Source organism: Taudactylus pleione, unplaced genomic scaffold, assembly GCF_031769625.1.
Source record: "Taudactylus pleione unplaced genomic scaffold, aTauple2 ptg000085l, whole genome shotgun sequence".
Lineage (NCBI taxonomy): Eukaryota > Metazoa > Chordata > Amphibia > Anura > Myobatrachidae > Taudactylus > Taudactylus pleione.
This window is the reverse complement of record NW_028284487.1, coordinates 12982832-13271189: the sequence shown is the minus strand read 5'-3', so window position 1 is coordinate 13271189 and position 288358 is coordinate 12982832. Positions and strand designations below refer to the sequence as shown.

The 288358-nt window shown below is 37.6% G+C and overlaps 123 non-coding genes across 123 annotated transcripts; all 123 read right to left on the bottom strand.

The window, feature by feature from the left end:
• Nucleotides 1-1006: 1006 nt before the first annotated feature.
• On the bottom strand, nt 1007-1078 carry TRNAQ-UUG (transfer RNA glutamine (anticodon UUG)). Its single transcript has one exon. It is a non-coding gene; the product is annotated as a tRNA-Gln (tRNA).
• A 684-nt stretch (nt 1079-1762) lies between these two features.
• Nucleotides 1763-1834, bottom strand: TRNAL-CAG (transfer RNA leucine (anticodon CAG)). The gene has a single exon. It is a non-coding gene; the product is annotated as a tRNA-Leu (tRNA).
• Nucleotides 1835-4802: 2968 nt separating this feature from the next.
• TRNAQ-UUG (transfer RNA glutamine (anticodon UUG)) lies at nt 4803-4874 on the bottom strand. Its single transcript has one exon. It is a non-coding gene; the product is annotated as a tRNA-Gln (tRNA).
• Nucleotides 4875-5546: 672 nt separating this feature from the next.
• TRNAQ-CUG (transfer RNA glutamine (anticodon CUG)) lies at nt 5547-5618 on the bottom strand. Its single transcript has one exon. It is a non-coding gene; the product is annotated as a tRNA-Gln (tRNA).
• Nucleotides 5619-7569: 1951 nt separating this feature from the next.
• Nucleotides 7570-7641, bottom strand: TRNAQ-UUG (transfer RNA glutamine (anticodon UUG)). Its single transcript has one exon. It is a non-coding gene; the product is annotated as a tRNA-Gln (tRNA).
• Nucleotides 7642-8585: 944 nt separating this feature from the next.
• TRNAQ-UUG (transfer RNA glutamine (anticodon UUG)) lies at nt 8586-8657 on the bottom strand. The gene has a single exon. It is a non-coding gene; the product is annotated as a tRNA-Gln (tRNA).
• Nucleotides 8658-9601: 944 nt separating this feature from the next.
• Nucleotides 9602-9673, bottom strand: TRNAQ-UUG (transfer RNA glutamine (anticodon UUG)). Its single transcript has one exon. It is a non-coding gene; the product is annotated as a tRNA-Gln (tRNA).
• A 943-nt stretch (nt 9674-10616) lies between these two features.
• On the bottom strand, nt 10617-10688 carry TRNAQ-UUG (transfer RNA glutamine (anticodon UUG)). Its single transcript has one exon. It is a non-coding gene; the product is annotated as a tRNA-Gln (tRNA).
• Nucleotides 10689-11632: 944 nt separating this feature from the next.
• On the bottom strand, nt 11633-11704 carry TRNAQ-UUG (transfer RNA glutamine (anticodon UUG)). The gene has a single exon. It is a non-coding gene; the product is annotated as a tRNA-Gln (tRNA).
• Nucleotides 11705-12648: 944 nt separating this feature from the next.
• TRNAQ-UUG (transfer RNA glutamine (anticodon UUG)) lies at nt 12649-12720 on the bottom strand. The gene has a single exon. It is a non-coding gene; the product is annotated as a tRNA-Gln (tRNA).
• Nucleotides 12721-13664: 944 nt separating this feature from the next.
• On the bottom strand, nt 13665-13736 carry TRNAQ-UUG (transfer RNA glutamine (anticodon UUG)). The gene has a single exon. It is a non-coding gene; the product is annotated as a tRNA-Gln (tRNA).
• A 944-nt stretch (nt 13737-14680) lies between these two features.
• TRNAQ-UUG (transfer RNA glutamine (anticodon UUG)) lies at nt 14681-14752 on the bottom strand. The gene has a single exon. It is a non-coding gene; the product is annotated as a tRNA-Gln (tRNA).
• Nucleotides 14753-15696: 944 nt separating this feature from the next.
• TRNAQ-UUG (transfer RNA glutamine (anticodon UUG)) lies at nt 15697-15768 on the bottom strand. Its single transcript has one exon. It is a non-coding gene; the product is annotated as a tRNA-Gln (tRNA).
• Nucleotides 15769-16712: 944 nt separating this feature from the next.
• On the bottom strand, nt 16713-16784 carry TRNAQ-UUG (transfer RNA glutamine (anticodon UUG)). The gene has a single exon. It is a non-coding gene; the product is annotated as a tRNA-Gln (tRNA).
• Nucleotides 16785-17698: 914 nt separating this feature from the next.
• TRNAQ-UUG (transfer RNA glutamine (anticodon UUG)) lies at nt 17699-17770 on the bottom strand. Its single transcript has one exon. It is a non-coding gene; the product is annotated as a tRNA-Gln (tRNA).
• Nucleotides 17771-22724: 4954 nt separating this feature from the next.
• On the bottom strand, nt 22725-22796 carry TRNAQ-UUG (transfer RNA glutamine (anticodon UUG)). Its single transcript has one exon. It is a non-coding gene; the product is annotated as a tRNA-Gln (tRNA).
• Nucleotides 22797-25758: 2962 nt separating this feature from the next.
• TRNAQ-CUG (transfer RNA glutamine (anticodon CUG)) lies at nt 25759-25830 on the bottom strand. Its single transcript has one exon. It is a non-coding gene; the product is annotated as a tRNA-Gln (tRNA).
• A 950-nt stretch (nt 25831-26780) lies between these two features.
• Nucleotides 26781-26852, bottom strand: TRNAQ-CUG (transfer RNA glutamine (anticodon CUG)). The gene has a single exon. It is a non-coding gene; the product is annotated as a tRNA-Gln (tRNA).
• Nucleotides 26853-28781: 1929 nt separating this feature from the next.
• TRNAQ-UUG (transfer RNA glutamine (anticodon UUG)) lies at nt 28782-28853 on the bottom strand. The gene has a single exon. It is a non-coding gene; the product is annotated as a tRNA-Gln (tRNA).
• A 4986-nt stretch (nt 28854-33839) lies between these two features.
• Nucleotides 33840-33911, bottom strand: TRNAQ-CUG (transfer RNA glutamine (anticodon CUG)). The gene has a single exon. It is a non-coding gene; the product is annotated as a tRNA-Gln (tRNA).
• An 18134-nt stretch (nt 33912-52045) lies between these two features.
• Nucleotides 52046-52117, bottom strand: TRNAQ-UUG (transfer RNA glutamine (anticodon UUG)). Its single transcript has one exon. It is a non-coding gene; the product is annotated as a tRNA-Gln (tRNA).
• Nucleotides 52118-54865: 2748 nt separating this feature from the next.
• TRNAQ-CUG (transfer RNA glutamine (anticodon CUG)) lies at nt 54866-54937 on the bottom strand. Its single transcript has one exon. It is a non-coding gene; the product is annotated as a tRNA-Gln (tRNA).
• An 8023-nt stretch (nt 54938-62960) lies between these two features.
• Nucleotides 62961-63032, bottom strand: TRNAQ-UUG (transfer RNA glutamine (anticodon UUG)). The gene has a single exon. It is a non-coding gene; the product is annotated as a tRNA-Gln (tRNA).
• A 2756-nt stretch (nt 63033-65788) lies between these two features.
• Nucleotides 65789-65860, bottom strand: TRNAQ-CUG (transfer RNA glutamine (anticodon CUG)). The gene has a single exon. It is a non-coding gene; the product is annotated as a tRNA-Gln (tRNA).
• Nucleotides 65861-73883: 8023 nt separating this feature from the next.
• Nucleotides 73884-73955, bottom strand: TRNAQ-UUG (transfer RNA glutamine (anticodon UUG)). Its single transcript has one exon. It is a non-coding gene; the product is annotated as a tRNA-Gln (tRNA).
• Nucleotides 73956-76711: 2756 nt separating this feature from the next.
• TRNAQ-CUG (transfer RNA glutamine (anticodon CUG)) lies at nt 76712-76783 on the bottom strand. The gene has a single exon. It is a non-coding gene; the product is annotated as a tRNA-Gln (tRNA).
• Nucleotides 76784-77727: 944 nt separating this feature from the next.
• On the bottom strand, nt 77728-77799 carry TRNAQ-CUG (transfer RNA glutamine (anticodon CUG)). The gene has a single exon. It is a non-coding gene; the product is annotated as a tRNA-Gln (tRNA).
• A 2945-nt stretch (nt 77800-80744) lies between these two features.
• On the bottom strand, nt 80745-80816 carry TRNAQ-UUG (transfer RNA glutamine (anticodon UUG)). The gene has a single exon. It is a non-coding gene; the product is annotated as a tRNA-Gln (tRNA).
• A 2756-nt stretch (nt 80817-83572) lies between these two features.
• Nucleotides 83573-83644, bottom strand: TRNAQ-CUG (transfer RNA glutamine (anticodon CUG)). The gene has a single exon. It is a non-coding gene; the product is annotated as a tRNA-Gln (tRNA).
• A 4976-nt stretch (nt 83645-88620) lies between these two features.
• Nucleotides 88621-88692, bottom strand: TRNAQ-UUG (transfer RNA glutamine (anticodon UUG)). Its single transcript has one exon. It is a non-coding gene; the product is annotated as a tRNA-Gln (tRNA).
• Nucleotides 88693-91448: 2756 nt separating this feature from the next.
• On the bottom strand, nt 91449-91520 carry TRNAQ-CUG (transfer RNA glutamine (anticodon CUG)). The gene has a single exon. It is a non-coding gene; the product is annotated as a tRNA-Gln (tRNA).
• A 944-nt stretch (nt 91521-92464) lies between these two features.
• Nucleotides 92465-92536, bottom strand: TRNAQ-CUG (transfer RNA glutamine (anticodon CUG)). The gene has a single exon. It is a non-coding gene; the product is annotated as a tRNA-Gln (tRNA).
• Nucleotides 92537-93480: 944 nt separating this feature from the next.
• Nucleotides 93481-93552, bottom strand: TRNAQ-CUG (transfer RNA glutamine (anticodon CUG)). Its single transcript has one exon. It is a non-coding gene; the product is annotated as a tRNA-Gln (tRNA).
• A 944-nt stretch (nt 93553-94496) lies between these two features.
• On the bottom strand, nt 94497-94568 carry TRNAQ-CUG (transfer RNA glutamine (anticodon CUG)). The gene has a single exon. It is a non-coding gene; the product is annotated as a tRNA-Gln (tRNA).
• Nucleotides 94569-95512: 944 nt separating this feature from the next.
• On the bottom strand, nt 95513-95584 carry TRNAQ-CUG (transfer RNA glutamine (anticodon CUG)). Its single transcript has one exon. It is a non-coding gene; the product is annotated as a tRNA-Gln (tRNA).
• A 1929-nt stretch (nt 95585-97513) lies between these two features.
• On the bottom strand, nt 97514-97585 carry TRNAQ-UUG (transfer RNA glutamine (anticodon UUG)). Its single transcript has one exon. It is a non-coding gene; the product is annotated as a tRNA-Gln (tRNA).
• A 1737-nt stretch (nt 97586-99322) lies between these two features.
• Nucleotides 99323-99394, bottom strand: TRNAQ-CUG (transfer RNA glutamine (anticodon CUG)). Its single transcript has one exon. It is a non-coding gene; the product is annotated as a tRNA-Gln (tRNA).
• Nucleotides 99395-102371: 2977 nt separating this feature from the next.
• On the bottom strand, nt 102372-102443 carry TRNAQ-CUG (transfer RNA glutamine (anticodon CUG)). Its single transcript has one exon. It is a non-coding gene; the product is annotated as a tRNA-Gln (tRNA).
• Nucleotides 102444-105423: 2980 nt separating this feature from the next.
• TRNAQ-CUG (transfer RNA glutamine (anticodon CUG)) lies at nt 105424-105495 on the bottom strand. The gene has a single exon. It is a non-coding gene; the product is annotated as a tRNA-Gln (tRNA).
• Nucleotides 105496-106440: 945 nt separating this feature from the next.
• Nucleotides 106441-106512, bottom strand: TRNAQ-CUG (transfer RNA glutamine (anticodon CUG)). Its single transcript has one exon. It is a non-coding gene; the product is annotated as a tRNA-Gln (tRNA).
• A 944-nt stretch (nt 106513-107456) lies between these two features.
• On the bottom strand, nt 107457-107528 carry TRNAQ-CUG (transfer RNA glutamine (anticodon CUG)). Its single transcript has one exon. It is a non-coding gene; the product is annotated as a tRNA-Gln (tRNA).
• Nucleotides 107529-110508: 2980 nt separating this feature from the next.
• On the bottom strand, nt 110509-110580 carry TRNAQ-CUG (transfer RNA glutamine (anticodon CUG)). The gene has a single exon. It is a non-coding gene; the product is annotated as a tRNA-Gln (tRNA).
• Nucleotides 110581-111525: 945 nt separating this feature from the next.
• TRNAQ-CUG (transfer RNA glutamine (anticodon CUG)) lies at nt 111526-111597 on the bottom strand. Its single transcript has one exon. It is a non-coding gene; the product is annotated as a tRNA-Gln (tRNA).
• Nucleotides 111598-112541: 944 nt separating this feature from the next.
• On the bottom strand, nt 112542-112613 carry TRNAQ-CUG (transfer RNA glutamine (anticodon CUG)). Its single transcript has one exon. It is a non-coding gene; the product is annotated as a tRNA-Gln (tRNA).
• A 2977-nt stretch (nt 112614-115590) lies between these two features.
• TRNAQ-CUG (transfer RNA glutamine (anticodon CUG)) lies at nt 115591-115662 on the bottom strand. Its single transcript has one exon. It is a non-coding gene; the product is annotated as a tRNA-Gln (tRNA).
• A 945-nt stretch (nt 115663-116607) lies between these two features.
• Nucleotides 116608-116679, bottom strand: TRNAQ-CUG (transfer RNA glutamine (anticodon CUG)). Its single transcript has one exon. It is a non-coding gene; the product is annotated as a tRNA-Gln (tRNA).
• A 944-nt stretch (nt 116680-117623) lies between these two features.
• TRNAQ-CUG (transfer RNA glutamine (anticodon CUG)) lies at nt 117624-117695 on the bottom strand. Its single transcript has one exon. It is a non-coding gene; the product is annotated as a tRNA-Gln (tRNA).
• Nucleotides 117696-120673: 2978 nt separating this feature from the next.
• TRNAQ-CUG (transfer RNA glutamine (anticodon CUG)) lies at nt 120674-120745 on the bottom strand. Its single transcript has one exon. It is a non-coding gene; the product is annotated as a tRNA-Gln (tRNA).
• A 945-nt stretch (nt 120746-121690) lies between these two features.
• TRNAQ-CUG (transfer RNA glutamine (anticodon CUG)) lies at nt 121691-121762 on the bottom strand. Its single transcript has one exon. It is a non-coding gene; the product is annotated as a tRNA-Gln (tRNA).
• A 944-nt stretch (nt 121763-122706) lies between these two features.
• TRNAQ-CUG (transfer RNA glutamine (anticodon CUG)) lies at nt 122707-122778 on the bottom strand. The gene has a single exon. It is a non-coding gene; the product is annotated as a tRNA-Gln (tRNA).
• Nucleotides 122779-123723: 945 nt separating this feature from the next.
• TRNAQ-CUG (transfer RNA glutamine (anticodon CUG)) lies at nt 123724-123795 on the bottom strand. Its single transcript has one exon. It is a non-coding gene; the product is annotated as a tRNA-Gln (tRNA).
• Nucleotides 123796-125754: 1959 nt separating this feature from the next.
• On the bottom strand, nt 125755-125826 carry TRNAQ-CUG (transfer RNA glutamine (anticodon CUG)). Its single transcript has one exon. It is a non-coding gene; the product is annotated as a tRNA-Gln (tRNA).
• Nucleotides 125827-127784: 1958 nt separating this feature from the next.
• TRNAQ-CUG (transfer RNA glutamine (anticodon CUG)) lies at nt 127785-127856 on the bottom strand. Its single transcript has one exon. It is a non-coding gene; the product is annotated as a tRNA-Gln (tRNA).
• Nucleotides 127857-129817: 1961 nt separating this feature from the next.
• On the bottom strand, nt 129818-129889 carry TRNAP-UGG (transfer RNA proline (anticodon UGG)). The gene has a single exon. It is a non-coding gene; the product is annotated as a tRNA-Pro (tRNA).
• Nucleotides 129890-130834: 945 nt separating this feature from the next.
• TRNAQ-CUG (transfer RNA glutamine (anticodon CUG)) lies at nt 130835-130906 on the bottom strand. Its single transcript has one exon. It is a non-coding gene; the product is annotated as a tRNA-Gln (tRNA).
• Nucleotides 130907-131851: 945 nt separating this feature from the next.
• TRNAP-UGG (transfer RNA proline (anticodon UGG)) lies at nt 131852-131923 on the bottom strand. The gene has a single exon. It is a non-coding gene; the product is annotated as a tRNA-Pro (tRNA).
• Nucleotides 131924-132868: 945 nt separating this feature from the next.
• Nucleotides 132869-132940, bottom strand: TRNAQ-CUG (transfer RNA glutamine (anticodon CUG)). The gene has a single exon. It is a non-coding gene; the product is annotated as a tRNA-Gln (tRNA).
• A 945-nt stretch (nt 132941-133885) lies between these two features.
• On the bottom strand, nt 133886-133957 carry TRNAQ-CUG (transfer RNA glutamine (anticodon CUG)). The gene has a single exon. It is a non-coding gene; the product is annotated as a tRNA-Gln (tRNA).
• Nucleotides 133958-135916: 1959 nt separating this feature from the next.
• Nucleotides 135917-135988, bottom strand: TRNAQ-CUG (transfer RNA glutamine (anticodon CUG)). Its single transcript has one exon. It is a non-coding gene; the product is annotated as a tRNA-Gln (tRNA).
• A 3993-nt stretch (nt 135989-139981) lies between these two features.
• On the bottom strand, nt 139982-140053 carry TRNAQ-CUG (transfer RNA glutamine (anticodon CUG)). Its single transcript has one exon. It is a non-coding gene; the product is annotated as a tRNA-Gln (tRNA).
• A 946-nt stretch (nt 140054-140999) lies between these two features.
• On the bottom strand, nt 141000-141071 carry TRNAQ-CUG (transfer RNA glutamine (anticodon CUG)). Its single transcript has one exon. It is a non-coding gene; the product is annotated as a tRNA-Gln (tRNA).
• Nucleotides 141072-142016: 945 nt separating this feature from the next.
• TRNAQ-CUG (transfer RNA glutamine (anticodon CUG)) lies at nt 142017-142088 on the bottom strand. The gene has a single exon. It is a non-coding gene; the product is annotated as a tRNA-Gln (tRNA).
• Nucleotides 142089-143033: 945 nt separating this feature from the next.
• On the bottom strand, nt 143034-143105 carry TRNAP-UGG (transfer RNA proline (anticodon UGG)). The gene has a single exon. It is a non-coding gene; the product is annotated as a tRNA-Pro (tRNA).
• Nucleotides 143106-144050: 945 nt separating this feature from the next.
• TRNAQ-CUG (transfer RNA glutamine (anticodon CUG)) lies at nt 144051-144122 on the bottom strand. Its single transcript has one exon. It is a non-coding gene; the product is annotated as a tRNA-Gln (tRNA).
• Nucleotides 144123-147101: 2979 nt separating this feature from the next.
• TRNAQ-CUG (transfer RNA glutamine (anticodon CUG)) lies at nt 147102-147173 on the bottom strand. The gene has a single exon. It is a non-coding gene; the product is annotated as a tRNA-Gln (tRNA).
• A 946-nt stretch (nt 147174-148119) lies between these two features.
• TRNAQ-CUG (transfer RNA glutamine (anticodon CUG)) lies at nt 148120-148191 on the bottom strand. Its single transcript has one exon. It is a non-coding gene; the product is annotated as a tRNA-Gln (tRNA).
• A 945-nt stretch (nt 148192-149136) lies between these two features.
• On the bottom strand, nt 149137-149208 carry TRNAQ-CUG (transfer RNA glutamine (anticodon CUG)). The gene has a single exon. It is a non-coding gene; the product is annotated as a tRNA-Gln (tRNA).
• A 946-nt stretch (nt 149209-150154) lies between these two features.
• Nucleotides 150155-150226, bottom strand: TRNAQ-CUG (transfer RNA glutamine (anticodon CUG)). Its single transcript has one exon. It is a non-coding gene; the product is annotated as a tRNA-Gln (tRNA).
• Nucleotides 150227-151171: 945 nt separating this feature from the next.
• TRNAP-UGG (transfer RNA proline (anticodon UGG)) lies at nt 151172-151243 on the bottom strand. Its single transcript has one exon. It is a non-coding gene; the product is annotated as a tRNA-Pro (tRNA).
• Nucleotides 151244-152188: 945 nt separating this feature from the next.
• Nucleotides 152189-152260, bottom strand: TRNAQ-CUG (transfer RNA glutamine (anticodon CUG)). Its single transcript has one exon. It is a non-coding gene; the product is annotated as a tRNA-Gln (tRNA).
• Nucleotides 152261-155239: 2979 nt separating this feature from the next.
• On the bottom strand, nt 155240-155311 carry TRNAQ-CUG (transfer RNA glutamine (anticodon CUG)). Its single transcript has one exon. It is a non-coding gene; the product is annotated as a tRNA-Gln (tRNA).
• Nucleotides 155312-156257: 946 nt separating this feature from the next.
• Nucleotides 156258-156329, bottom strand: TRNAQ-CUG (transfer RNA glutamine (anticodon CUG)). The gene has a single exon. It is a non-coding gene; the product is annotated as a tRNA-Gln (tRNA).
• A 945-nt stretch (nt 156330-157274) lies between these two features.
• TRNAQ-CUG (transfer RNA glutamine (anticodon CUG)) lies at nt 157275-157346 on the bottom strand. Its single transcript has one exon. It is a non-coding gene; the product is annotated as a tRNA-Gln (tRNA).
• A 946-nt stretch (nt 157347-158292) lies between these two features.
• On the bottom strand, nt 158293-158364 carry TRNAQ-CUG (transfer RNA glutamine (anticodon CUG)). The gene has a single exon. It is a non-coding gene; the product is annotated as a tRNA-Gln (tRNA).
• A 944-nt stretch (nt 158365-159308) lies between these two features.
• On the bottom strand, nt 159309-159380 carry TRNAQ-CUG (transfer RNA glutamine (anticodon CUG)). Its single transcript has one exon. It is a non-coding gene; the product is annotated as a tRNA-Gln (tRNA).
• Nucleotides 159381-160325: 945 nt separating this feature from the next.
• TRNAP-UGG (transfer RNA proline (anticodon UGG)) lies at nt 160326-160397 on the bottom strand. The gene has a single exon. It is a non-coding gene; the product is annotated as a tRNA-Pro (tRNA).
• A 945-nt stretch (nt 160398-161342) lies between these two features.
• Nucleotides 161343-161414, bottom strand: TRNAQ-CUG (transfer RNA glutamine (anticodon CUG)). The gene has a single exon. It is a non-coding gene; the product is annotated as a tRNA-Gln (tRNA).
• Nucleotides 161415-163377: 1963 nt separating this feature from the next.
• Nucleotides 163378-163449, bottom strand: TRNAQ-CUG (transfer RNA glutamine (anticodon CUG)). Its single transcript has one exon. It is a non-coding gene; the product is annotated as a tRNA-Gln (tRNA).
• Nucleotides 163450-164395: 946 nt separating this feature from the next.
• TRNAQ-CUG (transfer RNA glutamine (anticodon CUG)) lies at nt 164396-164467 on the bottom strand. Its single transcript has one exon. It is a non-coding gene; the product is annotated as a tRNA-Gln (tRNA).
• Nucleotides 164468-165412: 945 nt separating this feature from the next.
• On the bottom strand, nt 165413-165484 carry TRNAQ-CUG (transfer RNA glutamine (anticodon CUG)). The gene has a single exon. It is a non-coding gene; the product is annotated as a tRNA-Gln (tRNA).
• A 946-nt stretch (nt 165485-166430) lies between these two features.
• TRNAQ-CUG (transfer RNA glutamine (anticodon CUG)) lies at nt 166431-166502 on the bottom strand. Its single transcript has one exon. It is a non-coding gene; the product is annotated as a tRNA-Gln (tRNA).
• A 944-nt stretch (nt 166503-167446) lies between these two features.
• Nucleotides 167447-167518, bottom strand: TRNAQ-CUG (transfer RNA glutamine (anticodon CUG)). The gene has a single exon. It is a non-coding gene; the product is annotated as a tRNA-Gln (tRNA).
• Nucleotides 167519-168463: 945 nt separating this feature from the next.
• Nucleotides 168464-168535, bottom strand: TRNAP-CGG (transfer RNA proline (anticodon CGG)). The gene has a single exon. It is a non-coding gene; the product is annotated as a tRNA-Pro (tRNA).
• Nucleotides 168536-170495: 1960 nt separating this feature from the next.
• On the bottom strand, nt 170496-170567 carry TRNAQ-CUG (transfer RNA glutamine (anticodon CUG)). Its single transcript has one exon. It is a non-coding gene; the product is annotated as a tRNA-Gln (tRNA).
• A 2978-nt stretch (nt 170568-173545) lies between these two features.
• Nucleotides 173546-173617, bottom strand: TRNAQ-CUG (transfer RNA glutamine (anticodon CUG)). The gene has a single exon. It is a non-coding gene; the product is annotated as a tRNA-Gln (tRNA).
• Nucleotides 173618-175579: 1962 nt separating this feature from the next.
• On the bottom strand, nt 175580-175651 carry TRNAQ-CUG (transfer RNA glutamine (anticodon CUG)). The gene has a single exon. It is a non-coding gene; the product is annotated as a tRNA-Gln (tRNA).
• A 945-nt stretch (nt 175652-176596) lies between these two features.
• Nucleotides 176597-176668, bottom strand: TRNAQ-CUG (transfer RNA glutamine (anticodon CUG)). The gene has a single exon. It is a non-coding gene; the product is annotated as a tRNA-Gln (tRNA).
• A 944-nt stretch (nt 176669-177612) lies between these two features.
• Nucleotides 177613-177684, bottom strand: TRNAQ-CUG (transfer RNA glutamine (anticodon CUG)). Its single transcript has one exon. It is a non-coding gene; the product is annotated as a tRNA-Gln (tRNA).
• A 944-nt stretch (nt 177685-178628) lies between these two features.
• Nucleotides 178629-178701, bottom strand: TRNAT-CGU (transfer RNA threonine (anticodon CGU)). The gene has a single exon. It is a non-coding gene; the product is annotated as a tRNA-Thr (tRNA).
• Nucleotides 178702-179646: 945 nt separating this feature from the next.
• Nucleotides 179647-179718, bottom strand: TRNAQ-CUG (transfer RNA glutamine (anticodon CUG)). The gene has a single exon. It is a non-coding gene; the product is annotated as a tRNA-Gln (tRNA).
• Nucleotides 179719-182697: 2979 nt separating this feature from the next.
• TRNAQ-CUG (transfer RNA glutamine (anticodon CUG)) lies at nt 182698-182769 on the bottom strand. Its single transcript has one exon. It is a non-coding gene; the product is annotated as a tRNA-Gln (tRNA).
• Nucleotides 182770-184731: 1962 nt separating this feature from the next.
• TRNAQ-CUG (transfer RNA glutamine (anticodon CUG)) lies at nt 184732-184803 on the bottom strand. The gene has a single exon. It is a non-coding gene; the product is annotated as a tRNA-Gln (tRNA).
• A 945-nt stretch (nt 184804-185748) lies between these two features.
• TRNAQ-CUG (transfer RNA glutamine (anticodon CUG)) lies at nt 185749-185820 on the bottom strand. Its single transcript has one exon. It is a non-coding gene; the product is annotated as a tRNA-Gln (tRNA).
• Nucleotides 185821-186764: 944 nt separating this feature from the next.
• On the bottom strand, nt 186765-186836 carry TRNAQ-CUG (transfer RNA glutamine (anticodon CUG)). Its single transcript has one exon. It is a non-coding gene; the product is annotated as a tRNA-Gln (tRNA).
• Nucleotides 186837-187780: 944 nt separating this feature from the next.
• TRNAT-CGU (transfer RNA threonine (anticodon CGU)) lies at nt 187781-187853 on the bottom strand. The gene has a single exon. It is a non-coding gene; the product is annotated as a tRNA-Thr (tRNA).
• Nucleotides 187854-188798: 945 nt separating this feature from the next.
• On the bottom strand, nt 188799-188870 carry TRNAQ-CUG (transfer RNA glutamine (anticodon CUG)). Its single transcript has one exon. It is a non-coding gene; the product is annotated as a tRNA-Gln (tRNA).
• Nucleotides 188871-189815: 945 nt separating this feature from the next.
• Nucleotides 189816-189887, bottom strand: TRNAQ-CUG (transfer RNA glutamine (anticodon CUG)). The gene has a single exon. It is a non-coding gene; the product is annotated as a tRNA-Gln (tRNA).
• Nucleotides 189888-190832: 945 nt separating this feature from the next.
• Nucleotides 190833-190904, bottom strand: TRNAP-CGG (transfer RNA proline (anticodon CGG)). The gene has a single exon. It is a non-coding gene; the product is annotated as a tRNA-Pro (tRNA).
• A 944-nt stretch (nt 190905-191848) lies between these two features.
• Nucleotides 191849-191920, bottom strand: TRNAQ-CUG (transfer RNA glutamine (anticodon CUG)). Its single transcript has one exon. It is a non-coding gene; the product is annotated as a tRNA-Gln (tRNA).
• A 944-nt stretch (nt 191921-192864) lies between these two features.
• On the bottom strand, nt 192865-192937 carry TRNAT-CGU (transfer RNA threonine (anticodon CGU)). Its single transcript has one exon. It is a non-coding gene; the product is annotated as a tRNA-Thr (tRNA).
• A 944-nt stretch (nt 192938-193881) lies between these two features.
• On the bottom strand, nt 193882-193953 carry TRNAQ-CUG (transfer RNA glutamine (anticodon CUG)). The gene has a single exon. It is a non-coding gene; the product is annotated as a tRNA-Gln (tRNA).
• Nucleotides 193954-194898: 945 nt separating this feature from the next.
• On the bottom strand, nt 194899-194970 carry TRNAP-CGG (transfer RNA proline (anticodon CGG)). Its single transcript has one exon. It is a non-coding gene; the product is annotated as a tRNA-Pro (tRNA).
• Nucleotides 194971-195913: 943 nt separating this feature from the next.
• On the bottom strand, nt 195914-195985 carry TRNAQ-CUG (transfer RNA glutamine (anticodon CUG)). The gene has a single exon. It is a non-coding gene; the product is annotated as a tRNA-Gln (tRNA).
• A 946-nt stretch (nt 195986-196931) lies between these two features.
• On the bottom strand, nt 196932-197003 carry TRNAP-CGG (transfer RNA proline (anticodon CGG)). The gene has a single exon. It is a non-coding gene; the product is annotated as a tRNA-Pro (tRNA).
• A 1960-nt stretch (nt 197004-198963) lies between these two features.
• On the bottom strand, nt 198964-199035 carry TRNAP-CGG (transfer RNA proline (anticodon CGG)). The gene has a single exon. It is a non-coding gene; the product is annotated as a tRNA-Pro (tRNA).
• A 944-nt stretch (nt 199036-199979) lies between these two features.
• TRNAQ-CUG (transfer RNA glutamine (anticodon CUG)) lies at nt 199980-200051 on the bottom strand. The gene has a single exon. It is a non-coding gene; the product is annotated as a tRNA-Gln (tRNA).
• A 945-nt stretch (nt 200052-200996) lies between these two features.
• On the bottom strand, nt 200997-201068 carry TRNAP-CGG (transfer RNA proline (anticodon CGG)). Its single transcript has one exon. It is a non-coding gene; the product is annotated as a tRNA-Pro (tRNA).
• A 944-nt stretch (nt 201069-202012) lies between these two features.
• Nucleotides 202013-202084, bottom strand: TRNAQ-CUG (transfer RNA glutamine (anticodon CUG)). The gene has a single exon. It is a non-coding gene; the product is annotated as a tRNA-Gln (tRNA).
• A 944-nt stretch (nt 202085-203028) lies between these two features.
• On the bottom strand, nt 203029-203100 carry TRNAP-CGG (transfer RNA proline (anticodon CGG)). The gene has a single exon. It is a non-coding gene; the product is annotated as a tRNA-Pro (tRNA).
• A 944-nt stretch (nt 203101-204044) lies between these two features.
• Nucleotides 204045-204116, bottom strand: TRNAQ-CUG (transfer RNA glutamine (anticodon CUG)). Its single transcript has one exon. It is a non-coding gene; the product is annotated as a tRNA-Gln (tRNA).
• A 945-nt stretch (nt 204117-205061) lies between these two features.
• Nucleotides 205062-205133, bottom strand: TRNAP-CGG (transfer RNA proline (anticodon CGG)). Its single transcript has one exon. It is a non-coding gene; the product is annotated as a tRNA-Pro (tRNA).
• Nucleotides 205134-206077: 944 nt separating this feature from the next.
• Nucleotides 206078-206149, bottom strand: TRNAQ-CUG (transfer RNA glutamine (anticodon CUG)). The gene has a single exon. It is a non-coding gene; the product is annotated as a tRNA-Gln (tRNA).
• Nucleotides 206150-207094: 945 nt separating this feature from the next.
• TRNAP-CGG (transfer RNA proline (anticodon CGG)) lies at nt 207095-207166 on the bottom strand. Its single transcript has one exon. It is a non-coding gene; the product is annotated as a tRNA-Pro (tRNA).
• A 1961-nt stretch (nt 207167-209127) lies between these two features.
• Nucleotides 209128-209199, bottom strand: TRNAQ-CUG (transfer RNA glutamine (anticodon CUG)). The gene has a single exon. It is a non-coding gene; the product is annotated as a tRNA-Gln (tRNA).
• A 1961-nt stretch (nt 209200-211160) lies between these two features.
• Nucleotides 211161-211232, bottom strand: TRNAQ-CUG (transfer RNA glutamine (anticodon CUG)). The gene has a single exon. It is a non-coding gene; the product is annotated as a tRNA-Gln (tRNA).
• A 5005-nt stretch (nt 211233-216237) lies between these two features.
• On the bottom strand, nt 216238-216309 carry TRNAQ-CUG (transfer RNA glutamine (anticodon CUG)). Its single transcript has one exon. It is a non-coding gene; the product is annotated as a tRNA-Gln (tRNA).
• Nucleotides 216310-217253: 944 nt separating this feature from the next.
• Nucleotides 217254-217325, bottom strand: TRNAQ-CUG (transfer RNA glutamine (anticodon CUG)). Its single transcript has one exon. It is a non-coding gene; the product is annotated as a tRNA-Gln (tRNA).
• Nucleotides 217326-221315: 3990 nt separating this feature from the next.
• Nucleotides 221316-221387, bottom strand: TRNAQ-CUG (transfer RNA glutamine (anticodon CUG)). Its single transcript has one exon. It is a non-coding gene; the product is annotated as a tRNA-Gln (tRNA).
• Nucleotides 221388-256708: 35321 nt separating this feature from the next.
• On the bottom strand, nt 256709-256780 carry TRNAQ-CUG (transfer RNA glutamine (anticodon CUG)). The gene has a single exon. It is a non-coding gene; the product is annotated as a tRNA-Gln (tRNA).
• A 943-nt stretch (nt 256781-257723) lies between these two features.
• Nucleotides 257724-257795, bottom strand: TRNAQ-CUG (transfer RNA glutamine (anticodon CUG)). Its single transcript has one exon. It is a non-coding gene; the product is annotated as a tRNA-Gln (tRNA).
• Nucleotides 257796-261784: 3989 nt separating this feature from the next.
• TRNAQ-CUG (transfer RNA glutamine (anticodon CUG)) lies at nt 261785-261856 on the bottom strand. The gene has a single exon. It is a non-coding gene; the product is annotated as a tRNA-Gln (tRNA).
• A 944-nt stretch (nt 261857-262800) lies between these two features.
• On the bottom strand, nt 262801-262872 carry TRNAQ-CUG (transfer RNA glutamine (anticodon CUG)). The gene has a single exon. It is a non-coding gene; the product is annotated as a tRNA-Gln (tRNA).
• A 2975-nt stretch (nt 262873-265847) lies between these two features.
• On the bottom strand, nt 265848-265919 carry TRNAQ-CUG (transfer RNA glutamine (anticodon CUG)). Its single transcript has one exon. It is a non-coding gene; the product is annotated as a tRNA-Gln (tRNA).
• Between the last annotated feature and the right edge of the window lie 22439 nt (nt 265920-288358).

Below are 288358 nucleotides of genomic sequence, written 5' to 3'. Positions count from 1 at the left end.
AAATGTTTGAGTATTGGTTTAAAATTTATTTCAATGACATTTTTCCAGCAAGCCACAATGTAGTCGGCAGTATTTGAACACGCGGTGGGAGACCCCAATGGATTTCTAGTCCATCGCCAAAACCCATCGGCCACGAATATTTTATATTTTATAACGTGTCATATTGGTTTACTATTTTTACAATAAATATTTAAACATGGTCCCACCGAGATTTGAACTCAGATCGCTGGATTCTGAGTCCAAAGCGCTAACCATTACACCATGGAACCTATTGACGTATTAAGCCAGGCTGTAACAGTCCACATATAATAAACTGTATACTAAACTGGAGATGCTTAATATCTTTGAAATGCTACCAATCTATTTGCATATTGTTAAGGCCGGATTAAGGGCCACATGGGTCAGGGGCTAAAATGTTTCAGGGCCTATACTGAAAAGGTGAGGAGATGTGACCAGTGCTATGTGGATGTAGCCAGATCCAAGTGGGTGTGTACAACGCCTACACTGTCAGCCCCAATTTCTCTCTAAATACAGAAAAGTAGAAAAATAACATAGTTTGATGAAAAAACTAAAACTACAATTTTGATATTTATGATTTATGGCCAACCGTATAGTTGATGGTGAGCCTATTTTTATGTGGAGGACTGTTGCTCCATCCACCCCATTGTTATTCTCGCCCTGTGTATTGTTTTCAACTCTATGTATAAATAACTTTTTATGGCAAACCAGAAAAACCCTCTGCTACCTTCTTGAGTGCTGTAGCAATGGATTTATTCTACAGGAGTTTATGATCACTGAATGGTTTCTAAAATGTTTGAGTATTGGTTTAAAATTTATTTCAATGACATTTTTCCAGCAAGCCAAAATCTAGTAGGCAGTATTTGAAAACGCGGTGGGAGACCCCAATGGATTTCTAGTCCATCGCCAAAACCAATCGGCCACGAATACATACATATTTTATAATGTGTCATATTTGTTTACTTTTTTTACAATAAATATTTAAACAAGGTCCCACCGAGATTTGAACTCGGATCACTGGATTCAAAGTCCAAAGTGCTAACCCTTACACCATGGAACCTATTGATATGTTATACCAGGCTGTAACAGTCCACATATAATAAACTGTATACTAAACTGGAGGTGCTGGAGGTGCTGGAGGTACTGGAGGTGCTGGAGGTATTTTTATGTGGAGGACTGTTGCTCCTTCCACCCCATTGTTATTCTCGCTCTGTGTATTGTTTTCAACTCTATGTATAAATAACTTTTTATGGCAAACCAGAAAAACCCTCTGTTACCTTTTTGAGTGCTGTAGCAATGGATTTCACATCCCAGATTGTGATTGCCCAAAATGGTGATATGATGATTTTTTAGAGAAAGCTAAAGTACATGGTGATATGGTAAATCATGAAGGAGATTGATAAATTAGATGATATGGGGGAATATTGCTGGTATCAGGTGCAAATAACATAACTATGATAATATAATAGTAGGCACACCCCCATGGCATAGAAAGGAAGCATTTTTGGTTTATTCTACAGGTGTTTATGATCACTGAATGGTTTCTAAAATGTTTGAGTATTGGTTTAAAATTTATTTCAATGACATTTTTCCAGCAAGCCACAATGTAGTCGGCAGTATTTGAACACGCGGTGGGAGACCCCAATGGATTTCTAGTCCATCGCCAAAACCCATCGGCCACGAATATTTTATATTTTATAACGTGTCATATTTGTTTACTATTTTTACAATAAATATTTAAACATGGTCCCACCGAGATTTGAACTCGGATCGCTGGATTCTGAGTCCAAAGTGCTAACCATTACACCATGGAACCTATTGATATGTTATGCCAGGCTGTAACAGTCCACATATAATAAACTGTATACTAAACTGGAGGTGCTTAAAATCTTTGAAATGCTACCAAACTATTTGCATATTGTTAAGGCCGGACTAAGGGCCACATGGGTCAGGGGCTAAAATGTTTCAGAGCCTAAACCGAAATGGGGAGGAGATGAGACCAGTGCTATGTGGATGTAGCCAGATCCAAGTGGGTGTGTACAACGCCTACACTGTCAGCCCCAATTTCTCTCTAAATACAGAAAAGTAGAAAAATAACATAGTTTGATGAGAAAACTAAAACTACAATATTAATACTTATGATTTATGGCCAACCGTACAGTTGATGTTGAGCCTATTTTTATGTGGAGGACTGTTGCTCCATCCACCCCATTGTTATTCTCGCCCTGTGTATTGTTTTCAATTCTATGTATAAATAACTTTTTATGGCAAACCAGAAAAACCCTCTGCTACCTTCTTGAGTGCTGTAGCAATGGATTTAACATCCCAGATTGTGATTGCACAAAATGGTGATATGATGATTTTTTAGAGAAAGCTAAAGTACATGGTGATATGGTAAATCATGAAGGAGATTGATAAATTAGATGATATGGGGGAATATTGCTGGTATCAGGTGCAAATAACATAACTATGATAATATAATAGTAGGCACACCCCCATGGCAAAGAAAGGAAGCATTTTTGGTTTATTATACAGGTGTTTATGATCACTGAATGGTTTCTAAAATGTTTGAGTATTGGTTTAAAATTTATTTCTATGACATTTTTCAGGCAAACCAAAATGTAGTCGGCAGTATTTGAACACTCGCTGGGAGACCCCAATTGATTTCTAGTCCATCGCCAAAACCAATCGGCCACGAATACATACTTATATTATAATGTGTCATATTTGTTTACTATTTTTACAATAAATATTTAAACAAGGTCACACCGAGATTTGAACTCGGATAGCTGGTTTCAGAGTCCAGAGTGCTAACCATTACACCATGGAACCTATTGACGTATTATGCCAGGCTGTAACAGTCCAAATATAATAAACTGTATACTAAACTGGAGGTGCTTAAAATCTTTGACATGCTACCAATCTATTTGCATATTGTTAAGGCCGGATTAAGGGCCACATGGGTCAGGGGCTAAAATGTTTCAGGGCCTATACTGAAAAGGTGAGGAGATGTGACCAGTGCTATGTTGATGTAGCCAGATCCAAGTGGGTGTGTACAACGCCTACACTGTCAGCCCCAATTTCTCTCTAAATACAGAAAAGTAGAAAAATAACATAGTTTGATGAGAAAACTAAAACTACAATTTTGATACTTATGATTTATGGCCAACCGTACAGTTAATGATGAGCCTATTTTAATGTGGAGGACTGTTGCTCAATCCACCCCATTGTTATTCTCGCCCTGTGTAATGTTTTCAACTCTATGTATAAATAACTTTTTATGGCAAACCAGAAAAACCCTCTGTTACCTTTTTGAGTGCTGTAGCAATGGATTTCACATCCCTGATTGTGATTGCCCAAAATGGTGATATGATGATTTTTTAGAGAAAGCCAAAGTACATGGTGATATGGTAAATCATGAAGGAGATTTATAAATTAGATGATATGGGGGAATATTGCTGGTATCAGGTGCAAATAACATAACTATAATAATATAATTGAAGGCACACCCCCATGGCAAAGAAAGGAAGCATTTTTGGTTTATTCTACAGGTGTTTATGATCACTGAATGGTTTCTAAAGTGTTTGAGTATTGGTTTAAAATTTATTTCAATGACATTTTTCCAGCAAGCCAAAATGTAGTAGGCAGTATTTGAAAACGCGGTGGGAGACCCCATTGGATTTCTAGTCCATCGCCAAAACCAATCGGCTACGAATACATACATATTTCATAATGTGTCATATTTGTTTACTTCATTTACAATAAATATTTAAACAAGGTCCCACCGAGATTTGAACTCGGATCACTGGATTCAAAGTCCAAAGTGCTAACCTTTAGACCATGGAACGTATTATGCCAGGCTGTAACAGTCCACATATAATAAACTGTATACTAAACTGGAGATGCTTAAAATCTTTGAAATGCTACCAAACTATTTGCATATTGTTAAGGCCGGATTAAGGGCCACATGGGTCAGGGGCTAAAATGTTTCAGGGCCTATACTGAAAAGGTGTGGAGATGTGACCAGTGCTATGTGGATGTAGCCAGATCCAAGTGGGTGTGTACAACGCCTACACTGTCAGCACCAATTTCTCTCTAAATACAGAAAAGTAGAAAAATAACATAGTTTGATGGGAAAACTAAAACTACAATTTTGATATTTATGATTTATGGCCAACCGTATAGTTGATGATGGGCCTATTTTAATGTGGAGGACTGTTGCTCCATCCACCCCACTGTTTTTCACGCCCTGTGTATTGTTTTCAACTCTATGTATAAATAACTTTTTATGGCAAACAAGAAAAACCCTCTGCTACCTTCTTGAGTGCTGTAGCAATGGATTTAACATCCCAGATTGTGATTGCACAAAATGGTGATATGATGATTTTTTAGAGAAAGCTAAAGTACATGGTGATATGGTAAATCATGAAGGAGATTGATAAATTAGATGATATGGGGGAATATTACTGGTATCAGGTGCAAATAACATAACTATGATAATATAATAGTAGGCACACCCCCATGGCAAAGAAAGGAAGCATTTTTGGTTTATTCTACAGGTGTTTATGATCACTGAATGGTTTCTAAAACGTTTGAGTATTGGTTTAAAATTTATTTCAATGACGTTTTTCCAGCAAGCCAATATGTAGTCGGCAGTATTTGAACAGGCGCTGGGAGACCCCAATGGATTTCTAGTCCATCGCCAAAACCAATCGGCCACGAATACATACATATTTTATAATGTGTCATATTTGTTTACTTTTTTTACAATAAATATATAAACAAGGTCCAACCGAGATTTGAACTCGGATCACTGGATTCAAAGTCCAAAGTGCTAACCATTTCACCATGGAACCTTTTGATATGTTATGCTGGGCTGTAACAGTCCACATATAATAAACTGTATACTAAACTGGAGATGCTTAAAATCTTTGAAATGCTACCAATCTATTTGCATATTGTTAAGGCCGGACTAAGGGCCACATGGGTCAGGGGCTAAAATGTTTCAGGGCCTAAACTAAAATAGGGAGGAGATGTGACCAGTGCTATGTGGATGTAGCCAGATCCAAGTGGGTGTGTACAACGCCTACACTGTCAGCCCCAATTTCTCTCTAAATACAGAAAAGTAGAAAAATAACATAGTTTGATGGGAAAACTAAAACTACAATTTTGATATTTATGATTTATGGCCAACCGTACAGTTGATGGTGGGCCTATTTTTATGTGTAGGACTGTAGCTCCATCCACCCTTTTGTTATTCTTGCCCTGTGTATTGTTTTCAACTCTATGTATAAATAACTTTTTATGGCAAACCAGAAAAACCCTCTGTTACCTTTTTGAGTATTGGTTTCAAATTTATTTCTATGACATTTTTCAGGCAAGCCAAAATGTAGTCGCCAGTATTTGAACACGCGCTGGCAGACCCCAATGGATTTCTAGTCCATCGCCAAAACCAATCGGCCACGAATACATACATATTTTATAATGTGTCATGTTTGTTTACTATTTTTACAATAAATATTTAAACAAGGTCCCACCGAGATTTGAACTCGGATCGCTGGATTCAGAGTCCAGAGTGCTAACCATTACACCATGGAACCTATTGACGTATAATGCCAGGCTGTAACAGTCCACATATAATAAACTGTATACTAAACTGGAGATGCTTAAAATCTTTGAAATGCTACCAATCTATTTGCATATTGTTAAGGCCGGATTAAGGGCCACATGGGTAAGGGGCTAAAATGTTTCAGGGCCTATACTGAAAAGGTGTGGAGATGTGACCAGTGCTATGTGGATGTAGCCAGATCCAAGTGGGTGTGTACAACGCCTACACTGTCAGCACCAATTTCTCTCTAAATACAGAAAAGTAGAAAAATAACATAGTTTGATGGGAAAACTAAAACTACAATTTTGATATTTATGATTTATGGCCAACCGTATAGTTGATGATGGGCCTATTTTAATGTGGAGGACTGTTGCTCCATCCACCCCACTGTTTTTCACGCCCTGTGTATTGTTTTCAACTCTATGTATAAATAACTTTTTATGGCAAACAAGAAAAACCCTCTGCTACCTTCTTGAGTGCTGTAGCAATGGATTTAACATCCCAGATTGTGATTGCACAAAATGGTGATATGATGATTTTTTAGAGAAAGCTAAAGTACATGGTGATATGGTAAATCATGAAGGAGATTGATAAATTAGATGATATGGGGGAATATTACTGGTATCAGGTGCAAATAACATAACTATGATAATATAATAGTAGGCACACCCCCATGGCAAAGAAAGGAAGCATTTTTGGTTTATTCTACAGGTGTTTATGATCACTGAATGGTTTCTAAAACGTTTGAGTATTGGTTTAAAATTTATTTCAATGACGTTTCTCCAGCAAGCCAATATGTAGTCGGCAGTATTTGAACAGGCGCTGGGAGACCCCAATGGATTTCTAGTCCATCGCCAAAACCAATCGGCCACGAATACATACATATTTTATAATGTGTCATATTTGTTTACAATAAATATTTAAACAAGGTCCCACCGAGATTTGAACTTGGATCGCTGGATTCAGAGTCAAGACTGCTAACCATTACACCATGGAACCTATTGACGTATTATGCCAGGCTGTAACAGTCCACATATAATAAACTGTATACTAAACTGGAGATGCTTAAAATCTTTGAAATGCTACCAATCTATTTGCATATTGTTAAGGCCGGATTAAGGGCCACATGGGTCAGGGGCTAAAATGTTTCAGGGCCTATACTGAAAAGGGGAGGAGATGTGACCAGTGCTATGTGGATGTAGCCAGATCCAAGTGGGTGTGTACAACGCCTACACTGTCAGCCCCAATTTCTCTCTAAATACAGAAAAGTAGAAAAATAACATAGTTTGATTAGAAAACTAAAACTACAATTTTGATACTTATGATTTATGGCCAACCGTACAGTTAATGATGGGCCTATTTTAATGTGGAGGACTGTTGCTCAATCCACCCCATTGTTATTCTCGCCCTGTGTAATGTTTTCAACTCTATGTATAAATAACTTTTTATGGCAAACCAGAAAAACCCTCTGTTACCTTTTTGAGTGCTGTAGCAATGGATTTCACATCCCAGATTGTGATTGCCCAAAATGGTGATATGATGATTTTTTAGAGAAAGCCAAAGTACATGGTGATATGGTAAATCATGATGGAGATTTATAAATTAGATGATATGGGGGAATATTGCTGGTATCAGGTGCAAATAACATAACTATAATAATATAATTGAAGGCACACCCCCATGGCAAAGAAAGGAAGCATTTTTGGTTTATTCTACAGGTGTTTATGATCACTGAATGGTTTCTAAAATGTTTGAGTATTGGTTTAAAATTTATTTCAATTACATTTTTCCAGCAAGCCAAAATCTAGTAGGCAGTATTTGAAAACGCGGTGGGAGACCCCAATGGATTTCTAGTCCATCGCCAAAACCAATCGGCCACGAATACATACATATTTTATAATGTGTCATATTTGTTTACTTTTTTTACAATAAATATTTAAACAAGGTCCCACCGAGATTTGAACTCGGATCACTGGATTCAAAGTCCAAAGTGCTAACCATTACACCATGGAACCTATTGATATATTATGCCAGGCTGTAACAGTCCACATATAATAAACTGTATACTAAACTGGAGGTGCTTAAAATCTTTGAAATGCTACCAAACTATTTGCATATTGTTAAGGCCGGACTAAGGGCCACATGGGTGAGGGGCTAAAATGTTTCAGAGCCTAAACTGAAATGGGGAGGAGATGTGACCAGTGCTATGTGGATGTAGCCAGATCCAAGTGGGTGTGTACAACGCCTACACTGTCAGCCCCAATTTCTCTCTAAATACAGAAAAGTAGAAAAATAACATAGTTTGATGAGAAAACTAAAACTACAATTTTAATACTTATGATTTATGGCCAACCGTACAGTTGATGGTGAGCCTATTTTTATGTGGAGGACTGTTGCTCCTTCCACCCCATTGTTATTCTCGCCCTGTGTATTGTTTTCAACTCTATGTATAAATAACTTTTTATGGCAAACCAGAAAAACCCTCTGTTACCTTTTTGAGTGCTGTAGCAATGGATTTCACATCCCAGATTGTGATTGCCCAAAATGGTGATATGATTATTTTTTAGAGAAAGCCAAAGTACATGGTGATATGGTAAATCATGATGGAGATTTATAAATTAGATGATATGGGGGAATATTGCTGGTATCAGGTGCAAATAACATAACTATAATAATATAATTGAAGGCACACCCCCATGGCAAAGAAAGGAAGCATTTTTGGTTGATTCTACAGGTGTTTATGATCACTGAATGGTTTCTAAAATGTTTGAGTATTGGTTTAAAATTTATTTCAATTACATTTTTCCAGCAAGCCAAAATGTAGTAGGCAGTATTTGAAAACGCGGTGGGAGACCCCACTGGATTTCTAGTCCATCGCCAAAACCAATCGGCCACGAATACATACATATTTTATAATGTGTCATATTTGTTTACTTTTTTTACAATAAATATATAAACAAGGTCCCACCAAGATTTGAACTCGGATCACTGGATTCAAAGTCCAAAGTGCTAACCATTACACCATGGAACCTTTTGATATGTTATGCTGGGCTGTAACAGTCCACATATAATAAACTGTATACTAAACTGGAGGTGCTTAAAATCTTTGAAATGCTACCAAACTATTTGCATATTGTTAAGGCCGGACTAAGGGCCACATGGGTCAGGGGCTAAAATGTTTCAGGGCCTAAACTAAAATAGGGAGGAGATGTGACCAGTGCTATGTGGATGTAGCCAGATCCAAGTGGGTGTGTACAACGCCTACACTGTCAGCCCCAATTTCTCTCTAAATACAGAAAAGTAGAAAAATAACATAGTTTGATGAGAAAACTAAAACTACAATTTTGATACTTATGATTTATGGCCAACCGTACAGTTAATGATGGGCCTATTTTAATGTGGAGGACTGTTGCTCAATCCACCCCATTGTTATTCTCGCCCTGTGTAATGTTTTCAACTCTATGTATAAATAACTTTTTATGGCAAACCAGAAAAACCCTCTGTTACCTTTTTGAGTGCTGTAGCAATGGATTTCACATCCCAGATTGTGATTGCCCAAAATGGTGATATGATGATTTTTTAGAGAAAGCCAAAGTACATGGTGATATGGTAAATCATGATGGAGATTTATAAATTAGATGATATGGGGGAATATTGCTGGTATCAGGTGCAAATAACATAACTATAATAATATAATTGAAGGCACACCCCCATGGCAAAGAAAGGAAGCATTTTTGGTTTATTCTACAGGTGTTTATGATCACTGAATGGTTTCTAAAATGTTTGAGTATTGGTTTAAAATTTATTTCAATGACATTTTTCCAGCAAACCAAAATGTAGTAGGCAGTATTTGAAAACGCGGTGGGAGACCCCATTGGATTTCTAGTCCATCGCCAAAACCAATCGGCCACGAATACATACATATTTTATAATGTGTCATATTTGTTTACTTTTTTTACTATAAATATATAAACAAGGTCCCACCGAGATTTGAACTCGGATCACTGGATTCAAAGTCCAAAGTGCTAACCATTACACCATGGAACCTTTTGATATGTTATGCCGGGCTGTAACAGTCCACATATAATAAAATGTATACTAAACTGGAGATGCATAAAATCTTTGAAATGCTACCAAACTATTTGCATATTGTTAAGGCTGGACTAAGGGCCACATGGGTCAGGGGCTAAAATGTTTCAGGGCCTAAACTGAAATGGGGAGGAGATGTGACCAGTGCTATGTGGATGTAGCCAGATCCAAGTGGGTGTGTACAACGCCTACACTGTCAGCCCCAATTTCTCTCTAAATACAGAAAAGTAGAAAAATAACATAGTTGATGAGAAAACTAAAACTACAATTTTGATACTTATGATTTATGGCCAACCGTACAGTTAATGATGGGCCTATTTTAATGTGGAGGACTGTTGCTCCATCCACCCCATTGTTATTCTCGCCCTGTGTATTGTTTTCAACTCTATGTATAAATAACTTTTTATGGCAAACCAGAAAAACCCTCTGTTACCTTTTTGAGTGCTGTAGCAATGGATTTCACATCCCAGATTGTGATTGCCCAAAATGGTGATATGATGATTTTTTAGAGAAAGCTAAAGTACATGGTGATATGGTAAATCATGAAGGAGATTGATAAATTAGATGATATGGGGAAATATTGCTGGTATCAGGTGCAAATAACATAACTATGATAATATAATAGTAGGCACACCCCCATGGCATAGAAAGGAAGCATTTTTGGTTTATTCTACAGGTGTTTATGATCACTGAATGGTTTCTAAAATGTTTGAGTATTGGTTTAAAATTTATTTCAATGACATTTTTCCAGCAAGCCAAAATCTAGTAGGCAGTATTTGAAAACGCGGTGGGAGACCCCAATGGATTTCTAGTCCATCGACAAATCCAATCGGCCATGAATACATACATATTTTATAATGTGTCATATTTGTTTACTTTTTTTACAATAAATATTTAAACAAGGTCCCACCGAGATTTGAACTTGGATCACTGGATTCAAAGTCCAAAGTGCTAACCATTACACCATGGAACCTTTTGATATGTTAAGCCGGGCTGTAACAGTCCACATATAATAAACTGTATACTAAACTGGAGGTGCTTAAAATCTTTGAAATGCTACCAAACTATTTGCATATTGTTAAGGCCGGACTAAGGGCCACATGGGTCAGGGGCTAAAATGTTTCAGGGCCTAAACTGAAATAGGGAGGAGATGTGACCAGTGCTATGTGGATGTAGCCAGATCCAAGTGGGTGTGTACAACGCCTACACTGTCAGCCCCAATTTCTCTCTAAATACAGAAAAGTAGAAAAATAACATAGTTTGATGAGAAAACTAAAACTACAATTTTGATATTTATGATTTATGGCCAACCATATAGTTGATGATGGGCCTATTTTAATGTGGAGGACTGTTGCTCCATCCACCCCATTGTTATTCTCGCCCTGTGTATTGTTTTCAACTCTATGTATAAATAACTTTTTATGGCAAACCAGAAAAACCCTCTGTTACCTTTTTGAGTGCTGTAGCAATGGATTTCACATCCCAGATTGTGATTGCCCAAAATGGTGATATGATGATTTTTTAGAGAAAGCTAAAGTACATGGTGATATGGTAAATCATGAAGGAGATTGATAAATTAGATGATATGGGGAAATATTGCTGGTATCAGGTGCAAATAACATAACTATGATAATATAATAGTAGGCACACCCCCATGGCATAGAAAGGAAGCATTTTTGGTTTATTCTACAGGTGTTTATGATCACTGAATGGTTTCTAAAATGTTTGAGTATTGGTTTAAAATTTATTTCAATTACATTTTTCCAGCAAGCCAAAATCTAGTAGGCAGTATTTGAAAACGCGGTGGGAGACCCCAATGGATTTCTAGTCCATCGCCAAAACCAATCGGCCACGAATACATACATATTTTATAATGTGTCATATTTGTTTACTTTTTTTACAATAAATATTTAAACAAGGTCCCACCGAGATTTGAACTCGGATCACTGGATTCAAAGTCCAAAGTGCTAACAATTACACCATGGAACCTATTGATATGTTATGCCAGGCTGTAACAGTCCACATATAATAAACTGTATACTAAACTGGAGGTGCTTAAAATCTTTGAAATGCTACCAAACTATTTGCATATTGTTAAGGCCGGACTAAGGGCCACATGGGTCAGGGGCTAAAATGTTTCAGAGCCTAAACTGAAATGGGGAGGAGATGTGACCAGTGCTATGTGGATGTAGCCAGATCCAAGTGGGTGTGTACAACGCCTACACTGTCAGCCCCAATTTCTCTCTAAATACAGAAAAGTAGAAAAATAACATAGTTTGATGAGAAAACTAAAACTACAATTTTAATACTTATGATTTATGGCCAACCGTACAGTTGATGGTGAGCCTATTTTTATGTGGAGGACTGTTGCTCCTTCCACCCCATTGTTATTCTCGCCCTGTGTATTGTTTTCAACTCTATGTATAAATAACTTTTTATGGCAAACCAGAAAAACCCTCTGTTACCTTTTTGAGTGCTGTAGCAATGGATTTCACATCCCAGATTGTGATTGCCCAAAATGGTGATATGATTATTTTTTAGAGAAAGCCAAAGTACATGGTGATATGGTAAATCATGATGGAGATTTATAAATTAGATGATATGGGGGAATATTGCTGGTATCAGGTGCAAATAACATAACTATAATAATATAATTGAAGGCACACCCCCATGGCAAAGAAAGGAAGCATTTTTGGTTGATTCTACAGGTGTTTATGATCACTGAATGGTTTCTAAAATGTTTGAGTATTGGTTTAAAATTTATTTCAATGACATTTTTCCAGCAAGCCAAAATGTAGTAGGCAGTATTTGAAAACGCGGTGGGAGACCCCACTGGATTTCTAGTCCATCGCCAAAACCAATCGGCCACGAATACATAAATATTTTATAATGTGTCATATTTGTTTACTTTTTTTACAATAAATATATAAACAAGGTCCCACCAAGATTTGAACTCGGATCACTGGATTCAAAGTCCAAAGTGCTAACCATTACACCATGGAACCTTTTGATACGTTATGCTGGGCTGTAACAGTCCACATATAATTAACTGTATACTAAACTGGAGGTGCTTAAAATCTTTGAAATGCTACCAAACTATTTGCATATTGTTAAGGCCGGACTAAGGGCCACATGGGTCAGGGGCTAAAATGTTTCAGGGCCTAAACTAAAATAGGGAGGAGATGTGACCAGTGCTATGTGGATGTAGCCAGATCCAAGTGGGTGTGTACAACGCCTACACTGTCAGCCCCAATTTCTCTCTAAATACAGAAAAGTAGAAAAATAACATAGTTTGATGAGAAAACTAAAACTACAATTTTGATATTTATGATTTATGGCCAACCATATAGTTGATGATGGGCCTATTTTAATGTGGAGGACTGTTGCTCCATCCACCCCATTGTTATTCTCGCCCTGTGTATTGTTTTCAACTCTATGTATAAATAACTTTTTATGGCAAACCAGAAAAACCCTCTGTTACCTTTTTGAGTGCTGTAGCAATGGATTTCACATCCCAGATTGTGATTGCCCAAAATGGTGATATGATGATTTTTTAGAGAAAGCTAAAGTACATGGTGATATGGTAAATCATGATGGAGATTTATAAATTAGATGATATGGGGGAATATTGCTGGTATCAGGTGCAAATAACATAACTATAATAATATAATTGAAGGCACACCCCCATGGCAAAGAAAGGAAGCATTTTTGGTTTATTCTACAGGTGTTTATGATCACTGAATGGTTTCTAAAATGTTTGAGTATTGGTTTAAAATTTATTTCAATGACATTTTTCCCGCAAGCCAAAATGTAGTAGGCAGTATTTGAAAAAGCGGTGGGAGACCCCACTGGATTTCTAGTCCATCGCCAAAACCAATCGGCCACGAATACATACATATTTTATAATGTGTCATATTTGTTTACTTTTTTTACAATAAATATATAAACAAGGTCCCACCAAGATTTGAACTCGGATCACTGGATTCAAAGTCCAAAGTGCTAACCATTACACCATGGAACCTTTTGATATGTTATGCTGGGCTGTAACAGTCCACATATAATAAACTGTATACTAAACTGGAGGTGCTTAAAATCTTTGAAATGCTACCAAACTATTTGCATATTGTTAAGGCCGGACTAAGGGCCACATGGGTCAGGGGCTAAAATGTTTCAGGGCCTAAACTAAAATAGGGAGGAGATGTGACCAGTGCTATGTGGATGTAGCCAGATCCAAGTGGGTGTGTACAACGCCTACACTGTCAGCCCCAATTTCTCTCTAAATACAGAAAAGTAGAAAAATAACATAGTTTGATGAGAAAACTAAAACTACAATTTTGATATTTATGATTTATGGCCAACCATATAGTTGATGATGGGCCTATTTTAATGTGGAGGACTGTTGCTCCATCCACCCCATTGTTATTCTCGCCCTGTGTATTGTTTTCAACTCTATGTATAAATAACTTTTTATGGCAAACCAGAAAAACCCTCTGTTACCTTTTTGAGTGCTGTAGCAATGGATTTCACATCCCAGATTGTGATTGCCCAAAATGGTGATATGATGATTTTTTAGAGAAAGCTAAAGTACATGGTGATATGGTAAATCATGAAGGAGATTGATAAATTAGATGATATGGGGAAATATTGCTGGTATCAGGTGCAAATAACATAACTATGATAATATAATAGTAGGCACACCCCCATGGCATAGAAAGGAAGCATTTTTGGTTTATTCTATAGGTGTTTATGATCACTGAATGGTTTCTAAAATGTTTGAGTATTGGTTTAAAATTTATTTCAATTACATTTTTCCAGCAAGCCAAAATGTAGTAGGCAGTATTTGAAAACGCGGTGGGAGACCCCACTGGATTTCTAGTCCATCGCCAAAACCAATCGGCCACGAATACATACATATTTTATAATGTGTCATATTTGTTTACTTTTTTTACAATAAATATATAAACAAGGTCCCACCAAGATTTGAACTCGGATCACTGGATTCAAAGTCCAAAGTGCTAACCATTACACCATGGAACCTTTTGATACGTTGTGCTGGGCTGTAACAGTCCACATATAATAAACTGTATACTAAACTGGAGGTGCTTAAAATCTTTGAAATGCTACCAAACTATTTGCATATTGTTAAGGCCGGACTAAGGGCCACATGGGTCAGGGGCTAAAATGTTTCAGGGCCTAAACTAAAATAGGGAGGAGATGTGACCAGTGCTATGTGGATGTAGCCAGATCCAAGTGGGTGTGTACAACGCCTACACTGTCAGCCCCAATTTCTCTCTAAATACAGAAAAGTAGAAAAATAACATAGTTTGATGAGAAAACTAAAACTACAATTTTGATATTTATGATTTATGGCCAACCATATAGTTGATGATGGGCCTATTTTAATGTGGAGGACTGTTGCTCCATCCACCCCATTGTTATTCTCGCCCTGTGTATTGTTTTCAACTCTATGTATAAATAACTTTTTATGGCAAACCAGAAAAACCCTCTGTTACCTTTTTGAGTGCTGTAGCAATGGATTTCACATCCCAGATTGTGATTGCCCAAAATGGTGATATGATGATTTTTTAGAGAAAGCTAAAGTACATGGTGATATGGTAAATCATGAAGGAGATTGATAAATTAGATGATATGGGGAAATATTGCTGGTATCAGGTGCAAATAACATAACTATGATAATATAATAGTAGGCACACCCCCATGGCATAGAAAGGAAGCATTTTTGGTTTATTCTACAGGTGTTTATGATCACTGAATGGTTTCTAAAATGTTTGAGTATTGGTTTAAAATTTATTTCAATTACATTTTTCCAGCAAGCCAAAATGTAGTAGGCAGTATTTGAAAACGCGGTGGGAGACCCCACTGGATTTCTAGTCCATCGCCAAAACCAATCGGCCACGAATACATACATATTTTATAATGTGTCATATTTGTTTACTTTTTTTACAATAAATATATAAACAAGGTCCCACCAAGATTTGAACTCGGATCACTGGATTCAAAGTCCAAAGTGCTAACCATTACACCATGGAACCTTTTGATACGTTGTGCTGGGCTGTAACAGTCCACATATAATAAACTGTATACTAAACTGGAGGTGCTTAAAATCTTTGAAATGCTACCAAACTATTTGCATATTGTTAAGGCCGGACTAAGGGCCACATGGGTCAGGGGCTAAAATGTTTCAGGGCCTAAACTAAAATAGGGAGGAGATGTGACCAGTGCTATGTGGATGTAGCCAGATCCAAGTGGGTGTGTACAACGCCTACACTGTCAGCCCCAATTTCTCTCTAAATACAGAAAAGTAGAAAAATAACATAGTTTGATGAGAAAACTAAAACTACAATTTTGATATTTATGATTTATGGCCAACCATATAGTTGATGATGGGCCTATTTTAATGTGGAGGACTGTTGCTCCATCCACCCCATTGTTATTCTCGCCCTGTGTATTGTTTTCAACTCTATGTATAAATAACTTTTTATGGCAAACCAGAAAAACCCTCTGTTACCTTTTTGAGTGCTGTAGCAATGGATTTCACATCCCAGATTGTGATTGCCCAAAATGGTGATATGATGATTTTTTAGAGAAAGCTAAAGTACATGGTGATATGGTAAATCATGAAGGAGATTGATAAATTAGATGATATGGGGAAATATTGCTGGTATCAGGTGCAAATAACATAACTATGATAATATAATAGTAGGCACACCCCCATGGCATAGAAAGGAAGCATTTTTGGTTTATTCTACAGGTGTTTATGATCACTGAATGGTTTCTAAAATGTTTGAGTATTGGTTTAAAATTTATTTCAATTACATTTTTCCAGCAAGCCAAAATCTAGTAGGCAGTATTTGAAAACGCGGTGGGAGACCCCAATGGATTTCTAGTCCATCGCCAAAACCAATCGGCCACGAATACATACATATTTTATAATGTGTCATATTTGTTTACTTTTTTTACAATAAATATTTAAACAAGGTCCCACCGATATTTGAACTCGGATCACTGGATTCAAAGTCCAAAGTGCTAACCATTACACCATGGAACCTTTTGATATGTTAAGCCGGGCTGTAACAGTCCACATATAATAAACTGTATACTAAACTGGAGGTGCTTAAAATCTTTGAAATGCTACCAAACTATTTGCATATTGTTAAGGCCGGACTAAGGGCCACATGGGTCAGGGGCTAAAATGTTTCAGGGCCTAAACTGAAATAGGGAGGAGATGTGACCAGTGCTATGTGGATGTAGCCAGATCCAAGTGGGTGTGTACAACGCCTACACTGTCAGCCCCAATTTCTCTCTAAATACAGAAAAGTAGAAAAATAACATAGTTTGATGAGAAAACTAAAACTACAATTTTGATATTTATGATTTATGGCCAACCATATAGTTGATGATGGGCCTATTTTAATGTGGAGGACTGTTGCTCCATCCACCCCATTGTTATTCTCGCCCTGTGTATTGTTTTCAACTCTATGTATAAATAACTTTTTATGGCAAACCAGAAAAACCCTCTGTTACCTTTTTGAGTGCTGTAGCAATGGATTTCACATCCCAGATTGTGATTGCCCAAAATGGTGATATGATGATTTTTTAGAGAAAGCTAAAGTACATGGTGATATGGTAAATCATGAAGGAGATTGATAAATTAGATGATATGGGGAAATATTGCTGGTATCAGGTGCAAATAACATAACTATGATAATATAATAGTAGGCACACCCCCATGGCATAGAATGGAAGCATTTTTGGTTTATTCTACAGGTGTTTATGATCACTGAATGGTTTCTAAAATGTTTGAGTATTGGTTTAAAATTTATTTCAATTACATTTTTCCAGCAAGCCAAAATCTAGTAAGCAGTATTTGAAAACGCGGTGGGAGACCCCAATGGATTTCTAGTCCATCGCCAAAACCAATCATTTTATAATGTATCTATTTTTACAATAAATATTTAAAAAAGGTCCCACCGAGATATGAACTCGAATCGCTGGATTCAAAGTCCAGAGTGCTAACCATTACACCATGGAACCTATTGATGTATTATACCAGGCTGTAACAGTCCACATATAATAAACTGTATACTAAACTGGAGGTGCTTAAAATCTTTGAAATGCTACCAATCTATTTGCATATTGTTAAGGCCGGATTAAGGGCCACATGGGACAGGGGCTAAAATGTTTCAGGGCCTATACTGAGAAGGGGAGGAGCTGTGACCAGTGCTATGTGGATGTAGCCAGATCCAAGTCGGTGTGTACAACGCCTACACTATCAGCCACAATTTCTCTCTAAATACAGAAAAGTAAAAAAATAACATAGTTTGATGAGAAAACTAAAACTACAATTTTGACACTTATGATTTATGGCCAACCATACAGTTGATGATGGGCCTATTTTAATGTGGAGGACTGTAGCTCCATCTACCCCATTGTTATTCTCGCCCTGTGTATTGTTTTCAACTCTATGTATAAATAACTTTTTATGGCAAACCAGAAAAACCCTCTGTTACCTTTTTGAGTGCTGTAGCAATGGATTTCATATCCCAGATTGTGATTGCCCAAAATGGTGATATGATGATTTTTTAGAGAAAGCTAAAGTACATGGTCATATGGTAAATCATGAAGGAGATTGATAAATTAGATGATATGGGGGAATATTGCTGGTATCAGGTGCAAATAACATAACTATGATAATATAATAGTATGCACAACCCCATGGCAAAGAAAGGAAGCATTTTTGGTTTATTCTACAGGTGTTTATGATCACTGAATGGTTTCTAAAACGTTTGAGTATTGGTTTAAAATTTATTTCAATGAAATTTTTCCAGCAAGCCAAAATGTAGTCGGCAGTATTTGAACACGCGCTGAGAGACCCCAATGGATTTCTAGTCCATCGCCAAATCCAATCCGCCACGAATACATACATATTTTATAATGTGTCATATTTGTTTACTATTTTTACAATAAAAATTTAAACAAGGTCCCACCGAGATTTGAACTCGGATTGCTGGATTCAGAGTCCTAACCATTACATCATGGAACCTATTGACATATTATGCCAGGCTGTAACAGTCCACATATAATAAACTGTATACTAAACTGGAGGTGCTTAAAATCTTTGAAATGCTACCAATCTATTTGCATATTGTTAAGGCCAGAATAAGGACCACATGGGTCAGGGGCTAAAATGTTTCAGGGCCTATACTGAAAAAGGGAGGAGATGTGACCAGTGCTATGTGGTTGTAGCCAGATCCAGGTGGGTGTGTACAACGCCTACACTGTCAGCCCCAATTTCTCTCTAAATACAGAAAAGTAAAGAAATAACATAGTTTGATGAGAAAACTAAAAGTACAATTTTAATACTTATGATTTATGGCCAACCGTACAGTTGATGGTGGGCCTATTTTTATGTGGAGGACTGTAGCTCTATCCACCCCATTGTTATTCTCGCCCTGTGTATTGTTTTCAACTCTATGTATAAATAACTTTTTATGGCAAACCAGAAAAACCATCTATTACCTTTTTGAGTGCTGTAGCAATGGATTTCACATCCCAGATTGTGATTGCCCAAAATGGTGATATGATGATTTTTTAGAGAAATCTAAAGTACATGGTGATATGGTAAATCATGAAGGAGATAGATAAATTAGATGATATGGGGGAATATTGCTGGTATCAGGTGCAAATAACATAACTATGATAATATAATAGTAGGCACACCCCCATGGCAAAGAAAGGAAGCATTTTTGGTTTATTCTACAGGTGTTTATGATCACTGAATGGTTTCTAAAACGTTTGAGTATTGGTTTAAAATTTATTTTAATGAAATTTTTCCAGCAAGCCAAAATGTAGTCGGCAGTATTTGAACACGCGCTGGGAGACCCCAATGGATTTCTAGTCCATCGCCAAATCCAATATGCCACGAAAACATACATATTTTATAATGTGTCATATTTGTTTACTATTTTTACAATAAATATTTAAACAAGGTCCCACCGAGATTTGTACTCGGATTGCTGGATTCAGAGTCCTAACCATTACACCATGGAACCTACTGACATATTATGCCAGGCTGTAACAGTCCACATATAATAAACTGTATACTAAACTGGAGGTGCTTAAAATCTTTGAAATGCTACCAAACTATTTGCATATTGTTAAGGCCGGACTAAGGGCCACATGGGTCAGGGGCTAAAATGTTTCAGAGCCTAAACTGAAATGGGGAGGAGATGTGACCAGTGCTATGTGGATTAGCCAGATCCAAGTGGGTGTGTACAACGCCTACACTGTCAGCCCCAATTTCTCTCTAAATACAGAAAAGTAGAAAAATAACATAGTTTGATGAGAAAACTAAAACTACAATTTTAATACTTATGATTTATGGCCAACCGTACAGTTGATGGTGAGCCTATTTTTATGTGGAGGACTGTTACTCCTTCCACCCCATTGTTATTCTCGCCCTGTGTATTGTTTTCAACTCTATGTATAAATAACTTTTTATGGCAAACCAGAAAAACCCTCTGTTACCTTTTTGAGTGCTGTAGCAATGGATTTCACATCCCAGATTGTGATTGCCCAAAATGGTGATATGATGATTTTTTAGAGAAAGCTAAAGTACATGGTGATATGGTAAATCATGAAGGAGATTGATAAATTAGATGATATGGGGGAATATTGCTGTTATCAGGTGCAAATAACATATCTATGATAATATAATAGTAGGCACACCCCCATGGCAAAGAAAGGAAGCATTTTTGGTTTATTCTACAGGTGTTTATTATCACTGAATGGTTTCTAAAACGTTTGAGTATTGGTTTAAAATTTATTTCAATGACATTTTTCCAGCAAGCCACAATGTAGTCGGCAGTATTTCAACACGCACTGGGAGACACCAATGGATTTCTAGACCATCGCCAAAACCAATCAGCCACAAATACATATATATTTTATAATGTGTCATATTTGTTTACTTTTTTTACAATTTATATTTAAACAAGGACCCATTGTGTTTTCAACTCAGATTGCAAGATTCAGAGTCCTAACCATTACACCATGGAACCTATTGACATATTATGCCAGGCTGTAACAGTCCACATATAATAAACTGTATACTAAACTGGAGGTGCTTAATATCTTTGAAATGCTACCAATCTATTTGCATATTGTTAAGGCCGGATTAAGGACCACATGGGTCAGGGGCTAAAATGTTTCAGGACCTATACTGAAAAGGGGAGGAGCTGTGACCAGTGCTATGTGGATGTAGCCAGATCCAAGTGGGTGTGTACAACGCCTACACTGTCAGGCCCAATTTCTCTCTAAATACAGAAAAGTAGAAAAATAACATAGTTTGATGGGAAAACTAAAACTACAATTGTAATACTTATGATTTATGGCAAAACGTACAGTTGATGGTGGGCCTATTTTAATGTGGAGGACTGTAGCTCCATCCACCCCATTGTTATTCTAGCCCTGTGTATTGTTTTCAACTCTATGTATAAATAACTTTTTATGGCAAACCAGAAAAACCCTCTATTACCTTTTTGAGTGCTGTAGCAATGGATTTCACATCCCAGATTGTGATTGCACAAAATGGTGATATGATGATTTTTTAGAGAAAGCTAAAGTACATGGTCATATGGTAAATCATGAAGGAGATTGATAAATTAGATGATATGGGGGAATATTGCTGGTTTCAGGTGCAAATAACATAACCATGATAATATAATAGTCGGACACCCCCATGGCAAAGAAAGGAAGCATTTTTGGTTTATTCTACAGGTGTTTATGATCACTGAATGGTTTCTAAAATGTTTGAGTATTGGTTTCAAATTTATTTCAATGACATTTTTCCAGCAAGCCAAAATGTAGTCGGCAGTATTTCAACACGCGCTTGGAGACCCCAATGGATTTCTAGTCCATCGCCAAAACCAATCGGCCACGAATACCTACATATTTTATAATGTGTCATATTTGTTTACTTTTTTACAATAAATATTTAAACAAAGTCCCACCAAGATTTGAACTCAGATTACTGGATTCAGAGTGCAGAGTGCTAACCATTGCACCATGGAACCTATTGACATATTATGCCAGGCTGTAACAGTCCACATATAATAAACTGTATACTAAACTGGAGGTGCTTAAAATCTTTGAAATGCTACCAATCAATTTGCATATTGTTAAGGCCGGATTAAGGACCACATGGGTCAGGGGCTAAAATGTTTCAGGGCCTGTACTGAGAAGGGGAGTAGCTCTGACCAGTGCTATGTGGATGTAGCCAGATACAAGTGGGTGTCTACAACGCCTACACTGTCAGCCCCAATTTCTCTCTAAATACATAAAAGTAGAAAAATAACATAGTTTGATGAGAAAACTAAAACTACAATTTTAATACTTATGATTTATGGCCAACCGTACAGTTGATGATGGGCCTATTTTAATGTGGAGGACTGTTGCTCAATCCACCCCATTGTTATTCTCTCCCTGTGTATTGTTTTCAACTCTATGAATATATAACTTTTTATGGAAAACCAGAAAAACCCTCTGTTACCTTTTTGAGTGCTGTAGCAATGGATTTCATATCCCAGATTGTGATTGCCCAAAATGGTGATATGATGATTTTTTAGAGAAAGCTAAAGTACATGGTCATATGGTAAATCATGAAGGAGATTGATAAATTAGATGATATGGGGGAATGTTGCTGGTATCAGGTGCAAATAACATAACTATGATAATATAATAGTAGGCACAACCCCATGGCAAAGAAAGGAAGCATTTTTGGTTTATTCTACAGGTGTTTATGATCACTGAATGGTTTCTAAAACGTTTGACTATTGGTTAAAAATTTATTTTAATGACATTTTTCCAGCAAGCCAAAATGTAGTCGGCAGTATTTGATAATGCGCTGGGAGACCCCAATGGATTTCTAGTCCATCGCCAAAACCAATCATTTTATAATGTATCTATTTTTACAATAAATATTTAAAAAAGGTTCCACCGAGATATGAACTCGAATCGCTGGATTCAAAGTCCAGAGTGATAACCATTACACCATGGAACCTATTGATGTATTATACCAGGCTGTAACAGTCCACATATAATAAACTGTATACTAAACTGGAGGTGCTTAAAATCTTTCAAATGCTACCAATCTATTTGCATATTGTTAAGGCCGGATTAAGGGCCACATGGGACAGGGGCTAAAATGTTTCAGGGCCTATACTGAGAAGGGGAGGAGCTGTGACCAGTGCTATGTGGATGTAGCCAGATCCAAGTCGGTGTGTACAACGCCTACACTATCAGCCACAATTTCTCTCTAAATACAGAAAAGTAAAAAAATAACATAGTTTGATGAGAAAACTAAAACTACAACTTTGACACTTATGATTTATGGCCAACCATACAGTTGATGATGGGCCTATTTTAATGTGGAGGACTGTAGCTCCATCTACCCCATTGTTATTCTCGCCCTGTGTATTGTTTTCAACTCTATGTATAAATAACTTTTTATGGCAAACCAGAAAAACCCTCTCTTACCTTTTTGAGTGCTGTAGCAATGGATTTCATATCCCAGATTGTGATTGCCCAAAATGGTGATATGATGATTTTTTAGAGAAAGCTAAAGTACATGGTCATATGGTAAATCATGAAGGAGATTGATAAATTAGATGATATGGGGGAATATTGCTGGTATCAGGTGCAAATAACATAACTATGATAATATAATAGTAGGCACAACCCCATGGCAAAGAAAGGAAGCATTTTTGGTTTATTCTACAGGTGTTTATGATCACTGAATGGTTTCTAAAACGTTTGAGTATTGGTTTAAAATTTATTTCAATGAAATTTTTCCAGCAAGCCAAAATGTAGTCGGCAGTATTTGAACACGCGCTGAGAGACCCCAATGGATTTCAAGTCCATCGCCAAATCCAATCCGCCACGAATACATACATATTTTAAAATGTGTCATATTTGTTTACTATTTTTACAATAAAAATTTAAACAAGGTCCCACCGAGATTTGAACTCGGATTGCTGGATTCAGAGTCCTAATCATTACACCATGGAACCTATTGAAAAATTATGCCAGGCTGTAACAGTCCACATATAATAAACTGTATACTAAACTGGAGGTGCTTAAAATCTTTGAAATGCTACCAATCTATTTGCATATTGTTAAGGCCAGAATAAGGACCACATGGGTCAGGGGCTAAAATGTTTCAGGGCCTATACTGAAAAGGGGAGGAGATGTGACCAGTGCTATGTGGTTGTAGCCAGATCCAGGTGGGTGTGTACAACGCCTACACTGTCAGCCCCAATTTCTCTCTAAATACATAAAAGTAGAAAAATAACATAGTTTGATGAGAAAACTAAAAGTACAATTTTAATACTTATGATTTATGGCCAACCGTACAGTTGATGGTGGGCCTATTTTTATGTGGAGGACTGTAGCTCTATCCACCCCATTGTTATTCTCGCCCTGTGTATTGTTTTCAACTCTATGTATAAATAACTTTTTATGGCAAACCAGAAAAACCATCTATTACCTTTTTGAGTGCTGTAGCAATGGATTTCACATCCCAGATTGTGATTGCCCAAAATGGTGATATGATGATTTTTTAGAGAAATCTAAAGTACATGGTGATATGGTAAATCATGAAGGAGATAGATAAATTAGATGATATGGGGGAATATTGCTGGTATCAGGTGCAAATAACATAACTATGATAATATAATAGTAGGCACACCCCCATGGCAAAGAAAGGAAGCATTTTTGGTTTATTCTACAGGTGTTTATGATCACTGAATGGTTTCTAAAACGTTTGAGTATTGGTTTAAAATTTATTTCAATGAAATTTTTCCAGCAAGCCAAAATGTAGTCGGCAGTATTTGAACACGCGCTGAGAGACCCCAATGGATTTCAAGTCCATCGCCAAATCCAATCCGCCACGAATACATACATATTTTAAAATGTGTCATATTTGTTTACTATTTTTACAATAAAAATTTAAACAAGGTCCCACCGAGATTTGAACTCGGATTGCTGGATTCAGAGTCCTAATCATTACACCATGGAACCTATTGACATATTATGCCAGGCTGTAACAGTCCACATATAATAAACTGTATACTAAACTGGAGGTGCTTAAAATCTTTGAAATGCTACCAATCTATTTGCATATTGTTAGGGCCAGAATAAGGACCACATGGGTTAGGGGCTAAAATGTTTCAGGGCCTATACTGAAAAGGGGAGGAGATGTGACCAGTGCTATGTGGTTGTAGCCAGATCCAGGTGGGTGTGTACAACGCCTACACTGTCAGCCCCAATTTCTCTCTAAATACAGAAAACTTGAAAAATAACATAGTTTGATGAAAAAAATAAAAGTACAATTTTAATACTTATGATTTATGGCCAACCGTACAGTTGATGGTGGGCCTATTTTTATGTGGAGGACTGTAGCTCTATCCACCCCATTGTTATTCTCGCCCTGTGTATTGTTTTGAACTCTATGTATAAATAACTTTTTATGGCAAACCAGAAAAACCATCGATTACCTTTTTGAGTGCTGTAGCAATGGATTTCACATCCCAGATTGTGATAGCCCAAAATGGTGATATGATGATTTTTTAGAGAAATCTAAAGTACATGGTGATATGGTAAATCATGAAGGAGATAGATAAATTAGATGATATGGGGGAATATTGCTGGTATCAGGTGCAAATAACATAACTATGATAATATAATAGTATGCACACCCCCATGGCAAAGAAAGGAAGCATTTTAGGTTTATTCTACAGGTGTTTATGATCACTGAATGGTTTCTAAAACGTTTGAGTATTGGTTTAACATTTATTTCAATGAAATTTTTCCAGCAAGCCAAAATGTAGTCGGCAGTATTTGAACACGCGCTGGGAGACCCCAATGGATTTCTAGTCCATCACCAAATCCAATCGGCCACGAATACATACATATTTTATAATGTGTCATATTTGTTTACTATTTTTACAATAAATATTTAAACAAGGTCCCACCGAGATTTGTACTCGGATCACTGGATTCAGAGTCCAGAGTGCTAACCATTACACCATGGAACCTATTGACATATTCTGACAGGCTGTAACAGTCCACATATAATAAACTGTATACTCAACTGGAGATGCTTAAAATCTTTGAAATTCTACCAATCTATTTGCATATTGTTAAGGCCGGATTAAGGACCACATGGGTCAGGGGCTAAAATGTTTCAGGGCCTATACTGAAAAGGGGAGGAGCTGTGACCAGTGCTATGTGGATGTAGCCAGATCCAAGTGGGTGTGTACAACGTCTACACTGTCAGGCCCAATTTCTCTCTAAATACAGAAAAGTAGAAAAATAACATAGTTTGATGAGAAAACTAAAACTACAATTGTAATACTTATGATTTATGGCCAACCGTACAGTTGATGGTGGGCCTATGTTTATGTGGAGGACTGTAGCTCCATCCACCCCATTGTTATTCTCGCCCTGTGTATTGTTTTCAACTCTATCTATAAATAACTTTTTATGGCAAACCAGAAAAACCCTCTGCTACCTTTTTGAGTGCTGTAGCAATGGATTTCACATCCCAGATTGTGATTGCCCAAAATGGTGATATGATGATTTTTTAGAGAAAGCTAAACTACATGGTGATATGGTAAATCATGAAGGAGATTGATAAATTAGATGATATGGGGGAGTATTGCTGGTATCAGGTGCAAATAACATAACTATGATAATATAATAGTAGGCACACCCCCATGGCAAAGAAAGGAAGCATTTTTGGTTTATTCTACAGGTGTTTATGATCACTGAATTGTTTCTAAAACATTTGAGTATTGGTTTAAAATTTATTTCAATTACATTTTTCCAGCAAGCTAAAATGTAGTCGTCAGTATTTGAACACGCGTTGGAAGACCCCAATGGATTTCTAGTCCATCGCCAAAACCAAAACCAATCGGCCACGAATATATACATATTTTATAATGTGTCATATTTGTTTATTATTTTTACAATAAAGATTTAAACAAGGTCCCACCAAGATTTGAACTCGGATTACTGGATTCAGAGTCCAGAGTGCTAACCATTACACCATGGAACCTATTGACATAGTAGGCCTGGCTGTAACAGTCCACATATAATAAACTGTATACTCAACTGGAGGTGCTTAAAATCTTTGAAATGCTACCAATCTATTTGCATATTGTTAAGGCCGGATTAAGGACCACATGGGTCAGGGGCTAAAATGTTTCAGGGCCTATACTGAGAATGGGAGGAGCTGTGACCAGTGCTATGTGGATGTAGCCAGATCCAAGTGGGTGTGTACAACGCCTACACTATCAGCCCCAATTTCTCTCTAAATACAGAAAAGTAGAAAAATAACATAGTTTGATGAGAAAACTAAAACTACAATTTTGACACTTATGATTTATGGCCAACCATACAGTTGATGATGGGCCTATTTTAATGTGGAGGACTGTTGCTCCATCCACCCCATTGTTATTTTCGCCCTGTGTATTGTTTTCAACTCTATGTATAAATAACTTTTTATGGCAAACCAGAAAAACCCTCTGTTACCTTTTTGAGTGCTGCAGCAATGGATTTCACATCCCAGATTGTGATTGCCCAAAATGGTGATATGATGATTTTTTTGAGAAAGCTAAACTACATGTTGATATGGTAAATCATGAAGGAGATTGATAAATTAGATGATATGGGGGAGTATTGCTGGTATCAGGTGCAAATAACATAACTATGATAATATAATAGTAGGCACACCCCCATGGCAAAGAAAAGAAGCATTTTTGGTTTATTCTACAGGTGTTTATGATCACTGAATGGTTTCTAAAATGTTTGAGTATTGGTTTAAAATTTATTTCTATGACATTTTTCAGCAAGCCAAAATGTAGTCGGCAGTATTTGAACACACGCTGAGAGACACCAATGGATTTCTAGTCCATCGCCATAACAAATCGGCCACGAATACATACATATTTTATAATGTGTCATATTTGTTTACTATTTTTACAATAAATATTTAAACAAGGTCCCACTGAGATTTGAACTTGGATCGCTGGATTCAGAGTCCAGAGTGCTAACCATTACACCATGGAACCTATTGACATATTATGCCACGCTGGTACAGTCCACATATAATAAACTGTATACTAAACTGGAGATGCTTAAAATCTTTGAAATGCTACCAATCTATTTGCATATTGTTAAGGCCGGATTAAGGGCCACATGGGTCAGGGGCTAAAATGTTTCAGGGCCTATACTGAAAAGGGGAGGAGATGTGACCAGTGCTATGTGGATGTAGCCAGATCCAAGTGGGTGTGTACAACGCCTACACTGTCAGCCCCAATTTCTCTCTAAATACAGAAAAGTAGAAAAATAACATAGTTTGATGAGAAAACTAAAACTACAATTGTAATACTTATGATTTATGGCCAACCGTACAGTTGATGATGGGCCTATTTTAATGTGGAGGACTGTTGCTCCATCCACCCCATTGTTATTCTCTCCCTGTGTATTGTTTTCAACTCTATGAATATATAACTTTTTATGGAAAACCAGAAAAACCCTCTGTTACCTTTTTGAGTGCTGTAGCAATGGATTTCATATCCCAGATTGTGATTGCCCAAAATGGTGATATGATGATTTTTTAGAGAAAGCTAAAGTTCATGGTCATATGGTAAATCATGAAGGAGATTGATAAATTAGATGATATGGGGGAATATTGCTGGTATCAGGTGCAAATAACATAACTATGATAATATAATAGTAGGCACACCCCCATGGCAAAGAAAGGAAGCATTTTTGGTTTATTCTACAGGTGTTTATGATCACTGAATGGTTTCTAAAACGTTTGAGTATTGGTTTAAAATTTATTTTAATGACATTTTTCCAGCAAGCCAAAATGTAGTCAACAGAATTTGATCATGCGCTGGGAGACCCCAATGGATTTCTAGTCCATCGCCAAAACCAATCATTTTATAATGTATCTATTTTTACAATAAATATTTAAACAAGGTCCCACTGAGATTTGAACTCGGATCGTTGGATTCAAAGTCCAGAGTGCTAACCATTACACCATGGAACCTATTGACATATTATACCAGGCTGTAACAGTCCACATATAATAAACTGTATACTCAACTGGAGGTGCTTAAAATCTTTGAAATGCTACCAATCTATTTGCATATTGTTAAGGCCGGATTAAGGGCCACATGGGTCAGGAACTAAAATGTTTCAGGGCCTATACTGAGAAGGGGAGGAGCTGTGACCAGTGCTATGTGGATGTAGCCAGATCCAAGTCGGTGTGTACAACGCCTACACTATCAGCCCCAATTTCTCTCTGAATACAGAAAAGTAGAAAAATAACATAGTTTGATGAGAAAACTAAAACTACAATTTTGACACTTATGATTTATGGCCAACCATACAGTTGATGATGGGCCTATTTTAATGTGGAGGACTGTTGTTCCATCCACCCCATTGTTATTCTCGCCCTGTGTATTGTTTTAAACTCTATGTATAAATAACTTTTTATGGCAAACCAGAAAAACCCTCTGTTACCTTTTTGAGTGCTGTAGCAATGGATTTCATATCCCAGATTGTGATTGCCCAAAATGGTGATATGATGATTTTTTAGAGAAAGCTAAAGTACATGGTCATATGGTAAATCATGAAGGAGATTGATAAATTAGATGATATGGGGGAATATTGCTGGTATCAGGTGCAAATAACATAAATATTATAATATAATAGTAGGCACAACCCCATGGCAAAGAAAGGAAGCATTTTTGGTTTATTCTACAGGTGTTTATGATCACTGAATGGTTTCTAAAACGTTTGAGTATTGGTTTAAAATTTATTTCAATGAAATTTTTCCAGCAAGCCAAAATGTAGTCGGCAGTATTTGAACACGCGCTGAGAGACCCCAATGGATTTCTAGTCCATCGCCAAATCCAATCCGCCACGAATACATACATATTTTATAATGTGTCATATTTGTTTACTATTTTTACAATAAAAATTTAAACAAGGTCCCACCTAGATTTGTACTCGGATCACTGGATTCAGAGTCCAGAGTGCTAACCATTACACCATGGAACCTATTGACATATTATGCCAGGCTGTAACAGTCCACATATAATAAACTGTATACTAAACTGGAGGTGCTTAATATCTTTGAAATGCTACCAATCTATTTGCATATTGTTAAGGACAGATTAAGGACCACAAGGGTCAGGGGCTAAAATGTTTCAGGGCCTATACTGAAAAGGGAAGGAGCTGTGACCAGTGCTATGTGGATGTAGCCAGATCCAAGTGGGTGTGTACAACGCCTACACTGTCAGGCCCAATTTCTCTCTAAATACAGAAAAGTAGAAAAATAACATAGTTTGATGAAATAACTAAAACTACAATTGTAAAACTTATGATTTATGGCCAACCGTACAGTTGATGGTGGGCCTATTTTTATGTGGAGGACTGTAGCTCCATCCACCCCATTGTTATTCTCGCCCTGTGCATTGTTTTCAACTCTATGTATAAATAACTTTTTATGGCAAACCAGAAAAACCCTCTATTACCTTTTTGAGTGCTGTAGCAATGGATTTCACATCCCAGATTGTGATTTCGCAAAATGGTGATATGATGATTTTTTAGAGAAAGCTAAAGTACATGGTCATATGGTAAATCATGAAGGAGATTGAAAAATTAGATGATATGGGGGAATATTGCTGGTATCAGGTGCAAATAACATAACTATGATAATATAATAGTAGGCACACCCCCATGGCAAAGAAAGGAAGCATTTTTGTTTTTTTCTACAGGTGTTTATGATCACTGACTGGTTTCAAAAACGTTTGAGTATTGGTTTAAAATTTATTTCAATGACATTTTTCCAGCAAGCCAAAATGTAGTCGGCAGTATTTGAAGACGCTCTGGGAGACCCCAATGGATTTCTAGTCCATCGCCAAAACCAATCGGCCACGAATACATACATATTTTGTAATGTGTCATATTTGTTTACTATTTTTACAATAAATATTTAAACAAGGTCCCACCGAGATTTGAACTCGGATTACTGGATTCAGAGTCCTAACCATTACACCATGGAACCTATTGACATATTATGCCAGGCTGTAACAGTCCACATATAATAAACTGTATACTAAACTGGAGGTGCTTAAAATCTTTGAAATGCTACCAATCTATTTGCATATTGTTAAGGCCGGATTAAGGACCACATGGGTCAGGGGCTAAAATGTTTCAGAGCCTATACTGAGAAGGGGAGGAGATGTGACCAGTGCTATGTGGATGTAGCCAGATCCAAGTGGGTGTGTACAACGCCTACACTGTCAGCCCCAATTTCTCTCTAAATACAGAAAAGTAGAAAAATAACATAGTTTGATGAGAAAACTAAAACTACAATTTTAATACTTATGAATTATGGCCAACCGTACAGTTGATGGTGGGCCTATTTTTATGTGGAGGACTGTAGCTCCATCCACCCCATTGTTATTCTCACCCTGTGTATTGTTTTCAACTCTATGTATAAATAACTTTTTATGGCAAACCAGAAAAACCCTCTGTTACCTTTTTGAGTTCTGTAGCAATGGATTTCACATCCCAGATTGTGATTGCCCAAAATGGTGATATGATGATTTTTTAGAGAAAGCTAAAGTACATGGTGATATGGTAAATCATGAAGGAGATTGATAAATTAGATGATATGGGGGAATATTGCTGGTATCAGGTGCAAATAACATAACTATGATAATATAATAGTAGGCACACCACCATGGCAAAGAAAGGAAGCATTTTTGGTTTATTGTACAGGTGTTTATGATCACTGAATGGTTTCTAAAACGTTTGAGTATTGGTTTCAAATTTATTTCAATTACGTTATTCCAGCAAGAGAAAATGTAGTCGGCAGTATTTGAACACGCGCTGGGAGACACCAATGGATTTCTAGTCCATCGCCAAAACCAATCGGCCACGAATACATACATATTTTATAATGTGTCATATTTGTTTACTATTTTTACAATAAATATTTAAACAAGGTCCCACTGAGATTTGAACTCGGATTGCTGGATTCAGAGTCCTAACCATTACACCATGGAACCTATTGACATATTATGCCAGGCTGTAACAGTCCACATATAATAAACTGTATACTAAACTGGAGGTGCTTAAAATCTTTGAAATGCTACCAATCTATTTGCATATTGTTAAGGCCGGATTAAGGACCACATGGGTCAGGGGCTAAAATGTTTCAGAGCATATACTGAGAAGGGGAGGAGCTGTGACCAGTGCTATGTGGATGTAGCCAGATCCAAGTGGGAGTGTACAACGCCTACACTGTCAGCCACAATTTCTCTCTAAATACAGAAAAGTAGAAAAATAACATAGTTTGATGAGAAAACTAAAACTACAATTTTAATACTTATGATTTATGGCCAACCGTACAGTTGATGGTGGGCCTATTTTTATGTGGAGGACTGTAGCTCCATCCACCCCATTGTTATTCTCGCCCTGTGTATTGTTTTCAACTCTATGTATAAATAACTTTTTATGGCAAACCAGAAAAACCCTCTATTACCTTTTTGAGTTCTGTAGCAATGGATTTCACATCCCAGATTGTGATTGCCCAAAATGGTGATATGATGATTTTTTAGAGAAAGCTAAAGTACATGGTGATATGGTAAATCATGAAGGAGATTGATAAATTAGATGATATGGGGGAATATTGCTGGTATCAGGTGCAAAAAACATAACTATGATAATATAATAGTAGGCACACCCCCATGGCAAAGAAAGGAAGCATTTTTGGTTTATTCTACAGGTGGTTATGATCACTGAATGGTTTCTAAAATGTTTGAGTATTGGTTTAAAATTTATTTCAATGACATTTTTCCAGCAAGCCAAAATGTAGTCGGCAGTATTTGAACACGCGCTGGGAGACCCCAATGGATTTCTAGTCCATTGCCAAAACCAATCGGCCACGAATACATACATGTTTTATAATGTGTCATATTTGTTTACTTTTTTTACAATAAATATTTAAACAAGGTCCCACCGAGATTTGAATTCGGATTGCTGGATTCAGAGTCCTAACCATTACACCATGGAACCTATTGACATATTATGCCAGGCTGTAACAGTCCACATATAATAAACTGTATACTAAACTGGAGGTGCTTAAAATCTTTGAAATGCTACCAATCTATTTGCATATTGTTAAGGCCGGATTAAGGACCACATGGGTCAGGGGCTAAAATGTTTCAGGGCCTATACTGAGAAGGGGAGGAGCTGTGACCATTGCTATGTGGATGTAGCCAGATCCAAGTGGGTGTGTACAACGCCTACACTGTCAGCCACAATTTCTCTCTAAATACAGAAAAGTAGAAAAATAACATAGTTTGATGAGAAAACTAAAACTACTATTTTAATACTTATGATTTATGGCCAACCGTACAGTTGATGGTGGGCCTATTTTTATGTGGAGGACTGTAGCTCCATCCACCCATTGTTATTCTCTCCCTGTGTATTGTTTTCAACTCTATGTATAAATAACTTTTTATGGCAAACCAGAAAAACCATCTGTTACCTTTTTGACTGCTGTAGCAATGGATTTCACATCCCAGATTGTGATTGCCCAAATTGGTGATTTGATGATTTTTTAGAGAAAGCTAAACTACATGGTGATATGGTAAATCATGAAGGAGATTGATAAATTAGATGATATGGGGGAATATTGCTGGTATCAGGTGCAAATAACATAACTATGATAATATAACAGTAGGCACACCCCCATGGCAAAGAAAGGAAGCATTTTTGGTTTATTCTACAGGTGTTTATGAACACTGAATGGTTTCTAAATCTTTTGAGTATTCGTTTAAAATTTATTTCAATTACATTTTTCCAGCAAGCCAGAATGTAGTCGGCAGTATTTGAACACGCGGTGGGAGACCCCAATGGATTTCTAGTCCATCGCCAAAACCAATCGGCCACGAATACATACATATTTTATAATGTGTCATATTTGTTTACTATTTTTACAATAAAAATTTAAACAAGGTCCCACCGAGATTTGAACTCAGATCTCTGAACTCAGAGTCCAGAGTGCTAACCATTACACCATGGAACCTACTGACATAGTATACCAGGCTGTAACAGTCCACATATAATAAACTGTATACTAAACTGGAGGTGCTTAAAATCTTTGAAATGCTACCAATCTATTTGCATATTGTTAAGGCCGGATTAAGGGCCATATGGGTCAGGGGCTAAAATGTTTCAGGGCCTATACTGAGAAGGGGAGGAGCTGTGACCAGTGCTATGTGGATGTAGCCAGATCCAAGTGGGTGTGTACAACGCCTACACTGTCAGCCCCAATTTCTCTCTAAATACAGAAAAGTAGAAAAATAACATAGTTTGATGAGAAAACTAAAACTACAATTTAAATACATGATTTATGGCCAACCGTACAGTTGATGGTGGGCCTATTTTTATGTGGAGGACTGTTGCTCCATCCACCCCATTGTTATTCTCTCCCTGTATATTGTTTTCAACTCTATGTACAAATAACTTTTTATGGCAAACCAGAAAAACCCTCTGTTACCTTTTTGAGTGCTGTAGCAATGGATTTCACATCCCAGATTGTGATTGCCCAAAATGGTGATATGATGATTTTTTAGAGAAAGCTAAAGTACATGGTGATATGGTAAATCATGAAGGAGATTGATAAATTAGATGATATGGGGGAATATTGCTGGTATCAGGTGCAAATAACATTACTATGATAATATAATAGTAGGCACACCCCCATGGCAAAGAAAGGAAGCATTTTTGGTTTATTCTACAGGTGTTTATGATCACTGAATGGTTTCTAAAACTTTTGAGTATTGGTTTAAAATTTATTTCAATGATATTTTTCCAGCAAGCCAAAATGTAGTCGGCAGTATTTGAAGATGCGCTGGGAGACCCCAATGGATTTCTAGTCCATCGCCAAAACCAATCGGCCACGAATACATACATATATTATAATGTGTCATATTTGTTTACTTTTTTTACAATAAATATTTAAACAAGTTCCCACCAAGATTTGAAATCGAATCACTGGATTCAGAGTCCAGAGTGCTAACCATTACACCATGGAACCTATTGACATAGTATGTCAGGCTGTAACAGTCCACATATAATAAACTGTATACTAAACTGGAGGTGCTTAAAATCTTTGAAATGCTACCAATCTATTTGCATATTGTTAAGGCCGGATTAAGGGCCACATGGGTCAGGGGCTAAAATGTTTCAGGACCTAAACTGAAAAGGGGAGGAGATGTGACCAGTGCTATGTGGATGTAGCCAGATCCAAGTGGGTGTGTACAACGCCTACACTGTCAGCCCCAATTTCTCTCTAAATACAGAAAAGTAGAAAAATAACATAGTTTGATGAGAAAACTAAAACTACAATTTTAATACTTATGATTTATGGCCAACCGTACAGTTGATGGTGGGCCTATTTTTATGTGGAGGACTGTAGCTCCATCCACCCCATTGTTATTCTCTCCCTGTGTATTGTTTTCAACTCTATGTATAAATAACTTTTTATGGCAAACCAGAAAAACCCTCTGTTACCTTTTTGAGTGCTGTAGCAATGGATTTCACAACCCAGATTGTGATTGCCCAAAATGGTGATATGATGATTTTTTAGAGAAAGCTAAAGTACATGGTGATATGGTAAATCATGAAGGAGATTGATAAATTAGATGATATGGGGGAATATTGCTGGTATCAGGTGCAAATAACATAACTATGATAATATAATAGTAGGCACACCCCCATGGCAAAGAAAGGAAGCATTTTTGGTTTATTCTACAGGTGTTTATGATGACTGAATGGTTTCTAAAACGTTTGAGTTTTGGTTTAAAATTTATTTCAATGACTTTTTTCCTGCAAGCCAAAATGTAGTCGGCAGTATTTGAACACGCGCTGGGAGACCCCAATGGATTTCTAGTCCATCGCCAAAACCAATCGGCCATGAATACATACATATTTTATAATGTGTCATATTTGTTTACTTTTTTTACAATAAATATTTAAACAAGGTCCCACCGAGATTTGAATTCGGATTGCTGGATTCAGAGTCCTAACCATTACACCATGGAACCTATTGACATATTATGCCAGGCTGTAACAGTCCACATATAATAAACTGTATACTAAACTGGAGGTGCTTAAAATCTTTGAAATGCTACCAATCTATTTGCATATTGTTAAGGCCGGATTAAGGACCACATGGGTCAGGGGCTAAAATGTTTCAGGGCCTATACTGAGAAGGGGAGGAGCTGTGACCATTGCTATGTGGATGTAGCCAGATCCAAGTGGGTGTGTACAACGCCTACACTGTCAGCCACAATTTCTCTCTAAATACAGAAAAGTAGAAAAATAACATAGTTTGATGAGAAAACTAAAACTACTATTTTAATACTTATGATTTATGGCCAACCGTACAGTTGATGGTGGGCCTATTTTTATGTGGAGGACTGTAGCTCCATCCACCCATTGTTATTCTCTCCCTGTGTATTGTTTTCAACTCTATGTATAAATAACTTTTTATGGCAAACCAGAAAAACCATCTGTTACCTTTTTGACTGCTGTAGCAATGGATTTCACATCCCAGATTGTGATTGCCCAAATTGGTGATTTGATGATTTTTTAGAGAAAGCTAAACTACATGGTGATATGGTAAATCATGAAGGAGATTGATAAATTAGATGATATGGGGGAATATTGCTGGTATCAGGTGCAAATAACATAACTATGATAATATAACAGTAGGCACACCCCCATGGCAAAGAAAGGAAGCATTTTTGGTTTATTCTACAGGTGTTTATGAACACTGAATGGTTTCTAAATCTTTTGAGTATTCGTTTAAAATTTATTTCAATTACATTTTTCCAGCAAGCCAGAATGTAGTCGGCAGTATTTGAACACGCGGTGGGAGACCCCAATGGATTTCTAGTCCATCGCCAAAACCAATCGGCCACGAATACATACATATTTTATAATGTGTCATATTTGTTTACTATTTTTACAATAAAAATTTAAACAAGGTCCCACCAAGATTTGAACTCAGATCTCTGAACTCAGAGTCCAGAGTGCTAACCATTACACCATGGAACCTACTGACATAGTATACCAGGCTGTAACAGTCCACATATAATAAACTGTATACTAAACTGGAGGTGCTTAAAATCTTTGAAATGCTACCAATCTATTTGCATATTGTTAAGGCCGGATTAAGGGCCATATGGGTCAGGGGCTAAAATGTTTCAGGGCCTATACTGAGAAGGGGAGGAGCTGTGACCAGTGCTATGTGGATGTAGCCAGATCCAAGTGGGTGTGTACAACGCCTACACTGTCAGCCCCAATTTCTCTCTAAATACAGAAAAGTAGAAAAATAACATAGTTTGATGAGAAAACTAAAACTACAATTTTAATACATGATTTATGGCCAACCGTACAGTTGATGGTGGGCCTATTTTTATGTGGAGGACTGTTGCTCCATCCACCCCATTGTTATTCTCTCCCTGTATATTGTTTTCAACTCTATGTACAAATAACTTTTTATGGCAAACCAGAAAAACCCTCTGTTACCTTTTTGAGTGCTGTAGCAATGGATTTCACATCCCAGATTGTGATTGCCCAAAATGGTGATATGATGATTTTTTAGAGAAAGCTAAAGTACATGGTGATATGGTAAATCATGAAGGAGATTGATAAATTAGATGATATGGGGGAATATTGCTGGTATCAGGTGCAAATAACATTACTATGATAATATAATAGTAGGCACACCCCCATGGCAAAGAAAGGAAGCATTTTTGGTTTATTCTACAGGTGTTTATGATCACTGAATGGTTTCTAAAACTTTTGAGTATTGGTTTAAAATTTATTTCAATGATATTTTTCCAGCAAGCCAAAATGTAGTCGGCAGTATTTGAAGATGCGCTGGGAGACCCCAATGGATTTCTAGTCCATCGCCAAAACCAATCGGCCACGAATACATACATATATTATAATGTGTCATATTTGTTTACTTTTTTTACAATAAATATTTAAACAAGTTCCCACCAAGATTTGAAATCGAATCACTGGATTCAGAGTCCAGAGTGCTAACCATTACACCATGGAACCTATTGACATAGTATGTCAGGCTGTAACAGTCCACATATAATAAACTGTATACTAAACTGGAGGTGCTTAAAATCTTTGAAATGCTACCAATCTATTTGCATATTGTTAAGGCCGGATTAAGGGCCACATGGGTCAGGGGCTAAAATGTTTCAGGACCTATACTGAAAAGGGGAGGAGATGTGACCAGTGCTATGTGGATGTAGCCAGATCCAAGTGGGTGTGTACAACGCCTACACTGTCAGCCCCAATTTCTCTCTAAATACAGAAAAGTAGAAAAATAACATAGTTTGATGAGAAAACTAAAACTACAATTTTAATACTTATGATTTATGGCCAACCGTACAGTTGATGGTGGGCCTATTTTTATGTGGAGGACTGTAGCTCCATCCACCCCATTGTTATTCTCTCCCTGTGTATTGTTTTCAACTCTATGTATAAATAACTTTTTATGGCAAACCAGAAAAACCCTCTGTTACCTTTTTGAGTGCTGTAGCAATGGATTTCACAACCCAGATTGTGATTGCCCAAAATGGTGATATGATGATTTTTTAGAGAAAGCTAAAGTACATGGTGATATGGTAAATCATGAAGGAGATTGATAAATTAGATGATATGGGGGAATATTGCTGGTATCAGGTGCAAATAACATAACTATGATAATATAATAGTAGGCACACCCCCATGGCAAAGAAAGGAAGCATTTTTGGTTTATTCTACAGGTGTTTATGATGACTGAATGGTTTCTAAAACGTTTGAGTTTTGGTTTAAAATTTATTTCAATGACTTTTTTCCTGCAAGCCAAAATGTAGTCGGCAGTATTTGAACACGCGCTGGGAGACCCCAATGGATTTCTAGTCCATCGCCAAAACCAATCTGCCATGAATACATACATATTTTATAATGTGTCATATTTGTTTACTTTTTTTACAATAAATATTAAAACAAGTTCTCACGAAGATTTGAACTCGGATCGCTGGATTCAGAGTCCAGAATGCTAACCATTACTCCATGGAACCTATTGACATAGTATGTCTGGCTGTAACAGTCCACATATAATAAACTGTAAACTAAAATGGAGGTGCTTAAAATCTTTGAAATGCTACCAATCTATTTGCATATTGTTAAGGCCGGATTAAGGGCCACATGGGTCAGGGGCTAAAATGTTTCAGGGCCTATACTGAAAAGGGGAGGAGATGTGACCAGTGCTATGTGGATGTAACCAGATCCAAGTGGGTGTGTACAGCGCCTACACTGTCCGCCCCAATTTCTCTCTAAATACAGAAAAGAAGAAAAATAACATAGTTTGATGAGAAAACTAAAACTACAATTTTAATACTTATGATTGATGGCCAACCGTACAGTTGATGGTGGGCCTATTTTTATGTGGAGGACTGTAGCTCCATCCACCCCATTGTTATTCTCTCCCTGTGTATTGTTTTCAACTCTATGTATAAATAACTTTTTATGGCAAACCAGAAAAACCCTCTATTACCTTTTTGAGTGCTGTAGCAATGGATTTCACATCCCAGATTGTGATTTCGCAAAATGGTGATATGATGATTTTTTAGAGAAAGCTAAAGTACATGGTCATATGGTAAATCATGAAGGAGATTGAAAAATTAGATGATATGGGGGAATATTGCTGGTATCAGGTGCAAATAACATAACTATGATAATATAATAGTAGGCACACCCCCATGGCAAAGAAAGGAAGCATTTTTGGTTTTTTCTACAGGTGTTTATGATCACTGACTGGTTTCAAAAACGTTTGAGTATTGGTTTAAAATTTATTTCAATGACATTTTTCCAGCAAGCCAAAATGTAGTCGGCAGTATTTGAAGACGCTCTGGGAGACCCCAATGGATTTCTAGTCCATCGCCAAAACCAATCGGCCACGAATACATACATATTTTGTAATGTGTCATATTTGTTTACTATTTTTACAATAAATATTTAAACAAGGTCCCACTGAGATTTGAACTTGGATCGCTGGATTCAGAGTCCAGAGTGCTAACCATTACACCATGGAACCTATTGACATATTATGCCACGCTGGTACAGTCCACATATAATAAACTGTATACTAAACTGGAGATGCTTAAAATCTTTGAAATGCTACCAATCTATTTGCATATTGTTAAGGCCGGATTAAGGGCCACATGGGTCAGGGGCTAAAATGTTTCAGGGCCTATACTGAAAAGGGGAGGAGATGTGACCAGTGCTATGTGGATGTAGCCAGATCCAAGTGGGTGTGTACAACGCCTACACTGTCAGCCCCAATTTCTCTCTAAATACATAAAAGTAGAAAAATAACATAGTTTGATGAGAAAACTAAAACTACAATTGTAATACTTATGATTTATGGCCAACCGTACAGTTGATGATGGGCCTATTTTAATGTGGAGGACTGTTGCTCCATCCACCCCATTGTTATTCTCTCCCTGTGTATTGTTTTCAACTCTATGAATATATAACTTTTTATGGAAAACCAGAAAATCCCTCTGTTACCTTTTTGAGTGCTGTAGCAATGGATTTCATATTCCAGATTGTGATTGCCCAAAATGGTGATATGATGATTTTTTAGAGAAAGCTAAAGTTCATGGTCATATGGTAAATCATGAAGGAGATTGATAAATTAGATGATATGGGGGAATATTGCTGATATCAGGTGCAAATAACATAACTATGATAATATAATAGTAGGCACACCCCCATGGCAAAGAAAGGAAGCATTTTTGGTTTATTCTACAGGTGTTTATGATCACTGAATGGTTTCTAAAACGTTTGAGTATTGGTTTAAAATTTATTTTAATGACATTTTTCCAGCAAGCCAAAATGTAGTCAACAGAATTTGATCATGCGCTGAGAGACCCCAATGGATTTCTAGTCCATCGCCAAATCCAATCCGCCACGAATACATACATATTTTATAATGTGTCATATTTGTTTACTATTTTTACAATAAAAATTTAAACAAGGTCCCACCTAGATTTGTACTCGGATCACTGGATTCAGAGTCCAGAGTGCTAACCATTACACCATGGAACCTATTGACATATTATGCCAGGCTGTAACAGTCCACATATAATAAACTGTATACTAAACTGGAGGTGCTAAATATCTTTGAAATGCTACCAATCTATTTGCATATTGTTAAGGACAGATTAAGGACCACAAGGGTCAGGGGCTAAAATGTTTCAGGGCCTATACTGAAAAGGGAAGGAGCTGTGACCAGTGCTATGTGGATGTAGCCAGATCCAAGTGGGTGTGTACAACGCCTACACTGTCAGGCCCAATTTCTCTCTAAATACAGAAAAGTAGAAAAATAACATAGTTTGATGAAATAACTAAAACTACAATTGTAAAACTTATGATTTATGGCCAACCGTACAGTTGATGGTGGGCCTATTTTTATGTGGAGGACTGTAGCTCCATCCACCCCATTGTTATTCTCGCCCTGTGCATTGTTTTCAACTCTATGTATAAATAACTTTTTATGGCAAACCAGAAAAACCCTCTATTACCTTTTTGAGTGCTGTAGCAATGGATTTCACATCCCAGATTGTGATTTCGCAAAATGGTGATATGATGATTTTTTAGAGAAAGCTAAAGTACATGGTCATATGGTACATCATGAAGGAGATTGAAAAATTAGATGATATGGGGGAATATTGCTGGTATCAGGTGCAAATAACATAACTATGATAATATAATAGTAGGCACACCCCCATGGCAAAGAAAGGAAGCATTTTTGGTTTTTTCTACAGGTGTTTATGATCACTGACTGGTTTCAAAAACGTTTGAGTATTGGTTTAAAATTTATTTCAATGACATTTTTCCAGCAAGCCAAAATGTAGTCGGCAGTATTTGAAGACGCTCTGGGAGACCCCAATGGATTTCTAGTCCATCGCCAAAACCAATCGGCCACGAATACATACATATTTTGTAATGTGTCATATTTGTTTACTATTTTTACAATAAATATTTAAACAAGGTCCCACAGAGATTTGAACTCGGATTACTGGATTCAGAGTCCTAACCATTACACCATGGAACCTATTGACATATTATGCCAGGCTGTAACAGTCCACATATAATAAACTGTATACTAAACTGGAGGTGCTTAAAATCTTTGAAATGCTACCAATCTATTTGCATATTGTTAAGGCCGGATTAAGGACCACATGGGTCAGGGGCTAAAATGTTTCAGAGCCTATACTGAGAAGGGGAGGAGATGTGACCAGTGCTATGTGGATGTAGCCAGATCCAAGTGGGTGTGTACAACGCCTACACTGTCAGCCCCAATTTCTCTCTAAATACAGAAAAGTAGAAAAATAACATAGTTTGATGAGAAAACTAAAACTACAATTTTAATACTTATGAATTATGGCCAACCGTACAGTTGATGGTGGGCCTATTTTTATGTGGAGGACTGTAGCTCCATCCACCCCATTGTTATTCTCACCCTGTGTATTGTTTTCAACTCTATGTATAAATAACTTTTTATGGCAAACCAGAAAAACCCTCTGTTACCTTTTTGAGTTCTGTAGCAATGGATTTCACATCCCAGATTGTGATTGCCCAAAATGGTGATATGATGATTTTTTAGAGAAAGCTAAAGTACATGGTGATATGGTAAATCATGAAGGAGATTGATAAATTAGATGATATGGGGGAATATTGCTGGTATCAGGTGCAAATAACATAACTATGATAATATAATAGTAGGCACACCACCATGGCAAAGAAAGGAAGCATTTTTGGTTTATTGTACAGGTGTTTATGATCACTGAATGGTTTCTAAAACGTTTGAGTATTGGTTTCAAATTTATTTCAATTACGTTATTCCAGCAAGAGAAAATGTAGTCGGCAGTATTTGAACACGCGCTGGGAGACACCAATGGATTTCTAGTCCATCGCCAAAACCAATCGGCCACGAATACATACATATTTTATAATGTGTCATATTTGTTTACTATTTTTACAATAAATATTTAAACAAGGTCCCACTGAGATTTGAACTCGGATTGCTGGATTCAGAGTCCTAACCATTACACCATGGAACCTATTGACATATTATGCCAGGCTGTAACAGTCCACATATAATAAACTGTATACTAAACTGGAGGTGCTTAAAATCTTTGAAATGCTACCAATCTATTTGCATATTGTTAAGGCCGGATTAAGGACCACATGGGTCAGGGGCTAAAATGTTTCAGAGCATATACTGAGAAGGGGAGGAGCTGTGACCAGTGCTATGTGGATGTAGCCAGATCCAAGTGGGAGTGTACAACGCCTACACTGTCAGCCACAATTTCTCTCTAAATACAGAAAAGTAGAAAAATAACATAGTTTGATGAGAAAACTAAAACTACAATTTTAATACTTATGATTTATGGCCAACCGTACAGTTGATGGTGGGCCTATTTTTATGTGGAGGACTGTAGCTCCATCCACCCCATTGTTATTCTCGCCCTGTGTATTGTTTTCAACTCTATGTATAAATAACTTTTTATGGCAAACCAGAAAAACCCTCTATTACCTTTTTGAGTTCTGTAGCAATGGATTTCACATCCCAGATTGTGATTGCCCAAAATGGTGATATGATGATTTTTTAGAGAAAGCTAAAGTACATGGTGATATGGTAAATCATGAAGGAGATTGATAAATTAGATGATATGGGGGAATATTGCTGGTATCAGGTGCAAAAAACATAACTATGATAATATAATAGTAGGCACACCCCCATGGCAAAGAAAGGAAGCATTTTTGGTTTATTCTACAGGTGGTTATGATCACTGAATGGTTTCTAAAATGTTTGAGTATTGGTTTAAAATTTATTTCAATGACATTTTTCCAGCAAGCCAAAATGTAGTCGGCAGTATTTGAACACGCGCTGGGAGACCCCAATGGATTTCTAGTCCATTGCCAAAACCAATCGGCCACGAATACATACATGTTTTATAATGTGTCATATTTGTTTACTTTTTTTACAATAAATATTTAAACAAGGTCCCACCGAGATTTGAATTCGGATTGCTGGATTAAGAGTCCTAACCATTACACCATGGAACCTATTGACATATTATGCCAGGCTGTAACAGTCCACATATAATAAACTGTATACTAAACTGGAGGTGCTTAAAATCTTTGAAATGCTACCAATCTATTTGCATATTGTTAAGGCCGGATTAAGGACCACATGGGTCAGGGGCTAAAATGTTTCAGGGCCTATACTGAGAAGGGGAGGAGCTGTGACCATTGCTATGTGGATGTAGCCAGATCCAAGTGGGTGTGTACAACGCCTACACTGTCAGCCACAATTTCTCTCTAAATACAGAAAAGTAGAAAAATAACATAGTTTGATGAGAAAACTAAAACTACTATTTTAATACTTATGATTTATGGCCAACCGTACAGTTGATGGTGGGCCTATTTTTATGTGGAGGACTGTAGCTCCATCCACCCATTGTTATTCTCTCCCTGTGTATTGTTTTCAACTCTATGTATAAATAACTTTTTATGGCAAACCAGAAAAACCATTTGTTACCTTTTTGACTGCTGTAGCAATGGATTTCACAACCCAGATTGTGATTGCCCAAATTGGTGATTTGATGATTTTTTAGAGAAAGCTAAACTACATGGTGATATGGTAAATCATGAAGGAGATTGATAAATTAGATGATATGGGGGAATATTGCTGGTATCAGGTGCAAATAACATAACTATGATAATATAACAGTAGGCACACCCCCATGGCAAAGAAAGGAAGCATTTTTGGTTTATTCTACAGGTGTTTATGAACACTGAATGGTTTCTAAATCTTTTGAGTATTCGTTTAAAATTTATTTCAATTACATTTTTCCAGCAAGCCAGAATGTAGTCGGCAGTATTTGAACACGCGGTGGGAGACCCCAATGGATTTCTAGTCCATCGCCAAAACCAATCGGCCACGAATACATACATATTTTATAATGTTTCATATTTGTTTACTATTTTTACAAAAAAAATTTAAACAAGGTCCCACCGAGATTTGAACTCAGAGTCCAGAGTGCTATCCATTACACCATGGAACCTACTGACATAGTATACCAGGCTGTAACAGTCCACATATAATAAACTGTATACTAAACTGGAGGTGCTTAAAATCTTTGAAATGCTACCAATGTATTTGCATATTGTTAAGGCCGGATTAAGGGCCATATGGGTCAGGGGCTAAAATGTTTCAGGGCCTATACTGAGAAGGGGAGGAGCTGTGACCAGTGCTATGTGGATGTAGCCAGATCCAAGTGGGTGTGTACAACGCCTACACTGTCAGCCCCAATTTCTCTCTAAATACAGAAAAGTAGAAAAATAACATAGTTTGATGAGAAAACTAAAACTACAATTTTAATACATGATTTATGGCCAACCGTACAGTTGATGGTGGGCCTATTTTTATGTGGAGGACTGTTGCTCCATCCACCCCATTGTTATTCTCTCCCTGTATATTGTTTTCAACTCTATGTACAAATAACTTTTTATGGCAAACCAGAAAAACCCTCTGTTACCTTTTTGAGTGCTGTAGCAATGGATTTCACATCCCAGATTGTGATTGCCCAAAATGGTGATATGATGATTTTTTAGAGAAAGCTAAAGTACATGGTGATATGGTAAATCATGAAGGAGATTGATAAATTAGATGATATGGGGGAATATTGCTGGTATCAGGTGCAAATAACATTACTATGATAATATAATAGTAGGCACACCCCCATGGCAAAGAAAGGAAGCATTTTTGGTTTATTCTACAGGTGTTTATGATCACTGAATGGTTTCTAAAACTTTTGAGTATTGGTTTAAAATTTATTTCAATGATATTTTTCCAGCAAGCCAAAATGTAGTCGGCAGTATTTGAAGATGCGCTGGGAGACCCCAATGGATTTCTAGTCCATCGCCAAAACCAATCGGCCACGAATACATACATATATTATAATGTGTCATATTTGTTTACTTTTTTTACAATAAATATTTAAACAAGTTCCCACCAAGATTTGAAATCGAATCACTGGATTCAGAGTCCAGAGTGCTAACCATTACACCATGGAACCTATTGACATAGTATGTCAGGCTGTAACAGTCCACATATAATAAACTGTATACTAAACTGGAGGTGCTTAAAATCTTTGAAATGCTACCAATCTATTTGCATATTGTTAAGGCCGGATTAAGGGCCACATGGGTCAGGGGCTAAAATGTTTCAGGACCTATACTGAAAAGGGGAGGAGATGTGACCAGTGCTATGTGGATGTAGCCAGATCCAAGTGGGTGTGTACAACGCCTACACTGTCAGCCCCAATTTCTCTCTAAATACAGAAAAGTAGAAAAATAACATAGTTTGATGAGAAAACTAAAACTACAATTTTAATACTTATGATTTATGGCCAACCGTACAGTTGATGGTGGGCCTATTTTTATGTGGAGGACTGTAGCTCCATCCACCCCATTGTTATTCTCTCCCTGTGTATTGTTTTCAACTCTATGTATAAATAACTTTTTATGGCAAACCAGAAAAACCCTCTGTTACCTTTTTGAGTGCTGTAGCAATGGATTTCACAACCCAGATTGTGATTGCCCAAAATGGTGATATGATGATTTTTTAGAGAAAGCTAAAGTACATGGTGATATGGTAAATCATGAAGGAGATTGATAAATTAGATGATATGGGGGAATATTGCTGGTATCAGGTGCAAATAACATAACTATGATAATATAATAGTAGGCACACCCCCATGGCAAAGAAAGGAAGCATTTTTGGTTTATTCTACAGGTGTTTATGATCACTGAATGGTTTCTAAAACGTTTGAGTTTTGGTTTAAAATTTATTTCAATGACTTTTTTCCTGCAAGCCAAAATGTAGTCGGCAGTATTTGAACACGCGCTGGGAGACACCAATGGATTTCTAGTCCATCGCCAAAACCAATCGGCCATGAATACATACATATTTTATAATGTGTCATATTTGTTTACTTTTTTTACAATAAATATTAAAACAAGTTCCCACGAAGATTTGAACTCGGATCGCTGGATTCAGAGTCCAGAATGCTAACCATTACTCCATGGAACCTATTGACATAGTATGTCTGGCTGTAACAGTCCACATATAATAAACTGTAAACTAAAATGGAGGTGCTTAAAATCTTTGAAATGCTACCAATCTATTTGCATATTGTTAAGGCCGGATTAAGGGCCACATGGGTCAGGGGCTAAAATGTTTCAGGGCCTATACTGAAAAGGGGAGGAGATGTGACCAGTGCTATGTGGATGTAACCAGATCCAAGTGGGTGTGTACAGCGCCTACACTGTCCGCCCCAATTTCTCTCTAAATACAGAAAAGAAGAAAAATAACATAGTTTGATGAGAAAACTAAAACTACAATTTTAATACTTATGATTTATGGCCAACCGTACAGTTGATGGTGGGCCTATTTTTATGTGGAGGACTGTAGCTCCATCCACCCCATTGTTATTCTCTCCCTGTGTATTGTTTTCAACTCTATGTATAAATAACTTTTTATGGCAAACCAGAAAAACCCTCTGTTACCTCTTTGAGTGCTGTAGCAATGGATTTCACAACCCAGATTGTGATTGCCCAAAATGGTGATATGATGATTTTTTAGAGAAAGCTAAAGTACATGGTGATATGGTAAATCATGTAGGAGATTGATAAATTAGATGATATGGGGGAATATTGCTGGTATCAGGTGCAAATAACATAACTATGATAATATAATAGTAGGCACACCCCCATGGCAAAGAAAGGAAGCATTTTTGGTTTATTCTACAGGTGTTTATGATCACTGAATGGTTTCTAAAACGTTTGAGTATTGGTTTAAAATTTATTTCAATGACATTTTTCCAGCAAGCCAAAATGTAGTCGGCAGTATTTGAAGATGCGCTGGGAGACCCCAATGGATTTCTAGTCCATCGCCAAAACCAATTGGCCACGAATACATACATATTTTATAATGTGTCATATTTGTTTACTTTTTTACAATAAATATTTAAACAAGTTCCCACTGAGATTTGAACTGGAATCACTGGATTCAGAGTCCAGAGTGCTAACCATTACACCATGGAACCTATTGACATAGTATGCCTGGCTGTAACAGTCCACATATAATAAACTGTATACTAAACTGGAGGTGCTTAAAATCTTTGAAATGCTACCAAACTATTTGCATATTGTTAAGGCCGGATTAAGGGCCACATGGGTCAGGGGCTAAAATGTTTCAGGGCATATACTGAGAAGGGGAGGAGCTGTGACCAGTGCTATGTGGATGTAGCCAGATCCAAGTGGGTGTGTACAACGCCAACACTATCAGCCCCAATTTCTCTCTAAATATAGAAAAGTAGAGAAATAACATAGTTTGATGAGGAAACTAAAACTACAATTTTAATACTTATGATTTATGGCCAACCGTAAAGTTGATGGTGGGCCTATTTTTATGTGGAGGACTGTAGCTCCATCCACCCCATTGTTACTATCGCCCTGTGTATTGTTTTCAACTCTATGTACAAATAACTTTTTATGGCAAACCAGAAAAACCCTCTGTTACCTTTTTGAGTGCTGTAGCAATGGATTTCACATCCCAGATTGTGATTGCCCAAAATGGTGATATGATGATTTTTTAGAGAAAGCTAAAGTACATGGTGATATGGTAAATCATGAAGGAGATTGATAAATTAGATGATATGGGGGAATATTGCTGGTATCAGGTGCAAATAACATAACTATGATAATATAATAGTAGGCACACCCCCATGGCAAAGAAAGGAAGCATTTTTGGTTTATTCTACAGGTGTTTATGATCACTGAATGGTTTCTAAAACTTTTGAGTATTGGTTTAAAATTTATTTCAATGATATTTTTCCAGCAAGCCAAAATGTAGTCGGCAGTATTTGAAGATGCGCTGGGAGACCCCAATGGATTTCTAGTCCATCGCCAAAACCAATCGGCCACGAATACATACATATATTATAATGTGTCATATTTGTTTACTTTTTTTACAAAAAATATTTAAACAAGTTCCCACCAAGATTTGAAATCGAATCACTGGATTCAGAGTCCAGAGTGCTAACCTTTACACCATGGAACCTATTGACATAGTATGTCAGGCTGTAACAGTCCACATATAATAAACTGTATACTAAACTGGAGATGCTTAAAATCTTTGAAATGCTACCAATCTATTTGCATATTGTTAAGGCCGGATTAAGGGCCACATGGGTCAGGGGCTAAAATGTTTCTGGACCTATACTGAAAAGGGGAGGAGATGTGACCAGTGCTATGTGGATGTAGCCAGATCCAAGTGGGTGTGTACAACGCCTACACTGTCAGCCCCAATTTCTCTCTAAATACAGAAAAGTAGAAAAATAACATAGTTTGATGAGAAAACTAAAACTACAATTTTAATACTTATGATTTATGGCCAACCGTACAGTTGATGGTGGGCCTATTTTTCTGTGGAGGACTGTAGCTCCATCCACCCCATTGTTATTCTCTCCCTGTGTATTGTTTTCAACTCTATGTATAAATAACTTTTTATGGCAAACCAGAAAAACCCTCTGTTACCTTTTTGAGTGCTGTAGCAATGGATTTCACAACCCAGATTGTGATTGCCCAAAATGGTGATATGATGATTTTTTAGAGAAAGCTAAAGTACATGGTGATATGGTAAATCATGTAGGAGATTGATAAATTAGATGATATGGGGGAATATTGCTGGTATCAGGTGCAAATAACATAACTATGATAATATAATAGTAGGCACACCCCCATGGCAAAGAAAGGAAGCATTTTTGGTTTATTCTACAGGTGTTTATGATCACTGAATGGTTTCTAAAACGTTTGAGTTTTGGTTTAAAATTTATTTCAATGACATTTTTCCTGCAAGCCAAAATGTAGTCGGCAGTATTTGAACACGCGCTGAGAGACCCCAATGGATTTCTAGTCCATCGCCAAAACCAATCGGCCATGAATACATACATATTTTATAATGTGTCATATTTGTTTACTTTTTTTACAATAAATATTAAAACAAGTTCCCACTAAGATATGAACTCGGATCGCTGGATTCAGAGTCCAGAATGCTAACCATTACTCCATGGAACCTATTGACATAGTATGTCTGGCTGTAACAGTCCACATATAATAAACTGTAAACTAAAATGGAGGTGCTTAAAATCTTTGAAATGCTACCAATCTATTTGCATATTGTTAAGGCCGGATTAAGGGCCACATGGGTCAGGGGCTAAAATGTTTCAGGGCCTATACTGAAAAGGGGAGGAGATGTGACCAGTGCTATGTGGATGTAACCAGATCCAAGTGGGTGTGTACAGCGCCTACACTGTCCGCCCCAATTTCTCTCTAAATACAGAAAAGAAGAAAAATAACATAGTTTGATGAGAAAACTAAAACTACAATTTTAATACTTATGATTGATGGCCAACCGTACAGTTGATGGTGGGCCTATTTTTATGTGGAGGACTGTAGCTCCATCCACCCCATTGTTATTCTCGCCCTGTGTATTGTTTTCAACTCTATGTATAAATAACTTTTTATGGCAAACCAGAAAAACCCTCTGTTACCTTTTTGAGTGCTGTAGCAATGGATTTCACATCCCAGATTGTGATTGCCCAAAATGGTGATATGATGATTTTTTAGAGAAAGATAAACTACATGGTGATATGGTAAATCATGAAGGAGATTGATAAATTAGATGATATGGGGGAATATTGCTGGTATCAGGTGCAAATAACATAACCATGATAATATAATAGTAGGCACACCCCCATGGCAAAGAAAGGAAGCATTTTTGGTTTATTCTACAGGTGTTTATGATCACTGAATGGTTTCTAAAACGTTTGAGTATTGGTTTAAAATTTATTTCAATGACATTTTTCCAGCAAGCCAAAATGTAGTCGGCAGTATTTGAAGATGCGCTGGGAGACCCCAATGGATTTCTAGTCCATCGCCGAAACCAATCGGCCACGAATACATACATATTTTATAATGTGTCATATTTGTATACTTTTTTACAATAAATATTTAAACAAGTTCCCACTGAGATTTGAACTGGAATCACTGGATTCAGAGTCAAGAGTGCTAACCATTACACAATGGAACCTATTGACATAGTATTCCTGGCTGTAACAGTCCACATATAATAAACTGTATACTAAACTGGAGGTGCTTAAAATCTTTGAAATGCTACCAAACTATTTGCATATTGTTAAGGCCGGATTAAGGGCCACATGGGTCAGGGGCTAAAATGTTTCAGGGCATATACTGAGAAGGGGAGGAGCTGTGACCAGTGCTATGTGGATGTAGCCAGATCCAAGTGGGTGTGTACAACGCCAACACTATCAGCCCCAATTTCTCTCTAAATATAGAAAAGTAGAGAAATAACATAGTTTGATGAGGAAACTAAAACTACAATTTTAATACTTATGATTTATGGCCAACCGTAAAGTTGATGGTGGGCCTATTTTTATGTGGAGGACTGTAGCTCCATCCACCCCATTGTTACTATCGCCCTGTGTATTGTTTTCAACTCTATGTGTAAATAACTTTTTATGGCAAACCAGAAAAACCCTCTGTTACCTTTTTGAGTGCTGTAGCAATGGATTTCACATCCCAGATTGTGATTGCCCAAAATGGTGATATGATGATTTTTTAGAGAAAGCTAAAGTACTTGGTGATATGGTAAATCATGAAGGAGATTGATAAATTAGATGATATGGGGGAATATTGCTGGTATCAGGTGCAAATAACATAACTATGATAATATAATAGTAGGAACACCCCCATGGCAAAGAAAGGAAGCATTTTTGGTTTATTCTACAAGTGTTTATGATCACTGAATGGTTTCTAAAATGTTTGAGTATTGGTTTAAAATTTATTTCTATGACATTTATCCAGCAAGCCAAAATGTAGTCGGCAGTATTTGAAGAAGCGCTGGGAGACCCCAATGGATTTCTAGTTCATCGCCAAATCCAATCATTTTATAATGTATCTATTTTTACAATAAATATTTAAACAAGGTCCCACCGAGATTTGAACTCGGATCGCTAGATTCAAAGTCCAGAGTGCTAACCATTACACCATGGAACCTATTGACATATCATGCCAGGCTGTAACAGTCCACATATAAAAAACTGTGTACTAAACTGGACGTGCTTAAAATCTTTGAAACTACAATTTTAATACTTATGATTTATGGCCAACCGTACAGTTGATGGTGGGCCTATTTTTATGTGGAGGACTGTAGCTCCATCCACCCCATTGTTATTCTCGCCCTGTGTATTGTTTTCAACTCTATGTATAAATAACTTTTTATGGCAATCCAGAAAAACCCTCTGCTACCTTCTTGAGTGCTGTAGCAATGGATTTCACATCCCTGATTGTGATTGCCCAAAATGGTGATATGATGATTTTTTTAGAGAAAGCTAAAGTACATGGTGATATGGTAAATCATGAAAGAGATTGATAAATTAGATGATATGGGGGAATATTGCTGGTATCAGGTGCAAATAACATAACTATGATAATATAATAGTAGGCACACCACCAAGGCAAAGAAAGGAAGCATTTTTGGTTTATTCTACAGGTGTTTATGATCACTGAATGGTTTCTAAAATGTTTGAGTATTGGTTTAAAATTTATTTCAATTACATTTTTCCAGCAAGCCAAATTGTAGTCGGCAGTATTTGAACAAGCGGTGGGAGACCCCAATGGATTTCTAGTCCATCGCCAAAACCAATCGGCCACTTATACTTACATATTTTATAATGTGTCATATTTGTTTCCTTTTTTTACAATAAATATTTAAACAAGGTCCCACCAAGATTTGAACTCGGATCACTGGACTCTGAGTCCAGAGTGCTAACCATTACACCATGGAACCTATAGACATATCATGTCAGGCTGTAACAGTTCACATATAATAAACTGTATAATAACCTGAAGTTGCTTAAAATCTTTGAAGTGCTTCCAAACTATTTGCATATTCTTAAAGCCAGATTAAGGGCCACATGGGTCAGGGGCTAAAATGTTTCAGGGCCTATACTGAGAAGGGGAGGAGCTGTGACCAGTGCTATGTGTATGTAGCCAGATCCAAGTGGGTGTGTTCAAAGCCTACACTGTAATCCCCAATTTCTCTCTAAATACAGAAAAGTAGAAAAATAACATAGTTTGATGAGAAAACTAAAACTACAATTTTAGTACTTATGATTAATGGCCAACCGTACAGTTGATGATGGACCTATTTTAATGTGGAGGACTGTAGCTCCATCCACCCCATTGTTATTCTCGCCCTGTGTATTGTTTTCAACTCTATGTATAATTAACTTTTTATGGCAAACCAGAAAAACCCTCTGTTACCTTTTTGAGTGCTGTAGCAATGGATTTCACATCCCAGATTGTGATTGCCCAAAATGGTGATATGATGATTTTTTAGAGAAAGCTAAAGTACATGGTGATATGGTAAAACATGAAGGAGATTGATAAATTATATGATATGGGGGAATATTGCTGGTATCAGGTGCAAATAACATAACTATGATAATATAATAGTAGGCCCACCCCCATGGCAACGAAAGGAAGCATTTTTGGTTTATTCTACAGGTGTTTATGATCTCTGAATGGTTTCTAAAACGTTTGAGTATTGGTTTAAAATTTATTTCAATGACATTTTTCCAGCAAAGCCAAAATGTAGTCGGCAGTATTTGATCACGCGCTGGGAGACCCCAATAGATTTCTAGTCCATCGCCAAAACCAATCGGCCACGAATACATACATATTTTATAATGTGTCATATTTGTTAACTATTTTTACAATAAATATTTATACAAGGTCCCACTGAGATTTGAACACGGATCGCGAGTCCAGAGTGCTAACCATTACACCATGGAACCTATTGACGTAGTATGCTAGGCTGTAACAGTCCACATATAATAAACTGTATACTAAACTGGAGGTGCTTAAAATCATTGAAATGCTACCAATCTATTTGCATATTGTTAAGGCCGGATTAAGGACCACATGGGTCAGGGGCTAAAATGTTTCAGGGCCTATACTGAGAAGGGGAGGAGCTGTGACCAGTGCTATGTGGATGTAGCCAGATCCAAGTGGGTGTGTACAACACCTACACTGTCAGCCCCAATTTCTCTCTAAATACAGAAAAGTAGAAAAATAACATAGTTTGATGACAAAACTAAAACTACAATTTTAATACTTATGATTTATGGCCAACCGTACAGTTGATGGTGGGCCTATTTTTTGTGTGGAGGACTGTAGCTCCATCCACCCCATTGTTAATCTCGCCCTGTGTATTGTTTTCAACTCTATGTATAAATAACTTTTTATGGCAAACCAGAAAAACCCTCTGCTACCTTCTTGAGTGCTGTAGCAATGGATTTCACATCCCAGATTGTGATTGCCCAAAATGGTGATATGATGATTTTTTTAGAGAAAGCTAAAGTACATGGTGATATGGTAAATCATGAAGGAGATTGATAAATTAGATGATATGGGGGAATATTGCTGGTATCAGGTGCAAATAACATAACTATGATAATATAATAGTAGGCACACCCCCATGGCAAAGAAAGGAAGCATTTTTGGTTTATTCTACATGTGTTTATGATCACTGAATGGTTTCTAAAATGTTTGAGTATTGGTTTAAAATTTATTTCAATTACATTTTCCAGCAAGCCAAATTGTTGTCGGCAGTATTTGAACACGCGGTCGGAGACCCCAATGGAATTCTAGTCCATCGCCAAAACCAATCGGCCACGAATACTTACATATTTTATAATGTGTCATATTTGTTTACTTTTTTTACAACAAAAAATTTAAACAAGGTCCCACTGAGATTTAAACTCGGATCACCGGATTCAGAGTCCAGAGTGCTAACCATTACACCATGGAACCTATAGACATATCATGTCAGGCTGTAACGGTACACATATAATAAACTGTAAACTAACCTGAAGGTGCTTAAAATCTTTGAATTGCTTCCAAACTATTTGCATATTCTTAAAGCCAGATTAAGGGCCACATGGGTCAGGGGCTAAAATGTTTCAGGGACTATACTGAGAAGGGGAGGAGCTGTGACCAGTGCTATGTGTATGTAGCCAGATCCAAGTGGGTGTGTTCAAAGCCTACACTGTAATCCCCAATTTCTCTCTAAATACAGAAAAGTAGAAAAATAACATAGTTTGATGAGAAAACTAAAACTACAATTTTAGTACTTATGATTTATGGCCAACCGTACAGTTGATGATGGACCTATTTTAATGTGGAGGACTGTTGCTCCATCCACCCCATTGTGATTCTCGCCCTGTGTATTGTTTTCAACTCTATGTATAAATAACTTTTATGGCAAACCAGAAAAACCCTCTGTTACCTTTTTGAGTGCTGTAGGAATGGATTTCACATCCCAGATTGTGATTGCCCAAAATGGTGAAATGATGATTTTTTTAGAGAAAGCTAAAGTACATGGTGATATGGTAAATCATGTAGGAGATTGATAAATTAGATGATATGGGAGAATATTGCTGGTATCAGGTGCAAATAACATAACTATGATAATATAATAGTATGCACACCCCCATGGCAAAGAAAGGAAGCATTTTTGGTTTATTCTACAGGTGTTTATGATCACTGAATGGTTTCTAAAACGTTTGAGTATTGGTTTAAAATTTATTTCAATTACATTTTTCCAGCAAGCCAAAATGTAGTCGGCAGTATTTGAAGATGCGCTGGGAGACCCCAATGGATTTCTAGTCCATCGCCAAAACCAATTGGCCACGAATACATACATGTTTTATAATGTGTCATATTTGTTTACTTTTTTACAATAAATATTTAAACAAGTTCCCACTGAGATTTGAACTGGAATCACTGGATTCAGAGTCCAGAGTGCTAACCATTACACCATGGAACCTATTGACATAGTATGCCTGGCTGTAACAGTCCACATATAATAAACTGTATACTAAACTGGAGGTGCTTAAAATCTTTGAAATGCTACCAAACTATTTGCATATTGTTAAGGCCGGATTAAGGGCCACATGGGTCAGGGGCTAAAATGTTTCAGGGCATATACTGAGAAGGGGAGGAGCTGTGACCAGTGCTATGTGGATGTAGCCAGATCCAAGTGGGTGTGTACAACGCCAACACTATCAGCCCCAATTTCTCTCTAAATATAGAAAAGTAGAGAAATAACATAGTTTGATGAGGAAACTAAAACTACAATTTTAATACTTATGATTTATGGCCAACCGTAAAGTTGATGGTGGGCCTATTTTTATGTGGAGGACTGTAGCTCCATCCACCCCATTGTTACTATCGCCCTGTGTATTGTTTTCAACTCTATGTACAAATAACTTTTTATGGAAAACCAGAAAAACCCTCTGTTACCTTTTTGAGTGCTGTAGCAATGGATTTCACATCCCAGATTGTGATTGCCCAAAATGGTGATATGATGATTTTTTAGAGAAAGCTAAAGTACATGGTGATATGGTAAATCATGAAGGAGATTGATAAATTAGATGATATGGGGGAATATTGCTGGTATCAGGTGCAAATAACATAACTATGATAATATAATAGTAGGCACACCCCCATGGCAAAGAAAGGAAGCATTTTTGGTTTATTCTACAGGTGTTTATGATCACTGAATGGTTTCTAAAACTTTTGAGTATTGGTTTAAAATTTATTTCAATGATATTTTTCCAGCAAGCCAAAATGTAGTCGGCAGTATTTGAAGATGCGCTGGGAGACCCCAATGGATTTCTAGTCCATCGCCAAAACCAATCGGCCACGAATACATACATATATTATAATGTGTCATATTTGTTTACTTTTTTTACAAAAAATATTTAAACAAGTTCCCACCAAGATTTGAAATCGAATCACTGGATTCAGAGTCCAGAGTGCTAACCTTTACACCATGGAACCTATTGACATAGTATGTCAGGCTGTAACAGTCCACATATAATAAACTGTATACTAAACTGGAGATGCTTAAAATCTTTGAAATGCTACCAATCTATTTGCATATTGTTAAGGCCGGATTAAGGGCCACATGGGTCAGGGGCTAAAATGTTTCTGGACCTATACTGAAAAGGGGAGGAGATGTGACCAGTGCTATGTGGATGTAGCCAGATCCAAGTGGGTGTGTACAACGCCTACACTGTCAGCCCCAATTTCTCTCTAAATACAGAAAAGTAGAAAAATAACATAGTTTGATGAGAAAACTAAAACTACAATTTTAATACTTATGATTTATGGCCAACCGTACAGTTGATGGTGGGCCTATTTTTCTGTGGAGGACTGTAGCTCCATCCACCCCATTGTTATTCTCTCCCTGTGTATTGTTTTCAACTCTATGTATAAATAACTTTTTATGGCAAACCAGAAAAACCCTCTGTTACCTTTTTGAGTGCTGTAGCAATGGATTTCACAACCCAGATTGTGATTGCCCAAAATGGTGATATGATGATTTTTTAGAGAAAGCTAAAGTACATGGTGATATGGTAAATCATGTAGGAGATTGATAAATTAGATGATATGGGGGAATATTGCTGGTATCAGGTGCAAATAACATAACTATGATAATATAATAGTAGGCACACCCCCATGGCAAAGAAAGGAAGCATTTTTGGTTTATTCTACAGGTGTTTATGATCACTGAATGGTTTCTAAAACGTTTGAGTTTTGGTTTAAAATTTATTTCAATGACATTTTTCCTGCAAGCCAAAATGTAGTCGGCAGTATTTGAACACGCGCTGAGAGACCCCAATGGATTTCTAGTCCATCGCCAAAACCAATCGGCCATGAATACATACATATTTTATAATGTGTCATATTTGTTTACTTTTTTTACAATAAATATTAAAACAAGTTCCCACTAAGATTTGAACTCGGATCGCTGGATTCAGAGTCCAGAATGCTAACCATTACTCCATGGAACCTATTGACATAGTATGTCTGGCTGTAACAGTCCACATATAATAAACTGTAAACTAAAATGGAGGTGCTTAAAATCTTTGAAATGCTACCAATCTATTTGCATATTGTTAAGGCCGGATTAAGGGCCACATGGGTCAGGGGCTAAAATGTTTCAGGGCCTATACTGAAAAGGGGAGGAGATGTGACCAGTGCTATGTGGATGTAACCAGATCCAAGTGGGTGTGTACAGCGCCTACACTGTCCGCCCCAATTTCTCTCTAAATACAGAAAAGAAGAAAAATAACATAGTTTGATGAGAAAACTAAAACTACAATTTTAATACTTATGATTGATGGCCAACCGTACAGTTGATGGTGGGCCTATTTTTATGTGGAGGACTGTAGCTCCATCCACCCCATTGTTATTCTCGCCCTGTGTATTGTTTTCAACTCTATGTATAAATAACTTTTTATGGCAAACCAGAAAAACCCTCTGTTACCTTTTTGAGTGCTGTAGCAATGGATTTCACATCCCAGATTGTGATTGCCCAAAATGGTGATATGATGATTTTTTAGAGAAAGATAAACTACATGGTGATATGGTAAATCATGAAGGAGATTGATAAATTAGATGATATGGGGGAATATTGCTGGTATCAGGTGCAAATAACATAACCATGATAATATAATAGTAGGCACACCCCCATGGCAAAGAAAGGAAGCATTTTTGGTTTATTCTACAGGTGTTTATGATCACTGAATGGTTTCTAAAACGTTTGAGTATTGGTTTAAAATTTATTTCAATGACATTTTTCCAGCAAGCCAAAATGTAGTCGGCAGTATTTGAAGATGCGCTGGGAGACCCCAATGGATTTCTAGTCCATCGCCAAAACCAATCGGCCACGAATACATACATATTTTATAATGTGTCATATTTGTATACTTTTTTACAATAAATATTTAAACAAGTTCCCACTGAGATTTGAACTGGAATCACTGGATTCAGAGTCCAGAGTGCTAACCATTACACCATGGAACCTATTGACATAGTATGCCTGGCTGTAACAGTCCACATATAATAAACTGTATACTAAACTGGAGGTGCTTAAAATCTTTGAAATGCTACCAAACTATTTGCATATTGTTAAGGCCGGATTAAGGGCCACATGGGTCAGGGGCTAAAATGTTTCAGGGCATATACTGAGAAGGGGAGGAGCTGTGACCAGTGCTATGTGGATGTAGCCAGATCCAAGTGGGTGTGTACAACGCCAACACTATCAGCCCCAATTTCTCTCTAAATATAGAAAAGTAGAGAAATAACATAGTTTGATGAGGAAACTAAAACTACAATTTTAATACTTATGATTTATGGCCAACCGTAAAGTTGATGGTGGGCCTATTTTTATGTGGAGGACTGTAGCTCCATCCACCCCATTGTTACTATCGCCCTGTGTATTGTTTTCAACTCTATGTACAAATAACTTTTTATGGCAAACCAGAAAAACCCTCTGTTACCTTTTTGAGTGCTGTAGCAATGGATTTCACATCCCAGATTGTGATTGCCCAAAATGGTGATATGATGATTTTTTAGAGAAAGCTAAAGTACATGGTGATATGGTAAATCATGAAGGAGATTGATAAATTAGATGATATGGGGGAATATTGCTGGTATCAGGTGCAAATAACATAACTATGATAATATAATAGTAGGCACACCCCCATGGCAAAGAAAGGAAGCATTTTTGGTTTATTCTACAGGTGTTTATGATCACTGAATGGTTTCTAAAACTTTTGAGTATTGGTTTAAAATTTATTTCAATGATATTTTTCCAGCAAGCCAAAATGTAGTCGGCAGTATTTGAAGATGCGCTGGGAGACCCCAATGGATTTCTAGTCCATCGCCAAAACCAATCGGCCACGAATACATACATATATTATAATGTGTCATATTTGTTTACTTTTTTTACAAAAAATATTTAAACAAGTTCCCACCAAGATTTGAAATCGAATCACTGGATTCAGAGTCCAGAGTGCTAACCTTTACACCATGGAACCTATTGACATAGTATGTCAGGCTGTAACAGTCCACATATAATAAACTGTATACTAAACTGGAGATGCTTAAAATCTTTGAAATGCTACCAATCTATTTGCATATTGTTAAGGCCGGATTAAGTGCCACATGGGTCAGGGGCTAAAATGTTTCTGGACCTATACTGAAAAGGGGAGGAGATGTGACCAGTGCTATGTGGATGTAGCCAGATCCAAGTGGGTGTGTACAACGCCTACACTGTCAGCCCCAATTTCTCTCTAAATACAGAAAAGTAGAAAAATAACATAGTTTGATGAGAAAACTAAAACTACAATTTTAATACTTATGATTTATGGCCAACCGTACAGTTGATGGTGGGCCTATTTTTCTGTGGAGGACTGTAGCTCCATCCACCCCATTGTTATTCTCTCCCTGTGTATTGTTTTCAACTCTATGTATAAATAACTTTTTATGGCAAACCAGAAAAACCCTCTGTTACCTTTTTGAGTGCTGTAGCAATGGATTTCACAACCCAGATTGTGATTGCCCAAAATGGTGATATGATGATTTTTTAGAGAAAGCTAAAGTACATGGTGATATGGTAAATCATGTAGGAGATTGATAAATTAGATGATATGGGGGAATATTGCTGGTATCAGGTGCAAATAACATAACTATGATAATATAATAGTAGGCACACCCCCATGGCAAAGAAAGGAAGCATTTTTGGTTTATTCTACAGGTGTTTATGATCACTGAATGGTTTCTAAAACGTTTGAGTTTTGGTTTAAAATTTATTTCAATGACATTTTTCCTGCAAGCCAAAATGTAGTTGGCAGTATTTGAACACGCGCTGAGAGACCCCAATGGATTTCTAGTCCATCGCCAAAACCAATCGGCCATGAATACATACATATTTTATAATGTGTCATATTTGTTTACTTTTTTTACAATAAATATTAAAACAAGTTCCCACTAAGATTTGAACTCGGATCGCTGGACTCAGAGTCCAGAATGCTAACCATTACTCCATGGAACCTATTGACATAGTATGTCTGGCTGTAACAGTCCACATATAATAAACTGTAAACTAAAATGGAGGTGCTTAAAATCTTTGAAATGCTACCAATCTATTTGCATATTGTTAAGGCCGGATTAAGGGCCACATGGGTCAGGGGCTAAAATGTTTCAGGGCCTATACTGAAAAGGGGAGGAGATGTGACCAGTGCTATGTGGATGTAACCAGATCCAAGTGGGTGTGTACAGCGCCTACACTGTCCGCCCCAATTTCTCTCTAAATACAGAAAAGAAGAAAAATAACATAGTTTGATGAGAAAACTAAAACTACAATTTTAATACTTATGATTGATGGCCAACCGTACAGTTGATGGTGGGCCTATTTTTATGTGGAGGACTGTAGCTCCATCCACCCCATTGTTATTCTCGCCCTGTGTATTGTTTTCAACTCTATGTATAAATAACTTTTTATGGCAAACCAGAAAAACCCTCTGTTACCTTTTTGAGTGCTGTAGCAATGGATTTCACATCCCAGATTGTGATTGCCCAAAATGGTGATATGATGATTTTTTAGAGAAAGATAAACTACATGGTGATATGGTAAATCATGAAGGAGATTGATAAATTAGATGATATGGGGGAATATTGCTGGTATCAGGTGCAAATAACATAACCATGATAATATAATAGTAGGCACACCCCCATGGCAAAGAAAGGAAGCATTTTTGGTTTATTCTACAGGTGTTTATGATCACTGAATGGTTTCTAAAACGTTTGAGTATTGGTTTAAAATTTATTTCAATGACATTTTTCCAGCAAGCCAAAATGTAGTCGGCAGTATTTGAAGATGCGCTGGGAGACCCCAATGGATTTCTAGTCCATCGCCAAAACCAATCGGCCACGAATACATACATATTTTATAATGTGTCATATTTGTATACTTTTTTACAATAAATATTTAAACAAGTTCCCACTGAGATTTGAACTGGAATCACTGGATTCAGAGTCAAGAGTGCTAACCATTACACCATGGAACCTATTGACATAGTATTCCTTGCTGTAACAGTCCACATATAATAAACTGTATACTAAACTGGAGGTGCTTAAAATCTTTGAAATGCTACCAAACTATTTGCATATTGTTAAGGCCGGATTAAGGGCCACATGGGTCAGGGGCTAAAATGTTTCAGGGCATATACTGAGAAGGGGAGGAGCTGTGACCAGTGCTATGTGGATGTAGCCAGATCCAAGTGGGTGTGTACAACGCCAACACTATCAGCCCCAATTTCTCTCTAAATATAGAAAAGTAGAGAAATAACATAGTTTGATGAGGAAACTAAAACTACAATTTTAATACTTATGATTTATGGCCAACCGTAAAGTTGATGGTGGGCCTATTTTTATGTGGAGGACTGTAGCTCCATCCACCCCATTGTTACTATCGCCCTGTGTATTGTTTTCAACTCTATGTGTAAATAACTTTTTATGGCAAACCAGAAAAACCCTCTGTTACCTTTTTGAGTGCTGTAGCAATGGATTTCACATCCCAGATTGTGATTGCCCAAAATGGTGATATGATGATTTTTTAGAGAAAGCTAAAGTACTTGGTGATATGGTAAATCATGAAGGAGATTGATAAATTAGATGATATGGGGGAATATTGCTGGTATCAGGTGCAAATAACATAACTATGATAATATAATAGTAGGAACACCCCCATGGCAAAGAAAGGAAGCATTTTTGGTTTATTCTACAAGTGTTTATGATCACTGAATGGTTTCTAAAATGTTTGAGTATTGGTTTAAAATTTATTTCTATGACATTTATCCAGCAAGCCAAAATGTAGTCGGCAGTATTTGAAGAAGCGCTGGGAGACCCCAATGGATTTCTAGTTCATCGCCAAATCCAATCATTTTATAATGTATCTATTTTTACAATAAATATTTAAACAAGGTCCCACCGAGATTTGAACTCGGATCGCTGGATTCAAAGTCCAGAGTGCTAACCATTACACCATGGAACCTATTGACATATCATTCCAGGCTGTAACAGTCCACATATAAAAAACTGTGTACTAAACTGGACGTGCTTAAAATCTTTGAAACTACAATTTTAATACTTATGATTTATGGCCAACCGTACAGTTGATGGTGGGCCTATTTTTATGTGGAGGACTGTAGCTCCATCCACCCCATTGTTATTCTCGCCCTGTGTATTGTTTTCAACTCTATGTATAAATAACTTTTTATGGCAATCCAGAAAAACCCTCTGCTACCTTCTTGAGTGCTGTAGCAATGGATTTCACATCCCTGATTGTGATTGCCCAAAATGGTGATATGATGATTTTTTTAGAGAAAGCTAAAGTACATGGTGATATGGTAAATCATGAAAGAGATTGATAAATTAGATGATATGGGGGAATATTGCTGGTATCAGGTGCAAATAACATAACTATGATAATATAATAGTAGGCACACCACCAAGGCAAAGAAAGGAAGCATTTTTGGTTTATTCTACAGGTGTTTATGATCACTGAATGGTTTCTAAAATGTTTGAGTATTGGTTTAAAATTTATTTCAATTACATTTTTCCAGCAAGCCAAATTGTAGTCGGCAGTATTTGAACAAGCGGTGGGAGACCCCAATGGATTTCTAGTCCATCGCCAAAACCAATCGGCCACTTATACTTACATATTTTATAATGTGTCATATTTGTTTCCTTTTTTTACAATAAATATTTAAACAAGGTCCCACCAAGATTTGAACTCGGATCACTGGACTCTGAGTCCAGAGTGCTAACCATTACACCATGGAACCTATAGACATATCATGTCAGGCTGTAACAGTTCACATATAATAAACTGTATAATAACCTGAAGTTGCTTAAAATCTTTGAAGTGCTTCCAAACTATTTGCATATTCTTAAAGCCAGATTAAGGGCCACATGGGTCAGGGGCTAAAATGTTTCAGGGCCTATACTGAGAAGGGGAGGAGCTGTGACCAGTGCTATGTGTATGTAGCCAGATCCAAGTGGGTGTGTTCAAAGCCTACACTGTAATCCCCAATTTCTCTCTAAATACAGAAAAGTAGAAAAATAACATAGTTTGATGAGAAAACTAAAACTACAATTTTAGTACTTATGATTAATGGCCAACCGTACAGTTGATGATGGACCTATTTTAATGTGGAGGACTGTAGCTCCATCCACCCCATTGTTATTCTCGCCCTGTGTATTGTTTTCAACTCTATGTATAATTAACTTTTTATGGCAAACCAGAAAAACCCTCTGTTACCTTTTTGAGTGCTGTAGCAATGGATTTCACATCCCAGATTGTGATTGTCCAAAATGGTGATATGATGATTTTTTAGAGAAAGCTAAAGTACATGGTGATATGGTAAAACATGAAGGAGATTGATAAATTATATGATATGGGGGAATATTGCTGGTATCAGGTGCAAATAACATAACTATGATAATATAATAGTAGGCCCACCCCCATGGCAACGAAAGGAAGCATTTTTGGTTTATTCTACAGGTGTTTATGATCTCTGAATGGTTTCTAAAACGTTTGAGTATTGGTTTAAAATTTATTTCAATGACATTTTTCCAGCAAAGCCAAAATGTAGTCGGCAGTATTTGATCACGCGCTGGGAGACCCCAATAGATTTCTAGTCCATCGCCAAAACCAATCGGCCACGAATACATACATATTTTATAATGTGTCATATTTGTTAACTATTTTTACAATAAATATTTATACAAGGTCCCACTGAGATTTGAACACGGATCGCTGGATTGAGAGTCCAGAGTGCTAACCATTACACCATGGAACCTATTGACGTAGTATGCTGGGCTGTAACAGTCCACATATAATAAACTGTATACTAAACTGGAGGTGCTTAAAATCTTTGAAATGCTACCAATCTATTTGCATATTGTTAAGGCCGGATTAAGGACCACATGGGTCAGGGGCTAAAATGTTTCAGGGCCTATACTGAGAAGGGGAGGAGCTGTGACCAGTGCTATGTGGATGTAGCCAGATCCAAGTGGGTGTGTACAACACCTACACTGTCAGCCCCAATTTCTCTCTAAATACAGAAAAGTAGAAAAATAACATAGTTTGATGACAAAACTAAAACTACAATTTTAATACTTATGATTTATGGCCAACCGTACAGTTGATGGTGGGCCTATTTTTTGTGTGGAGGACTGTAGCTCCATCCACCCCATTGTTAATCTCGCCCTGTGTATTGTTTTCAACTCTATGTATAAATAACTTTTTATGGCAAACCAGAAAAACCCTCTGCTACCTTCTTGAGTGCTGTAGCAATGGATTTCACATCCCAGATTGTGATTGCCCAAAATGGTGATATGATGATTTTTTTAGAGAAAGCTAAAGTACATGGTGATATGGTAAATCATGAAGGAGATTGATAAATTAGATGATATGGGGGAATATTGCTGGTATCAGGTGCAAATAACATAACTATGATAATATAATAGTAGGCACACCCCCATGGCAAAGAAAGGAAGCATTTTTGGTTTATTCTACATGTGTTTATGATCACTGAATGGTTTCTAAAATGTTTGAGTATTGGTTTAAAATTTATTTCAATTACATTTTCCAGCAAGCCAAATTGTTGTCGGCAGTATTTGAACACGCGGTCGGAGACCCCAATGGAATTCTAGTCCATCGCCAAAACCAATCGGCCACGAATACTTACATATTTTATAATGTGTCATATTTGTTTACTTTTTTTACAACAAAAAATTTAAACAAGGTCCCACTGAGATTTAAACTCGGATCACCGGATTCAGAGTCCAGAGTGCTAACCATTACACCATGGAACCTATAGACATATCATGTCAGGCTGTAACGGTACACATATAATAAACTGTAAACTAACCTGAAGGTGCTTAAAATCTTTGAATTGCTTCCAAACTATTTGCATATTCTTAAAGCCAGATTAAGGGCCACATGGGTCAGGGGCTAAAATGTTTCAGGGACTATACTGAGAAGGGGAGGAGCTGTGACCAGTGCTATGTGTATGTAGCCAGATCCAAGTGGGTGTGTTCAAAGCCTACACTGTAATCCCCAATTTCTCTCTAAATACAGAAAAGTAGAAAAATAACATAGTTTGATGAGAAAACTAAAACTACAATTTTAGTACTTATGATTTATGGCCAACCGTACAGTTGATGATGGACCTATTTTAATGTGGAGGACTGTTGCTCCATCCACCCCATTGTGATTCTCGCCCTGTGTATTGTTTTCAACTCTATGTATAAATAACTTTTATGGCAAACCAGAAAAACCCTCTGTTACCTTTTTGAGTGCTGTAGGAATGGATTTCACATCCCAGATTGTGATTGCCCAAAATGGTGAAATGATGATTTTTTTAGAGAAAGCTAAAGTACATGGTGATATGGTAAATCATGTAGGAGATTGATAAATTAGATGATATGGGAGAATATTGCTGGTATCAGGTGCAAATAACATAACTATGATAATATAATAGTATGCACACCCCCATGGCAAAGAAAGGAAGCATTTTTGGTTTATTCTACAGGTGTTTATGATCACTGAATGGTTTCTAAAACGTTTGAGTATTGGTTTAAAATTTATTTCAATTACATTTTTCCAGCAAGCCAAAATGTAGTCGGCAGTATTTGAAGATGCGCTGGGAGACCCCAATGGATTTCTAGTCCATCGCCAAAACCAATTGGCCACGAATACATACATGTTTTATAATGTGTCATATTTGTTTACTTTTTTACAATAAATATTTAAACAAGTTCCCACTGAGATTTGAACTGGAATCACTGGATTCAGAGTCCAGAGTGCTAACCATTACACCATGGAACCTATTGACATAGTATGCCTGGCTGTAACAGTCCACATATAATAAACTGTATACTAAACTGGAGGTGCTTAAAATCTTTGAAATGCTACCAAACTATTTGCATATTGTTAAGGCCGGATTAAGGGCCACATGGGTCAGGGGCTAAAATGTTTCAGGGCATATACTGAGAAGGGGAGGAGCTGTGACCAGTGCTATGTGGATGTAGCCAGATCCAAGTGGGTGTGTACAACGCCAACACTATCAGCCCCAATTTCTCTCTAAATATAGAAAAGTAGAGAAATAACATAGTTTGATGAGGAAACTAAAACTACAATTTTAATACTTATGATTTATGGCCAACCGTAAAGTTGATGGTGGGCCTATTTTTATGTGGAGGACTGTAGCTCCATCCACCCCATTGTTACTATCGCCCTGTGTATTGTTTTCAACTCTATGTACAAATAACTTTTTATGGAAAACCAGAAAAACCCTCTGTTACCTTTTTGAGTGCTGTAGCAATGGATTTCACATCCCAGATTGTGATTGCCCAAAATGGTGATATGATGATTTTTTAGAGAAAGCTAAAGTACATGGTGATATGGTAAATCATGAAGGAGATTGATAAATTAGATGATATGGGGGAATATTGCTGGTATCAGGTGCAAATAACATAACTATGATAATATAATAGTAGGCACACCCCCATGGCAAAGAAAGGAAGCATTTTTGGTTTATTCTACAGGTGTTTATGATCACTGAATGGTTTCTAAAACTTTTGAGTATTGGTTTAAAATTTATTTCAATGATATTTTTCCAGCAAGCCAAAATGTAGTCGGCAGTATTTGAAGATGCGCTGGGAGACCCCAATGGATTTCTAGTCCATCGCCAAAACCAATCGGCCACGAATACATACATATATTATAATGTGTCATATTTGTTTACTTTTTTTACAAAAAATATTTAAACAAGTTCCCACCAAGATTTGAAATCGAATCACTGGATTCAGAGTCCCGAGTGCTAACCTTTACACCATGGAACCTATTGACATAGTATGTCAGGCTGTAACAGTCCACATATAATAAACTGTATACTAAACTGGAGATGCTTAAAATCTTTGAAATGCTACCAATCTATTTGCATATTGTTAAGGCCGGATTAAGGGCCACATGGGTCAGGGGCTAAAATGTTTCTGGACCTATACTGAAAAGGGGAGGAGATGTGACCAGTGCTATGTGGATGTAGCCAGATCCAAGTGGGTGTGTACAACGCCTACACTGTCAGCCCCAATTTCTCTCTAAATACAGAAAAGTAGAAAAATAACATAGTTTGATGAGAAAACTAAAACTACAATTTTAATACTTATGATTTATGGCCAACCGTACAGTTGATGGTGGGCCTATTTTTCTGTGGAGGACTGTAGCTCCATCCACCCCATTGTTATTCTCTCCCTGTGTATTGTTTTCAACTCTATGTATAAATAACTTTTTATGGCAAACCAGAAAAACCCTCTGTTACCTTTTTGAGTGCTGTAGCAATGGATTTCACAACCCAGATTGTGATTGCCCAAAATGGTGATATGATGATTTTTTAGAGAAAGCTAAAGTACATGGTGATATGGTAAATCATGTAGGAGATTGATAAATTAGATGATATGGGGGAATATTGCTGGTATCAGGTGCAAATAACATAACTATGATAATATAATAGTAGGCACACCCCCATGGCAAAGAAAGGAAGCATTTTTGGTTTATTCTACAGGTGTTTATGATCACTGAATGGTTTCTAAAACGTTTGAGTTTTGGTTTAAAATTTATTTCAATGACATTTTTCCTGCAAGCCAAAATGTAGTCGGCAGTATTTGAACACGCGCTGAGAGACCCCAATGGATTTCTAGTCCATCGCCAAAACCAATCGGCCATGAATACATACATATTTTATAATGTGTCATATTTGTTTACTTTTTTTACAATAAATATTAAAACAAGTTCCCACTAAGATTTGAACTCGGATCGCTGGATTCAGAGTCCAGAATGCTAACCATTACTCCATGGAACCTATTGACATAGTATGTCTGGCTGTAACAGTCCACATATAATAAACTGTAAACTAAAATGGAGGTGCTTAAAATCTTTGAAATGCTACCAATCTATTTGCATATTGTTAAGGCCGGATTAAGGGCCACATGGGTCAGGGGCTAAAATGTTTCAGGGCCTATACTGAAAAGGGGAGGAGATGTGACCAGTGCTATGTGGATGTAACCAGATCCAAGTGGGTGTGTACAGCGCCTACACTGTCCGCCCCAATTTCTCTCTAAATACAGAAAAGAAGAAAAATAACATAGTTTGATGAGAAAACTAAAACTACAATTTTAATACTTATGATTGATGGCCAACCGTACAGTTGATGGTGGGCCTATTTTTATGTGGAGGACTGTAGCTCCATCCACCCCATTGTTATTCTCGCCCTGTGTATTGTTTTCAACTCTATGTATAAATAACTTTTTATGGCAAACCAGAAAAACCCTCTGTTACCTTTTTGAGTGCTGTAGCAATGGATTTCACATCCCAGATTGTGATTGCCCAAAATGGTGATATGATGATTTTTTAGAGAAAGATAAACTACATGGTGATATGGTAAATCATGAAGGAGATTGATAAATTAGATGATATGGGGGAATATTGCTGGTATCAGGTGCAAATAACATAACCATGATAATATAATAGTAGGCACACCCCCATGGCAAAGAAAGGAAGCATTTTTGGTTTATTCTACAGGTGTTTATGATCACTGAATGGTTTCTAAAACGTTTGAGTATTGGTTTAAAATTTATTTCAATGACATTTTTCCAGCAAGCCAAAATGTAGTCGGCAGTATTTGAAGATGCGCTGGGAGACCCCAATGGATTTCTAGTCCATCGCCAAAACCAATCGGCCACGAATACATACATATTTTATAATGTGTCATATTTGTATACTTTTTTACAATAAATATTTAAACAAGTTCCCACTGAGATTTGAACTGGAATCACTGGATTCAGAGTCCAGAGTGCTAACCATTACACCATGGAACCTATTGACATAGTATGCCTGGCTGTAACAGTCCACATATAATAAACTGTATACTAAACTGGAGGTGCTTAAAATCTTTGAAATGCTACCAAACTATTTGCATATTGTTAAGGCCGGATTAAGGGCCACATGGGTCAGGGGCTAAAATGTTTCAGGGCATATACTGAGAAGGGGAGGAGCTGTGACCAGTGCTATGTGGATGTAGCCAGATCCAAGTGGGTGTGTACAACGCCAACACTATCAGCCCCAATTTCTCTCTAAATATAGAAAAGTAGAGAAATAACATAGTTTGATGAGGAAACTAAAACTACAATTTTAATACTTATGATTTATGGCCAACCGTAAAGTTGATGGTGGGCCTATTTTTATGTGGAGGACTGTAGCTCCATCCACCCCATTGTTACTATCGCCCTGTGTATTGTTTTCAACTCTATGTACAAATAACTTTTTATGGCAAACCAGAAAAACCCTCTGTTACCTTTTTGAGTGCTGTAGCAATGGATTTCACATCCCAGATTGTGATTGCCCAAAATGGTGATATGATGATTTTTTAGAGAAAGCTAAAGTACATGGTGATATGGTAAATCATGAAGGAGATTGATAAATTAGATGATATGGGGGAATATTGCTGGTATCAGGTGCAAATAACATAACTATGATAATATAATAGTAGGCACACCCCCATGGCAAAGAAAGGAAGCATTTTTGGTTTATTCTACAGGTGTTTATGATCACTGAATGGTTTCTAAAACTTTTGAGTATTGGTTTAAAATTTATTTCAATGATATTTTTCCAGCAAGCCAAAATGTAGTCGGCAGTATTTGAAGATGCGCTGGGAGACCCCAATGGATTTCTAGTCCATCGCCAAAACCAATCGGCCACGAATACATACATATATTATAATGTGTCATATTTGTTTACTTTTTTTACAAAAAATATTTAAACAAGTTCCCACCAAGATTTGAAATCGAATCACTGGATTCAGAGTCCAGAGTGCTAACCTTTACACCATGGAACCTATTGACATAGTATGTCAGGCTGTAACAGTCCACATATAATAAACTGTATACTAAACTGGAGATGCTTAAAATCTTTGAAATGCTACCAATCTATTTGCATATTGTTAAGGCCGGATTAAGTGCCACATGGGTCAGGGGCTAAAATGTTTCTGGACCTATACTGAAAAGGGGAGGAGATGTGACCAGTGCTATGTGGATGTAGCCAGATCCAAGTGGGTGTGTACAACGCCTACACTGTCAGCCCCAATTTCTCTCTAAATACAGAAAAGTAGAAAAATAACATAGTTTGATGAGAAAACTAAAACTACAATTTTAATACTTATGATTTATGGCCAACCGTACAGTTGATGGTGGGCCTATTTTTCTGTGGAGGACTGTAGCTCCATCCACCCCATTGTTATTCTCTCCCTGTGTATTGTTTTCAACTCTATGTATAAATAACTTTTTATGGCAAACCAGAAAAACCCTCTGTTACCTTTTTGAGTGCTGTAGCAATGGATTTCACAACCCAGATTGTGATTGCCCAAAATGGTGATATGATGATTTTTTAGAGAAAGCTAAAGTACATGGTGATATGGTAAATCATGTAGGAGATTGATAAATTAGATGATATGGGGGAATATTGCTGGTATCAGGTGCAAATAACATAACTATGATAATATAATAGTAGGCACACCCCCATGGCAAAGAAAGGAAGCATTTTTGGTTTATTCTACAGGTGTTTATGATCACTGAATGGTTTCTAAAACGTTTGAGTTTTGGTTTAAAATTTATTTCAATGACATTTTTCCTGCAAGCCAAAATGTAGTTGGCAGTATTTGAACACGCGCTGAGAGACCCCAATGGATTTCTAGTCCATCGCCAAAACCAATCGGCCATGAATACATACATATTTTATAATGTGTCATATTTGTTTACTTTTTTTACAATAAATATTAAAACAAGTTCCCACTAAGATTTGAACTCGGATCGCTGGATTCAGAGTCCAGAATGCTAACCATTACTCCATGGAACCTATTGACATAGTATGTCTGGCTGTAACAGTCCACATATAATAAACTGTAAACTAAAATGGAGGTGCTTAAAATCTTTGAAATGCTACCAATCTATTTGCATATTGTTAAGGCCGGATTAAGGGCCACATGGGTCAGGGGCTAAAATGTTTCAGGGCCTATACTGAAAAGGGGAGGAGATGTGACCAGTGCTATGTGGATGTAACCAGATCCAAGTGGGTGTGTACAGCGCCTACACTGTCCGCCCCAATTTCTCTCTAAATACAGAAAAGAAGAAAAATAACATAGTTTGATGAGAAAACTAAAACTACAATTTTAATACTTATGATTGATGGCCAACCGTACAGTTGATGGTGGGCCTATTTTTATGTGGAGGACTGTAGCTCCATCCACCCCATTGTTATTCTCGCCCTGTGTATTGTTTTCAACTCTATGTATAAATAACTTTTTATGGCAAACCAGAAAAACCCTCTGTTACCTTTTTGAGTGCTGTAGCAATGGATTTCACATCCCAGATTGTGATTGCCCAAAATGGTGATATGATGATTTTTTAGAGAAAGATAAACTACATGGTGATATGGTAAATCATGAAGGAGATTGATAAATTAGATGATATGGGGGAATATTGCTGGTATCAGGTGCAAATAACATAACCATGATAATATAATAGTAGGCACACCCCCATGGCAAAGAAAGGAAGCATTTTTGGTTTATTCTACAGGTGTTTATGATCACTGAATGGTTTCTAAAACGTTTGAGTATTGGTTTAAAATTTATTTCAATGACATTTTTCCAGCAAGCCAAAATGTAGTCGGCAGTATTTGAAGATGCGCTGGGAGACCCCAATGGATTTCTAGTCCATCGCCAAAACCAATCGGCCACGAATACATACATATTTTATAATGTGTCATATTTGTATACTTTTTTACAATAAATATTTAAACAAGTTCCCACTGAGATTTGAACTGGAATCACTGGATTCAGAGTCAAGAGTGCTAACCATTACACCATGGAACCTATTGACATAGTATTCCTTGCTGTAACAGTCCACATATAATAAACTGTATACTAAACTGGAGGTGCTTAAAATCTTTGAAATGCTACCAAACTATTTGCATATTGTTAAGGCCGGATTAAGGGCCACATGGGTCAGGGGCTAAAATGTTTCAGGGCATATACTGAGAAGGGGAGGAGCTGTGACCAGTGCTATGTGGATGTAGCCAGATCCAAGTGGGTGTGTACAACGCCAACACTATCAGCCCCAATTTCTCTCTAAATATAGAAAAGTAGAGAAATAACATAGTTTGATGAGGAAACTAAAACTACAATTTTAATACTTATGATTTATGGCCAACCGTAAAGTTGATGGTGGGCCTATTTTTATGTGGAGGACTGTAGCTCCATCCACCCCATTGTTACTATCGCCCTGTGTATTGTTTTCAACTCTATGTGTAAATAACTTTTTATGGCAAACCAGAAAAACCCTCTGTTACCTTTTTGAGTGCTGTAGCAATGGATTTCACATCCCAGATTGTGATTGCCCAAAATGGTGATATGATGATTTTTTAGAGAAAGCTAAAGTACTTGGTGATATGGTAAATCATGAAGGAGATTGATAAATTAGATGATATGGGGGAATATTGCTGGTATCAGGTGCAAATAACATAACTATGATAATATAATAGTAGGAACACCCCCATGGCAAAGAAAGGAAGCATTTTTGGTTTATTCTACAAGTGTTTATGATCACTGAATGGTTTCTAAAATGTTTGAGTATTGGTTTAAAATTTATTTCTATGACATTTATCCAGCAAGCCAAAATGTAGTCGGCAGTATTTGAAGAAGCGCTGGAAGACCCCAATGGATTTCTAGTTCATCGCCAAATCCAATCATTTTATAATGTATCTATTTTTACAATAAATATTTAAACAAGGTCCCACCGAGATTTGAACTCGGATCGCTGGATTCAAAGTCCAGAGTGCTAACCATTACACCATGGAACCTATTGACATATCATGCCAGGCTGTAACAGTCCACATACAAAAAACTGTGTACTAAACTGGACGTGCTTAAAATCTTTGAAACTACAATTTTAATACTTATGATTTATGGCCAACCGTACAGTTGATGGTGGGCCTATTTTTATGTGGAGGACTGTAGCTCCATCCACCCCATTGTTATTCTCGCCCTGTGTATTGTTTTCAACTCTATGTATAAATAACTTTTTATGGCAATCCAGAAAAACCCTCTGCTACCTTCTTGAGTGCTGTAGCAATGGATTTCACATCCCTGATTGTGATTGCCCAAAATGGTGATATGATGATTTTTTTAGAGAAAGCTAAAGTACATGGTGATATGGTAAATCATGAAAGAGATTGATAAATTAGATGATATGGGGGAATATTGCTGGTATCAGGTGCAAATAACATAACTATGATAATATAATAGTAGGCACACCACCAAGGCAAAGAAAGGAAGCATTTTTGGTTTATTCTACAGGTGTTTATGATCACTGAATGGTTTCTAAAATGTTTGAGTATTGGTTTAAAATTTATTTCAATTACATTTTTCCAGCAAGCCAAATTGTAGTCGGCAGTATTTGAACAAGCGGTGGGAGACCCCAATGGATTTCTAGTCCATCGCCAAAACCAATCGGCCACTTATACTTACATATTTTATAATGTGTCATATTTGTTTCCTTTTTTTACAATAAATATTTAAACAAGGTCCCACCAAGATTTGAACTCGGATCACTGGACTCTGAGTCCAGAGTGCTAACCATTACACCATGGAACCTATAGACATATCATGTCAGGCTGTAACAGTTCACATATAATAAACTGTATAATAACCTGAAGTTGCTTAAAATCTTTGAAGTGCTTCCAAACTATTTGCATATTCTTAAAGCCAGATTAAGGGCCACATGGGTCAGGGGCTAAAATGTTTCAGGGCCTATACTGAGAAGGGGAGGAGCTGTGACCAGTGCTATGTGTATGTAGCCAGATCCAAGTGGGTGTGTTCAAAGCCTACACTGTAATCCCCAATTTCTCTCTAAATACAGAAAAGTAGAAAAATAACATAGTTTGATGAGAAAACTAAAACTACAATTTTAGTACTTATGATTAATGGCCAACCGTACAGTTGATGATGGACCTATTTTAATGTGGAGGACTGTAGCTCCATCCACCCCATTGTTATTCTCGCCCTGTGTATTGTTTTCAACTCTATGTATAATTAACTTTTTATGGCAAACCAGAAAAACCCTCTGTTACCTTTTTGAGTGCTGTAGCAATGGATTTCACATCCCAGATTGTGATTGCCCAAAATGGTGATATGATGATTTTTTAGAGAAAGCTAAAGTACATGGTGATATGGTAAAACATGAAGGAGATTGATAAATTATATGATATGGGGGAATATTGCTGGTATCAGGTGCAAATAACATAACTATGATAATATAATAGTAGGCCCACCCCCATGGCAACGAAAGGAAGCATTTTTGGTTTATTCTACAGGTGTTTATGATCTCTGAATGGTTTCTAAAACGTTTGAGTATTGGTTTAAAATTTATTTCAATGACATTTTTCCAGCAAAGCCAAAATGTAGTCGGCAGTATTTGATCACGCGCTGGGAGACCCCAATAGATTTCTAGTCCATCGCCAAAACCAATCGGCCACGAATACATACATATTTTATAATGTGTCATATTTGTTAACTATTTTTACAATAAATATTTATACAAGGTCCCACTGAGATTTGAACACGGATCGCTGGATTGAGAGTCCAGAGTGCTAACCATTACACCATGGAACCTATTGACGTAGTATGCTGGGCTGTAACAGTCCACATATAATAAACTGTATACTAAACTGGAGGTGCTTAAAATCTTTGAAATGCTACCAATCTATTTGCATATTGTTAAGGCCGGATTAAGGACCACATGGGTCAGGGGCTAAAATGTTTCAGGGCCTATACTGAGAAGGGGAGGAGCTGTGACCAGTGCTATGTGGATGTAGCCAGATCCAAGTGGGTGTGTACAACACCTACACTGTCAGCCCCAATTTCTCTCTAAATACAGAAAAGTAGAAAAATAACATAGTTTGATGACAAAACTAAAACTACAATTTTAATACTTATGATTTATGGCCAACCGTACAGTTGATGGTGGGCCTATTTTTTGTGTGGAGGACTGTAGCTCCATCCACCCCATTGTTAATCTCGCCCTGTGTATTGTTTTCAACTCTATGTATAAATAACTTTTTATGGCAAACCAGAAAAACCCTCTGCTACCTTCTTGAGTGCTGTAGCAATGGATTTCACATCCCAGATTGTGATTGCCCAAAATGGTGATATGATGATTTTTTTAGAGAAAGCTAAAGTACATGGTGATATGGTAAATCATGAAGGAGATTGATAAATTAGATGATATGGGGGAATATTGCTGGTATCAGGTGCAAATAACATAACTATGATAATATAATAGTAGGCACACCCCCATGGCAAAGAAAGGAAGCATTTTTGGTTTATTCTACATGTGTTTATGATCACTGAATGGTTTCTAAAATGTTTGAGTATTGGTTTAAAATTTATTTCAATTACATTTTCCAGCAAGCCAAATTGTTGTCGGCAGTATTTGAACACGCGGTCGGAGACCCCAATGGAATTCTAGTCCATCGCCAAAACCAATCGGCCACGAATACTTACATATTTTATAATGTGTCATATTTGTTTACTTTTTTTACAACAAAAAATTTAAACAAGGTCCCACTGAGATTTAAACTCGGATCACCGGATTCAGAGTCCAGAGTGCTAACCATTACACCATGGAACCTATAGACATATCATGTCAGGCTGTAACGGTACACATATAATAAACTGTAAACTAACCTGAAGGTGCTTAAAATCTTTGAATTGCTTCCAAACTATTTGCATATTCTTAAAGCCAGATTAAGGGCCACATGGGTCAGGGGCTAAAATGTTTCAGGGACTATACTGAGAAGGGGAGGAGCTGTGACCAGTGCTATGTGTATGTAGCCAGATCCAAGTGGGTGTGTTCAAAGCCTACACTGTAATCCCCAATTTCTCTCTAAATACAGAAAAGTAGAAAAATAACATAGTTTGATGAGAAAACTAAAACTACAATTTTAGTACTTATGATTTATGGCCAACCGTACAGTTGATGATGGACCTATTTTAATGTGGAGGACTGTTGCTCCATCCACCCCATTGTGATTCTCGCCCTGTGTATTGTTTTCAACTCTATGTATAAATAACTTTTATGGCAAACCAGAAAAACCCTCTGTTACCTTTTTGAGTGCTGTAGGAATGGATTTCACATCCCAGATTGTGATTGCCCAAAATGGTGAAATGATGATTTTTTTAGAGAAAGCTAAAGTACATGGTGATATGGTAAATCATGTAGGAGATTGATAAATTAGATGATATGGGAGAATATTGCTGGTATCAGGTGCAAATAACATAACTATGATAATATAATAGTATGCACACCCCCATGGCAAAGAAAGGAAGCATTTTTGGTTTATTCTACAGGTGTTTATGATCACTGAATGGTTTCTAAAATGTTTGAGTATTGGTTTAAAATTTATTTCAATTACATTTTTCCAGCAAGCCAAAATGTAGTCGGCAGTATTTGAACACGCGCTGGGAGACCCCAATGGATTTCTAGTCCATCGCCAAAACCAATCGGCAGAGAATACATACATATTATATAATGTGTCATATTTGTTAACTATTTTTACAATAAATATTTAAACAAGGTCCCACCGAGATTTGAACTCAGATCGCTGGATTCAGAGTCCAGAGTGCTAACCATTACACCATGGAACCTAATGACATATAATGTCAGGCTGTAACAGTCCACATATAATAAACTGTATACTAAACTGGAGGTGCTTAAAATCTTTGAAATGCTACCAATCTATTTGCATATTGTTAAGGCTGGATTAAGGACCACATGGGTCAGGGGCTAAAATGTTTCAGGGCCTATACTGAGAAGAGGAGGAGCTGTGACCAGTGCTATGTGGATGTAGCCAGATCCAAGTGGGTGTGTACAACGCCTACACTGTCAGCTCCAATTTCTCTCTAAATACAGAAAAGTAGAAAAATAACATAGTTTGATGAGAAAACTAAAACTACAATTTTAATACTTATGATTTATGGCCAACCGTACAGTTGATGGTGGGCCTATTTTTAAGTGGAGGACTGTAGCTCCATCCACCCCATTGTTATTCTCACCCTGTGTATTGTTTTCAACTCTATGTATAATTAACTTTTTATGGCAAACCAGGAAAACCCTCTGTTACCTTTTTGAGTGCTGTAGCAATGGATTTCACATCCCAGATTGTGATTGCCCAAAATGGTGATATGATGATTTTTTAGAGAAAGCTAAAGTACATGGTGATATGGTAAATCATGTAGGAGATTGATAAATTAGATGATATGGGGGAATATTGCTGGTATCAGGTGCAAATAACATAACTATGATAATATAATAGTAGGCACACCCCCATGGCAAAGAAAGGAAGCATTTTTGGTTTATTCTACAGGTGTTTATGATCACTGAATGGTTTCTAAAACGTTTGAGTTTTGGTTTAAAATTTATTTCAATGACATTTTTCCTGCAAGCCAAAATGTAGTCGGCAGTATTTGAACACGCGCTGAGAGACCCCAATGGATTTCTAGTCCATCGCCAAAACCAATCGGCCATGAATACATACATATTTTATAATGTGTCATATTTGTTTACTTTTTTTACAATAAATATTAAAACAAGTTCCCACTAAGATTTGAACTCGGATCGCTGGATTCAGAGTCCAGAATGCTAACCATTACTCCATGGAACCTATTGACATAGTATGTCTGGCTGTAACAGTCCACATATAATAAACTGTAAACTAAAATGGAGGTGCTTAAAATCTTTGAAATGCTACCAATCTATTTGCATATTGTTAAGGCCGGATTAAGGGCCACATGGGTCAGGGGCTAAAATGTTTCAGGGCCTATACTGAAAAGGGGAGGAGATGTGACCAGTGCTATGTGGATGTAACCAGATCCAAGTGGGTGTGTACAGCGCCTACACTGTCCGCCCCAATTTCTCTCTAAATACAGAAAAGAAGAAAAATAACATAGTTTGATGAGAAAACTAAAACTACAATTTTAATACTTATGATTGATGGCCAACCGTACAGTTGATGGTGGGCCTATTTTTATGTGGAGGACTGTAGCTCCATCCACCCCATTGTTATTCTCGCCCTGTGTATTGTTTTCAACTCTATGTATAAATAACTTTTTATGGCAAACCAGAAAAACCCTCTGTTACCTTTTTGAGTGCTGTAGCAATGGATTTCACATCCCAGATTGTGATTGCCCAAAATGGTGATATGATGATTTTTTAGAGAAAGATAAACTACATGGTGATATGGTAAATCATGAAGGAGATTGATAAATTAGATGATATGGGGGAATATTGCTGGTATCAGGTGCAAATAACATAACCATGATAATATAATAGTAGGCACACCCCCATGGCAAAGAAAGGAAGCATTTTTGGTTTATTCTACAGGTGTTTATGATCACTGAATGGTTTCTAAAACGTTTGAGTATTGGTTTAAAATTTATTTCAATGACATTTTTCCAGCAAGCCAAAATGTAGTCGGCAGTATTTGAAGATGCGCTGGGAGACCCCAATGGATTTCTAGTCCATCGCCAAAACCAATCGGCCACGAATACATACATATTTTATAATGTGTCATATTTGTATACTTTTTTACAATAAATATTTAAACAAGTTCCCACTGAGATTTGAACTGGAATCACTGGATTCAGAGTCAAGAGTGCTAACCATTACACCATGGAACCTATTGACATAGTATTCCTGGCTGTAACAGTCCACATATAATAAACTGTATACTAAACTGGAGGTGCTTAAAATCTTTGAAATGCTACCAAACTATTTGCATATTGTTAAGGCCGGATTAAGGGCCACATGGGTCAGGGGCTAAAATGTTTCAGGGCATATACTGAGAAGGGGAGGAGCTGTGACCAGTGCTATGTGGATGTAGCCAGATCCAAGTGGGTGTGTACAACGCCAACACTATCAGCCCCAATTTCTCTCTAAATATAGAAAAGTAGAGAAATAACATAGTTTGATGAGGAAACTAAAACTACAATTTTAATACTTATGATTTATGGCCAACCGTAAAGTTGATGGTGGGCCTATTTTTATGTGGAGGACTGTAGCTCCATCCACCCCATTGTTACTATCGCCCTGTGTATTGTTTTCAACTCTATGTGTAAATAACTTTTTATGGCAAACCAGAAAAACCCTCTGTTACCTTTTTGAGTGCTGTAGCAATGGATTTCACATCCCAGATTGTGATTGCCCAAAATGGTGATATGATGATTTTTTAGAGAAAGCTAAAGTACTTGGTGATATGGTAAATCATGAAGGAGATTGATAAATTAGATGATATGGGGGAATATTGCTGGTATCAGGTGCAAATAACATAACTATGATAATATAATAGTAGGAACACCCCCATGGCAAAGAAAGGAAGCATTTTTGGTTTATTCTACAAGTGTTTATGATCACTGAATGGTTTCTAAAATGTTTGAGTATTGGTTTAAAATTTATTTCTATGACATTTATCCAGCAAGCCAAAATGTAGTCGGCAGTATTTGAAGAAGCGCTGGGAGACCCCAATGGATTTCTAGTTCATCGCCAAATCCAATCATTTTATAATGTATCTATTTTTACAATAAATATTTAAACAAGGTCCCACCGAGATTTGAACTCGGATCGCTGGATTCAAAGTCCAGAGTGCTAACCATTACACCATGGAACCTATTGACATATCATGCCAGGCTGTAACAGTCCACATATAAAAAACTGTGTACTAAACTGGACGTGCTTAAAATCTTTGAAACTACAATTTTAATACTTATGATTTATGGCCAACCGTACAGTTGATGGTGGGCCTATTTTTATGTGGAGGACTGTAGCTCCATCCACCCCATTGTTATTCTCGCCCTGTGTATTATTTTCAACTCTATGTATAAATAACTTTTTATGGCAATCCAGAAAAACCCTCTGCTACCTTCTTGAGTGCTGTAGCAATGGATTTCACATCCCTGATTGTGATTGCCCAAAATGGTGATATGATGATTTTTTTAGAGAAAGCTAAAGTACATGGTGATATGGTAAATCATGAAAGAGATTGATAAATTAGATGATATGGGGGAATATTGCTGGTATCAGGTGCAAATAACATAACTATGATAATATAATAGTAGGCACACCACCAAGGCAAAGAAAGGAAGCATTTTTGGTTTATTCTACAGGTGTTTATGATCACTGAATGGTTTCTAAAATGTTTGAGTATTGGTTTAAAATTTATTTCAATTACATTTTTCCAGCAAGCCAAATTGTAGTCGGCAGTATTTGAACAAGCGGTGGGAGACCCCAATGGATTTCTAGTCCATCGCCAAAACCAATCGGCCACTTATACTTACATATTTTATAATGTGTCATATTTGTTTCCTTTTTTTACAATAAATATTTAAACAAGGTCCCACCAAGATTTGAACTCGGATCACTGGACTCTGAGTCCAGAGTGCTAACCATTACACCATGGAACCTATAGACATATCATGTCAGGCTGTAACAGTTCACATATAATAAACTGTATAATAACCTGAAGTTGCTTAAAATCTTTGAAGTGCTTCCAAACTATTTGCATATTCTTAAAGCCAGATTAAGGGCCACATGGGTCAGGGGCTAAAATGTTTCAGGGCCTATACTGAGAAGGGGAGGAGCTGTGACCAGTGCTATGTGTATGTAGCCAGATCCAAGTGGGTGTGTTCAAAGCCTACACTGTAATCCCCAATTTCTCTCTAAATACAGAAAAGTAGAAAAATAACATAGTTTGATGAGAAAACTAAAACTACAATTTTAGTACTTATGATTAATGGCCAACCGTACAGTTGATGATGGACCTATTTTAATGTGGAGGACTGTAGCTCCATCCACCCCATTGTTATTCTCGCCCTGTGTATTGTTTTCAACTCTATGTATAATTAACTTTTTATGGCAAACCAGAAAAACCCTCTGTTACCTTTTTGAGTGCTGTAGCAATGGATTTCACATCCCAGATTGTGATTGCCCAAAATGGTGATATGATGATTTTTTAGAGAAAGCTAAAGTACATGGTGATATGGTAAAACATGAAGGAGATTGATAAATTATATGATATGGGGGAATATTGCTGGTATCAGGTGCAAATAACATAACTATGATAATATAATAGTAGGCCCACCCCCATGGCAACGAAAGGAAGCATTTTTGGTTTATTCTACAGGTGTTTATGATCTCTGAATGGTTTCTAAAACGTTTGAGTATTGGTTTAAAATTTATTTCAATGACATTTTTCCAGCAAAGCCAAAATGTAGTCGGCAGTATTTGATCACGCGCTGGGAGACCCCAATAGATTTCTAGTCCATCGCCAAAACCAATCGGCCACGAATACATACATATTTTATAATGTGTCATATTTGTTAACTATTTTTACAATAAATATTTATACAAGGTCCCACTGAGATTTGAACACGGATCGCTGGATTGAGAGTCCAGAGTGCTAACCATTACACCATGGAACCTATTGACGTAGTATGCTGGGCTGTAACAGTCCACATATAATAAACTGTATACTAAACTGGAGGTGCTTAAAATCTTTGAAATGCTACCAATCTATTTGCATATTGTTAAGGCCGGATTAAGGACCACATGGGTCAGGGGCTAAAATGTTTCAGGGCCTATACTGAGAAGGGGAGGAGCTGTGACCAGTGCTATGTGGATGTAGCCAGATCCAAGTGGGTGTGTACAACACCTACACTGTCAGCCCCAATTTCTCTCTAAATACAGAAAAGTAGAAAAATAACATAGTTTGATGACAAAACTAAAACTACAATTTTAATACTTATGATTTATGGCCAACCGTACAGTTGATGGTGGGCCTATTTTTTGTGTGGAGGACTGTAGCTCCATCCACCCCATTGTTATTCTCGCCCTGTGTATTGTTTTCAACTCTATGTATAAATAACTTTTTATGGCAAACCAGAAAAACCCTCTGCTACCTTCTTGAGTGCTGTAGCAATGGATTTCACATCCCAGATTGTGATTGCCCAAAATGGTGATATGATGATTTTTTTAGAGAAAGCTAAAGTACATGGTGATATGGTAAATCATGAAGGAGATTGATAAATTAGATGATATGGGGGAATATTGCTGGTATCAGTTGCAAATAACATAACTATGATAATATAATAGTAGGCACACCCCCATGGCAAAGAAAGGAAGCATTTTTGGTTTATTCTACATGTGTTTATGATCACTGAATGGTTTCTAAAATGTTTGAGTATTGGTTTAAAATTTATTTCAATTACATTTTCCAGCAAGCCAAATTGTTGTCGGCAGTATTTGAACACGCGGTCGGAGACCCCAATGGAATTCTAGTCCATCGCCAAAACCAATCGGCCACGAATACTTACATATTTTATAATGTGTCATATTTGTTTACTTTTTTTACAACAAAAAATTTAAACAAGGTCCCACTGAGATTTAAACTCGGATCACCGGATTCAGAGTCCAGAGTGCTAACCATTACACCATGGAACCTATAGACATATCATGTCAGGCTGTAACGGTACACATATAATAAACTGTAAACTAACCTGAAGGTGCTTAAAATCTTTGAATTGCTTCCAAACTATTTGCATATTCTTAAAGCCAGATTAAGGGCCACATGGGTCAGGGGCTAAAATGTTTCAGGGACTATACTGAGAAGGGGAGGAGCTGTGACCAGTGCTATGTGTATGTAGCCAGATCCAAGTGGGTGTGTTCAAAGCCTACACTGTAATCCCCAATTTCTCTCTAAATACAGAAAAGTAGAAAAATAACATAGTTTGATGAGAAAACTAAAACTACAATTTTAGTACTTATGATTTATGGCCAACCGTACAGTTGATGATGGACCTATTTTAATGTGGAGGACTGTTGCTCCATCCACCCCATTGTGATTCTCGCCCTGTGTATTGTTTTCAACTCTATGTATAAATAACTTTTATGGCAAACCAGAAAAACCCTCTGTTACCTTTTTGAGTGCTGTAGGAATGGATTTCACATCCCAGATTGTGATTGCCCAAAATGGTGAAATGATGATTTTTTTAGAGAAAGCTAAAGTACATGGTGATATGGTAAATCATGTAGGAGATTGATAAATTAGATGATATGGGAGAATATTGCTGGTATCAGGTGCAAATAACATAACTATGATAATATAATAGTATGCACACCCCCATGGCAAAGAAAGGAAGCATTTTTGGTTTATTCTACAGGTGTTTATGATCACTGAATGGTTTCTAAAACGTTTGAGTATTGGTTTAAAATTTATTTCAATTACATTTTTCCAGCAAGCCAAAATGTAGTCGGCAGTATTTGAAGATGCGCTGGGAGACCCCAATGGATTTATAGTCCATCGCCAAAACCAATTGGCCACGAATACATACATATTTTATAATGTGTCATATTTGTTTACTTTTTTACAATAAATATTTAAACAAGTTCCCACTGAGATTTGAACTGGAATCACTGGATTCAGAGTCCAGAGTGCTAACCATTACACCATGGAACCTATTTACATAGTATGCCTGGCTGTAACAGTCCACATATAATAAACTGTATACTAAACTGGAGGTGCTTAAAATCTTTGAAATGCTACCAAACTATTTGCATATTGTTAAGGCCGGATTAAGGGCCACATGGGTCAGGGGCTAAAATGTTTCAGGGCATATACTGAGAAGGGGAGGAGCTGTGACCAGTGCTATGTGGATGTAGCCAGATCCAAGTGGGTGTGTACAACGCCAACACTATCAGCCCCAATTTCTCTCTAAATATAGAAAAGTAGAGAAATAACATAGTTTGATGAGGAAACTAAAACTACAATTTTAATACTTATGATTTATGGCCAACCGTAAAGTTGATGGTGGGCCTATTTTTATGTGGAGGACTGTAGCTCCATCCACCCCATTGTTACTATCGCCCTGTGTATTGTTTTCAACTCTATGTACAAATAACTTTTTATGGCAAACCAGAAAAACCCTCTGTTACCTTTTTGAGTGCTGTAGCAATGGATTTCACATCCCAGATTGTGATTGCCCAAAATGGTGATATGATGATTTTTTAGAGAAAGCTAAAGTACATGGTGATATGGTAAATCATGAAGGAGATTGATAAATTAGATGATATGGGGGAATATTGCTGGTATCAGGTGCAAATAACATAACTATGATAATATAATAGTAGGCACACCCCCATGGCAAAGAAAGGAAGCATTTTTGGTTTATTCTACAGGTGTTTATGATCACTGAATGGTTTCTAAAACTTTTGAGTATTGGTTTAAAATTTATTTCAATGATATTTTTCCAGCAAGCCAAAATGTAGTCGGCAGTATTTGAAGATGCGCTGGGAGACCCCAATGGATTTCTAGTCCATCGCCAAAACCAATCGGCCACGAATACATACATATATTATAATGTGTCATATTTGTTTACTTTTTTTACAAAAAATATTTAAACAAGTTCCCACCAAGATTTGAAATCGAATCACTGGATTCAGAGTCCAGAGTGCTAACCTTTACACCATGGAACCTATTGACATAGTATGTCAGGCTGTAACAGTCCACATATAATAAACTGTATACTAAACTGGAGATGCTTAAAATCTTTGAAATGCTACCAATCTATTTGCATATTGTTAAGGCCGGATTAAGGGCCACATGGGTCAGGGGCTAAAATGTTTCTGGACCTATACTGAAAAGGGGAGGAGATGTGACCAGTGCTATGTGGATGTAGCCAGATCCAAGTGGGTGTGTACAACGCCTACACTGTCAGCCCCAATTTCTCTCTAAATACAGAAAAGTAGAAAAATAACATAGTTTGATGAGAAAACTAAAACTACAATTTTAATACTTATGATTTATGGCCAACCGTACAGTTGATGGTGGGCCTATTTTTCTGTGGAGGACTGTAGCTCCATCCACCCCATTGTTATTCTCTCCCTGTGTATTGTTTTCAACTCTATGTATAAATAACTTTTTATGGCAAACCAGAAAAACCCTCTGTTACCTTTTTGAGTGCTGTAGCAATGGATTTCACAACCCAGATTGTGATTGCCCAAAATGGTGATATGATGATTTTTTAGAGAAAGCTAAAGTACATGGTGATATGGTAAATCATGTAGGAGATTGATAAATTAGATGATATGGGGGAATATTGCTGGTATCAGGTGCAAATAACATAACTATGATAATATAATAGTAGGCACACCCCCATGGCAAAGAAAGGAAGCATTTTTGGTTTATTCTACAGGTGTTTATGATCACTGAATGGTTTCTAAAACGTTTGAGTTTTGGTTTAAAATTTATTTCAATGACATTTTTCCTGCAAGCCAAAATGTAGTCGGCAGTATTTGAACACGCGCTGAGAGACCCCAATGGATTTCTAGTCCATCGCCAAAACCAATCGGCCATGAATACATACATATTTTATAATGTGTCATATTTGTTTACTTTTTTTACAATAAATATTAAAACAAGTTCCCACTAAGATTTGAACTCGGATCGCTGGATTCAGAGTCCAGAATGCTAACCATTACTCCATGGAACCTATTGACATAGTATGTCTGGCTGTAACAGTCCACATATAATAAACTGTAAACTAAAATGGAGGTGCTTAAAATCTTTGAAATGCTACCAATCTATTTGCATATTGTTAAGGCCGGATTAAGGGCCACATGGGTCAGGGGCTAAAATGTTTCAGGGCCTATACTGAAAAGGGGAGGAGATGTGACCAGTGCTATGTGGATGTAACCAGATCCAAGTGGGTGTGTACAGCGCCTACACTGTCCGCCCCAATTTCTCTCTAAATACAGAAAAGAAGAAAAATAACATAGTTTGATGAGAAAACTAAAACTACAATTTTAATACTTATGATTGATGGCCAACCGTACAGTTGATGGTGGGCCTATTTTTATGTGGAGGACTGTAGCTCCATCCACCCCATTGTTATTCTCGCCCTGTGTATTGTTTTCAACTCTATGTATAAATAACTTTTTATGGCAAACCAGAAAAACCCTCTGTTACCTTTTTGAGTGCTGTAGCAATGGATTTCACATCCCAGATTGTGATTGCCCAAAATGGTGATATGATGATTTTTTAGAGAAAGATAAACTACATGGTGATATGGTAAATCATGAAGGAGATTGATAAATTAGATGATATGGGGGAATATTGCTGGTATCAGGTGCAAATAACATAACCATGATAATATAATAGTAGGCACACCCCCATGGCAAAGAAAGGAAGCATTTTTGGTTTATTCTACAGGTGTTTATGATCACTGAATGGTTTCTAAAACGTTTGAGTATTGGTTTAAAATTTATTTCAATGACATTTTTCCAGCAAGCCAAAATGTAGTCGGCAGTATTTGAAGATGCGCTGGGAGACCCCAATGGATTTCTAGTCCATCGCCAAAACCAATCGGCCACGAATACATACATATTTTATAATGTGTCATATTTGTATACTTTTTTACAATAAATATTTAAACAAGTTCCCACTGAGATTTGAACTGGAATCACTGGATTCAGAGTCAAGAGTGCTAACCATTACACCATGGAACCTATTGACATAGTATTCCTGGCTGTAACAGTCCACATATAATAAACTGTATACTAAACTGGAGGTGCTTAAAATCTTTGAAATGCTACCAAACTATTTGCATATTGTTAAGGCCGGATTAAGGGCCACATGGGTCAGGGGCTAAAATGTTTCAGGGCATATACTGAGAAGGGGAGGAGCTGTGACCAGTGCTATGTGGATGTAGCCAGATCCAAGTGGGTGTGTACAACGCCAACACTATCAGCCCCAATTTCTCTCTAAATATAGAAAAGTAGAGAAATAACATAGTTTGATGAGGAAACTAAAACTACAATTTTAATACTTATGATTTATGGCCAACCGTAAAGTTGATGGTGGGCCTATTTTTATGTGGAGGACTGTAGCTCCATCCACCCCATTGTTACTATCGCCCTGTGTATTGTTTTCAACTCTATGTGTAAATAACTTTTTATGGCAAACCAGAAAAACCCTCTGTTACCTTTTTGAGTGCTGTAGCAATGGATTTCACATCCCAGATTGTGATTGCCCAAAATGGTGATATGATGATTTTTTAGAGAAAGCTAAAGTACTTGGTGATATGGTAAATCATGAAGGAGATTGATAAATTAGATGATATGGGGGAATATTGCTGGTATCAGGTGCAAATAACATAACTATGATAATATAATAGTAGGAACACCCCCATGGCAAAGAAAGGAAGCATTTTTGGTTTATTCTACAAGTGTTTATGATCACTGAATGGTTTCTAAAATGTTTGAGTATTGGTTTAAAATTTATTTCTATGACATTTATCCAGCAAGCCAAAATGTAGTCGGCAGTATTTGAAGAAGCGCTGGGAGACCCCAATGGATTTCTAGTTCATCGCCAAATCCAATCATTTTATAATGTATCTATTTTTACAATAAATATTTAAACAAGGTCCCACCGAGATTTGAACTCGGATCGCTGGATTCAAAGTCCAGAGTGCTAACCATTACACCATGGAACCTATTGACATATCATGCCAGGCTGTAACAGTCCACATACAAAAAACTGTGTACTAAACTGGACGTGCTTAAAATCTTTGAAACTACAATTTTAATACTTATGATTTATGGCCAACCGTACAGTTGATGGTGGGCCTATTTTTATGTGGAGGACTGTAGCTCCATCCACCCCATTGTTATTCTCGCCCTGTGTATTGTTTTCAACTCTATGTATAAATAACTTTTTATGGCAATCCAGAAAAACCCTCTGCTACCTTCTTGAGTGCTGTAGCAATGGATTTCACATCCCTGATTGTGATTGCCCAAAATGGTGATATGATGATTTTTTTAGAGAAAGCTAAAGTACATGGTGATATGGTAAATCATGAAAGAGATTGATAAATTAGATGATATGGGGGAATATTGCTGGTATCAGGTGCAAATAACATAACTATGATAATATAATAGTAGGCACACCACCAAGGCAAAGAAAGGAAGCATTTTTGGTTTATTCTACAGGTGTTTATGATCACTGAATGGTTTCTAAAATGTTTGAGTATTGGTTTAAAATTTATTTCAATTACATTTTTCCAGCAAGCCAAATTGTAGTCGGCAGTATTTGAACAAGCGGTGGGAGACCCCAATGGATTTCTAGTCCATCGCCAAAACCAATCGGCCACTTATACTTACATATTTTATAATGTGTCATATTTGTTTCCTTTTTTTACAATAAATATTTAAACAAGGTCCCACCAAGATTTGAACTCGGATCACTGGACTCTGAGTCCAGAGTGCTGACCATTACACCATGGAACCTATAGACATATCATGTCAGGCTGTAACAGTTCACATATAATAAACTGTATAATAACCTGAAGTTGCTTAAAATCTTTGAAGTGCTTCCAAACTATTTGCATATTCTTAAAGCCAGATTAAGGGCCACATGGGTCAGGGGCTAAAATGTTTCAGGGCCTATACTGAGAAGGGGAGGAGCTGTGACCAGTGCTATGTGTATGTAGCCAGATCCAAGTGGGTGTGTTCAAAGCCTACACTGTAATCCCCAATTTCTCTCTAAATACAGAAAAGTAGAAAAATAACATAGTTTGATGAGAAAACTAAAACTACAATTTTAGTACTTATGATTAATGGCCAACCGTACAGTTGATGATGGACCTATTTTAATGTGGAGGACTGTAGCTCCATCCACCCCATTGTTATTCTCGCCCTGTGTATTGTTTTCAACTCTATGTATAATTAACTTTTTATGGCAAACCAGAAAAACCCTCTGTTACCTTTTTGAGTGCTGTAGCAATGGATTTCACATCCCAGATTGTGATTGCCCAAAATGGTGATATGATGATTTTTTAGAGAAAGCTAAAGTACATGGTGATATGGTAAAACATGAAGGAGATTGATAAATTATATGATATGGGGGAATATTGCTGGTATCAGGTGCAAATAACATAACTATGATAATATAATAGTAGGCCCACCCCCATGGCAACGAAAGGAAGCATTTTTGGTTTATTCTACAGGTGTTTATGATCTCTGAATGGTTTCTAAAACGTTTGAGTATTGGTTTAAAATTTATTTCAATGACATTTTTCCAGCAAAGCCAAAATGTAGTCGGCAGTATTTGATCACGCGCTGGGAGACCCCAATAGATTTCTAGTCCATCGCCAAAACCAATCGGCCACGAATACATACATATTTTATAATGTGTCATATTTGTTAACTATTTTTACAATAAATATTTATACAAGGTCCCACTGAGATTTGAACACGGATCGCTGGATTGAGAGTCCAGAGTGCTAACCATTACACCATGGAACCTATTGACGTAGTATGCTGGGCTGTAACAGTCCACATATAATAAACTGTATACTAAACTGGAGGTGCTTAAAATCTTTGAAATGCTACCAATCTATTTGCATATTGTTAAGGCCGGATTAAGGACCACATGGGTCAGGGGCTAAAATGTTTCAGGGCCTATACTGAGAAGGGGAGGAGCTGTGACCAGTGCTATGTGGATGTAGCCAGATCCAAGTGGGTGTGTACAACACCTACACTGTCAGCCCCAATTTCTCTCTAAATACAGAAAAGTAGAAAAATAACATAGTTTGATGACAAAACTAAAACTACAATTTTAATACTTATGATTTATGGCCAACCGTACAGTTGATGGTGGGCCTATTTTTTGTGTGGAGGACTGTAGCTCCATCCACCCCATTGTTAATCTCGCCCTGTGTATTGTTTTCAACTCTATGTATAAATAACTTTTTATGGCAAACCAGAAAAACCCTCTGCTACCTTCTTGAGTGCTGTAGCAATGGATTTCACATCCCAGATTGTGATTGCCCAAAATGGTGATATGATGATTTTTTTAGAGAAAGCTAAAGTACATGGTGATATGGTAAATCATGAAGGAGATTGATAAATTAGATGATATGGGGGAATATTGCTGGTATCAGGTGCAAATAACATAACTATGATAATATAATAGTAGGCACACCCCCATGGCAAAGAAAGGAAGCATTTTTGGTTTATTCTACATGTGTTTATGATCACTGAATGGTTTCTAAAATGTTTGAGTATTGGTTTAAAATTTATTTCAATTACATTTTCCAGCAAGCCAAATTGTTGTCGGCAGTATTTGAACACGCGGTCGGAGACCCCAATGGAATTCTAGTCCATCGCCAAAACCAATCGGCCACGAATACTTACATATTTTATAATGTGTCATATTTGTTTACTTTTTTTACAACAAAAAATTTAAACAAGGTCCCACTGAGATTTAAACTCGGATCACCGGATTCAGAGTCCAGAGTGCTAACCATTACACCATGGAACCTATAGACATATCATGTCAGGCTGTAACGGTACACATATAATAAACTGTAAACTAACCTGAAGGTGCTTAAAATCTTTGAATTGCTTCCAAACTATTTGCATATTCTTAAAGCCAGATTAAGGGCCACATGGGTCAGGGGCTAAAATGTTTCAGGGACTATACTGAGAAGGGGAGGAGCTGTGACCAGTGCTATGTGTATGTAGCCAGATCCAAGTGGGTGTGTTCAAAGCCTACACTGTAATCCCCAATTTCTCTCTAAATACAGAAAAGTAGAAAAATAACATAGTTTGATGAGAAAACTAAAACTACAATTTTAGTACTTATGATTTATGGCCAACCGTACAGTTGATGATGGACCTATTTTAATGTGGAGGACTGTTGCTCCATCCACCCCATTGTGATTCTCGCCCTGTGTATTGTTTTCAACTCTATGTATAAATAACTTTTATGGCAAACCAGAAAAACCCTCTGTTACCTTTTTGAGTGCTGTAGGAATGGATTTCACATCCCAGATTGTGATTGCCCAAAATGGTGAAATGATGATTTTTTTAGAGAAAGCTAAAGTACATGGTGATATGGTAAATCATGTAGGAGATTGATAAATTAGATGATATGGGAGAATATTGCTGGTATCAGGTGCAAATAACATAACTATGATAATATAATAGTATGCACACCCCCATGGCAAAGAAAGGAAGCATTTTTGGTTTATTCTACAGGTGTTTATGATCACTGAATGGTTTCTAAAATGTTTGAGTATTGGTTTAAAATTTATTTCAATTACATTTTTCCAGCAAGCCAAAATGTAGTCGGCAGTATTTGAACACGCGCTGGGAGACCCCAATGGATTTCTAGTCCATCGCCAAAACCAATCGGCAGAGAATACATACATATTATATAATGTGTCATATTTATTAACTATTTTTACAATAAATATTTAAACAAGGTCCCACCGAGATTTGAACTCGGATCGCTGGATTCAGAGTCCAGAGTGCTAACCATTACACCATGGAACCTAATGACATATAATGTCAGGCTGTAACAGTCCACATATAATAAACTGTATACTAAACTGGAGGTGCTTAAAATCTTTGAAATGCTACCAATCTATTTGCATATTGTTAAGGCTGGATTAAGGACCACATGGGTCAGGGGCTAAAATGTTTCAGGGCCTATACTGAGAAGAGGAGGAGCTGTGACCAGTGCTATGTGGATGTAGCCAGATCCAAGTGGGTGTGTACAACGCCTACACTGTCAGCTCCAATTTCTCTCTAAATACAGAAAAGTAGAAAAATAACATAGTTTGATGAGAAAACTAAAACTACAATTTTAATACTTATGATTTATGGCCAACCGTACAGTTGATGGTGGGCCTATTTTTAAGTGGAGGACTGTAGCTCCATCCACCCCATTGTTATTCTCACCCTGTGTATTGTTTTCAACTCTATGTATAATTAACTTTTTATGGCAAACCAGGAAAACCCTCTGTTACCTTTTTGAGTGCTGCAGCAATGGATTTCACATCCCAGATTGTGATTGCCCAAAATGGTGATATGATGATTTTTTAGAGAAAGCTAAAGTACATGGTGATATGGTAAAACATGAAGGAGATTGATAAATTAAATGATATGGGGGAATATTGCTGGTATCAGGTGCAAATAACATAACTATGATAATATAATAGTAGGCCCACCCCCATGGCAAAGAAAGGAAGCATTTTTGGTTTATTCTACAGGCGTTTATGATCACTGAATGGTTTCTAAAACGTTTGAGTATTGGTTTAAAATTTATTTCAATGACATTTTTCAAGCAAGCCAAAATGTAGTCGTCAGTATTTGAACACGCGCTGGGAGACCCCAATGGATTTCTAGTCCATCGCCAAAACCAATCGGCCATGAATACATACATATTTTATAATGTGTCATATTTGTTAAATATTTTTACAATAAATATTTATACAAGGTCCCACCGAGATTTGAACTCGGATCGCTGGATTCAGAGTCCAGAGTGCTAACCATTACACCATGGAACCTATTGACATAGTATGCCGGGCTGTAACAGTCCACATATAATAAACTGTATACTAAACTGGAGGTGATTAAAATCTTTGAATTGCTTCCAAACTATTTGCATATTCTTAAAGCCAGATTAAGGGCCACATGGGTCAGGGGCTAAAATGTTTCAGGGACTATACTGAGAAGGGGAGGAGCTGTGACCAGTGCTATGTGTATGTAGCCAGATCCAAGTGGGTGTGTTCAAAGCCTACACTGTAATCCCCAATTTCTCTCTAAATACAGAAAAGTAGAAAAATAACATAGTTTGATGAGAAAACTAAAACTACAATTTTAGTACTTATGATTTATGGCCAACCGTACAGTTGATGATGGACCTATTTTAATGTGGAGGACTGTTGCTCCATCCACCCCATTGTGATTCTCGCCCTGTGTATTGTTTTCAACTCTATGTATAAATAACTTTTATGGCAAACCAGAAAAACCCTCTGTTACCTTTTTGAGTGCTGTAGGAATGGATTTCACATCCCAGATTGTGATTGCCCAAAATGGTGAAATGATGATTTTTTTAGAGAAAGCTAAAGTACATGGTGATATGGTAAATCATGTAGGAGATTGATAAATTAGATGATATGGGAGAATATTGCTGGTATCAGGTGCAAATAACATAACTATGATAATATAATAGTATGCACACCCCCATGGCAAAGAAAGGAAGCATTTTTGGTTTATTCTACAGGTGTTTATGATCACTGAATGGTTTCTAAAATGTTTGAGTATTGGTTTAAAATTTATTTCAATTACATTTTTCCAGCAAGCCAAAATGTAGTCGGCAGTATTTGAACACGCGCTGGGAGACCCCAATGGATTTCTAGTCCATCGCCAAAACCAATCGGCAGAGAATACATACATATTATATAATGTGTCATATTTATTAACTATTTTTACAATAAATATTTAAACAAGGTCCCACCGAGATTTGAACTCGGATCGCTGGATTCAGAGTCCAGAGTGCTAACCATTACACCATGGAACCTAATGACATATAATGTCAGGCTGTAACAGTCCACATATAATAAACTGTATACTAAACTGGAGGTGCTTAAAATCTTTGAAATGCTACCAATCTATTTGCATATTGTTAAGGCTGGATTAAGGACCACATGGGTCAGGGGCTAAAATGTTTCAGGGCCTATACTGAGAAGAGGAGGAGCTGTGACCAGTGCTATGTGGATGTAGCCAGATCCAAGTGGGTGTGTACAACGCCTACACTGTCAGCTCCAATTTCTCTCTAAATACAGAAAAGTAGAAAAATAACATAGTTTGATGAGAAAACTAAAACTACAATTTTAATACTTATGATTTATGGCCAACCGTACAGTTGATGGTGGGCCTATTTTTAAGTGGAGGACTGTAGCTCCATCCACCCCATTGTTATTCTCACCCTGTGTATTGTTTTCAACTCTATGTATAATTAACTTTTTATGGCAAACCAGGAAAACCCTCTGTTACCTTTTTGAGTGCTGTAGCAATGGATTTCACATCCCAGATTGTGATTGCCCAAAATGGTGATATGATGATTTTTTAGAGAAAGCTAAAGTACATGGTGATATGGTAAAACATGAAGGAGATTGATAAATTAAATGATATGGGGGAATATTGCTGGTATCAGGTGCAAATAACATAACTATGATAATATAATAGTAGGCCCACCCCCATGGCAAAGAAAGGAAGCATTTTTGGTTTATTCTACAGGCGTTTATGATCACTGAATGGTTTCTAAAACGTTTGAGTATTGGTTTAAAATTTATTTCAATGACATTTTTCAAGCAAGCCAAAATGTAGTCGTCAGTATTTGAACACGCGCTGGGAGACCCCAATGGATTTCTAGTCCATCGCCAAAACCAATCGGCCATGAATACATACATATTTTATAATGTGTCATATTTGTTAAATATTTTTACAATAAATATTTATACAAGGTCCCACCGAGATTTGAACTCGGATCGCTGGATTCAGAGTCCAGAGTGCTAACCATTACACCATGGAACCTATTGACATAGTATGCCGGGCTGTAACAGTCCACATATAATAAACTGTATACTAAACTGGAGGTGATTAAAATCTTTGAAATGCTACCAAACTATTTGCATATTGTTAAGGCCGGATTAAGGACCACATGGGTCAGGGGCTAAAATGTTTCAGGGCCTATACTGAAAAGGTGAGGAGATGTGACCAGTGCTATGTGGATGTAGCCAGATCCAAGTGGGTGTGTACAACACCTACACTGTCAGCCCCAATTTCTCTCTAAATACAGAAAAGTAGAAAAATAACATAGTTTGATGAGAAAACTAAAACTACAATTTTAATACTTATGATTGATGGCCAACCGTACAGTTGATGGTGGGCCTATTTTTATGTGGAGGACTGTAGCTCCATCCACCCCATTGTTATTCTCGCCCTGTGTATTGTTTTCAACTCTATGTATAAATAACTTTTTATGGCAAACCAGAAAAACCCTCTGTTACCTTTTTGAGTGCTGTAGCAATGGATTTCACATCCCAGATTGTGATTGCCCAAAATGGTGATATGATGATTTTTTAGAGAAAGATAAACTACATGGTGATATGGTAAATCATGAAGGAGATTGATAAATTAGATGATATGGGGGAATATTGCTGGTATCAGGTGCAAATAACATAACCATGATAATATAATAGTAGGCACACCCCCATGGCAAAGAAAGGAAGCATTTTTGGTTTATTCTACAGGTGTTTATGATCACTGAATGGTTTCTAAAACGTTTGAGTATTGGTTTAAAATTTATTTCAATGACATTTTTCCAGCAAGCCAAAATGTAGTCGGCAGTATTTGAAGATGCGCTGGGAGACCCCAATGGATTTCTAGTCCATCGCCAAAACCAATCGGCCACGAATACATACATATTTTATAATGTGTCATATTTGTATACTTTTTTACAATAAATATTTAAACAAGTTCCCACTGAGATTTGAACTGGAATCACTGGATTCAGAGTCCAGAGTGCTAACCATTACACCATGGAACCTATTGACATAGTATGCCTGGCTGTAACAGTCCACATATAATAAACTGTATACTAAACTGGAGGTGCTTAAAATCTTTGAAATGCTACCAAACTATTTGCATATTGTTAAGGCCGGATTAAGGGCCACATGGGTCAGGGGCTAAAATGTTTCAGAGCATATACTGAGAAGGGGAGGAGCTGTGACCAGTGCTATGTGGATGTAGCCAGATCCAAGTGGGTGTGTACAACGCCAACACTATCAGCCCCAATTTCTCTCTAAATATAGAAAAGTAGAGAAATAACATAGTTTGATGAGGAAACTAAAACTACAATTTTAATACTTATGATTTATGGCCAACCGTAAAGTTGATGGTGGGCCTATTTTTATGTGGAGGACTGTAGCTCCATCCACCCCATTGTTACTATCGCCCTGTGTATTGTTTTCAACTCTATGTGTAAATAACTTTTTATGGCAAACCAGAAAAACCCTCTGTTACCTTTTTGAGTGCTGTAGCAATGGATTTCACATCCCAGATTGTGATTGCCCAAAATGGTGATATGATGATTTTTTAGAGAAAGCTAAAGTACTTGGTGATATGGTAAATCATGAAGGAGATTGATAAATTAGATGATATGGGGGAATATTGCTGGTATCAGGTGCAAATAACATAACTATGATAATATAATAGTAGGAACACCCCCATGGCAAAGAAAGGAAGCATTTTTGGTTTATTCTACAAGTGTTTATGATCACTGAATGGTTTCTAAAATGTTTGAGTATTGGTTTAAAATTTATTTCTATGACATTTTTCCAGCAAGCCAAAATGTAGTCGGCAGTATTTGAAGAAGCGCTGGGAGACCCCAATGGATTTCTAGTCCATCGCCAAATCCAATCATTTTTTAATGTATCTATTTTTACAATAAATATTTAAACAAGGTCCCACCGAGATTTGAACTCGGATCGCTGGATTCAAAGTCCAGAGTGCTAACCATTACACCATGGAACCTATTGACATATCATGCCAGGCTGTAACAGTCCACATATAAAAAACTGTGTACTAAACTGGACGTGCTTAAAATCTTTGAAACTACAATTTTAATACTTATGATTTATGGCCAACCGTACAGTTGATGGTGGGCCTATTTTTATGTGGAGGACTGTAGCTCCATCCACCCCATTGTTATTCTCGCCCTGTGTATTGTTTTCAACTCTATGTATAAATAACTTTTTATGGCAAACCAGAAAAACCCTCTGCTACCTTCTTGAGTGCTGTAGCAATGGATTTCACATCCCTGATTGTGATTGCCCAAAATGGTGATATGATGATTTTTTTAGAGAAAGCTAAAGTACATGGTGATATGGTAAATCATGAAAGAGATTGATAAATTAGATGATATGGGGGAATATTGCTGGTATCAGGTGCAAATAACATAACTATGATAATATAATAGTAGGCACACCACCAAGGCAAAGAAAGGAAGCATTTTTGGTTTATTCTACAGGTGTTTATGATCACTGAATGGTTTCTAAAATGTTTGAGTATTGGTTTAAAATTTATTTCAATTACATTTTTCCAGCAAGCCAAATTGTAGTCGGCAGTATTTGAACAAGCGGTGGGAGAACCCAATGGATTTCTAGTCCATCGCCAAAACCAATCGGCCACTTATACTTACATATTTTATAATGTGTCATATTTGTTTACTTTTTTTACAATAAATATTTAAACAAGGTCCCACCAAGATTTGAACTCGGATCACTGGACTCTGAGTCCAGAGTGCTAACCATTACACCATGGAACCTATTAACATATTATGCCAGGCTGTAACAGTCCGCATATAATAAACTGTATACTAAACTGGAGGTGCTTAAAATCTTTGAAATGCTACCAATCTATTTGCATATTATAAAGGCTGGATTAAGGGCCACATGGGTCAGGGGCTAAAATGTTTCAGGGCCTATACTGAAAAGGGGAGGAGATGTGACCAGTGCTATGTGGATGTAGCCAGATCCAAGTGGGTGTGTACAACGCCTACACTGTCAGCCCCAATTTCTCTCTAAATACAGAAAAGTAGAAAAATAACATAGTTTGATGAGAAAACTAAAACTACAATTTTAATACTTATGATTTATGGCCAACCGTACAGTTGATGGTGGGCCTATTTTTATGTGGAGGACTGTAGCTCCATCCACCCCATTGTTATTCTCGCCCTGTGTATTGTTTTCAACTCTATGTACAATTAACTTTTTATGGCAAACCAGAAAAACCCTCTGTTACCTTTTTGAGTGCTGTAGCAATGGATTTCACATCCCAGATTGTGATTGCCCAAAATGGAGATATGATGATTTTTTAGAGAAAGCTAAAGTACATGGTGATATGGTAAAACATAAAGGAGATTGATAAATTATATGATATGGGGGAATATTGCTGGTATCAGGTGCAAATAACATAACTATGATAATATAATAGTAGGCCCACCCCCATGGCAAAGAAAGGAAGCATTTTTGGTTTATTCTACAGGTGTTTATAAACTCTGAAAGGTTTCTAAAACGTTTGAGTATTGGTTTAAAATTTATTTCAATGACATTTTTCCAGCAAGCCAAATTGTAGTCGGCAGTATTTGAACACGAGGTCGGAGACCCCAATGGAATTCTAGTCCATCGCCAAAACCAATTGGCCACGAATACTTATATATTTTATAATGTGTCATATTTGTTTACTTTTTTTACAATAAAAATTTAAACAAGGTCCCACTGAGATTTAAACTCGGATCACCGGATTCAGAGTCCAGAGTGCTAACCATTACACCATGGAACCTATAGACATATCATGTCAGGCTGTAACAGTTCACATATAATAAACTGTATAATAACCTGAAGGTGCTTAAAATCTTTGAAGTGCTTCCAAACTATTTGCATATTCTTAAAGCCAGATTAAGGGCCACATGGGTCAGGGGCTAAAATGTTTCAGGGCCTATACTGAGAAGGGGAGGAGCTGTGACCAGTGCTATGTGTATGTAGCCAGATCCAAGTGGGTGTGTTCAAAGCCTACACTGTAATCCCCAATTTCTCTCTAAATACAGAAAAGTAGAAAAATAACATAGTTTGATGAGAAAACTAAAACTACAATTTTAGTACTTATGATTTATGGCCAACCGTACAGTTGATGATGGACCTATTTTAATGTGGAGGACTGTTGCTCCATCCACCCCATTGTTATTCTCGCCCTGTGTATTGTTTTCAACTCTATGTATAAATAACTTTTTATGGCAAACCAGAAAAACCCTCTGTTACCTTTTTGAGTGCTGTAGGAATGGATTTCACATCCCAGATTGTGATTGCCCAAAATGGTGATATGATGATTTTTTTAGAGAAAGCTAAAGTACATGGTGATATGGTAAATCATGTAGGAGATTGATAAATTAGATGATATGGGAGAATATTGCTGGTATCAGGTGCAAATAACATAACTATGATAATATAATAGTATGCACACCCCCATGGCAAAGAAAGGAAGCATTTTTGGTTTATTCTACAGGTGTTTATGATCACTGAATGGTTTCTAAAATGTTTGAGTATTGGTTTAAAATTTAATTCAATGACATTTTTCCTGCAAGCCAAAATGTAGTCGGCAGTATTTGATCACGCGCTGGGAGACCCCAAAAGATTTCTAGTCCATCGCCAAAACCAATCTTCCACGAATACATACATATTTTATAATGTGTCATATTTGTTAAATATTTTTACAATAAATATTTATACAAGGTCCCACTGAGATTTGAACACGGATCGCTGGATTCAGAGTCCAGAGTGCTAACCATTACACCATGGAACCTATTGACATAATAAGCCGGGCTGTAACAGTCCACATATAATAAACTGTATACTAAACTGGAGGTGCTTAAAATCTTTGAAATGCTACCAATCTATTTGCATATTGTTAAGGCCGGATTAAGGACCACATGGGTCAGTGGCTAAAATGTTTCAGGGCCTATACTAAGAAGGGGAGGAGCTGTGACCAGTGCTATGTGGATGTAGCCAGATCCAAGTGGGTGTGTACAACGCCTACACTGTCAGCCCCAATTTCTCTCTAAATACAGAAAAGTAGAAAAATAACATAGTTTGATGAGAAAACTAAAACTACAATTTTAATACTTATGATTTATGGCCAACCGTACAGTTGATGGTTGGCCTATTTTTATGTGGAGGACTGTAGCTCCATCCACCCCATTGTTATTCTCGCCCTGTGTATTGTTTTCAACTCTATGTATAATTAACTTTTTATGGCAAACCAGAAAAACCCTCTGTTACCTTTTTGAGTGCTGTAGCAATGGATTTCACATCCCAGATTGTGATTGCCCAAAATGGTGATATGATGATTTTTTAGAGAAAGCTAAAGTACATGGTGATATGGTAAAACATGAAGGAGATTGATAAATTATATGATATGGGGGAATATTGCTGGTATCAGGTGCAAATAACATAACTATGATAATATAATAGTAGGCACACCACCAAGGCAAAGAAAGGAAGCATTTTTGGTTTATTCTACAGGTGTTTATGATCACTGAATGGTTTCTAAAATGTTTGAGTATTGGTTTAAAATTTATTTCAATTACATTTTTCCAGCAAGCCAAATTGTAGTCGGCAGTATTTGAACAAGCGGTGGGAGAACCCAATGGATTTCTAGTCCATCGCCAAAACCAATCGGCCACTTATACTTACATATTTTATAATGTGTCATATTTGTTTCCTTTTTTTACAATAAATATTTAAACAAGGTCCCACCAAGATTTGAACTCGGATCACTGGACTCTGAGTCCAGAGTGCTAACCATTACACCATGGAACCTATTAACATATTATGCCAGGCTGTAACAGTCCACATATAATAAACTGTATACTAAACTGGAGGTGCTTAAAATCTTTGAAATGCTACCAATCTATTTGCATATTATAAAGGCTGGATTAAGGGCCACATGGGTCAGGGGCTAAAATGTTTCAGGGCCTATACTGAAAAGGGGAGGAGATGTGACCAGTGCTATGTGGATGTAGCCAGATCCAAGTGGGTGTGTACAACGCCTACACTGTCAGCCCCAATTTCTCTCTAAATACAGAAAAGTAGAAAAATAACATAGTTTGATGAGAAAACTAAAACTACAATTTTAATACTTATGATTTATGGCCAACCGTACAGTTGATGGTGGGCCTATTTTTATGTGGAGGACTGTAGCTCCATCCACCCCATTGTTATTCTCGCCCTGTGTATTGTTTTCAACTCTATGTACAATTAACTTTTTATGGCAAACCAGAAAAACCCTCTGTTACCTTTTTGAGTGCTGTAGCAATGGATTTCACATCCCAGATTGTGATTGCCCAAAATGGAGATATGATGATTTTTTAGAGAAAGCTAAAGTACATGGTGATATGGTAAAACATAAAGGAGATTGATAAATTATATGATATGGGGGAATATTGCTGGTATCAGGTGCAAATAACATAACTATGATAATATAATAGTAGGCCCACCCCCATGGCAAAGAAAGGAAGCATTTTTGGTTTATTCTACAGGTGTTTATAAACTCTGAAAGGTTTCTAAAACGTTTGAGTATTGGTTTAAAATTTATTTCAATGACATTTTTCCAGCAAGCCAAATTGTAGTCGGCAGTATTTGAACACGAGGTCGGAGACCCCAATGGAATTCTAGTCCATCGCCAAAACCAATTGGCCACGAATACTTATATATTTTATAATGTGTCATATTTGTTTACTTTTTTTACAATAAAAATTTAAACAAGGTCCCACTGAGATTTAAACTCGGATCACCGGATTCAGAGTCCAGAGTGCTAACCATTACACCATGGAACCTATAGACATATCATGTCAGGCTGTAACAGTTCACATATAATAAACTGTATAATAACCTGAAGGTGCTTAAAATCTTTGAAGTGCTTCCAAACTATTTGCATATTCTTAAAGCCAGATTAAGGGCCACATGGGTCAGGGGCTAAAATGTTTCAGGGCCTATACTGAGAAGGGGAGGAGCTGTGACCAGTGCTATGTGTATGTAGCCAGATCCAAGTGGGTGTGTTCAAAGCCTACACTGTAATCCCCAATTTCTCTCTAAATACAGAAAAGTAGAAAAATAACATAGTTTGATGAGAAAACTAAAACTACAATTTTAGTACTTATGATTTATGGCCAACCGTACAGTTGATGATGGACCTATTTTAATGTGGAGGACTGTTGCTCCATCCACCCCATTGTTATTCTCGCCCTGTGTATTGTTTTCAACTCTATGTATAAATAACTTTTTATGGCAAACCAGAAAAACCCTCTGTTACCTTTTTGAGTGCTGTAGGAATGGATTTCACATCCCAGATTGTGATTGCCCAAAATGGTGATATGATGATTTTTTTAGAGAAAGCTAAAGTACATGGTGATATGGTAAATCATGTAGGAGATTGATAAATTAGATGATATGGGAGAATATTGCTGGTATCAGGTGCAAATAACATAACTATGATAATATAATAGTATGCACACCCCCATGGCAAAGAAAGGAAGCATTTTTGGTTTATTCTACAGGTGTTTATGATCACTGAATGGTTTCTAAAATGTTTGAGTATTGGTTTAAAATTTAATTCAATGACATTTTTCCTGCAAGCCAAAATGTAGTCGGCAGTATTTGATCACGCGCTGGGAGACCCCAAAAGATTTCTAGTCCATCGCCAAAACCAATCTTCCACGAATACATACATATTTTATAATGTGTCATATTTGTTAAATATTTTTACAATAAATATTTATACAAGGTCCCACTGAGATTTGAACACGGATCGCTGGATTCAGAGTCCAGAGTGCTAACCATTACACCATGGAACCTATTGGCATAATAAGCCGGGCTGTAACAGTCCACATATAATAAACTGTATACTAAACTGGAGGTGCTTAAAATCTTTGAAATGCTACCAATCTATTTGCATATTGTTAAGGCCGGATTAAGGACCACATGGGTCAGGGGCTAAAATGTTTCAGGGCCTATACTAAGAAGGGGAGGAGCTGTGACCAGTGCTATGTGGATGTAGCCAGATCCAAGTGGGTGTGTACAACGCCTACACTGTCAGCCCCAATTTCTCTCTAAATACAGAAAAGTAGAAAAATAACATAGTTTGATGAGAAAACTAAAACTACAATTTTAATACTTATGATTTATGGCCAACCGTACAGTTGATGGTTGGCCTATTTTTATGTGGAGGACTGTAGCTCCATCCACCCCATTGTTATTCTCGCCCTGTGTATTGTTTTCAACTCTATGTATAATTAACTTTTTATGGCAAACCAGAAAAACCCTCTGTTACCTTTTTGAGTGCTGTAGCAATGGATTTCACATCCCAGATTGTGATTGCCCAAAATGGTGATATGATGATTTTTTAGAGAAAGCTAAAGTACATGGTGATATGGTAAAACATGAAGGAGATTGATAAATTATATGATATGGGGGAATATTGCTGGTATCAGGTGCAAATAACATAACTATGATAATATAATAGTAGGCCCACCCCCATGGCAACGAAAGGAAGCATTTTTGGTTTATTCTACAGGTGTTTATGATCTCTGAATGGTTTCTAAAACGTTTGAGTATTGGTTTAAAATTTATTTCAATGACATTTTTCCAGCAAAGCCAAAATGTAGTCGGCAGTATTTGATCACGCGCTGGGAGACCCCAATAGATTTCTAGTCCATCGCCAAATCCAATCGGCCACGAATACATACATATTTTATAATGTGTCATATTTGTTAACTATTTTTACAATAAATATTTATACAAGGTCCCACTAAGATTTGAACTCGGATCACTGGATTCAGAGTCGAGAGTGCTAACCATTACACCATGGAACCTATTGACATAGTATGCTGGGCTGTAACAGTCCACATATAATAAACTGTATACTAAACTGGAGGTGCTTAAAATCTTTGAAATGCTACCAATCTATTTGCATATTGTTAAGGCCGGATTAAGGACCACATGGGTCAGGGGCTAAAATGTTTCAGGGCCTATACTGAGAAGGGGAGGAGCTGTGACCAGTGCTATGTGGATGTAGCCAGATCCAAGTGGGTGTGTACAACACCTACACTGTCAGCCCCAATTTCTCTCTAAATACAGAAAAGTAGAAAAATAACATAGTTTGATGACAAAACTAAAACTACAATTTTAATACTTATGATTTATGGCCAACCGTACAGTTGATGGTGGGCCTATTTTTTGTGTGGAGGACTGTAGCTCCATCCACCCCATTGTTATTCTCGCCCTGTGTATTGTTTTCAACTCTATGTATAAATAACTTTTTATGGCAAACCAGAAAAACCCTCTGCTACCTTCTTGAGTGCTGTAGCAATGGATTTCACATCCCAGATTGTGATTGCCCAAAATGGTGATATGATGATTTTTTTAGAGAAAGCTAAAGTACATGGTGATATGGTAAATCATGAAGGAGATTGATAAATTAGATGATATGGGGGAATATTGCTGGTATCAGGTGCAAATAACATAACTATGATAATATAATAGTAGGCACACCCCCATGGCAAAGAAAGGAAGCATTTTTGGTTTATTCTACATGTGTTTATGATCACTGAATGGTTTCTAAAATGTTTGAGTATTGGTTTAAAATTTATTTCAATTACATTTTCCAGCAAGCCAAATTGTTGTCGGCAGTATTTGAACACGCGGTCGGAGACCCCAATGGATTTCTAGTCCATCGCCAAAACCAATCGGCCACGAATACTTACATATTTTATAATGTGTCATATTTGTTTACTTTTTTTACAACAAAAAATTTAAACAAGGTCCCACTGAGATTTAAACTCGGATCACCGGATTCAGAGTCCAGAGTGCTAACCATTACACCATGGAACCTATAGACATATCATGTCAGGCTGTAACGGTACACATATAATAAACTGTAAACTAACCTGAAGGTGCTTAAAATCTTTGAATTGCTTCCAAACTATTTGCATATTCTTAAAGCCAGATTAAGGGCCACATGGGTCAGGGGCTAAAATGTTTCAGGGACTATACTGAGAAGGGGAGGAGCTGTGACCAGTGCTATGTGTATGTAGCCAGATCCAAGTGGGTGTGTTCAAAGCCTACACTGTAATCCCCAATTTCTCTCTAAATACAGAAAAGTAGAAAAATAACATAGTTTGATGAGAAAACTAAAACTACAATTTTAGTACTTATGATTTATGGCCAACCGTACAGTTGATGATGGACCTATTTTAATGTGGAGGACTGTTGCTCCATCCACCCCATTGTTATTCTCGCCCTGTGTATTGTTTTCAACTCTATGTATAAATAACTTTTTATGGCAAACCAGAAAAACCCTCTGTTACCTTTTTGAGTGCTGTAGGAATGGATTTCACATCCCAGATTGTGATTGCCCAAAATGGTGAAATGATGATTTTTTTAGAGAAAGCTAAAGTACATGGTGATATGGTAAATCATGTAGGAGATTGATAAATTAGATGATATGGGAGAATATTGCTGGTATCAGGTGCAAATAACATAACTATGATAATATAATAGTATGCACACCCCCATGGCAAAGAAAGGAAGCATTTTTGGTTTATTCTACAGGTGTTTATGATCACTGAATGGTTTCTAAAATGTTTGAGTATTGGTTTAAAATTTATTTCAATTACATTTTTCCAGCAAGCCAAAATGTAGTCGGCAGTATTTGAACACGCGCTGGGAGACCCCAATGGATTTCTAGTCCATCGCCAAAACCAATCGGCAGAGAATACATACGTATTATATAATGTGTCATATTTGTTAACTATTTTTACAATAAATATTTAAACAAGGTCCCACCGAGATTTGAACTCGGATCGCTGGATTCAGAGTCCAGAGTGCTAACCATTACACCATGGAACCTAATGACATATAATGTCAGGCTGTAACAGTCCACATATAATAAACTGTATACTAAACTGGAGGTGCTTAAAATCTTTGAAATGCTACCAATCTATTTGCATATTATAAAGGCTGGATTAAGGGCCACATGGGTCAGGGGCTAAAATGTTTCAGGGCCTATACTGAAAAGGGGAGGAGATGTGACCAGTGCTATGTGGATGTAGCCAGATCCAAGTGGGTGTGTACAACGCCTACACTGTCAGCCCCAATTTCTCTCTAAATACAGAAAAGTAGAAAAATAACATAGTTTGATGAGAAAACTAAAACTACAATTTTAATACTTATGATTTATGGCCAACCGTACAGTTGATGGTGGGCCTATTTTTATGTGGAGGACTGTAGCTCCATCCACCCCATTGTTATTCTCGCCCTGTGTATTGTTTTCAACTCTATGTACAATTAACTTTTTATGGCAAACCAGAAAAACCCTCTGTTACCTTTTTGAGTGCTGTAGCAATGGATTTCACATCCCAGATTGTGATTGCCCAAAATGGAGATATGATGATTTTTTAGAGAAAGCTAAAGTACATGGTGATATGGTAAAACATAAAGGAGATTGATAAATTATATGATATGGGGGAATATTGCTGGTATCAGGTGCAAATAACATAACTATGATAATATAATAGTAGGCCCACCCCCATGGCAAAGAAAGGAAGCATTTTTGGTTTATTCTACAGGTGTTTATAAACTCTGAAAGGTTTCTAAAACGTTTGAGTATTGGTTTAAAATTTATTTCAATGACATTTTTCCAGCAAGCCAAATTGTAGTCGGCAGTATTTGAACACGAGGTCGGAGACCCCAATGGAATTCTAGTCCATCGCCAAAACCAATTGGCCACGAATACTTATATATTTTATAATGTGTCATATTTGTTTACTTTTTTTACAATAAAAATTTAAACAAGGTCCCACTGAGATTTAAACTCGGATCACCGGATTCAGAGTCCAGAGTGCTAACCATTACACCATGGAACCTATAGACATATCATGTCAGGCTGTAACAGTTCACATATAATAAACTGTATAATAACCTGAAGGTGCTTAAAATCTTTGAAGTGCTTCCAAACTATTTGCATATTCTTAAAGCCAGATTAAGGGCCACATGGGTCAGGGGCTAAAATGTTTCAGGGCCTATACTGAGAAGGGGAGGAGCTGTGACCAGTGCTATGTGTATGTAGCCAGATCCAAGTGGGTGTGTTCAAAGCCTACACTGTAATCCCCAATTTCTCTCTAAATACAGAAAAGTAGAAAAATAACATAGTTTGATGAGAAAACTAAAACTACAATTTTAGTACTTATGATTTATGGCCAACCGTACAGTTGATGATGGACCTATTTTAATGTGGAGGACTGTTGCTCCATCCACCCCATTGTTATTCTCGCCCTGTGTATTGTTTTCAACTCTATGTATAAATAACTTTTTATGGCAAACCAGAAAAACCCTCTGTTACCTTTTTGAGTGCTGTAGGAATGGATTTCACATCCCAGATTGTGATTGCCCAAAATGGTGATATGATGATTTTTTTAGAGAAAGCTAAAGTACATGGTGATATGGTAAATCATGTAGGAGATTGATAAATTAGATGATATGGGAGAATATTGCTGGTATCAGGTGCAAATAACATAACTATGATAATATAATAGTATGCACACCCCCATGGCAAAGAAAGGAAGCATTTTTGGTTTATTCTACAGGTGTTTATGATCACTGAATGGTTTCTAAAATGTTTGAGTATTGGTTTAAAATTTAATTCAATGACATTTTTCCTGCAAGCCAAAATGTAGTCGGCAGTATTTGATCACGCGCTGGGAGACCCCAAAAGATTTCTAGTCCATCGCCAAAACCAATCTTCCACGAATACATACATATTTTATAATGTGTCATATTTGTTAAATATTTTTACAATAAATATTTATACAAGGTCCCACTGAGATTTGAACACGGATCGCTGGATTCAGAGTCCAGAGTGCTAACCATTACACCATGGAACCTATTGGCATAATAAGCCGGGCTGTAACAGTCCACATATAATAAACTGTATACTAAACTGGAGGTGCTTAAAATCTTTGAAATGCTACCAATCTATTTGCATATTGTTAAGGCCGGATTAAGGACCACATGGGTCAGGGGCTAAAATGTTTCAGGGCCTATACTAAGAAGGGGAGGAGCTGTGACCAGTGCTATGTGGATGTAGCCAGATCCAAGTGGGTGTGTACAACGCCTACACTGTCAGCCCCAATTTCTCTCTAAATACAGAAAAGTAGAAAAATAACATAGTTTGATGAGAAAACTAAAACTACAATTTTAATACTTATGATTTATGGCCAACCGTACAGTTGATGGTTGGCCTATTTTTATGTGGAGGACTGTAGCTCCATCCACCCCATTGTTATTCTCGCCCTGTGTATTGTTTTCAACTCTATGTATAATTAACTTTTTATGGCAAACCAGAAAAACCCTCTGTTACCTTTTTGAGTGCTGTAGCAATGGATTTCACATCCCAGATTGTGATTGCCCAAAATGGTGATATGATGATTTTTTAGAGAAAGCTAAAGTACATGGTGATATGGTAAAACATGAAGGAGATTGATAAATTATATGATATGGGGGAATATTGCTGGTATCAGGTGCAAATAACATAACTATGATAATATAATAGTAGGCCCACCCCCATGGCAACGAAAGGAAGCATTTTTGGTTTATTCTACAGGTGTTTATGATCTCTGAATGGTTTCTAAAACGTTTGAGTATTGGTTTAAAATTTATTTCAATGACATTTTTCCAGCAAAGCCAAAATGTAGTCGGCAGTATTTGATCACGCGCTGGGAGACCCCAATAGATTTCTAGTCCATCGCCAAATCCAATCGGCCACGAATACATACATATTTTATAATGTGTCATATTTGTTAACTATTTTTACAATAAATATTTATACAAGGTCCCACTAAGATTTGAACTCGGATCACTGGATTCAGAGTCGAGAGTGCTAACCATTACACCATGGAACCTATTGACATAGTATGCTGGGCTGTAACAGTCCACATATAATAAACTGTATACTAAACTGGAGGTGCTTAAAATCTTTGAAATGCTACCAATCTATTTGCATATTGTTAAGGCCGGATTAAGGACCACATGGGTCAGGGGCTAAAATGTTTCAGGGCCTATACTGAGAAGGGGAGGAGCTGTGACCAGTGCTATGTGGATGTAGCCAGATCCAAGTGGGTGTGTACAACACCTACACTGTCAGCCCCAATTTCTCTCTAAATACAGAAAAGTAGAAAAATAACATAGTTTGATGACAAAACTAAAACTACAATTTTAATACTTATGATTTATGGCCAACCGTACAGTTGATGGTGGGCCTATTTTTTGTGTGGAGGACTGTAGCTCCATCCACCCCATTGTTATTCTCGCCCTGTGTATTGTTTTCAACTCTATGTATAAATAACTTTTTATGGCAAACCAGAAAAACCCTCTGCTACCTTCTTGAGTGCTGTAGCAATGGATTTCACATCCCAGATTGTGATTGCCCAAAATGGTGATATGATGATTTTTTTAGAGAAAGCTAAAGTACATGGTGATATGGTAAATCATGAAGGAGATTGATAAATTAGATGATATGGGGGAATATTGCTGGTATCAGGTGCAAATAACATAACTATGATAATATAATAGTAGGCACACCCCCATGGCAAAGAAAGGAAGCATTTTTGGTTTATTCTACATGTGTTTATGATCACTGAATGGTTTCTAAAATGTTTGAGTATTGGTTTAAAATTTATTTCAATTACATTTTCCAGCAAGCCAAATTGTTGTCGGCAGTATTTGAACACGCGGTCGGAGACCCCAATGGATTTCTAGTCCATCGCCAAAACCAATCGGCCACGAATACTTACATATTTTATAATGTGTCATATTTGTTTACTTTTTTTACAACAAAAAATTTAAACAAGGTCCCACTGAGATTTAAACTCGGATCACCGGATTCAGAGTCCAGAGTGCTAACCATTACACCATGGAACCTATAGACATATCATGTCAGGCTGTAACGGTACACATATAATAAACTGTAAACTAACCTGAAGGTGCTTAAAATCTTTGAATTGCTTCCAAACTATTTGCATATTCTTAAAGCCAGATTAAGGGCCACATGGGTCAGGGGCTAAAATGTTTCAGGGACTATACTGAGAAGGGGAGGAGCTGTGACCAGTGCTATGTGTATGTAGCCAGATCCAAGTGGGTGTGTTCAAAGCCTACACTGTAATCCCCAATTTCTCTCTAAATACAGAAAAGTAGAAAAATAACATAGTTTGATGAGAAAACTAAAACTACAATTTTAGTACTTATGATTTATGGCCAACCGTACAGTTGATGATGGACCTATTTTAATGTGGAGGACTGTTGCTCCATCCACCCCATTGTTATTCTCGCCCTGTGTATTGTTTTCAACTCTATGTATAAATAACTTTTTATGGCAAACCAGAAAAACCCTCTGTTACCTTTTTGAGTGCTGTAGGAATGGATTTCACATCCCAGATTGTGATTGCCCAAAATGGTGAAATGATGATTTTTTTAGAGAAAGCTAAAGTACATGGTGATATGGTAAATCATGTAGGAGATTGATAAATTAGATGATATGGGAGAATATTGCTGGTATCAGGTGCAAATAACATAACTATGATAATATAATAGTATGCACACCCCCATGGCAAAGAAAGGAAGCATTTTTGGTTTATTCTACAGGTGTTTATGATCACTGAATGGTTTCTAAAATGTTTGAGTATTGGTTTAAAATTTATTTCAATTACATTTTTCCAGCAAGCCAAAATGTAGTCGGCAGTATTTGAACACGCGCTGGGAGACCCCAATGGATTTCTAGTCCATCGCCAAAACCAATCGGCAGAGAATACATACGTATTATATAATGTGTCATATTTGTTAACTATTTTTACAATAAATATTTAAACAAGGTCCCACCGAGATTTGAACTCGGATCGCTGGATTCAGAGTCCAGAGTGCTAACCATTACACCATGGAACCTAATGACATATAATGTCAGGCTGTAACAGTCCACATATAATAAACTGTATACTAAACTGGAGGTGCTTAAAATCTTTGAAATGCTACCAATCTATTTGCATATTGTTAAGGCTGGATTAAGGACCACATGGGTCAGGGGCTAAAATGTTTCAGGGCCTATACTGAGAAGAGGAGGAGCTGTGACCAGTGCTATGTGGATGTAGCCAGATCCAAGTGGGTGTGTACAACGCCTTCACTGTCAGCTCCAATTTATCTCTAAATACAGAAAAGTAGAAAAATAACATAGTTTGATGAGAAAACTAAAACTACAATTTTAATACTTATGATTTATGGCCAACCGTACAGTTGATGGTGGGCCTATTTTTAAGTGGAGGACTGTAGCTCCATCCACCCCATTGTTATTCTCACCCTGTGTATTGTTTTCAACTCTATGTATAATTAACTTTTTATGGCAAACCAGGAAAACCCTCTGTTACCTTTTTGAGTGCTGTACCAATGGATTTCACATCCCAGATTGTGATTGCCCAAAATGGTGATATGATGATTTTTTAGAGAAAGCTAAAGTACATGGTGATATGGTAAAACATGAAGGAGATTGATAAATTAAATGATATGGGGGAATATTGCTGGTATCAGGTGCAAATAACATAACTATGATAATATAATAGTAGGCCCACCCCCATGGCAAAGAAAGGAAGCATTTTTGGTTTATTCTACAGGCGTTTATGATCACTGAATGGTTTCTAAAACGTTTGAGTATTGGTTTAAAATTTATTTCAATGACATTTTTCAAGCAAGCCAAAATGTAGTCATCAGTATTTGAACACGCGCTGGGAGACCCCAATGGATTTCTAGTCCATCGCCAAAACCAATCGGCCATGAATACATACATATTTTATAATGTGTCATATTTGTTAAATATTTTTACAATAAATATTTATACAAGGTCCCACCGAGATTTGAACTCAGATTGCTGGATTCAGAGTCCAGAGTGCTAACCATTACACCATGGAACCTATTAACATAGTATGCCGGGCTGTAACAGTCCACATATAATAAACTGTATACTAAACTGGAGGTGCTTAAAATCTTTGAAATGCTACCAATCTATTTGCATATTGTTAAGGCCGGATTAAGGACCACATGGGTCAGGGGCTAAAATGTTTCAGGGCCTATACTGAGAAGGGGAGGAGCTGTGACCAGTGCTATGTGGATGTAGCCAGATCCAAGTGGGTGTGTACAACGCCTACACTGTCAGCCCCAATTTCTCTCTAAATACAGAAAAGTAGAAAAATAACATAGTTTGATGAGAAAACTAAAACTACAATTTTAATACTTATGATTTATGGCCAACCGTACAGTTGATGGTGGGCCTATTTTTATGTGGAGGACTGTAGCTCCATCCACCCCATTGTTATTCTCTCCCTGTGTATTGTTTTCAACTCTATGTATAAATAACTTTTTATGGCAAACCAGAAAACCCTCTGTTACCTTTTTGAGTGCTGTAGCAATGGATTTCACAACCCAGATTGTGATTGCCCAAAATGGTGATATGATGATTTTTTAGAGAAAGCTAAAGTACATGGTGATATGGTAAATCATGAAGGAGATTGATAAATTAGATGATATGGGGGAATATTGCTGGTATCAGGTGCAAATAACATAACTATGATAATATAATAGTAGGCACACCCCCATGGCAAAGAAAGGAAGCATTTTTGGTTTATTCTACAGGTGTTTATGATCACTGAATGGTTTCTAAAATGTTTGAGTATTGGTTTAAAATTTATTTCAATGACATTTTTCCAGCAAGCCAAAATGTAGTCGGCAGTATTTGAAGATGCGCTGGGAGACCCCAATGGATTTCTAGTCCATCGCCAAAACCAATCGGCCACGAATACATACATATTTTATAATGTGTCATATTTGTTTACTTTTTTACAATAATTATTTAAACAAGTTCCCACTGAGATTTGAACTGGAATCACTGGATTCAGAGTCCAGAGTGCTAACCATTACACCATGGAACCTATTGACATAGTATGCCTGGCTGTAACAGTCCACATATAATAAACTGTATACTAAACTGGAGGTGCTTAAAATCTTTGAAATGCTACCAAACTATTTGCATATTGTTAAGGCCGGATTAAGGGCCACATGGGTCAGGGGCTAAAATGTTTCAGGGCATATACTGAGAAGGGGAGGAGCTGTGACCAGTGCTATGTGGATGTAGCCAGATCCAAGTGGGTGTGTACAACGCCAACACTATCAGCCCCAATTTCTCTCTAAATATAGAAAAGTAGAGAAATAACATAGTTTGATGAGGAAACTAAAACTACAATTTTAATACTTATGATTTATGGCCAACCGTAAAGTTGATGGTGAGCCTATTTTTATGTGGAGGACTGTAGCTCCATCCACCCCATTGTTACTATCGCCCTGTGTATTGTTTTCAACTCTATGTGTAAATAACTTTTTATGGCAAACCAGAAAAACCCTCTGTTACCTTTTTGAGTGCTGTAGCAATGGATTTCACATCCCAGATTGTGATTGCCCAAAATGGTGATATGATGATTTTTTAGAGAAAGCTAAAGTACATGGTGATATGGTAAAACATGAAGGAGATTGATAAATTATATGATATGGGGGAATATTGCTGGTATCAGGTGCAAATAACATAACTATGATAATATAATAGTAGGCCCACCCCCATGGCAACGAAAGGAAGCATTTTTGGTTTATTCTACAGGTGTTTATGATCTCTGAATGGTTTCTAAAACGTTTGAGTATTGGTTTAAAATTTATTTCAATGACATTTTTCCAGCAAAGCCAAAATGTAGTCGGCAGTATTTGATCACGCGCTGGGAGACCCCAATAGATTTCTAGTCCATCGCCAAATCCAATCGGCCACGAATACATACATATTTTATAATGTGTCATATTTGTTAACTATTTTTACAATAAATATTTATACAAGGTCCCACTAAGATTTGAACTCGGATCACTGGATTCAGAGTCGAGAGTGCTAACCATTACACCATGGAACCTATTGACATAGTATGCTGGGCTGTAACAGTCCACATATAATAAACTGTATACTAAACTGGAGGTGCTTAAAATCTTTGAAATGCTACCAATCTATTTGCATATTGTTAAGGCCGGATTAAGGACCACATGGGTCAGGGGCTAAAATGTTTCAGGGCCTATACTGAGAAGGGGAGGAGCTGTGACCAGTGCTATGTGGATGTAGCCAGATCCAAGTGGGTGTGTACAACACCTACACTGTCAGCCCCAATTTCTCTCTAAATACAGAAAAGTAGAAAAATAACATAGTTTGATGACAAAACTAAAACTACAATTTTAATACTTATGATTTATGGCCAACCGTACAGTTGATGGTGGGCCTATTTTTTGTGTGGAGGACTGTAGCTCCATCCACCCCATTGTTATTCTCGCCCTGTGTATTGTTTTCAACTCTATGTATAAATAACTTTTTATGGCAAACCAGAAAAACCCTCTGCTACCTTCTTGAGTGCTGTAGCAATGGATTTCACATCCCAGATTGTGATTGCCCAAAATGGTGATATGATGATTTTTTTAGAGAAAGCTAAAGTACATGGTGATATGGTAAATCATGAAGGAGATTGATAAATTAGATGATATGGGGGAATATTGCTGGTATCAGGTGCAAATAACATAACTATGATAATATAATAGTAGGCACACCCCCATGGCAAAGAAAGGAAGCATTTTTGGTTTATTCTACATGTGTTTATGATCACTGAATGGTTTCTAAAATGTTTGAGTATTGGTTTAAAATTTATTTCAATTACATTTTCCAGCAAGCCAAATTGTTGTCGGCAGTATTTGAACACGCGGTCGGAGACCCCAATGGATTTCTAGTCCATCGCCAAAACCAATCGGCCACGAATACTTACATATTTTATAATGTGTCATATTTGTTTACTTTTTTTACAACAAAAAATTTAAACAAGGTCCCACTGAGATTTAAACTCGGATCACCGGATTCAGAGTCCAGAGTGCTAACCATTACACCATGGAACCTATAGACATATCATGTCAGGCTGTAACGGTACACATATAATAAACTGTAAACTAACCTGAAGGTGCTTAAAATCTTTGAATTGCTTCCAAACTATTTGCATATTCTTAAAGCCAGATTAAGGGCCACATGGGTCAGGGGCTAAAATGTTTCAGGGACTATACTGAGAAGGGGAGGAGCTGTGACCAGTGCTATGTGTATGTAGCCAGATCCAAGTGGGTGTGTTCAAAGCCTACACTGTAATCCCCAATTTCTCTCTAAATACAGAAAAGTAGAAAAATAACATAGTTTGATGAGAAAACTAAAACTACAATTTTAGTACTTATGATTTATGGCCAACCGTACAGTTGATGATGGACCTATTTTAATGTGGAGGACTGTTGCTCCATCCACCCCATTGTTATTCTCGCCCTGTGTATTGTTTTCAACTCTATGTATAAATAACTTTTTATGGCAAACCAGAAAAACCCTCTGTTACCTTTTTGAGTGCTGTAGGAATGGATTTCACATCCCAGATTGTGATTGCCCAAAATGGTGAAATGATGATTTTTTTAGAGAAAGCTAAAGTACATGGTGATATGGTAAATCATGTAGGAGATTGATAAATTAGATGATATGGGAGAATATTGCTGGTATCAGGTGCAAATAACATAACTATGATAATATAATAGTATGCACACCCCCATGGCAAAGAAAGGAAGCATTTTTGGTTTATTCTACAGGTGTTTATGATCACTGAATGGTTTCTAAAATGTTTGAGTATTGGTTTAAAATTTATTTCAATTACATTTTTCCAGCAAGCCAAAATGTAGTCGGCAGTATTTGAACACGCGCTGGGAGACCCCAATGGATTTCTAGTCCATCGCCAAAACCAATCGGCAGAGAATACATACGTATTATATAATGTGTCATATTTGTTAACTATTTTTACAATAAATATTTAAACAAGGTCCCACCGAGATTTGAACTCGGATCGCTGGATTCAGAGTCCAGAGTGCTAACCATTACACCATGGAACCTAATGACATATAATGTCAGGCTGTAACAGTCCACATATAATAAACTGTATACTAAACTGGAGGTGCTTAAAATCTTTGAAATGCTACCAATCTATTTGCATATTGTTAAGGCTGGATTAAGGACCACATGGGTCAGGGGCTAAAATGTTTCAGGGCCTATACTGAGAAGAGGAGGAGCTGTGACCAGTGCTATGTGGATGTAGCCAGATCCAAGTGGGTGTGTACAACGCCTTCACTGTCAGCTCCAATTTATCTCTAAATACAGAAAAGTAGAAAAATAACATAGTTTGATGAGAAAACTAAAACTACAATTTTAATACTTATGATTTATGGCCAACCGTACAGTTGATGGTGGGCCTATTTTTAAGTGGAGGACTGTAGCTCCATCCACCCCATTGTTATTCTCACCCTGTGTATTGTTTTCAACTCTATGTATAATTAACTTTTTATGGCAAACCAGGAAAACCCTCTGTTACCTTTTTGAGTGCTGTACCAATGGATTTCACATCCCAGATTGTGATTGCCCAAAATGGTGATATGATGATTTTTTAGAGAAAGCTAAAGTACATGGTGATATGGTAAAACATGAAGGAGATTGATAAATTAAATGATATGGGGGAATATTGCTGGTATCAGGTGCAAATAACATAACTATGATAATATAATAGTAGGCCCACCCCCATGGCAAAGAAAGGAAGCATTTTTGGTTTATTCTACAGGCGTTTATGATCACTGAATGGTTTCTAAAACGTTTGAGTATTGGTTTAAAATTTATTTCAATGACATTTTTCAAGCAAGCCAAAATGTAGTCATCAGTATTTGAACACGCGCTGGGAGACCCCAATGGATTTCTAGTCCATCGCCAAAACCAATCGGCCATGAATACATACATATTTTATAATGTGTCATATTTGTTAAATATTTTTACAATAAATATTTATACAAGGTCCCACCGAGATTTGAACTCAGATTGCTGGATTCAGAGTCCAGAGTGCTAACCATTACACCATGGAACCTATTAACATAGTATGCCGGGCTGTAACAGTCCACATATAATAAACTGTATACTAAACTGGAGGTGCTTAAAATCTTTGAAATGCTACCAATCTATTTGCATATTGTTAAGGCCGGATTAAGGACCACATGGGTCAGGGGCTAAAATGTTTCAGGGCCTATACTGAGAAGGGGAGGAGCTGTGACCAGTGCTATGTGGATGTAGCCAGATCCAAGTGGGTGTGTACAACGCCTACACTGTCAGCCCCAATTTCTCTCTAAATACAGAAAAGTAGAAAAATAACATAGTTTGATGAGAAAACTAAAACTACAATTTTAATACTTATGATTTATGGCCAACCGTACAGTTGATGGTGGGCCTATTTTTATGTGGAGGACTGTAGCTCCATCCACCCCATTGTTATTCTCTCCCTGTGTATTGTTTTCAACTCTATGTATAAATAACTTTTTATGGCAAACCAGAAAACCCTCTGTTACCTTTTTGAGTGCTGTAGCAATGGATTTCACAACCCAGATTGTGATTGCCCAAAATGGTGATATGATGATTTTTTAGAGAAAGCTAAAGTACATGGTGATATGGTAAATCATGAAGGAGATTGATAAATTAGATGATATGGGGGAATATTGCTGGTATCAGGTGCAAATAACATAACTATGATAATATAATAGTAGGCACACCCCCATGGCAAAGAAAGGAAGCATTTTTGGTTTATTCTACAGGTGTTTATGATCACTGAATGGTTTCTAAAATGTTTGAGTATTGGTTTAAAATTTATTTCAATGACATTTTTCCAGCAAGCCAAAATGTAGTCGGCAGTATTTGAAGATGCGCTGGGAGACCCCAATGGATTTCTAGTCCATCGCCAAAACCAATCGGCCACGAATACATACATATTTTATAATGTGTCATATTTGTTTACTTTTTTACAATAATTATTTAAACAAGTTCCCACTGAGATTTGAACTGGAATCACTGGATTCAGAGTCCAGAGTGCTAACCATTACACCATGGAACCTATTGACATAGTATGCCTGGCTGTAACAGTCCACATATAATAAACTGTATACTAAACTGGAGGTGCTTAAAATCTTTGAAATGCTACCAAACTATTTGCATATTGTTAAGGCCGGATTAAGGGCCACATGGGTCAGGGGCTAAAATGTTTCAGGGCATATACTGAGAAGGGGAGGAGCTGTGACCAGTGCTATGTGGATGTAGCCAGATCCAAGTGGGTGTGTACAACGCCAACACTATCAGCCCCAATTTCTCTCTAAATATAGAAAAGTAGAGAAATAACATAGTTTGATGAGGAAACTAAAACTACAATTTTAATACTTATGATTTATGGCCAACCGTAAAGTTGATGGTGAGCCTATTTTTATGTGGAGGACTGTAGCTCCATCCACCCCATTGTTACTATCGCCCTGTGTATTGTTTTCAACTCTATGTGTAAATAACTTTTTATGGCAAACCAGAAAAACCCTCTGTTACCTTTTTGAGTGCTGTAGCAATGGATTTCACATCCCAGATTGTGATTGCCCAAAATGGTGATATGATGATTTTTTAGAGAAAGCTAAAGTACTTGGTGATATGGTAAATCATGAAGGAGATTGATAAATTAGATGATATGGGGGAATATTGCTGGTATCAGGTGCAAATAACATAACTATGATAATATAATAGTAGGAACACCCCCATGGCAAAGAAAGGAAGCATTTTTGGTTTATTCTACAGGTGTTTATGATCTCTGAATGGTTTCTAAAACGTTTGAGTATTGGTTTAAAATTTATTTCAATGACATTTTTCCAGCAAAGCCAAAATGTAGTCGGCAGTATTTGATCACGCGCTGGGAGACCCCAATAGATTTCTAGTCCATCGCCAAAACCAATCAGCCACGAATACATACATATTTTATAATGTGTCATATTTGTTAACTATTTTTACAATAAATATTTATACAAGGTCCCACTAAGATTTGAACTCGGATCACTGGATTCAGAGTCGAGAGTGCTAACCATTACACCATGGAACCTATTGACATAGTATGCTGGGCTGTAACAGTCCACATATAATAAACTGTATACTAAACTGGAGGTGCTTAAAATCTTTGAAATGCTACCAATCTATTTGCATATTGTTAAGGCCGGATTAAGGACCACATGGGTCAGGGGCTAAAATGTTTCAGGGCCTATACTGAGAAGGGGAGGAGCTGTGACCAGTGCTATGTGGATGTAGCCAGATCCAAGTGGGTGTGTACAACACCTACACTGTCAGCCCCAATTTCTCTCTAAATACAGAAAAGTAGAAAAATAACATAGTTTGATGACAAAACTAAAACTACAATTTTAATACTTATGATTTATGGCCAACCGTACAGTTGATGGTGGGCCTATTTTTTGTGTGGAGGACTGTAGCTCCATCCACCCCATTGTTAATCTCGCCCTGTGTATTGTTTTCAACTCTATGTATAAATAACTTTTTATGGCAAACCAGAAAAACCCTCTGCTACCTTCTTGAGTGCTGTAGCAATGGATTTCACATCCCAGATTGTGATTGCCCAAAATGGTGATATGATGATTTTTTTAGAGAAAGCTAAAGTACATGGTGATATGGTAAATCATGAAGGAGATTGATAAATTAGATGATATGGGGGAATATTGCTGGTATCAGGTGCAAATAACATAACTATGATAATATAATAGTAGGCACACCCCCATGGCAAAGAAAGGAAGCATTTTTGGTTTATTCTACAGGTGTTTATGATCACTGAATGGTTTCTAAAATGTTTGAGTATTGGTTTAAAATTAATTTCAATTACATTTTCCAGCAAGCCAAATTGTAGTCGGCAGTATTTGAACACGCGGTCGGAGACCCCAATGGAATTCTAGTCCATCGCCAAAACCAATCGGCCACGAATACTTACATATTTTATAATGTGTCATATTTGTTTACTTTTTTTAACAACAAAAAATTTAAACAAGGTCCCACTGAGATTTAAACTCGGATCACCGGATTCAGAGTCCAGAGTGCTAACCATTACACCATGGAACCTATAGACATATCATGTCAGGCTGTAACGGTACACATATAATAAACTGTATACTAACCTGAAGGTGCTTAAAATCTTTGAATTGCTTCCAAACTATTTGCATATTCTTAAAGCCAGATTAAGGGCCACATGGGTCAGGGGCTAAAATGTTTCAGGGACTATACTGAGAAGGGGAGGAGCTGTGACCAGTGCTATGTGTATGTAGCCAGATCCAAGTGGGTGTGTTCAAAGCCTACACTGTAATCCCCAATTTCTCTCTAAATACAGAAAAGTAGAAAAATAACATAGTTTGATGAGAAAACTAAAACTACAATTTTAGTACTTATGATTTATGGCCAACCGTACAGTTGATGAAGGACCTATTTTAATGTGGAGGACTGTTGCTCCATCCACCCCATTGTTATTCTCGCCCTGTGTATTGTTTTCAACTCTATGTATAAATAACTTTTTATGGCAAACCAGAAAAACCCTCTGTTACCTTTTTGAGTGCTGTAGGAATGGATTTCACATCCCAGATTGTGATTGCCCAAAATGGTGATATGATGATTTTTTTAGAGAAAGCTAAAGTACATGGTGATATGGTAAATCATGTAGGAGATTGATAAATTAGATGATATGGGAGAATATTGCTGGTATCAGGTGCAAATAACATAACTATGATAATATAATAGTATGCACACCCCCATGGCAAAGAAAGGAAGCATTTTTGGTTTATTCTACAGGTGTTAATGATCACTGAATGGTTTCTAAAATGTTTGAGTATTGGTTTAAAATTTATTTCAATTACATTTTTCCAGCAAGCCAAAATGTAGTCGGCAGTATTTGAACACGCGCTGGGAGACCCCAATGGATTTCTAGTCCATCGCCAAAACCAATCGGCAGAGAATACATACATATTATATAATGTGTCATATTTGTTAACTATTTTTACAATAAATATTTAAACAAGGTCCCACTGAGATTTGAACTCGGATCGCTGGATTCAGAGTCCAGAGTGTTAACCATTACACCATGGAACCTATTGACATATAATGTCAGGCTGTAACAGTCCACATATAATAAACTGTATACTAAACTGGAGGTGCTTAAAATCTTTGAAATGCTACCAATCTATTTGCATATTGTTAAGGCTGGATTAAGGACCACATGGGTCAGGGGCTAAAATGTTTCAGGGCCTATACTGAGAAGAGGAGGAGCTGTGACCAGTGCTATGTGGATGTAGCCAGATCCAAGTGAGTGTGTACAACGCCTACACTGTCAGCTCCAATTTCTCTCTAAATACAGAAAAGTAGAAAAATAACATAGTTTGATGAGAAAACTAAAACTACAATTTTAAAACTTATGATTTATGGCCAACCGTACAGTTGATGGTGGGCCTATTTTTAAGTGGAGGACTGTAGCTCCATCCACCCCATTGTTATTCTCGCCCTGTGTATTGTTTTCAACTCTATGTATAATTAACTTTTTATGGCAAACCAGGAAAACCCTCTGTTACCTTTTTGAGTGCTGTAGCAATGGATTTCACATCCCAGATTGTGATTGCCCAAAATGGTGATATGATGATTTTTTAGAGAAAGCTAAAGTACATGGTGATATGGTAAAACATGAAGGAGATTGATAAATTAAATGATATGGGGGAATATTGCTGGTATCAGGTGCAAATAACATAACTATGATAATATAATAGTAGGCCCACCCCCATGGCAAAGAAAGGAAGCATTTTTGGTTTATTCTACAGGCGTTTATGATCACTGAATGGTTTCTAAAACGTTTGAGTATTGGTTTAAAATTTATTTCAATGACATTTTTCAAGCAAGCCAAAATGTAGTCGTCAGTATTTGAACACGCGCTGGGAGACCCCAATGGATTTCTAGTCCATCGCCAAAACCAATCGGCCATGAATACATACATATTTTATAATGTGTCATATTTGTTAAATATTTTTACAATAAATATTTATACAAGGTCCCACCGAGATTTGAACTCGGATTGCTGGATTCAGAGTCCAGAGTGCTAACCATTACACCATGGAACCTATTGACATATAATGTCAGGCTGTAACAGTCCACATATAATAAACTGTATACTAACCTGGAGGTGCTTAAAATCTTTGAAATGCTACCAATCTATTTGCATATTGTTAATGCTGGATTAAGGGCCACATGGGTCAGGGGCTAAAATGTTTCAGGGACTATACTGAGAAGGGGAGGAGCTGTGACCAGTGGTATGTGGATGTAGCCAGATCCAAGTGGGTGTGTACAACGCCTACACAGTCATCCCCAATTTCTCTCTAAATACAGAAAAGTAGAAAAATAACAAACTTTGATGAGAAAACTAAAACTACAATTTTATTACTTATGATTTATGGCCAACCGTACAGTTGATGATGGGCCTATTTTTATGTGGAGGACTGTAGCTCCATCCACCCCATTGTTATTCTCGCCCTGTGTATTGTTTTCAACTCTATGTATAAATAACTTTTTATGGCAAACCAGAAAAACCCTCTGCTACCTTCTTGAGTGCTGTAGCAATGGATTTCACATCCCAGATTGTGATTGCCCAAAATGGTGATATGATGATTTTTTTAGAGAAAGCTAAAGTACATGGTGATATGGTAAATCATGTAGGAGATTGATAAATTAGATGATATGGGAGAATATTGCTGGTATCAGGTGCAAATAACATAACTATGATAATATAATAGTATGCACACCCCCATGGCAAAGAAAGGAAGCATTTTTGGTTTATTCTACAGGTGTTTATGATCACTGAATGGTTTCTAAAATGTTTGAGTATTGGTTTAAAATTTATTTCAATTACATTTTTCCAGCAAGCCAAAATGTAGTCGGCAGTATTTGAACACGCGCTGGGAGACCCCAATGGATTTCTAGTCCATCGCCAAAACCAATCGGCAGAGAATACATACATATTTTATAATGTGTCATATTTGTTTACTATTTTTACAATAAATATTTAAACAAGTTCCCACCGAGATTTGAACTCGGATCGCTGGATTCAGGGTCCAGAGTGCTAACCATTACACCATGGAACCTATTGACATATAATGTCAGGCTGTAACAGTCCACATATAATAAACTGTATACTAAACTGGAGGTGCTTAAAATCTTTGAAATGCTACCAATCTATTTGCATATTGTTAAGGCTGGATTAAGGACCACATGGGTCAGGGGCTAAAATGTTTCAGGGACTATACTGAGAAGGGGAGGAGCTGTGACCAGTGCTATGTGGATGTAGCCAGATCCAAGTGGGTGTGTACAACGCCTACACTGTCAGCTCCAATTTCTCTCTAAATACAGAAAAGTAGAAAAATAACATACTTTGATGAGAAAACTAAAACTACAATTTTAATACTTATGATTTATGGCCAACCGTACAGTTGATGGTGGGCCTATTTTTATGTGGAGGACTGTAGCTCCATCCACCCCATTGTTATTCTCTCCCTGTGTATTGTTTTCAACTCTATGTATAAATAACTTTTTATGGCAAACCAGAAAACCCTCTGTTACCTTTTTGAGTGCTGTAGCAATGGATTTCACAACCCAGATTGTGATTGCCCAAAATGGTGATATGATGATTTTTTAGAGAAAGCTAAAGTACATGGTGATATGGTAAATCATGAAGGAGATTGATAAATTAGATGATATGGGGGAATATTGCTGGTATCAGGTGCAAATAACATAACTATGATAATATAATAGTAGGAACACCCCCATGGCAAAGAAAGGAAGCATTTTTGGTTTATTCTACAGGTGTTTATGATCTCTGAATGGTTTCTAAAATGTTTGAGTATTGGTTTAAAATTTATTTCAATGACATTTTTCCAGCAAGCCAAAATGTAGTCGGCAGTATTTGAAGATGCGCTGGGAGACCCCAATGGATTTCTAGTCCACCGCCAAAACCAATCGGCCACGAATACATACATATTTTATAATGTGTCATATTTGTTTACTTTTTTACAATAATTATTTAAACAAGTTCCCACTGAGATTTGAACTGGAATCACTGGATTCAGAGTCCAGAGTGCTAACCATTACACCATGGAACCTATTGACATAGTATGCCTGGCTGTAACAGTCCACATATAATAAACTGTATACTAAACTGGAGGTGCTTAAAATCTTTGAAATGCTACCAAACTATTTGCATATTGTTAAGGCCGGATTAAGGGCCACATGGGTCAGGGGCTAAAATGTTTCAGGGCATATACTGAGAAGGGGAGGAGCTGTGACCAGTGCTATGTGGATGTAGCCAGATCCAAGTGGGTGTGTACAACGCCAACACTATCAGCCCCAATTTCTCTCTAAATATAGAAAAGTAGAAAAATAACAAACTTTGATGAGAAAACTAAAACTACAATTTTATTACTTATGATTTATGGCCAACCGTACAGTTGATGATGGGCCTATTTTTATGTGGAGGACTGTAGCTCCATCCACCCCATTGTTATTCTCGCCCTGTGTATTGTTTTCAACTCTATGTATAAATAACTTTTTATGGCAAACCAGAAAAACCCTCTGCTACCTTCTTGAGTGCTGTAGCAATGGATTTCACATCCCAGATTGTGATTGCCCAAAATGGTGATATGATGATTTTTTTAGAGAAAGCTAAAGTACATGGTGATATGGTAAATCATGTAGGAGATTGATAAATTAGATGATATGGGAGAATATTGCTGGTATCAGGTGCAAATAACATAACTATGATAATATAATAGTATGCACACCCCCATGGCAAAGAAAGGAAGCATTTTTGGTTTATTCTACAGGTGTTTATGATCACTGAATGGTTTCTAAAATGTTTGAGTATTGGTTTAAAATTTATTTCAATTACATTTTTCCAGCAAGCCAAAATGTAGTCGGCAGTATTTGAACACGCGCTGGGAGACCCCAATGGATTTCTAGTCCATCGCCAAAACCAATCGGCAGAGAATACATACATATTTTATAATGTGTCATATTTGTTTACTATTTTTACAATAAATATTTAAACAAGTTCCCACCGAGATTTGAACTCGGATCGCTGGATTCAGGGTCCAGAGTGCTAACCATTACACCATGGAACCTATTGACATATAATGTCAGGCTGTAACAGTCCACATATAATAAACTGTATACTAAACTGGAGGTGCTTAAAATCTTTGAAATGCTACCAATCTATTTGCATATTGTTAAGGCTGGATTAAGGACCACATGGGTCAGGGGCTAAAATGTTTCAGGGACTATACTGAGAAGGGGAGGAGCTGTGACCAGTGCTATGTGGATGTAGCCAGATCCAAGTGGGTGTGTACAACGCCTACACTGTCAGCTCCAATTTCTCTCTAAATACAGAAAAGTAGAAAAATAACATACTTTGATGAGAAAACTAAAACTTCAATTTTAATACTTATGATTTATGGCCAACCGTACAGTTGATGGTGGGCCTATTTTTATGTGGAGGACTGTAGCTCCATCCACCCCATTGTTATTCTCTCCCTGTGTATTGTTTTCAACTCTATGTATAAATAACTTTTTATGGCAAACCAGAAAACCCTCTGTTACCTTTTTGAGTGCTGTAGCAATGGATTTCACAACCCAGATTGTGATTGCCCAAAATGGTGATATGATGATTTTTTAGAGAAAGCTAAAGTACATGGTGATATGGTAAATCATGAAGGAGATTGATAAATTAGATGATATGGGGGAATATTGCTGATATCAGGTGCAAATAACATAACTATGATAATATAATAGTAGGAACACCCCCATGGCAAAGAAAGGAAGCATTTTTGGTTTATTCTACAGGTGTTTATGATCTCTGAATGGTTTCTAAAATGTTTGAGTATTGGTTTAAAATTTATTTCAATTACATTTTTCCAGCAAGCCAAAATGTAGTCGGCAGTATTTGAAGATGCGCTGGGAGACCCCAATGGATTTCTAGTCCATCGCCAAAACCAATCGGCCACGAATACATACATATTTTATAATGTGTCATATTTGTTTACTTTTTTACAATAATTATTTAAACAAGTTCACACTGAGATTTGAACTGGAATCACTGGATTCAGAGTCCAGAGTGCTAACCATTACACCATGGAACCTATTGACATAGTATGCCTGGCTGTAACAGTCCACATATAATAAACTGTATACTAAACTGGAGGTGCTTAAAATCTTTGAAATGCTACCAAACTATTTGCATATTGTTAAGGCCGGATTAAGGGCCACATGGGTCAGGGGCTAAAATGTTTCAGGGCATATACTGAGAAGGGGAGGAGCTGTGACCAGTGCTATGTGGATGTAGCCAGATCCAAGTGGGTGTGTACAACGCCAACACTATCAGCCCCAATTTCTCTCTAAATATAGAAAAGTAGAGAAATAACATAGTTTGATGAGGAAACTAAAACTACAATTTTAATACTTATGATTTATGGCCAACCGTAAAGTTGATGGTGAGCCTATTTTTATGTGGAGGACTGTAGCTCCATCCACCCCATTGTTACTATCGCCCTGTGTATTGTTTTCAACTCTATGTGTAAATAACTTTTTATGGCAAACCAGAAAAACCCTCTGTTACCTTTTTGAGTGCTGTAGCAATGGATTTCACATCCCAGATTGTGATTGCCCAAAATGGTGATATGATGATTTTTTAGAGAAAGCTAAAGTACTTGGTGATATGGTAAATCATGAAGGAGATTGATAAATTAGATGATATGGGGGAATATTGCTGGTATCAGGTGCAAATAACATAACTATGATAATATAATAGTAGGAACACCCCCATGGCAAAGAAAGGAAGCATTTTTGGTTTATTCTACAGGTGTTTATGATCTCTGAATGGTTTCTAAAACGTTTGAGTATTGGTTTAAAATTTATTTCAATGACATTTTTCCAGCAAGCCAAAATGTAGTCGGCAGTATTTGAACACGCGCTGGGAGACCCCAATGGATTTCTAGTCCATCGCCAAAACCAATCGGCCATGAATACATACATATTTTATAATGTGTCATATTTGTTAAATATTTTTACAATAAATATTTATACAAGGTCCCACCGAGATTTGAACTCGGATTGCTGGATTCAGAGTCCAGAGTGCTAACCATTACACCATGGAACCTATTGACATATAATGTCAGGCTGTAACAGTCCACATATAATAAACTGTATACTAAACTGGAGGTGCTTAAAATCTTTGAAATGCTACCAATCTATTTGCATATTGTTAATGCCGGATTAAGGACCACATGGGTCAGGGGCTAAAATGTTTCAGGGCCTATACTGAGAAGAGGAGGAGCTGTGACCAGTGCTATGTGGATGTAGCCAGATCCAAGTGGGTGTGTACAACGCCTACACTGTCAGCTCCAATTTCTCTCTAAATACAGAAAACTAGAAAAATAACATAGTTTGATGAGAAAACTAAAACTACAATTTTAATACTTATGATTTATGGCCAACCGTACAGTTGATGGTGGGCCTATTTTTAAGTGGAGGACTGTAGCTCCATCCACCCCATTGTTATTCTCGCCCTGTGTATTGTTTTCAACTCTATGTATAATTAACTTTTTATGGCAAACCAGGAAAACCCTCTGTTACCTTTTTGAGTGCTGTAGCAATGGATTTCACATCCCAGATTGTGATTGCCCAAAATGGTGATATGATGATTTTTTAGAGAAAGCTAAAGTACATGGTGATATGGTAAAACATGAAGGAGATTGATAAATTAAATGATATGGGGGAATATTGCTGGTATCAGGTGCAAATAACATAACTATGATAATATAATAGTAGGCCCACCCCCATGGCAAAGAAAGGAAGCATTTTTGGTTTATTCTACAGGCGTTTATGATCACTGAATGGTTTCTAAAACGTTTGAGTATTGGTTTAAAATTAATTTCAATGACATTTTTCAAGCATGCCAAAATGTAGTCGTCAGTATTTGAACACGCGCTGGGAGACCCCAATGGATTTCTAGTCCATCGCCAAAACCAATCGGCCATGAATACATACATATTTTATAATGTGTCATATTTGTTAAATATTTTTACAATAAATATTTATACAAGGTCCCACTGAGATTTGAATTTGGATCACTGGATTTAGAGTCCATTGTGCTAACCATTACACCATGGAACCTATTGACATAGGATGCCGGGCTGTGACAGTCCACATATAATAAACTGTATACTAAACTGGAGGTGCTTAAAATCTTTGAAATGCTACCAATCTATTTGCATATTGTTAAGGCCGGATTAAGGACCACATGGGTCAGGGGCTAAAATGTTTCAGGGCCTATACTGAGAAGGGGAGGAGCTGTGACCAGTGCTATGTGGATGTAGCCAGATCCAAATGGGTGTGTACAACGCCTACACTGTCAGCCCCAATTTCTCTCTAAATACAGAAAAGTAGAAAAATAACATAGTTTGATGAGAAAACTAAAACTACAATTTTAATACTTATGATTTATGGCCAACCGTACAGTTGATGGTGGGCCTATTTTAATGTGGAGGACTGTTGCTCCATCCACCCCATTGTTATTCTCGCCCTGTGTATTGTTTTCAACTCTATGTATAAATAACTTTTTATGGCAAACCAGAAAAACCCTCTATTACCTTTTTGAGAGCTGTAGCAATGGATTTCACTTCCCAGATTGTGATTGCCCAAAATGGTGATATGAATATTTTTTAGAGAAAGCTAAAGTACATGGTGATATGGTAAATCATGAAGGAGACTGATAAATTAGATGATATGGGGGAATATTGCTGGTATCAGGTGCAAATAACATAACTATGATAATATAATAGTAGGCACACCCCCATGGCAAAGAAAGGAAGTATTTTTGGTTTATTCTACAGGTGTTTATGATCACTGAATGGTTTCTAAAATGTTTGAGTATTGGTTTAAAATTTATTTCAATTACATTTTTCCAGCAAGCCAAAATGTAGTCGGCAGTATTTAGACACGCGCTGGGAGACCCCAATGGATTTCTAGTCTATCGCCATAACCACTCGGCCACGAATACATACATATTTTATTAAGTGTCATATTTGTTCTCTATTTTCACAATAAACATTTAAAACAAGGTCCCACCGAGATTTGAACTCAGATCGCTGGATTCCATGTCCAGAGTGCTAACCATTACACCATGGAACCTATCGACACTTTATGACAGGCTGTAACCGTACACATATAACAAACTGTATACTAACCTGGAGGTGCTTAAAATCTTTGAAATGCTACCAAACTATTTGCATATTGTTAATGCTGGATTAAGGGCCACATGGGTCAGGGGCTAAAATGTTTCAGGGACTATACTGAGAAGGGGAGGAGCTGTGACCAGTGGTATGTGGATGTAGCCAGATCCAAGTGGGTGTGTACAACGCCTACACTGTCATCCCCAATTTCTCTCTAAATACAGAAAAGTAGAAAAATAACAAACTTTGATGAGAAAACTAAAACTACAATTTTATTACTTATGATTTATGGCCAACCGTACAGTTGATGATGGGCCTATTTTTATGTGGAGGACTGTAGCTCTATCCACCCCATTGTTATTCTCGCCCTGTGTATTGTTTTCAACTCTATGTATAAATAACTTTTTATGACAAACCAGAAAAACCCTCTGCTACCTTCTTGAGTGCTGTAGCAATGGATTTCACATCCCAGATTGTGATTGCCGAAAATGGTGATATGATGATTTTTTTAGAGAAAGCTAAAGTACATGGTGATATGGTAAATCATGTAGGAGATTGATAAATTAGATGATATGGGAGAATATTGCTGGTATCAGGTGCAAATAACATAACTATGATAATATAATAGTATGCACACCCCCATGGCAAAGAAAGGAAGCATTTTTGGTTTATTCTACAGGTGTTTATGATCACTGAATGGTTTCTAAAATGTTTGAGTATTGGTTTAAAATTTATTTCAATTACATTTTTCCAGCAAGCCAAAATGTAGTCGGCAGTATTTGAACACGCGCTGGGAGACCCCAATGGATTTCTAGTCCATCGCCAAAACCAATCGGCAGAGAATACATACATATTTTATAATGTGTCATATTTGTTTACTATTTTTACAATAAATATTTAAACAAGTTCCCACCGAGATTTGAACTCGGATCGCTGGATTCAGAGTCCAGAGTGCTAACCATTACACCATGGAACCTATTGACATAGTAAGCCGGGCTGTAACAGTCCACATATAATAAACTGTATACTAAACTGGAGGTGCTTAAAATCTTTGAAATGCTACCAATCTATTTGCATATTGTTAAGGCCGGATTAAGGACCACATGGGTCAGGGGCTAAAATGTTTCAGGGCCTATACTGAGAAGGGGAGGAGCTGTGACCAGTGCTATGTGGATGTAGCCAGATCCAAGTGGGTGTGTACAACGCCTACACTGTCAGCCCCAATTTCTCTCTAAATACAGAAAAGTAGAAAAATAACATAGTTTGATGAGAAAACTAAAACTACAATTTTAATACTTATGATTTATGGCCAACCGTACAGTTGATGGTGGGCCTATTTTAATGTGGAGGACTGTTGCTCCATCCACCCCATTGTTATTCTCGCCCTGTGTATTGTTTTCAACTCTATGTATAAATAACTTTTTATGGCAAACCAGAAAAACCCTCTATTACCTTTTTGAGAGCTGTAGCAATGGATTTCACTTCCCAGATTGTGATTGCCCAAAATGGTGATATGAATATTTTTTAGAGAAAGCTAAAGTACATGGTGATATGGTAAATCATGAAGGAGACTGATAAATTAGATGATATGGGGGAATATTGCTGGTATCAGGTGCAAATAACATAACTATGATAATATAATAGTAGGCACACCCCCATGGCAAAGAAAGGAAGTATTTTTGGTTTATTCTACAGGTGTTTATGATCACTGAATGGTTTCTAAAATGTTTGAGTATTGGTTTAAAATTTATTTCAATTACATTTTTCCAGCAAGCCAAAATGTAGTCGGCAGTATTTAGACACGCGCTGGGAGACCCCAATGGATTTCTAGTCCATCGCCATAACCACTCGGCCACGAATACATACATATTTTATTAAGTGTCATATTTGTTCTCTATTTTCACAATAAACATTTAAAACAAGGTCCCACTGAGATTTGAACTCAGATCGCTGGATTCCATGTCCAGAGTGCTAACCATTACACCATGGAACCTATCGACACTTTATGACAGGCTGTAACCGTACACATATAACAAACTGTATACTAACCTGGAGGTGCTTAAAATCTTTGAAATGCTACCAATCTATTTGCATATTGTTAATGCTGGATTAAGGGCCACATGGGTCAGGGGCTAAAATGTTTCAGGGACTATACTGAGAAGGGGAGGAGCTGTGACCAGTGGTATGTGGATGTAGCCAGATCCAAGTGGGTGTGTACAACGCCTACACTGTCATCCCCAATTTCTCTCTAAATACAGAAAAGTAGAAAAATAACAAACTTTGATGAGAAAACTAAAACTACAATTTTATTACTTATGATTTATGGCCAACCGTACAGTTGATGATGGGCCTATTTTTATGTGGAGGACTGTAGCTCCATCCACCCCATTGTTATTCTCGCCCTGTGTATTGTTTTCAACTCTATGTATAAATAACTTTTTATGACAAACCAGAAAAACCCTCTGCTACCTTCTTGAGTGCTGTAGCAATGGATTTCACATCCCAGATTGTGATTGCCGAAAATGGTGATATGATGATTTTTTTAGAGAAAGCTAAAGTACATGGTGATATGGTAAATCATGTAGGAGATTGATAAATTAGATGATATGGGAGAATATTGCTGGTATCAGGTGCAAATAACATAACTATGATAATATAATAGTATGCACACCCCCATGGCAAAGAAAGGAAGCATTTTTGGTTTATTCTACAGGTGTTTATGATCACTGAATGGTTTCTAAAATGTTTGAGTATTGGTTTAAAATTTATTTCAATTACATTTTTCCAGCAAGCCAAAATGTAGTCGGCAGTATTTGAACACGCGCTGGGAGACCCCAATGGATTTCTAGTCCATCGCCAAAACCAATCGGCAGAGAATACATACATATTTTATAATGTGTCATATTTGTTTACTATTTTTACAATAAATATTTAAACAAGTTCCCACCGAGATTTGAACTCGGATCGCTGGATTCAGAGTCCAGAGTGCTAACCATTACACCATGGAACCTATTGACATAGCAAGCCGGGCTGTAACAGTCCACATATAATAAACTGTATACTAAACTGGAGGTGCTTAAAATCTTTGAAATGCTACCAATCTATTTGCATATTGTTAAGGCCGGATTAAGGACCACATGGGTCAGGGGCTAAAATGTTTCAGGGCCTATACTGAGAAGGGGAGGAGCTGTGACCAGTGCTATGTGGATGTAGCCAGATCCAAGTGGGTGTGTACAACGCCTACACTGTCAGCCCCAATTTCTCTCTAAATACAGAAAAGTAGAAAAATAACATAGTTTGATGAGAAAACTAAAACTACAATTTTAATACTTATGATTTATGGCCAACCGTACAGTTGATGGTTGGCCTATTTTTATGTGGAGGACTGTAGCTCCATCCACCCCATTGTTATTCTCGCCCTGTGTATTGTTTTCAACTCTATGTATAATTAACTTTTTATGGCAAACCAGAAAAACCCTCTGCTACCTTCTTGAGTGCTGTAGCAATGGATTTCACATCCCAGATTGTGATTGCCCAAAATGGTGATATGATGATTTTTTTAGAGAAAGCTAAAGTACATGGTGATATGGTAAATCATGTAGGAGATTGATAAATTAGATGATATGGGAGAATATTGCTGGTATCAGGTGCAAATAACATAACTATGATAATATAATAGTATGCACACCCCCATGGCAAAGAAAGGAAGCATTTTTGGTTTATTCTACAGGTGTTTATGATCACTGAATGGTTTCTAAAATGTTTGAGTATTGGTTTAAAATTTATTTCAATTACATTTTTCCAGCAAGCCAAAATGTAGTCGGCAGTATTTGAACACGCGCTGGGAGACCCCAATGGATTTCTAGTCCATCGCCAAAACCAATCGGCAGAGAATACATACATATTTTATAATGTGTCATATTTGTTTACTATTTTTACAATAAATATTTAAACAAGTTCCCACCGAGATTTGAACTCGGATCGCTGGATTCAGGGTCCAGAGTGCTAACCATTACACCATGGAACCTATTGACATATAATGTCAGGCTGTAACAGTCCACATATAATAAACTGTATACTAAACTGGAGGTGCTTAAAATCTTTGAAATGCTACCAATCTATTTGCATATTGTTAAGGCTGGATTAAGGACCACATGGGTCAGGGGCTAAAATGTTTCAGGGACTATACTGAGAAGGGGAGGAGCTGTGACCAGTGCTATGTGGATGTAGCCAGATCCAAGTGGGTGTGTACAACGCCTACACTGTCAGCTCCAATTTCTCTCTAAATACAGAAAAGTAGAAAAATAACATACTTTGATGAGAAAACTAAAACTACAATTTTAATACTTATGATTTATGGCCAACCGTACAGTTGATGGTGGGCCTATTTTTATGTGGAGGACTGTAGCTTCATCCACCCCATTGTTATTCTCTCCCTGTGTATTGTTTTCAACTCTATGTATAAATAACTTTTTATGGCAAACCAGAAAACCCTCTGTTACCTTTTTGAGTGCTGTAGCAATGGATTTCACAACCCAGATTGTGATTGCCCAAAATGGTGATATGATGATTTTTTAGAGAAAGCTAAAGTACATGGTGATATGGTAAATCATGAAGGAGATTGATAAATTAGATGATATGGGGGAATATTGCTGGTATCAGGTGCAAATAACATAACTATGATAATATAATAGTAGGAACACCCCCATGGCAAAGAAAGGAAGCATTTTTGGTTTATTCTACAGGTGTTTATGATCTCTGAATGGTTTCTAAAATGTTTGAGTATTGGTTTAAAATTTATTTCAATGACATTTTTCCAGCAAGCCAAAATGTAGTCGGCAGTATTTGAAGATGCGCTGGGAGACCCCAATGGATTTCTAGTCCATCGCCAAAACCAATCGGCCACGAATACATACATATTTTATAATGTGTCATATTTGTTTACTTTTTTACAATAATTATTTAAACAAGTTCCCACTGAGATTTGAACTGGAATCACTGGATTCAGAGTCCAGAGTGCTAACCATTACACCATGGAACCTATTGACATAGTATGCCTGGCTGTAACAGTCCACATATAATAAACTGTATACTAAACTGGAGGTGCTTAAAATCTTTGAAATGCTACCAAACTATTTGCATATTGTTAAGGCCGGATTAAGGGCCACATGGGTCAGGGGCTAAAATGTTTCAGGGCATATACTGAGAAGGGGAGGAGCTGTGACCAGTGCTATGTGGATGTAGCCAGATCCAAGTGGGTGTGTACAACGCCAACACTATCAGCCCCAATTTCTCTCTAAATATAGAAAAGTAGAAAAATAACAAACTTTGATGAGAAAACTAAAACTACAATTTTATTACTTATGATTTATGGCCAACCGTACAGTTGATGATGGGCCTATTTTTATGTGGAGGACTGTAGCTCCATCCACCCCATTGTTATTCTCGCCCTGTGTATTGTTTTCAACTCTATGTATAAATAACTTTTTATGGCAAACCAGAAAAACCCTCTGCTACCTTCTTGAGTGCTGTAGCAATGGATTTCACATCCCAGATTGTGATTGCCCAAAATGGTGATATGATGATTTTTTTAGAGAAAGCTAAAGTACATGGTGATATGGTAAATCATGTAGGAGATTGATAAATTAGATGATATGGGAGAATATTGCTGGTATCAGGTGCAAATAACATAACTATGATAATATAATAGTATGCACACCCCCATGGCAAAGAAAGGAAGCATTTTTGGTTTATTCTACAGGTGTTTATGATCACTGAATGGTTTCTAAAATGTTTGAGTATTGGTTTAAAATTTATTTCAATTACATTTTTCCAGCAAGCCAAAATGTAGTCGGCAGTATTTGAACACGCGCTGGGAGACCCCAATGGATTTCTAGTCCATCGCCAAAACCAATCGGCAGAGAATACATACATATTTTATAATGTGTCATATTTGTTTACTATTTTTACAATAAATATTTAAACAAGTTCCCACCGAGATTTGAACTCGGATCGCTGGATTCAGGGTCCAGAGTGCTAACCATTACACCATGGAACCTATTGACATATAATGTCAGGCTGTAACAGTCCACATATAATAAACTGTATACTAAACTGGAGGTGCTTAAAATCTTTGAAATGCTACCAATCTATTTGCATATTGTTAAGGCTGGATTAAGGACCACATGGGTCAGGGGCTAAAATGTTTCAGGGACTATACTGAGAAGGGGAGGAGCTGTGACCAGTGCTATGTGGATGTAGCCAGATCCAAGTGGGTGTGTACAACGCCTACACTGTCAGCTCCAATTTCTCTCTAAATACAGAAAAGTAGAAAAATAACATACTTTGATGAGAAAACTAAAACTTCAATTTTAATACTTATGATTTATGGCCAACCGTACAGTTGATGGTGGGCCTATTTTTATGTGGAGGACTGTAGCTCCATCCACCCCATTGTTATTCTCTCCCTGTGTATTGTTTTCAACTCTATGTATAAATAACTTTTTATGGCAAACCAGAAAACCCTCTGTTACCTTTTTGAGTGCTGTAGCAATGGATTTCACAACCCAGATTGTGATTGCCCAAAATGGTGATATGATGATTTTTTAGAGAAAGCTAAAGTACATGGTGATATGGTAAATCATGAAGGAGATTGATAAATTAGATGATATGGGGGAATATTGCTGGTATCAGGTGCAAATAACATAACTATGATAATATAATAGTAGGAACACCCCCATGGCAAAGAAAGGAAGCATTTTTGGTTTATTCTACAGGTGTTTATGATCTCTGAATGGTTTCTAAAATGTTTGAGTATTGGTTTAAAATTTATTTCAATTACATTTTTCCAGCAAGCCAAAATGTAGTCGGCAGTATTTGAAGATGCGCTGGGAGACCCCAATGGATTTCTAGTCCATCGCCAAAACCAATCGGCCACGAATACATACATATTTTATAATGTGTCATATTTGTTTACTTTTTTACAATAATTATTTAAACAAGTTCACACTGAGATTTGAACTGGAATCACTGGATTCAGAGTCCAGAGTGCTAACCATTACACCATGGAACCTATTGACATAGCAAGCCGGGCTGTAACAGTCCACATATAATAAACTGTATACTAAACTGGAGGTGCTTAAAATCTTTGAAATGCTACCAATCTATTTGCATATTGTTAAGGCCGGATTAAGGACCACATGGGTCAGGGGCTAAAATGTTTCAGGGCCTATACTGAGAAGGGGAGGAGCTGTGACCAGTGCTATGTGGATGTAGCCAGATCCAAGTGGGTGTGTACAACGCCTACACTGTCAGCCCCAATTTCTCTCTAAATACAGAAAAGTAGAAAAATAACATAGTTTGATGAGAAAACTAAAACTACAATTTTAATACTTATGATTTATGGCCAACCGTACAGTTGATGGTTGGCCTATTTTTATGTGGAGGACTGTAGCTCCATCCACCCCATTGTTATTCTCGCCCTGTGTATTGTTTTCAACTCTATGTATAATTAACTTTTTATGGCAAACCAGAAAAACCCTCTGTTACCTTTTTGAGTGCTGTAGCAATGGATTTCACATCCCAGATTGTGATTGCCCAAAATGGTGATATGATGATTTTTTAGAGAAAGCTAAAGTACATGGTGATATGGTAAAACATGAAGGAGATTGATAAATTATATGATATGGGGGAATATTGCTGGTATCAGGTGCAAATAACATAACTATGATAATATAATAGTAGGACTACCCCCATGGCAACAAAAGGAAGCATTTTTGGTTTATTCTACAGGTGTTTATGATCTCTGAATGGTTTCTAAAACGTTTGAGTATTGGTTTAAAATTTATTTCAATGACATTTTTCCAGCAAGCCAAAATGTAGTCGGCAGTATTTGATCACGCGCTGGGAGACCCCAATAGATTTCTAGTCCATCGCCAAAACCAATCGGCCACGAATACATACATATTTTATAATGTGTCATATTTGTTAACTATTTTTACAATAAATATTTATACAAGGTCCCACTAAGATTTGAACTCGGATCACTGGATTCAGAGTCGAGAGTGCTAACCATTACACCATGGAACCTATTGACATAGTATGCTGGGCTGTAACAGTCCACATATAATAAACTGTATACTAAACTGGAGGTGCTTAAAATCTTTGAAATGATACCAATCTATTTGCATATTATTAAGGCCGGATTAAGGACCACATGGGTCAGGGGCTAAAATGTTTCAGTGCCTATACTGAGAAGGGGAGGAGCTGTGACCAGTGCTATGTGGATGTAGCCAGATCCAAGTGGGTGTGTACAACACCTACACTGTCAGCCCCAATTTCTTTCTAAATACAGAAAAGTAGAAAAATAACATAGTTTGATGACAAAACTAAAACTACAATTTTAATACTTATGATTTATGGCCAACCGTACAGTTGATGGTGGGCCTATTTTTTGTGTGGAGGACTGTAGCTCCATCCACCCCATTGTTAATCTCGCCCTGTGTATTGTTTTCAACTCTATGTATAAATAACTTTTTATGGCAAACCAGAAAAACCCTCTGCTACCTTCTTGAGTGCTGTAGCAATGGATTTCACATCCCAGATTGTGATTGCCCAAAATGGTGATATGATGATTTTTTTAGAGAAAGCTAAAGTACATGGTGATATGGTAAATCATGAAGGAGATTGATAAATTAGATGATATGGGGGAATATTGCTGGTATCAGGTGCAAATAACATAACTATGATAATATAATAGTAGGCACACCCCCATGGCAAAGAAAGGAAGCATTTTTGGTTTATTCTACAGGTGTTTATGATCACTGAATGGTTTCTAAAATGTTTGAGTATTGGTTTAAAATTTATTTCAATTACATTTTCCAGCAAGCCAAATTGTAGTCGGCAGTATTTGAACACGCGGTCGGAGACCCCAATGGAATTCTAGTCCATCGCCAAAACCAATCGGCCACGAATACTTACATATTTTATAATGTGTCATATTTGTTTACTTTTTTTACAACAAAAAATTTAAACAAGGTCCCACTGAGATTTAAACTCGGATCACCGGATTCAGAGTTCAGAGTGCTAACCATTACACCATGGAACCTATAGACATATCATGTCAGGCTGTAACGGTACACATATAATAAACTGTATACTAACCTGAAGGTGCTTAAAATCTTTGAATTGCTTCCAAAATATTTGCATATTCTTAAAGCCAGATTAAGGGCCACATGGGTCAGGGGCTAAAATGTTTCAGGGACTATACTGAGAAGGGGAGGAGCTGTGACCAGTGCTATGTGTATGTAGCCAGATCCAAGTGGGTGTGTTCAAAGCCTACACTGTAATCCCCAATTTCTCTCTAAATACAGAAAAGTAGAAAAATAACATAGTTTGATGAGAAAACTAAAACTACAATTTTAGTACTTATGATTTATGGCCAACCGTACAGTTGATGATGGACCTATTTTAATGTGGAGGACTGTTGCTCCATCCACCCCATTGTTATTCTCGCCCTGTGTATTGTTTTCAACTCTATGTATAAATAACTTTTTATGGCAAACCAGAAAAACCCTCTGTTACCTTTTTGAGTGCTGTAGGAATGGATTTCACATCCCAGATTGTGATTGCCCAAAATGGTGATATGATGATTTTTTTAGAGAAAGCTAAAGTACATGGTGATATGGTAAATCATGTAGGAGATTGATAAATTAGATGATATGGGAGAATATTGCTGGTATCAGGTGCAAATAACATAACTATGATAATATAATAGTATGCACACCCCCATGGCAAAGAAAGGAAGCATTTTTGGTTTATTCTACAGGTGTTTATGATCACTGAATGGTTTCTAAAATGTTTGAGTATTGGTTTAAAATTTATTTCAATTACATTTTTCCAGCAAGCCAAAATGTAGTCGGCAGTATTTGAACACGCGCTGGGAGACCCCAATGGATTTCTAGTCCATCGCCAAAACCAATCGGCAGAGAATACATACATATTATATAATGTGTCATATTTGTTAACTATTTTTACAATAAATATTTAAACAAGGTCCCACCGAGATTTGAACTCGGATCGCTGGATTCAGAGTCCAGAGTGCTAACCATTACACCATGGAACCTATTGACATATAATGTCAGGCTGTAACAGTCCACATATAATAAACTGTATACTAAACTGGAGGTGCTTAAAATCTTTGAAATGCTACCAATCTATTTGCATATTGTTAAGGCTGGATTAAGGACCACATGGGTCAGGGGCTAAAATGTTTCAGGGCCTATACTGAGAAGAGGAGGAGCTGTGACCAGTGCTATGTGGATGTAGCCAGATCCAAGTGGGTGTGTACAACGCCTACACTGTCAGCTCCAATTTCTCTCTAAATACAGAAAAGTAGAAAAATAACATAGTTTGATGAGAAAACAAAAACTACAATTTTAATACTTATGATTTATGGCCAACCGTACAGTTGATGGTGGGCCTATTTTTAAGTGGAGGACTGTAGCTCCATCCACCCCATTGTTATTCTCGCCCTGTGTATTGTTTTCAACTCTATGTATAATTAACTTTTTATGGCAAACCAGGAAAACCCTCTGTTACCTTTTTGAGTGCTGTAGCAATGGATTTCACATCCCAGATTGTGATTGCCCAAAATGGTGATATGATGATTTTTTAGAGAAAGCTAAAGTACATGGTGATATGGTAAAACATGAAGGAGATTGATAAATTAAATGATATGGGGGAATATTGCTGGTATCAGGTGCAAATAACATAACTATGATAATATAAAATAGTAGGCCCAACCCCATGGCAAAGAAAGGAAGCATTTTTGGTTTATTCTACAGGCGTTTATGATCACTGAATGGTTTCTAAAACGTTTGAGTATTGGTTTAAAATGTATTTCAATGACATTTTTCCAGCAAGCCAAAATGTAGTCGTCAGTATTTGAACACGCGCTGGGAGACCCCAATGGATTTCTAGTCCATCGCCAAAACCAATCGGCCATGAATACATACATATTTTATAATGTGTCATATTTGTTAAATATTTTTACAATAAATATTTATACAAGGTCCCACCGAGATTTGAACTCGGATCGCTGGATTCAGAGTCCAGAGTGCTAACCATTACACCATGGAACCTATTGACATATAATGTCAGGCTGTAACAGTCCACATATAATAAACTGTATACTAAACTGGAGGTGCTTAAAATCTTTGAAATGCTACCAATCTATTTGCATATTGTTAATGCCGGATTAAGGACCACATGGGTCAGGGGCTAAAATGTTTCAGGGCCTATACTGAGAAGAGGAGGAGCTGTGACCAGTGCTATGTGGATGTAGCCAGATCCAAGTGGGTGTGTACAACGCCTACACTGTCAGCTCCAATTTCTCTCTAAATACAGAAAAGTAGAAAAATAACATACTTTGATGAGAAAACTAAAACTACAATTTTAATACTTATGATTTATGGCCAACCGTACAGTTGATGGTGGGCCTATTTTTAAGTGGAGGACTGTAGCTCCATCCACCCCATTGTTATTCTCGCCCTGTGTATTGTTTTCAACTCTATGTATAATTAACTTTTTATGGCAAACCAGAAAAACCCTCTGCTACCTTCTTGAGTGCTGTAGCAATGGATTTCACATCCCAGATTGTGATTGCCCAAAATGGTGATATGATGATTTTTTTAGAGAAAGCTAAAGTACATGGTGATATGGTAAATCATGTAGGAGATTGATAAATTAGATGATATGGGAGAATATTGCTGGTATCAGGTGCAAATAACATAACTATGATAATATAATAGTATGCACACCCCCATGGCAAAGAAAGGAAGCATTTTTGGTTTATTCTACAGGTGTTTATGATCACTGAATGGTTTCTAAAATGTTTGAGTATTGGTTTAAAATTTATTTCAATTACATTTTTCCAGCAAGCCAAAATGTAGTCGGCAGTATTTGAACACGCGCTGGGAGACCCCAATGGATTTCTAGTCCATCGCCAAAACCAATCGGCAGAGAATACATACATATTATATAATGTGTCATATTTGTTAACTATTTTTACAATAAATATTTAAACAAGGTCCCACCGAGATTTGAACTCGGATCGCTGGATTCAGAGTCCAGAGTGCTAACCATTACACCATGGAACCTATTGACATAGTAAGCCGGGCTGTAACAGTCCACATATAATAAACTGTATACTAAACTGGAGGTGCTTAAAATCTTTGAAATGCTACCAATCTATTTGCATATTGTTAAGGCCGGATTAAGGACCACATGGGTCAGGGGCTAAAATGTTTCAGGGCCTATACTGAGAAGGGGAGGAGCTGTGACCAGTGCTATGTGGATGTAGCCAGATCCAAGTGGGTGTGTACAACGCCTACACTGTCAGCCCCAATTTCTCTCTAAATACAGAAAAGTAGAAAAATAACATAGTTTGATGAGAAAACTAAAACTACAATTTTAATACTTATGATTTATGGCCAACCGTACAGTTGATGGTGGGCCTATTTTAATGTGGAGGACTGTTGCTCCATCCACCCCATTGTTATTCTCGCCCTGTGTATTGTTTTCAACTCTATGTATAAATAACTTTTTATGGCAAACCAGAAAAACCCTCTATTACCTTTTTGAGAGCTGTAGCAATGGATTTCACTTCCCAGATTGTGATTGCCCAAAATGGTGATATGAATATTTTTTAGAGAAAGCTAAAGTACATGGTGATATGGTAAATCATGAAGGAGACTGATAAATTAGATGATATGGGGGAATATTGCTGGTATCAGGTGCAAATAACATAACTATGATAATATAATAGTAGGCACACCCCCATGGCAAAGAAAGGAAGTATTTTTGGTTTATTCTACAGGTGTTTATGATCACTGAATGGTTTCTAAAATGTTTGAGTATTGGTTTAAAATTTATTTCAATTACATTTTTCCAGCAAGCCAAAATGTAGTCGGCAGTATTTAGACACGCGCTGGGAGACCCCAATGGATTTCTAGTCCATCGCCATAACCACTCGGCCACGAATACATACATATTTTATTAAGTGTCATATTTGTTCTCTATTTTCACAATAAACATTTAAAACAAGGTCCCACCGAGATTTGAACTCAGATCGCTGGATTCCATGTCCAGAGTGCTAACCATTACACCATGGAACCTATCGACACTTTATGACAGGCTGTAACCGTACACATATAACAAACTGTATACTAACCTGGAGGTGCTTAAAATCTTTGAAATGCTACCAAACTATTTGCATATTGTTAATGCTGGATTAAGGGCCACATGGGTCAGGGGCTAAAATGTTTCAGGGACTATACTGAGAAGGGGAGGAGCTGTGACCAGTGGTATGTGGATGTAGCCAGATCCAAGTGGGTGTGTACAACGCCTACACTGTCATCCCCAATTTCTCTCTAAATACAGAAAAGTAGAAAAATAACAAACTTTGATGAGAAAACTAAAACTACAATTTTATTACTTATGATTTATGGCCAACCGTACAGTTGATGATGGGCCTATTTTTATGTGGAGGACTGTAGCTCCATCCACCCCATTGTTATTCTCGCCCTGTGTATTGTTTTCAACTCTATGTATAAATAACTTTTTATGACAAACCAGAAAAACCCTCTGCTACCTTCTTGAGTGCTGTAGCAATGGATTTCACATCCCAGATTGTGATTGCCCAAAATGGTGATATGATGATTTTTTTAGAGAAAGCTAAAGTACATGGTGATATGGTAAATCATGTAGGAGATTGATAAATTAGATGATATGGGAGAATATTGCTGGTATCAGGTGCAAATAACATAACTATGATAATATAATAGTATGCACACCCCCATGGCAAAGAAAGGAAGCATTTTTGGTTTATTCTACAGGTGTTTATGATCACTGAATGGTTTCTAAAATGTTTGAGTATTGGTTTAAAATTTATTTCAATTACATTTTTCCAGCAAGCCAAAATGTAGTCGGCAGTATTTGAACACGCGCTGGGAGACCCCAATGGATTTCTAGTCCATCGCCAAAACCAATCGGCAGAGAATACATACATATTTTATAATGTGTCATATTTGTTTACTATTTTTACAATAAATATTTAAACAAGTTCCCACCGAGATTTGAACTCGGATCGCTGGATTCAGAGTCCAGAGTGCTAACCATTACACCATGGAACCTATTGACATAGCAAGCCGGGCTGTAACAGTCCACATATAATAAACTGTATACTAAACTGGAGGTGCTTAAAATCTTTGAAATGCTACCAATCTATTTGCATATTGTTAAGGCCGGATTAAGGACCACATGGGTCAGGGGCTAAAATGTTTCAGGGCCTATACTGAGAAGGGGAGGAGCTGTGACCAGTGCTATGTGGATGTAGCCAGATCCAAGTGGGTGTGTACAACGCCTACACTGTCAGCCCCAATTTCTCTCTAAATACAGAAAAGTAGAAAAATAACATAGTTTGATGAGAAAACTAAAACTACAATTTTAATACTTATGATTTATGGCCAACCGTACAGTTGATGGTTGGCCTATTTTTATGTGGAGGACTGTAGCTCCATCCACCCCATTGTTATTCTCGCCCTGTGTATTGTTTTCAACTCTATGTATAATTAACTTTTTATGGCAAACCAGAAAAACCCTCTGTTACCTTTTTGAGTGCTGTAGCAATGGATTTCACATCCCAGATTGTGATTGCCCAAAATGGTGATATGATGATTTTTTAGAGAAAGCTAAAGTACATGGTGATATGGTAAAACATGAAGGAGATTGATAAATTATATGATATGGGGGAATATTGCTGGTATCAGGTGCAAATAACATAACTATGATAATATAATAGTAGGACTACCCCCATGGCAACAAAAGGAAGCATTTTTGGTTTATTCTACAGGTGTTTATGATCTCTGAATGGTTTCTAAAACGTTTGAGTATTGGTTTAAAATTTATTTCAATGACATTTTTCCAGCAAGCCAAAATGTAGTCGGCAGTATTTGATCACGCGCTGGGAGACCCCAATAGATTTCTAGTCCATCGCCAAAACCAATCGGCCACGAATACATACATATTTTATAATGTGTCATATTTGTTAACTATTTTTACAATAAATATTTATACAAGGTCCCACTAAGATTTGAACTCGGATCACTGGATTCAGAGTCGAGAGTGCTAACCATTACACCATGGAACCTATTGACATAGTATGCTGGGCTGTAACAGTCCACATATAATAAACTGTATACTAAACTGGAGGTGCTTAAAATCTTTGAAATGATACCAATCTATTTGCATATTATTAAGGCCGGATTAAGGACCACATGGGTCAGGGGCTAAAATGTTTCAGTGCCTATACTGAGAAGGGGAGGAGCTGTGACCAGTGCTATGTGGATGTAGCCAGATCCAAGTGGGTGTGTACAACACCTACACTGTCAGCCCCAATTTCTTTCTAAATACAGAAAAGTAGAAAAATAACATAGTTTGATGACAAAACTAAAACTACAATTTTAATACTTATGATTTATGGCCAACCGTACAGTTGATGGTGGGCCTATTTTTTGTGTGGAGGACTGTAGCTCCATCCACCCCATTGTTAATCTCGCCCTGTGTATTGTTTTCAACTCTATGTATAAATAACTTTTTATGGCAAACCAGAAAAACCCTCTGCTACCTTCTTGAGTGCTGTAGCAATGGATTTCACATCCCAGATTGTGATTGCCCAAAATGGTGATATGATGATTTTTTTAGAGAAAGCTAAAGTACATGGTGATATGGTAAATCATGAAGGAGATTGATAAATTAGATGATATGGGGGAATATTGCTGGTATCAGGTGCAAATAACATAACTATGATAATATAATAGTAGGCACACCCCCATGGCAAAGAAAGGAAGCATTTTTGGTTTATTCTACAGGTGTTTATGATCACTGAATGGTTTCTAAAATGTTTGAGTATTGGTTTAAAATTTATTTCAATTACATTTTCCAGCAAGCCAAATTGTAGTCGGCAGTATTTGAACACGCGGTCGGAGACCCCAATGGAATTCTAGTCCATCGCCAAAACCAATCGGCCACGAATACTTACATATTTTATAATGTGTCATATTTGTTTACTTTTTTTACAACAAAAAATTTAAACAAGGTCCCACTGAGATTTAAACTCGGATCACCGGATTCAGAGTTCAGAGTGCTAACCATTACACCATGGAACCTATAGACATATCATGTCAGGCTGTAACGGTACACATATAATAAACTGTATACTAACCTGAAGGTGCTTAAAATCTTTGAATTGCTTCCAAAATATTTGCATATTCTTAAAGCCAGATTAAGGGCCACATGGGTCAGGGGCTAAAATGTTTCAGGGACTATACTGAGAAGGGGAGGAGCTGTGACCAGTGCTATGTGTATGTAGCCAGATCCAAGTGGGTGTGTTCAAAGCCTACACTGTAATCCCCAATTTCTCTCTAAATACAGAAAAGTAGAAAAATAACATAGTTTGATGAGAAAACTAAAACTACAATTTTAGTACTTATGATTTATGGCCAACCGTACAGTTGATGATGGACCTATTTTAATGTGGAGGACTGTTGCTCCATCCACCCCATTGTTATTCTCGCCCTGTGTATTGTTTTCAACTCTATGTATAAATAACTTTTTATGGCAAACCAGAAAAACCCTCTGTTACCTTTTTGAGTGCTGTAGGAATGGATTTCACATCCCAGATTGTGATTGCCCAAAATGGTGATATGATGATTTTTTTAGAGAAAGCTAAAGTACATGGTGATATGGTAAATCATGTAGGAGATTGATAAATTAGATGATATGGGAGAATATTGCTGGTATCAGGTGCAAATAACATAACTATGATAATATAATAGTATGCACACCCCCATGGCAAAGAAAGGAAGCATTTTTGGTTTATTCTACAGGTGTTTATGATCACTGAATGGTTTCTAAAATGTTTGAGTATTGGTTTAAAATTTATTTCAATTACATTTTTCCAGCAAGCCAAAATGTAGTCGGCAGTATTTGAACACGCGCTGGGAGACCCCAATGGATTTCTAGTCCATCGCCAAAACCAATCGGCAGAGAATACATACATATTATATAATGTGTCATATTTGTTAACTATTTTTACAATAAATATTTAAACAAGGTCCCACCGAGATTTGAACTCGGATCGCTGGATTCAGAGTCCAGAGTGCTAACCATTACACCATGGAACCTATTGACATATAATGTCAGGCTGTAACAGTCCACATATAATAAACTGTATACTAAACTGGAGGTGCTTAAAATCTTTGAAATGCTACCAATCTATTTGCATATTGTTAAGGCTGGATTAAGGACCACATGGGTCAGGGGCTAAAATGTTTCAGGGCCTATACTGAGAAGAGGAGGAGCTGTGACCAGTGCTATGTGGATGTAGCCAGATCCAAGTGGGTGTGTACAACGCCTACACTGTCAGCTCCAATTTCTCTCTAAATACAGAAAAGTAGAAAAATAACATAGTTTGATGAGAAAACAAAAACTACAATTTTAATACTTATGATTTATGGCCAACCGTACAGTTGATGGTGGGCCTATTTTTAAGTGGAGGACTGTAGCTCCATCCACCCCATTGTTATTCTCGCCCTGTGTATTGTTTTCAACTCTATGTATAATTAACTTTTTATGGCAAACCAGGAAAACCCTCTGTTACCTTTTTGAGTGCTGTAGCAATGGATTTCACATCCCAGATTGTGATTGCCCAAAATGGTGATATGATGATTTTTTAGAGAAAGCTAAAGTACATGGTGATATGGTAAAACATGAAGGAGATTGATAAATTAAATGATATGGGGGAATATTGCTGGTATCAGGTGCAAATAACATAACTATGATAATATAAAATAGTAGGCCCAACCCCATGGCAAAGAAAGGAAGCATTTTTGGTTTATTCTACAGGCGTTTATGATCACTGAATGGTTTCTAAAACGTTTGAGTATTGGTTTAAAATGTATTTCAATGACATTTTTCCAGCAAGCCAAAATGTAGTCGTCAGTATTTGAACACGCGCTGGGAGACCCCAATGGATTTCTAGTCCATCGCCAAAACCAATCGGCCATGAATACATACATATTTTATAATGTGTCATATTTGTTAAATATTTTTACAATAAATATTTATACAAGGTCCCACCGAGATTTGAACTCGGATCGCTGGATTCAGAGTCCAGAGTGCTAACCATTACACCATGGAACCTATTGACATATAATGTTAGGCTGTAACAGTCCACATATAATAAACTGTATACTAAACTGGAGGTGCTTAAAATCTTTGAAATGCTACCAATCTATTTGCATATTGTTAATGCCGGATTAAGGACCACATGGGTCAGGGGCTAAAATGTTTCAGGGCCTATACTGAGAAGAGGAGGAGCTGTGACCAGTGCTATGTGGATGTAGCCAGATCCAAGTGGGTGTGTACAACGCCTACACTGTCAGCTCCAATTTCTCTCTAAATACAGAAAAGTAGAAAAATAACATACTTTGATGAGAAAACTAAAACTACAATTTTAATACTTATGATTTATGGCCAACCGTACAGTTGATGGTGGGCCTATTTTTAAGTGGAGGACTGTAGCTCCATCCACCCCATTGTTATTCTCGCCCTGTGTATTGTTTTCAACTCTATGTATAATTAACTTTTTATGGCAAACCAGAAAAACCCTCTGCTACCTTCTTGAGTGCTGTAGCAATGGATTTCACATCCCAGATTGTGATTGCCCAAAATGGTGATATGATGATTTTTTTAGAGAAAGCTAAAGTACATGGTGATATGGTAAATCATGTAGGAGATTGATAAATTAGATGATATGGGAGAATATTGCTGGTATCAGGTGCAAATAACATAACTATGATAATATAATAGTATGCACACCCCCATGGCAAAGAAAGGAAGCATTTTTGGTTTATTCTACAGGTGTTTATGATCACTGAATGGTTTCTAAAATGTTTGAGTATTGGTTTAAAATTTATTTCAATTACATTTTTCCAGCAAGCCAAAATGTAGTCGGCAGTATTTGAACACGCGCTGGGAGACCCCAATGGATTTCTAGTCCATCGCCAAAACCAATCGGCAGAGAATACATACATATTATATAATGTGTCATATTTGTTAACTATTTTTACAATAAATATTTAAACAAGGTCCCACCGAGATTTGAACTCGGATCGCTGGATTCAGAGTCCAGAGTGCTAACCATTACACCATGGAACCTATTGACATATAATGTCAGGCTGTAACAGTCCACATATAATAAACTGTATACTAAACTGGAGGTGCTTAAAATCTTTGAAATGCTACCAATCTATTTGCATATTGTTAAGGCTGGATTAAGGACCACATGGGTCAGGGGCTAAAATGTTTTAGGGCCTATACTGAGAAGAGGAGGAGCTGTGACCAGTGCTATGTGGATGTAGCCAGATCCAAGTGGGTGTGTACAACGCCTACACTGTCAGCTCCAATTTCTCTCTAAATACAGAAAAGTAGAAAAATAACATAGTTTGATGAGAAAACAAAAACTACAATTTTAATACTTATGATTTATGGCCAACCGTACAGTTGATGGTGGGCCTATTTTTAAGTGGAGGACTGTAGCTCCATCCACCCCATTGTTATTCTCGCCCTGTGTATTGTTTTCAACTCTATGTATAATTAACTTTTTATGGCAAACCAGGAAAACCCTCTGTTACCTTTTTGAGTGCTGTAGCAATGGATTTCACATCCCAGATTGTGATTGCCCAAAATGGTGATATGATGATTTTTTAGAGAAAGCTAAAGTACATGGTGATATGGTAAAACATGAAGGAGATTGATAAATTAAATGATATGGGGGAATATTGCTGGTATCAGGTGCAAATAACATAACTATGATAATATAAAATAGTAGGCCCAACCCCATGGCAAAGAAAGGAAGCATTTTTGGTTTATTCTACAGGTGTTTATGATCACTGAATGGTTTCTAAAATGTTTGAGTATTGGTTTAAAATTTATTTCAATTACATTTTTCCAGCAAGCCAAAATGTAGTCGGCAGTATTTGAACACGCGCTGGGAGACCCCAATGGATTTCTAGTCCATCGCCAAAACCAATCGGCAGAGAATACATACATATTTTATAATGTGTCATATTTGTTTACTATTTTTACAATAAATATTTAAACAAGTTCCCACCGAGATTTGAACTCGGATCGCTGGATTCAGAGTCCAGAGTGCTAACCATTACACCATGGAACCTATTGACATAGTAAGCCGGGCTGTAACAGTCCACATATAATAAACTGTATACTAAACTGGAGGTGCTTAAAATCTTTGAAATGCTACCAATCTATTTGCATATTGTTAAGGCCGGATTAAGGACCACATGGGTCAGGGGCTAAAATGTTTCAGGGCCTATACTGAGAAGGGGAGGAGCTGTGACCAGTGCTATGTGGATGTAGCCAGATCCAAGTGGGTGTGTACAACGCCTACACTGTCAGCCCCAATTTCTCTCTAAATACAGAAAAGTAGAAAAATAACATAGTTTGATGAGAAAACTAAAACTACAATTTTAATACTTATGATTTATGGCCAACCGTACAGTTGATGGTGGGCCTATTTTAATGTGGAGGACTGTTGCTCCATCCACCCCATTGTTATTCTCGCCCTGTGTATTGTTTTCAACTCTATGTATAAATAACTTTTTATGGCAAACCAGAAAAACCCTCTATTACCTTTTTGAGAGCTGTAGCAATGGATTTCACTTCCCAGATTGTGATTGCCCAAAATGGTGATATGAATATTTTTTAGAGAAAGCTAAAGTACATGGTGATATGGTAAATCATGAAGGAGACTGATAAATTAGATGATATGGGGGAATATTGCTGGTATCAGGTGCAAATAACATAACTATGATAATATAATAGTAGGCACACCCCCATGGCAAAGAAAGGAAGTATTTTTGGTTTATTCTACAGGTGTTTATGATCACTGAATGGTTTCTAAAATGTTTGAGTATTGGTTTAAAATTTATTTCAATTACATTTTTCCAGCAAGCCAAAATGTAGTCGGCAGTATTTAGACACGCGCTGGGAGACCCCAATGGATTTCTAGTCCATCGCCATAACCACTCGGCCACGAATACATACATATTTTATTAAGTGTCATATTTGTTCTCTATTTTCACAATAAACATTTAAAACAAGGTCCCACCGAGATTTGAACTCAGATCGCTGGATTCCATGTCCAGAGTGCTAACCATTACACCATGGAACCTATCGACACTTTATGACAGGCTGTAACCGTACACATATAACAAACTGTATACTAACCTGGAGGTGCTTAAAATCTTTGAAATGCTACCAAACTATTTGCATATTGTTAATGCTGGATTAAGGGCCACATGGGTCAGGGGCTAAAATGTTTCAGGGACTATACTGAGAAGGGGAGGAGCTGTGACCAGTGGTATGTGGATGTAGCCAGATCCAAGTGGGTGTGTACAACGCCTACACTGTCATCCCCAATTTCTCTCTAAATACAGAAAAGTAGAAAAATAACAAACTTTGATGAGAAAACTAAAACTACAATTTTATTACTTATGATTTATGGCCAACCGTACAGTTGATGATGGGCCTATTTTTATGTGGAGGACTGTAGCTCCATCCACCCCATTGTTATTCTCGCCCTGTGTATTGTTTTCAACTCTATGTATAAATAACTTTTTATGACAAACCAGAAAAACCCTCTGCTACCTTCTTGAGTGCTGTAGCAATGGATTTCACATCCCAGATTGTGATTGCCGAAAATGGTGATATGATGATTTTTTTAGAGAAAGCTAAAGTACATGGTGATATGGTAAATCATGTAGGAGATTGATAAATTAGATGATATGGGAGAATATTGCTGGTATCAGGTGCAAATAACATAACTATGATAATATAATAGTATGCACACCCCCATGGCAAAGAAAGGAAGCATTTTTGGTTTATTCTACAGGTGTTTATGATCACTGAATGGTTTCTAAAATGTTTGAGTATTGGTTTAAAATTTATTTCAATTACATTTTTCCAGCAAGCCAAAATGTAGTCGGCAGTATTTGAACACGCGCTGGGAGACCCCAATGGATTTCTAGTCCATCGCCAAAACCAATCGGCAGAGAATACATACATATTTTATAATGTGTCATATTTGTTTACTATTTTTACAATAAATATTTAAACAAGTTCCCACCGAGATTTGAACTCGGATCGCTGGATTCAGAGTCCAGAGTGCTAACCATTACACCATGGAACCTATTGACATAGCAAGCCGGGCTGTAACAGTCCACATATAATAAACTGTATACTAAACTGGAGGTGCTTAAAATCTTTGAAATGCTACCAATCTATTTGCATATTGTTAAGGCCGGATTAAGGACCACATGGGTCAGGGGCTAAAATGTTTCAGGGCCTATACTGAGAAGGGGAGGAGCTGTGACCAGTGCTATGTGGATGTAGCCAGATCCAAGTGGGTGTGTACAACGCCTACACTGTCAGCCCCAATTTCTCTCTAAATACAGAAAAGTAGAAAAATAACATAGTTTGATGAGAAAACTAAAACTACAATTTTAATACTTATGATTTATGGCCAACCGTACAGTTGATGGTTGGCCTATTTTTATGTGGAGGACTGTAGCTCCATCCACCCCATTGTTATTCTCGCCCTGTGTATTGTTTTCAACTCTATGTATAATTAACTTTTTATGGCAAACCAGAAAAACCCTCTGTTACCTTTTTGAGTGCTGTAGCAATGGATTTCACATCCCAGATTGTGATTGCCCAAAATGGTGATATGATGATTTTTTAGAGAAAGCTAAAGTACATGGTGATATGGTAAAACATGAAGGAGATTGATAAATTATATGATATGGGGGAATATTGCTGGTATCAGGTGCAAATAACATAACTATGATAATATAATAGTAGGACTACCCCCATGGCAACAAAAGGAAGCATTTTTGGTTTATTCTACAGGTGTTTATGATCTCTGAATGGTTTCTAAAACGTTTGAGTATTGGTTTAAAATTTATTTCAATGACATTTTTCCAGCAAGCCAAAATGTAGTCGGCAGTATTTGATCACGCGCTGGGAGACCCCAATAGATTTCTAGTCCATCGCCAAAACCAATCGGCCACGAATACATACATATTTTATAATGTGTCATATTTGTTAACTATTTTTACAATAAATATTTATACAAGGTCCCACTAAGATTTGAACTCGGATCACTGGATTCAGAGTCGAGAGTGCTAACCATTACACCATGGAACCTATTGACATAGTATGCTGGGCTGTAACAGTCCACATATAATAAACTGTATACTAAACTGGAGGTGCTTAAAATCTTTGAAATGATACCAATCTATTTGCATATTATTAAGGCCGGATTAAGGACCACATGGGTCAGGGGCTAAAATGTTTCAGTGCCTATACTGAGAAGGGGAGGAGCTGTGACCAGTGCTATGTGGATGTAGCCAGATCCAAGTGGGTGTGTACAACACCTACACTGTCAGCCCCAATTTCTTTCTAAATACAGAAAAGTAGAAAAATAACATAGTTTGATGACAAAACTAAAACTACAATTTTAATACTTATGATTTATGGCCAACCGTACAGTTGATGGTGGGCCTATTTTTTGTGTGGAGGACTGTAGCTCCATCCACCCCATTGTTAATCTCGCCCTGTGTATTGTTTTCAACTCTATGTATAAATAACTTTTTATGGCAAACCAGAAAAACCCTCTGCTACCTTCTTGAGTGCTGTAGCAATGGATTTCACATCCCAGATTGTGATTGCCCAAAATGGTGATATGATGATTTTTTTAGAGAAAGCTAAAGTACATGGTGATATGGTAAATCATGAAGGAGATTGATAAATTAGATGATATGGGGGAATATTGCTGGTATCAGGTGCAAATAACATAACTATGATAATATAATAGTAGGCACACCCCCATGGCAAAGAAAGGAAGCATTTTTGGTTTATTCTACAGGTGTTTATGATCACTGAATGGTTTCTAAAATGTTTGAGTATTGGTTTAAAATTTATTTCAATTACATTTTCCAGCAAGCCAAATTGTAGTCGGCAGTATTTGAACACGCGGTCGGAGACCCCAATGGAATTCTAGTCCATCGCCAAAACCAATCGGCCACGAATACTTACATATTTTATAATGTGTCATATTTGTTTACTTTTTTTACAACAAAAAATTTAAACAAGGTCCCACTGAGATTTAAACTCGGATCACCGGATTCAGAGTTCAGAGTGCTAACCATTACACCATGGAACCTATAGACATATCATGTCAGGCTGTAACGGTACACATATAATAAACTGTATACTAACCTGAAGGTGCTTAAAATCTTTGAATTGCTTCCAAAATATTTGCATATTCTTAAAGCCAGATTAAGGGCCACATGGGTCAGGGGCTAAAATGTTTCAGGGACTATACTGAGAAGGGGAGGAGCTGTGACCAGTGCTATGTGTATGTAGCCAGATCCAAGTGGGTGTGTTCAAAGCCTACACTGTAATCCCCAATTTCTCTCTAAATACAGAAAAGTAGAAAAATAACATAGTTTGATGAGAAAACTAAAACTACAATTTTAGTACTTATGATTTATGGCCAACCGTACAGTTGATGATGGACCTATTTTAATGTGGAGGACTGTTGCTCCATCCACCCCATTGTTATTCTCGCCCTGTGTATTGTTTTCAACTCTATGTATAAATAACTTTTTATGGCAAACCAGAAAAACCCTCTGTTACCTTTTTGAGTGCTGTAGGAATGGATTTCACATCCCAGATTGTGATTGCCCAAAATGGTGATATGATGATTTTTTTAGAGAAAGCTAAAGTACATGGTGATATGGTAAATCATGTAGGAGATTGATAAATTAGATGATATGGGAGAATATTGCTGGTATCAGGTGCAAATAACATAACTATGATAATATAATAGTATGCACACCCCCATGGCAAAGAAAGGAAGCATTTTTGGTTTATTCTACAGGTGTTTATGATCACTGAATGGTTTCTAAAATGTTTGAGTATTGGTTTAAAATTTATTTCAATTACATTTTTCCAGCAAGCCAAAATGTAGTCGGCAGTATTTGAACACGCGCTGGGAGACCCCAATGGATTTCTAGTCCATCGCCAAAACCAATCGGCAGAGAATACATACATATTATATAATGTGTCATATTTGTTAACTATTTTTACAATAAATATTTAAACAAGGTCCCACCGAGATTTGAACTCGGATCGCTGGATTCAGAGTCCAGAGTGCTAACCATTACACCATGGAACCTATTGACATATAATGTCAGGCTGTAACAGTCCACATATAATAAACTGTATACTAAACTGGAGGTGCTTAAAATCTTTGAAATGCTACCAATCTATTTGCATATTGTTAAGGCTGGATTAAGGACCACATGGGTCAGGGGCTAAAATGTTTCAGGGCCTATACTGAGAAGAGGAGGAGCTGTGACCAGTGCTATGTGGATGTAGCCAGATCCAAGTGGGTGTGTACAACGCCTACACTGTCAGCTCCAATTTCTCTCTAAATACAGAAAAGTAGAAAAATAACATAGTTTGATGAGAAAACAAAAACTACAATTTTAATACTTATGATTTATGGCCAACCGTACAGTTGATGGTGGGCCTATTTTTAAGTGGAGGACTGTAGCTCCATCCACCCCATTGTTATTCTCGCCCTGTGTATTGTTTTCAACTCTATGTATAATTAACTTTTTATGGCAAACCAGGAAAACCCTCTGTTACCTTTTTGAGTGCTGTAGCAATGGATTTCACATCCCAGATTGTGATTGCCCAAAATGGTGATATGATGATTTTTTAGAGAAAGCTAAAGTACATGGTGATATGGTAAAACATGAAGGAGATTGATAAATTAAATGATATGGGGGAATATTGCTGGTATCAGGTGCAAATAACATAACTATGATAATATAAAATAGTAGGCCCAACCCCATGGCAAAGAAAGGAAGCATTTTTGGTTTATTCTACAGGCGTTTATGATCACTGAATGGTTTCTAAAACGTTTGAGTATTGGTTTAAAATGTATTTCAATGACATTTTTCCAGCAAGCCAAAATGTAGTCGTCAGTATTTGAACACGCGCTGGGAGACCCCAATGGATTTCTAGTCCATCGCCAAAACCAATCGGCCATGAATACATACATATTTTATAATGTGTCATATTTGTTAAATATTTTTACAATAAATATTTATACAAGGTCCCACCGAGATTTGAACTCGGATCGCTGGATTCAGAGTCCAGAGTGCTAACCATTACACCATGGAACCTATTGACATATAATGTCAGGCTGTAACAGTCCACATATAATAAACTGTATACTAAACTGGAGGTGCTTAAAATCTTTGAAATGCTACCAATCTATTTGCATATTGTTAATGCCGGATTAAGGACCACATGGGTCAGGGGCTAAAATGTTTCAGGGCCTATACTGAGAAGAGGAGGAGCTGTGACCAGTGCTATGTGGATGTAGCCAGATCCAAGTGGGTGTGTACAACGCCTACACTGTCAGCTCCAATTTCTCTCTAAATACAGAAAAGTAGAAAAATAACATACTTTGATGAGAAAACTAAAACTACAATTTTAATACTTATGATTTATGGCCAACCGTACAGTTGATGGTGGGCCTATTTTTAAGTGGAGGACTGTAGCTCCATCCACCCCATTGTTATTCTCGCCCTGTGTATTGTTTTCAACTCTATGTATAATTAACTTTTTATGGCAAACCAGAAAAACCCTCTGCTACCTTCTTGAGTGCTGTAGCAATGGATTTCACATCCCAGATTGTGATTGCCCAAAATGGTGATATGATGATTTTTTTAGAGAAAGCTAAAGTACATGGTGATATGGTAAATCATGTAGGAGATTGATAAATTAGATGATATGGGAGAATATTGCTGGTATCAGGTGCAAATAACATAACTATGATAATATAATAGTATGCACACCCCCATGGCAAAGAAAGGAAGCATTTTTGGTTTATTCTACAGGTGTTTATGATCACTGAATGGTTTCTAAAATGTTTGAGTATTGGTTTAAAATTTATTTCAATTACATTTTTCCAGCAAGCCAAAATGTAGTCGGCAGTATTTGAACACGCGCTGGGAGACCCCAATGGATTTCTAGTCCATCGCCAAAACCAATCGGCAGAGAATACATACATATTATATAATGTGTCATATTTGTTAACTATTTTTACAATAAATATTTAAACAAGGTCCCACCGAGATTTGAACTCGGATCGCTGGATTCAGAGTCCAGAGTGCTAACCATTACACCATGGAACCTATTGACATATAATGTCAGGCTGTAACAGTCCACATATAATAAACTGTATACTAAACTGGAGGTGCTTAAAATCTTTGAAATGCTACCAATCTATTTGCATATTGTTAAGGCTGGATTAAGGACCACATGGGTCAGGGGCTAAAATGTTTTAGGGCCTATACTGAGAAGAGGAGGAGCTGTGACCAGTGCTATGTGGATGTAGCCAGATCCAAGTGGGTGTGTACAACGCCTACACTGTCAGCTCCAATTTCTCTCTAAATACAGAAAAGTAGAAAAATAACATAGTTTGATGAGAAAACAAAAACTACAATTTTAATACTTATGATTTATGGCCAACCGTACAGTTGATGGTGGGCCTATTTTTAAGTGGAGGACTGTAGCTCCATCCACCCCATTGTTATTCTCGCCCTGTGTATTGTTTTCAACTCTATGTATAATTAACTTTTTATGGCAAACCAGGAAAACCCTCTGTTACCTTTTTGAGTGCTGTAGCAATGGATTTCACATCCCAGATTGTGATTGCCCAAAATGGTGATATGATGATTTTTTAGAGAAAGCTAAAGTACATGGTGATATGGTAAAACATGAAGGAGATTGATAAATTAAATGATATGGGGGAATATTGCTGGTATCAGGTGCAAATAACATAACTATGATAATATAAAATAGTAGGCCCAACCCCATGGCAAAGAAAGGAAGCATTTTTGGTTTATTCTACAGGCGTTTATGATCACTGAATGGTTTCTAAAACGTTTGAGTATTGGTTTAAAATGTATTTCAATGACATTTTTCCAGCAAGCCAAAATGTAGTCGTCAGTATTTGAACACGCGCTGGGAGACCCCAATGGATTTCTAGTCCATCGCCAAAACCAATCGGCCATGAATACATACATATTTTATAATGTGTCATATTTGTTAAATATTTTTACAATAAATATTTATACAAGGTCCCACCGAGATTTGAACTCGGATCACTGGATTCAGAGTCCAGAGTGCTAACCATTACACCATGGAACCTATTGACATATAATGTCAGGCTGTAACAGTCCACATATAATAAACTGTATACTAAACTGGAGGTGCTTAAAATCTTTGAAATGCTACCAATCTATTTGCATATTGTTAATGCCGGATTAAGGACCACATGGGTCAGGGGCTAAAATGTTTCAGGGCCTATACTGAGAAGAGGAGGAGCTGTGACCAGTGCTATGTGGATGTAGCCAGATCCAAGTGGGTGTGTACAACGCCTACACTGTCAGCTCCAATTTCTCTCTAAATACAGAAAAGTAGAAAAATAACATACTTTGATGAGAAAACTAAAACTACAATTTTAATACTTATGATTTATTGCCAACCGTACAGTTGATGGTGGGCCTATTTTTAAGTGGAGGACTGTAGCTCCATCCACCCCATTGTTATTCTCGCCCTGTGTATTGTTTTCAACTCTATGTATAATTAACTTTTTATGGCAAACCAGAAAAACCCTCTGCTACCTTCTTGAGTGCTGTAGCAATGGATTTCACATCCCAGATTGTGATTGCCCAAGATGGTGATATGATGATTTTTTTAGAGAAAGCTAAAGTACATGGTGATATGGTAAATCATGTAGGAGATTGATAAATTAGATGATATGGGAGAATATTGCTGGTATCAGGTGCAAATAACATAACTATGATAATATAATAGTATGCACACCCCCATGGCAAAGAAAGGAAGCATTTTTGGTTTATTCTACAGGTGTTTATGATCACTGAATGGTTTCTAAAATGTTTGAGTATTGGTTTAAAATTTATTTCAATTACATTTTTCCAGCAAGCCAAATGTAGTCGGCAGTATTTGAACACGCGCTGGGAGACCCCAATGGATTTCTAGTCCATCGCCAAAACCAATCGGCAGAGAATACATACATATTTTATAATGTGTCATATTTGTTTACTATTTTTACAATAAATATTTAAACAAGGTCCCACTGAGATTTGAACTCGGATCGCTGGATTCAGAGTCCAGAGTGCTAACCATTACACCATGGAACCTATTGACATATAATGCCAGGCTGTAACAGTCCACATATAATAAACTGTATACTAAACTGGAGGTGCTTAAAATCTTTGAAATGCTACCAATCTATTTGCATGTTGTTAAGGCCGGATTAAGGGCCAAATGGGTCAGGGGCTAAAATGTTTCAGGGCCTATACTGAAAAGGGGAGGAGCTGTGACTAGTGCTATGTGGATGTAGCCAGATCCTAGTGGGTGTGTACAACGCCTACACTATCAGCCCCAATTTCTCTCTAAAGACAGAAAAGTAGAAAAATAACATAGTTTGATGAGAAAACTAAAATGACAATTTTAATACTTATGATTTATGGCCAACCGTACAGTTGATGATGGGCCTATTTTTATGTGGAGGACTGTAGCTCCATCCACCCCATTGTTATTCTCGCCCTGTGTATTGTTTTCAACTCTATGTATAAATAACTTTTTATGGCAAACCAGAAAAACCCTCTATTACCTTTTTGAGAGCTGTAGCAATGGATTTCACTTCCCAGATTGTGATTGCCCAAAATGGTGATATGAATATTTTTTAGAGAAAGCTAAAGTACATGGTGATATGGTAAATCATGAAGGAGACTGATAAATTAGATGATATGGGGGAATATTGCTGGTATCAGGTGCAAATAACATAACTATGATAATATAATAGTAGGCACACCCCCATGGCAAAGAAAGGAAGTATTTTTGGTTTATTCTACAGGTGTTTATGATCACTGAATGGTTTCTAAAATGTTTGAGTATTGGTTTAAAATTTATTTCAATTACATTTTTCCAGCAAGCCAAAATGTAGTCGGCAGTATTTAGACACGCGCTGGGAGACCCCAATGGATTTCTAGTCCATCGCCATAACCACTCGGCCACGAATACATACATATTTTATTAAGTGTCATATTTGTTCTCTATTTTCACAATAAACATTTAAAACTAGGTCCCACCGAGATTTGAACTCAGATCGCTGGATTCCATGTCCAGAGTGCTAACCATTACACCATGGAACCTATCGACACTTTATGACAGGCTGTAACCGTACACATATAACAAACTGTATACTAACCTGGAGGTGCTTAAAATCTTTGAAATGCTACCAAACTATTTGCATATTGTTAATGCTGGATTAAGGGCCACATGGGTCAGGGGCTAAAATGTTTCAGGGACTATACTGAGAAGGGGAGGAGCTGTGACCAGTGGTATGTGGATGTAGCCAGATCCAAGTGGGTGTGTACAACGCCTACACTGTCATCCCCAATTTCTCTCTAAATACAGAAAAGTAGAAAAATAACAAACTTTGATGAGAAAACTAAAACTACAATTTTATTACTTATGATTTATGGCCAACCGTACAGTTGATGATGGGCCTATTTTTATGTGGAGGACTGTAGCTCCATCCACCCCATTGTTATTCTCGCCCTGTGTATTGTTTTCAACTCTATGTATAAATAACTTTTTATGACAAACCAGAAAAACCCTCTGCTACCTTCTTGAGTGCTGTAGCAATGGATTTCACATCCCAGATTGTGATTGCCGAAAATGGTGATATGATGATTTTTTTAGAGAAAGCTAAAGTACATGGTGATATGGTAAATCATGTAGGAGATTGATAAATTAGATGATATGGGAGAATATTGCTGGTATCAGGTGCAAATAACATAACTATGATAATATAATAGTATGCACACCCCCATGGCAAAGAAAGGAAGCATTTTTGGTTTATTCTACAGGTGTTTATGATCACTGAATGGTTTCTAAAATGTTTGAGTATTGGTTTAAAATTTATTTCAATTACATTTTTCCAGCAAGCCAAAATGTAGTCGGCAGTATTTGAACACGCGCTGGGAGACCCCAATGGATTTCTAGTCCATCGCCAAAACCAATCGGCAGAGAATACATACATATTTTATAATGTGTCATATTTGTTTACTATTTTTACAATAAATATTTAAACAAGTTCCCACCGAGATTTGAACTCGGATCGCTGGATTCAGAGTCCAGAGTGCTAACCATTACACCATGGAACCTATTGACATAGTATGCTGGGCTGTAACAGTCCACATATAATAAACTGTATACTAAACTGGAGGTGCTTAAAATCTTTGAAATGATACCAATCTATTTGCATATTATTAAGGCCGGATTAAGGACCACATGGGTCAGGGGCTAAAATGTTTCAGTGCCTATACTGAGAAGGGGAGGAGCTGTGACCAGTGCTATGTGGATGTAGCCAGATCCAAGTGGGTGTGTACAACACCTACACTGTCAGCCCCAATTTCTTTCTAAATACAGAAAAGTAGAAAAATAACATAGTTTGATGACAAAACTAAAACTACAATTTTAATACTTATGATTTATGGCCAACCGTACAGTTGATGGTGGGCCTATTTTTTGTGTGGAGGACTGTAGCTCCATCCACCCCATTGTTAATCTCGCCCTGTGTATTGTTTTCAACTCTATGTATAAATAACTTTTTATGGCAAACCAGAAAAACCCTCTGCTACCTTCTTGAGTGCTGTAGCAATGGATTTCACATCCCAGATTGTGATTGCCCAAAATGGTGATATGATGATTTTTTTAGAGAAAGCTAAAGTACATGGTGATATGGTAAATCATGAAGGAGATTGATAAATTAGATGATATGGGGGAATATTGCTGGTATCAGGTGCAAATAACATAACTATGATAATATAATAGTAGGCACACCCCCATGGCAAAGAAAGGAAGCATTTTTGGTTTATTCTACAGGTGTTTATGATCACTGAATGGTTTCTAAAATGTTTGAGTATTGGTTTAAAATTTATTTCAATTACATTTTCCAGCAAGCCAAATTGTAGTCGGCAGTATTTGAACACGCGGTCGGAGACCCCAATGGAATTCTAGTCCATCGCCAAAACCAATCGGCCACGAATACTTACATATTTTATAATGTGTCATATTTGTTTACTTTTTTTACAACAAAAAATTTAAACAAGGTCCCACTGAGATTTAAACTCGGATCACCGGATTCAGAGTTCAGAGTGCTAACCATTACACCATGGAACCTATAGACATATCATGTCAGGCTGTAACGGTACACATATAATAAACTGTATACTAACCTGAAGGTGCTTAAAATCTTTGAATTGCTTCCAAAATATTTGCATATTCTTAAAGCCAGATTAAGGGCCACATGGGTCAGGGGCTAAAATGTTTCAGGGACTATACTGAGAAGGGGAGGAGCTGTGACCAGTGCTATGTGTATGTAGCCAGATCCAAGTGGGTGTGTTCAAAGCCTACACTGTAATCCCCAATTTCTCTCTAAATACAGAAAAGTAGAAAAATAACATAGTTTGATGAGAAAACTAAAACTACAATTTTAGTACTTATGATTTATGGCCAACCGTACAGTTGATGATGGACCTATTTTAATGTGGAGGACTGTTGCTCCATCCACCCCATTGTTATTCTCGCCCTGTGTATTGTTTTCAACTCTATGTATAAATAACTTTTTATGGCAAACCAGAAAAACCCTCTGTTACCTTTTTGAGTGCTGTAGGAATGGATTTCACATCCCAGATTGTGATTGCCCAAAATGGTGATATGATGATTTTTTTAGAGAAAGCTAAAGTACATGGTGATATGGTAAATCATGTAGGAGATTGATAAATTAGATGATATGGGAGAATATTGCTGGTATCAGGTGCAAATAACATAACTATGATAATATAATAGTATGCACACCCCCATGGCAAAGAAAGGAAGCATTTTTGGTTTATTCTACAGGTGTTTATGATCACTGAATGGTTTCTAAAATGTTTGAGTATTGGTTTAAAATTTATTTCAATTACATTTTTCCAGCAAGCCAAAATGTAGTCGGCAGTATTTGAACACGCGCTGGGAGACCCCAATGGATTTCTAGTCCATCGCCAAAACCAATCGGCAGAGAATACATACATATTATATAATGTGTCATATTTGTTAACTATTTTTACAATAAATATTTAAACAAGGTCCCACCGAGATTTGAACTCGGATCGCTGGATTCAGAGTCCAGAGTGCTAACCATTACACCATGGAACCTATTGACATATAATGTCAGGCTGTAACAGTCCACATATAATAAACTGTATACTAAACTGGAGGTGCTTAAAATCTTTGAAATGCTACCAATCTATTTGCATATTGTTAAGGCTGGATTAAGGACCACATGGGTCAGGGGCTAAAATGTTTCAGGGCCTATACTGAGAAGAGGAGGAGCTGTGACCAGTGCTATGTGGATGTAGCCAGATCCAAGTGGGTGTGTACAACGCCTACACTGTCAGCTCCAATTTCTCTCTAAATACAGAAAAGTAGAAAAATAACATAGTTTGATGAGAAAACAAAAACTACAATTTTAATACTTATGATTTATGGCCAACCGTACAGTTGATGGTGGGCCTATTTTTAAGTGGAGGACTGTAGCTCCATCCACCCCATTGTTATTCTCGCCCTGTGTATTGTTTTCAACTCTATGTATAATTAACTTTTTATGGCAAACCAGGAAAACCCTCTGTTACCTTTTTGAGTGCTGTAGCAATGGATTTCACATCCCAGATTGTGATTGCCCAAAATGGTGATATGATGATTTTTTAGAGAAAGCTAAAGTACATGGTGATATGGTAAAACATGAAGGAGATTGATAAATTAAATGATATGGGGGAATATTGCTGGTATCAGGTGCAAATAACATAACTATGATAATATAAAATAGTAGGCCCAACCCCATGGCAAAGAAAGGAAGCATTTTTGGTTTATTCTACAGGCGTTTATGATCACTGAATGGTTTCTAAAACGTTTGAGTATTGGTTTAAAATGTATTTCAATGACATTTTTCCAGCAAGCCAAAATGTAGTCGTCAGTATTTGAACACGCGCTGGGAGACCCCAATGGATTTCTAGTCCATCGCCAAAACCAATCGGCCATGAATACATACATATTTTATAATGTGTCATATTTGTTAAATATTTTTACAATAAATATTTATACAAGGTCCCACCGAGATTTGAACTCGGATCGCTGGATTCAGAGTCCAGAGTGCTAACCATTACACCATGGAACCTATTGACATATAATGTCAGGCTGTAACAGTCCACATATAATAAACTGTATACTAAACTGGAGGTGCTTAAAATCTTTGAAATGCTACCAATCTATTTGCATATTGTTAATGCCGGATTAAGGACCACATGGGTCAGGGGCTAAAATGTTTCAGGGCCTATACTGAGAAGAGGAGGAGCTGTGACCAGTGCTATGTGGATGTAGCCAGATCCAAGTGGGTGTGTACAACGCCTACACTGTCAGCTCCAATTTCTCTCTAAATACAGAAAAGTAGAAAAATAACATACTTTGATGAGAAAACTAAAACTACAATTTTAATACTTATGATTTATGGCCAACCGTACAGTTGATGGTGGGCCTATTTTTAAGTGGAGGACTGTAGCTCCATCCACCCCATTGTTATTCTCGCCCTGTGTATTGTTTTCAACTCTATGTATAATTAACTTTTTATGGCAAACCAGAAAAACCCTCTGCTACCTTCTTGAGTGCTGTAGCAATGGATTTCACATCCCAGATTGTGATTGCCCAAAATGGTGATATGATGATTTTTTTAGAGAAAGCTAAAGTACATGGTGATATGGTAAATCATGTAGGAGATTGATAAATTAGATGATATGGGAGAATATTGCTGGTATCAGGTGCAAATAACATAACTATGATAATATAATAGTATGCACACCCCCATGGCAAAGAAAGGAAGCATTTTTGGTTTATTCTACAGGTGTTTATGATCACTGAATGGTTTCTAAAATGTTTGAGTATTGGTTTAAAATTTATTTCAATTACATTTTTCCAGCAAGCCAAAATGTAGTCGGCAGTATTTGAACACGCGCTGGGAGACCCCAATGGATTTCTAGTCCATCGCCAAAACCAATCGGCAGAGAATACATACATATTATATAATGTGTCATATTTGTTAACTATTTTTACAATAAATATTTAAACAAGGTCCCACCGAGATTTGAACTCGGATCGCTGGATTCAGAGTCCAGAGTGCTAACCATTACACCATGGAACCTATTGACATATAATGTCAGGCTGTAACAGTCCACATATAATAAACTGTATACTAAACTGGAGGTGCTTAAAATCTTTGAAATGCTACCAATCTATTTGCATATTGTTAAGGCTGGATTAAGGACCACATGGGTCAGGGGCTAAAATGTTTTAGGGCCTATACTGAGAAGAGGAGGAGCTGTGACCAGTGCTATGTGGATGTAGCCAGATCCAAGTGGGTGTGTACAACGCCTACACTGTCAGCTCCAATTTCTCTCTAAATACAGAAAAGTAGAAAAATAACATAGTTTGATGAGAAAACAAAAACTACAATTTTAATACTTATGATTTATGGCCAACCGTACAGTTGATGGTGGGCCTATTTTTAAGTGGAGGACTGTAGCTCCATCCACCCCATTGTTATTCTCGCCCTGTGTATTGTTTTCAACTCTATGTATAATTAACTTTTTATGGCAAACCAGGAAAACCCTCTGTTACCTTTTTGAGTGCTGTAGCAATGGATTTCACATCCCAGATTGTGATTGCCCAAAATGGTGATATGATGATTTTTTAGAGAAAGCTAAAGTACATGGTGATATGGTAAAACATGAAGGAGATTGATAAATTAAATGATATGGGGGAATATTGCTGGTATCAGGTGCAAATAACATAACTATGATAATATAAAATAGTAGGCCCAACCCCATGGCAAAGAAAGGAAGCATTTTTGGTTTATTCTACAGGCGTTTATGATCACTGAATGGTTTCTAAAACGTTTGAGTATTGGTTTAAAATGTATTTCAATGACATTTTTCCAGCAAGCCAAAATGTAGTCGTCAGTATTTGAACACGCGCTGGGAGACCCCAATGGATTTCTAGTCCATCGCCAAAACCAATCGGCCATGAATACATACATATTTTATAATGTGTCATATTTGTTAAATATTTTTACAATAAATATTTATACAAGGTCCCACCGAGATTTGAACTCGGATCACTGGATTCAGAGTCCAGAGTGCTAACCATTACACCATGGAACCTATTGACATATAATGTCAGGCTGTAACAGTCCACATATAATAAACTGTATACTAAACTGGAGGTGCTTAAAATCTTTGAAATGCTACCAATCTATTTGCATATTGTTAATGCCGGATTAAGGACCACATGGGTCAGGGGCTAAAATGTTTCAGGGCCTATACTGAGAAGAGGAGGAGCTGTGACCAGTGCTATGTGGATGTAGCCAGATCCAAGTGGGTGTGTACAACGCCTACACTGTCAGCTCCAATTTCTCTCTAAATACAGAAAAGTAGAAAAATAACATACTTTGATGAGAAAACTAAAACTACAATTTTAATACTTATGATTTATTGCCAACCGTACAGTTGATGGTGGGCCTATTTTTAAGTGGAGGACTGTAGCTCCATCCACCCCATTGTTATTCTCGCCCTGTGTATTGTTTTCAACTCTATGTATAATTAACTTTTTATGGCAAACCAGAAAAACCCTCTGCTACCTTCTTGAGTGCTGTAGCAATGGATTTCACATCCCAGATTGTGATTGCCCAAAATGGTGATATGATGATTTTTTTAGAGAAAGCTAAAGTACATGGTGATATGGTAAATCATGTAGGAGATTGATAAATTAGATGATATGGGAGAATATTGCTGGTATCAGGTGCAAATAACATAACTATGATAATATAATAGTATGCACACCCCCATGGCAAAGAAAGGAAGCATTTTTGGTTTATTCTACAGGTGTTTATGATCACTGAATGGTTTCTAAAATGTTTGAGTATTGGTTTAAAATTTATTTCAATTACATTTTTCCAGCAAGCCAAATGTAGTCGGCAGTATTTGAACACGCGCTGGGAGACCCCAATGGATTTCTAGTCCATCGCCAAAACCAATCGGCAGAGAATACATACATATTTTATAATGTGTCATATTTGTTTACTATTTTTACAATAAATATTTAAACAAGGTCCCACTGAGATTTGAACTCGGATCGCTGGATTCAGAGTCCAGAGTGCTAACCATTACACCATGGAACCTATTGACATATAATGCCAGGCTGTAACAGTCCACATATAATAAACTGTATACTAAACTGGAGGTGCTTAAAATCTTTGAAATGCTACCAATCTATTTGCATGTTGTTAAGGCCGGATTAAGGGCCAAATGGGTCAGGGGCTAAAATGTTTCAGGGCCTATACTGAAAAGGGGAGGAGCTGTGACTAGTGCTATGTGGATGTAGCCAGATCCTAGTGGGTGTGTACAACGCCTACACTATCAGCCCCAATTTCTCTCTAAAGACAGAAAAGTAGAAAAATAACATAGTTTGATGAGAAAACTAAAATGACAATTTTAATACTTATGATTTATGGCCAACCGTACAGTTGATGATGGGCCTATTTTTATGTGGAGGACTGTAGCTCCATCCACCCCATTGTTATTCTCGCCCTGTGTATTGTTTTCAACTCTATGTATAAATAACTTTTTATGGCAAACCAGAAAAACCCTCTGCTACCTTCTTGAGTGCTGTAGCAATGGATTTCACATCCCAGATTGTGATTGCCCAAAATGGTGATATGATGATTTTTTTAGAGAAAGCTAAAGTACATGGTGATATGGTAAATCATGTAGGAGTTTGATAAATTAGATGATATGGGGGAATATTGCTGGTATCAGGTGCAAATAACATAACTATGATAATAGAATAGTAGGCATACCCCCATGGCAAAGAAAGGAAGCATTTTTGTTTTATTCTACAGGTGTTTATGATCACTGAATGGATTCTAAAATGTTTGAGTATTGGTCTAAAATTTACTTCAATTACATTTTTCCAGCAAGCCAAATTGTAGTCGGCAGTATTTGAACACGAGTTGGGAGACCCCAATGGATTTCTAGTCCATCGCCAAAACCACTCGGCCACGAATACATACATATTTTATTAAGTGTCATATTTGTTTTCTATTTTCACAATAAACATTTAAACAAGGTCCCACCGAGATTTGAACTCAGATGGCTGGATTCCGAGTCCAGAGTGCTAACCATTACACCATGGAACCTATCAACACTTTATGACAGGCTGTAACCGTACACATATAACAAACTGTATACTAACCTGGAGGTGCTTAAAATCTTTGAAATGCTACCAAACTATTTGCATATTGTTAATGCCGGATTAAGGGCCACATGGGTCAGGGGCTAAAATGTTTCAGGGACTATACTGGGAAGGGGAGGATCTGTGACCAGTGCTATGTGGATGTAGCCAGATCCAAGTGGGTGTGTACAACGCCTACACTGTCATCCCCAATTTCTCTCTAAATACAGAAAAGTAGAAAAATAACATACTTTGATGAGAAAACTAAAATGACAATTTTAATACTTATGATTTATGGCCAACCGTACAGTTGATGATGGGCCTATTTTTATGTGGAGGACTGTAGCTCCATCCACCCCATTGTTATTCTCGCCCTGTGTATTGTTTTCAACTCTATGTATAATTAACTTTTTATGGCAAACCAGGAAAACCCTCTGTTACCTTTTTGAGTGCTGTAGCAATGGATTTCACATCCCAGATTGTGATTGCCCAAAATGGTGATATGATGATTTTTTAGAGAAAGCTAAAGTACATGGTGATATGGTAAAACATGAAGGAGATTGATAAATTAAATGATATGGGGGAATATTGCTGGTATCAGGTGCAAATAACATAACTATGATAATATAATAGTAGGCCCACCCCCATGGCAAAGAAAGGAAGCATTTTTGGTTTATTCTACAGGCGTTTATGATCACTGAATGGTTTCTAAAACTTTTGAGTATTGGTTTAAAATTTATTTCAATGACATTTTTCAAGCAAGCCAAAATGTAGTCGTCAGTATTTGAACACGCGCTGGGAGACCCCAATGGATTTCTAGTCCATCGCCAAAACCAATCGGCCATGAATACATACATATTTTATAATGTGTCATATTTGCTAAATAATTTTACAATAAATATTTATACAAGGTCCCACTGAGATTTGAATTTGGATCACTGGATTTAGAGTCCAGAGTGCTAACCATTACACCATGGAACCTATTGACATAGTATGCCGGGCTGTAACAGTCCACATATAATAAACTGTATACTAAACTGGAGGTGCTTAAAATCTTTGAAATGCTACCAATCTATTTGCATATTGTTAAGGCCGGATTAAGGACCACATGGGTCAGGGGCTAAAATGTTTCAGGGCCTATACTGAGAAGGGGAGGAGCTGTGACCAGTGCTATTTGGATGTAGCCAGATCCAAGTGGGTGTGTACAACGCCTACACTGTCAGCCCCAATTTCTCTCTAAATACAGAAAAGTAGAAAAATAACATAGTTTGATGAGAAAACTAAAACTACAATTTTAATACTTATGATTTATGGCCAACCGTACAGTTGATGGTGGGCCTATTTTAATGTGGAGGACTGTTGCTCCATCCACCCCATTGTTATTCTCGCCCTGTGTATTGTTTTCAACTCTATGTATAAATAACTTTTTATGGCAAACCAGAAAAACCCTCTATTACCTTTTTGAGAGCTGTAGCAATGGATTTCACTTCCCAGATTGTGATTGCCCAAAATGGTGATATGAATATTTTTTAGAGAAAGCTAAAGTACATGGTGATATGGTAAATCATGAAGGAGACTGATAAATTAGATGATATGGGGGAATATTGCTGGTATCAGGTGCAAATAACATAACTATGATAATATAATAGTAGGCACACCCCCATGGCAAAGAAAGGAAGTATTTTTGGTTTATTCTACAGGTGTTTATGATCACTGAATGGTTTCTAAAATGTTTGAGTATTGGTTTAAAATTTATTTCAATTACATTTTTCCAGCAAGCCAAAATGTAGTCGGCAGTATTTGAACACGCGCTGGGAGACCCCAATGGATTTCTAGTTCATCGCCAAAACCAATCGGCAGAGAATACATACATATTTTATAATGTGTCATATTTGTTTACTATTTTTACAATAAATATTTAAACAAAGTCCCACCGAGATTTGAACTCGGATCGCTGGATTCAGAGACCAGAGTGCTAACCATTACACCATGAAACCTATCGACATATAATGTCAGGCTGTAACAGTCCACATATAATAAACTGTATACTAAACTGGAGGTGCTAAAAATCTTTGAAATGCTACCAATCTATTTGCATGTTGTTAAGGCCGGATTAAGGGCCAAATGGGTCAGGGGCTAAAATGTTTCAGGGCCTATACTGAAAAGGGGAGGAGCTGTGACTAGTGCTATGTGGATGTAGCCAAATCCTAGTGGGTGTGTACAACGCCAACACTATCAGCCCCAATTTCTCTCTAAAGACAGAAAAGTAGAAAAATAACATAGTTTGATGAGAAAACTAAAATGACAATTTTAATACTTATGATTTATGGCCAACCGTACAGTTGATGATGGGCCTATTTTTATGTGGAGGACTGTAGCTCCATCCACCCCATTGTTATTCTCGCCCTGTGTATTGTTTTCAACTCTATGTATAAATAACTTTTTATGGCAAACCAGAAAAACCCTCTGCTACCTTCTTGAGTGCTGTAGCAATGGATTTCACATCCCAGATTGTGATTGCCCAAAATGGTGATATGATGATTTTTTTAGAGAAAGCTAAAGTACATGGTGATATGGTAAATCATGTAGGAGATTGATAAATTAGATGATATGGGAGAATATTGCTGGTATCAGGTGCAAATAACATAACTATGATAATATAATAGTATGCACACCCCCATGGCAAGAAAGGAAGCATTTTTGGTTTATTCTACAGGTGTTTATGATCACTGAATGGTTTCTAAAATGTTTGAGTATTGGTTTAAAATTAATTTCAATTACATTTTTCCAGCAAGCCAAAATGTAGTCGGCAGTATTTGAACACGCGCTGGGAGACCCCAATGGATTTCTAGTCCATCGCCAAAACCAATCGGCAGAGAATACATACATATTTTATAATGTGTCATATTTGTTTACTATTTTTACAATAAATATTTAAACAAGATCCCACTGAGATTTGAACTCGGATCGCTGGATTCAGAGTCCAGAGTGCTAACCGTTACACGATGGAACCTATTGACATATAATGCCAGGCTGTAACAGTCCACATATAATAAACTGTATACTAAACTGGAGGTGCTTAAAATCTTTGAAATGCTACCAATCTATTTGCATGTTGTTAAGGCCGGATTAAGGGCCAAATGGGTCAGGGGCTAAAATGTTTCAGGGCCTATACTGAAAAGGGGAGGAGCTGTGACTAGTGCTATGTGGATGTAGCCAGATCCTAGTGGGTGTGTACAACGCCTACACTATCAGCCCCAATTTCTCTCTAAAGACAGAAAAGTAAAAAAATAACATAGTTTGATGAGAAAACTAAAATGACAATTTTAGTACTTATGATTGATGGCCAACCGTACAGTTGATGGTGGGCCTATTTTTATGTGGAGGACTGTAGCTCCATCCACCCCATTGTTATTTTCGCCCTGTGTATTGTTTTCAACTCTATGTATAAATAACTTTTTATGGCAAACCAGGAAAACCCTCTGCTACCTTTTTGAGTGCTGTAGCAATGGATTTCACATCCCAGACTGTGATTGACCAAAATGGAGATATGATGATTTTTTAGAGAAAGCTAAAGTACATGGTGATATGGTAAATCATGTAGGAGTTTGATAAATTAGATGATATGGGGGAATATTGCTGGTATCAGGTGCAAATAACATAACTATGATAATAGAATAGTAGGCACACCCCCATGACAAAGAAAGGAAGCATTTTTGGTTTATTCTACAGGTGTTTATGATCACTGAATGGATTCTAAAACGTTTCAGTATTGGTCTAAAATTAACTTCAATTACATTTTTCCAGCAAGCCAAATTGTAGTCGGCAGTATTTGAACACGAGTTGGGAGTCCCCAATGGATTTCTAGTCCATCGCCATAACCACTCGGCCACGAATACATACATATTTTATTAAGTGTCATATTTGTTCTCTATTTTCACAATAAACATTTAAAATAAGGTCCCACCGAGATTTGAACTCAGATCGCTAGATTCCGTGTCCAGAGTGCTAACCATTACACCATGGAACATATCGACACTTTATGACAGGCTGTAACCGTACACATATAACAAACTGTATACTAACCTGGAGGTGCTTAAAATCTTTGAAATGCTACCAAACTATTTGCATATTGTTAATGCTGAATTAAGGGCCACATGGGTCAGGGGCTAAAATGTTTCATGGACTATACTGAGAAGGGGAGGAGCTGTGACCAGTGCTATGTGGATGTAGCCAGATCCAAGTGGGTGTGTACAACGCCTACACTGTCATCCCCAATTTCTCTCTAAATACAGAAAAGTAGAAAAATAACAAACTTTGATGAGAAAACTAAAACTACAATTTTATTACTTATGATTTATGGCCAACCGTACAGTTGATGATGGGCCTATTTTTATGTGGAGGACTGTAGCTCCATCCACCACATTGTTATTCTCGCCCTGTGTATTGTTTTCAACTCTATGTATAAATAACTTTTTACGGCAAACCAGAAAAACCCTCTGCTACCTTCTTGAGTGCTGTAGCAATGGATTTCACATCCCAGATTGTGATTGCCGAAAATGGTGATATGATGATTTTTTTAGAGAAAGCTAAAGTACATGGTGATATGGTAAATCATGTAGGAGATTGATAAATTAGATGATATGGGAGAATATTGCTGGTATCAGGTGCAAATAACATAACTATGATAATATAATAGTATGCACACCCCCATGGCAAAGAAAGGAAGCATTTTTGGTTTATTCTACAGGTGTTTATGATCACTGAATGGTTTCTAAAATGTTTGAGTATTGGTTTAAAATTTATTTCAATTACATTTTTCCAGCAAGCCAAAATGTAGTCGGCAGTATTTGAACACGCGCTGGGAGACCCCAATGGATTTCTAGTCCATCGCCAAAACCAATCGGCAGAGAATACATACATATTTTATAATGTGTCATATTTGTTTACTATTTTTACAATAAATATTTAAACAAGGTCCCACCGAGATTTGAACTCTGATCGCTGGATTCAGAGTCCAGAGTGCTAACCATTACACCATGGAACCTATTGACATATAATGCCAGGCTGTAACAGTCAACATATAATAAACTGTATACTAAACTGGAGGTGCTTAAAATCTTTGAAATGCTACCAATCTATTTGCATGTTGTTAAGGCCAGATTAAGGGCCAAATGGGTCAGGGGCTAAAATGTTTCAGGGCCTATACTGAAAAGGGGAGGAGCTGTGACTAGTGCTATGTGGATGTAGCCAGATCCTAGTGGGTGTGTACAACGCCTACACTATCAGCCCCAATTTCTCTCTAAAGACAGAAAAGTTAAAAAATAACATAGTTTGATGAGAAAACTAAAATGACAATTTTAGTACTTATGATTGATGGCCAACCGTACAGTTGATGGTGGGCCTATTTTTATGTGGAGGACTGTAGCTCCATCCACCCCATTGTTATTTTCGCCCTGTGTATTGTTTTCAACTCTATGTATAAATAACTTTTTATGGCAAACCAGGAAAACCCTCTGCTACCTTTTTGAGTGCTGTAGCAATGGATTTCACATCCCAGAATGTGATTGACCAAAATGGAGATATGATGATTTTTTAGAGAAAGCTAAAGTACATGGTGATATGGTAAATCATGTAGGAGTTTGATAAATTAGATGATATGGGGGAATATTGCTGGTATCAGGTGCAAATAACATAACTATGATAATAGAATAGTAGGCACACCCCCATGACAAAGAAAGGAAGCATTTTTGGTTTATTCTACAGGTGTTTATGATCACTGAATGGATTCTAAAACGTTTCAGTATTGGTCTAAAATTAACTTCAATTACATTTTTCCAGCAAGCCAAATTGTAGTCGGCAGTATTTGAACACGAGTTGGGAGTCCCCAATGGATTTCTAGTCCATCGCCATAACCACTCGGCCACGAATACATACATATTTTATTAAGTGTCATATTTGTTCTCTATTTTCACAATAAACATTTAAAATAAGGTCCCACCGAGATTTGAACTCAGATCGCTAAATTCCGTGTCCAGAGTGCTAACCATTACACCATGGAACCTATCGACACTTTATGACAGGCTGTAACTGTACACATATAACAAACTATATACTAACCTGGAGGTGCTTAAAATCTTTGAAATGCTACCAAACTATTTGCATATTGTTAATGCTGAATTAAGGGCCACATGGGTCAGGGGCTAAAATGTTTCATGGACTATACTGAGAAGGGGAGGAGCTGTGACCAGTGCTATGTGGATGTAGCCAGATCCAAGTGGGTGTGTACAACGCCTACACTGTCATCCCCAATTTCTCTCTAAATACAGAAAAGTAGAAAAATAACAAACTTTGATGAGAAAACTAAAACTACAATTTTATTACTTATGATTTATGGCCAACCGTACAGTTGATGATGGGCCTATTTTTATGTGGAGGACTGTAGCTCCATCCACCCCATTGTTATTCTCGCCCTGTGTATTGTTTTCAACTCTATGTATAAATAACTTTTTATGGCAAACCAGAAAAACCCTCTGCTACCTTCTTGAGTGCTGTAGCAATGGATTTCACATCCCAGATTGTGATTGCCCAAAATGGTGATATGATGATTTTTTTAGAGAAAGCTAAAGTACATGGTGATATGGTAAATCATGTAGGAGATTGATAAATTAGATGATATGGGAGAATATTGCTGGTATCAGGTGCAAATAACATAACTATGATAATATAATAGTATGCACACCCCCATGGCAAAGAAAGGAAGCATTTTTGGTTTATTCTACAGGTGTTTATGATCACTGAATGGTTTCTAAAATGTTTGAGTATTGGTTTAAAATTTATTTCAATTACATTTTTCCAGCAAGCCAAAATGTAGTCGGCAGTATTTGAACACGCGCTGGGAGACCCCAATGGATTTCTAGTCCATCGCCAAAACCAATCGGCAGAGAATACATACATATTTTATAATGTGTCATATTTGTTTACTATTTTTACAATAAATATTTAAACAAGGTCCCACCGAGATTTGAACTCTGATCGCTGGATTCAGAGTCCAGAGTGCTAACCATTACACCATGGAACCTATTGACATATAATGCCAGGCTGTAACAGTCAACATATAATAAACTGTATACTAAACTGGAGGTGCTTAAAATCTTTGAAATGCTACCAATCTATTTGCATGTTGTTAAGGCCGGATTAAGGACCAAATGGGTCAGGGGCTAAAATGTTTCAGGGCCTATACTGAGAAGGGGAGGAGCTGTGACTAGTGTTATGTGGATGTAGCCAGATCCTAGTGGGTGTGTACAACGCCTACACTATCAGCCCCAATTTCTCTCTAAAGACAGAAAAGTAGAAAAATAACATAGTTTGATGAGAAAACTAAAATGACAATTTTAATACTTATGATTTATGGCCAACCGTACAGTTGATGATGGGCCTATTTTTATGTGGAGGACTGTAGCTCCATCCACCCCATTGTTTTTCTCGCCCTGTGTATTGTTTTCAACTCTATGTATAAATAACTTTTTATGGCAAACCAGAAAAACCCTCTGCTACCTTCTTGAGTGCTGTAGCAATGGATTTCACATCCCAGATTGTGATTGCCCAAAATGGTTATATGATGATTTTTTTAGAGAAAGCTAAAGTACATGGTGATATGGTAAATCATGTAGGAGATTGATAAATTAGATGATATGGGAGAATATTGCTGGTATCAGGTGCAAATAACATAACTATGATAATATAATAGTATGCACACCCCCATGGCAAAGAAAGGAAGCATTTTTGGTTTATTCTACAGGTGTTTATGATCACTGAATGGTTTCTAAAATGTTTGAGTATTGGTTTAAAATTTATTTCAATTACATTTTTCCAGCAAGCCAAAATGTAGTCGGCAGTATTTGAACACGCGCTGGGAGACCCCAATGGATTTCTAGTCCATCGCCAAAACCAATCGGCCATGAATACATACATATTTTATAATGTGTCATATTTGTTAACTATTTTTACAATAAATATTTTTACAAGGTCCCACTGAGATTTGTACTCAGATCACTGGATTCAGAGTCCAGAGTGCTAACCATTACACCATGGAACCTATTGACATAGTATGCTGGGCTGTAACAGTCCACATATAATAAACTGTATACTAAACTGGAGGTGCTTAAAATCTTTGAAATGCTACCAAACTATTTGCATATTGTTAAGGCCGGATTAAGGGCCACATGGGTCAGGGGCTAAAATGTTTCAGGGACTATACTGGGAAGGGGAGGAGCTGTGACCAGTGCTATGTGGATGTAGCCAGATCCAAGTGGGTGTGTACAACGCCTACACTGTCATCCCCAATTTCTCTCTAAATACAGAAAAGTAGAAAAATAACATACTTTGATGAGAAAACTAAAATGACAATTTTAATACTTATGATTTATGGCCAACCGTACAGTTGATGATGGGCCTATTTTTATGTGGAGGACTGTAGCTCCATCCACCCCATTGTTATTCTCGCCCTGTGTATTGTTTTCAACTCTATGTATAAATAACTTTTTATGGCAAACCAGAAAAACCCTCTGCTACCTTCTTGAGTGCTGTAGCAATGGATTTCACATCCCAGATTGTGATTGCCCAAAATGGTGATATGATGATTTTTTTAGAGAAAGCTAAAGTACATGGTGATATGGTAAATCATGTAGGAGATTGATAAATTAGATGATATGGGAGAATATTGCTGGTATCAGGTGCAAATAACATAACTATGATAATATAATAGTATGCACACCCCCATGGCAAAGAAAGGAAGCATTTTTGGTTTATTCTACAGGTGTTTATGATCACTGAATGGTTTCTAAAATGTTTGAGTATTGGTTTAAAATTTATTTCAATTACATTTTTCCAGCAAGCCAAAATGTAGTCGGCAGTATTTGAACACGCGCTGGGAGACCCCAATGGATTTCTAGTCCATCGCCAAAACCAATCGGCCATGAATACATAAAATTTTATGATGTGTCATATTTGTTAACTATTTTTACAATAAATATTTATACAAGGTCCCACTGAGATTTGTACTCAGATCACTGGATTCAGAGTCCAGAGTGCTAACCATTACACCATGGAACCTATTGACGTAGTATGCTGGGCTGTAACAGTCCACATATAATAAACTGTATACTAAACTGGAGGTGCTTAAAATCTTTGAAATGCTACCAATCTATTTGCATATTGTTAAGGCCGGATTAAGGACCACATGGGTCAGGGGCTAAAATGTTTCAGGGCCTATACTGAGAAGGGGAGGAGCTGTGACCAGTGCTATGTGGATGTATCCAGATCCAAGTGGGTGTGTACAACGCCTACACTGTCATCCCCAATTTCTCTCTAAATACAGAAAAGTAGAAAAATAACATACTTTGATGAGAAAACTAAAACTACAATTTTAGTACTTATGATTGATGGCCAACCGTACAGTTGATGGTGGGCCTATTTTTATGTGGAGGACTGTAGCTCCATCCACCCCATTGTTATTTTCGCCCTGTGTATTGTTTTCAACTCTATGTATAAATAACTTTTTATGGCAAACCAGGAAAACCCTCTGCTACCTTTTTGAGTGCTGTAGCAATGGATTTCACATGCCAGACTGTGATTGCCCAAAATGGTGATATGATGATTTTTTAGAGAAAGCTAAAGTACATGGTGATATGGTAAATCATGTAGGAGTTTGATAAATTAGATGATATGGGGGAATATTGCTGGTATCAGGTGCAAATAACATAACTATGATAATAGAATAGTAGGCACACCCCCATGGCAAAGAAAGGAAGCATTTTTGGTTTATTCTACAGGTGTTTATGATCACTGAATGGATTCTAAAACGTTTGAGTATTGGTCTAAAATTTACTTCAATTACATTTTTCCAGCAAGCCAAATTGTAGTCGGCAGTATTTGAACACGAGTTGGGAGACCCCAATGGATTTCTAGTCCATCGCCAAAACCACTCGGCCACGAATACATACATATTTTATTAAGTGTCATATTTGTTTTCTATTTTCACAATAAACATTTAAACAAGGTCCCACCGAGATTTGAACTCAGATCTCTGGATTCACGAGTCCAGAGTGCTAACCATTACACCATGGAACCTATCGACACTTTATGACAGGCTGTAACCGTACACATATAACAAACTGTATACTAACCTGGAGGTGCTTAAAATCTTTGAAATGCTACCAAACTATTTGCATATTGTTAATGCCGGATTAAGGGCCACATGGGTCAGGGGCTAAAATGTTTCAGGGACTATACTGAGAAGGGGAGGAGCTGTGACCAGTGCTATGTGGATGTAGCCAGATCCAAGTGGGTGTGTACAACGCCTACACTGTCATCCCCAATTTCTCTCTAAATACAGAAAAGTAGAAAAATAACATACTTTGATGAGAAAACTAAAATGACAATTTTAATACTTATGATTTATGGCCAACCGTACAGTTGATGATGGGCCTATTTTTATGTGGAGGACTGTAGCTCCATCCACCCCATTGTTATTCTCGCCCTGTGTATTGTTTTCAACTCTATGTATAAATAACTTTTTATGGCAAACCAGAAAAACCCTCTGCTACCTTCTTGAGTGCTGTAGCAATGGATTTCACATCCCAGATTGTGATTGCCGAAAATGGTGATATGATGATTTTTTTAGAGAAAGCTAAAGTACATGGTGATATGGTAAATCATGTAGGAGATTGATAAATTAGATGATATGGGAGAATATTGCTGGTATCAGGTGCAAATAACATAACTATGATAATATAATAGTATGCACACCCCCATGGCAAAGAAAGGAAGCATTTTTGGTTTATTCTACAGGTGTTTATGATCACTGAATGGTTTCTAAAATGTTTGAGTATTGGTTTAAAATTTATTTCAATTACATTTTTCCAGCAAGCCAAAATGTAGTCGGCAGTATTTGAACACGCGCTGGGAGACCCCAATGGATTTCTAGTCCATCGCCAAAACCAATCGGCCATGAATACATACATATTTTATAATGTGTCCTATTTGTTAACTATTTTTACAATAAATATTTATACAAGTTCCCACTGAGATTTGTACTCAGATCACTGGATTCAGAGTCCAGAGTGCTAACCATTACACCATGGAACCTATTGACATAGTATGCCGGGCTGTAACAGTCCACATATAATAAACTGTATACTAAACTGGAGGTGCTTAAAATCTTTGAAATGCTACCAATCTATTTGCATATTGTTAAGGCCGGATTAAGGACCACATGGGTCAGGGGCTAAAATGTTTCAGGGCCTATACTGAGAAGGTGAGGAGCTGTGACCAGTGCTATGTGGATGTAGCCAGATCCAAGTGGGTGTGTACAACGCCTACACTGTCAGCCCCAATTTCTCTCTAAATACAGAAAAGTAGAAAAATAACATAGTTTGATGAGAAAACTAAAACTACAATTTTAATACTTATGATTTATGGCCAACCGTACAGTTGATGGTGGGCCTATTTTCATGTGGAGGACTGTAGCTCCATCCACCCCATTGTTATTCTCGCCCTGTGTATTGTTTTCAACTCTATGTATAAATAACTTTTTATGGCAAACCAGAAAAACCCTCTGCTACCTTCTTGAGTGCTGTAGCAATGGATTTCACATCCCAGATTGTGATTGCCCAAAATGGTGATATGATGATTTTTTTAGAGAAAGCTAAAGTACATGGTGATATGGTAAATCATGTAGGAGTTTGATAAATTAGATGATATGGGGGAATATTGCTGGTATCAGGTGCAAATAACATAACTATGATAATATAATAGTATGCACACCCCCATGGCAAAGAATGGAAGCATTTTTGGTTTGTTCTACAGGTGTTTATGATCACTGAATGGTTTCTAAAATGTTTGAGTATTGGTTTAAAATTAATTTCAATTACATTTTTCCAGCAAGCCAAAATGTAGTCGGCAGTATTTGAACACGCGCTGGGAGACCCCAATGGATTTCTAGTCCATCGCCAAAACCAATCGGCAGAGAATACATACATATTTTATAATGTGTCATATTTGTTTACTATTTTTACAATAAATATTTAAACAAGATCCCACTGAGATTTGAACTCGGATTGCTGGATTCAGAGTCCAGAGTGCTAACCGTTACACGATGGAACCTATTGACATATAATGCCAGGCTGTAACAGTCCACATATAATAAACTGTATACTAAACTGGAGGTGCTTAAAATCTTTGAAATGCTACCAATCTATTTGCATGTTGTTAAGGCCGGATTAAGGGCCAAATGGGTCAGGGGCTAAAATGTTTCAGGGCCTATACTGAAAAGGGGAGGAGCTGTGACTAGTGCTATGTGGATGTAGCCAGATCCTAGTGGGTGTGTACAACGCCTACACTATCAGCCCCAATTTCTCTCTAAAGACAGAAAAGTAAAAAAATAACATAGTTTGATGAGAAAACTAAAATGACAATTTTAGTACTTATGATTGATGGCCAACCGTACAGTTGATGGTGGGCCTATTTTTATGTGGAGGACTGTAGCTCCATCCACCCCATTGTTATTTTCGCCCTGTGTATTGTTTTCAACTCTATGTATAAATAACTTTTTATGGCAAACCAGGAAAACCCTCTGCTACCTTTTTGAGTGCTGTAGCAATGGATTTCACATCCCAGACTGTGATTGACCAAAATGGAGATATGATGATTTTTTAGAGAAAGCTAAAGTACATGGTGATATGGTAAATCATGTAGGAGTTTGATAAATTAGATGATATGGGGGAATATTGCTGGTATCAGGTGCAAATAACATAACTATGATAATAGAATAGTAGGCACACCCCCATGACAAAGAAAGGAAGCATTTTTGGTTTATTCTACAGGTGTTTATGATCACTGAATGGATTCTAAAACGTTTCAGTATTGGTCTAAAATTAACTTCAATTACATTTTTCCAGCAAGCCAAATTGTAGTCGGCAGTATTTGAACACGAGTTGGGAGTCCCCAATGGATTTCTAGTCCATCGCCATAACCACTCGGCCACGAATACATACATATTTTATTAAGTGTCATATTTGTTCTCTATTTTCACAATAAACATTTAAAATAAGGTCCCACCGAGATTTGAACTCAGATCGCTAGATTCCGTGTCCAGAGTGCTAACCATTACACCACGGAACCTATCGACACTTTATGACAGGCTGTAACCGTACACATATAACAAACTGTATACTAACCTGGAGGTGCTTAAAATCTTTGAAATGCTACCAAACTATTTGCATATTGTTAATGCTGAATTAAGGGCCACATGGGTCAGGGGCTAAAATGTTTCATGGACTATACTGAGAAGGGGAGGAGCTGTGACCAGTGCTATGTGGATGTAGCCAGATCCAAGTGGGTGTGTACAACGCCTACACTGTCATCCCCAATTTCTCTCTAAATACAGAAAAGTAGAAAAATAACAAACTTTGATGAGAAAACTAAAACTACAATTTTATTACTTATGATTTATGGCCAACCGTACAGTTGATGATGGGCCTATTTTTATGTGGAGGACTGTAGCTCCATCCACCACATTGTTATTCTCGCCCTGTGTATTGTTTTCAACTCTATGTATAAATAACTTTTTACGGCAAACCAGAAAAACCCTCTGCTACCTTCTTGAGTGCTGTAGCAATGGATTTCACATCCCAGATTGTGATTGCCGAAAATGGTGATATGATGATTTTTTTAGAGAAAGCTAAAGTACATGGTGATATGGTAAATCATGTAGGAGATTGATAAATTAGATGATATGGGAGAATATTGCTGGTATCAGGTGCAAATAACATAACTATGATAATATAATAGTATGCACACCCCCATGGCAAAGAAAGGAAGCATTTTTGGTTTATTCTACAGGTGTTTATGATCACTGAATGGTTTCTAAAATGTTTGAGTATTGGTTTAAAATTTATTTCAATTACATTTTTCCAGCAAGCCAAAATGTAGTCGGCAGTATTTGAACACGCGCTGGGAGACCCCAATGGATTTCTAGTCCATCGCCAAAACCAATCGGCAGAGAATACATACATATTTTATAATGTGTCATATTTGTTTACTATTTTTACAATAAATATTTAAACAAGGTCCCACCGAGATTTGAACTCTGATCGCTGGATTCAGAGTCCAGAGTGCTAACCATTACACCATGGAACCTATTGACATATAATGCCAGGCTGTAACAGTCAACATATAATAAACTGTATACTAAACTGGAGGTGCTTAAAATCTTTGAAATGCTACCAATCTATTTGCATGTTGTTAAGGCCAGATTAAGGGCCAAATGGGTCAGGGGCTAAAATGTTTCAGGGCCTATACTGAAAAGGGGAGGAGCTGTGACTAGTGCTATGTGGATGTAGCCAGATCCTAGTGGGTGTGTACAACGCCTACACTATCAGCCCCAATTTCTCTCTAAAGACAGAAAAGTTAAAAAATAACATAGTTTGATGAGAAAACTAAAATGACAATTTTAGTACTTATGATTGATGGCCAACCGTACAGTTGATGGTGGGCCTATTTTTATGTGGAGGACTGTAGCTCCATCCACCCCATTGTTATTTTCGCCCTGTGTATTGTTTTCAACTCTATGTATAAATAACTTTTTATGGCAAACCAGGAAAACCCTCTGCTACCTTTTTGAGTGCTGTAGCAATGGATTTCACATCCCAGACTGTGATTGACCAAAATGGAGATATGATGATTTTTTAGAGAAAGCTAAAGTACATGGTGATATGGTAAATCATGTAGGAGTTTGATAAATTAGATGATATGGGGGAATATTGCTGGTATCAGGTGCAAATAACATAACTATGATAATAGAATAGTAGGCACACCCCCATGACAAAGAAAGGAAGCATTTTTGGTTTATTCTACAGGTGTTTATGATCACTGAATGGATTCTAAAACGTTTCAGTATTGGTCTAAAATTAACTTCAATTACATTTTTCCAGCAAGCCAAATTGTAGTCGGCAGTATTTGAACACGAGTTGGGAGTCCCCAATGGATTTCTAGTCCATCGCCATAACCACTCGGCCACGAATACATACATATTTTATTAAGTGTCATATTTGTTCTCTATTTTCACAATAAACATTTAAAATAAGGTCCCACCGAGATTTGAACTCAGATCGCTAGATTCCGTGTCCAGAGTGCTAACCATTACACCATGGAACCTATCGACACTTTATGACAGGCTGTAACTGTACACATATAACAAACTATATACTAACCTGGAGGTGCTTAAAATCTTTGAAATGCTACCAAACTATTTGCATATTGTTAATGCTGAATTAAGGGCCACATGGGTCAGGGGCTAAAATGTTTCATGGACTATACTGAGAAGGGGAGGAGCTGTGACCAGTGCTATGTGGATGTAGCCAGATCCAAGTGGGTGTGTACAACGCCTACACTGTCATCCCCAATTTCTCTCTAAATACAGAAAAGTAGAAAAATAACAAACTTTGATGAGAAAACTAAAACTACAATTTTATTACTTATGATTTATGGCCAACCGTACAGTTGATGATGGGCCTATTTTTATGTGGAGGACTGTAGCTCCATCCACCCCATTGTTATTCTCGCCCTGTGTATTGTTTTCAACTCTATGTATAAATAACTTTTTATGGCAAACCAGAAAAACCCTCTGCTACCTTCTTGAGTGCTGTAGCAATGGATTTCACATCCCAGATTGTGATTGCCGAAAATGGTGATATGATGATTTTTTTAGAGAAAGCTAAAGTACATGGTGATATGGTAAATCATGTAGGAGATTGATAAATTAGATGATATGGGAGAATATTGCTGGTATCAGGTGCAAATAACATAACTATGATAATATAATAGTATGCACACCCCCATGGCAAAGAAAGGAAGCATTTTTGGTTTATTCTACAGGTGTTTATGATCACTGAATGGTTTCTAAAATGTTTGAGTATTGGTTTAAAATTTATTTCAATTACATTTTTCCAGCAAGCCAAAATGTAGTCGGCAGTATTTGAACACGCGCTGGGAGACCCCAATGGATTTCTAGTCCATCGCCAAAACCAATCGGCAGAGAATACATACATATTTTATAATGTGTCATATTTGTTTACTATTTTTACAATAAATATTTAAACAAGGTCCCACCGAGATTTGAACTCTGATCGCTGGATTCAGAGTCCAGAGTGCTAACCATTACACCATGGAACCTATTGACATATAATGCCAGGCTGTAACAGTCAACATATAATAAACTGTATACTAAACTGGAGGTGCTTAAAATCTTTGAAATGCTACCAATCTATTTGCATGTTGTTAAGGCCGGATTAAGGACCAAATGGGTCAGGGGCTAAAATGTTTCAGGGCCTATACTGAGAAGGGGAGGAGCTGTGACTAGTGTTATGTGGATGTAGCCAGATCCTAGTGGGTGTGTACAACGCCTACACTATCAGCCCCAATTTCTCTCTAAAGACAGAAAAGTAGAAAAATAACATAGTTTGATGAGAAAACTAAAATGACAATTTTAATACTTATGATTTATGGCCAACCGTACAGTTGATGATGGGCCTATTTTTATGTGGAGGACTGTAGCTCCATCCACCCCATTGTTTTTCTCGCCCTGTGTATTGTTTTCAACTCTATGTATAAATAACTTTTTATGGCAAACCAGAAAAACCCTCTGCTACCTTCTTGAGTGCTGTAGCAATGGATTTCACATCCCAGATTGTGATTGCCCAAAATGGTTATATGATGATTTTTTTAGAGAAAGCTAAAGTACATGGTGATATGGTAAATCATGTAGGAGATTGATAAATTAGATGATATGGGAGAATATTGCTGGTATCAGGTGCAAATAACATAACTATGATAATATAATAGTATGCACACCCCCATGGCAAAGAAAGGAAGCATTTTTGGTTTATTCTACAGGTGTTTATGATCACTGAATGGTTTCTAAAATGTTTGAGTATTGGTTTAAAATTTATTTCAATTACATTTTTCCAGCAAGCCAAAATGTAGTCGGCAGTATTTGAACACGCGCTGGGAGACCCCAATGGATTTCTAGTCCATCGCCAAAACCAATCGGCCATGAATACATACATATTTTATAATGTGTCATATTTGTTAACTATTTTTACAATAAATATTTTTACAAGGTCCCACTGAGATTTGTACTCAGATCACTGGATTCAGAGTCCAGAGTGCTAACCATTACACCATGGAACCTATTGACATAGTATGCTGGGCTGTAACAGTCCACATATAATAAACTGTATACTAAACTGGAGGTGCTTAAAATCTTTGAAATGCTACCAAACTATTTGCATATTGTTAAGGCCGGATTAAGGGCCACATGGGTCAGGGGCTAAAATGTTTCAGGGACTATACTGGGAAGGGGAGGAGCTGTGACCAGTGCTATGTGGATGTAGCCAGATCCAAGTGGGTGTGTACAACGCCTACACTGTCATCCCCAATTTCTCTCTAAATACAGAAAAGTAGAAAAATAACATACTTTGATGAGAAAACTAAAATGACAATTTTAATACTTATGATTTATGGCCAACCGTACAGTTGATGATGGGCCTATTTTTATGTGGAGGACTGTAGCTCCATCCACCCCATTGTTATTCTCGCCCTGTGTATTGTTTTCAACTCTATGTATAAATAACTTTTTATGGCAAACCAGAAAAACCCTCTGCTACCTTCTTGAGTGCTGTAGCAATGGATTTCACATCCCAGATTGTGATTGCCCAAAATGGTGATATGATGATTTTTTTAGAGAAAGCTAAAGTACATGGTGATATGGTAAATCATGTAGGAGATTGATAAATTAGATGATATGGGAGAATATTGCTGGTATCAGGTGCAAATAACATAACTATGATAATATAATAGTATGCACACCCCCATGGCAAAGAAAGGAAGCATTTTTGGTTTATTCTACAGGTGTTTATGATCACTGAATGGTTTCTAAAATGTTTGAGTATTGGTTTAAAATTTATTTCAATTACATTTTTCCAGCAAGCCAAAATGTAGTCGGCAGTATTTGAACACGCGCTGGGAGACCCCAATGGATTTCTAGTCCATCGCCAAAACCAATCGGCCATGAATACATAAAATTTTATGATGTGTCATATTTGTTAACTATTTTTACAATAAATATTTATACAAGGTCCCACTGAGATTTGTACTCAGATCACTGGATTCAGAGTCCAGAGTGCTAACCATTACACCATGGAACCTATTGACGTAGTATGCTGGGCTGTAACAGTCTACATATAGTAAACTGTATACTAAACTGGAGGTGCTTAAAATCTTTGAAATGCTACCAATCTATTTGCATATTGTTAAGGCCGGATTAAGGACCACATGGGTCAGGGGCTAAAATGTTTCAGGGCCTATACTGAGAAGGGGAGGAGCTGTGACCAGTGCTATGTGGATGTATCCAGATCCAAGTGGGTGTGTACAACGCCTACACTGTCATCCCCAATTTCTCTCTAAATACAGAAAAGTAGAAAAATAACATACTTTGATGAGAAAACTAAAACTACAATTTTAGTACTTATGATTGATGGCCAACCGTACAGTTGATGGTGGGCCTATTTTTATGTGGAGGACTGTAGCTCCATCCACCCCATTGTTATTTTCGCCCTGTGTATTGTTTTCAACTCTATGTATAAATAACTTTTTATGGCAAACCAGGAAAACCCTCTGCTACCTTTTTGAGTGCTGTAGCAATGGATTTCACATGCCAGACTGTGATTGCCCAAAATGGTGATATGATGATTTTTTAGAGAAAGCTAAAGTACATGGTGATATGGTAAATCATGTAGGAGTTTGATAAATTAGATGATATGGGGGAATATTGCTGGTATCAGGTGCAAATAACATAACTATGATAATAGAATAGTAGGCACACCCCCATGGCAAAGAAAGGAAGCATTTTTGGTTTATTCTACAGGTGTTTATGATCACTGAATGGATTCTAAAACGTTTGAGTATTGGTCTAAAATTTACTTCAATTACATTTTTCCAGCAAGCCAAATTGTAGTCGGCAGTATTTGAACACGAGTTGGGAGACCCCAATGGATTTCTAGTCCATCGCCAAAACCACTCGGCCACGAATACATACATATTTTATTAAGTGTCATATTTGTTTTCTATTTTCACAATAAACATTTAAACAAGGTCCCACCGAGATTTGAACTCAGATCTCTGGATTCACGAGTCCAGAGTGCTAACCATTACACCATGGAACCTATCGACACTTTATGACAGGCTGTAACCGTACACATATAACAAACTGTATACTAACCTGGAGGTGCTTAAAATCTTTGAAATGCTACCAAACTATTTGCATATTGTTAATGCCGGATTAAGGGCCACATGGGTCAGGGGCTAAAATGTTTCAGGGACTATACTGAGAAGGGGAGGAGCTGTGACCAGTGCTATGTGGATGTAGCCAGATCCAAGTGGGTGTGTACAACGCCTACACTGTCATCCCCAATTTCTCTCTAAATACAGAAAAGTAGAAAAATAACATACTTTGATGAGAAAACTAAAATGACAATTTTAATACTTATGATTTATGGCCAACCGTACAGTTGATGATGGGCCTATTTTTATGTGGAGGACTGTAGCTCCATCCACCCCATTGTTATTCTCGCCCTGTGTATTGTTTTCAACTCTATGTATAAATAACTTTTTATGGCAAACCAGAAAAACCCTCTGCTACCTTCTTGAGTGCTGTAGCAATGGATTTCACATCCCAGATTGTGATTGCCGAAAATGGTGATATGATGATTTTTTTAGAGAAAGCTAAAGTACATGGTGATATGGTAAATCATGTAGGAGATTGATAAATTAGATGATATGGGAGAATATTGCTGGTATCAGGTGCAAATAACATAACTATGATAATATAATAGTATGCACACCCCCATGGCAAAGAAAGGAAGCATTTTTGGTTTATTCTACAGGTGTTTATGATCACTGAATGGTTTCTAAAATGTTTGAGTATTGGTTTAAAATTTATTTCAATTACATTTTTCCAGCAAGCCAAAATGTAGTCGGCAGTATTTGAACACGCGCTGGGAGACCCCAATGGATTTCTAGTCCATCGCCAAAACCAATCGGCCATGAATACATACATATTTTATAATGTGTCCTATTTGTTAACTATTTTTACAATAAATATTTATACAAGTTCCCACTGAGATTTGTACTCAGATCACTGGATTCAGAGTCCAGAGTGCTAACCATTACACCATGGAACCTATTGACATAGTATGCCGGGCTGTAACAGTCCACATATAATAAACTGTATACTAAACTGGAGGTGCTTAAAATCTTTGAAATGCTACCAATCTATTTGCATATTGTTAAGGCCGGATTAAGGACCACATGGGTCAGGGGCTAAAATGTTTCAGGGCCTATACTGAGAAGGTGAGGAGCTGTGACCAGTGCTATGTGGATGTAGCCAGATCCAAGTGGGTGTGTACAACGCCTACACTGTCAGCCCCAATTTCTCTCTAAATACAGAAAAGTAGAAAAATAACATAGTTTGATGAGAAAACTAAAACTACAATTTTAATACTTATGATTTATGGCCAACCGTACAGTTGATGGTGGGCCTATTTTCATGTGGAGGACTGTAGCTCCATCCACCCCATTGTTATTCTCGCCCTGTGTATTGTTTTCAACTCTATGTATAAATAACTTTTTATGGCAAACCAGAAAAACCCTCTGCTACCTTCTTGAGTGCTGTAGCAATGGATTTCACATCCCAGATTGTGATTGCCCAAAATGGTGATATGATGATTTTTTTAGAGAAAGCTAAAGTACATGGTGATATGGTAAATCATGTAGGAGTTTGATAAATTAGATGATATGGGGGAATATTGCTGGTATCAGGTGCAAATAACATAACTATGATAATATAATAGTATGCACACCCCCATGGCAAAGAATGGAAGCATTTTTGGTTTGTTCTACAGGTGTTTATGATCACTGAATGGTTTCTAAAATGTTTGAGTATTGGTTTAAAATTTATTTCAATTACATTTTTCCAGCAAGCCAAAATGTAGTCGGCAGTATTTGAACACGCGCTGGGAGACCCCAATGGATTTCTAGTCCATCGCCAAAACCAATCGGCAGTGAATACATACATATTTTATAATGTGTCATATTTGTTAACTATTTTTACAATAAATATTTATACAAGGTCCCACTGAGATTTGAACTCGGATCACTGGATTCAGAGTCCAGAGTGCTAACCATTACACCATGGAACCTATTGACATAGTATGCTGGGCTGTAACAGTCCACATATAATAAACTGTATACTAAACTGGAGGTGCTTAAAATTTTTGAAATGCTACCAATCTATTTGCATATTGTTAAGGCCGGATTATGGACCACATGGGTCAGGGGCTAAAATGTTTCAGGGCCTATACTGAGAAGGGGAGGAGCTGTGACCAGTGCTATGTGGATGTAGCCAGATCCAAGTGGGTGTGTACAACGCCTACACTGTCAGCCCCAATTTCTCTCTAAATACAGAAAAGTAGAAAAATAACATAGTTTGATGAGAAAACTAAAACTACAATTTTAATACTTATGATTCATGGCCAACCGTACAGTTGATGGTGGGCCTATTTTCATGTGGAGGACTGTAGCTCCATCCACCCCATTGTTATTCTCGCCCTGTGTATTGTTTTCAACTCTATGTATAAATAACTTTTTATGGCAAACCAGAAAAACCCTCTGCTACCTTCTTGAGTGCTGTAGCAATGCATTTCACATCCCAGATTGTGATTGCCCAAAATGGTGATATGATGATTTTTTTAGAGAAAGCTAAAGTACATGGTGATATGGTAAATCATGTAGGAGTTTGATAAATTAGATGATATGGGGGAATATTGCTGGTATCAGGTGCAAATAACATAACTATGATAATAGAATAGTAGGCATACCCCCATGGCAAAGAAAGGAAGCATTTTTGTTTTATTCTACAGGTGTTTATGATCACTGAATGGATTCTAAAATGTTTGAGTATTGGTCTAAAATTTACTTCAATTACATTTTTCCAGCAAGCCAAATTGTAGTCGGCAGTATTTGAACACGAGTTGGGAGACCCCAATGGATTTCTAGTCCATCGCCAAAACCACTTGGCCACGAATACATACATATTTTATTAAGTGTCATATTTGTTTTCTATTTTCACAATAAACATTTAAACAAGGTCCCACCGAGATTTGAACTCAGATCGCTGGATTCCGAGACCAGAGTGCTAACCATTACACCATGGAACCTATCGACACTTTATGACAGGCTGTAACCGTACACATATAACAAACTGTATACTAACCTGGAGGTGCTTAAAATCTTTGAAATGCTACCAAACTATTTGCATATTGTTAATGCCGGATTAAGGGCCACATGGGTCAGGGGCTAAAATGTTTCAGGGACTATACTGGGAAGGGGAGGAGCTGTGACCAGTGCTATGTGGATGTAGCCAGATCCAAGTGGGTGTGTACAACGCCTACACTGTCATCCCCAATTTCTCTCTAAATACAGAAAAGTAGAAAAATAACATACTTTGATGAGAAAACTAAAATGACAATTTTAATACTTATGATTTATGGCCAACCGTACAGTTGATGATGGGCCTATTTTTATGTGGAGGACTGTAGCTCCATCCACCCCATTGTTATTCTCGCCCTGTGTATTGTTTTCAACTCTATGTATAAATAACTTTTTATGGCAAACCAGAAAAACCCTCTGCTACCTTCTTGAGTGCTGTAGCAATGGATTTCACATCCCAGATTGTGATTGCCCAAAATGGTGATATGATGATTTTTTTAGAGAAAGCTAAAGTACATGGTGATATGGTAAATCATGTAGGAGATTGATAAATTAGATGATATGGGAGAATATTGCTGGTATCAGGTGCAAATAACATAACTATGATAATATAATAGTATGCACACCCCCATGGCAAAGAAAGGAAGCATTTTTGGTTTATTCTACAGGTGTTTATGATCACTGAATGGTTTCTAAAATGTTTGAGTATTGGTTTAAAATTTATTTCAATTACATTTTTCCAGCAAGCCAAAATGTAGTCGGCAGTATTTGAACACGCGCTGGGAGACCCCAATGGATTTCTAGTCCATCGCCAAAACCAATCGGCCATGAATACATAAAATTTTATAATGTGTCATATTTGTTAACTATTTTTACAATAAATATTTATACAAGGTCCCACTGAGATTTGTACTCAGATCACTGGATTCAGAGTCCAGAGTGCTAACCATTACACCATGGAACCTATTGACGTAGTATGCTGGGCTGTAACAGTCCACATATAATAAACTGTATACTAAACTGGAGGTGCTTAAAATCTTTGAAATGCTACCAATCTATTTGCATATTGTTAAGGCCGGATTAAGGACCACATGGGTCAGGGGCTAAAATGTTTCAGGGCCTATACTGAGAAGGGGAGGAGCTGTGACCAGTGCTATGTGGATGTATCCAGATCCAAGTGGGTGTGTACAACGCCTACACTGTCATCCCCAATTTCTCTCTAAATACAGAAAAGTAGAAAAATAACATACTTTGATGAGAAAACTAAAACTACAATTTTAGTACTTATGATTGATGGCCAACCGTACAGTTGATGGTGGGCCTATTTTTATGTGGAGGACTGTAGCTCCATCCACCCCATTGTTATTTTCGCCCTGTGTATTGTTTTCAACTCTATGTATAAATAACTTTTTATGGCAAACCAGGAAAACCCTCTGCTACCTTTTTGAGTGCTGTAGCAATGGATTTCACATGCCAGACTGTGATTGCCCAAAATGGTGATATGATGATTTTTTAGAGAAAGCTAAAGTACATGGTGATATGGTAAATCATGTAGGAGTTTGATAAATTAGATGATATGGGGGAATATTGCTGGTATCAGGTGCAAATAACATAACTATGATAATAGAATAGTAGGCACACCCCCATGGCAAAGAAAGGAAGCATTTTTGGTTTATTCTACAGGTGTTTATGATCACTGAATGGATTCTAAAACGTTTGAGTATTGGTCTAAAATTTACTTCAATTACATTTTTCCAGCAAGCCAAATTGTAGTCGGCAGTATTTGAACACGAGTTGGGAGACCCCAATGGATTTCTAGTCCATCGCCAAAACCACTCGGCCACGAATACATACATATTTTATTAAGTGTCATATTTGTTTTCTATTTTCATAATAAACATTTAAACAAGGTCCCACCGAGATTTGAACTCAGATCGCTGGATTCACGAGTCCAGAGTGCTAACCATTACACCATGGAACCTATCGACACTTTATGACAGGCTGTAACCGTACACATATAACAAACTGTATACTAACCTGGAGGTGCTTAAAATCTTTGAAATGCTACCAAACTATTTGCATATTGTTAATGCCGGATTAAGGGCCACATGGGTCAGGGGCTAAAATGTTTCAGGGACTATACTGAGAAGGGGAGGAGCTGTGACCAGTGCTATGTGGATGTAGCCAGATCCAAGTGGGTGTGTACAACGCCTACACTGTCATCCCCAATTTCTCTCTAAATACAGAAAAGTAGAAAAATAACATACTTTGATGAGAAAACTAAAACTACAATTTTATTACTTATGATTTATGGCCAACCGTACAGTTGATGGTGGGCCTATTTTTATGTGGAGGACTGTAGCTCCATCCACCCCATTGTTATTCTCACCCTGTCTATTGTTTTCAACTCTATGTATAAATAACTTTTTATGGCAAACCAGAAAAACCCTCTGCTACCTTTTTGAGTGCTGTAGCAATGGATTTCACATCCCAGACTGTCATTGCCCAAAATGGTGATATGATGATTTTTTAGAGAAAGCTAAAGTACATGGTGATATGGTAAATCATGTAGGAGATTGATAAATTAGATGATATGGGAGAATATTGCTGGTATCAGGTGCAAATAACATAACTATGATAATATAATAGTATGCACACCCCCATGGCAAAGAATGGAAGCATTTTTGGTTTATTCTACAGGTGTTTATGATCACTGAATCGTTTCTAAAATGTTTGAGTATTGGTTTAAACTTTATTTCAATTACATTTTTCCAGCAAGCCAAAATGTAGTCGGCAGTATTTGAACACGCGCTGGGATACCCCAATGGATTTCTAGTCCATCGCCAAAACCAATCGGCAGAGAATACATACATATTTTATAATGTGCCATATTTGTTAACTATTTTTACAATAAATATTTATACAAGGTCCCACTGAGATTTGAACTTGGATCACTGGATTCAGAGTCCAGAGTGCTAACCATTACACCATGGAACCTATTGACATAGTATGCCGGGCTGTAACAGTCCACATATAATAAACTGTATACTAAACTGGAGGTGCTTAAAATCTTTGAAATGCTACCAATCTATTTGCATATTGTTAAGGCCGGATTAAGGACCACATGGGTCAGGGGCTAAAATGTTTCAGGGCCTATACTGAGAAGGGGAGGAGCTGTGACCAGTGTTATGTGGATGTAGCCAGATCCAAGTGGGTGTGTACAACGCCTACACTGTCAGCCCCAATTTCTCTCTAAATACAGAAAAGTAGAAAAATAACATAGTTTGATGAGAAAACTAAAACTACAATTTTAATACTTATGATTTATGGCCAACCGTACAGTTGATGGTGGGCCTATTTTCATGTGGAGGACTGTAGCTCCATCCACCCCATTGTTATTCTCGCCCTGTGTATTGTTTTCAACTCTATGTATAAATAACTTTTTATGGCAAACCAGAAAAACCCTCTCCTACCTTCTTGAGTGCTGTAGCAATGGATTTCACATCCCAGATTGTGATTGCCCAAAATGGTGATATGATGATTTTTTTAGAGAAAGCTAAAGTACATGGTGATATGGTAAATCATGTAGGAGTTTGATAAATTAGATGATATGGGGGAATATTGCTGGTATCAGGTGCAAATAACATAACTATGATAATAGAATAGTAGGCACACCCCCATGGCAAAGAAAGGAAGGATTTTTGGTTTATTCTACAGGTGTTTATGATCACTGAATGGATTCTAAAACGTTTGAGTATTGGTCTAAAATTTACTTCAATTACATTTTTCCAGCAAGCCAAATTGTAGTCGGCAGTATTTGAACACGAGTTGGGAGACCCCAATGGATTTCTAGTCCATCGCCAAAACCACTCGGCCACGAATACATACATATTTTATTAAGTGTCATATTTGTTTTCTATTTTCACAATAAACATTTAAACAAGGTCCCACCGAGATTTGAACTCAGATCGCTGGATTCCGAGTCCAGAGTGCTAACCATTACACCATGGAACCAATTACACTTTACGCCGGGCTGTAACAGTACACATATAATAAACTGTGTACTAACCTGGAGGTGCTTAAAATTTTTGAAATGCTACCAAACTATTTGCATATTGTTAATGCCGGATTAAGGGCCACATGGGTCAGGGGCTAAAATGTTTCAGGGACTATACTGAGAAGGGGAGGAGCTGTGACTAGTGCTATGTGGATGTAGCCAGATCCAAGTGGGTGTGTACAACGCCTACACTGTCATCCCCAATTTCTCTCTAAATACAGAAAAGTAGAAAAATAACATACTTTGATGAGAAAACTAAAACTACAATTTTATTACTTATGATTTATGGCCAACCCTACAGTTGATGGTGGGCCTATTTTTATGTGGAGAACTGTAGCTCCATCCACCCCATTGTTATTCTCACCCTGTCTATTGTTTTCAACTCTATGTATAAATAACTTTTTATGGCAAACCAGAAAAACCCTCTGCTACCTTTTTGAGTGCTGTAGCAATGGATTTCACATCCCAGACTGTCATTGCCCAAAATGGTGATATGATGATTTTTTAGAGAAAGCTAAAGTACATGGTGATATGGTAAATCATGTAGGAGATTGATAAATTAGATGATATGGGAGAATATTGCTGGTATCAGGTGCAAATAACATAACTATGATAATATAATAGTATGCACACCCCCATGGCAAAGAATGGAAGCATTTTTGGTTTATTCTACAGGTGTTTATGATCACTGAATGGTTTCTAAAATGTTTGAGTATTGGTTTAAAATTTATTTCAATTACATTTTTCCAGCAAGCCAAAATGTAGTCGGCAGTATTTGAACACGCGCTGGGAGACCCCAATGGATTTCTAGTCCATCGCCAAAACCAATCGGCAGAGAATACATACATATTTTATAATGTGCCATATTTGTTAACTATTTTTACAATAAATATTTATACAAGGTCCCACTGAGATTTGAACTTGGATCACTGGATCCAGAGTCCAGAGTGCTAACCATTACACCATGGAACCTATTGACATAGTATGCCGGGGCTGTAACAGTCCACATATAATAAACTGTATACTAAACTGGAGGTGCTTAAAATCTTTGAAATGCTACCAATCTATTTGCATATTGTTAAGGCCGGATTAAGGACCACATGGGTCAGGGGCTAAAATGTTTCAGGGCCTATACTGAGAAGGGGAGGACCTGTGACCAGTGTTATGTGGATGTAGCCAGATCCAAGTGGGTGTGTACAACGCCTACACTGTCAGCCCCAATTTCTCTCTAAATACAGAAAAGTAGAAAAATAACATAGTTTGATGAGAAAACTAAAACTACAATTTTAATACTTATGATTTATGGCCAACCGTACAGTTGATGGTGGGCCTGTTTTCATGTGGAGGACTGTAGCTCCATCCACCCCATTGTTATTCTCGCCCTGTGTATTGTTTTCAACTCTATGTATAAATAACTTTTTATGGCAAACCAGAAAAACCCTCTGCTACCTTCTTGAGTGCTGTAGCAATGGATTTCACATCCCAGATTGTGATTGCCCAAAATGGTGATATGATGATTTTTTTAGAGAAAGCTAAAGTACATGGTGATATGGTAAATCATGTAGGAGTTTGATAAATTAGATGATATGGGGGAATATTGCTGGTATCAGGTGCAAATAACATAACTATGATAATAGAATAGTAGGCACACCCCCATGGCAAAGAAAGGAAGGATTTTTGGTTTATTCTACAGGTGTTTATGATCACTGAATGGATTCTAAAACGTTTGAGTATTGGTCTAAAATTTACTTCAATTACATTTTTCCAGCAAGCCAAATTGTAGTCGGCAGTATTTGAACACGAGTTGGGAGACCCCAATGGATTTCTAGTCCATCGCCAAAACCACTCGGCCACGAATACATACATATTTTATTAAGTGTCATATTTGTTTTCTATTTTCACAATAAACATTTAAACAAGGTCCCACCGAGATTTGAACTCAGATCGCTGGATTCCGAGTCCAGAGTGCTAACCATTACACCATGGAACCTATCGACACTTTATGACAGGCTGTAACCGTACACATATAACAAACTGTATACTAACCTGGAGGTGCTTAAAATCTTTGAAATGCTACCAAACTATTTGCATATTGTTAATGCCGGATTAAGGGCCACATGGGTCAGGGGCTAAAATGTTTCAGGGACTATACTGAGAAGGGGAGGAGCTGTGACCAGTGCTATGTGGATGTAGCCAGATCCAAGTGGGTGTGTACAACGCCTACACTGTCATCCCCAATTTCTCTCTAAATACAGAAAAGTAGAAAAATAACATACTTTGATGAGAAAACTAAAACTACAATTTTATTACTTATGATTTATGGCCAACCGTACAGTTGATGGAGGGCCTATTTTTATGTGGAGAACTGTAGCTCCATCCACCCCATTGTTATTCTCACCCTGTCTATTGTTTTCAACTCTATATATAAATAACTTTTTATGGCAAACCAGAAAAACCCTCTGCTACCTTATTGAGTGCTGTAGCAATGGATTTCACATCCCAGACTGTCATTGCCCAAAATGGTGATATGATGATTTTTTAGAGAAAGCTAAAGTACATGGTGATATGGTAAATCATGTAGGAGTTTGATAAATTAGATGATATGGGGGAATATTGCTGGTATCAGGTGCAAATAACATAACTATGATAATAGAATAGTAGGCACACCCCCATGGCAAAGAAAGGAAGCATTTTTGGTTTATTCTACAGGTGTTTATGATCACTGAATGGATTCTAAAACATTTGAGTATTGGTCTAAAATTTACTTCAATTAAATTTTTCCAACATGCCAAATTGTAGTCGGCAGTATTTGAACACGAGTTGGGAGACCCCAATGGATTTCTAGTCCATCGCCAAAACCACTCGGCCACGAATACATACATATTTTATTAAGTGTCATATTTGTTTTCTATTTTCACAATAAACATTTAAACAAGTTCCCACCGAGATTTGAATTCAGATTGCTGGATTCCGAGTCCAGAGTGCTAACCATTACACCATGGAACCTATCGACACTTTATGACAGGCTGTAACCGTACACATATAACAAACTGTATACTAACCTGGAGGTGCTTAAAATCTTTGAAATGCTACCAAACTATTTGCATATTGTTAATGCCGGATTAAGGGCCACATGGGTCAGGGGCTAAAATGTTTCAGGGACTATACTGAGAAGGGGAGGAGCTGTGACCAGTGCTATGTGGATGTAGCCAGATCCAAGTGGGTGTGTACAACGCCTACACTGTCATCCCCAATTTCTCTCTAAATACAGAAAAGTAGAAAAATAACATACTTTGATGAGAAAACTAAAACTACAATTTTATTACTTATGATTTATGGCCAACCGTACAGTTGATGGTGGGCCTATTTTTATGTGGAGAACTGTAGCTCCATCCACCCCATTGTTATTCTCACCCTGTCTATTGTTTTCAACTCTATTTATAAATAACTTTTTATGGCAAACCAGAAAAACCCTCTGCTACCTTTTTGAGTGCTGTAGCAATGGATTTCACATCCCAGACTGTCATTGCCCAAAATGGTGATATGATGATTTTTTAGAGAAAGCTAAAGTACATGGTGATATGGTAAATCATGTAGGAGTTTGATAAATTAGATGATATGGGGGAATATTGCTGGTATCAGGTGCAAATAACATAACTATGATAATAGAATAGTAGGCACACCCCCATGGCAAAGAAAGGAAGCATTTTTGGTTTATTCTACAGGTGTTTATGATCACTGAATGGATTCTAAAATGTTTGAGTATTGGTCTAAAATTTACTTCAATTACATTTTTCCAGCAAGCCAAATTGTAGTCGGCAGTATTTGAACACGAGTTGGGAGACCCCAATGGATTTCTAGTCCATCGCCAAAACCACTCGGCCACGAATACATACATATTTTATTAAGTGTCATATTTGTTTTCTATTTTCACAATAAACATTTAAACAAGGTCCCACCGAGATTTGAACTCAGATCGCTGGATTCCGAGTCCAGAGTGCTAACCATTACACCATGGAACCTATCGACACTTTTTGACAGGCTGTAACCGTACACATATAACAAACTGTATACTAACCTGGAGGTGCTTAAAATCTTTGAAATGCTACCAAACTATTTGCATATTGTTAATGCCGGATTAAGGGCCACATGGGTCAGGGGCTAAAATGTTTCAGGGACTATACTGAGAAGGGGAGGAGCTGTGACCAGTGCTATGTGGATGTAGCCAGATCCAAGTGGGTGTGTACAACGCCTACACTGTCATCCCCAATTTCTCTCTAAATACAGAAAAGTAGAAAAATAACATACTTTGATGAGAAAACTAAAACTACAATTTTATTACTTATGATTTATGGCCAACCGTACAGTTGATGGTGGGCCTATTTTTATGTGGAGGACTGTAGCTCCATCCACCCCATTGTTATTCTCACCCTGTCTATTGTTTTCAACTCTATGTATAAATAACTTTTTATGGCAAACCAGAAAAACCCTCTGCTACCTTTTTGAGTGCTGTAGCAATGGATTTCACATCCCAGACTGTCATTGCCCAAAATGGTGATATGATGATTTTTTAGAGAAAGCTAAAGTACATGGTGATATGGTAAATCATGTAGGAGATTGATAAATTAGATGATATGGGAGAATATTGCTGGTATCAGGTGCAAATAACATAACTATGATAATATAATAGTATGCACACCCCCATGGCAAAGAATGGAAGCATTTTTGGTTTATTCTACAGGTGTTTATGATCACTGAATGGTTTCTAAAATGTTTGAGTTTTGGTTTAAAATTTATTTCAATTACATTTTTCCAGCAAGCCAAAATGTAGTCGGCAGTATTTGAACACGTGCTGGGAGACCCCAATGGATTTCTAGTCCATCGCCAAAACCAATCGGCAGAGAATACATACATATTTTATAATGTGCCATATTTGTTAACTATTTTTACAATAAATATTTATACAAGGTCCCACTGAGATTTGAACTTGGATCACTGGATTCAGAGTCCAGAGTGCTAACCATTACACCATGGAACCTATTGACATAGTATGCCGGGCTGTAACAGTCCACATATAATAAACTGTATACTAAACTGGAGGTGCTTAAAATCTTTGAAATGCTACCAATCTATTTGCATATTGTTAAGGCCGGATTAAGGACCACATGGGTCAGGGGCTAAAATGTTTCAGGGCCTATACTGAGAAGGGGAGGAGCTGTGACCAGTGCTATGTGGATGTAGCCAGATCCAAGTGGGTGTGTACAACGCCTACACTGTCAGCCCCAATTTCTCTCTAAATACAGAAAAGTAGAAAAATAACATAGTTTGATGAGAAAACTAAAACTACAATTTTAATACTTATGATTTATGGCCAACCGTACAGTTGATGGTGGGCCTATTTTCATGTGGAGGACTATAGCTCCATCCACCCCATTGTTATTCTCGCCCTGTGTATTGTTTTCAACTCTATCTATAAATAACTTTTTATGGCAAACCAGAAAAACCCTCTGCTACCTTCTTGAGTGCTGTAGCAATGGATTTCACATCCCAGATTGTGATTGCCCAAAATGGTGATATGATGATTTTTTTAGAGAAAGCTAAAGTACATGGTGATATGGTAAATCATGTAGGAGTTTGATAAATTAGATGATATGGGGGAATATTGCTGGTATCAGGTGCAAATAACATAACTATGATAATAGAATAGTAGGCACACCCCCATGGCAAAGAAAGGAAGCATTTTTGGTTTATTCTACAGGTGTTTATGATCACTGAATGGATTCTAAAATGTTTGAGTATTGGTCTAAAATTTACTTCAATTACATTTTTCCAGCAAGCCAAATTGTAGTCGGCAGTATTTGAACACGAGTTGGGAGACCCCAATGGATTTCTAGTCCATCGCCAAAACCACTCGGCCACGAATACATACATATTTTATTAAGTGTCATGTTTGTTTTCTATTTTCACAATAAACATTTAAACAAGGTCCCACCGAGATTTGAACTCAGATTGCTGGATTCCGAGTCCAGAGTGCTAACCATTACACCATGGAACCTATCGACACTTTATGACAGGCTGTAACCGTACACATATAACAAACTGTATACTAACCTGGAGGTGCTTAAAATCTTTGAAATGCTACCAAACTATTTGCATATTGTTAATGCCGGATTAAGGGCCACATGGGTCAGGGGCTAAAATGTTTCAGGGACTATACTGGGAAGGGGAGGAGCTGTGACCAGTGCTATGTGGATGTAGCCAGATCCAAGTGGGTGTGTACAACGCCTAACCTGTCATCCCCAATTTCTCTCTAAATACAGAAAAGTAGAAAAATAACATACTTTGATGAGAAAACTAAAACTACAATTTTATTACTTATGATTTATGGCCAACCGTACAGTTGATGGTGGGCCTATTTTTATGTGGAGGACTGTAGCTCCATCCACCCCATTGTTATTCTCACCCTGTCTATTGTTTTCAACTCTATGTATAAATAACTTTTTATGGCAAACCAGAAAAACCCTCTGCTACCTTTTTGAGTGCTGTAGCAATGGATTTCACATCCCAGACTGTCATTGCCCAAAATGGTGATATGATGATTTTTTAGAGAAAGCTAAAGTACATGGTGATATGGTAAATCATGTAGGAGATTGATAAATTAGATGATATGGGGGAATATTGCTGGTATCAGGTGCAAATAACATAACTATGATAATATAATAGTAGGCACACCCCCATGGCAAAGAAAGGAAGCATTTTTGGTTTATTCTACAGGTGTTTATGATCACTGAATGGATTCTAAAATGTTTGAGTATTGGTTTAAAATTTATTTCAATTACATTTTTCCAGCAAGCCAAAATGTAGTCGGCAGTATTTGAACACGCGCTGGGAGACCCCAATGGATTTCTAGTCCATCGCCAAAACCAATCGGCAGAGAATATATACATATTTTATAATGTGTCATATTTGTTAACTATTTTTACAATAAAGATTTATACAAGGTCCCACTGAGATTTGAACTCGGATCACTGGATTCAGACTCCAGAGTGCTAACCATTACACCATGGAACCTATTGACATAGTATGCCAGGCTGTAACAGTCCACATATAATAAACTGTATACTAAACTGGAGGTGCTTAAAATCTTTGAAATGCTACCAAACTATTTGCATATTGTTAAGGCCGGATTAAGGGCCACATGGGTCAGGGGCTAAAATGTTTCAGGGCCTATACTGAAAAGGGGAGGAGCTGTGACCAGTGCTATGTGGATGTAGCCAGATCCAAGTGGGTGTGTACAGCGCCTACACTGTCCGCCCCAATTTCTCTCTAAATACAGAAAAGTAGAAAAATAACATAGTTTGATGAGAAAACTAAAGCTACAATTTTAGTACTTATGATTTATGGCCATCCATATAGTTGATGGTGGGCCTATTTTTATGTGGAGGACTGTAGCTCCATCCACCCAATTGTTATTCTCACCCTGTCTATTGTTTTCAACTCTATGTATAAATAACTTTTTCTGGCAAACCAGAAAATCCCTCTGCTACCTTTTTGAGTGCTGTAGCAATGGATTTCATATCCCAGATTGTGATTGCGCAAAATGGTGATATGATGATTTTTTAGAGAAAGCTAAAGTACATGGTGATATGGTAAATCATGTAGGAGATTGATAAATTAGATGATATGGGGGAATATTGCTGGTATCAGGTGCAAATAACATAACTATGATAATAGAATAGTAGGCACACCCCCATGGCAAAGAAAGGAAGCATTTTTGGTTTATTCTACAGGTGTTTATGATCACTGAATGGATTCTAAAATGTTTGAGTATTGGTCTAAAATTTACTTCAATTACATTTTTCCAGCAAGCCAAATTGTAGTCGGCAGTATTTGAACACGAGTTGGGAGACCCCAATGGATTTCTAGTCCATCGCCAAAACCACTCGGCCACGAATACATACATATTTTATTAAGTGTCATATTTGTTTTCTATTTTCACAATAAACATTTAAACAAGGTCCCACCGAGATTTGAACTCAGATCGCTGGATTCCGAGTCCAGAGTGCTAACCATTACACCATGGAACCTATCGACACTTTATGACAGGCTGTAACCGTACACATATAACAAACTGTATACTAACCTGGAGGTGCTTAAAATCTTTGAAATGCTACCAAACTATTTGCATATTGTTAATGCCGGATTAAGGGCCACATGGGTCAGGGGCTAAAATGTTTCAGGGACTATACTGAGAAGGGGAGGAGCTGTGACCAGTGCTATGTGGATGTAGCCAGATCCAAGTGGGTGTGTACAACGCCTACACTGTCATCCCCAATTTCTCTCTAAATACAGAAAAGTAGAAAAATAACATACTTTGATGAGAAAACTAAAACTACAATTTTATTACTTATGATTTATGGCCAACCGTACAGTTGATGGTGGGCCTATTTTTATGTGGAGGACTGTAGCTCCATCCACCCCATTGTTATTCTCACCCTGTCTATTGTTTTCAACTCTATGTATAAATAACTTTTTATGGCAAACCAGAAAAACCCTCTGCTACCTTTTTGAGTGCTGTAGCAATGGATTTCACATCCCAGACTGTCATTGCCCAAAATGGTGATATGATGATTTTTTAGAGAAAGCTAAAGTACATGGTGATATGGTAAATCATGTAGGAGATTGATAAATTAGATGATATGGGAGAATATTGCTGGTATCAGGTGCAAATAACATAACTATGATAATATAATAGTATGCACACCCCCATGGCAAAGAATGGAAGCATTTTTGGTTTATTCTACAGGTGTTTATGATCACTGAATGGTTTCTAAAATGTTTGAGTTTTGGTTTAAAATTTATTTCAATTACATTTTTCCAGCAAGCCAAAATGTAGTCGGCAGTATTTGAACACGTGCTGGGAGACCCCAATGGATTTCTAGTCCATCGCCAAAACCAATCGGCAGAGAATACATACATATTTTATAATGTGCCATATTTGTTAACTATTTTTACAATAAATATTTATACAAGGTCCCACTGAGATTTGAACTTGGATCACTGGATTCAGAGTCCAGAGTGCTAACCATTACACCATGGAACCTATTGACATAGTATGCCGGGCTGTAACAGTCCACATATAATAAACTGTATACTAAACTGGAGGTGCTTAAAATCTTTGAAATGCTACCAATCTATTTGCATATTGTTAAGGCCGGATTAAGGACCACATGGGTCAGGGGCTAAAATGTTTCAGGGCCTATACTGAGAAGGGGAGGAGCTGTGACCAGTGCTATGTGGATGTAGCCAGATCCAAGTGGGTGTGTACAACGCCTACACTGTCAGCCCCAATTTCTCTCTAAATACAGAAAAGTAGAAAAATAACATAGTTTGATGAGAAAACTAAAACTACAATTTTAATACTTATGATTTATGGCCAACCGTACAGTTGATGGTGGGCCTATTTTCATGTGGAGGACTATAGCTCCATCCACCCCATTGTTATTCTCGCCCTGTGTATTGTTTTCAACTCTATCTATAAATAACTTTTTATGGCAAACCAGAAAAACCCTCTGCTACCTTCTTGAGTGCTGTAGCAATGGATTTCACATCCCAGATTGTGATTGCCCAAAATGGTGATATGATGATTTTTTTAGAGAAAGCTAAAGTACATGGTGATATGGTAAATCATGTAGGAGTTTGATAAATTAGATGATATGGGGGAATATTGCTGGTATCAGGTGCAAATAACATAACTATGATAATAGAATAGTAGGCACACCCCCATGGCAAAGAAAGGAAGCATTTTTGGTTTATTCTACAGGTGTTTATGATCACTGAATGGATTCTAAAATGTTTGAGTATTGGTCTAAAATTTACTTCAATTACATTTTTCCAGCAAGCCAAATTGTAGTCGGCAGTATTTGAACACGAGTTGGGAGACCCCAATGGATTTCTAGTCCATCGCCAAAACCACTCGGCCACGAATACATACATATTTTATTAAGTGTCATGTTTGTTTTCTATTTTCACAATAAACATTTAAACAAGGTCCCACCGAGATTTGAACTCAGATTGCTGGATTCCGAGTCCAGAGTGCTAACCATTACACCATGGAACCTATCGACACTTTATGACAGGCTGTAACCGTACACATATAACAAACTGTATACTAACCTGGAGGTGCTTAAAATCTTTGAAATGCTACCAAACTATTTGCATATTGTTAATGCCGGATTAAGGGCCACATGGGTCAGGGGCTAAAATGTTTCAGGGACTATACTGGGAAGGGGAGGAGCTGTGACCAGTGCTATGTGGATGTAGCCAGATCCAAGTGGGTGTGTACAACGCCTAACCTGTCATCCCCAATTTCTCTCTAAATACAGAAAAGTAGAAAAATAACATACTTTGATGAGAAAACTAAAACTACAATTTTATTACTTATGATTTATGGCCAACCGTACAGTTGATGGTGGGCCTATTTTTATGTGGAGGACTGTAGCTCCATCCACCCCATTGTTATTCTCACCCTGTCTATTGTTTTCAACTCTATGTATAAATAACTTTTTATGGCAAACCAGAAAAACCCTCTGCTACCTTTTTGAGTGCTGTAGCAATGGATTTCACATCCCAGACTGTCATTGCCCAAAATGGTGATATGATGATTTTTTAGAGAAAGCTAAAGTACATGGTGATATGGTAAATCATGTAGGAGATTGATAAATTAGATGATATGGGGGAATATTGCTGGTATCAGGTGCAAATAACATAACTATGATAATATAATAGTAGGCACACCCCCATGGCAAAGAAAGGAAGCATTTTTGGTTTATTCTACAGGTGTTTATGATCACTGAATGGATTCTAAAATGTTTGAGTATTGGTTTAAAATTTATTTCAATTACATTTTTCCAGCAAGCCAAAATGTAGTCGGCAGTATTTGAACACGCGCTGGGAGACCCCAATGGATTTCTAGTCCATCGCCAAAACCAATCGGCAGAGAATATATACATATTTTATAATGTGTCATATTTGTTAACTATTTTTACAATAAAGATTTATACAAGGTCCCACTGAGATTTGAACTCGGATCACTGGATTCAGACTCCAGAGTGCTAACCATTACACCATGGAACCTATTGACATAGTATGCCAGGCTGTAACAGTCCACATATAATAAACTGTATACTAAACTGGAGGTGCTTAAAATCTTTGAAATGCTACCAAACTATTTGCATATTGTTAAGGCCGGATTAAGGGCCACATGGGTCAGGGGCTAAAATGTTTCAGGGCCTATACTGAAAAGGGGAGGAGCTGTGACCAGTGCTATGTGGATGTAGCCAGATCCAAGTGGGTGTGTACAGCGCCTACACTGTCCGCCCCAATTTCTCTCTAAATACAGAAAAGTAGAAAAATAACATAGTTTGATGAGAAAACTAAAACTACAATTTTAATACTTATGATTTATGGCCAACCGTACAGTTGATGGTGGGCCTATTTTCATGTGGAGGACTGTAGCTCCATCCACCCCATTGTTATTCTCGCCCTGTCTATTGTTTTCAACTCTATGTATAAATAACTTTTTATGGCAAACCAGAAAAACCCTCTGCTACCTTCTTGAGTGCTGTAGCAATGGATTTCACATCCCAGATTGTGATTGCCCAAAATGGTGATATGATGATTTTTTTAGAGAAAGCTAAAGTACATGGTGATATGGTAAATCATGTAGGAGTTTGATAAATTAGATGATATGGGGGAATATTGCTGGTATCAGGTGCAAATAACATAACTATGATAATAGAATAGTAGGCATACCCCCATGGCAAAGAAAGGAAGCATTTTTGTTTTATTCTACAGGTGTTTATGATCACTGAATGGATTCTAAAATGTTTGAGTATTGGTCTAAAATTTACTTCAATTACATTTTTCCAGCAAGCCAAATTGTAGTCGGCAGTATTTGAACACGAGTTGGGAGACCCCAATGGATTTCTAGTCCATCGCCAAAACCACTCGGCTACGAATACATACATATTTTATTAAGTGTCATATTTGTTTTCTATTTTCACAATAAACATTTAAACAAGGTCCCACTGAGATTTGAACTCAGATCACTGGATTCCGAGTCCAGAGTGCTAACCATTACACCTTGGAACCTATCAACACTTTATGACAGGCTGTAACCATACACATATAACAAACTGTATACTAACCTGGAGGTGCTTAAAATCTTTGAAATGCTACCAAACTATTTGCATATTGTTAATGCCGGATTAAGGGCCACATGGGTCAGGGGCTAAAATGTTTCAGGGACTATACTGAGAAGGGGAGGAGCTGTGACCAGTGCTATGTGGATGTAGCCAGATCCAAGTGGGTGTGTACAACGCCTACACTGTCATCCCCAATTTCTCTCTAAATACAGAAAAGTAGAAAAATAACATACTTTGATGAGAAAACTAAAATGACAATTTTAATACTTATGATTTATGGCCAACCGTACAGTTGATGATGGGCCTATTTTTATGTGGAGGACTGTAGCTCCTTCCACCCCATTGTTATTCTCGCCCTGTGTATTGTTTTCAACTCTATGTATAAATAACTTTTTATGGCAAACCAGAAAAACCCTCTGCTACCTTCTTGAGTGCTGTAGCAATGGATTTCACATCCCAGATTGTGATTGCCGAAAATGGTGATATGATGATTTTTTTAGAGAAAGCTAAAGTACATGGTGATATGGTAAATCATGTAGGAGATTGATAAATTAGATGATATGGGAGAATATTGCTGGTATCAGGTGCAAATAACATAACTATGATAATATAATATTATGCACACCCCCATGGCAAAGAAAGGAAGCATTTTTGGTTTATTCTACAGGTGTTTATGATCACTGAATGGTTTCTAAAATGTTTGAGTATTGGTTTAAAATTTATTTCAATTACATTTTTCCAGCAAGCCATAATGTAGTCGGCAGTATTTGAACACGCGCTGGGAGACCCCAATGGATTTCTAGTCCATCGCCAAAACCACTCGGCCACGAATACATACATATTTCATAAAGTGTCATATTTTTTTACTATTTTTACAATAAATATTAAAACAAGTTCCCACCGATATTTGAACTCGGATCGCTGGATTCAGAGTCCAGAGTGCTAACCATTACACCATAGAACCTATCAACACATTAAGTCAGGCTATAATCGTACACATATAATAAACTGTATACTAACCTGGAGGTGCTTCAAATCTTTGAAATGCTACCAAACTATTTGCTAATTTTTTAAGCCGGATTAAGGGGCACATGGGTGAGGGGCTAAAATATTTCAGGGCCTATACTGAGAAAGGGAGGAGCTGTGACCAGTGCTATGTGGATGTAGCCAGATCCAAGTGGGTGTGTACAACGCCTACACTGTCATTCCCAATTTCTCTCTAAATACAAAAAAGTATAAAAATATCATAGTTTGATGAGAAAACTAAAACTACAATTTTAATACTTATGATTTATGGCCAACCGTCCAGTTGATGGTGGGCCTATTTTTATGTGGAGGACTGTAGCTCCATCCACCCCATTGTTATTCTCGCCCTGTGTATTGTTTTCAACTATATGTATAAATAACTTTTTATGGCAAACCAGAAAAACCCTCTGCTACCTTTTTGAGTGCTGTAGCAATGGATTTCACATCCCAGATTGTGATTGCCCAAAATGGTGATATGATGATTTTTTAGAGAAAGCTAAAGTACATGGTGATAAGGTAAATCATGTTGGAGTTTGATAAATTAGATGATATGGGGGAATATTGCTGGTATCAGGTGCAAATTACATAACTGTGATAATAGAATAGTAGGCACACCACCATGGCAAAGAAAGGTAGCATTTTTGGTTTATTCTACAGGTGTTTATGATCACTCAATGGTTTCTAAAACGTTTGAGTATTGTTTTAAAATTTATTTCAATTACATTTTTCCAGCAAGCCAAAATGTAGTCGGCAGTATTTGAACACGAGCTGGGAGACCCCAACGGATTTCTAGTCCATCGCCAAAACCACTCGGCCACGAATACATACATATTTTATAAAGTGTCATATTTGTTTACTATTTTTACAATAAATATTTAAACAAGATCCCACTGAGATTTGAACTCGGATCACTGGATTCAGAGTCCAGAGTGCTAACCATTACACCATGGAACCAATTACACTTTACGCCGGGCTGTAACAGTACACATATAATAAACTGTGTATTAACCTGGAGGTGCTTAAAATTTTTGAAATGCTACCAAACTATTTGCATATTGTTAAGGCCGGATTAAGGGCCTCATGGGTCAGGGGCTAAAATGTTTCAGGGCATATACTGAGAAGGGGAGGAGATGTGACCAGTGCTATGTTGATGTAGCCAGATCCAAGTGGGTGTGTACAACGCCTACACTGTCATCCCCAATTTCTCTCTAAATACAGAAAAGTAGAAAAATAACATAGTTTGATGAGAAAACTAAAGCTACAATTTTAGTACTTATGATTTATGGCCATCCATATAGTTGATGGTGGGCCTATTTTTATGTGGAGGACTGTAGCTCCATCCACCCAATTGTTATTCTCACCCTGTCTATTGTTTTCAACTCTATGTATAAATAACTTTTTCTGGCAAACCAGAAAATCCCTCTGCTACCTTTTTGAGTGCTGTAGCAATGGATTTCATATCCCAGATTGTGATTGCGCAAAATGGTGATATGATGATTTTTTAGAGAAAGCTAAAGTACATGGTGATATGGTAAATCATGTAGGAGATTGATAAATTAGATGATATGGGGGAATATTGCTGGTATCAGGTGCAAATAACATAACTATGATAATATAATAGTAGGCACACCCCCATGGCAAAGAAAGGAAGCATTTTTGGTTTATTCTACAGGTGTTTATGATCACTGAATGGTTTCTAAAATGTTTGAGTATTGGTTTAAAATTTATTTCAATGACATTTTTCCAGCAAGCCAAAATGTAGTCGGCAGTATTTGATCAAGTGCTGGGAGACCTCAATGGATTTCTAATCCATCGCCAAAACCACTTTGCCACAAATACATACATATTTTATAAAGTGTCATATTTGTTAACTATTTTTACAATAAAAATTTAAACAAGGTCCCACTGAGATTTGAACTCGGATCGCTGGATTCAGCGTCCAGAGTGCTAACCATTACACCATGGAACCTATTGAAACGTTATGCCACTCTGTAACCGTACACATATAATAAACTGTATACTAACCTGGAGGTGCTTAAAATCTTTGAAATGCTACCAAACTATTTGCATATTGTTAAGGCCAGATAAAGGGTCACATGGGTCAGGGGCTAAAATGTTTCAGGGCCTATACTGAGAAGGGAAGGAGCTGTGACCAGTGCTATGTGGATGTAGCCAGATCCAAGTGGGTGTGTGTACAATGCCTACACTGTCATCCCCAATTTCTTTCTAAATACAGAAAAGTAGAAAAATAACATAGTTTGATGAGAAAACTAAAACTACAATTTTAGTACTTATGATTTATGGCCAACCGTACAGTTGATGGTGGGCCTATTTTTATGTGGAGGACTGTAGCTCCATCCACCCCATTGTTATTCTCGCCCTGTGTATTGTTTTCAACTCTATGTATAAATAACATTTTATGGCAAACCAGAAAAACTCTCTGCTACCTTTTTGAGTGCTGTAGCAATGGATTTCACATCCCAGATTGTGACTGCCCAAAATGGTGATATGATGATTTTTTAGAGAAAGCTAAAATAAATGGTGTTATGGAAAATCATGTAGGACATTGATAAATTAGATGATATGGGGGAATATTCCTGGTATCAGGTGCAAATAACATAACTATGATAATAGAATAGTAGGCACACCTCCATGGCAAAGAAAGGAAGCATTTTTGGTTTATTCTACAGGTGTTTATGATCACTCAATGGTTTCTAAAACGTTTGAGTATTGTTTTAAAATTTATTTCAATTTAATTTTTCCAGCAAGCCAAAATGTAGTTGGCAGTATTTGAACAAGCGCTGGGAAACCCCAATGGATTTCTAGTCCATCGCCAAAACCACTCGGCCACGAATTCATACCAATTTTATAAAGGGTCATATTTTTTTACTATTTTCACAATAAATATTTAAACAAGGTCCCACTGAGATTTGAACTCGGATCACTGGATTCAGAGTCCAGAGTGCTAAACATTACACCATGGAACCTATTGACACTTTATGCTGGGCTGTAACCGTACACATATAATAAACTGTGTACTAACCTGGAGGTGCTTAAAATTTTTGAAACGCTACCAAACTATTTGCCTATTGTTAAGGCCGGATTAAGGGCCACATGGGTCAGGGGCTAAAATGTTTCAGGGCCTATACTGAGAATGGGAGGAGATGTGACCAGTGCTATGTGGATGTAGCCAGATCCAAGTGGGTGTGTACAACGCCTACACTGTCATCCCCAATTTCTCTCTAAATACAGAAAAGTAGAAAAATAACATAGTTTGATGAGAAAACTAAAACTACAATTTTAGTACTTTGATTTATGGCCATCCGTATAGTTGATGGTGGGCCTATTTTTATGTGGAGGACTGTAGCTCCATCCACCCCATTGTTATTCTCACACTGTCTATTGTTTTCAACTCTATGTATAAATAACTTTTTATGGCAAACCAGAAAAACCCTCTGCTACCTTTTTGAGTGCTGTAGCAATGGATTTCACATCCCAGATTGTGATTGCCCAAAATGGTGAAATTATGATTTTTTAGAGAAAGCTAAAGTAAATGGTGATATGGTAAATCATGTAGGATATTGATAAATTAGATGATATGGGGAAATATTGCTGGTATCAGATGCAAATAACATAACTATGATAATAGAATAGTAGGCACACCCCCAAGGCAAAGAAAGGAAGCATTTTTGGTTTATTCTACAGGTGTTTATGATCACTCAATGGTTTCTGAAACGTTTGAGTATTGGTTTTAAATTAATTTCAATGACATTTTTCCAGCAAGCCAAAATGTAGTCGGCAGTATTTGAACACGAGCTGGGAGACCCCAATGGATTTCTAGTCCATCGCCAAAACCACTCAGCCACGAATACATACATATTTTATAAAGTGTCATATTTGTTTACTATTTTCACAATAAACATTTAAACATGGTCCCACCGAGATTTGAACTCAGATCGCTGGATTCCAAGTCCAGAGTGCTAACCATTACACCTTGGAATCTATCGACACTTTATGTCAGGCTGTAACCGTACACATATAGTAAACTGTATACTAACCTGGAGTTGCTTAAAATCTTTGAAATGCTACCAAACTATTAGCATATTGTTAAGGCCGGAATAAGGGCCACATGGGTCAGGGGCTAAAATGTTTCAGGGCCTATACTGAAAAGGGGAGGAGCTGTGACCAGTGCTATGTGGATGTAGCCAGATCCAAGTGGGTGTGTACAACAACTACACTGTCAGCCCCAATTTCTCTCTAAATACAGAAAAGTAGAAAAATAACATAGTTTGATGAGAAAACTAAAACTACAATTTTAATACTTATGATTTATGGCCAACCGTACAGTTGATGGTGGGCCTATTTTTATGTGGAGGACTGTAGCTCCATCTACCCCATTGTTATTCTCGCCTTGTGTATTGTTTTCAACTCTATGTAGAAATAACTTTTTATGGCAAACCAGAAAAACCCTCTGCTACCTTTTTGAGTGCTGTAGCAATGGATTTCACATCCCAGATTGTGATTGCGCAAAATGGTGATATGGTGATTTTTTAGAGAAAGCTAAAGTACATGGTGATATGGTAAATCATGTAGGAGATTGATAAATTAGATGATATGGGGGAATATTGCTGGTATCAGGTGCAAATAACATAACTATGATAATATAATAGTAGGCACACCCCCATGGCATAGAAAGGAAGCATTTTTGGTTTATTCTACTGGTGTTTATGATCACTGAATGGTTTATAAAACGTTTGAGTATTGGTCTAAAATTTATTTCAATTACATTTTTCCAGCAAGCCAAAATGTAGTCGGCAGTATTTGAACACGAGCTGGGAGACCCCAATGGATTTCTAGTCCATCGCCAAAACCACTTGGCCACGAATACATACATATTTCATAAAGTGACATATTTTTTTACTATTTTTCCAATAAATATTAAAACAAGTTCCCACCGATATTTGAACTCGGATCGCTGGATTCAGAGTCCAGAGTGCTAACCATTACACCATGGAACCTATCGACACATTATTCCAGTCTGTATCCGTACACATATAAGAAACTGTATACTAACCTGGAGGTGCTTAAAATCTTTGAAATGCTACCAAACTATTTGCATATTGTTAAGGCCAGATTAAGGGCCACATGGGTCAGGGGCTAAAATATTTCAGGGCCTATATTGAGAAGGGAAGGAGCTGTGACCAGTGCTATGTGGATGTAGCCAGATCCAAGTGGGTGTGTACAACGCCTACACTGTCATCCCCAATTTCTCTCTAAATACAGAAAAGTAGAAAAATAACATAGTTTGATGAGAAAATTAAACTACATTTTTAGTACTTATGATTTATGGCCAACCGTACAGTTGATGATGAGCCTATTTTAATGTGGAGGACTGTAGCTCCATCCACCCCATTGTTATTCTCTCCCTGTGTATTGTTTTCAACTCTATGTAGAAATAACTTTTTATGGCAAACCAGAAAAACCCTCTGCTACCTTTTTGAGTGCTGTAGCAATGGATTTCACATCCCAGATTGTGATTGCCCAAAATGGTGATATGATGATTTTTTAGAGAAAGCTAAAGTAAATGGTGATATGGTAAATCATGTAGGATATTGATAAATTAGATGATATGGGGGAATATTGCTGGTATCAGGTGAAAATAACATAACTATGATAATAAAATAGTAGGCACACCCCCATGGCAAGGAATGGAAGCATTTTTGGTTTATTCTACAGGTGTTTATGATCACTCAATGGTTTCAAAAATGTTTGAATATTGGTTTAAAATTTATTTCAATTACATTTTTCCAGCAAGCCAAAATGTAGTCGGCAGTATTTGAACACGAGCTGGGAGACCCCAACGGATTTCTAGTCCATCGCCAAAACCACTCGGCCACGAATACATACATATTTTATAAAGTGTCATATTTGTTTACTATTTTTACAATAAATATTTAAACAAGGTCCCACTGAGATTTGTACTCGGATTACTGGATTCAGAGTCCAGAGTGCTAACCATTACACCAAGGAACCAATTACACTTTATGCTGGGCAGTAACAGTACACATATAATAAACTGTGTACTAACCTGGAGGTGCTTAAAATTTTTGAAATGCTACCAAACTATTAGCATATTGTTAAGGCCGGATTAAGGGCCTCATGGGTCAGGGGCTAAAATGTTTCAGGGCATATACTGAGAAGGGGAGGAGATGTGACCAGTGATACGTGGATGTAGCTAGATCCAAGTGGGTGTGTACAACGCCTACACTGTCATCCCCAATTTCTCTCTAAATACAGAAAAGTAGAAAAATAACATAGTTTGATGAGAAATCTAAAACTACAATTTTAGTACTTATGATTTATGGCCATCCGTATAGTTGATGGTGGGCCTATTTTTATGTGGAGGACTGTAGCTCCATCCACCCCATTGTTATTCTCACCCTGTCTATTGTTTTCAACTCTATGTATAAATAACTTTTTCTGGCAAACCAGAAAATCCCTCTGCTACCTTTTTGAGTGCTGTAGCAATGGATTTCACATCCCAGATTGTGATTGCGCAAAATGGTGATATGATGATTTTTTAGAGAAAGCTAAAGTACATGGTGATATGGTAAATCATGTAGGAGATTGATAAATTAGATGATATGGGGGAATATTGCTGGTATCAGGTGCAAATAACATAGCTATGATAATATAATAGTAGGCACACCCCCTTGGCAAAGAAAGGAAGCATTTTTGGTTTATTCTACAGGTGTTTATGATCACTGAATGGTTTCTAAAATGTTTGAGTATTGGTTTAAAATTTATTTCAATTACATTTTTCCAGCAAGCCAAAATGTAGTCGGCAGTATTTGATCAAGTGCTGGGAGACCTCAATGGATTTCTAATCCATCGCCAAAACCACTTTGCCACAAATACATACATATTTTATAAAGTGTCATATTTGTTAACTATTTTTACAATAAAAATTTAAACAAGGTCCCACTGAGATTTAAACTCGAATCACCGGATTCAGAGTCCAGAGTGCTAACCATTACACCATGCAACCTATAGACTTGTCATGTCAGGCTGTAACAGTACACATATAATAAACTGTATACTAACCTGAAGGTGCTTAAAATCTTTGAAGTGCTTCCAAACTATTTGCATATTCTTAAAGCCAGATTAAGGGCCACATGGGTCAGGGGCTAAAATGTTTCAGGGCCTATACTGAGAAGGGGAGGAGCTGTGACCAGTGCTATGTGTATGTAGCCAGATCCAAGAGGGTGTGTACAATGCATACACTGTAATCCCCATTTTCTCTCTAATTACAGAAAAATAGAAAAATAACATAGATTGATGAGAGAACTAAAACTACAATTTTAGTACTTATGATTGATGGCCAACCGTACAGTTGATGGTGGGCCTATTTTCATGTGGAGGACTGTAGCTCCATCCACCCCATTGTTATTTTCACCCTGTGTATTGTTTTCAACTCTATGTATAAATAACTTTTTATGGCAAACCAGAAAAACCCTCTGCTACCTTTTTGAGTGCTGTTGCAATGGATTTCACATCCCAGATTGTGACTGCCCAAAATGGTGATATGATGATTTTTTAGAGAAAGCTAAAGTAAATGGTGTTATGGAAAATCATGTAGGACATTGATAAATTAGATGATATGGGGGAATATTCCTGGTATCAGGTGCAAATAACATAACTATGATAATAGAATAGTAGGCACACCTCCATGGCAAAGAAAGGAAGCATTTTTGGTTTATTCTACAGGTGTTTATGATCACTGAGTGGTTTCTAAAAATTTTGAGTATTGTTTTAAAATTTATTTCAATGACATTTTTCCAGCAAGCCAAAATGTAGTCAGCAGTATTTGAACACGAGCTGGGAGACCCCAATGGATTTCTAGTCCATCACCAAAACCACTCGGCCACGAATACATACATATTTCATAAAGTGTCATATTTTTTTACTATTTTTACAATAAATATTAAAACAAGGTCCCACCGATATTTGAACTCGGATCGCTGGATTCAGAGTCCAGAGTGCTAACCATTACACCATAGAACCTATCGAAACATTAAGTCAGGCTATAACCGTACACATATAATAAACTGTATACTAACCTGGAGGTGCTTAAAATCTTTGAAATGCTACCAAACTATTTGCATATTGTTAAGGCCAGATAAAGGGTCACATGGGTCAGGGGCTAAAATGTTTCAGGGCCTATACTGAGAAGGGAAGGAGCTGTGACCAGTGCTATGTGGATGTAGCCAGATCCAAGTTTGTGTGTACAACGCCTACACTGTCATCCCCAATTTCTCTCTAAATACAGAAAAGTAGAAAAATAACATAGTTTGATGAGAAAACTAAAACTACAATTTTAGTACTTATGATTTATGGCCAACCGTACAGTTGATGGTGGGCCTATTTTTATGTGGAGGACTGTAGCTCCATCCACCCCATTGTTATTCTCGCCCTGTGTATTGTTTTCAACTATATGTATAAATAACTTTTTATGGCAAACCAGGAAAACCCTCTGCTACCTTTTTGAGTGCTGTTGCAATGGATTTCACATCCCAGATTGTGATTGCCCAAAATGGTGATATGATAATATTTTAAAGAAAGCTAAAGTACATGGTGATATGGTAAATCATGTAGGAGATTGATAAATTAGATGATATGGGGGAATATTGCTGGTATCAGGTGCAAATAACATAACTATGACAGTAGAATAGTAGGCACACCCCTATGGCAAAGAAAGGAAGCATTTTTGGTTTATTCTACAGGTGTTTATGATCACTCAATGGTTTCTAAAACGTTTGAGTATTGTTTTAAAATTTATTTCAATTTAATTTTTCCAGCAAGCCAAAATGTAGTTGGCAGTATTTGAACAAGCGCTGGGAAACCCCAATGGATTTCTAGTCCATCGCCAAAACCACTCGGCCACGAATACATACAAATTTTATAAAGCGTCATATTTGTTTACTATTTTCACAATAAATATTTAAACAAGGTCCCACTGAGATTTGAACTCGGATCACTGGATTCAGAGTCCAGAGTGCTAACCATTACACCATGGAACCTATTGACACTTTATGCTGGGCTGTAACCGTACACATATAATAAACTGTGTACTAACCTGGAGGTGCTTAAAGTTTTTGAAATGCTACCAAACTATTTGCATATTGTTAAGGCCGGATTAAGGGCCACATGGGTCAGGGGCTAAAATGTTTCAGGGCATATACTGAGAAGGGGAGGAGATGTGACCAGTGCTATGTGGATGTAGCCAGATCCAAGTGCGTGTGTACAACGCCTACACTGTCATCCCCAATTTCTCTCTAAATACAGAAAAGTAGAAAAATAACATAGTTTGATGAGAAAACTAAAACTACAATTTTAGTACTTTTGATTTATGGCCATCCGTATAGTTGATGGTGGGCCTATTTTTATGTGGAGGACTGTAGCTCCATCCACCCCATTGTTATTCTCACACTGTCTATTGTTTTCAACTCTATGTATAAATAACTTTTTATGGCAAACCAGAAAAACCCTCTGTTACCTTTTTGAGTGCTGTAGCAATGGATTTCACATCCCAGATTGTGATTGCCCAAAATGGTGATATGATAATTTTTTAGAGAAAGCTAAAGTACATGGTGATATGGTAAATCATGTAGGAGATTGATAAATTAGATGATATGGGGGAATATTGCTGGTATCAAGTGCAAATAACATAACTATGATAATAGAATAGTAGGCACACCCCCAAGGCAAAGAAAGGAAGCATTTTTGGTTTATTCTACAGGTGTTTATGATCACTCAATGGTTTCTAAAACGTTTGAGTATTGTTTTAAAATTTATTTCAATTACATTTTTCCAGCTAGCCAAAATGTAGTCGGCAGTATTTGAACACGAGCTGGGAGACCCCAATGGATTTCTAGTCCATCGCCAAAACCACTCAGCCACGAATACATACATATTTTATAAAGTGTCATATTTGTTTTCTATTTTCACAATAAACATTTAAACATGGTCCCACCGAGATTTGAACTCAGATGGCTGGATTCCGAGTCCAGGGTGCTAACCATTACACCTTGGAATCTATCGACACTTTATGTCAGGCTGTAACCGTACACATATAGTAAACTGTATACTAACCTGGAGGTGCTTAAAATCTTTGAAATGCTACCAAACTATTAGCATATTGTTAAGGCCGGAATAAGGGCCACATGGGTCAGGGGCTAAAATGTTTCAGGGCCTATACTGAAAAGGGGAGGAGCTGTGACCAGTGCTATGTGGATGTAGCCAGATCCAAGTGGGTGTGTACAACAACTACACTGTCAGCCCCAATTTCTCTCTAAATACAGAAAAGTAGAAAAATAACATAGTTTGATGAGAAAACTAAAACTACAATTTTAATACTTATGATTTATGGCCAACCGTACAGTTGATGGTGGGCCTATTTTTATGTGGAGGACTGTAGCTCCATCTACCCCATTGTTATTCTCGCCTTGTGTATTGTTTTCAACTCTATGTAGAAATAACTTTTTATGGCAAACCAGAAAAACCCTCTGCTACCTTTTTGAGTGCTGTAGCAATGGATTTCACATCCCAGATTGTGATTGCGCAAAATGGTGATATGATGATTTTTTAGAGAAAGCTAAAGTACATGGTGATATGGTAAATCATGTAGGAGATTGATAAATTAGATGATATGGGGGAATATTGCTGGTATCAGGTGCAAATAACATAACTATGATAATATAATAGTAGGCACACCCCCATGGCAAAGAAAGGAAGCATTTTTGGTTTATTCTACTGGTGTTTATGATCACTGAATGGTTTCTAAAACGTTTGAGTATTGGTCTAAAATTTATTTCAATTACATTTTTCCAGCAAGCCAAAATGTAGTCGGCTGTATTTGAACACGAGCTGGGAGACCCCAATGGATTTCTAGTCCATCGCCAAAACCACTCGGCCACGAATACATACATATTTCATAAAGTGTCATATTTTTTTACTATTTTTACAAAAAATATTAAAACAACTTCCCACCGATATTTGAACTCGGATCGCTTGATTCAGAGTCCAGAGTGCTAACCATTACACCATGGAACCTATCGACACATTATTCCAGTCTGTAACCGTACACATATAATAAACTGTATACTAACCTGGAGGTGCTTAAAATCTTTGAAATGCTACCAAACTATTTGCATATTGTTAAGGCAAGATTAAGGGCCACATGGGTCAGGGGCTAAAATGTTTCAGGGCCTATACTGAGAAGGGAAGGAGCTGTGCCAGTGCTATGTGGATGTAGCCAGATCCAAGTGGGTGTGTACAACGCCTACACTGTCATCCCCAATTTCTCTCTAAATACAGAAAATTAGAAAAATAAAATAGTTTGATGAGAAAACTAAAACTACAATTTTAGTACATATGATTTATGGCCAACCGTACAGTTGATGGTGGGCCTATTTTTATGTGGAGGACTGTAGCTCCATCCACCCCATTGTTATTCTCGCCCTGTGTTTTGTTTTCAACTATATGTATAAATAACTTTTTATGGCAAACCCGGAAAACCCTCTGCTACTTTTTTGAGTGCTGTAGCAATGGATTTCACATCCCAGATTGTGATTGCCCAAAATGGTGATATGATAATTTTTTAGAGAAAGCTAAAGTACATGGTGATATGGTAAATCATGTAGGAGATTGATAAATTAGATGATATGGGGGAATATTGCTGGTATCAAGTGCAAATAACATAACTATGATAATAGAATAGTAGGCACACCCCCATGGCAAAGAAAGGAAGCATTTTTGGTTTATTCTACAGGTGTTTATGATCACTCAATGGTTTCTAAAACGTTTGAGTATTGTTTTAAAATTTATTTCAATTACATTTTTCCAGCAAGCCAAAATGTAGTTGGCAGTATTTGAACAAGCGCTGGGAAACCCCTATGGATTTCTAGTCCATCGTCAAAACAACTCGGCCACGAATACATACAAATTTTATAAAACGTCATATTTGTTTACTATTTTTACAATAAATATTTAAACAAGGTCCCACTGAGATTTGAACTTGGATCACTAAATTCAGAATACAGAGTGCTAACCATTACACTATGGAACCTATTGATACTTTACACAGGGCGGAAAAGTACACATATAATAAACTGTGTACTAACCTGGAAGTGCTTAAAATTTTTGAAATGCTACCAAACTATTTGCATAATGTTAAGGCCGGATTAAGGGCCACATGGGTCAGGGGCTAAAATGTTTCAGGGCATATACTTAGAAGGGGAGGAGCTGTGACCAGTGCTATGTGGATGTAGCCAGATCCAAGTGGGTGTGTACAACGCCTACACTGTCATCCCCAATTTCTCTCTAAATACAGAAAAGTAGAAAAATAACATAGTTTGATGAGAAAACTAAAACTACAATTTTAGTACTTATGATTTATGGCCAACCGTACAGTTGATGGTGGGCCTATTTTTATGTAGAGGACTGTAGCTCCATCCACCCCATTGTTATTCTCGCCCTGTGTATTGTTTTCAACTATATGTATAAATAACTTTTTATGGCAAACCAGGAAAACCCTCTGCTACCTTTTTGAGTGCTGTTGCAATGGATTTCACATCCCAGATTGTGATTGCCCAAAATGGTGATATGATAATTTTTTAGAGAAAGCTAAAGTACATGGTGATATGGTAAATCATGTAGGAGATTGATAAATTAGATGATATGGGGGAATATTGCTGGTATCAGGTGCAAATAACATAACTATGATAATAGAATAGTAGGCACACCCCCATGGCAAAGAAAGGAAGCATTTTTGGTTTATTCTACAGGTGTTTATGATCACTCAATGGTTTCTAAAACGTTTGAGTATTGTTTTAAAATTTATTTCAATTTAATTTTTCCAGCAAGCCAAAATGTAGTTGGCAGTATTTGAACAAGCGCTGGGAAACCCCAATGGATTTCTAGTCCATCGCCATAACCACTCGGCCACGAATACATACAAATTTTATAAAGCGTCATATTTGTTTACTATTTTCACAATAAATATTTAAACAAGGTCCCACTGAGATTTGAACTCGGATCACTGGATTCAGAGTCCAGAGTGCTAAACATTACACCATGGAACCTATTGACACTTTATGCTGGGCTGTAACCGTACACATATAATAAACTGTGTACTAACCTGGAGGTGCTTAAAATTTTTGAAATGCTACCAAACTATTTGCATATTGTTAAGGCCGGATTAAGGGCCACATGGGTCAGGGGCTAAAATGTTTCAGGGCCTATACTGAGAAGGGAAGGAGCTGTGACCAGTGCTATGTGGATGTAGCCAGATCCAAGTGGGTGTGTACAACGCCTACACTGTCATCCCCAATTTCTCTATAAATACAGAAAAGTAGAAAAATATCATAGTTTGATGAGAAAACTAAAACTACAATTTTAGTACTTTTGATTTATGGCCATCCGTATAGTTGATGGTGGGCCTATTTTTATGTGGAGGACTGTAGCTCCATCCACCCCATTGTTATTCTCACACTGTCTATTGTTTTCAACTCTATGTATAAATAACTTTTTATGGCAAACCAGAAAAACCCTCTGCTACCTTTTTGAGTCCTGTAGCAATGGATTTCACATCCCAGATTGTGATTGCCCAAAATGGTGAAATTATGATTTTTTAGAGAAAGCTAAAGTAAATGGTGATATGGTAAATCATGTAGGATATTGATAAATTAGATGATATGGGGAAATATTGCTGGTATCAGGTGCAAATAACATAACTATGATAATAGAATAGTAGGCACACCCCCAAGGCAAAGAAAGGAAGCATTTTTGGTTTATTCTACAGGTGTTTATGATCACTGAATGGTTTCTGAAACGTTTGAGTATTGATTTTAAATTAATTTCAATGACTTTTTTCCAGCAAGCCAAAATGTAGTCGGCAGTATTTGAACACGAGCTGGGAGACCCCAATGGATTTCTAGTCCATCGCCAAAACCACTCAGCCACGAATACATACATATTTTATAAAGTGTCATATTTGTTTACTATTTTCACAATAAACATTTAAACATGGTCCCACCAAGATTTGAACTCAGATCGCTGGATTCCGAGTCCAGAGTGCTAACCATTACACCTTGGAATCTATCGACACTTTATGTCAGGCTGTAACCGTACACATATAGTAAACTGTATACTAAACTGGAGGTGCTTAAAATCTTTGAAATGCTACCAAACTATTTGCATATTGTTAAGGCCGGAATAAGGGCCACATGGGTCAGGGGCTAAAATGTTTCAGGGCCTATACTGAAAAGGGGAGGAGCTGTGACCAGTGCTATGTGGATGTAGCCAGATCCAAGTGGGTGTGTACAACAACTACACTGTCAGCCCCAATTTCTCTCTAAATACAGAAAAGTAGAAAAATAACATAGTTTGATGAGAAAACTAAAACTACAATTTTAATACTTATGATTTATGGCCAACCGTACAGTTGATGGTGGGCCTATTTTTATGTGGAGGACTGTAGCTCCATCTACCCCATTGTTATTCTCGCCTTGTGTATTGTTTTCAACTCTATGTAGAAATAACTTTTTATGGCAAACCAGAAAAACCCTCTGCTACCTTTTTGAGTGCTGTAGCAATGGATTTCACATCCCAGATTGTGATTGCGCAAAATGGTGATATGATGATTTTTTAGAGAAAGCTAAAGTACATGGTGATATGGTAAATCATGTAGGAGATTGATAAATTAGATGATATGGGGGAATATTGCTGGTATCAGGTGCAAATAACATAACTATGATAATATAATAGTAGGCACACCCCCATGGCAAAGAAAGGAAGCATTTTTGGTTTATTCTACTGGTGTTTATGATCACTGAATGGTTTCTAAAACGTTTGAGTATTGGTCTAAAATTTATTTCAATTACATTTTTCCAGCAAGCCAAAATGTAGTCGGCAGTATTTGAACACGAGCTGGGAGACCCCAATGGATTTCTAGTCCATCGCCAAAACCACTCGGCCACGAATACATACATATTTCATAAAGTGTCATATTTTTTTACTATTTTTACAATAAATATTAAAACAAGTTCCCACCAATATTTGAACTCGGATCGCTTGATTCAGAGTCCAGAGTGCTAACCATTACACCATGGAACCTATCGACACATTATTCCACTCTGTATCCGTACACATATAATAAACTGTATACTAACCTGGAGGTGCTTAAAATCTTTGAAATGCTACCAAACTATTTGCATATTGTTAAGGCCAGATTAAGGGCCACATGGGTCAGGGGCTAAAATGTTTCAGGGCCTATACTGAGAAGGGAAGGAGCTGTGACCAGTGCTATGTGGATGTAGCCAGATCCAAGTGGGTGTGTACAACGCCTACACTGTCATCCCCAATTTCTCTCTAAATACAGAAAAGTAGAAAAATATCATAGTTTGATGAGAAAACTAAAACTACAATTTTAGTACTTTTGATTTATGGCCATCCGTATAGTTGATGGTGGGCCTATTTTTATGTTTAGGACTGTAGCTCCATCCACCCCATTGTTATTCTCACACTGTCTATTGTTTTCAACTCTATGTATCAATAACTTTTTATGGCAAACCAGAAAAACCCTCTGCTACCTTTTTGAGTGCTGTAGCAATGGATTTCACATCCCAGATTGTGATTGCCCAAAATGGTGAAATTATGATTTTTTAGAGAAAGCTAAAGTAAATGGTGATATGGTAAATCATGTAGGATATTGATAAATTAGATGATATGGGGAAATATTGCTGGTATCAGGTGCAAATAACATAACTATGATAATAGAGTAGTAGGCACACCCCCAAGGCAAAGAAAGGAAGCATTTTTCGTTTATTCTACAGGTGTTTATGATCACTGAATGGTTTCTGAAACGTTTGAGTATTGGTTTTAAATTAATTTCAATGACATTTTTCCAGCAAGCCAAAATGTAGTCGGCAGTATTTGAACACGAGCTGGGAGACCCCAATGGATTTCTAGTCCATCGCCAAAACCACTCAGCCACGAATACATACATATTTTATAAAGTGTCATATTTGTTTACTATTTTCACAATAAACATTTAAACATGGTGCCACCGAGATTTGAACTCAGATCGCTGGATTCCGAGTCTAGAGTGCTAACCATTACACCTTGGAACCTATCGACACTTTATGTCAGGCTGTAACCGTACACATATAGTAAACTGTATACTAACCTGGAGGTGCTTAAAATCTTTGAAATGCTACCAAACTATTTGCATATTGTTAAGGCCGGAATAAGGGCCACATGGGTCAGGGGCTAAAATGTTTCAGGGCCTATACTGAAAAGGGGAGGAGCTGTGACCAGTGCTATGTGGATGTAGCCAGATCCAAGTGGGTGTGTACAACAACTACACTGTCAGCCCCAATTTCTCTCTAAATACAGAAAAGTAGAAAAATAACATAGTTTGATGAGAAAACTAAAACTACAATTTTAATACTTATGATTTATGGCCAACCGTACAGTTGATGGTGGGCCTATTTTTATGTGGAGGACTGTAGCTCCATCTACCCCATTGTTATTCTCGCCTTGTGTATTGTTTTCAACTCTATGTAGAAATAACTTTTTATGGCAAACCAGAAAAACCCTCTGCTACCTTTTTGAGTGCTGTAGCAATGGATTTCACATCCCAGATTGTGATTGCGCAAAATGGTGATATGATGATTTTTTAGAGAAAGCTAAAGTACATGGTGATATGGTAAATCATGTAGGAGATTGATAAATTAGATGATATGGGGGAATATTGCTGGTATCAGGTGCAAATAACATAACTATGATAATATAATAGTAGGCACACCCCCATGGCAAAGAAAGGAAGCATTTTTGGTTTATTCTACTGGTGTTTATGATCACTGAATGGTTTCTAAAACGTTTGAGTATTGGTCTAAAATTTATTTCAATTATATTTTTCCAGCAAGCCAAAATGTAGTCGGCAGTATTTGAACACGAGCTGGGAGACCCTAATGGATTTCTAGTCCATCGCCAAAACCACTCGGCCACGAATACATACATATTTCATAAAGTGTCATATTTTTTTACTATTTTTACAATAAATATTAAAACAAGTTCCCACCAATATTTGAACTCGGATCGCTTGATTCAGAGTCCAGAGTGCTAACCATTACACCATGGAACCTATCGACACATTATTCCAGTCTGTATCCGTACACATATAATAAACTGTATACTAACCTGGAGGTGCTTAAAATCTTTGAAATGCTACCAAACTATTTGCATATTGTTAAGGCCAGATTAAGGGCCACATGGGTCAGGGGCTAAAATGTTTCAGGGCCTATACTGAGAAGGGAAGGAGCTGTGACCAGTGCTATGTGGATGTAGCCAGATCCAAGTGGGTGTGTACAACGCCTACACTGTCATCCCCAATTTCTCTCTAAATACAGAAAAGTAGAAAAATATCATAGTTTGATGAGAAAACTAAAACTACAATTTTAGTACTTTTGATTTATGGCCATCCGTATAGTTGATGGTGGGCCTATTTTTATGTGTAGGACTGTAGCTCCATCCACCCCATTGTTATTCTCACACTGTCTATTGTTTTCAACTCTATGTATAAATAACTTTTTATGGCAAACCAGAAAAACCCTCTGCTACCTTTTTGAGTGCTGTAGCAATGGATTTCACATCCCAGATTGTGATTGCCCAAAATGGTGAAATTATGATTTTTTAGAGAAAGCTAAAGTAAATGGTGATATGGTAAATCATGTAGGATATTGATAAATTAGATGATATGGGGAAATATTGCTGGTATCAGGTGCAAATAACATAACTATGATAATAGAATAGTAGGCACACCCCCAAGGCAAAGAAAGGAAGCATTTTTCGTTTATTCTACAGGTGTTTATGATCACTGAATGGTTTCTGAAACGTTTGAGTATTGGTTTTAAATTAATTTCAATGACATTTTTCCAGCAAGCCAAAATGTAGTCGGCAGTATTTGAACACGAGCTGGGAGACCCCAATGGATTTCTAGTCCATCGCCAAAACCACTCAGCCACGAATACATACATATTTTATAAAGTGTCATATTTGTTTACTATTTTCACAATAAACATTTAAACATGGTCCCACCGAGATTTGAACTCAGATCGCTGGATTCCGAGTCCAGAGTGCTAACCATTACACCTTGGAATCTATCGACACTTTATGTCAGGCTGTAACCGTACACATATAGTAAACTGTATACTAACCTGGAGGTGCTTAAAATCTTTGAAATGCTACCAAACTATTTGCATATTGTTAAGGCCGGAATAAGGGCCACATGGGTCAGGGGCTAAAATGTTTCAGGGCCTATACTGAAAAGGTGAGGAGCTGTGACCAGTGCTATGTGGATGTAGCCAGATCCAAGTGGGTGTGTACAACAACTACACTGTCAGCCCCAATTTCTCTCTAAATACAGAAAAGTAGAAAAATAACATAGTTTGATGAGAAAACTAAAACTACAATTTTAATACTTATGATTTATGGCCAACCGTACAGTTGATGGTGGGCCTATTTTTATGTGGAGGACTGTAGCTCCATCTACCCCATTGTTATTCTCGCCTTGTGTATTGTTTTCAACTCTATGTAGAAATAACTTTTTATGGCAAACCAGAAAAACCCTCTGCTACCTTTTTGAGTGCTGTAGCAATGGATTTCACATCCCAGATTGTGATTGCGCAAAATGGTGATATGATGATTTTTTAGAGAAAGCTAAAGTACATGGTGATATGGTAAATCATGTAGGAGATTGATAAATTAGATGATATGGGGGAATATTGCTGGTATCAGGTGCAAATAACATAACTATGATAATATAATAGTAGGCACACCCCCATGGCAAAGAAAGGAAGCATTTTTGGTTTATTCTACTGGTGTTTATGATCACTGAATGGTTTCTAAAACGTTTGAGTATTGGTCTAAAATTTATTTCAATTACATTTTTCCAGCAAGCCAAAATGTAGTCGGCAGTATTTGAACACGAGCTGGGAGACCCCAATGGATTTCTAGTCCATCGCCAAAACCACTCGGCCACGAATACATACATATTTCATAAAGTGTCATATTTTTTTACTATTTTTACAATAAATATTAAAACAAGTTCCCACCAATATTTGAACTCGGATCGCTTGATTCAGAGTCCAGAGTGCTAACCATTACACCATGGAACCTATCGACACATTATTCCAGTCTGTATCCGTACACATATAATAAACTGTATACTAACCTGGAGGTGCTTAAAATCTTTGAAATGCTACCAAACTATTTGCATATTGTTAAGGCCAGATTAAGGGCCACATGGGTCAGGGGCTAAAATGTTTCAGGGCCTATACTGAGAAGGGAAGGAGCTGTGACCAGTGCTATGTGGATGTAGCCAGATCCAAGTGGGTGTGTACAACGCCTACACTGTCATCCCCAATTTCTCTCTAAATACAGAAAAGTAGAAAAATATCATAGTTTGATGAGAAAACTAAAACTACAATTTTAGTACTTTTGATTTATGGCCATCCGTATAGTTGATGGTGGGCCTATTTTTATGTTTAGGACTGTAGCTCCATCCACCCCATTGTTATTCTCACACTGTCTATTGTTTTCAACTCTATGTATAAATAACTTTTTATGGCAAACCAGAAAAACCCTCTGCTACCTTTTTGAGTGCTGTAGCAATGGATTTCACATCCCAGATTGTGATTGCCCAAAATGGTGAAATTATGATTTTTTAGAGAAAGCTAAAGTAAATGGTGATATGGTAAATCATGTAGGATATTGATAAATTAGATGATATGGGGAAATATTGCTGGTATCAGGTGCAAATAACATAACTATGATAATAGAGTAGTAGGCACACCCCCAAGGCAAAGAAAGGAAGCATTTTTCGTTTATTCTACAGGTGTTTATGATCACTGAATGGTTTCTGAAACGTTTGAGTATTGGTTTTAAATTAATTTCAATGACATTTTTCCAGCAAGCCAAAATGTAGTCGGCAGTATTTGAACACGAGCTGGGAGACCCCAATGGATTTCTAGTCCATCGCCAAAACCACTCAGCCACGAATACATACATATTTTATAAAGTGTCATATTTGTTTACTATTTTCACAATAAACATTTAAACATGGTGCCACCGAGATTTGAACTCAGATCGCTGGATTCCGAGTCTAGAGTGCTAACCATTACACCTTGGAACCTATCGACACTTTATGTCAGGCTGTAACCGTACACATATAGTAAACTGTATACTAACCTGGAGGTGCTTAAAATCTTTGAAATGCTACCAAACTATTTGCATATTGTTAAGGCCGGAATAAGGGCCACATGGGTCAGGGGCTAAAATGTTTCAGGGCCTATACTGAAAAGGGGAGGAGCTGTGACCAGTGCTATGTGGATGTAGCCAGATCCAAGTGGGTGTGTACAACAACTACACTGTCAGCCCCAATTTCTCTCTAAATACAGAAAAGTAGAAAAATAACATAGTTTGATGAGAAAACTAAAACTACAATTTTAATACTTATGATTTATGGCCAACCGTACAGTTGATGGTGGGCCTATTTTTATGTGGAGGACTGTAGCTCCATCTACCCCATTGTTATTCTCGCCTTGTGTATTGTTTTCAACTCTATGTAGAAATAACTTTTTATGGCAAACCAGAAAAACCCTCTGCTACCTTTTTGAGTGCTGTAGCAATGGATTTCACATCCCAGATTGTGATTGCGCAAAATGGTGATATGATGATTTTTTAGAGAAAGCTAAAGTACATGGTGATATGGTAAATCATGTAGGAGATTGATAAATTAGATGATATGGGGGAATATTGCTGGTATCAGGTGCAAATAACATAACTATGATAATATAATAGTAGGCACACCCCCATGGCAAAGAAAGGAAGCATTTTTGGTTTATTCTACTGGTGTTTATGATCACTGAATGGTTTCTAAAACGTTTGAGTATTGGTCTAAAATTTATTTCAATTATATTTTTCCAGCAAGCCAAAATGTAGTCGGCAGTATTTGAACACGAGCTGGGAGACCCTAATGGATTTCTAGTCCATCGCCAAAACCACTCGGCCACGAATACATACATATTTCATAAAGTGTCATATTTTTTTACTATTTTTACAATAAATATTAAAACAAGTTCCCACCAATATTTGAACTCGGATCGCTTGATTCAGAGTCCAGAGTGCTAACCATTACACCATGGAACCTATCGACACATTATTCCAGTCTGTATCCGTACACATATAATAAACTGTATACTAACCTGGAGGTGCTTAAAATCTTTGAAATGCTACCAAACTATTTGCATATTGTTAAGGCCAGATTAAGGGCCACATGGGTCAGGGGCTAAAATGTTTCAGGGCCTATACTGAGAAGGGAAGGAGCTGTGACCAGTGCTATGTGGATGTAGCCAGATCCAAGTGGGTGTGTACAACGCCTACACTGTCATCCCCAATTTCTCTCTAAATACAGAAAAGTAGAAAAATATCATAGTTTGATGAGAAAACTAAAACTACAATTTTAGTACTTTTGATTTATGGCCATCCGTATAGTTGATGGTGGGCCTATTTTTATGTGTAGGACTGTAGCTCCATCCACCCCATTGTTATTCTCACACTGTCTATTGTTTTCAACTCTATGTATAAATAACTTTTTATGGCAAACCAGAAAAACCCTCTGCTACCTTTTTGAGTGCTGTAGCAATGGATTTCACATCCCAGATTGTGATTGCCCAAAATGGTGAAATTATGATTTTTTAGAGAAAGCTAAAGTAAATGGTGATATGGTAAATCATGTAGGATATTGATAAATTAGATGATATGGGGAAATATTGCTGGTATCAGGTGCAAATAACATAACTATGATAATAGAATAGTAGGCACACCCCCAAGGCAAAGAAAGGAAGCATTTTTCGTTTATTCTACAGGTGTTTATGATCACTGAATGGTTTCTGAAACGTTTGAGTATTGGTTTTAAATTAATTTCAATGACATTTTTCCAGCAAGCCAAAATGTAGTCGGCAGTATTTGAACACGAGCTGGGAGACCCCAATGGATTTCTAGTCCATCGCCAAAACCACTCAGCCACGAATACATACATATTTTATAAAGTGTCATATTTGTTTACTATTTTCACAATAAACATTTAAACATGGTCCCACCGAGATTTGAACTCAGATCGCTGGATTCCGAGTCCAGAGTGCTAACCATTACACCTTGGAATCTATCGACACTTTATGTCAGGCTGTAACCGTACACATATAGTAAACTGTATACTAACCTGGAGGTGCTTAAAATCTTTGAAATGCTACCAAACTATTTGCATATTGTTAAGGCCGGAATAAGGGCCACATGGGTCAGGGGCTAAAATGTTTCAGGGCCTATACTGAAAAGGTGAGGAGCTGTGACCAGTGCTATGTGGATGTAGACAGATCCAAGTGGGTGTGTACAACAACTACACTGTCAGCCCCAATTTCTCTCTAAATACAGAAAAGTAGAAAAATAACATAGTTTGATGAGAAAACTAAAACTACAATTTTAATACTTATGATTTATGGCCAACCGTACAGTTGATGGTGGGCCTATTTTTATGTGGAGGACTGTAGCTCCATCTACCCCATTGTTATTCTCGCCTTGTGTATTGTTTTCAACTCTATGTAGAAATAACTTTTTATGGCAAACCAGAAAAACCCTCTGCTACCTTTTTGAGTGCTGTAGCAATGGATTTCACATCCCAGATTGTGATTGCGCAAAATGGTGATATGATGATTTTTTAGAGAAAGCTAAAGTACATGGTGATATGGTAAATCATGTAGGAGATTGATAAATTAGATGATATGGGGGAATATTGCTGGTATCAGGTGCAAATAACATAACTATGATAATATAATAGTAGGCACACCCCCATGGCAAAGAAAGGAAGCATTTTTGGTTTATTCTACTGGTGTTTATGATCACTGAATGGTTTCTAAAACGTTTGAGTATTGGTCTAAAATTTATTTCAATTACATTTTTCCAGCAAGCCAAAATGTAGTCGGCAGTATTTGAACACGAGCTGGGAGACCCCAATGGATTTCTAGTCCATCGCCAAAACCACTCGGCCACGAATACATACATATTTCATAAAGTGTCATATTTTTTTACTATTTTTACAATAAATATTAAAACAAGTTCCCACCAATATTTGAACTCGGATCGCTTGATTCAGAGTCCAGAGTGCTAACCATTACACCATGGAACCTATCGACACATTATTCCAGTCTGTATCCATACACATATAATAAACTGTATACTAACCTGGAGGTGCTTAAAATCTTTGAAATGCTACCAAACTATTTGCATATTGTTAAGGCCAGATTAAGGGCCACATGGGTCAGGGGCTAAAATGTTTCAGGGCCTATACTGAGAAGGGAAGGAGCTGTGACCAGTGCTATGTGGATGTAGCCAGATCCAAGTGGGTGTGTACAACGCCTACACTGTCATCCCCAATTTCTCTCTAAATACAGAAAAGTAGAAAAATATCATAGTTTGATGAGAAAACTAAAACTACAATTTTAGTACTTTTGATTTATGGCCATCCGTATAGTTGATGGTGGGCCTATTTTTATGTTTAGGACTGTAGCTCCATCCACCCCATTGTTATTCTCACACTGTCTATTGTTTTCAACTCTATGTATAAATAACTTTTTATGGCAAACCAGAAAAACCCTCTGCTACCTTTTTGAGTGCTGTAGCAATGGATTTCACATCCCAGATTGTGATTGCCCAAAATGGTGAAATTATGATTTTTTAGAGAAAGCTAAAGTAAATGGTGATATGGTAAATCATGTAGGATATTGATAAATTAGATGATATGGGGAAATATTGCTGGTATCAGGTGCAAATAACATAACTATGATAATAGAGTAGTAGGCACACCCCCAAGGCAAAGAAAGGAAGCATTTTTCGTTTATTCTACAGGTGTTTATGATCACTGAATGGTTTCTGAAACGTTTGAGTATTGGTTTTAAATTAATTTCAATGACATTTTTCCAGCAAGCCAAAATGTAGTCGGCAGTATGTGAACACGAGCTGGGAGACCCCAATGGATTTCTAGTCCATCGCCAAAACCACTCAGCCACGAATACATACATATTTTATAAAGTGTCATATTTGTTTACTATTTTCACAATAAACATTTAAACATGGTCCCACCGAGATTTGAACTCAGATCGCTGTATTCCGAGTCCAGAGTGCTAACCATTACACCTTGGAATCTATCGACACTTTATGTCAGGCTGTAACCGTACACATATAGTAAACTGTATACTAACCTGGAGGTGCTTAAAATCTTTGAAATGCTACCAAACTATTTGCATATTGTTAAGGCCGGAATAAGGGCCACATGGGTCAGGGGCTAAAATGTTTCAGGGCCTATACTGAAAAGGTGAGGAGCTGTGACCAGTGCTATGTGGATGTAGCCAGATCCAAGTGGGTGTGTACAACAACTACACTGTCAGCCCCAATTTCTCTCTAAATACAGAAAAGTAGAAAAATAACATAGTTTGATGAGAAAACTAAAACTACAATTTTAATACTTATGATTTATGGCCAACCGTACAGTTGATGGTGGGCCTATTTTTATGTGGAGGACTGTAGCTCCATCTACCCCATTGTTATTCTCGCCTTGTGTATTGTTTTCAACTCTATGTAGAAATAACTTTTTATGGCAAACCAGAAAAACCCTCTGCTACCTTTTTGAGTGCTGTAGCAATGGATTTCACATCCCAGATTGTGATTGCGCAAAATGGTGATATGATGATTTTTTAGAGAAAGCTAAAGTACATGGTGATATGGTAAATAATGTAGGAGATTGATAAATTAGATGATATGGGGGAATATTGCTGGTATCAAGTGCAAATAACATAACTATGATAATATAATAGTAGGCACACCCCCATGGCAAAGAAAGGAAGCATTTTTGGTTTATTCTACTGGTGTTTATGATCACTGAATGGTTTCTAGAACATTTGAGTATTGGTCTAAAATTTATTTCAATTACATTTTTCCAGCAAGCCAAAATGTAGTCGGCAGTATTTGAACACGAGCTGGGAGACCCCAATGGATTTCTAGTCCATCGCCAAAACCACTCGGCCACGAATACATACATATTTCATAAAGTGTCATATTTTTTTACTATTTTTACAATAAATATTAAAACAAGTTCCCACCAATATTTGAACTCGGATCGCTTGATTCAGAGTCCAGAGTGCTAACCATTACACCATGGAACCTATCGACACATTATTCCAGTCTGTATCCGTACACATATAATAAACTGTATACTAACCTGGAGGTGCTTAAAATCTGTGAAATGCTACCAAACTATTTGCATATTGTTAAGGCCAGATTAAGGGCCACATGGGTCAGGGGCTAAAATGTTTCAGGGCCTATACTGAGAAGGGAAGGAGCTGTGACCAGTGCTATGTGGATGTAGCCAGATCCAAGTGGGTGTGTACAACGCCTACACTGTCATCCCCAATTTCTCTCTAAATACAGAAAAGTAGAAAAATATCATAGTTTGATGAGAAAACTAAAACTACAATTTTAGTACTTTTGATTTATGGCCATCCGTACAGTTGATGGTGGGCCTATTTTTATGTGGAGGACTGTAGCTCCATCCACCCCATTGTTATTCTCACACTGTCTATTGTTTTCAACTCTATGTATAAATAACTTTTTATGGCAAACCAGAAAAACCCTCTGCTACCTTTTTGAGTGCTGTAGCAATGGATTTCACATCCCAGATTGTGATTGCCCAAAATGGTGAAATTATGATTTTTTAGAGAAAGCTAAAGTAAATGGTGATATGGTAAATCATGTAGGATATTGATAAATTAGATGATATGGGGAAATATTGCTGGTATCAGGTGCAAATAACATAACTATGATAATAGAATAGTAGGCACACCCCCAAGGCAAAGAAAGGAAGCATTTTTCGTTTATTCTACAGGTGTTTATGATCACTGAATGGTTTCTGAAACGTTTGAGTATTGATTTTAAATTAATTTCAATGACATTTTTCCAGCAAGCCACAATGTAGTCGGCAGTATTTGAACACGAGCTGGGAGACCCCAATGGATTTCTAGTCCATCGCCAAAACCACTCAGCCACGAATACATACATATTTTATAAAGTGTCATATTTGTTTACTATTTTCACAATAAACATTTAAACATGGTCCCACCGAGATTTGAACTCAGATCGCTGGATTCCGAGTCCAGAGTGCGAACCATTACACCTTGGAATCTATCGACACTTTATGTCAGGCTGTAACCGTACACATATAGTAAAATGTATACTAACCTGGAGGTGCTTAAAATCTTTGAAATGCTACCAAACTATTTGCTTATTGTTAAGGCCGGAATAAGGGCCACATGGGTCAGGGGCTAAAATGTTTCAGGGCCTATACTGAAAAGGGGAGGAGCTGTGACCAGTGCTATGTGGATGTAGCCAGATCCAAGTGGGTGTGTACAACAACTACACTGTCAGCCCCAATTTCTCTCTAAATACAGAAAAGTAGAAAAATAACATAGTTTGATGAGAAAACTAAAACTACAATTTTAATACTTATGATTTATGGCCAACCGTACAGTTGATGGTGGACCTATTTTTATGTGGAGGACTGTAGCTCCATCTACCCCATTGTTATTCTCGCCTTGTGTATTGTTTTCAACTCTATGTAGAAATAACTTTTTATGGCAAACCAGAAAAACCCTCTGCTACCTTTTTGAGTGCTGTAGCAATGGATTTCACATCCCAGATTGTGATTGCACAAAATGGTGATATGATGATTTTTTAGAGAAAGCTAAAGTACATGGTGATATGGTAAATCATGTAGGAGATTGATAAATTAGATGATATGGGGGAATATTGCTGGTATCAGGTGCAAATAACATAACTATGATAATATAATAGTAGGCACACCCCCATGGCAAAGAAAGGAAGCATTTTTGGTTTATTCTACTGGTGTTTATGATCACTGAATGGTTTCTAAAACGTTTGAGTATTGGTCTAAAATTTATTTCAATTACATTTTTCCAGCAAGCCAAAATGTAGTCGGCAGTATTTGAACACGAGCTGGGAGACCCCAATGGATTTCTAGTCCATCGCCAAAACCACTCGGCCACGAATACATACATATTTTATAAAGTGTCATATTTTTTTACTATTTTTACAATAAATATTAAAACAAGTTCCCACCAATATTTGAACTCGGATCGCTTGATTCAGAGTCCAGAGTGCTAACCATTACACCATGGAACCTATCGACACATTATTCCAGTCTGTATCCATACACATATAAGAAACTGTATACTAACCTGGAGGTGCTTAAAATCTTTGAAATGCTACCAAACTATTTGCATATTGTTAAGGCCAGATTAAGGGCCACATGGGTCAGGGGCTAAAATGTTTCAGGGCCTATACTGAGAAGGGAAGGAGCTGTGACCAGTGCTATGTGGATGTAGCCAGATCCAAGTGGGTGTGTACAACGCCTACACTGTCATCCCCAATTTCTCTCTAAATACAGAAAAGTAGAAAAATATCATAGTTTGATGAGAAAACTAAAACTACAATTTTAGTACTTTTGATTTATGGCCATCCGTATAGTTGATGGTGGGCCTATTTTTATGTGTAGGACTGTAGCTCCATCCACCCCATTGTTATTCTCACACTGTCTATTGTTTTCAACTCTATGTATAAATAACTTTTTATGGCAAACCAGAAAAACCCTCTGCTACCTTTTTGAGTGCTGTAGCAATGGATTTCACATCCCAGATTGTGATTGCCCAAAATGGTGAAATTATGATTTTTTAGAGAAAGCTAAAGTAAATGGTGATATGGTAAATCATGTAGGATATTGATAAATTAGATGATATGGGGAAATATTGCTGGTATCAGGTGCAAATAACATAACTATGATAATAGAATAGTAGGCACACCCCCAAGGCAAAGAAAGGAAGCATTTTTCGTTTATTCTACAGGTGTTTATGATCACTGAATGGTTTCTGAAACGTTTGAGTATTGGTTTTAAATTAATTTCAATGACATTTTTCCAGCAAGCCAAAATGTAGTCGGCAGTATTTGAACACGAGCTGGGAGACCCCAATGGATTTCTAGTCCATCGCCAAAACCACTCAGCCACGAATACATACATATTTTATAAAGTGTCATATTTGTTTACTATTTTCACAATAAACATTTAAACATGGTCCCACCGAGATTTGAACTCAGATCGCTGGATTCCGAGTCCAGAGTGCTAACCATTACACCTTGGAATCTATCGACACTTTATGTCAGGCTGTAACCGTACACATATAGTAAACTGTATACTAACCTGGAGGTGCTTAAAATCTTTGAAATGCTACCAAACTATTTGCATATTGTTAAGGCCGGAATAAGGGCCACATGGGTCAGGGGCTAAAATGTTTCAGGGCCTATACTGAAAAGGTGAGGAGCTGTGACCAGTGCTATGTGGATGTAGCCAGATCCAAGTGGGTGTGTACAACAACTACACTGTCAGCCCCAATTTCTCTCTAAATACAGAAAAGTAGAAAAATAACATAGTTTGATGAGAAAACTAAAACTACAATTTTAATACTTATGATTTATGGCCAACCGTACAGTTGATGGTGGGCCTATTTTTATGTGGAGGACTGTAGCTCCATCTACCCCATTGTTATTCTCGCCTTGTGTATTGTTTTCAACTCTATGTAGAAATAACTTTTTATGGCAAACCAGAAAAACCCTCTGCTACCTTTTTGAGTGCTGTAGCAATGGATTTCACATCCCAGATTGTGATTGCGCAAAATGGTGATATGATGATTTTTTAGAGAAAGCTAAAGTACATGGTGATATGGTAAATCATGTAGGAGATTGATAAATTAGATGATATGGGGGAATATTGCTGGTATCAAGTGCAAATAACATAACTATGATAATATAATAGTAGGCACACCTCCATGGCAAAGAAAGGAAGCATTTTTGGTTTATTCTACTGGTGTTTATGATCACTGAATGGTTTCGAGAACGTTTGAGTATTGGTCTAAAATTTATTTCAATTACATTTTTCCAGCAAGCCAAAATGTAGTCGGCAGTATTTGAACACGAGCTGGGAGACCCCAATGGATTTCTAGTCCATCGCCAAAACCACTCGGCCACGAATACATACATATTTCATAAAGTGTCATATTTTTTTACTATTTTTACAATAAATATTAAAACAAGTTCCCACCAATATTTGAACTCGGATCGCTTGATTCAGAGTCCAGAGTGCTAACCATTACACCATGGAACCTATCGACACATTATTCCAGTCTGTATCCGTACACATATAATAAACTGTATACTAACCTGGAGGTGCTTAAAATCTGTGAAATGCTACCAAACTATTTGCATATTGTTAAGGCCAGATTAAGGGCCACATGGGTCAGGGGCTAAAATGTTTCAGGGCCTATACTGAGAAGGGAAGGAGCTGTGACCAGTGCTATGTGGATGTAGCCAGATCCAAGTGGGTGTGTACAACGCCTACACTGTCATCCCCAATTTCTCTCTAAATACAGAAAAGTAGAAAAATATCATAGTTTGATGAGAAAACTAAAACTACAATTTTAGTACTTTTGATTTATGGCCATCCGTATAGTTGATGGTGGGCCTATTTTTATGTGTAGGACTGTAGCTCCATCCACCCCATTGTTATTCTCACACTGTCTATTGTTTTCAACTCTATGTATAAATAACTTTTTATGGCAAACCAGAAAGACCCTCTGCTACCTTTTTGAGTGCTGTAGCAATGGATTTCACATCCCAGATTGTGATTGCCCAAAATGGTGAAATTATGATTTTTTAGAGAAAGCTAAAGTAAATGGTGATATGGTAAATCATGTAGGATATTGATAAATTAGATGATATGGGGAAATATTGCTGGTATCAGGTGCAAATAACATAACTATGATAATAGAATAGTAGGCACACCCCCAAGGCAAAGAAAGGAAGCATTTTTCGTTTATTCTACAGGTGTTTATGATCACTGAATGGTTTCTGAAACGTTTGAGTATTGGTTTTAAATTAATTTCAATGACATTTTTCCAGCAAGCCAAAATGTAGTCGGCAGTATTTGAACACGAGCTGGGAGACCCCAATGGATATCTAGTCCATCGCCAAAACCACTCAGCCACGAATACATACATATTTTATAAAGTGTCATATTTGTTTACTATTTTCACAATAAACATTTAAACATGGTCCCACCGAGATTTGAACTCAGATCGCTGGATTCCGAGTCCAGAGTGCTAACCATTACACCTTGGAATCTATCGACACTTTATGTCAGGCTGTAACCGTACACATATAGTAAACTGTATACTAACCTGGAGGTGCTTAAAATCTTTGAAATGCTACCAAACTATTTGCATATTGTTAAGGCCGGAATAAGGGCCACATGGGTCAGGGGCTAAAATGTTTCAGGGCCTATACTGAAAAGGGGAGGAGCTGTGACCAGTGCTATGTGGATGTAGCCAGATCCAAGTGGGTGTGTACAACAACTACACTGTCAGCCCCAATTTCTCTCTAAATACAGAAAAGTAGAAAAATAACATAGTTTGATGAGAAAACTAAAACTACAATTTTAATACTTATGATTTATGGCCAACCGTACAGTTGATGGTGGGCCTATTTTTATGTGGAGGACTGTAGCTCCATCTACCCCATTGTTATTCTCGCCTTGTGTATTGTTTTCAACTCTATGTAGAAATAACTTTTTATGGCAAACCAGAAAAACCCTCTGCTACCTTTTTGAGTGCTGTAGCAATGGATTTCACATCCCAGATTGTGATTGCGCAAAATGGTGATATGATGATTTTTTAGAGAAAGCTAAAGTACATGGTGATATGGTAAATCATGTAGGAGATTGATAAATTAGATGATATGGGGGAATATTGCTGGTATCAGGTGCAAATAACATAACTATGATAATATAATAGTAGGCACACCCCCATGGCAAAGAAAGGAAGCATTTTTGGTTTATTCTACTGGTGTTTATGATCACTGAATGGTTTCTAAAACGTTTGAGTATTGGTCTAAAATTTATTTCAATTACATTTTTCCAGCAAGCCAAAATGTAGTCGGCAGTATTTGAACACGAGCTGGGAGACCCCAATGGATTTCTAGTCCATCGCCAAAACCACTCGGCCACGAATACATACATATTTCATAAAGTGTCATATTTTTTTACTATTTTTACAATAAATATTAAAACAAGTTCCCACCAATATTTGAACTCGGATCGCTTTATTCAGAGTCCAGAGTGCTAACCATTACACCATGGAACCTATCGACACATTATTCCAGTCTGTATCCGTACACATATAAGAAACTGTATACTAACCTGGAGGTGCTTAAAATCTTTGAAATGCTACCAAACTATTTGCATATTGTTAAGGCCAGATTAAGGGCCACATGGGTCAGGGGCTAAAATGTTTCAGGGCCTATACTGAGAAGGGAAGGAGCTGTGACCAGTGCTATGTGGATGTAGCCAGATCCAAGTGGGTGTGTACAACGCATACACTGTCATCCCCAATTTCTCTCTAAATACAGAAAAGTAGAAAAATATCATAGTTTGATGAGAAAACTAAAACTACAATTTTAGTACTTTTGATTTATGGCCATCCGTATAGTTGATGGTGGGCCTATTTTTATGTGGAGGACTGTAGCTCCATCCACCCCATTGTTATTCTCACACTGTCTATTTTTTTCAACTCTATGTATAAATAACTTTTTATGGCAAACCAGATAAACCCTCTGCTACCTTTTTGAGTGCTGTAGCAATGGATTTCACATCCCAGATTGTGATTGCCCAAAATGGTGAAATTATGATTTTTTAGAGAAAGCTAAAGTAAATGGTGATATGGTAAATCATGTAGGATATTGATAAATTAGATGATATGGGGAAATATTGCTGGTATCAGGTGCAAATAACATAACTATGATAATAGAATAGTAGGCACACCCCCAAGGCAAAGAAAGGAAGCATTTTTGGTTTATTCTACAGGTGTTTATGATCACTGAATGGTTTCTGAAACGTTTGAGTATTGGTTTTAAATTAATTTCAATGGCATTTTTCCAGCAAGCCAAAATGTAGTCGGCAGTATTTGAACACGAGCTGGGAGACCCCAATGGATTTCTAGTCCATCGCCAAAACCACTCAGCCACGAATACATACATATTTTATAAAGTGTCATATTTGTTTACTATTTTCACAATAAACATTTAAACATGGTCCCACCGAGATTTGAACTCAGATCGCTGGATTCCAAGTCCAGAGTGCTAACCATTACACCTTGGAATCTATCGACACTTTATGTCAGGATGTAACCGTACACATAGAGTAAACTGTATACTAACCTGGAGGTGCTTAAAATCTTTGAAATGCTACCAAACTATTTGCATATTGTTAAGGCCGGAATAAGGGCCACATGGGTCAGGGGCTAAAATGTTTCAGGGCCTATACTGAAAAGGGGAGGAGCTGTGACCAGTGCTATGTGGATGTAGACAGATCCAAGTGGGTGTGTACAACAACTACACTGTCAGCCCCAATTTCTCTCTAAATACAGAAAAGTAGAAAAATAACATAGTTTGATGAGAAAACTAAAACTACAATTTTAATACTTATGATTTATGGCCAACCGTACAGTTGATGGTGGGCCTATTTTTATGTGGAGGACTGTAGCTCCATCTACCCCATTGTTATTCTCGCCTTGTGTATTGTTTTCAACTCTATGTAGAAATAACTTTTTATGGCAAACCAGAAAAACCCTCTGCTACCTTTTTGAGTGCTGTAGCAATGGATTTCACATCCCAGATTGTGATTGCGCAAAATGGTGATATGATGATTTTTTAGAGAAAGCTAAAGTACATGGTGATATGGTAAATCATGTAGGAGATTGATAAATTAGATGATATGGGGGAATATTGCTGGTATCAGGTGCAAATAACATAACTATGATAATATAATAGTAGGCACACCCCCATGGCAAAGAAAGGAAGCATTTTTGGTTTATTCTACTGGTGTTTATGATCACTGAATGGTTTCTAAAACGTTTGAGTATTGGTCTAAAATTTATTTCAATTACATTTTTCCAGCAAGCCAAAATGTAGTCGGCAGTATTTGAACACGAGCTGGGAGACCCCAATGGATTTCTAGTCCATCGCCAAAACCACTCGGCCACGAATACATACATATTTCATAAAGTGTCATATTTTTTTACTATTTTTACAATAAATATTAAAACAAGTTCCCACCAATATTTGAACTCGGATCGCTTGATTCAGAGTCCAGAGTGCTTACCATTACACCATGGAACCTATCGACACATTATTCCAGTCTGTATCCGTACACATATAATAAACTGTATACTAACCTGGAGGTGCTTAAAATCTTTGAAATGCTACCAAACTATTTGCATATTGTTAAGGCCAGATTAAGGGCCACATGGGTCAGGGGCTAAAATGTTTCAGGGCCTATACTGAGAAGGGAAGGAGCTGTGACCAGTGCTATGTGGATGTAGCCAGATCCAAGTGGGTGTGTACAACGCCTACACTGTCATCCCCAATTTCTCTCTAAATACAGAAAAGTAGAAAAATATCATAGTTTGATGAGAAAACTAAAACTACAATTTTAGTACTTTTGATTTATGGCCATCCGTATAGTTGATGGTGGGCCTATTTTTATGTGTAGGACTGTAGCTCCATCCACCCCATTGTTATTCTCACACTGTCTATTGTTTTCAACTCTATGTATAAATAACTTTTTATGGCAAACCAGAAAAACCCTCTGCTACCTTTTTGAGTGCTGTAGCAATGGATTTCACATCCCAGATTGTGATTGCCCAAAATGGTGAAATTATGATTTTTTAGAGAAAGCTAAAGTAAATGGTGATATGGTAAATCATGTAGGATATTGATAAATTAGATGATATGGGGAAATATTGCTGGTATCAGGTGCAAATAACATAACTATGATAATAGAATAGTAGGCACACCCCCAAGGCAAAGAAAGGAAGCATTTTTCGTTTATTCTACAGGTGTTTATGATCACTGAATGGTTTCTGAAATGTTTGAGTATTGGTTTTAAATTAATTTCAATGACATTTTTCCAGCAAGCCAAAATGTAGTCGGCAGTATTTGAACACGAGCTGGGAGACCCCAATGGATTTCTAGTCCATCGCCAAAACCACTCAGCCACGAATACATACATATTTTATAAAGTGTCATATTTGTTTACTATTTTCACAATAAACATTTAAACATGGTCCCACCGAGATTTGAACTCAGATCGCTGGATTCCGAGTCCAGAGTGCTAACCATTACACCTTGGAATCTATCGACACTTTATGTCAGGCTGTAACCGTACACATATAGTAAACTGTATACTAACCTGGAGGTGCTTAAAATCTTTGAAATGCTACCAAACTATTTGCATATTGTTAAGGCTGGAATAAGGGCCACATGGGTCAGGGGCTAAAATGTTTCAGGGCCTATACTGAAAAGGGGAGGAGCTGTGACCAGTGCTATGTGGATGTAGCCAGATCCAAGTGGGTGTGTACAACAACTACACTGTCAGCCCCAATTTCTCTCTAAATACAGAAAAGTAGAAAAATAACATAGTTTGATGAGAAAACTAAAACTACAATTTTAATACTTATGATTTATGGCCAACCGTACAGTTGATGGTGGGCCTATTTTTATGTGGAGGACTGTAGCTCCATCTACCCCATTGTTATTCTCGCCTTGTGTATTGTTTTCAACTCTATGTAGAAATAACTTTTTATGGCAAACCAGAAAAACCCTCTGCTACCTTTTTGAGTGCTGTAGCAATGGATTTCACATCCCAGATTGTGATTGCGCAAAATGGTGATATGATGATTTTTTAGAGAAAGCTAAAGTACATGGTGATATGGTAAATCATGTAGGAGATTGATAAATTAGATGATATGGGGGAATATTGCTGGTATCAGGTGCAAATAACATAACTATGATAATATAATAGTAGGCACACCCCCATGGCAAAGAAAGGAAGCATTTTTGGTTTATTCTACTGGTGTTTATGATCACTGAATGGTTTCTAAAACGTTTGAGTATTGGTGTAAAATTTATTTCAATTACATTTTTCCAGCAAGCCAAAATGTAGTCGGCAGTATTTGAACACGAGCTGGGAGACCCCAATGGATTTCTAGTCCATCGCCAAAACCACTCGGCCACGAATACATACATATTTCATAAAGTGTCATATTTTTTTACTATTTTTACAATAAATATTAAAACAAGTTCCCACCAATATTTGAACTCGGATCGCTTGATTCAGAGTCCAGAGTGCTTACCATTACACCATGGAACCTATCGACACATTATTCCAGTCTGTATCCGTACACATATAATAAACTGTATACTAACCTGGAGGTGCTTAAAATCTTTGAAATGCTACCAAACTATTTGCATATTGTTAAGGCCAGATTAAGGGCCACATGGGTCAGGGGCTAAAATGTTTCAGGGCCTATACTGAGAAGGGAAGGAGCTGTGACCAGTGCTATGTGGATGTAGCCAGATCCAAGTGGGTGTGTACAACGCCTACACTGTCATCCCCAATTTCTCTCTAAATACAGAAAAGTAGAAAAATATCATAGTTTGATGAGAAAACTAAAACTACAATTTTAGTACTTTTGATTTATGGCCATCCGTATAGTTGATGGTGGGCCTATTTTTATGTGTAGGACTGTAGCTCCATCCACCCCATTGTTATTCTCACACTGTCTATTGTTTTCAACTCTATGTATAAATAACTTTTTATGGCAAACCAGAAAAACCCTCTGCTACCTTTTTGAGTGCTGTAGCAATGGATTTCACATCCCAGATTGTGATTGCCCAAAATGGTGAAATTATGATTTTTTAGAGAAAGCTATAGTAAATGGTGATATGGTAAATCATGTAGGATATTGATAAATTAGATGATATGGGGAAATATTGCTGGTATCAGGTGCAAATAACATAACTATGATAATAGAATAGTAGGCACACCCCCAAGGCAAAGAAAGGAAGCATTTTTCGTTTATTCTACAGGTGTTTATGATCACTGAATGGTTTCTGAAACGTTTGAGTATTGGTTTTAAATTAATTTCAATGACATTTTTCCAGCAAGCCAAAATGTAGTCGGCAGTATTTGAACACGAGCTGGGAGACCCCAATGGATTTCTAGTCCATCGCCAAAACCACTCAGCCACGAATACATACATATTTTATAAAGTGTCATATTTGTTTACTATTTTCACAATAAACATTTAAACATGGTCCCACCGAGATTTGAACTCAGATCGCTGGATTCCGAGTCCAGAGTGCTAACCATTACACCTTGGAATCTATCGACACTTTATGTCAGGCTGTAACCGTACACATATAGTAAACTGTATACTAACCTGGAGGTGCTTAAAATCTTTGAAATGCTACCAAACTATTTGCATATTGTTAAGGCTGGAATAAGGGCCACATGGGTCAGGGGCTAAAATGTTTCAGGGCCTATACTGAAAAGGTGAGGAGCTGTGACCAGTGCTATGTGGATGTAGCCAGATCCAAGTGGGTGTGTACAACAACTACACTGTCAGCCCCAATTTCTCTCTAAATACAGAAAAGTAGTAAAATAACATAGTTTGATGAGAAAACTAAAACTACAATTTTAATACTTATGATTTATGGCCAACCGTACAGTTGATGGTGGGCCTATTTTTATGTGGAGGACTGTAGCTCCATCTACCCCATTGTTATTCTCGCCTTGTGTATTGTTTTCAACTCTATGTAGAAATAACTTTTTATGGCAAACCAGAAAAACCCTCTGCTACCTTTTTGAGTGCTGTAGCAATGGATTTCACATCCCAGATTGTGATTGCGCAAAATGGTGATATGATGATTTTTTAGAGAAAGCTAAAGTACATGGTGATATGGTAAATCATGTAGGAGATTGATAAATTAGATGATATGGGGGAATATTGCTGGTATCAAGTGCAAATAACATAACTATGATAATATAATAGTAGGCACACCCCCATGGCAAAGAAAGGAAGCATTTTTGGTTTATTCTACTGGTGTTTATGATCACTGAATGGTTTCTAGAACGTTTGAGTATTGGTCTAAAATTTATTTCAATTACATTTTTCCAGCAAGCCAAAATGTAGTCGGCAGTATTTGAACACGAGCTGGGAGACCCCAATGGATTTCTAGTCCATCGCCAAAACCACTCGGCCACGAATACATACATATTTCATAAAGTGTCATATTTTTTTACTATTTTTACAATAAATATTAAAACAAGTTCCCACCAATATTTGAACTCGGATCGCTTGATTCAGAGTCCAGAGTGCTTACCATTACACCATGGAACCTATCGACACATTATTCCAGTCTGTATCCGTACACATATAATAAACTGTATACTAACCTGGAGGTGCTTAAAATCTGTGAAATGCTACCAAACTATTTGCATATTGTTAAGGCCAGATTAAGGGCCACATGGGTCAGGGGCTAAAATGTTTCAGGGCCTATACTGAGAAGGGAAGGAGCTGTGACCAGTGCTATGTGGATGTAGCCAGATCCACGTGGGTGTGTACAACGCCTACACTGTCATCCCCAATTTCTCTCTAAATACAGAAAAGTAGAAAAATATCATAGTTTGATGAGAAAACTAAAACTACAATTTTAGTACTTTTGATTTATGGCCATCCGTATAGTTGATGGTGGGCCTATTTTTATGTGTAGGACTGTAGCTCCATCCACCCCATTGTTATTCTCACACTGTCTATTGTTTTCAACTCTATGTATAAATAACTTTTTATGGCAAACCAGAAAGACCCTCTGCTACCTTTTTGAGTGCTGTAGCAATGGATTTCACATCCCAGATTGTGATTGCCCAAAATGGTGAAATTATGATTTTTTAGAGAAAGCTAAAGTAAATGGTGATATGGTAAATCATGTAGGATATTGATAAATTAGATGATATGGGGAAATATTGCTGGTATCAGGTGCAAATAACATAACTATGATAATAGAATAGTAGGCACACCCCCAAGGCAAAGAAAGGAAGCATTTTTCGTTTATTCTACAGGTGTTTATGATCACTGAATGGTTTCTGAAACGTTTGAGTATTGGTTTTAAATTAATTTCAATGACATTTTTCCAGCAAGCCAAAATGTAGTCGGCAGTATTTGAACACGAGCTGGGAGACCCCAATGGATATCTAGTCCATCGCCAAAACCACTCAGCCACGAATACATACATATTTCATAAAGTGTCATTTTTGTTTACTATTTTCACAATAAACATTTAAACATGGTCCCACCGAGATTTGAACTCAGATTGCTGGATTCCGAGTCCAGAGTGCTAACCATTACACCTTGGAATCTATCGACACTTTATGTCAGGCTGTAACCGTACACATATAGTAAACTGTATACTAACCTGGAGGTGCTTAAAATCTTTGAAATGCTACCAAACTATTAGCATATTGTTAAGGCCGGAATAAGGGCCACATGGGTCAGGGGCTAAAATGTTTCAGGGCCTATACTGAAAAGGGGAGGAGCTGTGACCAGTGCTATGTGGATGTAGCCAGATCCAAGTGGGTGTGTACAACAACTACACTGTCAGCCCCAATTTCTCTCTAAATACAGAAAAGTAGAAAAATAACATAGTTTGATGAGAAAACTAAAACTACAATTTTAATACTTATGATTTATGGCCAACCGTACAGTTGATGGTGGGCCTATTTTTATGTGGAGGACTGTAGCTCCATCTACCCCATTGTTATTCTCGCCTTGTGTATTGTTTTCAACTCTATGTAGAAATAACTTTTTATGGCAAACCAGAAAAACCCTCTGCTACCTTTTTGAGTGCTGTAGCAATGGATTTCACATCCCAGATTGTGATTGCGCAAAATGGTGATATGATGATTTTTTAGAGAAAGCTAAAGTACATGGTGATATGGTAAATCATGTAGGAGATTGATAAATTAGATGATATGGGGGAATATTGCTGGTATCAGGTGCAAATAACATAACTATGATAATATAATAGTAGGCACACCCCCATGGCAAAGAAAGGAAGCATTATTGGTTTATTCTACTGGTGTTTATGATCACTGAATGGTTTCTAAAATGTTTGAGTATTGGTCTAAAATTTATTTCAATTACATTTTTCCAGCAAGCCAAAATGTAGTCGGCAGTATTTGAACACGAGCTGGGAGACCCCAATGGATTTCTAGTCCATCGCCAAAACCACTCGGCCACGAATACATACATATTTCATAAAGTGTCATATTTTTTTACTATTTTTACAATAAATATTAAAACAAGTTCCCACCAATATTTGAACTCGGATCGCTTGATTCAGAGTCCAGAGTGCTTACCATTACACCATGGAACCTATCGACACATTATTCCAGTCTGTATCCGTACACATATAATAAACTGTATACTAACCTGGAGGTGCTTAAAATCTTTGAAATGCTAACAAACTATTTGCATATTGTTAAGGCCAGATTAAGGGCCACATGGGTCAGGGGCTAAAATGTTTCAGGGCCTATACTGAGAAGGGAAGGAGCTGTGACCAGTGCTATGTGGATGTAGCCAGATCCAAGTGGGTGTGTACAACGCCTACACTGTCATCCCCAATTTCTCTCTAAATACAGAAAAGTAGAAAAATATCATAGTTTGATGAGAAAACTAAAACTACAATTTTAGTACTTTTGATTTATGGCCATCCGTATAGTTGATGGTGGGCCTATTTTTATGTGTAGGACTGTAGCTCCATCCACCCCATTGTTATTCTCACACTGTCTATTGTTTTCAACTCTATGTATAAATAACTTTTTATGGCAAACCAGAAAAACCCTCTGCTACCTTTTTGAGTGCTGTAGCAATGGATTTCACATCCCAGATTGTGATTGCCCAAAATGGTGAAATTATGATTTTTTAGAGAAAGCTAAAGTAAATGGTGATATGGTAAATCATGTAGGATATTGATAAATTAGATGATATGGGGAAATATTGCTGGTATCAGGTGCAAATAACATAACTATGATAATAGAATAGTAGGCACACCCCCAAGGCAAAGAAAGGAAGCATTTTTCGTTTATTCTACAGGTGTTTATGATCACTGAATGGTTTCTGAAACGTTTGAGTATTGGTTTTAAATTAATTTCAATGACATTTTTCCAGCAAGCCAAAATGTAGTCGGCAGTATTTGAACACGAGCTGGGAGACCCCAATGGATTTCTAGTCCATCGCCAAAACCACTCAGCCACGAATACATACATATTTTATAAAGTGTCATATTTGTTTACTATTTTCACAATAAACATTTAAACATGGTCCCACCGAGATTTGAACTCAGATCGCTGGATTCCGAGTCCAGAGTGCTAACCATTACACCTTGGAATCTATCGACACTTTATGTCAGGCTGTAACCGTACACATATAGTAAACTGTATACTAACCAGGAGGTGCTTAAAATCTTTGAAATGCTACCAAACTATTTGCATATTGTTAAGGCCGGAATAAGGGCCACATGGGTCAGGGGCTAAAATGTTTCAGGGCCTATACTGAAAAGGTGAGGAGCTGTGACCAGTGCTATGTGGATGTAGCCAGATCCAAGTGGGTGTGTACAACAACTACACTGTCAGCCCCAATTTCTCTCTAAATACAGAAAAGTAGAAAAATAACATAGTTTGATGAGAAAACTAAAACTACAATTTTAATACTTATGATTTATGGCCAACCGTACAGTTGATGGTGGGCCTATTTTTATGTGGAGGACTGTAGCTCCATCTACCCCATTGTTATTCTCGCCTTGTGTATTGTTTTCAACTCTATGTAGAAATAACTTTTTATGGCAAACCAGAAAAACCCTCTGCTACCTTTTTGAGTGCTGTAGCAATGGATTTCACATCCCAGATTGTGATTGCGCAAAATGGTGATATGATGATTTTTTAGAGAAAGCTAAAGTACATGGTGATATGGTAAATCATGTAGGAGATTGATAAATTAGATGATATGGGGGAATATTGCTGGTATCAAGTGCAAATAACATAACTATGATAATATAATAGTAGGCACACCCCCATGGCAAAGAAAGGAAGCATGTTTGGTTTATTCTACTGGTGTTTATGATCACTGAATGGTTTCTAGAACGTTTGAGTATTGGTCTAAAATTTATTTCAATTACATTTTTCCAGCAAGCCAAAATGTAGTCGGCAGTATTTGAACACGAGCTGGGAGACCCCAATGGATTTCTAGTCCATCGCCAAAACCACTCGGCCACGAATACATACATATTTCATAAAGTGTCATATTTTTTTACTATTTTTACAATAAATATTAAAACAAGTTCCCACCAATATTTGAACTCAGATCGCTTGATTCAGAGTCCAGAGTGCTAACCATTACACCATGGAACCTATCGACACATTATTCCAGTCTGTATCCGTACACATATAATAAACTGTATACTAACCTGGAGGTGCTTAAAATCTGTGAAATGCTACCAAACTATTTGCATATTGTTAAGGCCAGATTAAGGGCCACATGGGTCAGGGGCTAAAATGTTTCAGGGCCTATACTGAGAAGGGAAGGAGCTGTGACCAGTGCTATGTGGATGTAGCCAGATCCAAGTGGGTGTGTACAACGCCTACACTGTCATCCCCAATTTCTCTCTAAATACAGAAAAGTAGAAAAATATCATAGTTTGATGAGAAAACTAAAACTACAATTTTAGTACTTTTGATTTATGGCCATCCGTATAGTTGATGGTGGGCCTATTTTTATGTGTAGGACTGTAGCTCCATCCACCCCATTGTTATTCTCACACTGTCTATTGTTTTCAACTCTATGTATAAATAACTTTTTATGGCAAACCAGAAAGACCCTCTGCTACCTTTTTGAGTGCTGTAGCAATGGATTTCACATCCCAGATTGTGATTGCCCAAAATGGTGAAATTATGATTTTTTAGAGAAAGCTAAAGTAAATGGTGATATGGTAAATCATGTAGGATATTGATAAATTAGATGATATGGGGAAATATTGCTGGTATCAGGTGCAAATAACATAACTATGATAATAGAATAGTAGGCACACCCCCAAGGCAAAGAAAGGAAGCATTTTTTGTTTATTCTACAGGTGTTTATGATCACTGAATGGTTTCTGAAACGTTTGAGTATTGGTTTTAAATTAATTTCAATGACATTTTTCCAGCAAGCCAAAATGTAGTCGGCAGTATTTGAACACGAGCTGGGAGACCCCAATGGATATCTAGTCCATCGCCAAAACCACTCAGCCACGAATACATACATATTTTATAAAGTGTCATTTTTGTTTACTATTTTCACAATAAACATTTAAACATGGTCCCACCGAGATTTGAACTCAGATCGCTGGATTCCGAGTCCAGAGTGCTAACCATTACACCTTGGAATCTATCGACACTTTATGTCAGGCTGTAACCGTACACATATAGTAAACTGTATACTAACCTGGAGGTGCTTAAAATCTTTGAAATGCTACCAAACTATTTGCATATTGTTAAGGCCGGAATAAGGGCCACATGGGTCAGGGGCTAAAATGTTTCAGGGCCTATACTGAAAAGGGGAGGAGCTGTGACCAGTGCTATGTGGATGTAGCCAGATCCAAGTGGGTGTGTACAACAACTACACTGTCAGCCCCAATTTCTCTCTAAATACAGAAAAGTAGAAAAATAACATAGTTTGATGAGAAAACTAAAACTACAATTTTAATACTTATGATTTATGGCCAACCGTACAGTTGATGGTGGGCCTATTTTTATGTGGAGGACTGTAGCTCCATCTACCCCATTGTTATTCTCGCCTTGTGTATTGTTTTCAACTCTATGTAGAAATAACTTTTTATGGCAAACCAGAAAAACCCTCTGCTACCTTTTTGAGTGCTGTAGCAATGGATTTCACATCCCAGATTGTGATTGCTCAAAATGGTGATATGATGATTTTTTAGAGAAAGCTAAAGTACATGGTGATATGGTAAATCATGTAGGAGATTGATAAATTAGATGATATGGGGGAATATTGCTGGTATCAGGTGCAAATAACATAACTATGATAATATAATAGTAGGCACACCCCCATGGCAAAGAAAGGAAGCATTTTTGGTTTATTCTACTGGTGTTTATGATCACTGAATGGTTTCTAAAACGTTTGAGTATTGGTCTAAAATTTATTTCAATTACATTTTTCCAGCAAGCCAAAATGTAGTCGGCAGTATTTGAACACGAGCTGGGAGACCCCAATGGATTTCTAGTCCATCGCCAAAACCACTCGGCCACGAATACATACATATTTCATAAAGTGTCATATTTTTTTACTATTTTTACAATAAATATTAAAACAAGTTCCCACCAATATTTGAACTCGGATCGCTTGATTCAGAGTCCAGAGTGCTAACCATTACACCATGGAACCTATCGACACATTATTCCAGTCTGTATCCGTACACATATAAGAAACTGTATACTAACCTGGAGGTGCTTAAAATCTTTGAAATGCTACCAAACTATTTGCATATTGTTAAGGCCAGATTAAGGGCCACATGGGTCAGGGGCTAAAATGTTTCAGGGCCTATACTGAGAAGGGAAGGAGCTGTGACCAGTGCTATGTGGATGTAGCCAGATCCAAGTGGGTGTGTACAACGCCTACACTGTCATCCCCAATTTCTCTCTAAATACAGAAAAGTAGAAAAATATCATAGTTTGATGAGAAAACTAAAACTACAATTTTAGTACTTTTGATTTATGGCCATCCGTATAGTTGATGGTGGGCCTATTTTTATGTGGAGGACTGTAGCTCCATCCACCCCATTGTTATTCTCACACTGTCTATTTTTTTCAACTCTATGTATAAATAACTTTTTATGGCAAACCAGATAAACCCTCTGCTACCTTTTTGAGTGCTGTAGCAATGGATTTCACATCCCAGATTGTGATTGCCCAAAATGGTGAAATTATGATTTTTTAGAGAAAGCTAAAGTAAATGGTGATATGGTAAATCATGTAGGATATTGATAAATTAGATGATATGGGGAAATATTGCTGGTATCAGGTGCAAATAACATAACTATGATAATAGAATAGTAGGCACACCCCCAAGGCAAAGAAAGGAAGCATTTTTGGTTTATTCTACAGGTGTTTATGATCACTGAATGGTTTCTGAAACGTTTGAGTATTGGTTTTAAATTAATTTCAATGACATTTTTCCAGCAAGCCAAAATGTAGTCGGCAGTATTTGAACACGAGCTGGGAGACCCCAATGGATTTCTAGTCCATCGCCAAAACCACTCAGCCACGAATACATACATATTTTATAAAGTGTCATATTTGTTTACTATTTTCACAATAAACATTTAAACATGGTCCCACCGAGATTTGAACTCAGATCGCTGGATTCCGAGTCCAGAGTGCTAACCATTACACCTTGGAATCTATCGACACTTTATGTCAGGATGTAACCGTACACATAGAGTAAACTGTATACTAACCTGGAGGTGCTTAAAATCTTTGAAATGCTACCAAACTATTTGCATATTGTTAAGGCCGGAATAAGGGCCACATGGGTCAGGGGCTAAAATGTTTCAGGGCCTATACTGAAAAGGGGAGGAGCTGTGACCAGTGCTATGTGGATGTAGACAGATCCAAGTGGGTGTGTACAACAACTACACTGTCAGCCCCAATTTCTCTCTAAATACAGAAAAGTAGAAAAATAACATAGTTTGATGAGAAAACTAAAACTACAATTTTAATACTTATGATTTATGGCCAACCGTACAGTTGATGGTGGGCCTATTTTTATGTGGAGGACTGTAGCTCCATCTACCCCATTGTTATTCTCACACTGTCTATTGTTTTCAACTCTATGTATAAATAACTTTTTATGGCAAACCAGAAAAACCCTCTGCTACCTTTTTGAGTGCTGTAGCAATGGATTTCACATCCCAAATTGTGATTGCCCAAAATGGTGAAATTATGATTTTTTAGAGAAAGCTAAAGTAAATGGTGATATGGTAAATCATGTAGGATATTGATAAATTAGATGATATGGGGAAATATTGCTGGTATCAGGTGCAAATAACATAACTATGATAATAGAATAGTAGGCACACCCCCAAGGCAAAGAAAGGAAGCATTTTTCGTTTATTCTACAGGTGTTTATGATCACTGAATGGTTTCTGAAACGTTTGAGTATTGGTTTTAAATTAATTTCAATGACATTTTTCCAGCAAGCCAAAATGTAGTCGGCAGTATTTGAACACGAGCTGGGAGACCCCAATGGATTTCTAGTCCATCGCCAAAACCACTCAGCCACGAATACATACATATTTTATAAAGTGTCATATTTGTTTACTATTTTCACAATAAACATTTAAACATGGTCCCACCGAGATTTGAACTCAGATCGCTGGATTCCGAGTCCAGAGTGCTAACCATTACACCTTGGAATCTATCGACACTTTATGTCAGGCTGTAACCGTACACATATAGTAAACTGTATACTAACCTGGAGGTGCTTAAAATCTTTGAAATGCTACCAAACTATTAGCATATTGTTAAGGCCGGAATAAGGGCCACATGGGTCAGGGGCTAAAATGTTTCAGGGCCTATACTGAAAAGGGGAGGAGCTGTGACCAGTGCTATGTGGATGTAGCCAGATCCAAGTGGGTGTGTACAACGCCTACACTGTCAGCCCCAATTTCTCTCTAAATACAGAAAAGTAGAAAAATAACATAGTTTGATGAGAAAACTAAAACTACAATTTTAATACTTATGATTTATGGCCAACCGTACAGTTGATGGTGGGCCTATTTTTATGTGGAGGACTGTAGCTCCATCTACCCCATTGTTAATCTCGCCTTGTGTATTGTTTTCAACTCTATGTAGAAATAACTTTTTATGGCAAACCAGAAAAACCCTCTGCTACCTTTTTGAGTGCTGTAGCAATGGATTTCACATCCCAGATTGTGATTGCGCAAAATGGTGATATGATGATTTTTTTAGAGAAAGCTAAAGTACATGGTGATATGGTAAATCATGTAGGAGATTGATAAATTAGATGATATGGGGGAATATTGCTGGTATCAGGTGCAAATAACATAACTATGATAATATAATAGTAGGCACACCCCCATGGCAAAGAAAGGAAGCATTTTTGGTTTATTCTACAGGTGTTTATGATCACTGAATGGTTTCTAAAACGTTTGAGTATTGGTCTAAAATTTATTTCAATTACATTTTTCCAGCAAGCCAAAATGTAGTCGGCAGTATTTGAACACGAGCTGGGAGACCCCAATGGATTTCTAGTCCATCGCCAAAACCACTCGGCCACGAATACATACATATTTCATAAAGTGTCATATTTTTTTACTATTTTTACAATAAATATTAAAACAAGTTCCCACCAATATTTGAACTCGGATCGCTTGATTCAGAGTCCAGAGTGCTAACCATTACACCATAGAACCTATCGACACATTAAGTCAGGCTATAACCGTACACATATAATAAACTGTATACTAACCTGGAGGTGCTTCAAATCTTTGAAATGCTACCAAACTATTTGCAAATTTTTTAAGCCGGATTAAAGGCCACATGGGTCAGGGGCTAAAACATTTCAGGGCCTATACTGAGAAAGGGAGGAGCTGTGACCAGTGCTTTGTGGATGTAGCCAGATCCAAGTGGGTGTGTACAACGCCTACACTGTCATTCCCAATTTCTCTCTAAATACAGAAAAGTAGAAAAATATCATAGATTGATGAGAAAACTAAAACTACAATTTTAATACTTATGATTTATGGCCAACCGTACAGTTGATGGTGGGCCTATTTTTATGTGGAGGACTGTAGCTCCATCTACCCCATTGTTATTCTCGCCCTGTGTATTGTTTTCAACTATATGTATAAATAACTTTTTATGGCAAACCAGAAAAACCCTCTGCTACCTTTTTGAGTGCTGTAGCAATGGATTTCACATCCCAGATTGTGATTGCCCAAAATGGTGATATGATGATTTTTTAGAGAAAGCTAAAGTACATGGTGATAAGGTAAATCATGTAGGAGTTTGATAAATTAGATGATATGGGGGAATATTGCTGGTATCAGGTGCAAATTGCATAACTGTGATAATAGAATAGTAGGCACACCCCCATGGCAAAGAAAGGTAGCATTTTTGGTTTATTCTACAGGTGTTTATGATCAGTCAATGGTTTCTAAAACGTTTGAGTATTGTTTTAAAATTTATTTCAATTACATTTTTCCAGCAAGCAAAAATGTAGTTGGCAGTATTTGAAGAAGCGCTGGGAAACCCCTATGGATTTCTAGTCCATCGCCAAAACAACTCGGCCACGAATACATACAAATTATATAAAGCATCATATTTGTTTACTATTTTCACAATAAACATTGTCCCACCGATATTTGAACTCGGATCGCTGGATTCAGAGTCCAGAGTGCTAACCATTACACCATAGAACCTATCGACACATTAAGTCAGGCTATAACCATACACATATAATAAACTGTATACTAACCTGGAGGTGCTTCAAATCTTTGAAATTCTACCAAACTATTTGCAAATTTTTTAAGCCGGATTAAGGGCCACATGGGTCAGGGGCTAAAATATTTCAGGGCCTATACTGAAAAGGGGAGGAGCTGTGACAAGTGCTATGTGGATGTAGCCAGATCCAAGTGGGTGTGTACAACAACTACACTGTCATCCCCAATTTCTCTCTAAATACAGAAAAGTAGAAAAATAACATAGTTTGATGAGAAAACTAAAACTACAATTTTAATACTTATGATTTATGGCCAACCGTACAGTTGATGGTGGGCCTATTTTTATGTGGAGGACTGTAGCTCCATCTACCCCATTGTTATTCTCGCCCTGTGTATTGTTTTCAACTCTATTTAGAAATATTTTTTCATGGCAAACCAGAAAAACCCTCTGCTACCTTTTTGAGTGCTGTAGCAATGGATTTCACATCCCAGATTGTGATTGCCCAAAATGGTGATATGATGATTTTTTAGAGAAAGCTAAAGTACATGGTGATATGGTAAATCATGTAGGAGATTGATAAATTAGATGATATGGGGGAATATTGCTGGTATCAAGTGCAAATAACATAACTATGATAATAGAATAGTAGGCATAATAGAATATGGATTTCTAGTCCATCGCCAAAACCACTCGGCCACGAATACATACAAATTTTATAAAGCGTCATATTTGTTTACTATTTTTACAATAAATATTTAAACAAGGTCCCACTGAGATTTGAACTCGGATCACTGGATTCAGAGTCCAGAGCGCTAACCATTACACCATGGAACCTATTGACACTTTATGCCGGGCTGTAACAGTACACTTATAATAAACTGTGTACTAACCTGGAGGTGCTTAAAATTTTTGAAATGCTACCAAACTATTTGCATATTGTTAAGGCCGGATTAAGGGACACATGGGTCAGGGGCTAAAATGTTTCAGGGCATATACTGAGAAGGGGAGGAGCTGTGACCAGTGCTATGTGGATGTAGCCAGATCCAAGTGGGTGTGTACAACGCCTACATTGTCATCCCCAATTTCTCTCTAAATACAGAAAAGTTGAAAAATAACATAGTTTGATGAGAAAACTAAAACTACAATTTTAGTACTTATGATTTATGGCCATCCGTACAGTTGATGGTGGGCCTATTTTTATGTGGAGGACTGTAGCTCCATCCTCCCCATTGTTATTCTCTCCCTGTGTATTGTTTTCAACTCTATGTATAAATAACTTTTTATGGCAAACCAGAAAAACCCTCTGCTACCTTTTTGAGTGCTGTAGCAATGGATTTCACATCCCAGATTGTGATTGCCCAAAATGGTGATATGATGATTTTTTAGAGAAAGCTAAAGTAAATGGTGATATGGTAAATCATGTAGGATATTGATAAATTAGATGATATGGGGGAATATTGCTGGTATCAGGTGCAAATAACATAACTATGATAATAAAATAGTAGGCACACCCCCATGGCAAAGAAAGGAAGCATTTTTGGTTTATTCTACAGGTGTTTATGAGCACTCAATGGTTTCTAAAACGTTTGAATATTGGTTTAAAATTTATTTCAATGACCTTTTTCCAGCAAGCCAAAATGTAGTCGGCAGTATTTGAATACGAGCTGGGAGACCCCAATGGATTTCTAGTCCATCGCCAAGACCACTCGGCCACGAATACATACATATTTCATAAAGTGTCATATTTGTTTACTATTTTTACAATAAATATTTAAAAAGGTCCCACCGAGATTTGAACTCAGATCGCTGGAAGCAGAATCCAGAGTGATAACCATTACACCATGGAACCTATCAACACATTAAGTCAGGCTATAACCCTACACATATAATAAACTGTATACTAACCTGGAGGTGCATAAAATCTTTGAAATGCTACCAAACTATTTGCATACTGTTAAGGCCAGATTAAGGGCCACATGGGTCAGGGGCTAAAATGTTTCAGGGCCTATACTGAGAAGGGAAGGAGCTGTGACCAGTGCTATGTGGATGTAGCCAGATCCAAGTGGGTGTGTACAACGCCTACACTGTCATCCCCAATTTCTCTCTAAATACAGAAAAGTAGAAAAATAACATAGTTTGATGAGAAAACTAAAACTACAATTTTAGTACTTATGATTTATGGCCAACCGTACAGTTGATGGTGGGCCTATTTTTATGTGGAGGACTGTAGCTCCATCCACCCCATTGTTATTCTCTCCCTGAGTATTGTTTTCAACTCTATGTATAAATAACTTTTTATTGCAAACCAGAAAAACCCTCTGCTACCTTTTTGAGTGCTGTAGCAATGGATTTCACATCCCAGATTGTGATTGCCCAAAATGGTGATATGATGATTTTTTAGAGAAAGCTAAAGTAAATGGTGATATGGTAAATCATGTAGGAGATTGATAAATTAGATGATATGGGGGAATATTGCTGGTATCAGGTGCAAATAACATAACTGTGATAATAAAATAGTAGGCACACCCCCATGGCAAAGAAAGGAAGCATTTTTGGTTTATTCTACAGGTGTTTATGATCACTCAATGGTTTCTAAATCGTTTGAATATTGTTTAAAATTTATTTCAATTACATTTTTCCAGCAAGCCAAAATGTAGTCGGCAGTGTTTGAACATGAGCTGGGTGACCCCAATGGATTTCTAGTCCATCGCCAAGACCACTCGGCCACGAATACATTCATATTTCATAAAGTGTCATATTTGTTTACTAATTTTACAATAAATATTTAAACTAGGTCCCACCAAGATTTGAACTCAGATCGCTGGATTCAGAGTCCAGAGTGCTAACCATTTCACCATGGAACCTATCGACACATTAAGTCTGGCTATAACCGTACACATATAATAAACTGTATACTAACCTGGAGGTGCTTAAAATCTTTGAAATGCTACCAAACTATTTGCATATTGTTAAGGCAAGATTAAGGGCCACATGGGTCAGGGGCTAAAATGTTTCAGGGCCTATACTGAGAAGGGGAGGAGCTGTGACCAGTGCTATGTGGATGTAGCCAGATCCAAGTGGGTGTGTACAACGCCTACACTGTCATCCCCAATTTCTCTCTAAATACAGAAAAGTAGAAAAATAACATAGTTTGATGAGAAAACTAAAACTACAATTTTAATACTTATGATTTATGGCCAACCGTACAGTTGATGGTGGGCCTATTTTTATGTGGAGGACTGTAGCTCCATCTACCCCATTGTTATTCTCGCCCTGTGTATTGTTTTCAACTCTATGTATAAATAACTTTTTATTGCAAACCAGAAAAACCCTCTGCTACCTTTTTGAGTGCTGTAGCAATGGATTTCACATCCCAGATTGTGATTGCCCAAAATGGTGATATGATGATTTTTTAGAGAAAGCTAAAGTACATGGTGATATGGTAAATCATGTAGGAGATTGATAAATTAGATGATATGGGGGAATATTGCTGGTATCAGGTGCAAATAACATAACTATGATAATAGAATAGTAGGCACACCCCCATGGCAAAGAAAGGAAGCATTTTTGGTTTATTCTATAGGTGTTTATGATCACTGAATGGTTTCTAAAACGTTTGAGTTTTGGTTTAAAATTTATTTCAATTACATTTTTCCAGCAAGCCAAAATGAAGTCGGCAGTGTTTGAACAAGAGCTGGGTGACCCCAATGGATTTCTAGTCCATCGCCAAGACCACTCGGCCACGAATACATACATATTTCATAAAGTGTCATATTTGTTTACTATTTTTACAATAAATATTTAAACAAGGTCCCACCAAGATTTGAACTCAGATCGCTGGATGCAGAATCCAGAGTGATAACCATTACACCATGGAACCTATCAACACATTAAGTCAGGCTATAACCCTACACATATAATAAACTGTATACTAACCTGGAGGTGCATAAAATCTTTGAAATGCTACCAAACTATTTGCATACTGTTAAGGCCAGATTAAGGGCCACATGGGTCAGGGGCTAAAATGTTTCAGGGCCTATACTGAGAAGGGAAGGAGCTGTGACCAGTGCTATGTGGATGTAGCCAGATCCAAGTGGGTGTGTACAACGCCTACACTGTCATCCCCAATTTCTCTCTAAATACAGAAAAGTAGAAAAATAACATAGTTTGATGAGAAAACTAAAACTACAATTTTAGTACTTATGATTTATGGCCAACCGTACAGTTGATGGTGGGCCTATTTTTATGTGGAGGACTGTAGCTCCATCCACCCCATTGTTATTCTCTCCCTGAGTATTGTTTTCAACTCTATGTATAAATAACTTTTTATTGCAAACCAGAAAAACCCTCTGCTACCTTTTTGAGTGCTGTAGCAATGGATTTCACATCCCAGATTGTGATTGCCCAAAATGGTGATATGATGATTTTTTAGAGAAAGCTAAAGTAAATGGTGATATGGTAAATCATGTAGGAGATTGATAAATTAGATGATATGGGGGAATATTGCTGGTATCAGGTGCAAATAACATAACTGTGATAATAAAATAGTAGGCACACCCCCATGGCAAAGAAAGGAAGCATTTTTGGTTTATTCTACAGGTGTTTATGATCACTCAATGGTTTCTAAATCGTTTGAATATTGTTTAAAATTTATTTCAATTACATTTTTCCAGCAAGCCAAAATGTAGTCGGCAGTGTTTGAACATGAGCTGGGTGACCCCAATGGATTTCTAGTCCATCGCCAAGACCACTCGGCCACGAATACATTCATATTTCATAAAGTGTCATATTTGTTTACTATTTTTACAATAAATATTTAAACAAGGTCCCACCGAGATTTGAAATCAGATCGCTGGATTCAGAGTCCAGAGTGCTAACCTTTACACCATGGAACCTATCGACACGATATGCCAGTCTGTAACCGTACACATATAATAAACTGTATACTAACCTGGAGGTGCTTAAAATCTTCGAAATGCTACCAAACTATTTGCATATTGTTAAGGCCAGATTAAGGGCCACATCGGTCAGGGGCTAAAATGTTTCAGGGCCTATACTGAGAAGGGGAGGAGCTGTGACCAGTGCTATGTGGATGTAGCCAGATCCAAGTGGGTGTGTACAACGCCTACACTGTCATCCCCAATTTCTCTCTAAATACAGAAAAGTAGAAAAATAATATAGTTTGATGAGAAAACTAAAACTACAATTTAAGTACTTATGATTTATGGCCAACCGTACAGTTGATGGTGGGCCTTTTTTTGTGTGGAGGACTGTAGCTCCATCCACCCCATTGTTATTCTCGCCCTGTCTATCGTTTTCAACTCTATGTATAAATAGCTGTTTATGGCAAACCAGGAAAACCCTCTGCTACCTTTTTGAGTGCTGTAGCAATGGATTTCACATCCCAGATTGTGATTGCCCAAAATGGTGATATGATAATTTTTTAGAGAAAGCTAAAGTACATGGTGATAAGGTAAATCATGTAGGAGATTGATAAATTAGATGGTATGGGGGAATATTGCTGGTATCAGCTGCAAATAACATAACTATGATAATAGAATAGTAGGCACACCCCCATGGCAAAGAAAGGAAGCATTTTTGGTTTATTCTACAGGTGTTTATGATCACTGAATGGTTTCTAAAACGTTTGAGTTTTGGTTTAAAATTTATTTCAATGACATTTTTCCAGCAAGCCAAAATGTAGTCGGCAGTATTTGAACACGAGCTGGGAGACCCCAACAAATTTCTAGTCCATCACCAAACCACTCGGCCACGAATACATACATATTTTATAAAGCGTCATATTTGTTTACTATTTTTACAATAAATATTTAAACAAGGTCCCACCAAGATTTGAACTCGGATCACTAGATTCAGAGTCCAGAATGCTAACCATTACACCATGGAACCTATTGACACTTTACGCCGGGCTGTAACAGTACACATATAATAAACTGTGTACTAACCTTGAGGTGCTTAAAATTTTTGAAATGCTACCAAACTATTTGCAAATTGTTAAGGCCGGATTAAGGGCCACATGGGTCAGGGGCTAAAATGTTTCAGGGCATATACTGAGAAGGGGAGGAGCTGTGACCAGTGCTATGTGGATGTAGCCATATCCAAGTGGGTGTGTACAACGCCTACACTGTTATCCCCAATTTCTCTCTAAATACAGAAAAGTAGAAAAATAACATAGTTTGATGAGAAAACTAAAACTACAATTTTAGTACTTATGATTTATGGCCATCCGTACAGTTGATGGTGGGCCTATTTTTATGTGGAGGACTGTAGCTCCATCCACCCCATTGTTATTCTCTCCCTGTGTATTGTTTTCAACTCTAAGTATAAATAACTTTTTATTGCAAACCAGAAAAACCCTCTGCTACCTTTTTGAGTGCTGTAGCAATGGATTTCACATCCCAGATTGTGATTGCCCAAAATGGTGATATGATGATTTTTTAGAGAAAGCTAAAGTAAATGGTGATATGGTAAATCATGTAGGAGATTGATAAATTAGATGATATGGGGGAATATTGCTGGTATCAGGTGCAAATAACATAACTATGATAATAAAATAGTAGGCACACCCCCATGGCAAAGAAAGGAAGCATTTTTGGTTTATTCTACAGGTGTTTATGATCACTCAATGGTTTCTAAAATGTTTGAATATTGGTTTAAAATTTATTTCAATGACATTTTTCCAGCAAGCCAAAATGTAGTCGGCAGTATTTGAATACGAGCTGGGAGACCCCAATGAATTTCTAGTCCATCGCCAAAACCACTCGGCCATGAATACATACATATTTTATAAAGTGTCATATTTGTTTACTATTTTTACAATAAATATTTAAACTAGGTCCCACCAAGATTTGAACTCAGATCGCTGGATTCAGAGTCCAGAGTGCAAACCATTACACCATGGAACCTATCAACACATTAAATCTGGCTATAACCGTACACATATAATAAACTGTATACTAACCTGGAGGTGCTTAAAATCTTTGAAATGCTACCAAACTATTTGCATATTGTTAAGGCAAGATTAAGGGCCACATGGGTCAGGGGCTAAAATGTTTCAGGGCCTATACTGAGAAGGGGAGGAGCTGTGACCAGTGCTATGTGGATGTAGCCAGATCCAAGTGGGTGTGTACAACGCCTACACTGTCATCCCCAATTTCTCTCTAAATACAGAAAAGTAGAAAAATAACATAGTTTGATGAGAAAACTAAAACTACAATTTTAATACTTATGATTTATGGCCAACCGTACAGTTGATGGTGGGCCTATTTTTATGTGGAGGACTGTAGCTCCATCCACCCCATTGTTATTCTCGCCCTGTGTATTGTTTTCAACTCTATGTATAAATAACTTTTTATTGCAAACCAGAAAAACCCTCTGCTACCTTTTGGAGTGCTGTAGCAATGGATTTCACATCCCAGATTGTGATTGCCCAAAATGATGATATGATGATTTTTTAGAGAAAGCTAAAGTACATGGTGATATGGTAAATCATGTAGGAGATTGATAAATTAGATGATATGGGGGAATATTGCTGGTATCAGGTGCAAATAACATAACTATGATAATAGAATAGTAGGCACACCCCCATGGCAAAGAAAGGAAGCATTTTTGGTTTATTCTATAGGTGTTTATGATCACTGAATGGTTTCTAAAACGTTTGAGTTTTGGTTTAAAATTTATTTCAATTACATTTTTCCAGCAAGCCAAAATGAAGTCGGCAGTGTTTGAACAAGAGCTGGGTGACTCCAATGGATTTCTAGTCCATCGCCAAGACCACTCGGCCACGAATACATACATATTTCATAAAGTGTCATATTTGTTTACTATTTTTACAATAAATATTTAAACAAGGTCCCACCAAGATTTGAACTCAGATCGCTGGATGGAGAATCCAGAGTGATAACCATTACACCATGGAACCTATCAACACATTAAGTCAGGCTATAACCCTACACATATAATAAACTGTATACTAACCTGGAGGTGCATAAAATCTTTGAAATGCTACCAAACTATTTGCATACTGTTAAGGCCAGATTAAGGGCCACATGGGTCAGGGGCTAAAATGTTTCAGGGCCTATACTGAGAAGGGAAGGAGCTGTGACCAGTGCTATGTGGATGTAGCCAGATCCAAGTGGGTGTGTACAACGCCTACACTGTCATCCCCAATTTCTCTCTAAATACAGAAAAGTAGAAAAATAACATAGTTTGATGAGAAAACTAAAACTACAATTTTAGTACTTATGATTTATGGCCAACCGTACAGTTGATGGTGGGCCTATTTTTATGTGGAGGACTGTAGCTCCATCCACCCCATTGTTATTCTCTCCCTGAGTATTGTTTTCAACTCTATGTATAAATAACTTTTTATTGCAAACCAGAAAAACCCTCTGCTACCTTTTTGAGTGCTGTAGCAATGGATTTCACATCCCAGATTGTGATTGCCCAAAATGGTGATATGATGATTTTTTAGAGAAAGCTAAAGTAAATGGTGATATGGTAAATCATGTAGGAGATTGATAAATTAGATGATATGGGGGAATATTGCTGGTATCAGGTGCAAATAACATAACTGTGATAATAAAATAGTAGGCACACCCCCATGGCAAAGAAAGGAAGCATTTTTGGTTTATTCTACAGGTGTTTATGATCACTCAATGGTTTCTAAATCGTTTGAATATTGTTTAAAATTTATTTCAATTACATTTTTACAGCAAGCCAAAATGTAGTCGGCAGTATTTGAATACGAGCTGGGAGACCCCAATGAATTTCTAGTCCATCGCCAAAACCACTCGGCCACGAATACATACATATTTTATAAAGTGTCATATTTGTTTACTATTTTTACAATAAATATTTAAACAAGGTCCCACCAAGATTTGAACTCAGATCGCTGGATTCAGAATCTAGAGTGATAACCATTACACCATGGAACCTATCAACACATTAAGTCAGGCTATAACCCTACACATATAATAAACTGTATACTAACCTGGAGGTGCATAAAATCTTTGAAATGCTACCAAACTATTTGCATATTGTTAAGGCAAGATTAAGGGCCACATGGGTCAGGGGCTAAAATGTTTCAGGGCCTATACTGAGAAGGGGAGGAGCTGTGACCAGTGCTATGTGGATGTAGCCAGATCCAAGTGGGTGTGTACAACGCCTACACTGTCATCCCAAATTTCTCTCTAAATACAGAAAAGTAGAAAAATAACATAGTTTGATGAGAAAACTAAAACTACAATTTTAATACTTATGATTTATGGCCAACCGTACAGTTGATGGTGGGCCTATTTTTATGTGGAGGACTGTAGCTCCATCTACCCCATTGTTATTCTCGCCCTGTGTATTGTTTTCAACTCTATGTATAAATAACTTTTTATTGCAAACCAGAAAAACCCTCTGCTACCTTTTTGAGTGCTGTAGCAATGGATTTCACATCCCAGATTGTGATTGCCCAAAATGGTGATATGATGATTTTTTAGAGAAAGCTAAAGTAAATGGTGATATGGTAAATCATGTAGGAGATTGATAAATTAGATGATATGGGGGAATATTGCTGGTATCAGGTGCAAATAACATAACTGTGATAATAAAATAGTAGGCACACCCCCATGGCAAAGAAAGGAAGCATTTTTGGTTTATTCTACAGGTGTTTATGATCACTCAATGGTTTCTAAAACGTTTGAATATTGGTTTAAAATTTAGTTCAATGACATTTTTCCAGCAAGCCAAAATGTAGTTGGCAGTATTTGAATACGAGCTGGGAGACCCCAATGAATTTCTAGTCCATCGCCAAAACCACTCGGCCACGAATACATACATATTTTATAAAGTGTCATATTTGTTTACTATTTTTACAATAAATATTTAAACAAGGTCCCACCAAGATTTGAACTCAGATCACTGGATTCAGAGTCCAGAATGCTAACCATTACACCATGGAACCTATTGACACTTTACACCGGGCTGTAACAGTACACATATAATAAACTGTATACTAACCTGGAGGTGCTTCAAATCTTTGAAATGCTACCAAACTATTTGCATATTGTTAAGGCCGGATTAAGGGCCACATGGGTCAGGGGCTAAAATGTTTCAGGGCATATACTGAGAAGGGGAGGAGCTGTGACCAGTGCTATGTGGATGTAGCCAGATCCAAGTGGGTGTGTACAACGCCTACACTGTCATCCCCAATTTCTCTCTAAATACAGAAAAGTAGAAAAATAACATAGTTTGATGAGAAAACTAAAACTACAATTTTAGTACTTATGATTTATGGCCATCCGTACAGTTGATGGTGGGCCTATTTTATGTGGAGGACTGTAGCTCCATCCACCCCATTGTTATTCTCTCCCTGAGTATTGTTTTCAACTCTATGTATAAATAACTTTTTATTGCAAACCAGAAAAACCCTCTGCTACCTTTTTGAGTGCTGTAGCAATGGATTTCACATCCCAGATTGTGATTGCCCAAAATGGTGATATGATGATTTTTTAGAGAAAGCTAAAGTAAATGGTGATATGGTAAATCATGTAGGAGATTGATAAATTATATGATATGGGGGAATATTGCTGGTATCAGGTGCAAATAACATAACTATGATAATAAAATAGTAGGCACACCCCCATGGCAAAGAAAGGAAGCATTTCTGGTTTATTCTACAGGTGTTTATGATCACTCAATGGTTTCTAAAACGTTTGAATATTGGTTTAAAATTTATTTCAATGACATTTTTCCAGCAAGCCAAAATGTAGTCGGCAGTATATGAATACGAGCTGGGAGACCCCAATGAATTTCTAGTCCATCGCCAAAACCACTCGGCCACGAATACATACATATTTTATAAAGTGTCATATTTCTTTACTATTTTTACAATAAATATTTAAACAAGGTCCCACCAAGATTTGAACTCAGAGTCCAGAGTGCTAACCATTACACCGTGGAACCTATCGACACATTAAGTCAGGCTATAGCCCTACACATATAATAAACTGTATACTAACCTGGAGGTGCATAAAATCTTTGAAATGCTACCAAACTATTTGCATATTGTTAAGGCCAGATTAAGGGCCACATGGGTCAGGGGCTAAAATGTTTCAGGGCCTATACTGAGAAGGGGAGGAGCTGTGACCAGTGCTATGTGGATGTAGCCAGATCCAAGTGGGTGTGTACAACGCCTACACTGTCATCCCCAATTTCTCTCTAAATACAGAAAAGTAGAAAAATAACATAGTTTGATGAGAAAACTAAAACTACAATTTTAATACTTATGATTTATGGCCAACCGTACAGTTGATGGTGGGCCTATTTTTATGTGGAGGACTGTAGCTCCATCTACCCCATTGTTATTCTCGCCCTGTGTATTGTTTTCAACTCTATGTAGAAATAACTTTTTATTGCAAACCAGAAAAACCCTCTGATACCTTTTTGAGTGCTGTAGCAATGGATTTCACATCCCAGATTGTGATTGCCCAAAATGGTGATATGATGATTTTTTAGAGAAAGCTAAAGTACATGGTGATATGGTAAATCATGTAGGAGATTGATAAATTAGATGATATGGGGGAATATTGCTGGTATCAGGTGCAAATAACATAACTATGATAATAGAATAGTAGGCACACCCCCATGGCAAAGAAAGGAAGCATTTTTGGTTTATTCTACTGGTGTTTAAGATCACTGAATGGTTTCTAAAACGTTTGAGTTTTGGTTTAAAATTTATTTCAATTACATTTTTCCAGCAAGCCAAAATGTAGTCGGCAGTGTTTGACCATGAGCTGGGTGACCCCAATGGATTTCTAGTCCATCGCCAAGACCACTCGGCCACGAATACATACATATTTCATAAAGTGTCATATTTGTTTACTATTTTTACAATAAATATTTAAACAAGGTCCCACCGAGATTTGAAATCAGATCGCTGGCTTCAGAGTCCAGAGTGCTAACCTTTACACCATGGAACCTATCGACACGATATGCCTGTCTGTAACCGTACACATATAATAAACTGTATACTAACCTGGAGGTGCTTAAAATCTTTGAAATGCTACCAAACTATTTGCATATTGTTAAGGCCAGATTAAGGGCCACATGGGTCAGGGGCTAAAATGTTTCAAAGCCTATACTGAGAAGGGGAGGAGCTGTGACCAGTGCTATGTGGATGTAGCCAGATCCAAGTGGGTGTGTACAACGCCTACACTGTCATCCCCAATTTCTCTCTAAATACAGAAAAGTAGAAAAATAACATAGTTTGATGAGAAAACTAAAACTACAATTTTAGTACTTATGATTTATGGCCAACCGTACAGTTGATGGTGGGCCTTTTTTTGTGTGGAGGACTGTAGCTCCATCCACCCCATTGTTATTCTCGCCCTGTGTATCGTTTTCAACTCTATGTATAAATAGCTGTTTATGGCAAACCAGGAAAACCCTCTGCTACCTTTTTGAGTGCTGTAGCAATGGATTTCACATCCCAGATTGTGATTGCCCAAAATGGTGATATTATGATTTTTTAGAGAAAGCTAAAGTACATGGTGATAAGGTAAATCATGTAGGAGATTGATAAATTAGATGGTATGGGGGAATATTGCTGGTATCAGGTGCAAATAACATCTATGATAATAGAATAGTAGGCACACCCCCATGGCAAAGAAAGGAAGCATTTTTGGTTTATTCTACAGGTGTTTATGATCACTGAATGGTTTCTAAAACGTTTGAGTTTTGGTTTAAAATTTATTTCAATGACATTTTTCCAGCAAGCCAAAATGTAGTCGGCAGTATTTGAACACGAGCTGGGAGACCCCAACGAATTTCAGGTCATCACCAAAACCACTCGGCCACGAATACATACATATTTTATAAAGTGTCATATTTGTTTACTATTTTTACAATAAATATTTAAACAAGGTCCCACTGAGATTTCAACTCCAATCGCTGGATTCAGATTCCAGAGTGCTAACCTTTACACCATGGAACCTATCGACACATTATGCCAGGCTGTAACCGTACACATATAATTAACTGTATACTAACCTCGAGGTGCTTAAAATCTTTGAAATGCTACCAAACTATTTGCATATTGTTAAGGCCAGATTAAGGGCCACATGGGTCAGGGGCTAAAATGTTTCAGGGCCTATACTGAGAAGGGAAGGAGCTGTGACCAGTGCTATGTGGATGTAGCCAGATCCAAGTGGGTGTGTACAACGCCTACACTGTTATCCCCAATTTCTCTCTAAATACAGAAAAGTAGAAAAATAACATAGTTTGATGAGAAAACTAAAACTACAATTTTAGTACTTATGATTTATGGCCAACCGTACAGTTGATGGTGGGCCTATTTTTATGTGGAGGACTGTAGCTCCATCCAACCCATTGTTATTCTCGCCCTGTGTTTTGTTTTCAACTATATGTATAAATAACTTTTTATTGCAATCCCGGAAAACCCTCTGCTACCTTTTTGAGTGCTGTAGCAATGGATTTCACATCCCAGATTGTGATTGCCCAAAATGGTGATTTGATAATTTTTTAGAGAAAGCTAAAGTACATGGTGATATGGTAAATAATGTAGGAGATTGATAAATTAGATGATATGGGGGAATATTGCTGGTATCAGGTGCAAATAACATAACTATGATAATAGAATAGTAGGCACACCCCCATGGCAAAGAAAGGAAGTAATTTTGGTTTATTCTACAGGTGTTTATGATCACTGAATGGCTTCTAAAATGTTTGAGTATTGGTTTAAAATTTATTTCAATAACATTTATCCAGCAAGCCAAAACATAGTCGGCAGGATTTGAACCTACGCGTGGAGACCCCAATGGATTTCTAGTCCATCACCTTAACCACTGGGTTACAAATACATACTTAGCTCATCATGTGTCATATTTGTTTACTATTTTTACATTAAATATATAAACAAGTTCCCACTGAAAATGGTGATATGATGATGTTTGAGATAGCTGAGGTACATGGTGATCTGGTAAACCATGTAGGAGATTGATAGGTTAGATGATATGGGGTACTATTTCTGGTATCAGGCATAAATAACATAACTATGATAATTGTAGGCACACCCCAATGGCAAAGAAATTAAGCAATTTTGGTTTAATCTACATGTGCTTATGACCACTGAATGGCTTCTAAAATATTTGTGTATTGGTTCAAATTTATTTAAATGAAATTTTACCAGCAAACCAAAGTGAAGTTGACAGGATTTAAACCTGCAAAGGGGGACCCCAATGGATTTCTAGTCCATCATCTTAAACCACTCTGCTACAACTAGAAACCAAAAGCCTATCTTACAGTGTCTTAATGTCAGTAAGTTTTAGTAGATAAGTATTTTTCACATAGTTTTTTTTAATCTCTTTAATGTCTTGTTTTTTTAGAGTCTCCCATATGGAAGAAGGTGATGAGTTATCTAACTAGTCAACTTCATTATTATTATTATTATTATTATTATTATTTATAATAATAATAGCTGTTATTTATATAGTGCAGCTTATTCATTTGCATTTGACAATTGGGAACAAACAGTAATAAAACAGGACTGGTTAATAACAGACAGACATAAGGTAAGAGGGCCTTGCTCGCAAGCTTAGAATCTATAGGGAAATAGGCATTGATACACAAGGATAGGTGCTACCTATTGCATATAGGCCCAGCCAGATTGCAGAGGTTCTTGGTGGCCTGTGTGACCCAGTCACATAGAGGATGTGAAAGTGAAGAAAAAGAAAATATGTAAAGCTATGTGTGGACTGTAAAGTGAGGATGTAATTGGGTAGGATAACTTATAGAAGTTAAGATGATGATTCTGGAATTTGATATACTTGTCTGAAGAGGTGAGTTTTCAGGGAACTCTTGAAGGTTTGGAAACTAGAGGAAAGTCCTGTAGTGGGAGGGCATTCCACAGAATGGGTGCAGCCTGAAAATGTCCTGTAACAATGAATGGGAGCAAGCAATGTATGTGGATGACAGATGCAGATATTGTGCAGAGAGGTTAGGTCAGTGTCACGCTTGTTTTAGTTTATGGAACTGGAGTTGAGTAAATGAAGATGTGTATACAAAGCTGGACCCCTCTTGACATGTAGTTAGATGCCTCCCTGACTGGGAATCAAACACAGGTCTCGGCAGAGAGATGCCGTATTGTACCCACTAGACCATCAGGGACATCGGTGTTGTTGAAGATATGAAGTATGTAGCAGAGATGAGTGTTGCAGTAGATTAACCAGGCTGAACTGGGTTGTTACTTGATAATAATAAAGCACTCTTCTTACTTGGTTCTGTTGTCCAGGTCACTTGAGTGGGCAGAGCTTCACAGACAGATTTACCAAGCTTGGACTGGGTTTTTTCTGTAATCTGAAAGCGCTCTATAGATGACAGGACCAGATACAGACTGAAGACAAGAATGGATGGTAGCTGTGAAATACTCTGGAATGGATGCAGGTAAACAGGAACAGCAATATACCTGAGCAGACAGGTTGATGCTTTTACAAATGTAGCACAGATACAGCACATTAGAACATACTCAGACTACCTTTGCAACTTAATATACTGGTAACACAGGAATAGAACAGCATAATGAGTTAGTGCAGCAAACAACAGCAGAACTGCACTAGCCGGATAGCAATATGACTGTAATGGAGCACAGTTGAGCTTCATTCAGTAAGGACTACGCTAGACATTGTACTGGTAATGACTGAGAACCAGAGACTAGAATATATACCCCGAGGTTGGCCAGGATTGGACGAGTAGCTTCAGATGGTCCTGGCTGACTCTGACTGGATAGGGATTGGCTGGTTCGAACAGGTGATCAGGACAGCAGTACTCCAGAGATGGCTGGGTGCGAGCTGCAGCTTAACAGGCCGGGAACAATGAAGCCTGTGTCTCACTGGAATGGTAGTGAAGGCACAACCCGTTCCCCTTGAATTGCTAAATGGCCACAGGAGCAGTAGGTGACCCAGCGGCTGGGTAACAAACATGGGTTGTGACAGTCGGGTTGGGATATATTATGAGATAAGTGATGAGATGTACAGTATATCAGTGTAGTTTGGTTACTAGCCTGATGTGTAATGAAAATTATTTTATATTGAATTCAGTAGAAAACAAGTAATCAATTAAGGAACTGACAGCGTGGAGCAGCAGATGATAAACATGTAATAATGAATATCATCCTCGCAGCTGCTTTCAAATTGGATTGTAGTGGTGAGAGTCTGCTTTGGGAAGACCAGTAAGGAGACTGTTGCAATAATCAATGCAGGAGATAATGAGTGCATGAATGAACAGTGGCAGATTGGGATGGAAAACCAGCCCAGGAAATTCTGTGGATCTGTGGAGGGGGCGGGATATTCCCTCCTCATAGGGCCCGATTTTGAGTCGAAGGAAGTTACAGCCTTTCTTTCATCTTTTGGTATAGTTGCATCTGTGACTTTATTCTAATGCAGCTACAAATTGATAAATAAGTGGAAAACAAGCTTTTTAATAGAAGGCACCATGGCTCCATTTTCAAAGAAGTAACCAGCTTCGATATCCTCTGGACACGGTTTCTCTCAGGCTTATTTGCCCCTGAAATGCCAGGTTTTAACTTTTGGAAATTTGTGTGATTTATTCTAAGTGTCTCCCCAGCAGGAGCCTCCATGCGAGTTGGCCCAATGGCAAGACACGGGGGAGCAGAGGGCTGGCCCAGCGGGAACTCTTCTACATATATATATATTTTTGCACGTTTGTTAAGTCCGTTGGAGTGCCGCCTGGTCCATTGGTTATGGACATACGTTGGATATATATATATATATATATATATATATATATATAGTCTTACATGAAAGCAGCACTCCTGGCACAGATACAGCTTGAAATGGCAGTTTGGTAAATCAACGTTTCACAGCTCTTTATTCCAGCTTTTTCATCAGGACAGTACATAATACAAAGCTCTTCTTACCTTATAAACCTTCACCAAGTGACTAACAAGGCGCACCCGGGTCGGGACCACTCCCCCCTAGGGTGGCACCGACAAATGACGTCATCAACAATGCGGTCACATGATCCACGTTGTGTACAGACGCCCATAATGTGCAACAATCACCATGACAACTAATAAAACAAGGAAAACACGCTGCTGATCTCTAGAACGCTATTGATCATCAAAAATCCTAGCGATTCTACCTGTGGTTAATAAACATGTAATTTAAACAAATAGAACACCCTCATCTAATATTTAAACAACTAGCGGATCTGCTAAATATAGATTATGATTTATACTTATAAATTATTATAGTCGTGCTGTAGCAGGCATAAAGATGCTGCCAAATTAAGTCAAATTGACATCACTACTCAATATATAGCACTCAACTATTAGCGATACACAAAATTCACAGCTTTAAATATGATTAATAACCAAAATTAATAAATTCAAAGACAAAATATTGCCGATACCAAAAAATCATATACAAAACCCACATTTAAAGCAGCGCTCTAATGAATGTATCACACCATAATTTCCCATATGTAATGGTTTAATGGGATCACTCACAGCAACGTTTACACGAAGTAATTAAGACCATGTTGTTCGTTGAGCCCCTTGGCAGCAAGGGTTCCCAACCGATGAATCCAACGTGTTTCGCATTGCATAAGCCTAAGGGACCTATTACCACCTCTAATTCTAGCATGGAAAAAATCAATCATCCTATATCTCAAAGATGCCAGCGGATGAGGGGCCAATGCAAAATGTTTTGCCACAGGTTGCTCATTGGTAATGCCATTCGTTCTTTGAAGGTACGTTCGGTTTTACCGATATAAGATAGGCCACAAGGGCACAATATCTGGTATACCACAAAGGAAGAATTACACATCAGCGTATGTCGGATTCTATACATTTTGCTTGAATGGGGATGATAGAACTTGTCACCCGCAATCAGAAATCGACATGTCATACACGTGCATCTAATGCAACCCAGTTTACTGTTAGTAACAACTGATTGATCGGGGACAGAAATATCGGTCTTAACAAGGATGTCTCGCAAATTATGTCCGCGAGAATAACAGGGCATAATTTTGGAGCTAGCAAGGTTAAGATCGGAATCCGACTGTATCAATGGCCAAAGACCCTTGGCTACCTTATTGATCTGAAGACTAGCATTATTAAAATGGTTAGTCCAAGTAATGGCAGGAGTAGACAAATTATCCCTTTGTTCCTTCTTAAAAAGTAATTCCCATCTATCCAAACTCAAAACCTTCTGTTTGCTAGCTAAAAGATCTTCAAGAATGTACCCCCTTGCCAAAAATGTTAAGATCATATCGTCCATCTGTTGTTCAGCCAGAGTAGAGTCAGACGTAATACGTCTAATACGGAGTAATTGAGAATATGGCAAACCTCGCTTAAGAGGCAAAGGATGACAACTATTAAAGTGCAATAAATTATTTCTGTCACTACTTTTTGTAAATAGACTCCATTTTCAATGGAGATCAGCACATCTAGATAGTTGATCTGAGTGTTACTAATGTTAAAGGTGAATTTCACCGGACTTTCACTAGCATTGTGATCATTGATTAACTGAATTAAATCCTCACGAGGACCCCTCCAAAAAATTAACAGGTCATCGATGTAACGCATATAAAACGCCATTCTGTCTGCTATAAGTGGATCTGAAAAAAACAGTTCATGCTCAATCATAAACATGAATATATTAGCATACGATGAGGCCACACTCGACCCCAACGCACACCTGATTAATTGGAGATAGAACCTACCATCATAAAGAAAACATTTTTTTGTTAAAATTAAACGTAACAAGTCCAAAACTAGTTGTATATCAGGACCCATATATTCAGGATGGTCCAACAAAAACATTCTTGTAGCACTCAGACCAACCTCATGTGGAATGATAGTATACAAACTACACACGTCTATACTACAAAGCCAAATCTCTTCCGTAAACATAGGTAATGCATATAATTTTCTCAGCAAAGTCGAAGTGTCAAGCAAATATCGAGGATGAGATCTTATACATGGTTGTAGCAATGAATCAAGATAAACAGAGGTGGGTTGGAACAATGATCCCCTCGCCGCAAAAATAGGGCGGCCCGGAGGGTCCACCATTGATTTGTGTATCTTGGGAATTGAATACAAAATAGGTACTAAAGGATGTTGTGGCAATAGAGCATCAAATAGCTTACTGGAAGTTGCTTTGTTAATCACAGCTGCTCCAAGAATATTTTTAAATTCTTCCCTATACGTAATGGTAGGATCTGAATTGAGTAAAGAATAGGTATTAGTGTCACTTAATAATTTAGTGATTTGTAGCTTATAGCACGTCAAGTCCTGGATGACCAGGGCATCCCCCTTATCGGCTGGTCGAAACACTAAATCAGCGTTCTGAGACAAGGTACGTAGCGCCATAGACTCCTCATAACTCAAATTTGGTCTTGGCTTAGGATGTCCAGAAACTACATCTTGAACCTCAGTATTGAGTAATCTCATAAAAGTCTTAATCGTAGGATTAGACGACTGTGGGTCAAATGTAGAACGTGGAAGAATCTTTTGTAGCTGGATTGGAATCTCAGGTGCCCCCATGGTACCGGTGGATACATTTTTAGCAAAATATTCCTTAAGCTTCAATTGTCTCTGCAAAGACTGCTGTTCGATCTGCCATGATAAGGGATCGAAAGGGACCGATGGCACAAAGGAGAGGCCCTTATTGAGTACATCCAATTCAATTTTTGATAATGGATATCCAGAAAGATTCACCACTAAGTTTTGCATGGGAGGGGTGGTTTTGAGCCACGCCCTCTGCCTTTTGGTCTGGCCCCCTCGTCGAGTATAGGGCCTTTTCCTACTTGGCCTTGAGCTCTTGTAAACATCCCTAGTTGTCATAGTGATTGTTGCACATTATGGGCGTCTGTACACAACGTGGATCATGTGACCGCATTGTTGATGACGTCATTTGTCAGCGCCACCCGATGGGGGAGTGGTCCCGACCCGGGTGCGCCTTGTTAGTCACTTGGTGAAGGTTTATAAGGTAAGAAGAGCTTTGTATTATGTACTGTCCTGTTGAAAAAGCTGGAATAAAGAGCTTTGAAACGTTGATTTACCAAACTGCCATTTCAAGCTGTATCTGTGTCAGGAGTGCTGCTTTCATGTAAGACTGTTCCTATTTATCTGCAGGCACCCGGCCAAGTTGTTTACCATTTCTGGGAGTGCCAGACCCTGCTGTGTATTATATATATATATATATATATAAAAAATTTCCAAAGATTCGGCACTCTGGATAAGGGAAAAATGAGGGGTGCCCTTCCAAATAAATTTAGACAGAAGGATTTTTCCTATGGTAAAGTTCAAAAACAGGTGTTTAAATAAATAATGGCATGAATACAGATAATCGGTGTTTCAAGGCTCTAAAGCCTATTCATCAGGACTGTACATGCAAGAAACGTGTAAGGAAAGGTGCTTACCTTATAAAGGAGGTGCTAAAATCAGTTAGTTACAGCGCAGCGTGTTCCAGTAGTGCATCATCAGGAAAACACTGCGCTGTAACGATGTATAGTGCATAATGTTAGTGGTGTCCAAGAGTGTTCAAGAGAGTATAGGAAAAGTGTTAATATGAAAAGGTGAGAAATATAGTGAGATAGAGAGTGTGCTGAGAATGTATGTGGAGATAGAAAACGTGAGATGAATGAGTAAAAAACGTGAAGTGTCATGAAGAATAAGATGGAAATAAGTGTAAAAGCTGTTTGCCACTGCTATTGACAGTGGTGTTTAAGCAGTGCAACAGTTATAGAGACAATGTATCACATTAAGGGGAAAGAAGTAGCTATTCACGAATGCATAGTTGAAAACTAACAATCCAAGGAAATACAGAAAACAAGACTAGTCATGAACACATGAGCGATCTTAGGGCCTGATTCAGAGCCGCTCGTAAGCGGCCGCTCGTTCGTTCCGAGCGATGTTCATCCAACTGCGCATGTGTATGGTTCGTAATGCGCATGCGCGAACCATTCATTGCGGTCTGAATTCGAGTGCTCGCAAAATAGCGAGTGCCTGATAATTTGAGTGACAGAATGAGGCGTTTGTGGGTGGTAACGGGGGAAGGTGCTTGAAAACGGGGAGTGGAGATCCGAACGCAGGCGTGCCAAAAGGTCAAAATGGGCGTTTTAAGGGTGTGCATAATTAACACAGCAGCATCATCGACCACGTCACTTGGTTGTTTCTTAGCCTGAACTGAACGCGATATTGTGGTAGGAAAATCCAGAACACAAGCACTGCGAGCAGTTCAGACGCCTTCCGATGTACTCGATTAATCTAATAAATAGCGGAGATGACGTAGGATGCGAGCAGCCAGGGGGCATATTTTTCAAAATAGCGAGCACATGTTTAGTTCGCTCATTCAGACATAGAGGCGTCAACAGACCGCAAAGAGCGAGCGCTCTATTTAAATAGCCAGGCCCTTTTTCAGAACGACCGTTCACATATTGCGTCCGGCTCTGAATCAGGCCCTTAGAATACAATACACACGCATATAGAGCGCGATAAAAAATGGTAAAAAACTATTGAAAAATGAAGAAATAAAGGGGAGAAAAACAAGGAAAAAGGGGGGAAATAAAGAAGGGGGATAGGGAACAGGGTGGAAGGAAGAGAGGAAAGAAGAGGGGGGGAAGAGGGGAAGGGGAAGGGGGAAAAATGGAAAAGGAAAAAGGAAAAAGGAATGGGAAGGGAGGGGATGAGTAGGGGGGGTGATAGGAAAGAAAACAGGGACTTAAAGGGTAAAGGAAACCAGAGGAAACATGGAAAAATGAGAAGTACATAATAAATTGAAGAAGAAAAAAAGGAAAAATTTAAAAAATTTTAAATTGAATTAAAAAATGAAAAATATTGGAAAAATAGGAAGGAAAGGTTGTTACAAAAAATGTTCCATGATAATTTCTCATTAAGGCCTGTAGGAATATGTTCCATGATTTTATACTCAAGCTAGAGTTGGTGATTTGCTTGTTTGAAGTGCAGGATGACAGGTTGATCCATCTATTTGCCATTTAGAGCAGCCCGGATGGCTGATCTGTGGAGGGCCATGCATTTGCGGAACATACGTGTAGTCTGTCCAACGTAATACATGCCACAAGGGCAAATGATGATATCAATTGTGAGCTTTTTCAAGTTCAACCTTTACAAATTTTCAATATCCAATCTCACTATATTTAGAAGTAGGTTCGAAGGTTAATGGTTTAAGATCTACAAAAATGTATATTATGAGGTCGCACACACAGGTTGGACAGGCATCCGGAATGCCCTTAGTGTTGATGTGCTGATTCCCAGAGTGTATCTTGTTTCTATTGCGACTACGTAAAGCCTGGCTCACTTCCGGTATGGTGACACACACGGGATCAGAAGATATGTGTATGCCAGTGATCCCGGTGTGAGGTATGACCAGGGATGATCCCTGTTGGGATCAGATGGTCTCATGGTATGATGCGATATGGTTGGGGTGCACCGACCTGAACTTGTATGGGTTTTTGGTATTGACATAGCACACAGTTCACCCCACTTCGTGGACATTGACAAACAGGGAAGTGTTTGGTGAATGGGCGATGGATGATGACGCACACCCGCTAGCGGGCTTACACTGGTTAGTTCATGGGAGTTCCCTCCCTGTGGCCTGGTGCCCAGCTGGGGTAATTGGTTGCAGGTGGGCATACCTGGGTGTTCAGCAATAGTAACAACTGATTGGTTGACTAATTTGTTAAGATGGAATGGTGATTATATTTAGGGTGCTTTGGTGGTCAGTTCAGTATGCTCTTGGTCAGCATGCTGGATGGATGACACATGGTGACTTGTCTTGATAAAGACCTGGTGGGGTCGAAACCTTGATTGAACATACTGTCTTGGTAAGATGTATTATCTATATTAAAAGCCTAAAAGCCTCTGTTTTTCATCTATTGCAATGAGTGCCCTTTTTGACTTAAAAGTCTAAACATGGATATATATATATATATATATATATACACACACAAACATATTCTGTAAATAGCATAATTATGTCTCTGAACTAAATCTAATAGGTAAAATTTAGATCCAGAATGAAGGAAAGATGCATATCACCCAAATACCTACCATGTACAGCCCATGCAATGTATGTACATGTCCATGTCACCCAAATAATAGTACATGTGCAAGTCCAACTTACGTAAATGTCAATATGCATGATATTTTATATAAGTATTAAACATAGGCCACCTCACTGTATTATATATGGAAGGGGTCTTCTTATCCTATATGTGATAGTTATTCAGGTGATGGGATTATATATACTGCAGGTGTCTTATGAGTTTGTTACTTATAGATCATGCATATTGACATTTATATAGGTTGCACATGTGGTTATTATTTAGGTGACATGGTGATGTGCATGTCACCTAAAGAATTTCTACATGTACAAGTGCTACCTACTTTGTCATCCAATCATCTAAATAAATACATATAGGATAGGAGGACCCCGGCAATATGTAATACAGTGAGGTATCCTATGGGGGGAATTCAATTATGTGCGAGATTGGTCCTGCGTGGCCAATTCATAGCAAGTTTGCATTGTGAATTACATTTGCAATTCAATTCTCACATTTATTTTTCAGAATAAATTTGCCTGTTTTTGTTTGCACCCCCCTCAGCAGGTGAAAAGGTTGGTAACATCTATATTTTAAGTTAAAAATGTCGGGACCTGCTGTAGATCCCCTGTAATGACTAATCAGACATTTGAAAACTGTTAATTAGCTTACTTGGACCAATAATTATGGGATGTAGTCGGCATCCTAGCATACTGGATGCCGACGGTCAAATACTGGTGCCAGAATCCCGACAGCATCAGGATTCCGGCTCTGGAAGCCCAACTGCCAGCATCCCGAAGGTAAGTATCGGGGGTTAGGGAGAGGGTTAGGTTTAGGGTTAGGCACTAGGGGGAGGGTTAGGGTTAGGCACTAAGTGGGGAGGGTTAGGTCTAGGGTACGGTGATGGGGAGGTTAGGTTTAGGCACTATGGGGAGAGGTTATGGTTAGGCACCGTGGATGGAGGGTTAGGTGTAAGGGTTAATTTTAGGTTACTTATGTAAAGCTGTATTCTTACTATCAGGATGTCGCTGTCAGTATTCTCAAGCCATGATTACTAGAGATGTGCGCCGACCCCCGTGTTTTGGTTCTGGTTTTTGGATCTGTATCTCCCCTGGTTTTGAATCTGGATCTGGTTTTGGATCTTTTTCCTTGGTGTTTTGTTTTTAGGTTTTGGTTTTGAATCTGTATTTTTTCCAAAAAATGATATAAACAGCTAAAACCACATAATTTGGGCCTATTTTTGTTGCTACAGTATTATTAACCGTAATAACAATCATTTTCAGGCATTTCCATGTATTTTTAACCACCTCACAGTTCACAATATTGATTTCACTATTTTTCGCCAATATAGGCCAAAGGCAGCAGTGAGCTGGCTGGTTAAAGTAAGCAACAGAGCAGCGGCTCAAATGCACGGCAGTTTAAAAGAATATAGGACATTTATGAAATATTGCCACACAGCAGTGGCAGACAGGATGGCAGTTTAATAAATAATGTCAGTCAGCAATGCCCCGAATTGTGCAAAATGTAAAGAAAAGGTGCAAGATGGAATTGTCCCTCTCACCCACTCTTATGTGGGATATTAAAAAGGACATGCACAGTTTAACATACCAAGCACTTTAGCAACTAGGACTGACACTTTCATGGTTGAACTCCTAGGTTTGTTTGGGCCCCCACAAATCATTTTTTGGAAGGGCTACCTTCAATTATTAAGGAGGAGGTTGATGATGAGGGTGTTGGAGATTGCATGTGCTGGTCCAAACTGCTGGAAGCTGATGCTGGACTGCTTGTTATTAATTTACAAATTATTATAATTTTGTTAAACAAATTGCATAAACTCGCTGCAAATTACATAACAGGGAGGAGGTGCCTAGATGGTTTACGTCCCCTCCTCTGCTAACTTTGGCTTTACAAATGGAACAGATGCCTTCACAACTGTTGTCAGAATTTGGATTAAAATAATTCCACACCCAAGATGTGGCTTTTCTGGCTTTCTTTTTATCATGAGCAAGAACTGCTGCCACTGGTGGCTGATTTACACACACAACATCCTCATCATCAATATCCTCATTAGCATCAGATAGATCACATATTTCCCCCTCATCCTCCTTTTGCACTTCCTCCACACTATCATCCTCATTTTTTATTATTTCACCATCTAATACTAGCACAGCCATCATGGCGTCAGTGATCCGCTGTGAAACTGGGTGACAGCTGTTATACTTACTTACTCTATGAACGGACTGTTTAATAGACAATTGTTTTTTTAAATTACTACTAGCTGTAGTCCTCTTGGTCCCTTTCTGGGATGAAGACCCATCCCTAGCAGCAGCAACAGGCTTCGCACTCAAGGATCCTTCTCAGGAATCACGGATAGGAGAGGAGTCAGTCATGCTTATGAAATTGGATGCAGGACTACTTCCGATCATGCATGAGGATGTTGATGATGATGCAGGTGTTGGTAGTGGAGATTGCAGGTGCTCTGATCCAGATAGAAGGGAGCAGCTAGGTGACACTGGACTGATTGTTGTTAATTTTTTTGTCCCCATAGTTTTAGAATTTGAAATACCCTTTCCAATTTGATGAATGCACTGACGTAACAGAGAGGAGGTTCCAAGATGGTTAAGGTCATTACCTCTTCTCACTGTTACTTGGCAATGGTTGCAAATGGCTTGGCAAAAGGTTATCCGGATTTGGGTGGAAATAATTCCACACATGAGATGTGGATTTTTGGTCCTTTGCCCAGGCATGCCAACAATGGGATTTTTCCCACCATGGGCAGCAACTGTTGCCTGACTTTGTTATCGCCAACTAGATAAATATCCTCCTCATCCTCCTCGTGCAATTCCACAGAAGCATCCTCGATTTCTACATCAGCATGTTGACTTGTACTGCTCATCCCCACATTTGCAGAGGGCACACAAATGGTGGAAGGAGGATCCTCTTCAAGTACAGTATTAGAAAGGTCAGGCTCACACATGGCAACTGTGGACACAATTGGACTCTCCTCTGGGATTTGTGATTTTTCCGAGCACACAGTTGGTTCCGTTGTCTTACTCGACTTAACAATTAAAATTTTTTTTTACCTCTCCTACAATCAGAGGGGCTTAAATCATCACTAGAACCACGAGTCATAAATAATAAAGGCCAAGGCCTTATCCTTTCCTTGCCACTTAATGTAGTGAATGGCATATTGCCAATTTTTTGTTTCTCTAAAGCAGATTTAGCTTTAGATTATTTTTTCTTTTACAGGGTGAAACTTGATTTTTTTTTAGCCTGGCTTTTTGGCCTGACTTAAGCCCTGGTACATCGGCATTCATAGATAACATTGACGGCCTTGTATCGTCATAATGACTGCTGCCGGCAGCTACAAGACTGGTATGTGGATCCTGCTCTCCTGTCATGTGACTGTCCTCCATACTCACTGCGATTTTACAGCAGTGTCACCAAGCAATTAAAGTGCAGCTAAGTTGTGGCTAACGCACACAACCACAAACAAAAAAAATATTTTTATTTTCACACTGGCGATGTGGCTAACATGCACACACAAAAAAATTGTATTTATTTTTTCACTGGTGGTGTGGCTAACACACACAATATTTTTTTCTTTTCACACTAGTGGTGTGGCAGGCTAACATGCACACACAAATTTTTTTTTTCATTTTTACACTGGTGGTGTGGCAGGCTAACATGCACACAAAAAAAATTGTTTCTATTTTTTTCACACTGGGGGTGAAGAAGAGCACCCCTGATGGACAACACAGCAGAACAGCCAGCCAGCCCCTATGGACAACAGCCAGCCCCTATGGACTACAGCCAGCCAGCCCCTATGGACAGGAAAACAGCCAGCCAGCCCCTATATGGTATGGATTATGGACAACAGCCAGCCAACCCCTATGGACAACAGCCAGCCAGCCCCTACGGACAGGATAACCTCACAAGTCACAACAGCCAGCCAGGGGATCAGTATGAAATACCGCTGGACCTAAGTCCGGCGTTTCAAATCCCGACGTTGGAAGACCGGCACCATGGAAGATCCTGACAGCTGTAGAGGTAAGTTCTAACTAACCTAACCCACCCTAACCCCAACCATCCCTTAGCGATGCCTATCCCTAACCTCCCCCTCAAGTGCCAACCCTAACCCCACTTGTAAGTACCTAAACCTAACACCCATTCCCCGCAGCCTAAACCTAAGTCTCCCAGGGAGGTGCCTAACCCTAACCCCCCCTACCCCTATCCTAACTCTCCTGGGGCTAGCTCTAAGTGCCCCCGGGAGCCCCTAACCTAACCCACCACCCCCTCAGCTGTCCATGCCCACTGCCCGGCTTACCTTCAATCGGTATGCCGGGCATCGGGCTCCCGGTATAGCTAAAATGACAGGCGTTGGGATTTCGATGCCTGTCACTAGACCCCTGCCTAGATTAGTTAGTCGGGATGCCGACGGTTGGCATTTGGGCCATCGGCATCCCGACTGCCACCCCCAGCCAGCCCCTATATGGACAACAGCCAGCCCCTATGGACATTAAGCAGCCAGCCCGAGTGATAATATAACTGTAGCCAGCCCTATTATGCACAACAGCAGTGCAGCACAGCTCTGAGCTCCCTCCTTCTTCACTCTCCACAGCCGGAATGAAAAATGGTGGTGATCGCGGGACCTTTATACAATCCACAACCTGTGAGAATCCAACAGCGGGATGATGACATTTTGCCTCACTTTGAGTTCCGAGTCAGGCGGGAAAACCTGAGCCGACTCGGATCTGATTCAGATCCCCTCAGTTTGGGTGGGTTCGGATCTCTGAGATCCAAAACCGCTCATTTCTAATAATGACATTTCATTTTTGGGGTGAAAAATAAATAAATGTCCTCAAATTACCACAAAAAAAGCTTTTTAGCTAAATAATGCACCCCAAATTTAATGAAAGTATGTATTTCAACAACAAATAATTACTTTTATCATTTTTTTTACATTTTTAAATGTTGCCTCAAATTACTACTTTTTCTTTGCATTTTCAGTTTAATTCCTTTGTAATTAAATTAAATTCTACAGCTTTTTATATTATTTCACTCTTTTTAAAAAATGCACAAATCAGCCATTTGACACCTTTTAAACGTATACAGTACTTTCCTTATGGCCACTAACAGTCTTCTATATGTTTCTGCTAATGAAGTCGTCATTTTTGGGGGGGTCCAGGAAGGTCTCCACACCTTTTCATGCTATTTTGCCTGTGTTGTCACTTTTTGAGGGTCCAGGAAGTTCTCCTCACTTTTTCATGCTATTTTGCCTGTGTTGGCACTTTTTGAGGGTCCAGGAAGTTCTCCTCACTTTTCATGCTATTTTGCCTGTGTTGTCACTTTTTGAGGGTCCAGGAAGTTCTCCTCACTTTTTCATGCTATTTTGCCTGTTTGCTTTTTGGACAAAATTCGCAGACTCTCACTGTGTGTAGTGTGAATTGGTATTTCCAATTGAATTCTGCGTATCTTGGGTGTGCACATGAAGGCGAAGTGTGAGATTTTAAGGCGAAGTGTGCGAGTTTATTGTCTTTTGCAAAATTGCACCTAGTTGAATTTTACCCAATGTGTTTGTTACCTATATAGAATATCATGCACATTGACATTTATGTAAGTTGCACTTGCACATGTAGTAATTATTTAGGTGACATGCACATGTACAAGTGTAACCTACATATATGTCAATGTGCATGATATTTTATATAATTAACAAACACATAGGACCCCTGTCCTCTGCAATATATTAGTTATGCACTTAAGTGCCACTGCCATCCATGGCCGCCCCTGCCCTTACCGGCTCTTGTGTTCAGGGGCGTATCTCCCCATTGGCCATGATGGCTCTCGCCAGGGGCGCAGGCCAAAGGGGGGTCACCGTCTAAAAAAAGTACCACCAGCAGCCAATGGGTGGACTACCCTAGGGGATGGAACTAGCCCCACTAGTCCCCCGAGCCCCAAGTGTAGGGCAGACTGCAGTGAGAGCGGTCTGCCCTACACAGTTAAAACACACAGTCACCAGCGGTGGCTGTCTGTTTGTTATAGCAGCCAGCCAATGAGAGTCAGACAGACTCTCATTGGCTGCTGCATCGTCCATGGAGGGAGCCGGCTGGACCTCACTTATGAGCTCATTCTTCCAGCTCCCTCCGCAGCGGGTGATGGGAGAGACATCATGACGTGTCTCTCATCCAATAGTGCAGAGCGAGAGCGGGCCAGGAGGAGTGGCCAGCAGTGGTCGTTGGCAGGGGCGGGGATCAGGTAACTTGCTTTTTTTTCTGTGTTTTTTTTTCTGGCAGAGCACAAGGGGGAGTGTGTGGCTACTAGGGGGCACTGTATAGGGAGTGGCCACTACTGGAGGCACGTTATGGCAGGGGATGGATGCTAGTGGGGGCAATGTATTGTGGGGGGCCACTTCTGGGGGCAAGTTATGGGGGGATGGCCGCTACTTGGGGCAATGTATTGTGGGGGCCACTACTGGAGGCACGTTATGGGGGACATGGCCATTACTGTGGGCACTGTATAAGGGGGACTACTACTGGGGGCACTGTATAGTGGGGACTACTATTGGGGGCACTGCATAGAGGGGACTACTACTGGGGGCACTGCATAGAGGGGACTACTACTATGGGCACTGCATAGAGGGGACTACTACTGGGGGCACTGCATAGAGGGGACTACTACTATGGGCACTGTATACGGGGGACTACTGCTGGGGGCACTTCCTGAAATGATAGAGGAGGGGGGTGACAGTCCATTAACTTGCCAGGGGCATTTGGATCCCTAGATACACCCCTGCTTGTGTTGTTGCTGAACGTGGCTGGCAGTGGAAGGTGTCACTCATTAGCTCCGCAAAGGCCCATGGCAGGTGCTGCAGCAGCTGGTCATGTGCAGAAGCCCTCCAGCAGCCAATTTAGAATGAGTCTATACACCTGCACAGGAGCTCCTAACCTGCGCTGCCCGTTTGCCCCAGCGGGAACCTTCCTGCTATCCCGGTGGCCCAATCCATCCCTGTAAATTACAATTTTTGCAGTGTCCTGTGTAAGATATGACATATTGAATGTGGGGTACAAAGGACAGTTCAGGGTCATTTTGATTGTTGAGCTACCAACAGTGATAGAGATATCAGGTTGGTAACTACTATTATCATGGCTGTAATACAAATTTTCACCAATAGGGATATGTATATTGTTCACTGCTTGTATATTATTTTGTATAGATTTCAGCTACATGAATACTGACCACAATAAACCACCCACATGGGACAGAATACAGAATGGCATAGGGTTGTGCAGCATGACCGACCTTATGTGAACAGATATAAGGACACTCCTCTGAGTTCTGTAGCATTGTATTTGGAGCCCCAGAATGTAATTGCATAAGTTGGTGACATGAAGGTATTTGAGGTCGCTAAATAACATGGTGATATGGCAGATTGGTGGAGAAATATTTATGCAGGGAACTGTGGGAGAGATGATATAGGTCATTGATAATAATTTTAGGGGACTGATGGGGATATAATGGCATATGGGTTTATTGATGATATTGTGGACAGATACAATGAGTATGATGATAGGAAACTACCCCCTCATGGAAAATCAAGATAAAAAAATGTGTATTATTTTAGAAGTGCATATAATTTTTGAATATCTTACAAACTGTTTGTATAGAGTTTATAAGACAGCAAACCAAAACATAGTTGTCAGAATATGATGTTGCATGATACGACCCTAAGAAACTGGTTAACTGCCTTAACCACTTACTTACGAATTCAAATACAATGTCTTTGAAAGAGTTACACCAGATGTGAGTATATCTAAGCACACAGGTCTGATTTCTTATAGGCCTTACTTTATTACCTGGGGTGTGGTATAATGGATCGACAGTAATTAGATCAACAATCAATAGGTTGACACCAGATGGTCTACAGGCAATAGTTTGTCAGGGTCAAAAGGTCAAGAGGGTCAAAACTTTGACTGGCAAATGGTCGACAGTGCAGACAGTTGACAAAGTTAAAAGGTAGACAGGTGCAAATGGTCGACACACTGATGGACAACACAAAATTGGTTGACATTATTTTTGTAATTTTGTCATTTAACCCTAATCCATAACCCTAACACTCTCTCTCATGCTTAACACTAACCCTCCACCTTGTGCCCATCCCTCGACCCTAGTGCTTAACCCTAGCCTAACCCTAACCATTCCACTAGTACTTAACCCTAACAGTCCCTCTGGCAGACTAACACTAACCGTTTCCCAAGTACCTAACCCGCACCCTAACCCATACCCTAACCTTAAAAATGTTGAAAAACCATAAAAAACATGTGTTGATCATTATTGTGTCGACTAGTTGTACATGTCGACCTTTTAACTATGTTGATCTTCTGCACTGTCAACCTTTTTGTCCATGTCAATCTATTACCTGTCAACCATCTGGAGTCGACCTATTAACTGTCGATATTTAATCCAGAGTAATATGAGCATATGATTATTTAGCTATATTCTCAGAGTATATTATGGGGTATATTTACTAAAGTGAGAGTTTTTAGAAGTGGAGATGTTGCCTATAGCAACCTATCAGATTCTATTTAACATTTAACTAGCACCTTCTAGAACATACCGTATATACTCGAGTATAAGCCGACTTTTTCAGCACATTTTTTGTGCTGAAAAAGTACCCCTTCGGCTTATACTCGAGTGAAGTGTAGCGCTGACCGGACGGAGTTCGGTCAGCACTACACAGCACAAACACACAGCCGCCGGAGCCGGCAACTGCGTGTTTGCTGTAATCAGCAGCCACTGAGAGTCTGTCAGACTCTCAGTGGCTGCTGCTGTTCCCACTGCGGGAGCCATCTTCCGGCTCCTGCAGTGGGTAATGGGAGAGACGTCATGAGTAATGACGTCACTCTCCCATACAAAGCGGCCGGAGGAGCTGTTAGCGGCGGGACCAGCAGCGGGAGTTTCAGGTAAGTGATTTTTTTTTTTTTATTCTTGTTACTTTTCTCTCTACTGGGGGGGAGGACTACAGGGGGCACTACCATGGGGCGATTACTACAGGGGGTACTACCAGGGGGGGATTACTACAGGGGGCACTAAAAGGGGTTATTACCACTGGGGGAACTACCAGTGGGGGATTACTACAGGGGGAACTACCAGGGGGGGATTACAACAGGGGGCACTACCAGGGGGGGATTACTACAGGGGGCACTAAAAGGGGGGATTACCACTGGGGGCACTACCAGGGGGGATTACTATTGGAGGCACTGAAAGGGGGGATTACCACTGGGGGCACTACCAGGAGGG